At 34.6% G+C, this 250,650-nt stretch overlaps 3 protein-coding genes and 1 long non-coding RNA gene across 11 annotated transcripts; 1 reads left to right on the forward strand and 3 right to left on the reverse strand.

Moving 5' to 3' along the window:
- Nucleotides 1–11,778: 11,778 nt before the first annotated feature.
- On the reverse strand, nt 11,779–31,729 carry LOC143256198 (chymotrypsin-like elastase family member 2A). The gene is made up of 9 exons (XM_076513068.1): nt 31,576–31,729; nt 30,011–30,159; nt 27,564–27,801; nt 26,070–26,186; nt 24,717–24,939; nt 20,316–20,439; nt 15,779–15,944; nt 14,766–14,905; nt 11,779–12,027 (listed from the first exon to the last, which is right to left on the reverse strand). Exons 1-9 carry the CDS (start codon nt 31,625–31,627, stop codon nt 11,839–11,841), a joined length of 1,398 nt encoding a protein of 465 aa, XP_076369183.1. The 5' UTR covers nt 31,628–31,729; the 3' UTR covers nt 11,779–11,838.
- A 4,314-nt stretch (nt 31,730–36,043) lies between these two features.
- Nucleotides 36,044–95,942, reverse strand: LOC143256197 (short transient receptor potential channel 4-like). 2 transcript variants are annotated; one of them, XM_076513066.1, is made up of 14 exons: nt 95,540–95,938; nt 94,802–94,969; nt 88,958–89,151; nt 71,267–71,427; nt 68,157–68,344; nt 62,625–62,804; nt 56,050–56,347; nt 55,547–55,652; nt 55,232–55,442; nt 53,119–53,285; nt 49,184–49,421; nt 43,121–43,288; nt 36,610–36,672; nt 36,044–36,285 (listed from the first exon to the last, which is right to left on the reverse strand). In XM_076513066.1, exons 2-14 carry the CDS (start codon nt 94,964–94,966, stop codon nt 36,220–36,222), a joined length of 2,205 nt encoding a protein of 734 aa, XP_076369181.1. In that variant the 5' UTR covers nt 94,967–94,969; nt 95,540–95,938; the 3' UTR covers nt 36,044–36,219. The 2 variants fall into 2 exon arrangements, with proteins under 2 accessions (XP_076369181.1, XP_076369182.1); XM_076513067.1 differs by lacking the exons at nt 49,184–49,421; nt 53,119–53,285 and having other exon boundaries at nt 95,540–95,942.
- Nucleotides 95,943–110,895: 14,953 nt separating this feature from the next.
- Nucleotides 110,896–210,823, reverse strand: LOC143256199 (rap guanine nucleotide exchange factor 2-like). Of its 7 annotated transcripts, none has more exons than XM_076513070.1 (29): nt 210,540–210,823; nt 175,002–175,077; nt 144,325–144,486; nt 138,530–138,754; nt 136,944–137,048; nt 134,977–135,167; nt 133,245–133,467; nt 132,312–132,473; nt 129,125–129,232; nt 128,718–128,921; nt 128,312–128,420; nt 126,717–127,023; nt 126,089–126,335; nt 125,623–125,687; nt 124,928–125,093; nt 124,541–124,717; nt 122,491–122,590; nt 121,705–121,832; nt 121,461–121,544; nt 120,990–121,064; nt 120,610–120,681; nt 119,802–119,951; nt 118,746–118,854; nt 118,296–118,409; nt 117,520–117,762; nt 116,124–116,282; nt 113,951–114,037; nt 112,587–112,805; nt 110,896–112,278 (listed from the first exon to the last, which is right to left on the reverse strand). In XM_076513070.1, exons 1-29 carry the CDS (start codon nt 210,593–210,595, stop codon nt 112,247–112,249), a joined length of 4,155 nt encoding a protein of 1,384 aa, XP_076369185.1. In that variant the 5' UTR covers nt 210,596–210,823; the 3' UTR covers nt 110,896–112,246. The 7 variants fall into 7 exon arrangements, with proteins under 7 accessions (XP_076369185.1, XP_076369184.1, XP_076369186.1 ...); XM_076513069.1 differs by having other exon boundaries at nt 117,502–117,762; nt 210,540–210,822; XM_076513071.1 differs by lacking the exon at nt 210,540–210,823 and adding an exon at nt 208,631–208,646 and having other exon boundaries at nt 117,502–117,762.
- LOC143256201 (uncharacterized) lies at nt 162,643–170,250 on the forward strand. Its single transcript, XR_013031209.1, has 2 exons — nt 162,643–162,747; nt 169,454–170,250. It is a non-coding gene; the product is annotated as an uncharacterized LOC143256201 (long non-coding RNA).
- Nucleotides 210,824–250,650: the final 39,827 nt, after the last annotated feature.

A 250,650-nucleotide genomic window follows, 5' to 3' on the forward strand; every position in this document is an offset into this window, starting at 1 on the left:
TGACACAAGTTGACAGTTGTCACTGATTACAATCCTAGATAAACACAGCTACTTCTTTATTCAATAGTGACACAAGTTGACAGTTGTCACTGATTACAATCCTAGATAAACACAGCTACTTCTTTATTCAATAGTGACACAAGTTGACAGTTGTCACTGATTACAATCCTAGATAAACACAGCTACTTCTTTATTCAATAGTGACACAAGTTGACAGTTGTCACTGATTACAATCCTAGATAAACACAGCTACTTCTTTATTCAATAGTGACACAAGTTGACAGTTGTCACTGATTACAATCCTAGATAAACACAGCTACTTCTTTATTCAATAGTGACACAAGTTGACAGTTGTCACTGATTACAATCCTAGATAAACACAGCTACTTCTTTATTCAATAGTGACACAAGTTGACAGTTGTCACTGATTACAATCCTAGATAAACACAGCTACTTCTTTATTCAATAGTGACACAAGTTGACAGTTGTCACTGATTACAATCCTAGATAAACACAGCTACTTCTTTATTCAATAGTGACACAAGTTGACAGTTGTCACTGATTACAATCCTAGATAAACACAGCTACTTCTTTATTCAATAGTGACACAAGTTGACAGTTGTCACTGATTACAATCCTAGATAAACACAGCTACTTCTTTATTCAATAGTGACACAAGTTGACAGTTGTCACTGATTACAATCCTAGATAAACACAGCTACTTCTTTATTCAATAGTGACACAAGTTGACAGTTGTCACTGATTACAATCCTAGATAAACACAGCTACTTCTTTATTCAATAGTGACACAAGTTGACAGTTGTCACTGATTACAATCCTAGATAAACACAGCTACTTCTTTATTCAATAGTGACACAAGTTGACAGTTGTCACTGATTACAATCCTAGATAAACACAGCTACTTCTTTATTCAATAGTGACACAAGTTGACAGTTGTCACTGATTACAATCCTAGATAAACACAGCTACTTCTTTATTCAATAGTGACACAAGTTGACAGTTGTCACTGATTACAATCCTAGATAAACACAGCTACTTCTTTATTCAATAGTGACACAAGTTGACAGTTGTCACTGATTACAATCCTAGATAAACACAGCTACTTCTTTATTCAATAGTGACACAAGTTGACAGTTGTCACTGATTACAATCCTAGATAAACACAGCTACTTCTTTATTCAATAGTGACACAAGTTGACAGTTGTCACTGATTACAATCCTAGATAAACACAGCTACTTCTTTATTCAATAGTGACACAAGTTGACAGTTGTCACTGATTACAATCCTAGATAAACACAGCTACTTCTTTATTCAATAGTGACACAAGTTGACAGTTGTCACTGATTACAATCCTAGATAAACACAGCTACTTCTTTATTCAATAGTGACACAAGTTGACAGTTGTCACTGATTACAATCCTAGATAAACACAGCTACTTCTTTATTCAATAGTGACACAAGTTGACAGTTGTCACTGATTACAATCCTAGATAAACACAGCTACTTCTTTATTCAATAGTGACACAAGTTGACAGTTGTCACTGATTACAATCCTAGATAAACACAGCTACTTCTTTATTCAATAGTGACACAAGTTGACAGTTGTCACTGATTACAATCCTAGATAAACACAGCTACTTCTTTATTCAATAGTGACACAAGTTGACAGTTGTCACTGATTACAATCCTAGATAAACACAGCTACTTCTTTATTCAATAGTGACACAAGTTGACAGTTGTCACTGATTACAATCCTAGATAAACACAGCTACTTCTTTATTCAATAGTGACACAAGTTGACAGTTGTCACTGATTACAATCCTAGATAAACACAGCTACTTCTTTATTCAATAGTGACACAAGTTGACAGTTGTCACTGATTACAATCCTAGATAAACACAGCTACTTCTTTATTCAATAGTGACACAAGTTGACAGTTGTCACTGATTACAATCCTAGATAAACACAGCTACTTCTTTATTCAATAGTGACACAAGTTGACAGTTGTCACTGATTACAATCCTAGATAAACACAGCTACTTCTTTATTCAATAGTGACACAAGTTGACAGTTGTCACTGATTACAATCCTAGATAAACACAGCTACTTCTTTATTCAATAGTGACACAAGTTGACAGTTGTCACTGATTACAATCCTAGATAAACACAGCTACTTCTTTATTCAATAGTGACACAAGTTGACAGTTGTCACTGATTACAATCCTAGATAAACACAGCTACTTCTTTATTCAATAGTGACACAAGTTGACAGTTGTCACTGATTACAATCCTAGATAAACACAGCTACTTCTTTATTCAATAGTGACACAAGTTGACAGTTGTCACTGATTACAATCCTAGATAAACACAGCTACTTCTTTATTCAATAGTGACACAAGTTGACAGTTGTCACTGATTACAATCCTAGATAAACACAGCTACTTCTTTATTCAATAGTGACACAAGTTGACAGTTGTCACTGATTACAATCCTAGATAAACACAGCTACTTCTTTATTCAATAGTGACACAAGTTGACAGTTGTCACTGATTACAATCCTAGATAAACACAGCTACTTCTTTATTCAATAGTGACACAAGTTGACAGTTGTCACTGATTACAATCCTAGATAAACACAGCTACTTCTTTATTCAATAGTGACACAAGTTGACAGTTGTCACTGATTACAATCCTAGATAAACACAGCTACTTCTTTATTCAATAGTGACACAAGTTGACAGTTGTCACTGATTACAATCCTAGATAAACACAGCTACTTCTTTATTCAATAGTGACACAAGTTGACAGTTGTCACTGATTACAATCCTAGATAAACACAGCTACTTCTTTATTCAATAGTGACACAAGTTGACAGTTGTCACTGATTACAATCCTAGATAAACACAGCTACTTCTTTATTCAATAGTGACACAAGTTGACAGTTGTCACTGATTACAATCCTAGATAAACACAGCTACTTCTTTATTCAATAGTGACACAAGTTGACAGTTGTCACTGATTACAATCCTAGATAAACACAGCTACTTCTTTATTCAATAGTGACACAAGTTGACAGTTGTCACTGATTACAATCCTAGATAAACACAGCTACTTCTTTATTCAATAGTGACACAAGTTGACAGTTGTCACTGATTACAATCCTAGATAAACACAGCTACTTCTTTATTCAATAGTGACACAAGTTGACAGTTGTCACTGATTACAATCCTAGATAAACACAGCTACTTCTTTATTCAATAGTGACACAAGTTGACAGTTGTCACTGATTACAATCCTAGATAAACACAGCTACTTCTTTATTCAATAGTGACACAAGTTGACAGTTGTCACTGATTACAATCCTAGATAAACACAGCTACTTCTTTATTCAATAGTGACACAAGTTGACAGTTGTCACTGATTACAATCCTAGATAAACACAGCTACTTCTTTATTCAATAGTGACACAAGTTGACAGTTGTCACTGATTACAATCCTAGATAAACACAGCTACTTCTTTATTTAATAGTGACACAAGTTGACAGTTGTCACTGATTACAATCCTAGATAAACACAGCTACTTCTTTATTCAATAGTGACACAAGTTGACAGTTGTCACTGATTACAATCCTAGATAAACACAGCTACTTCTTTATTCAATAGTGACACAAGTTGACAGTTGTCACTGATTACAATCCTAGATAAACACAGCTACTTCTTTATTTAATAGTGACACAAGTTGACAGTTGTCACTGATTACAATCCTAGATAAACACAGCTACTTCTTTATTCAATAGTGACACAAGTTGACAGTTGTCACTGATTACAATCCTAGATAAACACAGCTACTTCTTTATTCAATAGTGACACAAGTTGACAGTTGTCACTGATTACAATCCTAGATAAACACAGCTACTTCTTTATTCAATAGTGACACAAGTTGACAGTTGTCACTGATTACAATCCTAGATAAACACAGCTACTTCTTTATTCAATAGTGACACAAGTTGACAGTTGTCACTGATTACAATCCTAGATAAACACAGCTACTTCTTTATTCAATAGTGACACAAGTTGACAGTTGTCACTGATTACAATCCTAGATAAACACAGCTACTTCTTTATTCAATAGTGACACAAGTTGACAGTTGTCACTGATTACAATCCTAGATAAACACAGCTACTTCTTTATTCAATAGTGACACAAGTTGACAGTTGTCACTGATTACAATCCTAGATAAACACAGCTACTTCTTTATTCAATAGTGACACAAGTTGACAGTTGTCACTGATTACAATCCTAGATAAACACAGCTACTTCTTTATTCAATAGTGACACAAGTTGACAGTTGTCACTGATTACAATCCTAGATAAACACAGCTACTTCTTTATTCAATAGTGACACAAGTTGACAGTTGTCACTGATTACAATCCTAGATAAACACAGCTACTTCTTTATTCAATAGTGACACAAGTTGACAGTTGTCACTGATTACAATCCTAGATAAACACAGCTACTTCTTTATTCAATAGTGACACAAGTTGACAGTTGTCACTGATTACAATCCTAGATAAACACAGCTACTTCTTTATTTAATAGTGACACAAGTTGACAGTTGTCACTGATTACAATCCTAGATAAACACAGCTACTTCTTTATTCAATAGTGACACAAGTTGACAGTTGTCACTGATTACAATCCTAGATAAACACAGCTACTTCTTTATTCAATAGTGACACAAGTTGACAGTTGTCACTGATTACAATCCTAGATAAACACAGCTACTTCTTTATTCAATAGTGACACAAGTTGACAGTTGTCACTGATTACAATCCTAGATAAACACAGCTACTTCTTTATTCAATAGTGACACAAGTTGACAGTTGTCACTGATTACAATCCTAGATAAACACAGCTACTTCTTTATTCAATAGTGACACAAGTTGACAGTTGTCACTGATTACAATCCTAGATAAACACAGCTACTTCTTTATTCAATAGTGACACAAGTTGACAGTTGTCACTGATTACAATCCTAGATAAACACAGCTACTTCTTTATTCAATAGTGACACAAGTTGACAGTTGTCACTGATTACAATCCTAGATAAACACAGCTACTTCTTTATTCAATAGTGACACAAGTTGACAGTTGTCACTGATTACAATCCTAGATAAACACAGCTACTTCTTTATTCAATAGTGACACAAGTTGACAGTTGTCACTGATTACAATCCTAGATAAACACAGCTACTTCTTTATTCTACTTCTTTATTCAATAGTGACACAAGTTGACAGTTGTCACTGATTACAATCCTAGATAAACACAGCTACTTCTTTATTCAATAGTGACACAAGTTGACAGTTGTCACTGATTACAATCCTAGATAAACACAGCTACTTCTTTATTCAATAGTGACACAAGTTGACAGTTGTCACTGATTACAATCCTAGATAAACACAGCTACTTCTTTATTCAATAGTGACACAAGTTGACAGTTGTCACTGATTACAATCCTAGATAAACACAGCTACTTCTTTATTCAATAGTGACACAAGTTGACAGTTGTCACTGATTACAATCCTAGATAAACACAGCTACTTCTTTATTCAATAGTGACACAAGTTGACAGTTGTCACTGATTACAATCCTAGATAAACACAGCTACTTCTTTATTCAATAGTGACACAAGTTGACAGTTGTCACTGATTACAATCCTAGATAAACACAGCTACTTCTTTATTTAATAGTGACACAAGTTGACAGTTGTCACTGATTACAATCCTAGATAAACACAGCTACTTCTTTATTCAATAGTGACACAAGTTGACAGTTGTCACTGATTACAATCCTAGATAAACACAGCTACTTCTTTATTCAATAGTGACACAAGTTGACAGTTGTCACTGATTACAATCCTAGATAAACACAGCTACTTCTTTATTCAATAGTGACACAAGTTGACAGTTGTCACTGATTACAATCCTAGATAAACACAGCTACTTCTTTATTCAATAGTGACACAAGTTGACAGTTGTCACTGATTACAATCCTAGATAAACACAGCTACTTCTTTATTCAATAGTGACACAAGTTGACAGTTGTCACTGATTACAATCCTAGATAAACACAGCTACTTCTTTATTCAATAGTGACACAAGTTGACAGTTGTCACTGATTACAATCCTAGATAAACACAGCTACTTCTTTATTCAATAGTGACACAAGTTGACAGTTGTCACTGATTACAATCCTAGATAAACACAGCTACTTCTTTATTCAATAGTGACACAAGTTGACAGTTGTCACTGATTACAATCCTAGATAAACACAGCTACTTCTTTATTCAATAGTGACACAAGTTGACAGTTGTCACTGATTACAATCCTAGATAAACACAGCTACTTCTTTATTCAATAGTGACACAAGTTGACAGTTGTCACTGATTACAATCCTAGATAAACACAGCTACTTCTTTATTCAATAGTGACACAAGTTGACAGTTGTCACTGATTACAATCCTAGATAAACACAGCTACTTCTTTATTCAATAGTGACACAAGTTGACAGTTGTCACTGATTACAATCCTAGATAAACACAGCTACTTCTTTATTCAATAGTGACACAAGTTGACAGTTGTCACTGATTACAATCCTAGATAAACACAGCTACTTCTTTATTCAATAGTGACACAAGTTGACAGTTGTCACTGATTACAATCCTAGATAAACACAGCTACTTCTTTATTCAATAGTGACACAAGTTGACAGTTGTCACTGATTACAATCCTAGATAAACACAGCTACTTCTTTATTCAATAGTGACACAAGTTGACAGTTGTCACTGATTACAATCCTAGATAAACACAGCTACTTCTTTATTCAATAGTGACACAAGTTGACAGTTGTCACTGATTACAATCCTAGATAAACACAGCTACTTCTTTATTCAATAGTGACACAAGTTGACAGTTGTCACTGATTACAATCCTAGATAAACACAGCTACTTCTTTATTCAATAGTGACACAAGTTGACAGTTGTCACTGATTACAATCCTAGATAAACACAGCTACTTCTTTATTCAATAGTGACACAAGTTGACAGTTGTCACTGATTACAATCCTAGATAAACACAGCTACTTCTTTATTCAATAGTGACACAAGTTGACAGTTGTCACTGATTACAATCCTAGATAAACACAGCTACTTCTTTATTTAATAGTGACACAAGTTGACAGTTGTCACTGATTACAATCCTAGATAAACACAGCTACTTCTTTATTCAATAGTGACACAAGTTGACAGTTGTCACTGATTACAATCCTAGATAAACACAGCTACTTCTTTATTCAATAGTGACACAAGTTGACAGTTGTCACTGATTACAATCCTAGATAAACACAGCTACTTCTTTATTCAATAGTGACACAAGTTGACAGTTGTCACTGATTACAATCCTAGATAAACACAGCTACTTCTTTATTCAATAGTGACACAAGTTGACAGTTGTCACTGATTACAATCCTAGATAAACACAGCTACTTCTTTATTCAATAGTGACACAAGTTGACAGTTGTCACTGATTACAATCCTAGATAAACACAGCTACTTCTTTATTTAATAGTGACACAAGTTGACAGTTGTCACTGATTACAATCCTAGATAAACACAGCTACTTCTTTATTCAATAGTGACACAAGTTGACAGTTGTCACTGATTACAATCCTAGATAAACACAGCTACTTCTTTATTCAATAGTGACACAAGTTGACAGTTGTCACTGATTACAATCCTAGATAAACACAGCTACTTCTTTATTCAATAGTGACACAAGTTGACAGTTGTCACTGATTACAATCCTAGATAAACACAGCTACTTCTTTATTCAATAGTGACACAAGTTGACAGTTGTCACTGATTACAATCCTAGATAAACACAGCTACTTCTTTATTCAATAGTGACACAAGTTGACAGTTGTCACTGATTACAATCCTAGATAAACACAGCTACTTCTTTATTCAATAGTGACACAAGTTGACAGTTGTCACTGATTACAATCCTAGATAAACACAGCTACTTCTTTATTCAATAGTGACACAAGTTGACAGTTGTCACTGATTACAATCCTAGATAAACACAGCTACTTCTTTATTTAATAGTGACACAAGTTGACAGTTGTCACTGATTACAATCCTAGATAAACACAGCTACTTCTTTATTCAATAGTGACACAAGTTGACAGTTGTCACTGATTACAATCCTAGATAAACACAGCTACTTCTTTATTCAATAGTGACACAAGTTGACAGTTGTCACTGATTACAATCCTAGATAAACACAGCTACTTCTTTATTCAATAGTGACACAAGTTGACAGTTGTCACTGATTACAATCCTAGATAAACACAGCTACTTCTTTATTCAATAGTGACACAAGTTGACAGTTGTCACTGATTACAATCCTAGATAAACACAGCTACTTCTTTATTCAATAGTGACACAAGTTGACAGTTGTCACTGATTACAATCCTAGATAAACACAGCTACTTCTTTATTCAATAGTGACACAAGTTGACAGTTGTCACTGATTACAATCCTAGATAAACACAGCTACTTCTTTATTCAATAGTGACACAAGTTGACAGTTGTCACTGATTACAATCCTAGATAAACACAGCTACTTCTTTATTCAATAGTGACACAAGTTGACAGTTGTCACTGATTACAATCCTAGATAAACACAGCTACTTCTTTATTCAATAGTGACACAAGTTGACAGTTGTCACTGATTACAATCCTAGATAAACACAGCTACTTCTTTATTCAATAGTGACACAAGTTGACAGTTGTCACTGATTACAATCCTAGATAAACACAGCTACTTCTTTATTCAATAGTGACACAAGTTGACAGTTGTCACTGATTACAATCCTAGATAAACACAGCTACTTCTTTATTTAATAGTGACACAAGTTGACAGTTGTCACTGATTACAATCCTAGATAAACACAGCTACTTCTTTATTCAATAGTGACACAAGTTGACAGTTGTCACTGATTACAATCCTAGATAAACACAGCTACTTCTTTATTCAATAGTGACACAAGTTGACAGTTGTCACTGATTACAATCCTAGATAAACACAGCTACTTCTTTATTCAATAGTGACACAAGTTGACAGTTGTCACTGATTACAATCCTAGATAAACACAGCTACTTCTTTATTCAATAGTGACACAAGTTGACAGTTGTCACTGATTACAATCCTAGATAAACACAGCTACTTCTTTATTTAATAGTGACACAAGTTGACAGTTGTCACTGATTACAATCCTAGATAAACACAGCTACTTCTTTATTCAATAGTGACACAAGTTGACAGTTGTCACTGATTACAATCCTAGATAAACACAGCTACTTCTTTATTCAATAGTGACACAAGTTGACAGTTGTCACTGATTACAATCCTAGATAAACACAGCTACTTCTTTATTCAATAGTGACACAAGTTGACAGTTGTCACTGATTACAATCCTAGATAAACACAGCTACTTCTTTATTCAATAGTGACACAAGTTGACAGTTGTCACTGATTACAATCCTAGATAAACACAGCTACTTCTTTATTCAATAGTGACACAAGTTGACAGTTGTCACTGATTACAATCCTAGATAAACACAGCTACTTCTTTATTCAATAGTGACACAAGTTGACAGTTGTCACTGATTACAATCCTAGATAAACACAGCTACTTCTTTATTCAATAGTGACACAAGTTGACAGTTGTCACTGATTACAATCCTAGATAAACACAGCTACTTCTTTATTCAATAGTGACACAAGTTGACAGTTGTCACTGATTACAATCCTAGATAAACACAGCTACTTCTTTATTCAATAGTGACACAAGTTGACAGTTGTCACTGATTACAATCCTAGATAAACACAGCTACTTCTTTATTCAATAGTGACACAAGTTGACAGTTGTCACTGATTACAATCCTAGATAAACACAGCTACTTCTTTATTAGTGAATAGTGACACAAGTTGACAGTTGTCACTGATTACAATCCTAGATAAACACAGCTACTTCTTTATTCAATAGTGACACAAGTTGACAGTTGTCACTGATTACAATCCTAGATAAACACAGCTACTTCTTTATTTAATAGTGACACAAGTTGACAGTTGTCACTGATTACAATCCTAGATAAACACAGCTACTTCTTTATTCAATAGTGACACAAGTAATTATATAACCCCTCAGTTGTTTTAGGAATCATATATGTGAACTGGAAATGATAAATATACTTACTTTAAGATAGTAAATATGATTTGATATCTTCTTGGCATTCATTTCAGGCCCGGCATGGCCAAGCGTGTTAAGGGGTTCGACTCGTAATCTGAGAATCGCGTGTTCGAATACTGGTCGTACCAAACATGCTCGCCCTTTCAGCCGTGGGGTCGTTATAATATGATGCTCAATCCCACTATTCGGTGGTAAAAGAGTACCCCAAGAGTTGGCGGTGGGTGGTGATGACTAGCTGCCTTCCCTCTCGTCTTACACTGTTAAATTAGGGACGGCTAGCGCAGATAGCCCTCGAGTAGCTTTGTGTGCGATTCAAAAAAACAAAACAAACATTCATTTCGAAATGACGTAAGGTTACCATGAACCAGACACTGGTTTTGTGCTTATAATCAGCGTAGAGAAAGGCCTATGGTAAAAAACCTTAAGTGAGTATTATATACTGGGTTATTAAAATGGATACCTGCCTGAGATAAGACCTTAATTGACTTACTAATATTAGATTATTACAAAAAATTTTTTTACCCTCGCTTGGAAAGCTAGTTACCTCTAAGTACCAAAACTGCAACGATATGTTAGGTATCAGGTGGTAAAAGAATGGATTGTTGTAACTTATCACAACTGGAATATTTCAATATACAGGGTGGCCCGTAAGTTCCTACCCATCCACATGTTACTATGTTATACTAATGATGAGTTGAAGGCAGCTGTTACCGCGGCCTTTGGAACAATAACTCCTGCTATGTTGAGGAAAATGTCTCACAGAACATGGCGTCACATAATATTATGCAGCGAGAATGAGGGACAGCACACAGATACACTGGATACATAAGATATATGGATGGGTAGGGACTTACGGGCCACCCTGTACTCAGGTTATTATTTTTAACATTTGGTTTAGTGTTGGAGAGTCGGTGAAATAACTTTTTCTAACAAGATGTTATATTTTTCAAGTTAGAAATTTCTGTAGAAACTTATTCATATGTTACACGTTATTATATTTATAATGTAGACGTTCGGTTCCACAGTTGTCGTTTCACTATTTTTTTACAGGTAAAGTATTTAAAGATGTTAGTTTTAACTAAAAAAATTATACTTTAGCTTTCCTTGTGTTGCTGAAAGTTCTCTTTAACTTTTAGTACAGTGTTGTATGTTCCCCTTTTAACGTTTAATAAGTGATGCGAGAACTGTTAAAAGTTTGTTCCACTTTCTCCCTTCTTACTGGAATACAGTATTAAATATTGATTTACTTATGTAAACTGTGTCCTCTTTTAGTGATTTTAAATACACCTTAAAGAATCATTACAACACTGGAACTTCAACTCTTATAAGATAGACGGAAAACATAGAATGTTCTTTCTATCAAGAAACTTGTCTTCATCTTTACGTAACATGGCTGTTTCGATACTACATTAAACCAAGAATTTTAAGAGTTTTAGAAAAATCACTTTGTAATAAGTATTTTATTTTCAAACGTGAATGTAGACGTTAACTTCACGGGTTTTTAGCTATATTTGTTAATCATTTCATTGATCCATTGTATTTTAGTTGAAACCCTTGCAAACCCTGACGGTTTGTTAGGCCTAACCGCACAGAGTCCTGATATCATATTGATATCTGTCACGAAGCTAGCGACACCAACCAGATTCCAGTGGTTTCCGGCTTTATACACTAGAGGTCCACCACTGTCTCCCTGAAAGAAAAATATGGAATTATAAATTAATCACTTCCTGTTTTCCTAATTAGCTTGTTAATGAATCAACTCTCAGTTATCATATATATACTCTTCAAAAAAAGAAACGCAAAAGGTATATTTTTTTTATTTTAAAGAGAAATATATGTATTAACGTTACAAGCTCAGAGTATGTGATGTTACACGTGTTAAAATACCGCTTGTCAGACCAAAATGACAATAAAAGTTGTGCACTTTGAAAACGGAGGAAAACATCGGATTTTTTGCCAAAATGCATTCGTGTCCAACAAATTTTTTTGAGAGATCTGCATGTTCTGCACGTTCAACATGCGCAAAATCCCTATAAAAGTGACGGGTTCTCGGTTTCCATAGCTCAGTGTTAAGCCACCGACACGCAATACAGTTACGCCAAGACTAACAGAAGCACAACGCAACAACGCCATTGGTCGCTTGGAAGCAGGCGAATCTCGATCAGATGTTGCCAGATCTGTGAATGTCCACCCAAGCACCATCACAAGGCTATGGAATCGTCACCAACAACATGGACCAACTCGTGACCGCCCACGATCTGGCAGACCTCGTGTGACCACACCCGCACAAGATCGCTACATTCGGTTACGTCACCTTCGGGATAGGACCACCACTGCAACGTCTACTGCCTCAACCATACCAGGGCTGCGTAGGATTTCCGATTAGACCGTACGCAACCGTCTACGAGATTCTTAGGCCCCATGTGCAACCCATCATGGTGAACATCAACATGACAACGCCCGTCCTCACACAGCCCGACTCACCACTGTCTTCTTGAGATACCACAACATCAACGTTATTCCCTGGTCCTCCAGATAACCAGATTTAAACCCCATCAAACATCTTTGGGACGAGTTGGATCGACGTCTGCGACGGCGACAACCTCAACCGCAGACTGTACCTCAGCTTGCAGCAGCTTTGCAGGCTGAGTGGACAGCCATTCCACAGGATGTGATTCATCATCTCATCGCTTCCATGGGCAGGAGATGCCAAGCAGTTATTGATGCTCACGGGGGGCATACTCGTTATTGACGTTGAGTGACGTTAAACTTCAACTAGTGAGCGTGGACTTCGCTTTTGCAGACTTTGGATGTTTAGCAGTGAATGTGCAAAGTTTCACACATGTCATACAGAACTACCCGGAATAAACTTGTTAACAATTTGTCCCAAATTTGCCTTTTGCGTTTCTTTTTTTGAAAAGTATATATATAATTTGACCATAAACCAAAATTCACTAATGTGGCGTCAGTACAAATTTTCCAAGAAGTTTGTTTTTTGAATTTCGCGCAAAGCAACTCGAGGGCTATCTGTGCTAGCCGTCCCTAATTTAGCAGTGTAAGACTAGAGGGAAGGCAGCTAATCATCACCACCCACCGTTACCTCTTGGGCTACTCTTTTACCAACGAATAGTTGGATTGACCGTCACATTATAACGCCCTCACGGCTGAAAGGGCGAGCATGTTTGGCGCGACGGGGATGTAAACTCTCGACCCTCAGATTACGAGTCGCACGCCTTAACCACCTGGCCGTGCCGGGTCCTTCCAAGAGGTTTAGTGAACTATCAAGTATTTTTCAAGGGAGTATTTTATCTGTTAACGTAATTTATTCGAAACAACAAGGACTTCGAAAGTCAAGCAAACAGAAATAAATCACACTATGGTATAATACTGTTTAAACTGAAGTGTATTTAAAGTATATGTCCGTTAGTAACTATAATTAAAACCACCGTTTGTGCACATGTACCCTCTTCTTATACGTTTACATTAGCTAGCGATGAAACAAAAGGAAACTTGAGACTTTGGTAGACATTACCTTACACTAGGAGTATGACATTGTTGTTATCCTGCAACACTTTCACTAAAATAATTGATTGAAATTAAAACTGTCAAGCCTGGCATGACCAGGTGGTTAAGGTACTCGACTCGCTATCTGAACGTGGCAGGTTCGAACCCTCGTTACACCAAAATGTTCGACCTTTCAGCTGTGGGGACATTAGAATATGACGTTCAATCCCACTATTCGTTGGTAAATGAGTAGCCAAGAGTTGACGGTGGGTGGTGATGAATAGCTGCCTTCCCTCTAGTCTTACACTGCTAAATTAGGGACGGCTAGCACAGATAGCCCTCGTGTAGCTTTGCAAGAAATTCTAAACAAACCAAACCAATCAAAACTGGCTGTTACTGATTTATGGCATATCGTGTTTAACTACAGAAACAAACGTAAGATTAGATTTGGAAATGTTCTATTTCTCAAGACTAAATACACTGAAAAGTACACAATTATTCAACCAATCGTATAACTTTTTTTGCACGTTGACTGAGGGCCGGATTACAGAAACAACAGTAAGTGAAATATTTTATGGACACCACAGTATAAAAGTAGCAGGAATTATTACTGTAAATACGTTATTAGTACATCGCCAGAAGATATACAAATACTGCACAAGGACTGAATGGTTTTAAAATATGTAGCTAATATATCCTTTGCCTATTAATTCTGGTGTTTCAAAACATGAAATAACAATAATAACAAACAAGCTTCGTATTTTATGTGTCTCAAACATAATATTTAGGTTTCGTTTTCTACCAACCAAATGAATAATTAAAGGCCTTACTTTACCCGAATACGTTCCCTACATCAGCACTGGAAACGAAAATCACCTTCTGCAAACATAACAACAATTGAAGTTTAAATAAAAATAGACGTACATGACAAACTCCATGACCTCTTTCCATTTGACCTGCACAAACCATGGTTTCTTTCTGGAACTGAATAAAAGGGTTTTCGCATGTTTTTTCGTCCTGAATTTTAAGTTCAGCTTGTTTCAAGGCAGCGTTACTTCCGGTGCCTAAATTTAAAGATAAGTAACAAAAATAAATAACCTGAATTTATAATAAAATAACTGTACAAAACGTGGAATAAAATTTTATCAAAGAGTTGTTAATAACACAAAACTTGTAACGTTTCTGAAAAACAGGTTCACGTGTCAGCCATACGTCATGGGTTTGAAGACAAATTTTGTTCATTAATTGAAAACTGTAGTTGTCGGTATTGTTCAATGGAAAGCGCTGACGTCAGTAGAAAAACCACACGAATAATTCTTAATTATACCTAACAAAGTTTTGATAAAACGATTTTGAAGTTTGAACAAAGGCTGTGGACTCCCACAAAATATAAATGAAAAAAAAACATTTGAAAGACGAGTGAAAGGACTTAATAATGGTAGAAGGAGATAGTTAGTGAGGGTTGTTAAGTTTGGCTGAGTTGAATCACTTTAAATATTTAGCTGCTGTTAAATAAATTATTCCAAATAATAAGCTATACCAAAAGGTAAGTTTCACACTTAAAGATCCTAATGGGCATTTGGAATCTCTTAGGACTAAATTAACATAATTTACCTGAAAATTAACAAGAAATTATAACTGTTTGTTGTAAACAAATTTGTGCAAGTGTTTTTAATAATGAACTGTTGCTAGTTTTACACAAAAGTTGTTAAGATTGTCAATGAAAGTCGAGTGAGGCAACAATTAGTAATATAAAGTCGAGTGAGGCAACAGTTAGTAATATAAAGACATACAGACCTCGGTTAAAACTTACAATAGGCTTCTACGCATGCTAATCACATTAATCTAGGTCCCTGAAGTGATCTCCAAAGTTGTAACGATTGGAATCATTCTTTGATCACAGAAAAAACCCAACAAAAATCCAAATTTTCACTCACCTCTGGTGGATCCCCAACCTGTGACGTAAGAGCTCGTGCCTACGGGAAGAAGTTCATTAATTGGTGGTAAACAGATAGGACGAACGTAATCGGTAAAGTTGACAGGGGCATTCAGCTTAAACAAAGTAACGTCGTTCGTGATGTCGAACTGTTTCGTCTCCTCGAACTATAATGAACGTTTTATAAAACTAGATTAATTATTAAATACATAATATAACTTTTTATTATATTTCATGTTAAAAAAAGATATCAATTTGTTCTCGATTATCTTAATGTCTGTATAAACTTGAGCACCAGAAGTAAAACGTTTCGAGTTACTCCTTGCTCTAACACTCAGTGTTTAAACTTGAGAACCAGTAGTAAAACGTTTCGAGTTACTCCTTGCTGTAACACTCACTGTTTAAACTTGAAAACCAGTAGTAAAACGTTTCAAGTTACTCCTTGCTGTAACACTCACTGTATAAACTTGACCACCAGTAGAAAAACGTTTCGAGTTACTCCTTGCTGTAACACTCACTGTTTAAACTTGAGAACCAGTAGTAAAACGTTTCGAGTTACTCCTTGCTGTAACACTCACTGTATAAACTTGACCACCAGTAGAAAAACGTTTCGAGTTACTCCTTGCTGTAACACTCACTGTTTAAACTTGAGAACCAGTAGTAAAACGTTTCGAGTTACTCCTTGCTGTAACACTCACTGTATAAACTTGAGCACCAGTAGTAAAACGTTTCGAGTTACTCCTTGCTGTAACACTCACTGTTTAAACTTGAGAACCAGTAGTAAAACGTTTCGAGTTACTCCTTGCTGTAACACAAACTGTTTAAACTTGAGAACCAGCAGTAAAACATTTCGAGTTACTCCTTGCTGTAACACTCAGTGTTTAAACTTGAGCACCAGTAGAAAAACGTTTCGAGTTACTCCTTGCTGTAACACTCACTGTTTAAACTTGAGAACCAGTAGTAAAACGTTTCGAGTTACTCCTTGCTGTAACACTCACTGTTTAAACTTGAGAACCAGCAGTAAAACATTTCGAGTTACTCCTTGCTGTAACACTCACTGTTCAACCTTGAAAACCAGTAGTAAAACGTTTCGAGTTACTCCTTGCTGTAACACTCACTGTTTAAACTTGAGAACCAGTAGTAAAACGTTTCGAGTTACTCCTTGCTGTAACACTCACTGTTTAAACTTGAGAACAGTAGTAAAACGTTTCGAGTTACTCCTTGCTGTAACACTCACTGTTTAAACTTGAGAACCAGTAGTAAAACGTTTCGAGTTACTCCTTGCTGTAACACTCACTGTTTAAACTTGAGAACAGTAGTAAAACGTTTCGAGTTACTCCTTGCTGTAACACTCACTGTATAAACTTGAGCACTAACAGTAAAACATTTCGAGTTACTCCTTGCTGTAACACTCACTGTTTAAACTTGAGAACCAGTAGTAAAACGTTTCGAGTTACTCCTTGCTGTAACACTCACTGTATAAACTTGACCACCAGTAGAAAAACGTTTCGAGTTACTCCTTGCTGTAACACTCACTGTTTAAACTTGAGAACCAGTAGTAAAACGTTTCGAGTTACTCCTTGCTGTAACACTCACTGTTTAAACTTGAGAACCAGTAGTAAAACGTTTCGAGTTACTCCTTGCTGTAACACTCACTGTTTAAACTTGAGAACCAGTAGTAAAACGTTTCGAGTTACTCCTTGCTGTAACACTCACTGTTTAAACTTGAGAACAGTAGTAAAACGTTTCGAGTTACTCCTTGCTGTAACACTCACTGTTTAAACTTGAGAACCAGCAGTAAAACATTTCGCTTGCTGTAACACTCACTGTATAAACTTGAGCACCAGCAGCAAAACATTTCGAGTTACTCCTTGCTGTAACACTCACTGTATAAACTTGAGCACCAGAAGAAAAACGTTTCGAGTTACTCCTTGCTGTAACACTCACTGTTTAAATTTGAGAACACTAGTAAAACGTTTCGAGTTACTCCTTGCTGTAACACTCACTGTAAAAACTTGACCACCAGTAGAAAAACGTTTCGAGTTACTCCTTGCTGAAACACTCACTGTTTAAACTTGAGAACCAGTAGTAAAACGTTTCGAGTTACTCCTTGCTGTAACACTCACTGTTTAAACTTGAGAACAGTAGTAAAACGTTTCGAGTTACTCCTTGCTGTAACACTCACTGTTTAAACTTGAGAACCAGCAGTAAAACATTTCGAGTTACTCCTTGCTGTAACACTCACTGTATAAACTTGAGCACCAGCAGCAAAACATTTCGAGTTACTCCTTGCTGTAACACTCACTGTATAAACTTGAGCACCAAAGAAAAACGTTTCGAGTTACTCCTTGCTGTAACACTCACTGTTTAAATTTGAGAACAGTAGTAAAACGTTTCGAGTTACTCCTTGCTGTAACACTCACTGTTTAAACTTGACCACCAGTAGAAAAACGTTTCGAGTTACTCCTTGCTGAAACACTCACTGTTTAAACTTGAGAACCAGTAGTAAAACGTTTCGAGTTACTCCTTGCTGTAACACTCAGTGTTTAAACTTGAGAACCAGTAGTAAAACGTTTCGAGTTACTCCTTGCTGTAACACTCACTGTATAAACTTGACCACCAGTAGAAAAACGTTTCGAGTTACTCCTTGCTGTAACACTCACTGTTTAAACTTGAGAACCAGTAGTAAAACGTTTCGAGTTACTCCTTGCTGTAACACTCACTGTTTAAACTTGAGAACCAGTAGTAAAACGTTTCGAGTTACTTCTTGCTGTAACACTCACTGTATAAACTTGACCACCAGTAGAAAAACGTTTCGAGTTACTCCTTGCTGTAACACTCACTGTTTAAACTTGAGAACCAGTAGTAAAACGTTTCGAGTTACTCCTTGCTGTAACACTCACTGTATAAACTTGAGCACCAGCAGCAAAACATTTCGAGTTACTCCTTGCTGTAACACTCACTGTATAAACTTGAGCACCAGTAGAAAAACGTTTCGAGTTACTCCTTGCTGTAACACTCACTGTTTAAACTTGAGAACAGTAGTAAAACGTTTCGAGTTACTCCTTGCTGTAACACTCACACACCAGAACTCAGTAATCCGAAGTTTAGTTAACTGTGTACTCTAGCCTTGGTTTAACTGTTAGCTGGTATAATTTATAATTATAAAACACGAAACTAGAATGAAGACCAGTAGTTACATAAATTCAACGTGTACAGCTTGTGTGGTAGAGAAAAACTGTAATTCAGTATTGCAAGATAACTGAGAAAAAAGAAAAACCAAATTTTGCGACATCACATCTATTGGAAGAGCATGTTATTATGTGTAATAACGAATTTTTTAATTGCTTCATCTAACTTTTCATAATGTTAAAGGTATATACTCTACACCAAACGTAAACTTTTGAAGTTTATTTCTAATGAAGTCGGATGAAAAAGATTCTAAGTTCTATACTATTATTCAGTACTTAATATCCCACAGAAGAACAGTGGAAAGTCATGGACTTACAATATCCGAGTTCGATTTCCCGCTGATAGTCCCAAATGGCTTGTTTTAAAACAACCATCCCTTAAATAACGTATAAAACAGTGTAAAGTTGAATCCACTTTAAATTATTAGTTTCAACCAACCAACCACAAAAGATATATTGAAATCGATCTAACACAATTAACCTAACTTAATACTTGGTGGGTTAAAACTATAAAACCGGTCTACATATTAATAACTAACTTAATGCTTGATGAATTAAAAGTATCAAACCAGTCTACACACTAAACCTAACTTAATGCTTCATGGGTGAAAACTATCAAACCAGTCTACACACTAAACCTAACTTAATGCTAGGTGGGTTAAAACTATCAAACCGGTCTACACACTAAACCTAACTTAATACTTGATGGGTTAAAACTATCAAACCGGTCTACACACTAAACCTAACTTAATGCTTGGTGGGTTAAAACTATCACACCAGTCTACACACTAAACCTAACTTAATGCTTGGTGGGTTTAAACTATCAAACCGATCTACACACTAAACCTAACTTAATGCTTGGTGGGTTAAAACTATCGAACCGGTCTACACACTAAACCTAACTTAATGCTTGGTGGGTTAAAACTATCGAACCGGTCTACACACTAAACCTAACTTAATGCTTGGTGGGTTAAAACTATCGAACCGGTCTACACACTAAACCTAACTTAATGCTTGGTGGGTTAAAACGATCAAACCGGTCTTCACACTAAACCTAACTTAATACTTGGTGGGTTAAAACTATCAAACCGGTCTACATATTAATAACTAATTTAATGCTTGATGGGTTAAAACTATCAAACCGATCTACATACTAAAACTAACTTAATGTTTGGTGGATTAAAATAATAAAATTGGTCTGACATAGAACAACTTATGTATCATAAGTTAAAAACTATCAAATGATATAGAATAAATGAATGCGAAATATATTTGTCTACCGGTGGCTTTTTTAATTAGTAAAAACAAACAGTAAACTATTTTTTATCAAAAACTACGTTGACCAACCTCCTTCTCTGGAATATCAGGGTAAACAACCAATTTATCGATGTATCGAATCTGTTCAGAATCGTCTTTCTGGAACTTGTTGTGATTTCCAAAATGGATTCTCCAGAATTCTTTCTTGGGATAACTACAATAAAAAATTCGAGAAATCAAACAAAGTTGAAGTTTTACAAATTAAAAAATAATAAAAATGTGGAACACAAAAAAATATATTATTCTGTTTTCAAATCCATATTACACTATTGACAATAATGTCACACAGTGACAGTTCTAGTAATAATTGTTTTTTAGATTTGTCAGTAAGAATTCGTTATATCTAAAGATGGTTTTGAAATTTTGTAATTAATAGGTTGATTGTCCAAAAACAACGTAGAACAATAGAATAACCTAAGTCCACTACTCACCCACCCTGAGCCTGACTGAGGTCATGTTATATAATCCTAACCAGTGGTAAACAAGTTAGTTGTAAAACCATATAAATCTACTACTCACTCATCCTGAGCTTGACTGAGGTCATGTTACATAATCCTAACCAGTGGTAAACAAGTTAGTTGTAAAACCATATAAATCTACTACTCACTCATCCTGAGCCTGACTGAGGTCATGTTACATAATCCTAACCAGTGGTAAACAAGTTAGTTGTAAAACCATATAAATCTATTACTCACTCATCCTGAGCCTGACTGAGGTCATGTTACATAATCCTAACCAGTGGTAAACAAGTTAGTTGTAAAACCATATAAATCTATTACTCACTCATCCTGAGCCTGACTGAGGTCATGTTACATAATCCTAACCAGTGGTAAACAAGTTAGTTGTAAAACCATATAAATCTACTACTCACTCATCCTGAGCCTGACTGAGGTCATGTTACATAATCCTAACCAGTGGTAAACAAGTCAGTTGTAAAACCATATAAATCTACTACTCACTCACCGTGAGCCTGACTGAGGTCATGTTACATAATCCTAACCAGTGGTAAACAAGTCAGTTGTAGAACCATATAAATCTACTACTCACTCATCCTGAGCCTGACTGAGGTCATGTTACATAATCCTAACCAGTGGTAAACAAGTCAGTTGTAGAACCATATAAATCTATTACTCACTCACACTGAGCCTGACTGAGATCATGTTACATAATCCTAACCAGTGTTAAACAAGTCAGTTGTAAAACCATATAAATCTACTACTCACTCATCCTGAGCCTGACTGAGGTCATGTTACATAATCCTAACCACTGGTAAACAAGTTAGTTGTAAAACCATATAAATCTACTACTCACTCATCCTGAGTCTGACTAAGGTCATGTTACATAATCCTAACCAGTGGTAAACAAATTAGTTGTAAAAACATATAAAAAACTACTACTCACTCACCCTGAGCCTGACTGAGGTCATGTTACATAATCCTAACCAGTGGTAAACAAGTTAGTTGTAAAACCATATAAATCTACTACTCACTCACCCTAAGCCTGACTGAGGTCATGTTACATAATCCTAACCAGTGGTAAAAAAGTTAGTTGTAAAACCATATAAATCTATTACTCACTCACACTGATCCTGACTGAGGTCATGTCACATAATCCTAACCAGTGGTAAACAAGTTAGTTGTAAAACCATATAAATCTACTACTCACTCATCCTGAGCCTGACTGAGGTCATGTTACATAATCCTAACCAGTGGTAAACAAGTTAGTTGTAAAACCATATAAATCTACTACTCACTCATCCTGAGCCTGACTGAGGTCATGTTACATAATCCTAACCAGTGGTAAACAAGTCAGTTGTAAAACCATATAAATCTACTACTCACTCACCGTGAGCCTGACTGAGGTCATGTTACATAATCCTAACCAGTGTTAAACAAGTCAGTTGTAAAACCATATAAATCTACTACTCACTCATCCTGAGCCTGACTGAGGTCATGTTACATAATCCTAACCAGTGGTAAACAAGTTAGTTGTAAAAACCATATAAATCTACTACTCACTCACCCTGAGCCTGACTGAGGTCATGTTACAAAGCACGAGCTGCTCCCCATATACACCAGTTAGGAGAATATGAAATAAAAGCTAAAAAATCTACCTTTCATGTGAGTAAGTTTCGTGTATAAAGATTATAGAGCATGAAGGTGTTAATGATTATCAAATATATTACAAATAACTGAAATATGTTTTAGTTGATCTGTATGTTTCCGGTATAACAGGAAGTTTGGACTTAAGAAGCTAACGGTAATATAAATGTGAACTTTACCTGCTATCATCAGAATGACACCAACTTTGTGAGATGAAGTTCCCATACCGTATAACCAGGATGGTGAAAAGATGTAGCTACATCAGAACAATTAGTCATGTCACATATTCCATGACGCCAAGAAGGTGTGGCTATAGCAGGACATCGAATCATATCACACATGCCATGGCTACATCGAGACAATGGGTCGTGTTACACGTGCCATGACGACAGAAACTACAACTATAGCAGAACAGTGAGTCACGCCGAGAAGGTGTGGCTATAGCAGGACATCGAATCATGCTATAGGATGCCGAGAAAGTATATCGTTTGAATGTCGACCTTCTTACAGTGAAAAGTCAGAAGTCAGATTCTGGTTTAAATTCTAATTCCGTCCTCCTTAGTAATTCGCGGGTTCGAATCCCCGTCGCACCAAACATGCTCGCCCTTTCAGCCGTGGGGACGTTATTATGTTACGGTCAATCCCACTATTCGTTAGTAAAAGAGTAGCCCAAGAGTTGGCGTTGGGTGGTGATGACTAGCTGTCTTCCCTGTATTCTTAAACTGCTAAATTAGGGACAGATAGCCCTCTCTAGTCTTAAACTGCTAAATTAGGGACAGATAGCCCTCATGTAGCAGCTATGCACGAAATTCAAAACAAAACAAACCAAACTCCTTCGTAATTATTACAATGAAAGTTGCAAATCAGACATACAAGCGTTACTGCGTTCACGACACTGAACCAAGTGGACTGAAGACCTAGGACGTTCTGACAATTAACTTTCTCTGAAACAGTTAAAGCACAGCGACATCTAACTGAGTCACTTCAATTCAGCGAAATTATTTGCGAATCGATTTACAAAAATAGCTTACACTTTTTACTGAAATTTGTCATTTTAATGATAACGAAAATCTTGTATTTTGAATAACATTAGAAAACTTCATGAATTGTATTAAAGCTAAAACCATGTATATAAATGCTGTTCATCTAAGATTAGCGAAAATAATTTACACAGATAATATTTTTATCATCTTTGTACGTTTCACATTCTTCAGTAAATAAAGTTATAATTTCTACCAGTAGCGAGATTTTACTGAGATATCACAGATTTAAAATTATTGTTTAAAAGATACGTTTGTGCTCGGAGCTACACTTGTGTGTGTGTGAGTTGGTTTTCTAATAGAAAAGCCACATCTAGCTATCTACTGAGTCCACCGAGGGGAATCGAGCCCCTCATTTCAGCGTTATAAATCCGAATACTTAACGCTGTACCAGCGGTGGACAAGCTATACTCACGTCAAATATCATTCATTTTGGTTCACTCCTGAAAAGTTTGTTTTTGAACTTCGCTCAAAGCTACACGAGGGCTATCTGCGCTAGCCGTCCCTAATTTAGCAGTGTAAGACTAGAGGGAAGGCAGCTAGTCATCACAATCCACCGCCAAGTCTAGAGTTACTCTTTTACCAACGAATAGTGGGATTGACCGTCAGATTATAACGCCCCCACAGCTGAAAGGGCGAGCATGTCTGGTGTGACGGGGATTCGAACCCGCGACCCTCGGAATACCACTGCTGAAGAGACAAGCTTGTCTACCCTTAAATAACACTGGTTTTATGTCCTGATAAAAACTGAAAGTTCTAAACTCACATGTTATAAACAATTTAACAAATGCTGTTTTTTATTCTACTTTAATTTTCAAAATGTTAAATGAAATGTAAGCTTTTAAATGTTCTTTTGTGGTACTTCTTTATATAATTCCCTTGGTTTTACAGAATTTCAAAAGAAATAAAAGGCAAATTTTGTTTTCCTGATGACCAGAAACCCAGTTGGAATAAAAATGTACCTCAGAACGGCTGGTACAAGTATCAACAAGATAAGCAAAACCCAACGTTTCGTTCGGTGATCTTCAAGTTAACCTGAAAACGACGCGTTCTGCCTATCAATAAAAATGTTAATAACATACTAGCCGTTCTGAGATACAAACTTGGTTTTATTCTTAAATATAAACCTGTCCACGAGAAACAAAACAAAACGACCATTAGAAGATTTACGTGTCTTTTTATGACTGGTATTCATTGACTGAACATGGAAAAAAGTATCTTATAACGTCAACGGATAGAACAACATACTGTGTTTCTTTCAACAAATAAGATACGATAACCGCTCTCACTTTTCGAAGCAGTGTGACGCAGAGATGCCCCACTGGTGGTTGATCAATGTTCCCCCGCATGTATGTCCGTTAGGATGAACTGGGAACAGTTGTAAGTCAGCCTGCCACGGCCAGCTGCCCGGACGAACCTCTTGACCACCAATGATGCGGTCTTCACCATTTCCTTCAAGTGGAGGAATAGACGGTTGTCCGCACGGTACGGTTGTATCTGGTTCCTTAGCACCTGAGTGCGTAATAATAACCAGTTTACTTATAAATTAATTAACTCCAAATGTTTCTATAATTATAATTACCCTGAAAATCTTCATTACACATGACTTACACGGTCACGTCTTCACAAAATTCCTTTACTGTCATTGAACTCTATACGTTACTTGCTTGGATACATTCCTTACTAAAGAAACGATTTTCAAAAATTGCTATATCTTAACATTACGATTAGTTCGTAATACCTAACTCATGTTTTACTGTTTATAAAGTTTCATTCCACGTGACTTAACTTCACAAACTCTTTCTCACCCATAGTAACTCAACTCCTTTCTATAAATCATCAGTCTGGCTCAACTTTTGTACACTTATCAACGTGACCCATGTTTACATTTCTATTAATCAAACCCACTTTTTGCACCGCTATTAACTAGTTATAATTCTATAGGTTTCAGTTAACCAGACCCATGTTTTATACCGCTATTAACTAGTTATAATTCTATAGGTTTCAGTTAACCAGACCCATGTTTTATACCGCTATTAACTAGTTATAATTCTATAGGTTTCAGTTAACCAGACCCATGTTTTATACCGCTATTAACTAGTTATACTTCTATATGTTTCAGTTAACCAGACCCATGTTTTATACCGCTATTAACTAGTTATAATTCTATAGGTTTCAGTTAACCAGACCCATATTTTACACCGCTATTAACTAGTTATAGTTCCATACGTCTTAGTTAACCAGACCCATGTTTTACAATTGTTGGTTTAAATCAGTTCTTTACGTACGTTTTAACCTAACTAAATCATGTAACCTCATCAGTCTTCTCACACGTTAACCATGTTTCTTTGCACATTTATTAAACATTATTTTATTTACACATTCTTTTATTAGTGCACCTAACATATTTTAACCACACTTCAACACATGTAACACGTTATGTAACTTGGTGTTCTGTTTAAGCCTCGAAATGCATCAAGATGAACTACAAGATAGAGTTAATTAAAGAAAATATAAAGTCTGTTATTTCTACGTGTAAGCGTTTAAGGAAATGACACCCTATTATTTTTACTGAATTAACTGAAATAAACTAAATATTTACATTCACATCTGAAACGAAACTAAAAACGTTAAAATATTACCGCATATCTTAGTGGCTTCGTCACTTCCGTCTCCACAGTCATCCTTTCCGTCACACGTGAAGGACTGTGATACACATTTACGGTTGCGGCATTGTATTTGATCCTCTTCACACAAAGCTGGAGTAATAATGTATGTAAACATGACCACACTTAATTATTTTTACTTATTCGATGATGTAAACATGACCACACTTAAATATTTTTACTTATTCGATGATGTAAACATGACTACACTTAGATATTTTTACTTATTCGATGATGTAAACATAACCACATTTAATTATTTTTAATTATTCGATAATGTAAACATGACCACACTTAAATATTTTTACTTATTCGATAATGTAAACATGACCACACTTAAATATTTTTACTTATTCGATAATGTAAACATGACCACACTTAAATATTTTTACTTGCTTGATAGTTCAAGAATCGTTTTCTTCCTGTGGTTTCATTTTCCTACTATAGATATCGCTCAGTAACAAGTCTGAAGACTTTTTTATGCCAAAATTCAGGTTTCGTTACATGTTGTAGGCACAGCTCAGACAGCCCATTATGTGTAGATGGAAATAAAGACACCCACTACAGTTTTTTAACGTTCCTCTGTAACTTTTGTTTCTATAATTAAAATAATTTCTTTTCTAACAATTTGTTTTCTATTTCTTTTGGAATAGAACAAGTATTCCAACCTTAAAAAATCCATCCCGACCTTTGGATATAAAATATAATTAATTAAATATTTATTAATTATATCACTCTTACGGTGTGTTTATATGAATAGTCGGCCTGTGCTAAAGATAAAATATCATTTAATATCCAATTTTTATGATAAAATCGAACATTAATAAATATACATAATTATTTTGAGAATGGGGAACTTTAAAACAATACGAAGATAAAACTTCTTGCTAGAGTTATCAAAATATGATTTTAATTGTTTTTATTTGTCTCTGATGGTTAGATTTAACATTTCGGGCCGGCATCACAAGGTGGTTAAGACACTAGACTCGTAATCCGATGGTCACAGGTTCGAATCTCGCCCTTCCAGACGTGGTGGTGTTATAATGAGATGGTAAATCCCACTATTCGTTGGTAAAAGTGTAACCCAAGAGTTGGCGGTGGGTGGTGACGACTAGTTGCCTTCCCTCTAGCCTTACACTGCTAAATTAGGGACGGCTAGCACCGATAGCCCTCGAGTAGCTTTGTGCGAAATTCAAAAAAAAAATATATATATATATATACAAAGTTTATATTGTTGCATTTTATCATATTTTCTAATTCATTTTTGAAGCTATAAACGATCAGGTTGCCGGGTTAATGGTACTGCAATTGTTGCGATTTATAAACAGATTTAATGAGATTAATAATTTATCATATATAAAAAATTACCAAAAATTAGGTTAACTTAAATAGAAAATGACAATGGTTAATGCTTAAAGTGTGCTGTGTACGTTGTTAAATCTCTACTGGTCAAGGGTAGGCCTAGTTTACCTCTAGAAGCAGCGGTATGGTAAGACACGTGAAAACCTTTAGCAGAAGATATGAAGTCGCTACGGAATACAATGTGCAGTTCGTTAGTCGTGGAAATGAAGTCGTTCGGACGTTCGTTCCCGCAAAATATACCTATTACTGGTGTTCTGATGTGCGAACCTGCGTAAATAGAGAAGGCGTCTCCATCACAGAAATCGAAACTTTCCAAGTCAAAGTCTTTGAAAATCAGGCGAATGTACTGTAAAGAAAAATGAATGAACGAATTTAACGTTAAAAATATATCCACATTTAGATAATTTACAGTAAAAGTTAATTTAGTGAGCTCACTGCAAAAACTAGAAGTAACAGAACATATGGAATATGTTATACAACATAAGTTAATGAAACCAGTGTACCGCAATAACATATTTCCACTTATGTTCAAAACTCGTTTCAGGAACACACTTCTGTGTATGTCTGGTTTATTTCGTTAATTTGGTCTTACAAGCTATTTTCAATTTCTGTAGAACGTATATTAATCCATAGAAACTATTTTTGTAAAGATTATTATTAACATTATGATTTTATTTTTTATTTTTGAGATAATAAGACAAACCGCTTCTGACTGGATATTTCTCTTCTGGTCCGTAGTTTAAAAGTTTAGACAACCTAAACATGAGGTTCTCTGACTGACTTGGCCATACAGCTCATTGTATAATTAATGTATAGTTACGGTGAGCAAACAAGCCTTGTACGAAACTAAGTTTATTAATGTCATGAGAAATTAATGGCTGTTCTGTTAGATTAAACTGAGATACATCTGCACTGACAAAATAAGCCATTGAGTAATTTTTAGGTCAAAATTTAATTATTGCTAGAGAAACTTGCAACGGGTCACAGAAGTTAACAAATTAATACCAGTTTCCTTCTAATGTTATAACGTATGCACTAGCTTGCTTCCAATTTTATAAACCATATATACTAGTTTCCTTCCTGTTTTCTTATAAACCATATATACTAATTTCATTCCTATTTTTATAAACCATATATACTAGTTTCCTTCCTGTTTTCTTATAAACCATATATACTAGTTTCATTCCTATTTTTATAAACCATATATACTAGTTTCCTTCCTGTTTTCTTATGAACCATATATACTAATTTCATTCCTGTTTTCTTATAAACCATATATACTAATTTCATTCCTATTTTTATAAACCATATATACTAGTTTCCTTCCTGTTTTCTTATAAACCATACATACTAATTTCATTCCTATTTTTATAAACCATATATACTAGTTTCCTTCCTGTTTTCTTATAAACCATATATACTAGTTTCATTCCTATTTTTATAGACCATATATACTAGTTTCATTCCTATTTTCTTATAAACCATACATACTAGTTTCATTCCTATTTTTATAAACCACATATACTAGTTTCATTCCTGTTTTTATAAACCATATATACTAGTTTCCTTCCTGTTTTCATATAAACCATATATACTAGTTTCATTCCTATTTTTATAAACCATATACACTAGTTTAATTCCTATTATTATAGACCATATATACTAGTTTCATTCCTGTTTTTTATAGACCACATACAGTAGTTTTCTTCCTATTGTTTCATAGACCACATATACTAGTTTCCTTCCTATTGTTTCATAGACCACATATACTAGTTTCCTTCCTATTGTTTCATGGATTACATATACTAGTTTCATTCCTGTTATTTCATAGACCACATATACTGGTCTCCTTCTTATTGCTTCATAGACCACATACAGTAGTTTTTATCTTATTGTTTTGCAGACCACATATACTAGTTTGTCTCCTGTTGTTTCATAAACCAAATATACTAGTTTCCTTCCATACACTAGTCGAAGTTGTTATATGACAAGATCTAACTGACCAGCAATGAGGAGAAACCCACTTGAAATATAAATGTATTCTAAAGACGTCTAGTATGGGTACTAAAACTTTACTTAAAATAAAGTTTTGATTCCCATGACCAGCATTCTCATACTGGTCATAGTGGTCAATAAAGCCCCCCGCTAGTACAGCGGTATGTCTATGGATTTACAACGCTAAAATTAGGGGTTCGATTCCCCTCGGTGGGCTCAGCAGATAACCCGATGTGGCTTTGCTATAGGAAAAACACACAAACACACTGGTCAATAGATAACGGTGGACTTCTTTAGCAGAATAACATTAACAATCCAGGTAAATATATTCTATACTTATTATAAAAAAAATGAGACGTAAATCTAACGTTTTGATAAAGAAATAAAGGTAAGCCATTCAAGTTAAATTTTGATAAATATATGAAATTTATCACTAAAACAAAAAATGTTATATTTTTCATTTTCTGCTAGTTTAATCTTATTTAATACAAAAACTTTAGGTACATTTATGTATTTAATTTTTATGTGTAAGACATGTTAAACATGAAATAATGGCATACTTTTCCGGGAGGAACTATTATAGTATATGAACAATAAATGTTAGTAGGGTAATTTTTGTTTTCTAAATATCCAGGACTGTAGATGTCGCCACTTTCATCGGTGAGGATTTTTGGTCTCAGAGATGGGTTGCACTCGGGATAGTCGTCCCCTGTAAATAAATTACGCTTAAATACTGAACAGTATATTGCATTTAAATACTGAACACGTTGACCAGTACAGTACATTTAAATGTTTAACATCTTGACCAATATCGTATTTTCTATGTGAAACATCGTTCGGGTGAAAATTGGAAGTACGCGCAATTTTGTGTTTTCTGTGTTAATAATTTCTAGTGGTTATCAAGAAACCCTAAGGGGGCTATGTTTATAACTTGCCCTCTACCAGCTAGTAGAGGCTTTTTCTTTCTCGTTATTATAGCTATATAAAAGATATACGAATTATGGCTACGATACATTTCATAATACTTCGGTCAGTTCTTACCGGTCTTCCAGTTTTTATCTTACTGTCCATGAAAACAATTTTTTGGACACTACATGGTAGTAAATTAGATGACGGGAAACCCACTTCTTAAAAGTTGGAAACTGCTTAACTAGATAATTATAAACGTCATTCAGTTATAATAACAACTGCTTAACTAGATAATTATAAAGGTCATTCAGTTATAATAACAACTGCTTAACTAGATAATTATAAAGGTCATTCAGTTATAATAACAACTGCTTAACTAGATAATTATAAACGTCATTCAGTTATAATAACAACTGCTTAACTAGATAATTATAAAGGTCATTCAGTTGTAATAACAACTGCTTAACTAGATAATTATAAACGTCATTCAGTTATAATAACATATTCTCCATTAGATAGTCGAGCCGTCTACAAACTTTCATTTTTATGGTATTAGCTTTAAGAATATATTACGTTTTCCCTAATATTTCTCAACATTGTGTATGTATACTGCAAGTTTCCTGCAATTGTAAAGTGTTTCCGTGTTCCGGTACGAACTAGATTAGAATGGCACTCAATTTGTTTTTAATTTATTTAACATTAATAACATTAACTTTCGATCACAAGTACCTACTTAGAACAAATATAAAAATCAACCCCATAATTAAATATACTTTCATTGTGTTATAGTAATTAGGTGGTAGTGTTTTATCGGTTAGGTATCTCTAGTGAGAAAGATTACCTCAACAATTTCCCAGATGTTAGACCAGTTTAAGAGATTTAGGTTAGATCTAAATAGACATACATGAAACTAAGCATGAAAATAGATCTCTATAATAAAACTATAACAATTAAAAACTAATGAGCGATACCATTAATAAACCAGCTAAACAGTTCGGATAGCGTAACTTCAGAAAATGGTGGTATTCAAGGTACGTGTCTCAGTGTTTATATATGGAGTCAAGTAACGAGAGTACAGCCAAAAACTAACGTTCATGAAGATATGAAATAATAAATGAAACACTTCCAGTAGATATATTAACAAGTTTTGTAAAAGAAGTTACACATAATAGTTAGTGCTAAAAGTTTCATCTCAAATGGATGTTTGATAACTTACCTTTCGAGACGCCTACCACGGATAATACGAAACAGATAAGGTACGTTTTCATTCTTTGGCCGATGTCTTTGTCTAACTAAACGTGTTAGGTTCTTCCACATATATCAGCTTTAATAGAACATGTGATGATTTCCCATCGTAATCTACACCTGTTTTTATTATGCTATCTTCTCTTCCTTGAGCCGTCTGTATTATTCTACTTAAATTAATTGAACAGTAGAATTATAATTCATTAGTGTATTGTATTCTAGTATATTATGTTAGGTTGCTGTAAGGCGCATGATCTCTTTTTCTATAACACGATACTTAGATACATCCATACTATCTCAATGATTTTGTCTGTAATCCGTTAACGATCCATGTAACATTAAAGTAAGACAGATGTAACTAGTAACTCATAACAGAAGCAGCTGATAAATAACAGACAATAAAGAATGGTTGTAGTACAAGCAGGAATCACCAGTGTTTAGAATTGATATTTTAATTAGAATCTACACAGCTGTCTCATACTAGATATGAATCTGGGTTATATACACGTGTAACATTCTAAACACACACTTGGTTTCTCACGTACACAAATGTAACATTCTACTATAACACAGACTTTATCTGTGATGTATACAACTATAACACTTCATTAATAAACACACATTTCATCTGGGGTGTATAGAACTGAAACATCCTATTAATAAACACATCTGTGATGTATGGAACTATAACACTTTATTAATAAACACATATTTCATCTGGGGTGTATAGAACTGAAACATCCTATATCTGAGATGTATACAACTACCTCATCTCTGATAAGACGCTCAACTAGGTTGCTTAAAGCTAGTCATAAGAAACAGACAGTTTATCCGGGTTCATACAAATGTGTCATGCTACAGCCCACTTAGAAGGATGAAATGTTTTCTTTTTATGCAAATAAAATGAAACGAATTGCTGGTTGTTGATATCCGAAAGGCAGTCTTGTTATCTGAGGTCTCCTAGTTACCTGACAGATTAATATTATGTAAGAGAGGGAACAACAAAAAACATCACAGTGATTTGAACCCTTTCAGGCATCATGGGTGCTCAGAAACTATGGTTTCTATACACCCTTATCTTGAGATAAGTACAAGAGGTGTCAAAGAGCTTTATAGGTGGTATGACTGCAATGTAGAGAAAAGCATCTTCAGAGAAGATGTTGTAAAACACATTACGATATCAAAAGATCTTCATGACAGATGCTCGCGCCATCTCTTGATAAAATTATTATACTATGTGTCTTTTGGGTTGAATATCATCACATAAGGTTACAAAAATATCTTTGTGGGTTGAATATCATCACATAAGGTTACAGAAAATATCTTTGTGGGTTGAATATCATCACATAAGGTTACAAAAAATATCTTTGTGGGTTGAATATCATCACATAAGGTTACAGAAAATATCTTTGTGGGTTGAATATCATCACATAAGGTTACAAAAATATCTTTGTGGGTTGAATATCATCACATAAGGTTACAAAAAATATCTTTGTGGGTTGAATGTCATCACATAAGGTTACAGAAAATATCTTTGTGGGTTGAATATCATCACATAAGGTTACAAAAATATCTTTGTGGGTTAAATATCATCACATAAGGTTACAAAAAATATCTTTGTGGGTTAAATATCATCACATAAGGTTACAAAAATATCTTTGTGGGTTGAATATCATAACATAAGGTAACAGAAAATATCTTTGTGGGTTGAATATCATCACATAAGGTTACAAAAATATCTTTGTGGGTTGAATATCATCACATAAGGTTACAGAAAATATCTTTGTGGGTTGAATATCATCACATAAGGTTACAAAAATATCTTTGTGGTTGAATATCATCACATAAGGTTACAAAAAATATCTTTGTGGGTTGAATATCATCACATAAGGTTACAGAAAATATCTTTGTGGGTTGAATATCATCACATAAGGTTACAAAAATATCTTTGTGGGTTGAATATCATCACATAAGGTTACAGAAAATATCTTTGTGGGTTGAATATCATCACATAAGGTTACAAAAATATCTTTGTGGGTTGAATATCATCACATAAGGTTACAAAAAATATCTTTGTGGGTTGAATGTCATCACATAAGGTTACAAAAAATATCTTTGTGGGTTGAATATCATCACATAAGGTTACAAAAATATCTTTGTGGGTTAAATATCATCACATAAGGTTACAAAAAATATCTTTGTGGGTTAAATATCATCACATAAAGTTACAAAAATATCTTTGTGGGTTGAATATCATAACATAAGGTAACAGAAAATATCTTTGTGGGTTGAATATCATCACATAAGGTTACAGAAAATATCTTTGTAGGTTGAATATCATCAAATAGGTATGCTAGTGATTTGAGTGTCATCTAAATATGAAATAGTCGTACCAAAAGTTAGAGCAATAATAATAAATGTTGTCTTCCTTTGTCCACTACAACAATAAACATTGTCTTCCTTTGTCCACTACAATAATAAACATTGTCCTCTTTTGTCCACTACAACAATGAACATTGTCCTCCTTTGTCCACTACTTTAGTCCAGCGATGAAAACGTTTAACTGAATAAGTCATGTTAGTCATGGGAGTTATTTGAAAATTATTTGAAATCATGTGTCTTACCAAACTAGGAAATTAAACACAGAGGTATAAATGTTAACATGTTTTACACATCTGTGGTTCGTTAGGTTTTAATGAAAGTAAACCCTTGTTAAGATTTTATAGATACGCTCACAATACAGAATACGAGGATATCGCCATTGTAGAAACTCGCCAAACGTTTTCTATATTTAGATAATGAACTGTATTATTTTCTTATTTTGTTATAATGTAATTCTAATTAAATCCGACAGATAAAAGACATGTTATATGTATATGTGGTAGCCTTATGACATTAGTGTGATGCCAAACATGAGAAATCGCATAATCAATACAAAAACATGGAAACTTCGTATTAAATAACACTGAAGAAAACGAGAGATAACTCATTAACTTTGTATTATATAATAATGAAAATAACGGAATAAATATGGAAAACTTGTATTATATAATAGTTGAGAAAGATAAAGATTTTTTATATTTAAGCTGTCTTCAGTCCTTTATAAGCAACAATTGCAAACACTACACTGATGGCCAAAAACTAAGAAACAAGCGAATGTCGGACGGTAGAGTACAATCAAAGGTACTGTACAATGAGAATATAGAACTGTGTTCCTTTGGTCTGTTCACAGAATCTGATACGATGATTCTTAATTAGATAAAACTAAATTGTGGCAGAGGACAATATGAATTAAATAATATATTAAACCTCAAAGTTGTAGACTGTATTTTCATTATTACTTCGGGTGAAAAGAAACAAAAACACCATCTCATAATCTTTATAATGTTTGCATGTTAATTCGGAAAGGTTTCTTCTTGCTTTAATTCTTTTGTATTAATAATAGCTAATGGTGTATAAACACAAAGTAAGTTTCATACTTCCAGTGGAATCATCCAAAAGTAACACTAAAAGTAAATCATCTCTCTCTCAATGTCTACACCTTCATCTTGACGATGTTTTAGTAATATATTTTAGAGGAATGTTTGTTATATAAACAATTTAAACATTTAAAAACATATTTTAGAGGAATGTGTCTTATACATACAATATAAACGCATTTAATATATTTTAGAGGAATGTTTGTTATATATACAATTTAAACACATGTAGTAACACATTTTAGAGGAATGTTTATTACGTATACAATTTTAAAACATTTAGTAACATATTTTATAGGAAGGTTCATTATATATACAATTTTAACACATTTTAGAGTATTGTTTATTATATATACAATTTTCACACAATTAGTAACACATTTTAGAGGAAAGTTTATTATATATACAGTTTTAACACATGTAGTAACATATTTTAGAGGAATGTTTAATATATATACAGTTTTAACACATGCAGTAACATATTTTTGAGGAATGTTTGTTATACATACAGTTTTAACACATGTAGTAACATATTTTTAGGGAATGTTTGTTATACATACAGTTTTAACACATGTAGTAACATATTTTAGAGGAATGTTTAATATATATACAGTTTTAACACATGTAGTAACATATTTTTGAGGAATGTTTGTCATACATACAGTTTTAACACATGTAGTAACATATTTTTGAGGAATGTTTGTTATACACACAGTTTTAACACATGTAGTAACATATTTTTGATGACTGTTTGTTATACATACAGTTTTAACACATGTAGTAACATATTTTTGAGAAATGTTTGTCATACATACAGTTTTAACACATGTAGTAACATATTTTTGAGGAATGTTTGTCATACATACAGTTTTAACACATGTAGTAACATATTTTTGAGGAAAGTTTGTTATATATACAGTTTTAACACATGTAGTAACATATTTTTGAGGACTGTTGAAATAATATAAAATTTTCAACTTTATTTAGCAAACTCGTTTCTTTCTTTAACACTTAGAGCCTTACATATATTTCCTTTTTTCAGAATAATTTTTACCACATTAGGGTCTTCATTCCAATTTAAAATTTTAATGTCTAAACTTAGAGACATGAATATATCACACTGTAGTTCTGAGATTTCAAACTGCACTTTCATGAGGATTCTTCTCTCTAAAGTATCGACGTATTATCTCATCCATTAATGCCTAGAAAGTGAGAAACAGTAACACGTCATGCTGACGTCACAACATTTGTCAATCTCAAAGAATGCAGAAAAAAAACATACATCAATATTATGCTTCGTTTTGTGATCGTAAGTAATTAATGATATCTGAAACATAACTATTAGCACACGTATATATTTTGCATGTTGTGTTATATAATTTATTTATTTATATCTCAAATGACAACTTGGGCTTTCCCCTATTATAACTCATTCTGTTTCATATGCTACAGAAACAATGATAATAAACCATTTCGTGTACATAATCTTCAGACCTCATCTACATTTGATATGAAACTAACTTTACCTCATAATGTTCAGGATCACGGCAGTAATCGTCAAATCCGAGATTAATATCCTTCAAAGAAGCCTGTATTAGTCGAGAATATGATCAGTGAAACAGAAGTTAGGGTTGATATATTCACAGAATAACACTTATATTATCTGTAAATTACACGAGAATGTGGCTTGGTGCTGTTATAATAAAAAGTTCGACGAAAAATTATTATAACCAATTATATTTTACTTGTTAATGAATTATAACATAATATTGTTGTATATAGTAGTATTAACACTTGTTAATGAATTATAACATAATATTATTGTATATAGTGGTATTAACACTTGTTAATGAATTATAACATAATATTGTTGTATATAGTGGTACTGATACTTGTTAATGAATTATAACATAATATTGTTGTATATAGTGGTATTAACACTTGTTAATGAATTATAACATAATATTGTTGTATATAGTGGTACTGATACTTGTTAATGAATTATAACATAATATTGTTGTATATAGTAGTATTAACACTTGTTAATGAATTATAACATAATATTGTTGTATATAGTAGTATTAACACTTGTTAATGAATTATAACATAATATTGTTGTATATAGAAGTATTAATACTTGTTACTGAATTACAACATAATATTGTTGTATATAGTAGTATTAACACTCGTTACTGAATTACAACATAATATTGTTATATATAGAAGTATTAACACTTGTTACTGAATTATAACATAATATTGTTGTATATAATAGTATTAACATTTGTTACTGAATTATAATATAATATTATTTTATACAGTACCACTAACACTTGTTAGTGAATTATAACATAATGTTGTTGTATATAGTAGTACTAACACTTGTTAGTGAATTATAGCATAATGTTGTATACATTAGGACTAATACTTTTTGTGAATTACAACATAATATTGTCAGTTATGGTAGTACTAACACTTGTTACTGAAATATAACATAATATTGTTGTATACAGCAGTACTAAGAATTGTTACAGAATTATAATATAATATTGTTGTACATAGTGGTACTAACAAGCATTACCAAACTATAACGTAATATTGTTGTATACAGCAGTACTAAGAATTGTTACAGAATTATAATATAAAATTGTTGTACATAGTGGTTCTAACAAGCGTTACCAAACTATAACGTAATATTCTTATACGCTCATGAGGTTAAAAAACACACAGATGTAAGAAGTTTTGATAGAAATTACACAGAAACCGTATAATCTGAGCAGTTTTGAAAGTTGGGCCTTTCTTTCTTCAGGGTCAAACTAAATTCGTATATATGACAGTAGTAACTCTGTTTACAGAATTTTAAAACAGTATTACTCTTTAGAAAGAATCGTTAACACTGCTGATTAATACACTATGCTGTTATACAAAAGGGCTTGTTATTCACTAGAATAAAAAATATTGTTGAAAAGATACCGATTGTCTTTATATAGAGTTCACTCTGAAATATAGTGTTTTTTTTTTTCTAATCATAGAAGAATATATGCAAGATTAAAAATAGTCTCGTCTCTATAGCAAGTGGGTAATTTAGTTTATGTCATAATATTTTAATGTCAAGCATCTTTGATTAAGATATATTTCTAGTAAAAACCAATACTTACAGGAAGTGACCAGTAGTTTGACAGACGTTCATACTTCTGAGATTTTTTATAGCACAACAGAATGAAATAATAAATTAAGTTGAAGGGACTAGGACATAGGATTATCCCATCGATGTACGTTAGGAACATTTTAGTGCGGGCGAATTTCCACTCAACGTTCACATTGTCCTATGGTAAGGAGAAGAAACATTATTTAACAGACTTACATATAGAAATAGTAGTCAGCCACTCTGAAATAAAAGAAGCTAAATGAACAGTTTGGTATTAATTCCCAGAAAATTAATTTTTGTTTAATACAACCACTTTATTTGTAACGTACTACAACACAGAAGAATGTTGAATTAATGGTGATGATGATCGTAATTTATTAAACCTAATGTCATCATACAATCCTGTCAGACAAGAACAGGTCCTTTATAAGGTTATTCTGTCCTGTGATACCACTGTTTATGAGTATCGCTCTGATCCACGTGGTGGAGAAGAGAACACAAATGGCCAAAGATGCTATACTGTGCCAAAGTGTTAGGACAAAGACAAAAATTAATTTTCAGGCTACTTTCAAAAAACGGTGGAAGGTAAATTGCAGGTGAAATAACCAACGTGTTATTAATCTTCGTATTTGGTACAACAGAAACTCAGTGGAAGTGCTGTACGTGCCCTCGTTTTGCTTTAATAACCACAGACTGTTGTAACATATTCAAAGTATTCTTTGGGCTTTTTCTCCAAATGCCTCAAATTCATTCTCATAACGTTTCTTTGGAAGTAACTTTTGATTTGTCAAGTTTTTGATCTATCAAATCCCAGATCTGCTCAACTGGATTGAAATCAGGACCCTGTGAGGGCCATTAGATCATTAGAATGACTTCAGCGGCTTCCTTCTAAGTTAAGTAATTTCTAAACAGGTTGAATAAGTTTAGAGTCATTATCTTCTTGGTGGTGGAATCCTTTACCATTAATACACAAACTGCTGGATATACAATGACAGATCAGTATCTGATAGTACTTGTATGTATTGTGGTAAGCATCTTTCACCTTTTTTCCACCAGATATTTCAAACTTGGAATCATCCGTCCATAACACCCTTTTCAAATCATCAGCAGTCCAGTTTTATGTGTTTTTGGTAACAGTATTTATAAATCAAAGTAAAGATTTTTAATTGTTACCAAATATTCTTATTGAATCTTCTTGGTACTGTAGATCTGAACGGTTTTCTGTCACTTGATACATACCTGAGATCAGTGACAGTCTTCCTACTGTTCTGAAGGCTGAATAAACACAGATACTGAACACCAGTATCACCAGGTTTAGGTGTTCTGTCTCTTCTGTTATTATTTTTAAAGTTATCTGTCTCAGTTTCACGATCAAGTTTGTACTCGACAGTGTTTGGGGAACATTTCAAATCAATTTGTCACAGAGTCCAACCAGCATCACATAAAGCTTTTATGTAAACCATCTATTCTACTGATAGTTCTATAACAGCATAAAGTTTTTATCTAAACTATCTACTCTACTGATAGTTCTATAACAGCATAAAGCTTTTATGTGAACTATCTACTCTACTGATAGTTCTATAAAAGCATAAAGCTTTTATGTGAACTATCTACTCTACTGATAGTTCTATAACAACATAAAGCTTTTATGTAAACTATCTACTCTACTGATAGTTCTATAACAACATAAAGCTTTTATGTGAACTATCTACTCTACTGATAGTTCTATCACAGCATGAAGCTTTTATGTCAACTATCTACTCTACTAATAGTTCTATAACAACATAAAGCTTTAATGTGAACTATCTACTCTACTGATAGTTCTATAACAGCATGAAGTTTTTATCTAAACTATCTACTATATTGATAGTTCTATAACAGCATGAAGCTTTTATGTAAACTATCTACTCTACTGATAGTTCTATAACAGCATAAAGCTTTTATGTGAACTATCTACTCTACTGATAGTTCAATAAAAGCATAAAGCTTTTATGTGAACTATTTACTCTGCTGATAGTTCTATAAAAGCATAAAGCTTTTATGTGAACTCTCTACTCTACTGATAGTTCTATAACAGCTTTTATGTGACCTATCTACTCTACTGATAGTTCTATAACAGCATAAAGCTTTTATGTGACCTATCTACTCTACTGATAGTTCTATAACAACATAAAGCTTTTATGTATACTATCTACTCTACTGATAGTTCTATAACAACATAAAGCTTTCATGTGAACTCTCTATTCTACTGATAGTTCTATAACAGCATAAAGCTTTTATGTCAACTATCAATATTATCTATTACTGTCCTCTCTGCACCAGATACAGTTTACAATATTATCTATTACTGTCCTGTCTACACCAGGTTAGTATACAATATTATCTATTACTGTCCTGTCTACACCAGGTACAGAATACAATATTATCTATTACTATCCTGTCTACACCAGGTACAGTATGCAATATTATCTATTACTGTCCTGTCTACACCAGGTACAGTATACAATATTATCTATTACTGTCCTGTCTACACCAGGTACAGTATACAATATTATATATTACTGTCCTGTCTGCACCAGATACAGGATACAATATTATCTATTACTGTCCTGTCTACACCAGGTACAGTATACAATATTATCTATTACTTTCCTGTCTACACCAGGTACAGTATACAATATTATCTGTTACTGTCCTGTCTGCACCAGATACAGTATATAATATACACCTGTTTGTGAAGCATACCATTGTTGTGAGGTAGTACTAACACTTGTTTGTGAAGTATACTATTGTTGTGAGGTAGTACTAACACTTGTTTGTGAAGTATACTATTGTTGTGAGGTAGTACTAACACTTGTTTGTGAAGTATACTATTGTTGTGAGGTAGTACTAACACCTTGTTTGTGAAGCATACCATTGTTGCACAGTAGTACTAACACTTGTTTGTGAAGTATACTATTGTTGTACAGTAGTACTAACACTTGTTTGTGAAGTATACTATTGTTGTACAGTAGTACCAACACCTGTTTGTGAAGTATACCATTGTTGTGCAGTAGTACCAACACTTCTTTGTGAAGTATAATATTGTTCTCACAGTAGTACTAACACTTGTTTGTGAAGTATACTATTGTTGTGAGGTAGTACTAACACTTGTTTGTGAAGTATACTATTGTTGTGAGGTAGTACTAACACTTGTTTGTGAAGTATACTATTGTTGTACAGTGGTACTAACACTTGTTTGTGAAGTATAATATTATTGTTGTACAGTAGTACCAACACCTTGTTTGTGAAGCATACCATTGTTGTAAGGTAGGTACTAACACTTGTTTGTGAAGTATAATATTGTTGTACAGTAGTACTAACACTTGTTTGTGAAGCATACCATTGTTGCACAGTAGTACTAACACTTGTTTGTGAAGCATACTATTGTTGTAAGGTAGTACCAACACTTGTTTGTGAAGTATAATATTGTTGTACAGTAGTACTAACACTTGTTTGTGAAGTACACTATTGTTGTACAGTAGTACTAACACTTGTTTGTGAATTATAGCATAATGTTGTTGTATATAGAGGTACTAACACTTGTTTGTGAAGTATACTATTGTTGTACAGTAGTACTAACACTTGTTTGTGAAGTATACTATTGTTGTGCAGTAGTACTAACACTTCTTTGTGAAGTATAATATTGTTCTACAGTAGTACTAACACTTGTTTGTGAAGTATACTATTGTTGTGAGGTAGTACTAACACTTGTTTGTGAAGTATACTATTGTTGTGAGGTAGTACTAACACTTGTTTGTGAAGTATACTATTGTTGTACAGTGGTACTAACACTTGTTTGTGAAGTATAATATTATTGTACAGTAGTACCAACACTTGTTTGTGAAGTATACTATTGTTGTAAGGTAGTACTAACACTTGTTTGTGAAGTATAATATTGTTGTACAGTAGTACTAACACTTGTTTGTGAAGTATACTATTGTTGTACAGTAGTACTAACACTTGTTTGTGAAGTATACTATTGTTGTAAGGTAGTACTAACACTTGTTTGTGAAGTATAATATTGTTGTACAGTAGTACTAACACTTGTTTGTGAAGTACACTATTGTTGTACAGTAGTACTAACACTTGTTTGTGAAGTATAATATTGTTGTGTGCAGTAATATTAACACTTGTTTGTGAAGTATAATATTGTTGTGTGCAGTAATATTAACACTTGTTTTTGAAGTATAATATTGTTGTGTGCAGTGATATTAACACTTGTTACTAATTTATAACACAATATTGTTGTATATAGTAGTACTAACACTTGTTACTGAAATATAACATAATATTGTTGTATACAGCAGTACTAAGAATTGTTACAGAATTATAATATAATATTGTTGTACATAGTCATACTAACAAGCGTTACCAAACTATAACGTAATATTCTTGTACGCTCATAAGGTTAAAAAACACACAGATGTAAGAAGGTTTGATAGAAATTACACAGAAACCGTATAATCTGAGCATTTTTGAAAGTTGGGCCTTTCTTTCTTGAGGGTCAAACTAAATTCGTATATATGACAGTAGTAACTCTGATTACAAAATTTTAAAACAGTATTACTCTTTAGAAAGAATCGTTAACACTGCTGATTAATACACTATGCTGTTATACAGAAGGGCTTGTTATTCACTAGAATAAAATATATTGTTGAACAGATACCGATTGTCTTTATATATAGTTCACTATTAAATATAGTGGATTTTTTCTAATCATAGAAGAATATATACAAGATTAAAAATGGTCTCGTCTCTATAGCAAGTGGGTAATTTAGTATATTTCATAATATTTTAATGTCAAGCATCTTTGATTAAGATATATTTCTAGCAAAACCAATACTTACAGGAAGTGACCAGTAGTTTGACAGACGTTCATACTTCTGAGATTTTTTATAGCACAATAGAATGAAATAATAAATTAAGTTGAAGGGACTAGGACATAGGATTATCCCATCGATGTACGTTAGGAACATTTTAGTGCGGGCGAATTTCCACTCAACGTTCACATTGTCCTATGATAAGGAGAAGAAACATTATTTAACAGACTTACATATAGAAATAGTAGTCAGCCACTCTGAAATAAGAGAACCTAAATAAACAGTTTGGTATTAATTCCCAGAAAATTAATTTTTGTTTAATACAACCGCTTTATTTGTAACGTACTACAACACAGAAGAATGTTGAATTAATGGTGATGATTATCGTAATTTATTAAACCTAATTTCATCATACAATCCTGTCAGACAAGAACAGGTCCTTTATAAGGTTATTCTGTCCTGTGATACCACTGTTTATGAGTACCGCTCTTATCCACGTGGTGGAAAAGAGAACATAAATGGCCAAAGATGCTATACTGTGTCAAAGTGTTAGGACAAAGTCAAAAATTAATTTTCAGGCTACTTTCACAAAACGGTAGAAGGTAAATTGCAGGTGAAATAACCAACGTGTTATTAATCTTCGTATTTGGTACAACAGAAACTCAGTGGAAGTGCTGTATGTGCCCTCGTTTTGCTTTAATGACCACAGACTGTTGTAACACATTCAAAGTATTCTTTGGGCTTTTACTCCAAATGCCTCAAATGCATTCTCATAACGTTTCTTTGGAAGTAACTTTTGATTTGTCAAGTTTTTGATCTATCAAATCCCAGATCTGCTCAACTGGATTGAAATCGGAACCCTGTGAGGGCCATTAGATCATTAGAATGACTTCAGCGGCTTCCTTCTAAGTTAAGTAATTTATAAACAGGTTGAATAAGTTTAGAGTCATTATCCTCTTGGTAGTGGAATCCTTTACCATTAATACACAAACGCTGGATATACCATGACAGATCAGTATCTGATAGTACTTGTATGTAGTGTAGTAAGCACCTTTCACCTTTTTTATACCAGATATTTCAAACTTGGAATCATCCACCCATAACACCCTTTTCAAATCATCAGCAGTCTAAGTTTTATGTTTTTTTGGTAACAGTATATATAAATCAAAGTAAAGATTTTTAACTGTTATCAAGTATTCTTATTGAATCTTCTTGGTACCGTAGATCTGAATGGTTTTCTGTCACTTGATACATACCTGAGATCAGTGACAGTCTTGCTACTGTCCTGAAGGCTGAATAAACACAGATACTTAACACCAGTATCACTAAGTTTAGGTGTTCTGTCTCTTCTATTATTATTTTAAATTTATCTGTCTCAGTTTCACGATCAAGTTTGCACTCGACAGTGTTTAGGGAACATTTCAAGTCAATTTGTCACAGAGTCCAACCAGCATCACATAAAGCTTTTATGTAAACTATCTACTCTACTGATAGTTCTATAACAGCTTTTATGTGAACTCTCTACTCTACTGATAGTTCTATAACAGCATAAAGCTTTTATGTAAACTATCTACTCTACTGATAGTTCTATAACATCATAAAGCTTTTATGTAAACTATCTACTCTACTGATAGTTCTATAACAGCATAAAGCTTTTATGTGAACTGTCTACTCTACTGATAGTTCTACAACAGCATAAAGCTTTTATGTGAACTGTCTACTCTACTGATAGTTCTATAACAGCATAAAGCTTTTATGTGAACTGTCTACTCTACTGATAGTTCTATAACAGCATAAAGCTTTTATGTGAACTATCTACTCTACTGATAGTTCTGTAACAGCATAAAGCTTTTATGTAAACTATCTACTCTACTGATAGTTCTATAACAGCATAAAGCTTTTATGTGAACTATCTACTCTACTGATAGTTCTATAACAGCATAAAGCTTTAATGTGAACTATCTACTCTACTGATAGTTCTATAACATCATATAGCTTTTATGTGAACTATCTACTCTACTGATAGTTCTATAACAGCATAAAGCTTTAATGTGAACTATCTACTCTACTGATAGTTCTATAACATCATAAAGCTTTTATGTAAACTATCTACTCTACTGATAGTTCTATAACAGCATAAAGCTTTTATGTAAACTATCTACTCTACTGATAGTTCTATAACAGCATAGAGCTTTAATGTGAACTATCTACTCTACTGATAGTTCTATAAGCTATTTAGGCCATTAAATGACAACAAAACTTAATATATATAGTGTTAAAATCTGTTTTTATCAAGGTGTATTTGTATAGTGCTGATAAATTGACTTATTCTAGCATATACTGGTACCATATGCTAGATCCTTTTTATATAGCTAAGTCAGTGCAAATCTACCATGACAGTTATTTCAAACCCTGACTCATTTAGTTGTCAACAGGGATTAGTGAAGAATACTGTCCTGTCTACATCAGGTACAGTATACAATATTATCTATTACTGTCCTGTCTACACCAGGTACAGTACACAATATTATCTATTACGGTCCTGTTTACACCAGGTACAGTATACAATATTATCTATTACTATCCTGTCTACACCAGGTACAGTATACAATATTATCTATTACTGTCCTGTTTAAACCAGGTACAGTATAATATATTATCTATTACTGTCCTGTCTACACAAGGTACAGTATACAATATTATCTATTACTGTACTGTCTACACCAGGTACAGTATATAATATTATCTATTACTGTCCTGTCTACACCAGGTACAGTATACAATATTATCTATTACTGTCCTGTCTACACCAGGTACAGTATACAATATTATCTGTTACTGTCCTGTCTGCACCAGATACAGTATACAATATTATCTATTACTGTCCTGTCTACACCAGGTACAGTATACAATATTATCTGTTACTGTCCTGTCGACACCAGGTACAGTATACAACACTATCTATCACTGTCCTGTCTGCACCTGATACAGTATACAACACTATCTATCACTGTCCTGTCTGCACCTGATACAGTTTACAATATAATCTATTACTGTCCTGTCTACACCAGGTACAATATACAATATTATCTATTACTGTCCTGTCTACATCAGGTACAGTACACAATATTATCTATTACTGTCCTCTCTGCACCAGATACAGTTTAAAATATTATCTATTACTGTCCTGTCTACACCAGGTTAGTATACAATATTATCTATTACTGTCCTGTCTACACCAGATACAGTATACAATATTATCTATTACTGTCCTGTCTACACCAGGCACAGTATACAATATTATATATTACTGTCCTGTCTGCACCAGATACAGTATACAATATTATCTATTACTGTCCTGTCTACACCAGGTACAGTATACAATATTATCTATTACTGTCCTGTCTACACCAGGTACAGTATACAATATTATCTATTACTGTCCTGTCTACACCAGGTACAGAATACAATATTATCTATTACTGTCCTGTCTACACCATGTACAGTATACAATATTATCTATCACTGTCCTGTCTACACCAGGTACAGTATACAATATTATCTATTACTGTCCTGTCAGCACCAGATACAGTATACAATATTATCTATTACTGTCCTGTCTACACCAGATACAGTATACAATATTATCTATCACTGTCCTGTCTACACCAGGTACAGTATACAATATTATCTATTTCTGTCCTGTCTACACCAGATACAGTATACAATATTATCTATCACTGTCCTGTCTACACCATGTACAGTATACAATATTATCTATCACTGGTTTGTGTACTCCAATGAATTATACAATACTTCCTTTGACTGATGTCTGCAGCAGGTAATGTATATAATAGTCTCACTGACTGACCTGTGTATATTAAGTACAGTTTACAATATTTTCTCTTACTGACCTTTAAAAAGCAGATATGTTACACAATAGTGCATTTTGAATCAGCAACACAACACGAATTAGTTGGAAATTGTAAAATATCTTCTCTGCCATTTGAGAATATTATAACTCTTGTACATTAAGTCTAAAATACCTCAGTTCTTTAGTATAAACTTATAGTTTCTACACTTGATGAATCTCGGATACAAAATAAAAGTGGGTTCTGCTTCATTCCCCTTAAGGAAGAAGACGAGATGTTCCACATTAGAATCGTGTTCTTCCTACATCAGCTGAAATGAAAATAAAGCATTAAAAAGAAAGCAAGCATGCCCATATTAGAAGTCCGTCTATTTGGTTCAGAAGCATTTTCTTGAGAAGAAGACATTATGTGCGTTCTATTCACATTGTAGATGTTACTGAGAAACAACCAGTTCAATGAACTACACCCCTCAAACAACTGGCACTTGGCCAACCGCTACACCTACTCTATGTCCTATTCTTTGTGGGTGTTGGGGTTTAGATCTACAAGACTTTAGTTGTGATTACTTGTATGAGAACTGTGACAGCTTGGATCATTATGTGTCCTACGATGAGGTACACAGGTATTCACAGTCCACAGCCACAAGTGAATAATCAGTTCAAGTTCATCATACCTTTGTCCCTGGTCTGTTCTCATAATGGACAACGGATAATGTTGACCACCAAGTTTCACTGATTATTGGCCAAAACGCATTTCACACTACGACTGTGACCATATGTGTAGCAGGTAGTACTGATGGAATTTAGATAACTGAGCAAATAATTCAGTGTTTGATAAACCATATGATGTATTCAGAGCTTGTTGGTCAGCACTGATATCACTTAGTTTCTGGTGTATCTGGGACAAATAAACTTCATAGAACTGTTATGCATGCCAGTTCACATAAAATGTGTTATATTTTTATTCAATACAGACATAATGGTATATCATTCTCTTCCTTCCTATGATCCACTTTATATGGACTTGAATTGTTAAAACAAGACATGAAATCCATGTTTTCTACAACAGATGCCCACTTGATATTGATAATAACAGGTGTAAAACTCAATATATTTATTTAAATTCATGTATAAACTTTAACAAGTTGTGTTTATGTTAAATAAACCATTGATTATTGTTCAAACATAAATATGATTCCTATACCATTCTACCATTTTATAAGTTTTTGTTTGTTTGTTGAATTTCACGCAAAGTTAGCCATCTCTAATTTAGCAGTGTACGACCAGAAGGAAGGCAGTGAGTCATCACCACCCACTGCCTACTCTTGGGCTACTCTTTTACCAACAAATAGTGGGATTGACTGTCACATTATAACACCCCACACCTGAAAGCGATTGCAAAACTCTCTTCTCTAACATAAAGATGACCTAAGAAGGTCAAAACTTTGTTTGTATTTTAATTTAAGGTGTTCTAAGAACTATTTCCCATATCTGTGTTATACATATGTGTCACAGAACATCATTTCATATCAATGTGTCACAGAACATCGTTTTATATCAATGTCACGGAACATCGTTTTATATCAATGTCACAGAACATCGTTTTATATCAAAGTGTCACAGAACATCGTTTTACATCAATATGTCACAGATCATCGTTTTATATCAATGTGTCACAGAACATCGTTTTATATCAATGCATCACAGAACATCGTTTTATATCAATGCGTTACAGAACATCGTTTTATATCAATGTGTCACAGAACATCGTTTTATATCAATGTGTCACAGAACATAGTTTTATATGAATATGTAACAGAACATCGTTTTATATGAATGTGTCACAGAACATCGTTTTATATGAATATGTAACAGAACATCGTTTTACATGAATGTGTCACAGAACATAGTTTTATATGAATATGTAACAGAACATCGTTTTATATGAATGTGTCACAGAACATCGTTTTATATGAATGTAACAGAACATCGTTTTACATGAATGTGTCACAGAACATCGTTTCATATCATGTAAAAGAGAGATATTATTTCTACAAGACACTTTGAGGTTAGGTACATATTTGTTTTTATAAACGGACTTAGAGAACTGGAGTAATCATTTATCTTATTACTGGTTATTTTGAATACTTCGTCTTGAACTATCCATTTCTCTACGTTTTACATTTAACGACGTGAAAGTGACTATTACTACAACTTACAACAATGTTTTGAAATGAATTTGTCATCATGGCGACGAGTATGTTAATTAGAGCTATAATGATGAGAAGATGATAGAGGGCATATAGAAAATGGCCGACTCCTTCCGTGAAAACATGGTGATTAAAGATGGAATTTGACGTTGAACTATTGCCTAAATCGAGCATAACTATGTCAACTGCTTCAACTGGAGACATTCCAAACAGAGCCCAGAACAGAGTCTTAACAGACTGGTCGAAACTGTAGGAATGTTCATTATATTATGAGTTACAACATAGAAAATCAGAAGAAATCAACTTCGGACAACTTGAAAACACTAGGTTTTATAGTATGTAACAAAAATAAACTTGAGACAACATGGAAACCACTAGGTTTTAAAAGAACGTTACAAAACTAAATTTGGGGCAAGTTAAAAACACATCGTTTAATAGTGTGTTACAAAAATAAACTTTGGGCAGCATGGAAGACACTAAATTAATAATGTGGTACAAAAATAAACTTGAGGCAACATAGAAAACCCTAGGTTTTTTATAGTATATTTAAAAAAGATACTTGAGACAAGACAGCAAACACAACGTTTCACATTATATGTTAGAATAATAAACCTGGTAAACATGGAAGACAATAGTTTTTATACAGTATGTATCAAAAAGAAAGAGTCCATGTATTATTAATATCCTATCACATTACTTGTAATTCAATAAAACACATCAGTACACGTGATATTGGTATACCAACACATTACTGGTAATTCAATAAAACATATCAGTACACGTGATATTGGTATACCAACACGTTACTTGTAATTCAATAAAACACATCACTACACGTGATATTGGTATACCAACACATTACTTGTTATTCAATAAAACACATCAGTACACGTGATATTGGTATACCAACACATTACTCGTTATTCAATAAAACACATCAGTACACGTGATATTGGTATACCAACACATTACTTGTAATTCAATAAAACACATCAGTACACGTGATATTGGTATACCAACACATTACTTGTTATTCAATAAAACACATCACTACACGTGATATTGGTATACCAAGACATTACTCGTTATTCAATAAAACACATCAGTACACGTGATATTGGTATACCAACACATTACTCGTTATTCAATAAAACACATCAGTACACGTGATATTGGTATACCAACACATTACTCGTTATTCAATAAAACACATCACTACACGTGATATTGGTATACCAACACGTTACTTGTAATTCAATAAAACACATCACTACACGTGATATTGGTATACCAACACATTACTCGTTATTCAATAAAACACATCAGTACACGTGATATTGGTATACCAACACATTACTCGTTATTCAATAAAACACATCACTACACGTGATATTGGTATACCAACACGTTACTTGTAATTCAATAAAACACATCACTACACGTGATATGGGTATATCAACACGTTACTTGTAATTCAATAAAACACATCACTACACGTGATATTGGTATACCAAGACATTACTTGTAATTCAATAAAACACATCACTACACGTGATATTGATATACCAACACGTTACTTGTAATTCAATAAAACACATCAGTACACGTGATATTGGTATACCAACACATAACTCGTTATTCAATAAAACACATCAGTACACGTGATATTGGTATACCAAGACATCACTTGTAATTCAATAAAACACATCAGTACACGTGATATTGGTATACCAACACGTTACTTGTAATTCAATAAAACACATCAGTACACGTGATATTGGTATACCAACACGTTACTTGTAATTCAATAAAACACATCACTACACGTGATATTGATATACCAACACGTTACTTGTAATTCAATAAAACACATCAGTACACGTGATATTGGTATACCAACACATAACTTATAATTCAATAAAACACATCACTACACGTGATATTGTTATACCAACACGTTACTTGTAATTCAATAAAACACATCAGTACACGTGATATTGGTATACCAACACATTACTTGTTATTCAATAAAACACATCAGTACACGTGATATTGGTATACCAACACGTTACTTGTAATTCAATAAAACACATCAGTACACGTGATATTGGTATACCAACACGTTACTTGTAATTCAATAAAACGCATCAGTACACGTGATATTGGTATACCAAGACATTACTTGTAATTCAATAAAACACATCAGTACACGTGATATTGATATACCAACACGTTACTTGTAATTCAATAAAACACATCAGTACACGTGATATTGGTATACCAACACATAACTTATAATTCAATAAAACACATCAGTACACGTGATATTGGTATACCAACACATAACTTATAATTCAATAAAACACATCAGTACACGTGATATTGGTATACCAACACATTACTCGTTATTCAATAAAACACATCAGTACACGTGATATTGGTATACCAACACGTTACTTGTAATTCAATAAAACATATCAGTACACGTGATATTGGTATACCAACACATAACTTATAATTCAATAAAACACATCAGTACACGTGATATTGGTATACCAACACGTTACTTGTAATTCAATAAAACACATCAGTACACGTGATATTGGTATACCAACACGTTACTTGTAATTCAATAAAACACATCAGTACACGTGATATTGGTATACCAACACATTACTTGTAATTCAATAAAACACATCAGTACACGTGATATTGGTATACCAACACATAACTTATAATTCAATAAAACACATCAGTACACGTGATATTGGTATACCAACACATTACTTGTAATTCAATAAAACACATCAGTACACGTGATATTGGTATACCAACACATAACTTATAATTCAATAAAACACATCAGTACACGTGATATTGGTATACCAACACATCACTCGTTATTCAATAAAACACATCAGTACACGTGATATTGGTATACCAACACATAACTTATAATTCAATAAAACAGACCAGTACACGTGATATTGGTATACCAACACGTTACTTGTAATTCAATAAAACACATCAGTACACGTGATATTGGTATACCAACACATAACTTATAATTCAATAAAACACATCAGTACACGTGATAATTGGTATACCAACACGTTACTTGTAATTCAATAAAACACATCAGTACACGTGATATTGGTATACCAACACGTTACTTGTAATTCAATAAAACACATCAGTACACGTGATATTGGTATACCAACACATAACTTATAATTCAATAAAACACATTAGTACACGTGATATTGGTATACCAACACATCACTCGTTATTCAATAAAACACATCAATACACGTGATATTGATATACCAACACGTTACTTGTAATTCAATAAAACACATCAGTACACGTGATATTGGTATACCAACACGTTACTTGTAATTCAATAAAACACATCAGTACACGTGATATTGGTATACCAACACGTTACTTGTAATTCAATAAAACACATTAGTACACGTGATATTGGTATACCAACACGTTACTTGTAATTCAATAAAACACATCACTACACGTGATATTGGTATACCAACACATTACTTGTAATTTAATAAAACACATCACTACACGTGATATTGGTATACCATCACATTACTTGTAATTCAATAAAGCACATCAGTGAATGGGATAGTGGTATACTAACAACACATATCAAGAAGTTTGTTTGTTTATAAGTGTAAGTTATATATTGTATTATCAGTTCTCTGTCCATCGCAGGAATTTAAAACCCAGTGTTAAGAGTGAAAAGTTTTTTTATCTTTCAATTATTGGGTGGATATATTTAGAATCAACTAGAATTATTATTTTCTTAGAACTTTTCTTTTAAAACCATATTTAAATTGAGATCTAACTGGAACATTTGATAACGTTAGATTTTTACCAAAGCACATAACCTTATTCTCTGTTTGCACGTGCTCAGAACCAACCTGACAAACGAAGACATCTGTACTACGTTCTTCCCTGAACTATCTACATAACTCATTCCACTGTAGGCCTGGTAGAGCCGGGTCAGACCCGTAGCAAAGGATAAAATAATGATGAAACAAATACACAGGAAACCAAACATTTCATAGCCCATATGTTCCAAAGACGCCTAAAATAAATCTGGTATTTAGATGAATGGTAAAACTGTCATAAATTTTTGTCAACGAAACTTTTTAATCTGGTATCTATAACTTATTCTGGGTAGCAACTTTCGACGTCACAGTCAAGATATCTAAAACTTGTGTAACAAACATTTAGAAACAATACAGCTCACACATTTATTTCATAATTCGGAAATTAACATTTATTAAGTATAGACAGTAATGTTACTTTTCACTTAGCGAATGAACTGTTTCGTTCAAGAAAGTTAGCCTTGAACATACGTAGGGTGTGTACTTGTTTGGTACACCTCGCCAAAGACATGTTCACTTCAATTCCTACAACCAAATCACTTAACCCCCGCCACCAAAAGACTCAGACTCCAAATCGTTTTATGTATCTAGTTCTCTGATATTTATAACGACATTATCATAAAAATCATTTATTGTTGAGAGTTAAAGTTAGCCATAACTCAAACATTTATAAAGTATCACCCTATTTAACTATCTTTAACCCTTATCTGTTTGTAAGACATAATCTTAAATACATATGTATATACTAGAAATTAAAAAAATAAAAATTATAAAATGATTCGGATACAAAAAGATGAGACACTATAGAGTATTTAGAATGGAAGGAAAATTTGCATTACCCACCCACAGGGTGAATATACGTCAGGTGGTAGGATACACGAATTGGACATACAGATTTTTTTAAATACTCACTAGATTCTGATCTTGTTTCTATCCTTACATCTCATGATGTTTAGAATCAAACTTTTTGTAACATTAGTTTCTATACCTTTTTAAGCGTCTCGTCTACCAGCTGGTTGTAAAATTAGTTTCTGTACCTTTTTACGAGTCGTGTCGACCAATTAGATGCAACTTCTGAGTGAAAAGCATTATTTTACCAAATTTTTCAGTTGTTTTCTCTAGTATGGTCTGTGGAAGTTACTTCTTGAAGCAAGATAAGTCATTAACAGGATAGTGCGCGGCACAGTAAAGGATAATACGGTAAATTATCTACTTCTATATAAAACACGCAATAGTTTAGTGATCAGAGACCGTGAATAGTACCGTGGGCTGTAACTAGCCTATTGTAGATTACTTGCTGCTCTAGATATGGTAAGACACACCCTAGGAGCTAGTGACGTGCTTGGCACACTGTGGTTTAAGAGTTGCAACTGATGGTCAGCAAAAAGAAACTCGATATTTATGACGCCTGTTTTCTAGACGTCAAAGAAAGTTAGCCAATCTCTGTATCTCAGGACGGCTGGTATGGGTATTAACAAAATAAAGCAGAGAACAACGTTTTGATTTTCTTAGGTCATCTTCAGGTTAACAAAGAGAGAGCTTACAACTGACTGTTGCCGGGCACACGTCTTAGGGACGAGAGTATAAACGGGTACGGGATTGTAGGGGGCGTTGCAGTTAGATATTAAGTTATTTATTAGATTAGATATAAAGGTATTCCTTTGTTCTGGTTTAATTTTGGTTTTAGTTGTTTTATATGTAAGGTTTCTTTGATATTGCGTTTGTTTGTATTTGTTTCCTTATGTGCCCTGCAACAGTCAGTTGCAAACTCTCACTTTGTTAACCTGAAGACGACCTACGAAGGTCAAAACATGGTGCTCTGGTTTATTTTGGTAAAAGTGTTAATACCCATACCAGTCGTTCTAAGGTATGTTTTTATTTCAAGTGCGTTTCTCGTCATCACGAATTAGCCGATCTGTATAAGCATTTTAAAGAAGGGTTTTTCACTCTGTCCTGAGGTAACGTATAGGTTACCATTTTTAACCGGACCCATCTATAAGTAATAATAGCTACAGGGTTCTCTTAAAAACTATGATTAACTTTACTCAGATTCAAACAAACTGACTTATCTTTTATAAAATATATCCTTATAACTGTGGTTAACCTTATTCTAATGCAATGAACATTTAATTCTAAACGTCACCTGAATAGGCCCGGCCAATCGACTGTGTTGACAAAAGTACATAAGACGGCCACAGGTCAGAATGCTGGCAATCGCCAGCAAGGCTTCGTGGATTAAAGTCGCATCAAAACTGGACCAGTACTTTCGTTCAACGACACAATCCGAGTCAAAATACGCCTTGATCCAAAACACAAATGTCATGAGAAAAACTGCTTCCATAAACATATCGTACCTGATGTCAACAAACAAAAACAGATAAATCGATAAGTAGTCAGCTCTGAAACGTACACATACAGTTTGTGAAAGACACGCGAAATAAAAACGAGAATGTTTTACCAGTTCCACATGCTTCTGATGCACGTTTTCATGCTTCTTAACCAGACGTGACGTGCAGTGTTCAAGATAAAACCAGCTACCCACACCACTATCACCCATTCAAGGCCTAAGAATACAGAATATTATTAATATTCTGATATTACAGCATATCAGAAACAAGCTTTATTGACATAGTTTAGATACAAACGTACAGTCTCGTGACTTGTTGGTACCACTCGTAAATTTGTTGTGCAAATACGGTGGTTATTACAGAAGCATTAATTTCATTAAATATTATTATTGTTTTTTTTAATAATCAGAAAAACTTTAAGCATTTCGAAATACAATACGATTTCTAGTATTTTCAAAATCATAAATTTTTACAGATTATAGATAAGTTACAAAATAATAAACTAATTTCCATCTGTATCTATTAATGTCTACTCTTCTCAAAATGCAAAACCTATTTATTGTTGACGACAGCACAGTTGTGATTTGTATAAAGAATCTTGGTGTTTACTCACCCGTTCTTGGCGGTCCACGGGAACTGCGAGTTTTATCCAAGTTAATCAATGTAAACACCAAAACGCAGAAGATGATGTGAGATGCCATGTCATTTAAACATATACCAACAGGACTTACAAGTTTTGTTGTCAGTTTGGAGTTGGGAAAACACAGGGGAAACAGCCAAGTAAAAGGAAACGCTATTAGCCTCACGAGCAAATGTATAACTTTCCCCACCAAAGAAATGTGAGCCCAAGTCAACCAGTAACCTTTCCATTCACGGTGTACCAGCTGTTGAACCTTGGAGTGAGCGACAAACTTTAAAAAAATATATAAATTATCCTATTAATGACAGAAAACCCAGCGACTTAGTTTTAAAATTATATTAACTAGTAAGCTTTTAAAGAGAGGCTCGTTAAAGATTAACAAAAAATATTAAATGTTGAATCAAAAACCGAAGATTAAATTTTAAGGCCTAAAACTAGTGTCTCTGCATGATGTTTTTCAAGCTACAAATTCCTGAGTTGACTCGATGTGTACAGTACTGGAATTTATGTATATTTGTTTTGAATTTCGCACAAAGCTACAGCAAAGCTATCTGCGCTAGCCGTCCCTAATTTAGCAGTGTCAGACTAGAGGGAAGGCAGCTAGTCATCACCATCCACCGCAAGCTCTTGGATTACTCTTTTACCAACAAATAGTGTGATTGATCGTCATATTGTATCGCCCCTACGGCTGAAAAGGCGAGCATGTTTGGTGTGACAGAGATTTCAATCCACGATCCTCAGAGTAGAAGTACCGGAATTAATAATCCCAGTCTGAGTGTAGACACTATTTTAATAATCCCAGTCTGAGTGTAGACACTATTTTAATAATCCCAGTCTGAGTGTAGACACTATTTTCAGCCATTTTTGTTTTATTTTTTGTTTGTTTGTTTGTTTTTTGAATTAAACATAAAGCCACACACTGGGCTGTCTGTGCTCTGCCCACCACGGGTATCAAAACCCGGTTTTTAGCGTTATAAGTCCGCAGACATACCGCTGAGCCACTGGGGGGCTTCTTTTTTGAGCCCTTAGTTCTAGGCTTGAAAATATAATATTTGCATTTTGATCAACTTGAACTTTTTAGATGATCCCTATTGCCCTTTCCAAATTATAATTTTTTAGTAATGTTGTTTATTAAATGTTTTGTGTCCATTTATAGAGAACTGATTTTAAGTTATATATTTTTATTTATATATGTTTTTCAACAGTTTGTTCCTGTACTCGCTTCTTTATCACCCAACCAGCTTATTCAAAATAAATAACACAAGTATACAACAAATGATAAAGATATGTACTGGTATGAAACTACAATAAGCAAAATAAATAACACAAGTATACAACAAATGATAAAGATATGTACTGGTATGAAACTACAATAAGCAAAATAAATAACACAAGTATACAACAAATGATAAAGATATGTACTGGTATGAAACTACAATAAGCAAAATAAATAACACAAGTATACAACAAATGATAAAGATATGTACTGGTATGAAACTACAATAAGCAAAATAAATAACACAGGTATACAACAAATGATAAAGATATGTACTGGTATGAAACTACAATAAGCAAAATAAATAACACAAGTATACAACAAATGATAAAGATATGTACTGGTATGAAACTACAATAAGCAAAATAAATAACACAAGTATACAACAAATGATAAAGATATGTACTGGTATGAAACTACAATAAGCAAAATAAATAACACAAGTATACAACAAATGATAAAGATATGTACTGGTATGAAACTACAATAAGCAAAATTTAAACTTATTCCCAAAGGACCATCGTCAATGCAATGATTGTATCTTCATAGATTTAATGATCGGTTCTATCAACGTCGGCCCGGTATGGCCAGGTGGTTAAGGCACTCCATTCGTAATCCAAGTGTTGCGGGTTCGAATCTCCGTCACACCAAAGATGCTTGCCCTTTTACTCGTGGGGGCGTTATAATGTGACGGTCAATCTCACTATTTGCTGGTAAAAGAGTAGCCCAAGAGTTGGCGGAGGGTGGTGATGACTAGCTGCTTTCTCTCTAGTCTTACACTGCTAAATTAGGGAGAGTTAGCGCGGGTAGCCCTCGTGTAGCTTTGCGCGAAATTCAAAACAAACAAACCAAATCCACCAATGTCATAGGTGTAATATAACAACATAGCAATCAACTTTTAAATAGGTGATGTGCATATGCGGAGTTCCATATGGTATATCTGCTTAGGTTCTGACAATTTTGCTGTGGATTTCTTTTACTGGGATTATACACAAATCCTACACAATGGGCTGTTTGTGCTCTATCCATCACAGGTATCGAAACCCGGTTTCTAGCACTGTAATTCCAAAGACATATTGCTGTGCTTACTAGGGGATTGCTGTAGGTTTGTGAAACAACATCAAAAACGATAATATAAACAAATCGACAAGTTTTGTCTAATAATACTGAAATCACTTATTTTGATTATTTAAAGTGTTCAATTTGTATACCTTACAGAGGATAAATTTTAAATATCTAACAAAAAGGTTTAAGGTAGTAACCAGTAGATATTTGTTTACTGAAAAGAAAGTCGAAACTGTCACATAATGTTGAAATATTCACAACTTCTAATAAAAGTGTATTCACCTCATGTGTCATCTGCTAGCCTAAATAAACTTGTATTCACCTCATGTGTCGCCTGCTAGCCTAAATAAACGTGTATTCATCTCATGTGTCGCCTGCTAGCATAAATAAACGTGTATTCACCTCATGTGTCGCTTGCTAGCCTAAATAAACGTGTATTCTCCTCATGTGTCGCCTGCTAGCCTAAATAAACGTGTATTCACCTCATGTGTCGCCTGCTAGCCTAAATAAACGTGTATTCACCTCATGTGTCGTTTGCTAGTCTCGATAAACGTGTATTCACCTCATGTGTCGTTTGCTAGTCTCGATAAACGTGTATTCACCTCATGTGTCGCCTGCTAGCCTAAATAAACGTGTATTCACCTCATGTGTCATATGCTAGTCTAAATAAACGTGTATTCACCTCATGTGTCATATGCTAGTCTAAATAAACGTGTATTCACCTCATGTGTCGTTTGCTAGCCTAAATAAACGTGTATTCACCTCATGTGTCGTCTGCTAGCCTAAATAAACGTGTATTCACCTCATGTGTCGTCTGCTGGCCGAAATTCGTCTGCTGCTACACTATTCTTGTTATTTTATCTTCATTCGAAGCCACTGTAAGCCTAATACAATATTCTAAATCCAAGGTTATATGTTGCTGGAACGTCTGACATGCTTCACTACTGTGAGTAGCGATTTAGGCTTAAGTTACTATTAGTTGTTTTGATCAAAGTTTTCATTCTAACTAATTTTATTCTTTTTCAGTTAAATTTGCCATAATTAACTCATTATTTAAATGCAGACTGGTAATCAGATAGAACTAAGTGAATGATTTTTAATGAATGTGGGTGTGGACTTCATGCCTACACTTTCTACTAGTATTTCGTTCCTCGAACTAATTGTTGTAAGATATTTTAATTTTGTTTACTACAGAAAGATGCAGGTAGTTTGTAACGACTAAATTTAGAAAGTTAAGATGACCATGGCAGTTTCAGGAAACTCTAAAAATGTGATATAAAATCTTGTTCTATGTGTTTTCTTATAGCAAAGCCACATCGGGCTATCTGCTGAGCCCACCGAGGGGAATCGAACCGCTGATTTTAGCGTTGTAACTCCGTAGACTTACCACTGTACTAGCGAATCTTGTTCTAAACACGATGTAAAGTTCTAGTACGTTCAAACGTAAATTGTATAACGACGTTCCCTAAAGCCTTATATGCATGTCAGAGTAAAATAGAAAGTAAAATGCTTTAAGGGTGAATGTGTGTTAGGTATCGTGTTACTTTGTACAAGTTGATTTTATGATGTGTTGCACTCTTAGAGTGCTGAAGAGTTAGGCATACAACATTGAAGTGGCTGGTAAATGTTTAGAGTCTAAAAATCCAGATAACAATATGGCTCCATAAGTACCACAAATACAACTTTAAGTGGCTGGACCATAAAGGTGTTGATGAATTATCCTGAAGAACATGTTTTAATGTAGAATGTGAAACGAGAGAAGCACAAAAGAGCAGACATGGACAACCTAACGCACAATATTGATGGTTTAGAATTAATGTTGTTTAATACTTTAATGAAAGCTATGCAGATAAAACACACGAGATTAAAACTGATTATTCAATGGATCACGAACTAAACAGAAAAAAAATTTTCTCATGGCAAACAATCATCCAGTATAGTCCAAAGATGATGTTGTTGTTTGTTTTTTGGATTTCGCGCAAAGCTACACGAGAGCTATTTGGGCTAGCCGTCCCTAATTTAGCAGTGTAAGACTAGAGGAAAGGCAGCTAGTTATCACCACCACCGCCAATTCTTGGGCTACTCTTTTACCAATGAATAGTGGGATTGACCGTCACATTATAATGTCCTGACGGCTGAAAGGAAAAGCGTTTTTGTTGTGACAGGGATTCAAATCCATGACCTCAGATTACGAGTCTTAGCTACTTGACTGCAGTTTGTTACATCCAATGTTTCTATATTCTTAAGTATTTCATAATCTCCACCTCCCTTCAGTGGCTTGAAACTTAGATGTCAAGAAAACATTGTAGTAAGTAAGAGGTTGCTTATATTTCCACCAAAGAACCAACCTGAGTGATAAACAGCACTGTTGTGTTGAAGCATTACTTGATTTAGTTGCTGGTGGGATTCTTTGTTCTCTAGCATAACTCTTGAGGTAAATAAATCTACATATTACATCAAAATGGCCAGAAATGTGTTATGTTTCTAGCCAGGAACTCTAGCACGAAAATATGTCTAAAATAGGTTTCACAATTTGGTACCTATGAACCTTCACTCAGTATCAGGGAATCAACTTTAACCTTCACTCAGATCAGGGAATCAACTTTGTTTGGAGAAATGTGAAGTTCCTAGGAACAAAAGACCAAGACAACAACCCTTCGTCCATTTGTTGATGGTCGAGTAGAGAGATACAATGATATATACACTGTTGAATCAATTAGCCAATGGTCGAGTAGAGAGATACAATGATATATGCACTGTTGAATCAATTAGCCATTTATTTAGACCAACATAAAAATGTAGGAACAAAATATTTCACTATTGCTGTTAACTTATCCTATAGCAATACACGAAGCTACAGACAACACACCATGATTACTGATGACGGGAGAGAATTTAAAGTATCATTGTACTTTTGTACTGGCATCCAGAGAATAATCACTTGAAAGAATATTACACAAAATATGTAGATAAATTAAACAGCATAATTAATGTTATACATGACTATACCTGGAAAAGGCATGAATCAGTTGGTGATCTGAAGGTAAAGAGGCTACAATATTAATGTTGATAAGACTACGTTCCATCAAGCGTAGCTGTAACATCCCTGATGCAAGAAAGGAAAAACTTAAAAGTTAAAAAGTGCTTGGAAGATATGCACTACTAGAAGAATAACCCAAGCCAATGGTCGTCCACGATGGATATCTTTGGAAGTACATTGGTGAGAAAATGGCTAAGTAGTAACCACAGAGAAACTGTCACAAGAAACTCAACGTGTTGAGGAACTTTGGGTTCTTACTGAGATTCTTCCAGGCTATCAATAAGAATAGAACTCCAGTGAATTCACTCTATTGTCAACATAGGAAAAACAGCAACAGAGAAGTTACTGACAGAATGGGACATCAAGTAACACACATCTTTATCCAATAGACCCCAGAAGAGAAATCAATCAAATTAAACTGTTAAGAGAAATGTTAGTAATGTAGTGAATTATTCTTTTACAAGGATTATTCAAGTGACTATCATTAATATAAATACTAGTAGGTCAGCCACTTTGTAAGCTGTTAGTGAAAGGGATTTATTTTCAGTGAAATATATGTATCCGTATTACTTCTAGTATATATTCAGTTAACTGATTGAGCAGACGTAATATTATACAAGAAGCTAATTTTTTCTTTCGTATCATTAGCGATGTATTTCTGATAAGGTTTAATAACTTGTTAAAAACTAGATTATTAAAGTACATTGGACAAACAAATGTATGAAACTTTAAGTGTATTAAACTATATATTCTACTTGCTCCTTTTAAATAATTAATATTACTTAATAATTCGTTTTCGTTTGGAATTTCGCACAAAGCTACTCGAGGGCTAGCTGTGCTAGGCGTCCCTAATGTAGCAGTGTAAGACTAGGGGGAAGGCAGCTAGTCATCACCACCCACCGCCAACTCTTAAGCTACTCTTTTACCAATGAATAGTGGGAGTGACCGTCACATTATAACGCCTCCACAGCTGAAAGGACGAGCATGTTTGGCGCGACGGGAATGCGAACCCGCGACCCTAAGATTACGAGTCGCACGCCTTAATAATTCATTAAATTTAATATTACAACTTATTATAGAATACTGTTTTTTCACGGCTATGTTTCTTCTAAATTCAAATCTTGGAAAATAAATCAAATTTTCCACTTAAGTCAAGAAAACACTTACCTCTTTCTGTTCATGTTCTAAGGCTAGATAGAGGGTTGGATAAACAGTGTGTATATATCTGGTGTCTGAGAACTCTGTGTCTCTAGAAAGCATAATTTTCACTTCCAGTTGAGATTCACATAATGAGATGAGGTCTACAGCAAACTCACGCAACTCTCGACACATGACCACATACTCCACCTATGTACATAAATATATGTTGTGTAACACTTCGTACATGATCATGTACTGCACCAACATAGATAAATCTTAACTTTTGTAACTCTCAAAACATGACCACATATTGTCATCTTTATAAATAAATATAATTTCTGTAATGCTCCACACACGACAACAATCTCTACTGAGATAAACAAATCTAAGTTTCATAACTATTTATACATCACCATTTACTCTACGTAGATAAATAAGTCTTAGTTTCCTAACTCTGCACACATGACCACATACTTTATCTAGATAAACAAATCCAAGATTTATTGCTCTCCACACATAACCAGGCACTCTACCAAGAAAAACAAATCTAATTTTTAAAAACTCTTCATACATGAACAAGTACTCTACCAAGAAAAACAAATCTAATTTTTAAAAACTCTTCATACATGAACAAGTACTCTACCAAGATAAACAAATCTAATTTTTTATAACTCTTCATACATGAACAAGTACTCTACCAAGAAAAACAAATCTAATTTTTAAAAACTCTTCATACATGAACAAGTACTCTACCAAGATAAACAAATCTAATTTTTATAACTCTCCATACATGAACAAGTACTCTACCAAGATAAACAAATCTAATTTTTATAACTCTTCATACATGAACAAGTACTCTACCAAGATAAACAAATTAATTTTTATAACTCTTCATACATGAACAAGTACTCTACCAAGATAGACAAATCTAATTTTTATAACTATTCATACATGAACAAGTACTGTACCAAGATAAACAAATTAATTTTTATAACTCTTCATACATGAACAAGTACTCTACCAAGATAAACAAATCTAATTTTTTATAACTCTCCATACATGAACAAGTACTCTACCAAGATAAACAAATCTAATTTTTATAACTCTTCATACATGAACAAGTACTCTACCAAGATAAACAAATCTAATTTTTATAACTCTTCATACATGAACAAGTACTCTACCAAGATAAACAAATTAATTTTTATAACTCTCCATACATGAACAAGTACTCTACCAAGATAAACAAATGTAATTTTTATAACTCTGCATACATGAACAAGTACTCTACCAAGATAAACAAATTAATTTTTATAACTCTGCATACATGAACAAGTACTCTACCAAGATAAACAAATTAATTTTTATAACTCTCCATACATGAACAAGTACTCTACCAAGATAAACAACTTAATTTTTATAACTCTCCATACATGAACAAGTACTCTACCAAGATAAATAAATCTAATTTTTGTAACTCTCCATACATGAACAAGTACTCTACCAAGATAAATAAATCTAATTTTTGTAACTCTCCTTACATGACCACATACTCTTCCTACATGAATAAATCTAAGTTTTGTAACCCTGCATACATGACTAGGTACAGTACTAAGATAAACAAATCTAAATTTTCTAACTCTAGATATATAGTCACATATTCTACCTAGATAAATATATCTAAACTTTGTGACACTCCACACATGACCACTTACTCTACATCGATAAATAAATCTAGGTTTTCTGATTCTCCGCACTTGACCACATACTCACCTGCATAAATAAATCTATGTTTCTGAACTCCCCACACACGACTACATAATCTACTTAGAGAAACGAATCTAAGATTTATCACTCTCCATACGTGACTACGTACTATATGTAGATAAATAAATTTAAGCTTCGTAACTCTCCACAATTGAATACGTACTCTACGTACATAAATAAATCTAAGTAACTCTCCACACATGACCACGTACTCTACCTAAATAAATTAATCTAAGTAACTTTCCGCACGTGACCACGTACTCTACACAGATAAATATAATTTTGTAACTCTCTACACATAACCACGAACACTACAGAGATAAATATATCTAAGTTATGTTTTTCCACACATAACCACATACTCTGCCCAGAGATGCCAACTATTTCAAATGACTGAGCGAAATGATTGTAGACAGAACCCTTTATCATTTGCAGCTACTAGGCCTGACCAATATCTATAAGCTGTTTATTATTACATTATTTTTATAACTATTAATATTTATTACTGCTATAGATTGCTCATTTATGACCATGATTGCATGAAGATCACTTCTGCATGACTGTGTTTTGTGTATTTAATAAATAAATTAAAAAAATATATTTTGAAATTATGTCTTTTATTTAGTTCAGAGTGACAAACATAGTGATAAAACAACATTCAACAAGTACAAACAGTAAGCAGAAAAAGCCTTTGTGTAAGAACTAGTTTATGACACTTATTGTAATAGTTTGGCAGCTGTTGCAGCCTTTGCTTTTATGAGAATGTCTCTGGATGGTTGAGAGTTATAACAACATCGTCCATTTGACTGCATACACATCTTGTGTGTTATAATACTGCTCAAAATTGAGAAATCTTTGCTCACTTTCAGTTTTGGATCAGCAACCTCTGTGTGAATCAGAAGTTCATCATTTAGAGGGAAATGTTTCATCATGTAATTTGTACCTGCAATATAGAATTTCTTGACACTGGTGTAGAAGCTGATCAGGTCCAGGTCCTTTTAATATTTAACAATGTATTCCTTGGCAGCATTTCCAATAGAAACTGCCTCATCAGACTTGTGTAAGGATTCATTGTTGTAGTCAAGTTCAGTGATGTTGCCTTCAAAATATTTTGACTTGATGTATCTGACAAGTATATTTTTAACTTGTGTAATCAGAGTTTTATGCATAATGTGTATGCAAGGTTTTTCTTTTTGCAATATCAAATTGGCTTGCTCAAATAGAGGAATTGCAGTGTGAAGAAAAAACAAAATAACAAGTTTATTTTGTTGTCCAAGAAAACTGTTAACTTATTTAACTTGCTCTGTACGTAACTTTTCTTGGTTACTTCCTTGCTAGCTGTCGTTTTCTTCTCTTTTTTCATTGATTGTCTCTTCTTTAGTTCAAGGTCAGACTGCCTAAACATATATTGAGTTATATCAAATGTTTCTTTGTCTGCTTTTGGAAACTGTTGTCTTGTGTCCCTGTGTGGCTGAGAGAATGTCTTGACTGTGTCCCTGTGAGAATATCCTGACTGTTAAAGTCTTGCTGCCTGACTGATCTGCACGTTTAGATCTTTTTTAATCTAGATTTTCCTTTTCACAGTGAAAGTACTTCTTCAATGGCTTCCACATGTCCAATATTCTGTTGAGGCACACTCCAAGTGATAACCATCTTGTGTTAACAAGTTGTAGAATTTTTCTTGTTTCTTTGTCATACAATCCTTGACACTCTTTGAAATGTTGTTTTCTGCTGTCCAGAAAATAGTAGATATCAGTATATCATAAACTGGGCAGGGCAGTTCTCTGGAAGCTTTCTAGATAGCAATCAGGTGACAGACACAGCCCATAAGTAAATGCTAGGCTGTCGTCTTGAGATGTGTCCCATCACACCTTTACCTATACCGACATAACTGAGGCATTGTCTGAAGAAAAACTAAGACAGTTTTCCCATGGGATTTTCCTCTTTGTTAGTTCGTGGTCCAAAAGCTTGAAAATATTCTTTCCCGTTGAAGTTTCTTTCCATTCCACCATTGTCAAAAGAGAACAAACAATTTTTCCAAGCAAATGGTCAAGATATCGTACAACCATCCATGAGTCATCCATGTCTGTGGATCCATCTGTGGCTAAACTGTAAACACTGTTAGTAAGTATGCTTGAAATAATTTTGTCATCTTCACAACCCGACATTTGTACAATAGCTGTAATTTTGGTTCTAGCACAGCAATATTTTTTTGCTATATCAGAGTCTGGGAACATTTTTCTGAATAGATGTCCTGCATGATCGGCTACAGCTAGGAGCAAATTATGAACAATGACGAATTGCGTGAACATCACTTTTGCATTTATGGTTTCATATTCTGAATTCTTACTCATAAATGTCGTTATCTGCATCGTTTTTGTGTTCACCTCAGCCTTTTCTTGGTGAGATGCCGACTTTGTATGTCCGTAACAATCGTTTATCCTGCCATGTGCCACAGAAAAATAAATGTGACAAACTGTACAAAACGTATGACTGTCATTGACTTTTGATGCAATGACCGAATATTTTGCATTATACTCTTTCCTAAATTTTTGATTCACAGTTTTTATCTTTTTAGAGTTGCCAGATACAAGACAATCTGGTGAACGAGGCCTCTTTTTTTCCATCTTGTGAACGATCTCATTGGTGTTTCTATGCCGCTTAGAAAACGAGAAATACCCATCTACGCGAGCACTGATTGGCTGACAAGCACTGATAACGTAACTATGGGTTCCCCCACGTACCCAGTATAGAAAAGCACCGCACTCAAACTATTGGTAGACGTCGGAAATACAAATATTTTTTTATTATTTCAAGCACAAACATGATTGTTGCAAGTAGCCATTTGGACTATGTCTTTTATTTATTATCAAAATTTATTTGTATCTCACTAGAAATTTTCTTTTCACCCCTTTCAAGCCCTGGGGGAACAATTTATCACTTTATTGTATAGGCCTATATAATATATAATAATTTGGAAGTTGCAACAAGTCGTAATGTTTGTCTGTATGAGCGTATAATCGTAATGTATACACCAAAATCGTAATGATTAAGCTCAAATCGTAATGGTTGGCATCTCTGCTCTACCCACATAAATAAATCTTGACCACGTACTCTACTTAGATAAACAAATCTAAGTTTTGAGTTCTCCACACATGACCACGTACTCTATTTATATAAATAAATCTATGTTTTGTGACACACCACACGTCCCCATACTCTACCTAGATAAATAAATCTGTTTTGTAACTCTGCACACATGTCTACGTACTCTACTTAGATAAATAAATCTGAGTTTTGTAACTCTGCACACATGTCTATGTACTCTACTTAGATAAATAAATCTTAAGTTTTGGTAACTCTGTACACATGACCACGTTCTCTCTATAGGTAAATAAATCTAAGTTCTGTTACTCTCCATATATGACCACGTCTTCTACCTATATAAATAAATCTAAGACTTGTAACTTTCGATACATGACCATGTACTCCACCTAGATAAATAAATGTAAGTTTTATAACTCTCCATACGACTATGTACCCAACCTCGAAAATAAATCTACGTTTTGTAACTCTCGACACGTGACCACGTACTCTATCTAGATAAATAAATCTATGTTTTGTAACTCTCCAGACAAGACCACCTACTTTACCTCGATAAATAATCTAATTTTTGTGACTCTCCACACATTGCCACCACCTTCCTTACTATATATATCAGTGTGTTAAAACCACTGCCACCCTCTTTACTACATATATGAGTGTGTTAACAGAACTGCCACCCTTCCTTACATGATACTGTTCGTCCATATTAGTACACAATTCGAGCTCATCTTGCAAAAGAAATGTCGCTATTATGGGATCATCAGCGGTAAGGGAGACATAAATTGGACTGGAAATGGCCCGGTAACAATTCATTCTCCATGAGGCGAGATCATAGAAACGACTCTTCAAGCCTTCCTTGCAGACGTTACATAAACCTGTCGGTGAAAGAAGACAAAGTACAGTGAGATATGTATATAACTTGTCATTTGTATTAATCTTAAAGGAAATCACAAAACAGTCTCCTTATTTCTTGTTATTCATTTCAAAAACTTAGGCGAATAATTAATTACATAACACGTATCGGACACATCAATCAACCTAAGTCAAAATGTTTAGGCCTGGTATGACCAAGTGGGTTAAGGCGTTCGACTCGTAATCTAAGGGTCGCGGCTTCGAATCCCTGTCGCACAAATCATGCTCGCCCTTTAAGCTGTGGAGGCATTACAATGTGACAGCCAATCCTACTATTCGTTGGTAAAAGAGTAGCCCAAGAGTTGGCAGTGGGTGGTGATGACTAGCTGCTTTCCCTCTAGTCTTACACTGCTAAATTAGGGACAGCTAGCTTTGCGCGAAATTCAAAAACAAAAACAAACAAACAAAATGTTCAGAGCTTGAAAGTATTTGTTTCCTAGTACGTCGGTCATATGGTGACATCTACACAGCGACATCTTCTTTCGTATGTCCACGCATGACACGTTTCCTTTTAATGTGATTTCACTTCCTTCCATCAGATAGCTATGTCTCTTTGAACCAATTGGTAAAACTTCCCCACAATGTATGGTCACATCACATTAAAATTATAGTTACATTTTCCAGAATTCCGAAATAATATCCTTTTTATCCGATAGAAATAAAGTTAGATAATTCTTACCCAATAACTTCATTTTCCTGTTAACACGTTTCCTAGTTATCTTCCAATGTATAATAATTTCTTCATTTTCGAATCACACGTTACATTTCCCAATACTTATTACCCGCATCTGTTGTATACATTCTAATCAGATGGTGACCTCTCTCAATATCTGAGATTAATATCTCATTATAATATATATGAGGTTGTACATACACTTTTCTCACTGTATCCACTTCTTAAGTCTCTTGGGATGCTGTGGTTAGTTCTTTGTGATTGGCTAGGTTTGTTTTGAATTTCGCGCAAACCTACATGAAAGCTATCTTCGCTAGCCGTCCCTAATTTAGCAGTGTAAGACTAGATGGAAAGAAGCTAGTCATCACCATCCCCTGCTAACTCTTGGGCCACTCTTTTACCAACGATTAGAGAGATTGACTGTCACATTATAACGCCCCCAGGCTACAAAAAGCGAGCATGTTTGGTGTCACAAGAATTCAAACCCGTAACCCTCAGATTATTAGTCTTTAACCACCTGACCAGTTCTTTATTAATTTCACACTTATATAAAAAGTTCTATGTAAAATATTTTCTCAACCCAAACGAGCCGTTTTTGCATATAAAAATCAATCAGGAAATTACTCATGAAGTAAAAAAAGTTAGCTGCCAATCAGGAAATCACTCATTAACTAACAGAGAAGTTGGCTGCGAATCAGAAAATTATATAGGAGTTATAGAGAGAACACGTTGCCTGTAAGAGGCAAATACCAGGTTCATCAACTATAGCCTATGTCACAAGAAGTGTACAAGTTTTGGTAAAGATTTCTGGTGTGGAACTCCAGTAACATGTTTCTTACTACCAGAAACATTACATTTGTGTGGGGACCACAGTTTAACAAAGTGATGTATCTCTTATAACGACTTGATAACAAGCGACTTTGATAGTTTAGAAAATATTAGTAATTTTTTTTTATAAAATGTAAACATTTCTGTAAAGGAACAACTTTTTTCAACCCAAACGAGCCATTTTTGCATATAAATTTCTCAACAAGTGGGTTTCTCGACATCACTGATTATAATTTCCTGATTGGTTGCCAGGATCTCTGTTACTTCATGAGTACTATCCTTCTTGGCAGCTAACTTCACTGTTAGTGAATGAATAATTTCCTGACTGGCAGCCAGCTTTTCTGTTACTTAATGAGTAGTTTACGTATTGGCAGCTAACTTCTCTGTTAGTTAATGAGTAATTTCCTGAGTGGCAGCTAGCTTTGTCACTTAATGGGTAATTCCTTGACTGGCAGCTAGCTTCTTTGTTACTTATTGGGTAATTCCTTGATTGGCAGCTAGCTTTGTCACTTAATGGGTAATACAAAGAAACTGGCAGCTAGTTTCTTTGTTACTTATTGGGTAATTCCTTGATTGGCAGCTAACTTCTTTGTTACTTAATGGGTAATTCCTTGATTGGCAGCTAACTTCTTTGTTACTTAATGGGTAATTCCTTGACTGGCAGCTAACTTCTTTGTTACTTAATGGGTAATTCCTTGATTGGCAACTAACTTCTTTGTTACTTAATGGGTAATTTCCTGATTGGCAGCTAACTTCTTTGTTACTTAATGGGTAATTTCCTGATTGGCAGCTAACTTCTTTGTTACTTAATGGGTAATTCCTTGATTGGCAGCTAACTTCTTTGTTACTTAATGGGTAATTCCTTGATTAGCAGCTAACTTCTTTGTTACTTATTGAAAAATTCCTTGATTGGCAGCTAACTTCTTTGTTACTTAATGGGTAATTCCTTGACTGGCAGCTAGCTTCTCTGTTACTTAATTGATTGTTAGCCAGTTTCTCTGTTAGTTATTGAGTGTTTAATAACAAATAACAAAACATGGTAATCAATATTTCTTTTCAGTCGGTACTTATAAAAATAAAAATATCACATCGTACAGAGACGTGGAATATAAAATAATAACAATGTTAAAACGTTCTCATGTTGACTACCAGTCCTTCTTGTTTAAGTTTATATTTCACTACTAACGAAACTTGATATTATATTCAAACTTCGTTAGCATAGAAACGAAATTCTACAAAGGCTTAAACATCACTTTAAGCAACTCTCTGTGATATTGTGTTTCAACTTATGAGTTTCAAGCACAATAAAAGAGATGTTCTTAGTATTTACTATATATTCTCTTTCGTAGGATCTTCTCAAAAGTAGAATATTTTGACTACTTACAAGAAGGAATGTGGGGTCTTTCAACTCTATGGCCACGTTCTAGAAGTAAACTAACAATAATGAAATTCCCTTTCTGTGTTGCCACATGTAGCGGAGTAACTTCTGCTGAGAACTCAGAGCTGTACTTGGTTCCACAATACTCCATATTAGGTGCTTTCTCTCTATGTAAGAAAATATTTTTTTTCTGATATTCTAGATTCGTGTATCTAAAGTACACTAAAATAACCCCTGGATATTTAAACTCGATACGTCATCATTAATTTTAATGTCATAGTTTAGGTGTGCATTTTGTAAGTGCTACTTGACCTAGAAAGACAAATGACCAATTATTATTATTCTTTCATGAAATTTTTAGTTCAATTCCATATCCTAGTGTTACACTCTTATATGAACCAATGATATTTCTTTCTTATATATTCACGTTCTGAGTAAGGAGGCTTGTGGTATGATAGAAAACAACTCTAGGTCGCATGATCAAGGTCTTAAAAGGCCAAATATTCCATTAAAAATGTACAGAACATTCATATTGAGAATCACTGGTCGACAGTCACTACAAACTACTTCAGGAAAACATCTAGTGTTAGACTCATTATAGACATTTGAAAATCACCTACTTAAGCAAACTCTGTAAGGACTTTGGAATATCACCTAGAGAGACAAACTCTGTAAGGACTTTGGAATATCACCTAGAGAGACAAACTCTGTAAGGACTTTGGAATATCAACTAGAGAGACAAACTCTGTAAGGACTTTGGAATATCACCTAGAGAGACAAACTCTGTAAGGACTTTGGAATATCACCTAGAGAGACAAACTCTGTAAAGATTTTGGAATATCACTATGAGAGACAAACTTTGTAAGGACTTTGGAATATCACCTAGAGAGACAAACTCTGTAAGGACTTTGGAATATCACCTAGAGAGACAAACTCTGTAAGGACTTTGGGATATCACCTAGAGAGACAAACTCTGTAAGGACTTTGGAATATCACCTAGAGAGACAAACTCTGTAAGGACTTTGGAATATCACCTAGAGAGACAAACTCTGTAAGGACTTTGGAATATCACCTAGAGAGACAAACTCTGTAAGGACTTTGGAATATCACCTAGAGAGACAAACTCTGTAAGGACTTTGGAATATCACCTAGAGAGACAAACTCTGTAAGGACTTTGGAATATCACCTAGAGAGACAAACTCTGTAAGGACTTTGGAATATCACCTAGAGAGACAAACTCTGTAAGGACTTTGGAATATCACCTAGAGAGACAAACTCTGTAAGGACTTTGGAATATCACCTAGAGAGACAAACTCTGTAAGGACTTTGGAATATCACCTAGAGAGACAAACTCTGTACTTTGGAATATCACCTAGGACTCTGTAAGGACTTGGAATATCACCTAGAGAGACAAACTCTGTAAGGACTTTGGAATATCACCTAGAGAGACAAACTCTGTAAGGACTTTGGAATATCACCTAGAGAGACAAACTCTGTAAGGACTTTGGAATATCACCTAGAGAGACAAACTCTGTAAGGACTTTGGAATATCACCTAGAGAGACAAACTCTGTAAAAACTTTGGAATATCACCTAGAGAGACAAACTCTGTAAGGACTTTGGAATATCACCTAGAGAGACAAACTCTGCAAGGACTTTGGAATATCACCTAGAGAGACAAACTCTGTAAGGACTTTGGAATATCACCTAGAGAGACAAAATCTGTAAGGACTTTGGAATATCACCTAGAGAGACAAACTCTGTAAGGACTTTGGAATATCACCTAGAGAGACAAACTCTGTAAGGACTTTGGAATATCACCTAGAGAGACAAACTCTGTAAGGACTTTGGAATATCACCTAGAGAGACAAACTCTGTAAGGACTTTGGAATATCACCTAGAGAGACAAACTCTGTAAGGACTTTGGAATATCACCTAGAGAGACAAACTTTGTAAGGACTTTGGAATATCACCTGGAGAGACAAACTCTGTAAGGACTTTGGAATATCACCTAGAGAGACAAACTCTGTAAGGACTTTGGAATATCACCCAGAGAGACAAACTTTGTAAGGACTTTGGAATATCACCTGGAGAGACAAACTCTGTAAGGACTTTGGAATATCACCTAGAGAGACAAACTCTGTAAGGACTTTGGAATATCACCCAGAGAGACAAACTTTGTAAGGACTTTGGAATATCACCTAGAGAGACAAACTCTGTAAGGACTTTGGAATATCACCTAGAAAGACAAACTCTGTAAGGACTTTGGAATATCACCTAGAGAGACAAACTCTGTAAGGACTTTGTAATATCACCATAGAGAGACAAACTTTGTAAGGACTTTGGAATATCACCTAGAGAGACAAACTCTGTAAGGACTTTGGAATATCACCTAGAGAGACAAACTCTGTAAGGACTTTGGAATATCACCTAGAGAGACAAACTCTGTAAAGATTTTGGAATATCACCTTGAGAGACAAACTTTGTAAGGACTTTGGAATATCACCTAGAGAGACAAACTCTGTAAGGACTTTGGAATATCACCTAGAGAGACAAACTTTGTAAGGACTTTGGAATATCACCTAGAGAGACAAACTCTGTAAGGACTTTGGAATATCACCTAGAGAGACAAACTCTGTAAGGACTTTGGAATATCACCCAGAGAGACAAACTTTGTAAGGACTTTGGAATATCACCTAGAGAGACAAACTCTGTAAGGACTTTGGAATATCACCTAGAGAGACAAACTCTGTAAGGACTTTGGAATATCACCCAGAGAGACAAACTTTGTAAGGACTTTGGAATATCACCTAGAGAGACAAACTCTGTAAGGACTTTGGAATATCACCTAGAGAGACAAACTCTGTAAGGACTTTGGAATATCACCTAGAGAGACAAACTCTGTAAGGACTTTGTAATATCACCATAGAGAGACAAACTTTGTAAGGACTTTGGAATATCACCTAGAGAGACAAACTCTGTAAAGATTTTGGAATATCACCTTGAGAGACAAACTTTGTAAGGACTTTGGAATATCACCTAGAGAGACAAACTCTGTAAGGACTTTGGAATATCACCTAGAGAGACAAACTTTGTAAGGACTTTGGAATATCACCTAGAGAGACAAACTCTGTAAGGACTTTGGAATATCACCTAGAGAGACAAACTCTGTAAGGACTTTGGAATATCACCTAGAGAGACAAACTTTGTAAGGACTTTGGAATATCACCTAGAGAGACAAACTCTGTAAGGACTTTGGAATATCACCTAGAGAGACAAACTTTGTAAGGACTTTGGAATATCATCTAGAGAGACAAACTCTGTAAGCACTTTGGAATATCACCTAGAGAGACAAACTCTGTAAGGACTTTGGAATATCACCTAGAGAGACAAACTTTGTAAGGACTTTGGAATATCACCTAGAGAGACAAACTCTCTAAGGACTTTGGAATATCACCTAGAGAGACAAACTCTCTAAGGACTTTGGAGCATCACCTAGTAAGAGAAAGTCTATAAGGGCTTTGAAACATCACTCAAAGAGACAAACTCTATAAGGACTTTGGAACAAACAACGCTTCTGCATGTCTAAGTAACCTGTTTAAGTGAAATGAAGTGTCCATAAAAGTAGTGTTCTCTAAACAAATGCTATAGTAAATTCAACCAGCTGCAATATGAAAGTAGATACACTAAAATAACATAAACCAAGTACAATAAAATGTCAGATTTACTGATATACTATATCAAGAGGTATATACATTAAACATAAGGAAAGACCGGTCTTATGAGAAGAAAAACATCTGTAGGATAAGGTGGTCATAATGGTTTCACAAATAAAGCGAAACATAAAATATTATTAAATAAAAACTAGATGACACTACAACATACGCAGTAAAAATCAGTATCTTTAGAGCAGTACCACTTCTTTAAATACAGGACTTATCGAATTATACAAAAAATTCTAATAGCAGAAAATGAAATCTAAATCCATTTCTTTCACACCTAACATTAGTTAACCCTATTTTTAAGAAAGAGAAAATTACAGTTGTTACACGGGTACATTTTTTCCTTACGTTTTGTTGGGCGAAAACCTTTACAGTACTTAAGTAAAGTTATTATGTTTTTCTAATATATACCGTAGATCTTTAAAAGAAAAAAAAATCATAAATGTTTAATACATCGTTGTACAATCCATATAAGATTGTACATGTATATGCGCCTTTTGTTATCTAATAAAATAAAAAGCGTACGTATTTAGACAGTAAAGTCCGTGAACATTAATAAAAAAATTGAATATTATTCTAATAGTTTGCAAACCTACAATTAAGATGATATAAAACCAGGCAACAAGTAAAGTTATAAGCACACGTGAGGTGTAAGATTGAACTAAGAGTTACACAAAACAACAGAAGAATTACTTCTAAAGAGCACATTATAGGTAATTAGTTCGCCACTATAGAATCAGTTTCTGAAGAGGACAGTAGAGGTCCTTCTACATCACCAGTAGAAATCGTTTTTAAAGATAACAATACAGGTTCTAATGTAGTTTCACTACAATTACTTCCTAAACAGGACAGTGTCAGTCCTTCTGCAGCCCATACCGAATTAGTACTATTTAATCAAATGTATCTGTTGTATTTACATTAGTAACAAGCAGTAGTTTTAGTATTCAATCTAATGTACTAACAATGTATCTGTTCATTTACAACAGTAACAAGTAATAGTTTTGGTATTTAATCTAAATCATCAACAATGTATCTGCTGTATTTCCAAATAGCACTCATAGTATTTAATAAAATGTATTTATTGTATTTACAACATTAATAAAAAGTAGTTTTACTATTTAATTTAATCTACCAACAATGTATCTGTTGCATTTGTACAAGTAAGGAACAGTGATATTCGTATTTAATCTAATCTACCAACGACGTATCTGTTGTATCTACACGAGTAACAAACAGTAGTTTCAGTATTTAATCTAACGCTCCAACAATAGTTTAAGTATTTAATCTAATCTATCAACAATGTATGTTATGTGCTCCCAGCTGCAACAAACAGTAGTTTTTGGTACTTCATCTGATTTATCAACAATGTATCTGTTGTATTTATACCAGTAACGAACAGTAGTTTTAGTATTTAATATAATTTATCAACAATCTATCTGTTGTATTTACATGAGTAAAATCAGTAGTTTTTGTATTTAATCTAACGTATAAACAACAAATCTGCTGTATTTATACCAGTAACACACAGAAGTTCTTGTATTTAATCTTATTCACCAGCAATGTATATCGTGTATTTACATCAGTAACAAACAGTAGTTTTAGCACTTAATGTAACGTATAATTGTTATTTATACCAGTAACAAACAGTAGTATAATAATTAATCTAAATTATCAACAAGGTATCTATATTATTTACGCCAGTAACAAACAGTAGTTTTGGAATTTAACCTCATGTACTAATAACGTATGAGTTGTATTTAGACCAGTAACAACCAATAGTTTTGGTATTTAATATAATTTATGAACAAGCTGTCTCTTGTACTTACACCAGTAACAAACAGAAATGTTACTATTTAATATAATGTACCAACAATGTATCTTTTGTATTTAGAACAGTAACAACAGGAGTTTTACTATTTAATATATACCATCAACAATATATCTGTTGTATTTACACTAGTAACAAACAGTAGTATTAGTATTTAATCTAACGTACCAACAAAGTATCTCTTGTATTCAGTCTAGTAACAAATAGTATTAGTATGTAATATAACCTATCAACAATGCATCTGTTGTTTTTACACCAGTAACAAACAGAACTATTAGTAATTAGTCTAATGTACAAACTCTTGAAGTTACACCAGTAACAAATAGAAGTTTCAGTATTTAATCTAATTCACCAACAATGTATTTGTGTAATTTAAACCACTTAGTAATTAATATAATTTATCAACAATGTATCTCTTGTACTTACACCAATAACAAACAGTAGTTTTAGTATCCACTCTAATATACCAACAATATATCTGTTGTATTTAAACCAGTAACAAACAGTATTAGTATTTAATGAAATTTACTAACAATGTATCTATTGCATGTACACCAGTAACAAATATTTGTTTCACAAACAATCTAATGTACATACAATGTATCTGTGTTATTTCGAGCAGTAACAAACAGTAGTGTTAGTATTTGATATATAATTTACAATGTATCTGTCGTATTTACACAGTAACAAAGAGGAGGTTTTGAATTTAATCTAATGTACCAACAATGTATCTCTTTTAATTACACCAGTAACAAACCAAAGCTTTAGTATTTAATCCAAGGTACCAGCAATCTGTGATGACGAGAAAACCCGTTTAATTATATATTTAAAAACAGCTGGTATGGATAGAGAAAAAACTAATAGAGGATTGTTTTGTTTGTTTGTTTGTTTTGGAATTTCGCACAAAGCTACTTGAGGGCTATCTGTGCTAGCCGTCCCTAATTTAGCAGTGTAAGACTAGAGGGAAGGCAGCTAGTCATCACCACCAACCACCGCCAACTCTTGGGCTACTCTTTTACCAACGAATAGTGGGATTGACCGTCACATTATAACGCCCTCACGGCTGGGAGGGCGAGCATGTTTGGCGCGATGCGGGCGCAAACCCGCGACCCTCGGATTACGAGTCGCACGCCTTACGCGCTAGGCCATGCCAGGCACTAATAGAGGAGCGAACAACGTTTCGACCTTCTTCAGTCATCGTCAGGTTCACAAAGAAAGAAAGGGTAACTGACCGATAACGGACCACATGTTTGAAGGCGGTTGTGTAATTGAGTGTAGGAATGTAGAGGGCGTGCTTAGATGTTGGATACATTTATTAATATAGGTATAAAGGTGTTTCTTTGTATTGGTTTATTTTGGGCTTGAGTTGTTGTATAAGTAAGGCTTCTTTAATTTTGCTTATGTTTATGTTTGTTTCTTTATTTAGTATTTAGGTATTTTCTATGGTTATGTTGTGTTTATTTGATTTACAGTGTTCGAAAACGTGTGAAGGTGACTTTTTGTGTTCTTTGAATCTGGTTTCCATTTTTCTACTTGTTTCTCCAATATAGAAGTCGTGACAGTTATCACATTGTATTTTATAAATAATGTTGGTGTTGTGTTTGTCAGTGTAGTTTTTACATAGTATAGACCATGGTTGTGTGCCTGGTTTTTGAATAAATTTGGTATTAACTCTCTACTCATACCATCCATTTCTAAATGTATAATTTTCTCTACAAGTGGGTTTTCTTGTCATCACGGATTGTTGGTACATTACATTAAATACTAAAGCTACAGTTTGTTACTGGTATAATTACAAGAGACACATAGTTGGTACACTATATATTAATTGCTAATACTGCTGTTTTTTACTGGTTTAAATACAAGAGATACATTGTTGGTACTTTAGATTAAATACTAAAACTACTGTTTTTTACTGATGTAAACACAATGATACGTTGTTGGATCATTAGATGAAATAATAAAAATACTGTTTGTTGCTAGTATAAATGCAAGACATACATTGTTGGTACACTAGATTAAATACTAATACTACTGTTTGTTTCTGGGACAAATACAGCAGACACATTGTTGGTGAATTAGATTAAATACAAAAAATTCTGTTTGTTACTGAACGAAATACAAGAGATACATTGTTGGTAAATTAGATTAAATACAAAAATTTCTGTTTGTTACTGAACGAAATACAAGAGATACATTGTTGGTAAATTAGATTAAGTATCAACACTACTGTTTGTTGCTGGGCTAAGTAACACAGATACATTATTGTTGAATTAGACGAACTACAAAAACTTCTGTTTCTTACTGGTGTAAATAAAACAGATATATTGTTTAGAAATTATATTAAATACTAAAACTACTCTTTGCTACTGGTCTAATTACAGCATATATACTGTTTATACATCAGATTAAATACTAATATTACTGTTTGTTACTGCTCTAAATAACACAGATACATTGTTGGTACATCAGATTAAATACTAATACTACTGTTTGTTACTAGTGTAAATACAATAAATACATTGCTGGTGAATTAGATTAAATACTAAAACTACTTGTTACTGGTCTATATACAAGAGATACATTGTTGGTACATTAGATTAAATACTAATACTAGTGTTTGTTACTGGTGAAATTATAATACATACCTTGTTGGTACATTAGTTAAAATACACTAGTAGCAAACAGCAGATTTAGCACTTAATCTAATGTACCAACAATGTATCTGTGTTATGTACACCACCAAAAAACATTAGTGTTAGTATTTAATATAATTTAACAAAAATATATACTTTTATTTAGTCCAGTAACAAACAGTAGTGTTAGTATTTAATATAATTTATCAAGAATGTAACTGTTGTATTTACACCACTAACAAACAGTGGTTTTAGTATTCAATCTAATGTACCAACAATGAATCTGTGTTATTTAGACCATTAACAAACAGTAGTTTTGATGTTTAATTTAATGTACCAACAATGTATCACTCATATTCAGACCAGTAAAAACCACTAGTATTAGTACTTAATCTGCTGTACAAACAATATATCTGTTGCATTAAACCGATAACAAACATAAGTATTTCATCTAATGTTCCAATAGGGTATCTGTGTTACTTAGATCATTTTTCTCTTACTTGAATGGAATGATATTTATCTCTTACTTGTTTGTGATTATATTTTTTACTTCTTTGGAACGATATTTTTCTGTTCCTTGTTTGTGATATTTTTCTTTTACTTGTTTGGAATGATATTTTTATCTTATTTGAATAGGGTAATATTTTTTGTTTTATTTGATTAGGATGATATTTTTCTTTTACTTGTTTGGAATGATATTTTTATCTTATTTGAATAGGGTAATATTTTTTGTCTTACTTGATTAGGATGATATTTTGCTTTTACTTCTTTGGGATGATATTTTTATCTTATTTGAATAGGGTAATATTTTATTTGATTAGGATGATATTTTTCTTTTACTTGTTTGGAATGATATTTTTATCTTATTTGAATAGGGTAATATTTTATTTGATTAGGATGATATTTTTCTTTTACTTGTTTGGAATGATATTTTTATCTTATTTGAATAGGGTAATATTTTTTGTCTTACTTGATTAGGATGATATTTTGCTCTTCCTTGATTAGGATGATATTTTGCTCTTACTTCTTTGGGATGACAATTTTTTCTTACTTGTTCAAAATGATATTTTCACTTACTTCTTTGTGATGATATTTTTCTTTCACTTCTTTCAGATCATATTTTTCTCTAACTCGTTTGGGATGATATTTTTCTCTTAGTTGATTAAGATAATATTTTTCTTTTACTTGTTTGTGATGATATTTTTCTTTTACTTGACTAGGATGATATTTTTCTCTCACTTGTTTCTGATGATATTTTTCTCTCACTTGTTTCTGATGATATTTTTCTCTTACTTGTTTAGGATAATATTTTTCTTACTTCTTTGTTATGATATTTTACTCTTACTTGTTTAGGAAGACATTTTTCTCTTACTTGTTTATCATTATTTCTCTTATTAGTTTGTGATGATATACTCTTCAAAAAATGAAATTCAAAAGGCAAAATTTGAGACAAATTGTTAACAAGTTTATTCCGGGTAGTTCTGTATGACATGTGTGAAACTTTGCACATTCACTGCTGAACATCCAAAGTCTGCAAATGCGAAGTCCACGCTCACTAGTTGAAGTTTAACGTCACTCAACGCCAATAACGAGTATGCCCCCCCGTGAGCATCAATAACTGCTTGGCATCTCCTACCCATGGAAGCGATAAGATGACGAATCACATCCTGTGGAATGGCTGTCCACTCAGCCTGCAAAGCTGCTGCAAGCTGAGGTAGAGTCTGCAGTTGAGGTTGTCGCCGTCGCAGACGTCGGTCCAACTCGTCCCAAAGATGTTCGATGGGGTTTAAATCTGGTGATCTGGAGAGCCAGGGAAGAACGTTGATGTTGTGGTGTCTCAAGAAGACAGTGATGAGTCGGGCTGTGTGTGAGGACGGGCGTTGTCATGTTGAAAAACTTCATTGACGTTCACCATGATGGGTTGCACATGCGGCCTAAGAATCTTGTCGACGTATCGTTGAGCCGTAAGATTCCCTCGAATGTGCAAAAGGTCTGTTCTGGCAATGTAGGCGATGGCAGCCCACATAATGACGCTGCCACCACCGAATCTGTCAACTTCCTGCACACAGTTTGCTGCAAAACGTTCACCTCGGCGACGGTAAACACGGGTTCTTCCATCCTACCTACGAAGCATAAAACGTGATTCATCGCTGAACCAAACATGCCTTCATCGTCAATGAGGCCATACCCGATGTGCCCGAGTCCACTGCAGCCATGCTTGATGATGTTGCCGGGTGAGGATGACACCTCTGACTGGACGTCGAGATCGGATTCTTGCATCTCGTAGACGGTTGCGTATGGTCTGATCAGAAATCCCATGCAGCCCTGGTATGGTTGAGGCGGTAGATGTCCCAGTGGTGGTCCTATCCCGAAGTTCACGTAACCGGATGTAGCGATCTTGTGCGGGCGTGGTCACACGAGGTCTGCCAGATCGTGGACGGTCACGAGTTGATCCATGTTGTTGGTGACGATTCCATAGCCTTGTGATGGTGCTTGGGTGGACATTCACAGCTCTAGCAACATCTGATCGAGATTCGCCTGCTTCCAATCGACCAATGGCGTTGTTGCATTGTGCTTCAGTCAGTCTTGGCGTAACTGTATTGCGTGTCGGTAGCTTAATACTGAGCTATGGAAACCGAGAACCCGTCACTTTTATAGGGATTTTGCACATGTTGCACTTGCAGAACATGCAGATCTCTCAAACAAATTTATTGGACACCAATGCATTTTGGCGAAAAATCCGATGTTTTCCTCCATTTTCAAAGTGCACAACTTTTATTGTCATTTTGGTCTGACAATCAGTGCCTTAACACGTGTAACATCACATACTCTGAGCTTGTAACGTTATTACATATATTTCTCTTTAAAATAAAAAAAATATCCCTTTTGCGTTTCTTTTTTTGAAGAGTATAGATTTCTCTCACTTGATTTGGATGATATTTTTCTTTTACTTGATTAGGATGACCCCTCGGTGTGGATTCTTGTACGTGGTAAGGGGACCTCCCAGGGAAGGTTCTGTTCTTTTAGTTTACCCGCTCTGGGATCTAAACACCCACCCACGTGTTTGCCGTGCGTGGCGACCCGTGAAGGTGAAAAGAGAATCTTGGTAGTTGAGGGTTCCAACCCTAACACACCACTTTGGCTTTGAATTCCTGTAGACGGCCGGCCTTGGGTCAATCAGCTGGTCCACTTGGGCTAGAGTCAACCAAGTACCAGTGTTGGATGTTCTCAATTGGTGTTGTGGACATTGTGTCTGATGCTGGTGTTTGGGTAAAGTGCTCACGAAACCCTGGCGTTGCTGCAATGTCCTTGCCTGATATTTTAGTGCGTCCCCTCGTAGAGCTCCATGGTGGGTGGGGCAGTGGGTGTTGAAATTTTCCTTTTTTCCTATGGATCCTCAAATAAAAAAATGAAATAAAATAGTAAAAAAACAGTGAATATGTAAACAACCACGTCTTGAAGACTGAGCAGCAATCTTCAACATCTGTAACACCTGTACCCATTTTCTTATATTATATTCTCTTTTAGAAAAATCTTTAGAGCAAATGTCCCACTTTTTTATTCAGAAGGGACTAGAGGGACTTGCTGGCTCTCCAAAGTCAGTAAAGAAGCTTCGATCTGGAGACATATTGCTTGAAACATCCACCTCCCAACACAGTGAACTCCTCTTGAATTCAAAGGCAATTGGGCATGTACCTATTGAGGTTACCCCTCATGCTACCTTGAATTCATCATGAGGAGTTATTGTTGAGAGGGACTTGAAGAACGTCCCTAAGTCGGAGATTCTCGCTGGTCTCTCCACTCAAGGAGTTTCTGCAGTGAGGCACATCTCCATTCGCAAAGACGGAGTTACACTGCTGACAAATATCCTCGTTTTGACACTTACATCACCACGTGCACCTGCCACCATCAAGACAGGTTATCTAATTTGCAGGGTACGGCCGTTGATTCCAAACCCTCTTCGATGCTTCCAATGTCAAAGGTTCGGCCATTCAAAGACGTCCTGTCGTGGTTCCCTGGCATGTGCTCGTTGTGGTGGCAAAGACCACGATGCCTATGAGTGTCACATGGACCCACATTGTGTCAATTGCAATGGTTCCCAACCTTCCTACTTTCGTTCTTGCCCAAAATGGTTGGAGGAAAAAGAGGTGCAGCGTTTGAAAACGACCCATAACATTAGTTATCCTGAGGCTCGGAAATTGCTGTCTGCCATTCCAACCCCAGACATATGCTGCTGCACTTCGTTCCACAACTACAATGGGAGTGCAGACAATCTTGTTTGGTCCTCGAATCAAACAACCTCCTCTTGCCCACCCAGTGTGGGTTCCGACGACAGCATTCCACCACGGACCACCTAATTCAACTTGAAACATCAATCAGAGAATCCTTTCTCACACGCCAACATCTTATTTCAATATTCTTTGACATTGAGATGGCTTATGACACAACATGGAAGTATGGCAGTTTAAGAGACCTCCATATATATTGGTTACGTGGTCATTTACCTATGTTTATTAAAAAAAATTTAATGGACAGGAGATTCCAAGTTTGTGTGGGTTTGACACTTTCCCGTTCTTTTATACAGGAACTTGGGGTCTCTCAGGGATGTGTTTTGAGTGACACACTTTTCAGTATAAAGATAAATGCCATCACTGAACAACTCCCTCTCACTGTTGCAAACAGGCTCTACGTTGAGGACTTTCACATCTCGTGTCAGTCGTCGAACATTAGATATATTGAGCAGCAACTACAAACTACCCTCAATTGTGTACTGAAGTGGACCACGGCGAACTGCTTTAATTTTTCTCTCTCTAAAACTGTTTGCATGCACTTTTGCCGCCAACGAGGTTTCCACCCTGATCCTGAACTCTGTATCAGTGAAGTTTCACTGGCAGTGGTCCCTGAGACCAAGTTCTTGGGGCTTATCTTTGACCATAAGCTGACCTTTATACCACACTTAAAGCAGCTACAGGTCAAATGCACAAGAGCACTGAACATCCTTCGAGTCCTCTCTACTGCCAGTTGGGGAGCGGATCGATGTTCTATGTTAAAGGTATATTGCACTCTTATTTATTCAAAACTCGACTATGGATCAATGATCTATGGCTCTGCCAGACCCTTGGCCTTAAAGATGCTGGACCCCATTCATCATCAATGACATCGACTCTGCACTAGGGTTTTCTCCACCTCCCCAGTTCAGAGCTTATATGTGAAATCTCATGAACCTTCTCTGCACCTTCGCCGTTTGCAAGTGTCTTTACTGTATTCTTCAAAACTTCGCTCCTTACCAAAGCATCCCACCTGGAGATGTGTTTTCCTTCCTCAGTGGGTTGGACTTTTTCAAAACAGACGATCTGCGATTGCTCCTTTCGGCCTTCGCATTCAGGCGCAATTGGATGAATTGGGTCTGTCCTTGGATAGCATTGCAGAATCCACTGGTCAGCCCATCCCCACATGGCTTATCACAGCCCCCAAATGTGACCTTTTATTAAGTCATCTGAAAAAGGCAGATACTCCCGATTGGAAGCACCATCTTTTATTTAATGAACATCTTTCGAGCAACCTTTCTATTCCAATTTAAACGGATGGTTCAAAATCAGGTGACTCTGTGGGGTCTGCCATGGTTTGTTGCAGTTTGGTGGTTGCCCGCAGAATCCCCTCTACAGCTTCTGTGTTCACTGCTGAACTGTACGCCATATCTCTTGCCCTGGATCATATTGAAGCTGAGCAGTACTCCGAGTGCACTATTTATACTGACTCCCTTAGTTCTCTGCTAGCCTTGGAATCACTTCACGTTGGCTCACACCCTGTTCTCACTGATATTCAAAACCGACTGGCCCATTTCTCATTAACATCTACTTCTATCCAGTTTTTCTGGATACCAGGTCACGTTGGTATTCGCGGGAACAAGCTTGCAGACATGGCGGCTAAATCTATCTGCTCTGGCACGATCACCAATGTGCCTATTCCGTACATGGACTATGGTCCTGTATTCAAGGCTCGGCTTCATGCCAGCTGGCAGTCCACTTGGAGTGAGCAACGTGACAACAAGCTTTTTCAAATAAATTTATACGCAAAAACGGCTCGTTTGGATTGAGAAAATATTTTACATAGAAGAGCGAACAACGTTTCGACCTTCTTCGGTCATCGTCAGGTTCACAAAGAAAGAGGTAACTGACCGGAAGCTGACCACATGTTTGAAAGAGGGTTGTGTAACTGAGTGTCGGAATGTAGAGGGCGGTATTAGATGTTTGAATATATAATTTTATTTATTTTATTATATTAATATAGGTATAAAGGCGTTCCTTTATATTGGTTTATTTTGGGTTTAAGTTGTTGTATAAGTAAGGCTTCTTTAATTTTGCGTTTGTTTATGTTTGTTTCTTTATTTAGTATTTGAGTGTTTTCTATGGTTATGTTGTGTTTATTTGACTTGCAGTGTTCGAAAACGTGTGAAGGTGACTTTTTATGTTCTTTGAATCTGGTTTCCATTTTTCTACTTGTTTCTCCAATATAGAAGTCGTGCTAGTTATCACATTGTATTTTATAAATAATGTTGGTGTGGTGTTTGTCAGTGTAGTTTTTACATAGTATAGACCTCAGTTTTGTGCCTGGTTTTTGAATAAATTTGGTATTAACTGGAATGTCATATTTTGTTACTAGTTTTTGCCAAATGTTGGTTATTTGTTTATTGATGTCAGGAATATATGGTATACAGCAGTATATGGTTTCGTGATTTTTTGATTCGTGAGATATATTTACTTTAGTTGGTTGATTTTGCTTTCTGTCTAGGTGTGTGCGTATAATGTTTTCTACGATTTGTGGAGGAAAGTTATTGATGTTGATGAATTATTGTTTTATTTTGTCTAATTCATCGTTAATTTTATCTGGTGAGCATAGTTTTATGTCTGTGTTTATTTGGTTTCTTAGTATGTTGAGTTTTTGTTTTGTTTCATGTGCTGAGTCCCAAGGAATATATAGTCCAGTATGGGTGATCTTTCGGTAAATTTTTGTTTTGAATTGTATGTCGGTTCTTGTAATTTTGAGGTTAAGAAATGATATTTGATTGCTTTCTTCCTGTTCACATGTGAAGTTAATGTTGGGATGTATAGAGTTAATGTGATTGATGTTTGTTTGTTTTTGGAATTTCGCACAAAGTTACTCGAGTGCTATCTGTGCTAGCCGTCCCTAATTTAGCAGTGTAAGACTAGAGGGAAGGCAGCTAGTCATCACCACCCACCGCCAACTCTTGGGCTACTCTTTTACCAACGAATAGTGGGATTGACCGCAATTGAAAGCAATCACATATCATTTCTTAACCTCAAAATTACAAGAACCGACACACAATTCAAAACAGAAATCCACCTAAAGATCACCCATACTGGACTATACATTCCTTGGGACTCAGCATATGAAACAAAACAAAAACTCAACATACTAAGAAACCAAATAAACACAGCCATAACACTATGCTCACCAGATAAAATTAATGATGAATTGGACAAAATAAAACAATACTTCATCAACATCAATAAGTTTCCTCCACAAACCATAGAAAACATTATACGCACACACCGAGGCAGAAAGCAAAATTAACCAACAAAAGTAAATATATCTCACGAATCAAAAAATCACGAAACCATATACTGCTGTATACCATATATTCCCGACATCAGCAAACAAATAACCAACATTTGGCAAAAATTAGTAACAAAATATGACATTCCAATTAATACCAAATTTATTCAAAAACCAGGCACAAAACTGAGGTCTATACTATGTAAAACTACACTGACAAACACCACACCAACATTATTTATAAAATACAATGTGATAACTGCCACGACTTCTATATTGGAGAAACAAGTAGAAAAATGGAAACCAGATTCAAAGAACACAAAAAAGTCACCTTCACACGTTTTCGAACACTGCAAGTCAAATAAACACAACATAACCATTGAAAACACTCAAATACTAAATGAAGAAAGAAACATAAACAAACGCAAAATTAAAGAAGCCTTACTTATACAACAACTTAAACCCAAAATAAACCAATATAAAGGAACGCCTTTATACCTATATTAATATAATAAAATAAATAAAATTATATATTCAAGCATCTAATACCGCCCTCTACATTCCGACACTCAGTTACACAACCCTCTTTCAAACATGTGGTCAGCTTCCGGTCAGTTACCTCTATCTTTGTGAACCTGACGATGACCGAAGAAGGTCGAAACGTTGTTCGCTCTTCTATGTAAAATATTTTCTCAACCCAAACGAGCCGTTTTTGCATATAAATTTCTCAACAAGTGGGTTTCTCGACATCACTGATTTTTCAAATAAAACCCTATATTGGACTTTGGCCGTCTAGCTTCCGTAAGGATCGGAAGGGGGAAGTTGTTCTAACTAGACTATGCATTGGTCACAGTTTTGTAACTCATCGTTTTCTTTTATCTGGAACTAATGCACCAGTGTGTAGTCTATGTAACACTCAAATCACTGTAAGCCACATTTTACTTTCCTGCCATCGTTACGACTCAACGACGGCACTATTTTTAACATGTTCTGTCCCAGGGTTTATCTGTAACATTGGACTGTGTTGTTGGTGATGGTGACACTGTCCACCTTGATAAAGTTTTTAGTTTTTTAATGGCCATTAATCTTTTTAATCTCATTTAAGTGTTGCATATTTATTCATTACACCTTTTTAATTGTGGTTCCCTTTTGAGAGTCTCAATCTCTCTAGTTCAAGTTGGCATTGTAAAATGGCCTGAACATTAAATAACTTGACACCAGGACTGGAAAGGCCAACTTCAGGTGACTAACGCTGCTGTTACAACTACCAATTAGTCGTCCTGGCGAGTTGTTATTACACTTTTGCTGCATGTAATTTAATACTTTTATTACTTTACCTTTTAGTACTTGCCATAATGACACATAACCCGGAACCAGGACTGGAAAAACCAACTTCAGGTGACTGACGGTGGTTCTTGTACTTACCTGTTAGTCTTCCTGGCGGGTTATGATCATTACCATTCTGCTACAGGAAGTCCTTTACAACTTTGTAAACTGGATGTCAACATTGGTTTTGTGCCATTTTCTGTTTTTCAATGATGTTTTGTTTTACCTTCATTCCCTTTTATGCATTTTACTAAATTTAATTTATTTTTACCTTTTTACCGGACGTTTAGTGCAGATAGCCTAGCTGCTTTGTGCCATAAAACACTAAATCAATCAATCAATCATAAGGATGATATTTTTCTCTTACTTGTTTGTGATGATACTTTACTCTTACTTGTTTGTGATTATATTTTTTTCTTACTTGTTTGTAATGATATTTTTCTCTTACTTGTTTACGATGATATTTTTCTCCTACTTGTTTGTAATGATATTTTACTCTTACTTCATTGGGATGATATTTTCTCTTACTTGTTTAGGATGATATTTTTCTTTTACTTAATTAAAATGATATTTTTATTTTAATCACTTTAAACCTATTTTATATTTACCTCATGGCATCCAAGAGCAGTGTTACTATTTCCAGGTGTTCTGTAGCAACAGCATGTAGCAGTGCATCCATGATTTCGATGTCGGTTCTTTCTAGAAACATTTTAGTCATCGCAACATTTTCGGTGTTAACAGCCACGAGTAAAGGTGTTAAGCCTTGATAGTTAAATGAGTTGATGTTTACATCAGGGTTTTCCTAAAACATCACAGAAGAAAGTTATACATAGAATATTGGTACTAAATGTTTCCTCATAAATATGTTAAACGATAATTGCTGTATTTAAGTTTTATTTTTACCTTGTTGTCGTAACCAAATTTAAGTTTGGCAATGTGCTTCCAGAGGCGTATGATTTCACCGCACTAATTTCATCTAATTAGTTTTAGATTACAGAGGAATGAATTGGACAAACCATCTTTAACATTCTTCCTACAAAACAGGAAATGCAAGGAAACTTCTCATCCTGTTGTTTCTTTTTTCAAATTGTCTTTTGAACAAAGACTAGACCATTTTTTCGAACGTACAGGCAGTTACTGACTTTTTGAATATGAAGTCTTTTACTGTTATCATACCCAGTACAGAAGTCAGGTATGTCTAAAAATAAACATTAAAAACGAGTATTTCTTATAAAGTGTTAAAATGATTACTACCTAAGACAAGAGTTAATGTACTTAAGTCAATGTTGCGAAGTAGCAAGTTGAACAAGTTTGTGACAAACATCCACTTGTTTCGAGTGACAAACAATGAAATATTTCAAGTACAAAAGTTACAAACATAATTTAAATGTGTTTCAAGTACAAACAAACATTCACGTATTTCAATAAAAAAAACAGCGTGACAAACGTCGATACGTTTCAAGTAATAAACAGCATGACGAATATCCATGCATTTCATATTAAAAACGTTAAAAATATCCGCATGTTTCAACTAAATACAAATAAAAGTGTGGCTATTAAAACAAGTATTATATGCATGTTATAGATATTTCCTGTTAAATGTGGAGATAAAACAAGAGTTATGAAAGCATGTTTACGTGTTACACCTATATGAATATATGTTAAATGTGGAGATAAAACAAGAGTTATGAAAGCATGTTTACGTGTTACACCTATATGAATATATGTTTAATGTGGAGATAAAACAAGAGTTATGAAAGCATGTTTACGTGTTACACCTATATGAATATATGTTTAATGTGGAGATAAAACAAGAGTTATGAAAGCATGTTTACGTGTTACACCTATATTAATATATGTTAAATGTGGAGATAAAACAAGAGTTATGAAAGCATGTTTACGTGTTACACCTATATGAATATATGTTTAATGTGGAGATAAAACAAGAGTTATGAAAGCATGTTTACGTGTTACACCTATATGAATATATGTTAAATGTGGAGATAAAACAAGAGCTATGAAAGCATGTTTACGTGTTACACCTATATGAATATATGTTTAATGTGGCTGAGGACGTGTACACTTAGGAACTTGAAAACTCCACAGTCTCATCATTTGTGATGGAGTTATGTTTTCCAGTAATGTATATTTCAAGCAGGAATACCAGAGTAACATCAAACTATCTTTCTGTGTTGGTGATTAAAATAGTTGTGGTAAAGAATTATACGAAAATCTCTTGTGTGTTTAAAAACAGCATAACGTTTTATTATACATATTGGCAGTTACTTGTACAGTTTTATCTTCATTAAAAGACGTTTAAAATCAATATTTCTCGTCTTAGTGACATGGGTAATGAAATTTTCAAATTTACCTATTTTCCATCACATTCCAGGTAGATTCAGTGCTGAGTAGCTGATAGAGAATTTTGTCGAACTTACTTACAAGAAATTTCAAGAACTTTCTAGAATGTTGTAGAACTTACAAGAATTTTCTAGAACTTTTCATAGTAATATATATATACAGGGTCTCACCACTTCAGTTTCGTTCTAACTGTCTAAGTGAACACAAACCTATCTGATTTTATGAGAGATGGCATCAAGAAGCTACAAGCATTCTCCAGACACATTCTGCTATGTATATGGCCAATTTATCAAGACAAGAATGAAAAAGTACTCTGTGACAGCATCTGCCTTGAAGTATGATGAGTGTTCCTGGGAGGTTATTGAAGACTTCAAAATGATGGCATTCCTGATGAGTCTCCAGGTAGGCTTTACCAGATTTTCCTGTTATCTTTGCCTTTGGGACAGCAGGCCTACAACAGGAAGCACTGACCACAACGGACCGAGCTCTCTGTGGGGAATCACAATGTCAAGTGTGAGCTACTAGTGGACCTCCAGAAGGTGTTGTTCCCACCATTGCACATAAAACTGGGTCTTATGGAACACTTTGTCACAACTCTTGGTGAGGAGTCTGCAGTCTTTAAGTACTTTCGAGACTTCTTCCCTAAGTTGTCTAAGGCAAAGGTCAAATCTGGTGTCTTCGTTGGATCACAAATAAAGAAGATCCTGGAGTGCACAGAATTTCCAAAAAAGCTCAGTTGGAGGGGAAAAAAATCTCATGGTAGCTTTGTCGAAGAGATTTGAGGCTTGTTGAGCAATTACAAGGCCATAAATTATGTGGAACTGGTTGATGCTCTGGTGAAGAACTACGGCAAAACTCCATATACTTGATGCTCATCTTGATAAGTTCAAGGAGAACATGGGAGCATACTCAGAGAAGCAAGGCAAGTGCTTCCACCAAGATATACTGGACTTTGAACGTCGCTACCAAGGAGGATATAACGAAAACATGATGGAAGACTATATTTTGGGGCTGATACGTGAAAGTGATTTACACTACAGTCGCAAATCTCGAAAAACTATTCACTTCTAAATATATTTGTTAATTTTTGTATAACTTTACTATAAATACATGTAAATCTTGATTCATATGTTGTTTTATTCAGACCTTATGTAAAAGAAAATTTGCAAATTTGTCTGTTTTTACGTATAAAGTAGGTTAATTTCTGAATTTCATTATCCAGCTTACAAAAGCAAAGTTTGAATGGAATAATGGTCATTTTCTGTACTTTTACAACATAAGCAATTAAGAAATAACACATACTACCCAGGAACAAAAATCTGTGTTACATAGTGTAATCTGTAAGTGATATAAAGACTTCTGGAGTATCTTGAATGATCTAATGGTCTAGGATAATAACAGTGATATAAAGAGCTGTGAAACATTATTTAAGTGATCTAAACAAGCCTGGAAACAACTTGTGCAATATTTTGTCAGTGATAAAGCAAATGCTTGATGTTATTAAAATTGATGTGGGGTATTTTTTGATTTAAAGAAAAAGACCTCGAGCATTCTCTTAGTGATCAAAATAGGTTCCAAATATTCCTTGAAATGCTGAGAAAAGACTAATCAAATATTTGTATAGTCTCTATAATATTATAGGCTATTATTTAGGTGATTGAAAGAGGTTTAGAATATTCTCTGAGTGATGTAAAAAGATTTGGTGTCCACTCGGACAGACTGAAAAATACCTCTTAAATTAATAAAGGTGTCTTAAGCATTCTTTGATTGAGTACTTATGGGTAATAGAAGACATCGAGGAAATTATACAGGTAATACGAAGATATATGACGTGTTCTCTAGGTGAAAAACGATGTGTAGAGTATTTTACATATGATAAAAAGAAGTCTGGAGTATTGTACATATGATAAAAAGAAGTCTGGAGTATTGTACATATGATAAAAAGAAGTCTGGAGTATTGTACATATGATAAAAAGAAGTCTGGAGTGTTCTATAGGTGGTAAGAACATTTGCATATTTTAAGAGGTGATAAAAGGGCATGTAAGAGTAGTTTTAGATGGTAAAACGATTTCTAGAATGTTCTTTTACAATAAAATTCTCTGGATATTCTATAGGTAATTAAAATGTATGGAGTGTCTATGGGTGGGAAAAAAACATCTGAAGTGTTCCACGTGTGGTAATAAAAAAAAAGTTTAGTGCATTATGTGCAATGATAAAAAATGTCTGAATATTCTACAGGTGATAATATGGTGTCTTAAACATTCTATAGCTGGTACAAAGATGCCTAGATTATTCTATCTTTGATTTAAAAAATCTCAATATTCTATACAGATGTCCTGAAAATTTTCTAAGAACAGAAATTGGTCTGAATTATTCCCTGAAAGATCAGAACAGGTAGAGTAATCGATTGATCATTAGTACCTGAGATATAAATATAGCTACAGAATAGTACGTGAGTGATATATATATATAGGTATAGAATAGCATCTGAGTGATAAATATGGGTTCAAAATAGTACCTGAGTGATAAATAAAAGCACAGAATAGTACCAGAGTGATAAATATAGATACAGAATAGTAGCTGAGTGATAAATATAGGTATAGAATAGTACCTGAGAGATAAATATATTTATGTAATAGTAAGCAGAGTGACAAATATATTTATGGAAAAGTAGCTGAGTGATAAAAATATTTATAGAATAGCAGCTGAGTGATAAATATATTTGTGGAATAGTGGATGAGTGATAAATATAAGCACAGAATAGTACCTGAGAAATAAATATAGATATAAATAGTACCTGAGTGATATATATAGGCAGGGAATATTACCTGAGTAATATAGGTATAGAATAGTACCTGAGTGATACATATAAGCACAGAATAGTACCTGAGTGATATATATAAGAACAGAATGGAACATGAGTGATAAATATAGATTTTTAATAATACCTGAGAGATAAATATAGGTATTGAATAGTATCTGAGTGATAAATATATTTATAGAATTGTAGCTGAGTGATAAATATAGAAACAGAACAGTACATCAGTGATATATATATAGGTACAGAATAGTACCTCAGTAACATAAGTATAGAATGGTACCTGAGTGATAAATATGGGTCTAGAACAGTATCTGAGTGAAACATATGGGTATAGAATAGTAAATGAGTGATATATATATATATATATATATATATATACACACACACATATATATAGGTATAGAATAGTACCTGAGGGACATAAATATAGGTATAGAATAGTGCTTGAGTGATAAATATAGATAGAGAATAGAACCAGAGTAATATAGATATAGAATGGTACCTGAGTGACAAATATGGGTCCAGAATAGTATTTGACTGAAAAACATATGTATAGAATAGTACCTGAGTGATAAATATATGCACATAATAGTACCTGAGTGATAAATATATTTATAGAAAGTAGCTAAGTTATAAATATATTTATAGAATTATAGCTGAGTGATAAATATATATACATAATAGTACCTGAGTGATAAATATACATAGAGAATAGTATTTGAGTGATATATATATAGGTACAGAATAGTACCTGAGTGACAAATATGGGTTTAGAACAGTACCTGAGTGATAAATATAGGTATAGAATGGTACCTGAGATATAAATACGAGTCTAGAATAATATTTGAGTAATGAATATATTTATAAAATAATAGCTGAGTGATAAATATACATATAGAACAGTACCTCAGAGATGCATATATTTATAGAATAGAACCACAGTGATAAGTACAGGTACATAATAATTCCTGAGTGATAATAGAATAATAGAATAGTACCTGAATGATAAATATTGGTCTAAATTAGTATCTGATGATACACATAGGCGTAGAATAGTACCTGAGAGATAAATATAGGTATAGAATAGTATGTGAGTCATGAATAAACATCCGGAGTTTTCTCTGAATTGTAAAAAATGTTTTAAGCATTTTTTTGAAATTTAAACGCTATTTTTATTAATTTATTTGAAGATTAGCTTTAATAACATGAAATACATCGTTTAAAATTAATTTATATATGTTGTAAGTACCCCTGCTTATCCTACTTTTACCTTTAAAAACTTTTCCGTTTCAGCAACAAGACCGTCTTCCACCAACTTGAATAAAATTCTCTCATCTTCTTCAAGAAAAGGAACTGGGATTGAACTTCGTTTCCATTCTAGATCATAATTGATGTCGTCTTCAAAAAATTCTTTCCCATTCTCATCACCAACCATTTTCTGTAGGTTACAAATATCATAAGAATATAGTTAGTATGTTCGGATTACTAAAGGTAAAGCCACGATAAAGCATAACAAGGATAGCTTATCACACAATGCATGACAAACAATAACACTAGAATTCAGAACTAATGTCAAACAAGTAGAACATCAAAATATCAGTAAAGTGCAAATACTAATTGCAATAAAGGTCAAATTATATATATTGTTAATATTTTGTTCTATTTTTCGATTACATTAACTTTTAATTTTTACAAATATTCCAGTTACCGCTTCGAACCACATGAAGCATTATATGTAATCTGCTAAGCCATTGTTCAGTAATTGATGTTTTCATGTATTACCTTCTTCGTTCGTTATTATTATACTAACGTAATTTTCAACCTCATTCAACAAACAGATTTACATTAGTGCTTAACCCTAAAACCCTTATATCAAATTAGTATTAGTAATTTTACTTTTTTTTCAATAAATAGCGTTATAAAAAGATTACAACAAAACATATCCTTGGTTGTTATTCTTATTTTAGTGCAAGTTTAAACAAAGCGCATATTAACTTTTTAAAATTACTTAGGAAATTAACATATCCTAATTTCGACGTTGTGGATCCTTAAATTTGCCGCTGATACACTTTGAGACGTGTTCCACGTTTAAATCACCATTCTAGAACTCGTCCTTCGTGGTTATTCGTTGATGTTTAACAATTTGAATAACTAACACAAAGCTATCAATAACAAAACTTGGCAGAGCTCAAAGCTTGTTTTAAACACAATGTGTTGACTTTTTATACAGCTAAAACGCCTTTTCAGTTTCGCTATTTGTAATTCAAACAAATATTTTTCGGTTGATACACTTCTCCAGTGGCTGGTAAAGCTGAAAACCGTGTTTTGATACATGTGATGGACACAGCACAAATAGACCAATATCTAGTATTAAGCCTAACTACATACAAACAATTTGTTGGTCTGACGACACAATGGAAAACAATGAATTTTGTCTCTAATATAGAAATGAGCAAATTGTAATTTAAGCCAACGTTGAAACAGAAAGACTGCGATTCCTTCCCATAAATCAAAAGAAGGTCCAAGTCGAAGGCCACGTCCCCTTTAGATATACTAAAATAGATTCAGAATACATAGACTGGCATATTCATTTAGAACATATTTACCTAATAACCCGACCCAAGGCATGTACCCATACTGATAATAATAATTATAATAAATCAAACTATTTCAAATTAACTTATCAAAAAAAGAGTAAGTGTGACTTTTTATACTTATTTTTGGTGTAAACATCTGAATCTTTCCCGTTTGTACTAAAAGTTGTGAAAAAGATATTCCACAAAAGCTAGCCTATCTACAGAATGTCGTTTATACATCTATGGATGTTAGTATATTAAATAATTAGGTAGAATACTCGTCGCCTGGACAAAGGTTATCTAAATACGTGATTAATGAAAGGTTATCTAAGGATATGATAAGTTAGTTACTTTCTTCATATTTAATTGTAAAAATTACTGAAGTTATGTAGCCATAAAACAGACTATTATATTTACATAGATAGGTAGTTACATGAACAAACAGCACACAGTACTATTATGCTGATATCCATAAATCATGGGGGGATACATCCTCCTTCATTTTAGGTGGGGGTATGGTGCATACAATCATTCCCCCCTACAGTTTGGTCTGTTGAATTGTTTTATTGCATCACAGGCCTACAAATTGTGTGTTTGTCCTTGTGATTCTCGTGTTTTTACCAATCGAATTACACAATTAGGCCTAGATGTAGGCTTTTTCAGTAGCCGAAATATACATCTTTAATAATAGGCGTGCTTCTAATCTTTTCGATCTAAGCGATAGTTCGTAAGTATCAGTCAGTAGGCCTAACTATACATGCAAGGCTTGCAAGCACTAATACAGAATCTACCTACGTCTTGTACGTAGTGTAAGATTAAGTAAAATTTTCATCACAACAGATTGAACAGAGAATGAAATTCGAAAATATTACTCCCAAGAGTAAACTCCTGTGATCTAGATCTGGCAGGCCATTTGTAGCTTGTAGCTGCATTAATCTATGTGTATTTTGTGCGATTTTCCCACACCATTTGTTCTTATGCATGTCTAGCCGGTTTTATTGTCGAACTCCTTACTCTCCTTAGCTGCCAAACCACTGACCATAGTGTACGTTTAGTGTACAGTTAACGACAGGTTCGGGCTGCTCGGATCCAGACGCGCCCTACATTACCCCCTTCCGCTCTCTTTTGTCTGAGCCTCGATTTTACAACAGGGCTCATCAGACCTGTGTATGTGGCCCTCATTAATCCATGAAATTTCTGATTATCACCGCCCTCTAATAAAGTGCTGGTGCTTTTGGTAAAAGAACAATATATTCTCTTATCATAGATAGTAAAAATATTGTATTTTTTTGTATAATTAGAACACAAAGGAAGCGATTTTAACGGCCTGAGGCCTCTACTCTAATTGTATTGCTAGTTTTTGTTTAGGTGTTTTTATTTAATAGACGTGCTTATAGATATTATATCACAACGTGTTTGCCTTTTGATGAGCTTTAACAGGAATATAATATATTTGTGATTGTTTAAGTATTTTTCGAGAAACTTCCAATTGCTTGTGTTGTAACTAGCACGCATTATTGTCTCAGCGATGCCCAGGCGGTCAGTCGGCTCGATAGTCACTGTGAGTTTCGCGCGTTCGACTTAAATACATTCTACAGTTCAGTCCTATTTCCATTCTGTTCTATCTTCGTTCGTTGTACGTTAGAGTTTTTCAATAAAGATTGTATTTTAGCTTGTTGAGTCATCTGGGAAACAGATTCCAATTATGACAAGCAAGTGTCTGAAACTTTCTGATATTAGACAGTTCTACAAGCCAGTTACTAGTACTACAAGTGACAATGCAGATGTGGATAATCCAACAACCTCAAGCAAAGGAATAGAAACTTGTTATACAGAGGAAATACCATGTTCATCAGAGGACGAGTCTGAAAATGTTTGTGCAACTATTGCACAACATGAACCACCAGATAGTTGTGAAACAAATTTGTACAGTAATGAAATAACTGACACTCCACTCCACAGATACAGTGTGGAAAGCCATATCATCCAGACGCACAACTAATACCACGACAGAAAGCAAAATCTCAAAATATCGACTTCCGGGGCAAGTGGTTTGATGAGTTCCCATGGCTGCACTTCGAATATCAGACTCAAAAAGTCATATGCTTTCATTGTGCCAAGGCTGAAAATAGAGGCCGTTTTACAGGGAAATTGGAGAGGCCAGTGGAGTATACCTTCATATCCACCGGTTTTTGCAACTGGGAAAAGGCAAAACAGAAATTCAACGAACACCAATCCTCCTCTCAGCACAGATTCGCTATATCTCCAGAAGGTTCACTTGATGTAACTCCAGTGACTGTCCAGCTACATGATGGAAAAAAGAAGCAGCAGAAAGAATGCAAAAAAAAGTCTAGCCAAAATATTCGGAAGTTTACGTTTCTTACTGCGTCAAGGTTTAGCATTACGTGGACATACTGATACGGAGGGGAACTTTCTGCAGTTAATGAAGCTCCTGGAAAAGGAAGATCCTGAGTTGACGTCATACTTGTTAAAGAAAACTACATTCACATCACCCCAGGCTCAGAATGAAATAATGGAGATGTTCAGCCATCAAATACTGATGAACATAGCACACGAAGTGCAGCAAAGTAAAATCTTTGCATTAATGGTTGATGGCACTCAAGATGTTACAGGTGCCGAACAGGAAGCAATATGTGTACAATACGTAGATGAGAACCTTGACGTCCATGAGACATTTCTTGGTTTGTACAGTGTTTCCAATGCAACTAGTGAAACAATATCCTCGACTACACTTGATGTACTGACTAGACTCAATTTACCACTGTCAGGATTAAGAGCACAAACTTATGATGGAGCCGCTAACATGAGTGGTGCGTACAGTGGATGCCAGGTAAAAATAAAAGAGAAGCAACCGTCAGCTTTGTTTTTTCACTGCGGAGCACACAAGGCTAATTTAATGATGCAACATGCAGTTGAAGCTTGTAAATGTGTTCGAGATTCTATCCAGTGGATACATGAACTTGGTGTCTTGCTTCAGAGGTCAGGCAAATACAAGACAATCTTTGAAAATATTGTATTGTCAGACAGCCACAACGGTCCAGTTAAATACATCCGCACACTGCGTTGTGCCGCCTATTTGCAATTACATGTGCTAATGATCACTACAGTGACATTGTTGATTCTTTGTCTGAATTAGCAAATGAAAAATCAGATGTAGCAGTGAAATTCCGAGGTCTGCTGGACAGATTTGACAAAAGAAAGACAGTTTTAGGATTGTTGATGGCTCAGCATCCATTAGCTGCATTAAAGGAACTAAACCGTGCATTCCAAGCAAAATCAGCGACAGTATCTGGCATGATTGAAGCATCTGCATTGACAGTTTAGCAGTTGCAGGTGTTGCAAACAGAGGAAAATTACAACAAGATATTTGATGAAGCTGAGAAAAAGGTAACTTCCCTAGATCTGGTGCCCATTTAACTACCACGCATTCACAGACCCTCCCAGAAGAATCACAGGTGATGGCTCAGCACACCATTCTGCAACAGCTAGAGATTACTACAGAAGCCAATATTTTGAATTTGTGGACACAGTCATAGAACATCTGACCACTAAATTCAATGCAGACAACAATGACTTGAGGCAATATCTGGCACTTGAGAACATGATCACATCTTGCAAAATTGACAACTCGGTTCTAAACTTCTATCCAGAAATCTCTGCACAACGGCTCGAGTTTCAGTTGCCCATGTTCAAAGGACAACAAAAGCAGTATCTCTGAAAGGTGCGTAGGATGCTTACTGTAAAATGCATGAAACAATCCAGTTGATGTTTAGTAAAGTGTTTCTTCTCATGAAAATTTTGCTTGTATGTCCAGTATCCAGCTGCGAATGTGAACGCAGCTTTTCTTCATTAAGACGGATAAAGACGTGGTTAAGGTCAACTATGTCTCAGTGCCACCTCAACCATGTGGCAGTTTGTCACACTCACAAAGATGAGGTCGACAAGATAAATATAGAAGAGTTTATGAAAGAATTCATAAACAGATCATAACAAAGGAAGTCTACGTTTGGGAACATGAAGACTAGAGGACTAAATGAATCTTACTTCAATGAAAAGTATGAATAATTATGTGTTACATTGTATTGATGTGTAATTTTCAAGAGTTCGCAAAGACATTTTAATTATTTTTATCAAACAACATGAACAGTTTTTCAGTAGATATAAACTTATCAAGGGTAACTACTAATTTTATTAATATTTGAAAACGTAATTCATACAATGAAAGTTATTAGTAACCTTGTCAAGTATAATGGCCATCTTTTATACTGTGCAGTGTGTAGGAATAAATTCATGTATCAGTTAATCTGTGACACATTTGTCTTTATTCTATTGACATTTTGAAAACTGTTCACATCACCTCACTTATAGAAACCTACATGGAAACCTTGAAGTATCGTGGCAACAAGATTACTGTGTGACTGCATGTTTGCAGCTTTCAGGTTCACGTAATCAGAGATTACCAATTTGTAAATTGAACAGTCCACATAAGTGGTTTCATAAATCATCCCCCCATCGGGTGTAAAAAATCTACGCCCCTACATAAGTAGTTACATAGACAAAAGACAAGGGTAACATTATTACATTTATACAATTAAGTATTTATATAGAAATACAACAGACAACACTATTATATTTACATAAATAAGTAGTTATATATAAAAACAGACAACACTATTGTATGTATATAAATAAGTAGTTATATGTAAATACAATAGACAGCACTATTGTATGTATATAAATAAGTAACTATATGGACATATAACAGACAGCACTACTATATTTATATAGATAAGTAGTTATATGGATTTGCAACAATCAGAAGTAATATATTTATATAGATAAGTAGTTACGTAGACATACAACAAACGGTACTTTTATATTTATATAGATGCAATGTCAAATTTCAGTTGTTCTTAAAACACTCTAAAATTTTTCAAAAGTACATCTTTGAAACAATGTTTTCAGAAGTTACGATTTTACAATTTACTGAATAAGAAAACTGAACTTTGAGATGCTGCACGAATGTTGACAACTGAACTCAAGTTAACTGATGGTTGAGCTTTTACGCAGCGTTACACGTGTTACTCATTTTCAGAAGGTTGTTACACCAGCAACATAAATTTACTTATTCTAAAACCAAAAACAAGCTACAGTAGGGATATATTTTCAGGTTTTAATTAACTGTGGTAACTAAATGCTTCACCTAAAATTAAAGACTTAGTTGCTATAAGTCAAACAAAAGTCATTGTTCAAGGCAACAGTAGTATTGGTTTACAATAACATACTGTTCCCAGTTTTGTATCGTGAACAAACAAACTGTAGTTTTAGTATTACTGGTAGATGTACATGTATTATACAAGGTGAGAGAGGTTTAAAAATGTTAACAGATTTATTGATTTTATAGAAAAAAGTCGTTGTTTCGTTTTGTCTTTCGATGAGATTTGAAAATGAAATTTCAAAAATTATGATTATAAAATTTTTATTTGCTTTATTGCAAAACATGCCGGTAACAATATATATATAGTTCATTTAATGAAAGAACAAACTGGAAAAATATCATCAGAACCCATGGTGGTTACCCTAACTGTCTGATGTAAAACTAGTACCCATAGTGGTTACCCTGACTGTCTGATGTAAAACCAGTACCCATAGTGGTTACCCTAACTGTCTGAAGTAAAACCAGTACCCATAGTGGTTACCCTAACTGTCTGAAGTAAATTTAACTATACAAAGTAACATGTAATCTTCGGTAGGATTACCACTTACTTTTCAGAATGAAATTTAACAGATCCTACTTAGCGATATCCTGTAACATAACCCATCCATTTCCAGCTTAATAGATCCTACCTAGCTATAACCCGTAACACAACCATTCCATCTCCAACTTGACTTATTCTACCAGGCTTTTACCTGTAACATAACCAATCCATCTACAAAATTATCCAAGTACACCTCATCTGAGCTATTTCCCAAAAAATAGAACTTTTAGATAAGTTAGACAGACCTATTATATAGTGATTTATATATAGAATATAGATGTTTGTAAGTATACTCTATAATTAGATTAGCTTTGTTACTACCAGTAATAGATCTTAGCTGGAGACATGAAATGTTTTATGCATGCTAAGGGAATTCCCAGGGTGTTCAAGGGGATTTTTCTTTTCGAAAATATTTTGGACAGTTTCTTGGCTTATAGTTTGGAGGTGTAACACGTAAACCATACCCAGAAAGAAGTATATGTATAAGCTGCCATCTGTCGTGTAATAAATACATTATTAAGGAATAATTATTTAACAGTAATACAAGTTTTGTGAAAACGGTTTTGTTTTTAACACAGATAAAGGTGATAGAATTCATATTATCACTTTAAATAGTTAAATTTAAATGTTCGTTTGACAGATTTTCAAATTGATAAAATACATTTTAATAAAAGTCTTTATATATCTCTAACAGCGATAAAAAAACAAACAAATGTGAAATTCCCCTCGATGGACAGAGCAGATATCCTTCACACACACAACCCCTCCCCAGCGGTATAGCAGTATGTCTTCAGACTTAAAATGCCAGTGTGCATGATTTCCAACAAACAAACCATGTATGTCGCTAAATGTTATTTCACCTGAAAATATTTTTAATAGTTTACAAACTACGATAATTATTTTATGAATAATGTTGTAATATTCATAAATAAACTGAAAAAATAATGGTTTCAAATTCTGGCAATTAATTTTTTACAATATTTTATAATAAATATAAAAAAATATGTGTGTGCGTATGTACATTTTCCTGAAATACGTTATAATATCTTTCACTGAACAATATAATATAATAAAAATATACTCTTTTTAAGTTACATTTGGTTAACCATCATTATTTAAATTTTTATTACTACTAAAACATTTTCATCTTACATGTCACTGTATAAAGTTTCTACTACTAGTAAGAGATTTTCATCTTACATGTCACTGTGTAAAGTTTCTACTACCAGTAAGAGATTTTCATCTTACATGTCACTGTATAAAGTTTCTACTACTAGTAAGAGATTTTCATCTTACATGTCACTGTGTAAAGTTTCTACTACCAGTAAGAGATTTTCATCTTACATGTCACTGTATAAAGTTTCTACTACTAGTAAGAGATTTTCATCTTACATGTCACTGTGTAAAGTTTCTACTACCAGTAAGAGATTTTCATCTTACACGTCACTGTGTAAAGTATCTACTACCAGTAAGAGATTTTTATCTTACATGTCACTGTATAAAGTTTCTACTACCAGTAAGAGATTTTCATCTTACATGTCACTGTGTAAAGTTTCTACTACTAGTAAGAGATTTTCATCTTACATGTCACTGTGTAAAGTTTCTACTACTACTAAGAGATTTTCATCTTACATGTCACTGTATAAAATTTTACTACTAATAAAAGATTTTCATCTTACATGTCACTGTGTAAAGTTTTACTACTAATAAAAGATTTTCATCTTACATGTCACTGTGTAAAGTTTTTACTACTAATAAAAGATTTTCATCTTACATGTCACTGTGTAAAGTTTCTACTACTAGTAAGAGATTTTCATCTTACATGTCACTGTATAAAGTTTCTACTACCAGTAAGAGATTTTCATCTTACATGTCACTGTGTAAAGTTTTACTACTAATAAAAGATTTTCATCTTACATGTCACTGTGTAAAGTTTTACTACTAATAAAAGATTTTCATCTTACATGTCACTGTGTAAAGTTTTACTACTAATAAAAGATTTTCATCTTACATGTCACTGTATAAAGTTTCTACTACAAGTAGGAGATTTTCATCTTACATGTCACTGTGTAAAGTTTTACTACTAATAAAAGATTTTCATCTTACATGTCACTGTGTACGGTTTCTACTACTAATAAAAGATTTTCATCTTACATGTCACTGTGTAAAGTTTCTATTACTAGTAAGAGATTTTCATCTTACATGTCACTGTATAAAGTTTCTACTACCAGTAAGAGATTTTCATCTTACATGTCACTGTGTAAAGTTTTACTACTAATTAAAGATTTTCATCTTACATGTCACTGTGTAAAGTTTCTACTACTAATAAAAGATTTTCATCTTACACGTCACTGTGTAAAGTTTCTACTACTAATAAAAGATTTTCATCTTACATGTCACTGTGTAAAGTTTCTACTACCAGTAAGAGATTTTCATCTTACATGTCACTGTGTAAAGTTTCTACTACTAGTAAGAGATTTTCATCTTACACGTCACTGTGTAAAGTTTCTATCACTAATAAAAGATTTTCATCTTACATGTCACTGTGTAAAGTTTTACTACTAATAAAAGATTTTCATCTTACATGTCACTGTGTAAAGTTTTACTACTAATAAAAGATTTTCATCTTACATGTCACTGTGTAAAGTTTTACTACTAATAAAAGATTTTCATCTTACAAGTCACTGTGTAAAGTTTCTTCTACTAATAAAAGATTTTCATCTTACACGTCACTGTGTAAAGTTTCTATCACTAATAAAAGATTTTCATCTTACATGTCACTGTGTGAAGTTTCTATCACTAATAAAAGATTTTCATCTTACATATCACTGTGTAAAGTTCCTACTACTAGTAAGAGATTTTCATCTTACATGTCACTGTATAAAGTTTCTACTACTAGTAAGAGATTTTCATCTTACATGTCACTGTGTAAAGTTTCTACTACTAGTAAGAGATTTTCATCTTACACGTCACTGTGTAAAGTTTCTATCACTAATAAAAGATTTTCATCTTACATATCACTGTGTGAAGTTTCTACTACTAGTAATAGATTTTCATCTTTTGAATTTCGCGCAAAGCTACACGAGGGTTATCTGCGCTTGCAATATATAATTATGCGACATAAGACTAGAGGGGAGGCCACCGATCCACCGCCGACTCTAGCGCTATTCTTTTACCAACAAATAGTGGGATTGATGGTCACATTATAATTCAACCCTGGCTGAAAAGGTATGTTTGGTGTGACGGTGACTTGAACCCGCAACCCTCGGATTACGAGTCGAGCGCCTTTATGACTTTATGAAACTTTATTGGGGGAAATAAAAAAATGTTTTATTAATTTGAAGTCATCAATTAAGTTGTAATTTGGTTGAAACCGCCACGACAGCATCAAAGCGATACGTTACTAACAAAGAATATTGAATTATTCGTTTTTTACCAAAATTATTTTCGGTTTTTCACTCTTGATCCGCCATGGCCAAGCGTGTTAAGGCGTGCGACTCGTAACCGGAGGGTCGCATCCCCGTCGCGCCAAACATGCTCGCCCTTTCAGCCGTGAGAGCGTTATTATGTGACGGTCAATCCCACTATTCGTTGGTAAAAGAGTAGCCGATGAGTTAGCGGTGGGTGGTGATGACTAGCTGCCTTCTCTCTAGTCTTTCACTGCTAAATTAGAGACGGCTAGCGCAGATAGCCCTCGAGTAGCTTTGTGCGAAATTCCAAAAAAACAACGGTTCCTCACTCATGTAAACCTATTATTTTTGTATACTTTTCCGCTAAGCTATGTATCCCGTGTATCAAATTGTTTCCTTTGTACTTGGAGAAAAGGAACACCTGGGTTGAGAGTATAAAGGACTACGTGCCTTGAGGTGGGAAGATGGGCTTATGACAACAGTCTCTTGAGGTTTATTATCTGTATACCCATGTTGAAATTATATTTAACTAATTTTAAAACGAGTAATATATGTTGTGGTTTGCTTAACAGCGACACTGACAGCATGTTTCAGTTTCCTTTACAGCTGTTTTTTAGATTGTTTTGTTCAGATTATTATAACTATATAGCTGCATTTGTTTGTTATATCACTGTTTTATCACTAATAAAAGATTTTCATCTTACATGTCACTGTGTAAAGTTCCTACTACTAGTAAGAGATTTTCATCTTACATGTCACTGTATAAAGTTTCTACTACTAGTAAGAGATTTTCATCTTACATGTCACTGTGTAAAGTTTCTACTACCAGTAAGATATTTTCATCTTACATTTCACTGTGTAAAGTTTCTACTACGAGTAAGAGATTTTCATCTTACATGTCACTGTGTAAAGTTTCTACTACTAGTAAGAGATTTTCATCTTACATGTCACTATGTAAAGTTCCTACTACTAGTAAGAGATTTTCATCTTACATGTCACTGTATAAAGTTTCTACTACTAGTAAGAGATTTTCATCTTACATGTCACTGTGTAAAGTTTCTACTACTAGTAAGAGATTTTCATCTTACATTTCACTGTATAAAGTTTCTACTACTAGTAAGAGATTTTCATCTTACATGTCACTGTGTAAAGTTTCTACTACTAGTAAGAGATTTTCATCTTACATGTCACTGTATAAAGTTTTACTACTAATAAAAGATTTTCATCTTACATGTCACTGTGTAAAGTTTTACTACTAATAAAAGATTTTCATCTTACATGTCACTGTGTAACGTTTCTGCTACTAATAAAAGATTTTCATCTTACATGTCACTGTGTAAAGTTTCTACTACCAGTAAGAGATTTTCATCTTACATATCACTGTGTGAAGTTTCTACTACTAGTAATAGATTTTCATCTTTTGAATTTCGCGCAAAGCTACACGAGGGTTATCTGCGCTTGCAATATATAATTATGCGACATAAGACTAGAGGGGAGGCCACCGATCCACCGCCGACTCTTGCGCTATTCTTTTACCAACAAATAGTGGGATTGATAGTCACATTATAACTCAACCCTGGCTGAAAAGGCATGTTTGGTGTGACGGTGACTTGAACCCGCAACCCTCGGATTACGAGTCGAGCGCCTTACTCATCTGACTTTATGAAACTTTATTGGGGGAAATAAAAAAAATGTTTTATTAATTTGAAGTCATCAATTAAATTGTAATTTGGTTGAAACCGCCACGACAGCATCAAAGCGATACGTTACTAACAAAGAATATTGAATTATTCGTTTTTTACCAAAATTATTTTCGGTTTTTCACTCTTGATCCGCCATGGCCAAGCGTGTTAAGGCGTGCGACTCGTAACCGGAGGGTCGCATCCCCGTCGCGCCAAACATGCTCGCCCTTTCAGCCGTGAGAGCGTTATCATGTGACGGTCAATCCCACTATTCGTTGGTAAAAGAGTAGCCGAAGAGTTAGCGGTGGGTGGTGATGACTAGCTGCCTTCTCTCTAGTCTTACACTGCTAAATTAGGGACGGCTAGCGCAAATAGCCCTCGAGTAGCTTTGTGCGAAATTCCAAAAAAACAACGGTTCCTCGCTCATGTAAACCTATTATTTTTGTATACTTTTCCGCTAAGCTATGTATCCCGTGTATCAAATTGTTTCCTTTGTTATAGGAGAAAAGGAACACCTGGGTTGAGAGTATAAAGAACTACGTGCCTTGAGGTGGGAAGATGGGCTTATGACAACAGTCTCTTGAGGTTTATTATCTGTATACCCATGTTGAAATTATATTTAACTAATTTTAAAACGAGTAATATATGTTGTGGTTTGCTTAACAGCGACACTGACAGCATGTTTCAGTTTCCTTTACAGCTGTTTTTTAGATTGTTTTTTCAGATTATTATAACTATATAGCTGCATTTGTTTGTTATATCATAACTTCGACGAATAACATGCATATATATATATAACACTCTTAACCTCAGTAACGTGTGTATATATATAACTCAGTTGCTCTTAACCTTAGCAACAAGCACATACATATATAAAACCCAGTTACTCTTAACCTCAGTAACATTTATATATCATACAATAATGGAACTCTTGCTTATATGATACTGGAAAACATGTTTTATTACGCGATATGCTACCCACAATTTCGCGAAATTTTTGTCCACTGTGCATGTATAATTGTAATACGTGCCCGATATTCCCGTTTTGCCTCCGTTTCCGTCATAAAGAATTTCATTTTTCTCCATTCTCAGAGTGCAGATATGACGTCATAAAACGTCACACGTAGATCTAATGCATTTTCGCCACTGTACATCTCAAATGAACATTTTGAAATTATTTTATACACGTGATGGACGCAATATTAAAAGTACTGTCAGAAAAAAATGTGTGACGTCATTATAAACCACAGCATAAAAGTAAATAAATGGGTGTGGCTTCCTTATTATTACATGGCAAATATGTGGTTCCTTTGGTGTAAGAGTTCGATAATAGTGTGACTTCATAAAAAAAAAGTTTAAATTTGTAATAGTACAAAAACTAGCCGCTAGTACAGCGGTATGTCTACGGATTTACAACGCTAAAATCAGGGGTTCGATTTCCCTCGGTGGGCTCAGAAGGAAACAATGATTTGTTTCCCATGAGAAGGCATATATGATACCATCAGTGAATGATCCAGTTCAATAGGTAACTAGGGTGCAAAAAATATGCTTTCCCCGTTACTCCAATGCCAATTTTCCCTTTCACCTATTTAGAGTATAAATGAGAACTAGTTTCTTCTGGAAACTAGCCTACATATTTATGAATGGTATGAACGCTCACTTTGAACATCTCTATTTCTTTCATTCATAGAAGTGTGGATAAGTCACACAGAAGGCATTATAATAGTTTCTTGTTACAGTTGAAAGTCTTCCCAGACTGATGATGTCATTGAAGTAAAATATGGGAAGGTTTGAAAGGTGAAGCCTAATTAGGCAAGCTACTATGCATCCATCAGCTTATTTAGGACACAAGGAATAAAAACATCCCAGAATTTTGGTAACATGAACCAAGATTCAGAGTGTCATATGAAGCCTCAGTAGTACAGTCAATTACCCAGTCTTCAGTAGCACTACATGAAGCTAGGGTGATGTCTATACTGTCAGTGACTTCAAGTCTTAATGCTTACTGGCGAACCTAGTTTTCTGTTTTGATTTTTACTGGCTACTGGAGTTTAGAAAAAGCCATCAGATTTATACATCTGTTACATACTGAAATCTCACTAGTTATGTGTTGAAATGGACAATGTTATGTGGATAAGGTTAGAAATTGAACCAATAAATTCCATCTGTTGTATATCTAAGTGTGGCAACTATACAACCAGTTCCTGTGTTGACATGTTGTGATTATCTACTATTTCAAGTGTGAAATGTACCCTAAAAATGTGTTAAACAGGATTGTTGTTCAGACAAAGGAAGTAACCAGTGTTGAACATGAAATCTTTAGTACACTACTGCTGCTTTTTCCATAACATTTCACATGTTTCTTTCCAGAATTGTCACAAGTAACTGTACTGTGTTCTGTTGCACTTCAAAGGTTGTTAGTGTGACACTTTGTTCTCATATGTTTTATTACTGTATGCAGTTTTAGAGGACACTTTGATCATTCTCTTCACACTTGGGTTTGAAGTCAGTAGTAGTTCTTTGATTCCCAATACTTATTTTCTGGGCATGTACAACAAACCGTGCCATATTGTATAATAAAGTTAAATCTGAAATATTTTTGTGTGCAAAGTCTATATTGAAAACATCACACAATAGAAACCTGTGTAATGATCATTTTTATGTTCATCAGTCTAGTCGATGCTTTCCTTTGATTCAAATTGAACAACTTGGTTTAGTTCTCAAACAGACATGTATTAATTCACTTATTTTTTTCAACTTTCACCAATTCTAATCATCACTAGGTAGTACATTCTATTAATTAAATACCAGCCATATTCTCAGAGATGCCAACTATTTCAAATGACTGAGCGTAATGATTGCAGACAGAGCCCTTTATCATTTGCAGTTACTAGGCCTGACCAATGTCTCTAAGCTGTTTATTATTATAACTATTATTATTTATTACTGCTATAGATTGCTCATTTAAGACTATGATTGCGTGAACATCACTTCTGCATTTATGGTTTCATATTCTGAATTCTTACTCATAAATGTCGTTATCTGCATCGTTTTAGTCTTCGCCTCAGCCTTTTGTTGGTGAGATGCCGATTTGGTATGTCTGGAACAATCGTTTATCCCACCATGCCCCACAGAAAAATTGATGTGACAAACTGTACAAAACATATGACTGTCATTGACTTTGATGCAATGACCGAATATTTTGCACAATACTCTTTCCTAAATTTTTGATTCACAGTTTTAGTCCTTTTAGATTTGCCAGATACAAGACAATCTGGTGAACGAGGCCTCTTTTTTTCCATCTTGTGAACGATCTCATTGGTGTTTCTGTGACGCATAGAAAACGAGAAATACCCATCTACGCGAGCACTGATTGGCTGACAAGCACTGATAATGTAAATTTGGATTCCCCCACGTACCCAGTATGGAGAAGCACCGCACTCAAACTATTGGTAGACGTCAGAGATACAAATATTATTTTATTATTTCAAGCACAAACATGATTATCGCAAGTAGTCATTTGGACTATGTCTTTTATTTATTATCAAAATTTATTTGTATCTCACTAGAAATTTTCTTTTCACCCCTTTCAAGCCATGGGGGAACAATTTATCACTTCAGGCCTATATAATATATAATAATTTGGGAGTTGCAATAAGTCGTAATATTTGTCTGTATGAGCGTATAGTCGTAATGTATACACCAAAACCGTAATGATTACGCTCAAGTCGTAATGGTTGGCATCTCTGTATTTTTATGTCATCAAAATATGTTTAAACAGTTTTCTGTGATGATGATAAAACCCACTATCTAACTGAGCTATTTTTCAGTTACCTCTTTCTCTGTGAACTATGACTGAAAAAAGTTGGAACATTATTCACTCCTCTACATAATGCTCTCTCTACAAGCCATTTTTAAATATATATTTAAACAATTTTATTTCTTGGGTTATTAAAACATTACAATCCATTGTTTGACCTGCTTCATCATAGTAACTTTAAAATGTTGATTTTACTGAAGAATTAATTAAGTAGGCTTCATTAATTGCTATTACCTGGTTAAGGTTTGGTAACAAATAAACCATATTTTTTATTACAATGTAAATATGGTTTCAATAAATGTGATTCGTTCAGATACTATACAGTTTATCATTTCATGTACAAACTACAATAAACAACTGTTTCATAGAGATCACAAACATATTAACCAACACATCTCCTCTATTGTGTAAATCAGTGAATAGTTTGTTTTTTGTATATTTTCTGCAGAAAAAGAAATACATTTTTACAATTCTATCATACAGGTTTGTGAGTTTCGTTTGAAAATAAAACCTGGGATAAAAAGTTGTTCAAGTATAGAAACTGTTTTTTTTTTGTTCAATGGGTAAACCTTACTTTATACAATCAGCTATTTATAAAATTAATACACATTCAGAGAAAAAAACAACGTATCTTTGATACTACTATGTATTTTTGTACACTTTCAAGAAACACTTAACTTGTCTGCCTCCAGTTGAAAGATCACAGTCATGGAGCTGTGTTTCCACAACATCATGTTCCATATCTTAATATAAACATTGTTATTTTCATACTAATAACTTATATACAAAGTTAAACAAAATTATACTCAATATACAGTACATACAAATATTGAATACACTAGCCCTGAACCAAATATTACAACAAAAGTTCACACTACTAAGATGGAAATCTAACCTTTCCATAGGAAAACGATGACTGTTGAATGGAAATCTTACACTTTTCAGTACATAGCTATTGGTTTATATATCTGGTGTGTCTGTAGAACCCATCAACATATTTTGTAGATGATATCCCAATCCTCTAGGTGTGCCATAGGTCATTTATAGTTACTTACAATTTTTCATTTTAAGGACATTAAAGTTGTTCTGGTGGGCAGTGTGACCACACACTTTTGACACTGGCCCACATTGTGATGTTGTATCCTTGAGCAAGACACCTTATTCTACTTCTTCTTGTCTATACAGCTCTACAACTGGTACTAGAGATTAATTTGTGATAGACTGGCATCCTGTCGAGGGAGTGATGGGTCACCATTGAAACCAGAGTTCAAAAGCACTGGCCTTAAGCGCCTAGTAAATTAAAGTCATCTAGAAAGGTTTTAACAACTTGTTTTTAGTACCTGTCACTTTACTACATGTAGTAATACATGAGACTAGTCAACGCGTATGAAACGAGGAATAATTTACAATTAAAGTCTTGCCACAAGACATTTCTGATACTTTCTAGTTACACAGCTGACACCTCAGTTTCTTCATCATCTATAAAAGAAAAAAAAAGGAGAAACTTGTAGAAACACAAAGGTAAAAACCTTTTTATTATAGAATACTCTTGTTACATATCTTACATTTCAAGTACAAAGATCACTTGCCACAACTATTAAAAACTTTTAACAAAACTTGAGAAAAATTACATTCAAAGTATGGAACTTATTTTTCCTTACAAGTTGAATTTATACACAGAAAAATTATTTATTCAGTGAGAGCTTTCTACAAGTTGTCGTCTTTCTTACATTTATGGCTAAAAATAAGGTAGCCTGAAACAAAATTTCTAATTAAAAATAAATTACCATCTTCTTCAGGATCTGTGATATCTTCATTATAGTAACCAACAAATGTCATACCATCGTGACTACGAGCCCGAGCTAAATGGGCTTTAGAACGTCCATAGGGTACGACCTTAGATGAATGTGGACAGTCTAAGAGCCTCTGTTCATGAATCAGTGAATAGTGTGAACTGTCACTTGTAGGATAGAGTGGAGACATGAAGGGTGAGGTTGATGGAAGACCTTTTCAGGAGAAAATATAGAGAATCTGATATATTAAGGTGTTTATTTGACATCTCTATTATATTTATTATTTAATAAAATGAAATATTTTCTTAATCAGACAAACTTGATTTATGTTTGTAAGTTATGGTTGTTGTAGTACTGTTGATAATTGGTATTTTTCCAAACTTTCTTTGACATGACATAGTGTTTAACCCATAACAACATGTTAACTGTTGAAAACTCCATGAAAATACAGATATACTTTCAAAATTCACAAGATGTTTTCTGAAAGTTAAGTGTTTCTTAGCCATAATCAGTTACAATACAACTAGCAAGAGATGCCCAACACAGGTCACCTGTAGTAGCTAACCTTTCTTCAAAAGCACTTTAAACTGGTGAGCAAGAAATACAATTGGAAACAAAAGGTAATAGGTATGAGAAAATCTAATATTTACACCTATTATAAAACAGGTTAATGTACGAAGAAACATATTTGCCAAGTTAGGCTTAACTTTAATTTAAAAAAAAAAAACACAATGAGACTTTAGCCTTAATTATACAGATTTACAGTGATTTTAACTGACTAAGGACATCAACTTAGAATATTAGTAAAAAGCATTTCATCTGTGTCATTTAAAACTATTCATGATCACAGACGATTACTACAGAACTAACTGAATTATAATCGATGACTGGATAATACAGGATAAAATGATAGTAGAATTAACTAAAACTAGAAGATGATTGTTTGTTTGTTTGAATTTTGCACAAAGCTACTCGAGGGCTATCCACGCTAGCCGTCCCTAATTTAGGAGTGTAAGACTAGAGGGAAGGCAGCTAGTCATCACCACCCACTGCCAACTTTTGGGCTAATCTTTTACCAACGAATAGTGGGATTGACCCTCATATTATAATGCCCCTGCGGCTGAAAGGGTGAGCATGTTTGGTGCGACCAGGATTTGAACTTGCGACCCTCGAATTACGAGTCGAGTGTCTTAAAACGCTTGGCCATGCCAGGTCTAGATGATTTAGTGAACTATTAATTGTTCCCCAATTCTCAAATCTCTATTACATTTTATGATATTTGACCATTTGATTAAAGCTGTCACATGTCGTGCGAGAAAAAGAAATAGTTATGTAAACATAACAACTAGTGTACGCACCAGAAGGGATTGGTGGAAGTACCTGGACTCCTTGTGGAATGTATGGAGTGCTTGTTTTCATCCCAATAACAGCTGGGGAGTGTGAAACTAAAAATGTTAATTGAGAAAGAAAATCAGTTTATTTTTAACGGTACTCTCAAACTTTCTTATATTGAATGCACTAAAATAGGTCTAAAAGTAAACAATGGCAGAATCAGAATGTAGTTAAATACATCAATATATTCCAGACACCTGCATAATTAAAGTTAATTTTAAATCCAGTGATGAAAGGAGTTCCAACAAATATACAGTGAATTCTTTAAGTAACAGAAACATTTCATCAAAAGTATAAATATACTACAGTTTTTATATTATCTGTTTTGTACATAAAAACTTTAGAGATATCCCATGCTTTAGGTGATGTATCTAAATGTTGTATGTGTTCAAGTGATAACATACAAACATAGAAGAACATTCTGTTACTGTGTTTGATTTTTGTTTTTGTTTACCTGTTTATTTCTCTACAATTAACCATCATGAATTTCCACTTTGACTATTCTCAATACTTTGTGTAATTAGGACTAGCTGAAACACTTCTTGGTAAGGTTCATTACAGGAGTAATACTAATAACTTCTAAAATTTCCAATTGTGGTGAAAATACAGAGCATCAAGTGATTAACAATTAGCATAAAATGTGCAGTGAGGTAAGAAACAACACAGTAGTGGGGGAGTGAAGCATCCAGTGAGGTAAGAAACAACACAGTAGTGGGGGAGTGAAGTGCCCAGTGAGGTAAAAACAACACAGTAATGGGGGAGTGAAGTGTCCAGTGAGGTAAGAAACAACACAGTAGTGGGGGAGTGAAGTGCCCAGTGAGGTAAAAAACAACACAGTAATGGGGGAGTGAAGTGTCCAGTGAGGTAAGAAACAACACAGTAGTGGGGAGTGAAGTGCCCAGTGAGGTAAAAAACAACACAGTAATGGGGGAGTGAAGTGTCCAGTGAGGTAACAAACAACACAGTAGTGGGGGAGTGAAGCATCCAGTGAGGTAAGAAACAACACAGTAGGGGGGAGTGAAGTGCCCAGTGAGGTAAAAAACAACATAGTAATGGGGGAGTGAAGTGTCCAGTGAGGTAACAAACAACACAGTAATGGGGGAGTGGAGTGTCCAGTGAGGTAACAAACAACACAGTAGTGGGGGAGTGAAGTGTCCAGTGAGGTAACAAACAACACAGTAGTGGGGGAGTGAAGTGCCCAGTGAGGTAACAAACAACACAGTAGTGGAAGTATGAAGAGTACAGAAAAGTGACAACACCTGAATGACAACACAAACAGCCCACTGGCAAACAGAAAGTGATAGAAACATGAAGTGGTAAAGAATGAACAGTGAGACACAACACAGTGAACTGTAACATTTAAAGTTACACAGTTATCTTGCAGTTTTGAAGTGTGATTCCCTCATATAAAATTACTCCACTTCAAGAGCACAAGTGATAAAAATTATCATGATTACAGCTTCACTCCTTAATAAAATACCAATTTATTTCCCATTTGGTTGAGTTGATTTGAATACTAAGTGTCAATCCTGGGGTTGTGCCGAGTCCCCAGTGTGGGCTTACCCCAAATGAGATTGGAAGCTTCACAAAAAACTAGAACTCAATGTTGTTATCATAATTATTTGTTTGTATGTTGTTAAGTACAAAGTTACACAAGGGTAGTCTGTATCAGTCCTGGGCATTGAAAAAACTAATTAGCAGCATTACAAGTCTTTAGAATCACTACTGTGTTAATAGGAACAGTTATTACACAATAACACTGTAAACAAATCACCATAGACATAGGCTGCTTATATCATTAATAAATACCTTGATAACAAACACATGTAGTGTTTATATCACTGACACAAACCTTACTCATGTAATACTTAGATCTCTTACAATCATACATGTGTAGTGCTTATATCACTAACATAAACCTTGCTCTTATGCATCTGTTATGGTTAGATCACTTACAACCATGCACATGCGGTGCTTAGATCACCTGCTGTCATACATTTATTATTATTATTATTACTCAATAAACTAGTTATTTATAAAAAAGGTAAATACCAATAGGTTTGTTTACCACCAATATAATTCGACGTCTTATAAAGTCTTTATCCTAACTGAAGATAATGATACCCTTATCTGACTCACCATAATGAAAGTGATGGTGTTGCAGAGGTGAGTTTGTTGACCCAACAGAATTGTTGCTATGGTTGTCAAAACCTACAGAATTATTACTAGAGTCCACATCGTAACTATGGTGACACCGAAAGCTTCCTCCACTGCTGCTGTCTGTTGACGTGACTGATCCTATGAAAATGTACAAGTTATATGTATCTGCCTCAACTAATCAGTGCTACGCTAATGTGGCAATAACTAAGTTTATCAGTTGTAACAGTCTTGTCAGCAGTGTGAATCGTAACAGTCTTGTCAGTAATGTATTTGATCCAAGTACAAGTTGAGCTATGGCCTTTAAAAAAACTAGTCCTAAGTGAGGTGGTATTTCAAATTTTAGAATCGTTACTGAAGCCTCCATAATTACCGAAACATTCGAGAGAGGGGAGTCAAAGTTTTCAGCTGTCTTTCAGTTAGTGAATAACCAACTTTGATTTGAAGAAGGATTTCATATCAAAAACTGAAATTTTGTCTTTTTTTATGTTGAAGCTGGTAGGAAGAATTCATTGAAAGCTAAATCAATATTGTGTCAACATTACTGAGAATAATCTCTGAACAGTAACTTAAGAAGTTTTCTGTTTTTACAAACTAATAAAAGTCATTGTATTTACTAAAAAGTGAGAATGTAATATTATAACATCCCTTGTTCATTTCCTTAGATTATTGGGTTAAAGATAAAATATCAATGATTATAAGAACTTAAACATGATGCCTTAAGAAAAATGGTTTTTTAGATTTAGAAAAATGTTTGGTAACCAAAAATTTGGAATAAACAACAACAATAAAATCAATCGACTGCTCTTTAAAAACAAGTTTATTTCTTTTGTCTCCGCAGGCCTTTTTCTTCAGAGTGCCGAGTGTGCTCTAACCCTAACTTTAACAGTTATTGGTTGAAGTTAAAATTAGTAATGTAACCATTATTTAACTGTAAAGATTTTAATTTATAGAACGTTAAAAATTATAACATAAATAACTGGAACAATAAAGCAGTAATTATTATTGGCACAAAAAAGGAAAAACCATTTTACATGATTAATCACTGGAAAATAAACCTTTATGAAAAGTTTGACTTTCTTTTCCGAAAGTTAAATCTTCATTTCTCTGAACTATCAAAGCAGTGACTTAAAGATTACAAATTTTCCAAGAGAAAAAGGTACTATATGGAGTTAAAACTTAACCATAGTGTTTGTGGTGGTACTCTTGAAAGATGCTGTATAACTCTTCAAACCAAACTAGGAGTTTACAGTGTAAGCCACCTTCTAGAAGTTTCTTTATGTCTTACTCACAGAGTGGAATGTAATTTGTCTAGAATTTAAAAACATTGTATTCAAAATCACAACAACTATTACACTACCTGAAGTTTGTGACTTACGAAGTGGAAGTTGGTTTAGACAAGTCACACTAGAACTCTCTGCTGATAGATCTACTGGAAGCTTAGACGGGCTGTAGGTGTCACTATGGGAGCAACCATGGTTATGCCCATTGTCTTGCCATCGTTGAGCCATATTTGGAGAGCGCGAGGGCGAATTAGTGTGTCTAGTAGGTTGGTAAGGGCTAAGCTTCGTGTGATCAGAAAGAGCTAGCATCTTCCTAACAGCCTGAGGGGATTCTGTACCTGAGAAATAGAAAAATATATTCAGTGAAAGCTAAGACACAGCAGACCAAGAATCATTCATGATAGGTTTTACTCCTCTAAAGACTGTTGGTGGTGAGATGTACCAGTCATAAAACAAGTCAAAATTCACATAATAATAAAAATAACATTGTTGAATTAATGTTTAAAAGTTAATTTGCTTAAACATATTCTCTCACTTGGAAAAAAAAAAACTTAACAGGATGATGATGTGTAATAAAACAATTCTGTCTTATAATTAGGAAATTTATATCAATAATCCTTTATCAATAATCTCTATCAATAATTCTTTAAGATGTTCATATAGAATATTTTATACATATATAAGGAAATCCTATTAACATCTTCTGTATAATTTGTATAATAAACTTACAGTTAAAGCAAGCTGTGTATTTAAGAGTGAAACTTAGCAATCGCTACAGCTCATGAAATACACACTTCTCACGTTTCTCTTTACAAATGTTTTCTTTCATCTTCATGCACCTTCCCTGTTTTATAATAAAATTCTTAATTACCAAACTTTTGTCCTGTGTTAACTGACTTCTTTCCTTCTGAGGCAGTGCTGTTACTGCTAGCTGAAGATAAGGTTGGTGAAGGATGCTGTTTTCTAGTCTGTATATTAGCAACACCTGGTAAAGAAACAGTAAACATTAAAGACAATTGTTATATCTAAAATTACATTGCAAAACTGTAACTTCAGCCTCAGATAAACACTAACATTCCACAATTACATCCATTACATTATGTTATAACTGTACATTAGTATAAAAAATGGATTTGAAAGATGTAGTAATTTGCAGGGAACTTAACTTACAGATTTGTCATGGAGTGTAAAACTGTTTAAATAATCACACTTACAACTATCTTGTGTTCCCTCAATTCTGTAATTATGGAGTTTCATCAAGTACTAATGGCTTCAAGTATTAATTATTACTTATTACAACATGAGACACACAAATGTTTACCTGTTCCTGTCAATGGTTCACAATCTAATGACATACTTCTCAATTGTTCTTCATCTGTAATGACTTTAAGGTTCGCCAAGTAAGTCTTCACTCTTCTAACCATCTGGGCCTGACGTACAAAACAAATAACTTCCCTAACTTTTACTGATGTGAAAAGGTTGCTAAAGAATATATGCTGCCTAACAATCAGCAAGATATAAATATCTAAATTCTTTGTTGACCCACAATTTTCTTCCTCATTACCTACACAGTTTTGCATTTTCAGAAATGCTCTATTTATATATTAGCTGAATTTTATGTTGAAATTTAAGACCTCATTCACAAATTACATCCACAAGATAAACTTTTCTAGTCTAAAAAATTAACTTGGTTTTCATTACCACATTCCACTAAGTTATCAAGTTTGGTTACACTCTTTCTATCTATCACACATGGTACAAAACATGGTTTTACAGTTAGGTTATGTAGTTTCCTTCTATTACACATGGTACAAAACTTAGTTTTACAGTTAGGTTATGTAGTTTCCTTCTATAACACATGGTACAAACTTAGTTTTACAGTTAGGTTATGTAGTTTCCTTCTATAACACATGGTACAAACTTAGTTTTACAGTTAGGTTATGTTGTTTACTTCAATTACACATGGTACAAAACTTAGTTTTACAGTTAGGTTATGTAGTTTTCTTCTATTACACATGGTACAAAACTTAGTTTTACAGTTAAGTTATGCAGTTTCCTTCTATTACACATGGTACAAAACTTAGTTTTACAGTTAGGTAATGTAGTTTCTTTCTATAACACATGGTACAAACTTAGTTTTACAGTTAGGTTATGTAGTTTCCTTCTATAACACATGGTACAAACTTAATTTTACAGTTAGGTTATGTAGTTTTCTTCTATTACACATGGTACAAAACTTAGTTTTACAGTTAGGTTATGCAGTTTCCTTCTATTACACATGGTACAAAACTTAGTTTTACAGTTAGATTATGTAGTTTCCTTCTATTACACATGGTACAAAACGTAGTTTTACAGTTAGGTTATGTAGTTTTCTTACTTCTTCAAACATTTTCTTGGGATTAGGTTGTGTAATGCTCTTTTTCCTTCTTTTCACAGTAGCAGCATTAGTTGTCGTGGCAACACTATTCAAGGACGCCATGGCAACAGAAGGATTAGCTCCTCCAGATTCCAACATGTTGAATAGATCCTGTACAAAACAGTTCAGCAACAGTTAACCTAATGGTTCAGATCCACAGAACCTGTGTTACTGTTGAACCAATTTCATCACACTGGATGAAACTAAGTTCTGTATTACGAAAGTTTCAAAATTTTATGTTTTTTCCATATGTGGGTTAAAATTGACATTTATGTAACTGACTGATCAGTTCCATGACATCTGTGAAGTCTCTAGAAACAATACTGTGGGTAGATTCCAAAGGCTATGTCAAGATTATTGTTGGGTCAGTTTTTCTAAACTAACGTTGGTGTAACTGAAGCAGTAAATTCCATTAAGGCTATGTCATTGTTATTAACAAATAAACTTATGATTTGTTTTGTGGTGTTACTAATTGATCAGTTCCATGAAATCATTGTCAAAGTTACAACTTATTTCACAAAATACTAGTTATTTGTTAATAGTCTAACAGCCGTAAACAGACCTCGTGTTTGCTGTAAGGGAGATTCTTACGTTATAGTTATGAGAAGAAAAATATCAAGCTAATGTCACAAATCTACAAAATGTAGAATTTACTTGTGTTCTAAACCTCCTTACAAAATTATAGTGGCACAATGTTCTATTCCTTCACATCCAATGTTTTTAATAAAAGAACACTTTGTTGAAGAATGTCCAAATAAAAGACACTTACATAAGGAGCTGAACACATGTTCACAAGTTGTCGCACTTCCTTTGCTAGCATCCTCAACTTTTCAAAATTGACCTACAACAGAACAAGTTTACTTTATGTGTGACCTTGTAACATCATGTACCAATTTGTTTTTAAATATCTCTACAAATGTTCTACAAAAGGAACTAAAGTAAAGTACACCTAAAAACATTCCTCATTTATACTGTTTGTACCTGCAGGAATGATACTGTGTTATTATTTTCTTCTCCGATGGTAAATGCTGTATAGTAATAAAAAAATCCAATCAAAGGATCTATGTTCAGAAAAAATCTTTCCACAACATTAGAAGGAAGGCCAAAAATTGTGTTACATAATTAGTATTTCTATAAGGATTTACTTACCAATCCCTCAACTCTGGAATCATTTCCTAGATGAATGAAAGTGAGGTCTTTCTTGACCACTGGATAAAAAGGTATCTAAGGACAACAAGGTTTTATATCAGCAAGAAAAATACTGAAAGGAAGAGAAAACCAACTAAATTTTAAAGACCATATTTAAAAAAAAAACAGTTGCTAGATTTGTTTACAGAATTATCTTATAATAAGGGATAATCCATGCTGTTGTATTTTTTTTTCTTTTAAGATAAAACTTTTGCCTTTGGACCTCAATAGCATGTAACTACAAGAGTTGAAACAAAGTAAAATTCAAACTATTTGTCAAAATATTTCAAGTAAAAAGTTGAATCCATGTTTCATTTAATCAAAGTTAAATATATATTAGATAAAACAAGGAGATAACTAAACCTTGTTGGGAAATAATGTAATTACTAATACCAAATTATATACGTGACATTTGTATTTAATACGACTTACCATAGGAGGTTGTGTGTTTTCACTGCTGATAAGAGTACGATATTTACACATATTTCGAGAAGGGTCCATGAGATCACTCAAATCCTAAAAACAAATTTAATAACATTAAACTGAAGCAGTACATTAAAAATATTTTTTGAGTTCATGTCTTCACGTTATATTAATATCTTTTAATTTTTTAAAAATGTACAAAAATAATAAAATCGGGCTCATCTCTTTAAATCGTTTTTGTTGAAATTCTCACTTTAAACAACTTGGAATATTTAGAAGGCAGTTTCTCCCACGTGGACCTTAGTCTTGATACTGCCCCATGGTCAAGTCCACTCAAGATGGCAAACATGGAGTTGAAGTTCTTGCATTCTTTACACTGTCCTAAATAATGGGATGATTTCTAATTATTTTATTGAGGTAACAAATTATCATATGAAAATTTCAACAAGTTTATATAAAAAATTAAAACACTATAATTAAAATAAAAAAACATGATAAATGACTAATGACCAATATAATAACTAATGACAAACATAATGGCAAATCCTAACACTTAGAATTATAAACTAAATATAAATAAAACAATGATAGTGCTTCATATCAAGGTCATCCTTTGATTACCTATAACTTCACATTTTAAACTATAAAAATATATATTTTTTATATTCGATTTTGTTGACAAGTCCAAAACCAACCTTTCAAAGAATCAGAATTTCATTTTCATAATTTGAAAAGACAAAACTAAAAACATTTAGAAATATTCATAATTATTAAGTAATTCTCTTGTTGTAGGACAAAATTATTTTTAAACTATTTATGTTTATTCATCATCTATTCAATTTTAACCCTTAAATAGCAGAAATGTTGTACGTAGCAGCATCAACTGATAACTGCTGCTATTTAAGGGTACGAGAAACAAACAGATAACACTTCATGCCTCAAAACACATGCTACATAGTTAATACTTCATGCTTCAAAACACATGCTACATAGTTAACACTTCATGCCTCAAAACACATGCTACATAGTTAGCACTCACTTGCTACTTTAATGAACTGTTTGATTATTTTCATCCTTCTCAAAAGATTTGGTTCACTGCAAACTTCAGTCACTACCCAAAACATTTCTCTGTTCACGAGCTGTGGACAAAATTTTAGTCAGTATTATTCAATCTAAGCAGTTTATTTACCTAAGGAATAACTGATAATAGTTCTTGTTGATATTGTACTGGTTTTAAAGATTAATAATTGATAACACATAAAAAGAGAAGTACGTTTTTTGAAGTGAAACAGCAGTGGGCTATTTGCTGTGTCCACCACAGAGAATCACATTCTAGATATTAGCACTGCAGACCTACAGCAATATCAGCAGAGTAAAAAAAATGAAGGACAAATTCATATTTATTATAATTTGAAGAACTCTATATTCCATCTTACTATGGTTTAAAACTAACTTCTTGCACTATTAAGTTAAACACAACCTATTTGTGTTTGAATAAATGTACTTGCTTTAATTGAAGAGAACAAATGCATTTTCTTATCGTATTGCCTTAACAGTGTTCTTTACCACCCATTTTACTCTACAGTTTATCTTATCTTATAACCTTAACAGTGTTCTTTATTACCCTTGTTACTCTACAGTTTATCTTTCCTTATTACCTTAACAGTGTTCTTTATTACCCTTGTTACTGTACAGTTTATCTTATCTTATTATCTTAATAGTGTTCTTTATTACCCTTGTTACTCTACAGTTTATCTTATCTTATTACCTTAACAGTGTTCTTTATTACCCTTGTTACTCTACAGTTTATCTTATCTTATTACCTTAACATTGTTCTTTATTACCCTTGTTACTCTACAGTTTATCTCACCTTATTACCTTAACAGTGTTCTTTATTACCCTTGGTACTCTACAATTTATCTTATCTTATTACCTTAACAGTGTTCTTTATTACCCTTGTTACTCTACACTTTATCTTACCTTATTACCTTAACAGTGTTCTTTATTACCCTTGTTACTCTACAATTTATCTTATCTTATTACCTTAACAGTGTTCTTTATTACCCTTGTTACTCTACAGTTTATCTTATCTTATTACCTTAACAGTGTTCTTTATTACCCTTGTTACTCTACAGTTTATCTTATCTTATTACTTTAACAGTGTTCTTTATTACCCTTGTTACTCTACAGCTTATCTTATCTTATTACCTTAACAGTGTTCTTTATTACCCTTGTTACTCTACAATTTATCTTATCTTATTGCCTTAACAGTGTTCTTTATTGCCCTTGCTACTCAATACTTTCTTATCTTTGTTATAATATGCCCATCAAATACAATAAATAACATCATACCTGTGAATTTCAAGTATCCATACTGTCAACTTGAAACTGTCTCGAAACTACTATATACCGTATTATACTTTAGAAAGTTAGTAAGACTGTCAGCTACATTCCCTAACTTTAATATACAGACAGCCAGTCAGTAGGTCTCTCACTGTTATAATCTACCAACAGCTTGAAGTGAGTTTCTTCATTATCATCTGAAGTGCATTAATTGTAACCTTCAAACAGAAATTATCATTTAATACACATTGTATTTAACATTGTTCAACACCGTTTAAGGTCTTTCAGTAAAATGTAGTATATTTTATTCTGAACTAAAATCTTTTCTCCATAATTTGCGTCCATTGAAGAAGTTATTTTACATGAGAATTATATGTAATGGAAATAGAACATTTTGTAGATGATTATCTTAGGATTAAACCACCTTATGAAGAGTATTTGTTTGTTTTTCTTATCCACTCACTACAGCTGCTTTAAGCATATGTGGAAATTTTCCAAGCCATAACACTGTGTGCCACACTCACATTCAACTGCCAGACCATACCCTGTACGTCAAGTCAACAGGTCAATCAAACAGTCAGCTGTTTTTCGTGTTCAAGACCTTGATCTAAATATCACTTTACAAAGATATAGTAACTATAATAAGAAACACAGTAAAAATGACAGACATATACTAAAAACCTTATTACTTTACTGAAAACACTACCTAAATCATATCATACAAGACAGCCATATCTTTCAGTTACCTCACCAAACTTTGATAGCATTGGAGTTCCATATTTGGACTTGAGTTTAAACAAGTCTCCAATATACTCTGTAGGCTCAATTTGGCAGAAAATGCTGAAGTCTTCCAAGGTGAGCTGGGTGGCGACTTCCACACTATTTAAATGAAGAAAGTGAACTTGACTCTCCCGAAGAAGTTCCTGGGGTACAAGACATTACCTTGCTGTTTATTTGAAATCCAATGTTGGTATAAAAACCAAATAAATCAAAGTAAACCCCTTTTTAATAAAACAAAATAATTTATAAGAATGTGCAAGTAATGAAATAAAACCAAACAACCGATGCTTCTAAACTCATAAATGGACACAGCTGTTACAAAGAGTTGTTCTAAGTGTCGTAAATTAACTCACCCCTGCTAAATCATCTGGTACAAGGGCTTCAGTTGATGACTTATTCTTTAAGTAGTAGCGACTACTGAGTCCAATATTTTCAGCCAAGTTGTTCATCTGATCTGGTAATCTTCGTTGTTTAATGACACCACCTTCTCCACAAGTCACCTCACACAGTGAGTATTTGCTGCAGTAAAAATTAAAATAAATAAAAAATTACTTTGTCATTTAGCAGAAATGGTGCTTCTTTAGTTAACATGTTCTTTCTGTAACTGAACTTAATGGATCCACTAGAAACATACTACAAGTGCCAGAGGCACAATTTTCCATAGGTTTAATTTGCATTTAATGGTCTCGGATTTTTGTTGTTTTCTTTAACCGTATTTCATTGTGATATTAAAATGACCAAATTTATTCATTTTGTTTTTCAAATGATACATTTCCATTATTGGTCCAATAGTCTAGTTAAATATTTCAACAAGATGTGTCTAAAACTGCATGAATTTTACCAATTACAAAAAACAAGTATTAATTTAAATTCATACATTCACAATACTACTACTGATGATTAGGTCAAATTTAAGATGAGAATTACAGATACTTATGTTCATATACTGTGTTCATATAATGTCTATGAAACATGCATGTACTAATCAGATGAAAATCCATCTTTCCATATCTCATTGAAATCCTTTATCTAAAACCCTCTTTCTTACCTGCTGGGGTCTGTGATTCCAAATTCTCTGAGGGATAACATCACCACCTCTCTCGCAGTAGTTTCCTGTGAGTAAAGAATTAATGAATCACAGATATCTAAAACACAGAATAAATTTAATATTTTCCTAATCGTCACTTTGATTCGTATACTTTTAAAACAAATTTCAACTTGTTAACTTATACATTACATCAGGCTTTATAAAACTAATGATACCACTAATCATTTTTGAGATTTAAAGAGCTAAAATTAGAGACAGCTGACACATTCACAGAAAAAATCATTTGGAATTTCGCCCAATAAACAGTTGGTGTTAAAAACAAAACGTGAATTTTTTTTTATATAAAGTTATAACAATAAATAAACAAGGGTTGAGCATGGATGGTGATTCTATCCCAGTGGCTTCTGCCACAGAGATTCAAACCAACCAACCAGCAGAGAAAGTGTGAGAAGTACAATCAACTCACCTTATGAACAAGTAAATATTTGAAACTTTGATCTGTTCTAAACACTTTAAGCACATGTTCTGGAAAGTCTGGCCACATCTGTGGTTCATTGTATGCTGACAGCGATGCTAGGTCTGGATTGCTGTGACTGTGATGGAGGGTTCCACCCCCACAGGATCGCTTTGGAGATGCTGTACTTTGATACTTTGTTGGGTCGTTACTCTTTAAGGAAAACACACTGTCATCAGAACTGTTCAACTGAGCTTCACTGTAACAAAGAAACAAACACTTCACTCAGCAACTCTGAAAGTTACTAGTTGGTAGAAGTCCTAAATACAAACAAAATTACATAAACATGTATGTATTTCATGTAAATATAACAACTGAACAAAACTCACCTCTCATTGTTTTTTATGAATAAAAACAGGAACAGTTCTGTTTGATAAAAGTTCTCCAAATATATAAAAATCATACTTACATAAACTGATAAACTCTCAATCATTACTTAAGATGTCACATACTATGGTAAAATACGAAAGTAAAAAACGTCCTCTCACCCATGGACTTGAAAACAATATTCATATTTTAAAAAAATACCTTTTTTATTATTAACTAGGCAATCATTTCTTTAAATTGAAGGCCATCTAACCTTTTGCCAGGCTTAGAAGTTATGCTCATTTTTGCAAGAGCTCTTTTGATCTTTCCCCGGTTATTAAGAGTCTTGAATCCTTTTTTGTCTTCTTTAATTTCCCCAACAGGACTAGATGTAGTTCTCAGACACTGGCGTGGAGAAGAGATGGGAAGCTGGAGTAACGCACTCACTCCCACTTCAAAAGGAATGTCAAAGTGAGAAGAAAACCTAGCTCTGGGGTCAGGATGTAGGCAAGGAATTTCTGAAAGTTTTCTTCCTCGTTGGCGAGGAACATTTTCTGGCGTGTTGAGCATCTCTTTAAAAACTTAAAAATAAAAAGTAATAATAAATACAACCTCTAAAAACTTAATTTTTTTTCTTAGTTAATATATTAATAAATCTGTCAACTATCATAAAAGGTAAAAAAAACTTTATAGTGTGCAAACATGAAATAAGTATTTAGGTCTAAGGACTCCCTTTATTTATGAAAAAAGTGGCTAGAAATTTAAGAATACAGGTTTGGTTTGATATCAAGTACTTACTATATTTTCTGTGAATTATCACACCAATAACATGTTTTGACACAAATTTGGAAGTACATAAAAATTCCTTTCCTTGCTTTCTTAAAACATGCAACAAGAAACACTCCATACCTTCTGTAAGTCACTGATCTATTTTTGTTATTCAGAGTTCTTCTGTATCTAGCTCGTAGCTAATGATTTACCAAAACCTATGTTTCACTATGAACAGAATGTTTAAAGTTTACACAGTTATCATATTTTATTTTCTGTCATTTGACTTGAAATCAACGAGGTAATTACTGATCCAAAATTACTATCGTAGAAAACTTTGTCCTTAAATTTCAAAACCTTTAATGTACTAAATAACAAAAAATGAAATTTATATTACAAACTTTCAATGATCATTTCTTCCTCCAGTTTAACTAGGATTATTTTGACAAGTTAGAATGGTTTTCATGACAGTTATATCATAAAAATATACATATTATTTCAAAATAATGTTTAAGTATTAAATAATTAAAATACTACTAAAGACAAATTAGAATTTACACAAAACTCAAGTTACTGATCTCCATTTGTCCTCATTATGTTCACCTCCATTCTTCCCACCAATCATAAAAATTTTAAGTTCTATTTTTATATGCCTTTGATTTTAAATCCAAAATGACCAAATTAAAATTAAAAGGAAAGTGAGAAATAATGCATGCAGTTCACGTGTGTCACATATTGTAGGCCCAATGGTTTCTAATCTTTTGCCAGCTTTTCATATTTAAACCATAATTTATAAATGTTTTAATACTGAATATAATCAACTGAATAACTAACATTTTTTAACAGGAAAAACTCTGTTTAGATTGTGATTATTTTTAGAGAAGAAACTGGTTTCTTTAAGATATACATGTAATAACATAGTCCAAAACATCAAAACAATTGAAGATAATTTGCAAAAAAATATCTAATTCTTTTTCTTAACTAAGAGTGAATGCAGTGCTAGCACTAAGACAGTGAGATTCAATGAATGATACATTTTTGTGTGTCATAAATGGAATGTTAAGGCAAGAAAAAGAAAACAAAAGAGATATTCAGCCTCACCTAACAGATTGGATCTAACAGTAATTGAAAGATGGGTCGTTCCTCGTAAGATTTCCAGAGCTCGAGCATGACTTACATGTTCAAAACTTTGTCCGTTTACTTCTAGAATCTAAAAATTAATGAATTATTTTATGTTTAAAATTATCCCTGAATAGTTAAGTTAAAAAAACCTACAAGTTTTTGTTTTCTGAAAGTTACAGGACAGAAACATTAATACTCATTGAAAAAATCTACTTTTAAAACACTATTCAAAAACAGCCATCTGATAAAACTGATTTTAACTTATAATAACAATAATAAAAGACAAAAATAGAATAACAAACTGGTTTTCCAACAGTTGTTATACAAAACCTATTTCTGACCACTTCTTACATTGTGTTTATATTAGTTTTTAATATTGACCAACCTGGTCTCCTCTTTGTAAACCCATGTCTTCTGCTTTAGAGCCCTTGTTAACCTTAGATATGAAAATCCCAAATCCCCGCTCATAGCCACCAAGAATAGAAAAGTAAAGGACATCATCTCGAGTGGACCGAGCCAAAGTAACAGTTCTACTACGAGCTTTAGTAGCACAAGCAATATTAAGTAACCGTAACTGACTCTGCATTTTCTGAAACAAACAATAAACATTTCAAATACATTAAATATTCCACTTTTATATCACATTTCAACTAATTTAATAGCAACAGATCAGATTATTATGTGAGAAATAAAAAAGGTATACAAATTCATCCATGTACGAGGATATAAGTTTAATTTCTGTGAAATATTACACAAACATCTCACCTAAAGTAACAATTTTATTTATATTACCTCTTGTTCAAGAACAGACTCAAATTTTTCCAAAAATTCCATCATGTCTGCATCCTCTTCAAAGTCTGGAAAGTGGTAAGTCACCCACAGCAAGACAACCCTTGTGACCTGGAATATGTTTGTTCAAATTAAATATAGATAAAATTTCTCTTAAACTTCTGAACTAACTACTTACACATGAAACAAAAAACATTACTGGTAAGATTTCATTTTATAAGGAAAATTTATAAACTAAAAATAATTAATTATTATTACATAGTGCAGGCTGGAACATCTTAGACATTTTGTAAACTGACTATGATTTACAGGTTAGTAAAAATTTTGATTTTATTTATATTGTAATGATTTTGTTTGCTATATTCCATCATATTTTACACATACAGGCTTAGTCTGATCAGTAAACAAGTTACTGAAAAGAGAAATACTTCAGCAATTATTAGGTGTTTTTATAAAACAAAATGTTGTTCTACTAGTGCTACATATAGGTTTCTTATATTTGTTGTTATACTAGTGTTACATATAGGTTTCTTATATTTGTTGTTTTACTGGTGCTACATACAGGTTTCTTATATTTGTTGTTCTACTGGTGCTACATATAGGTTTCTCATATTTGTTGTTCTACTGGTGCTACATATAGGTTTCTTATATTTGTTGTTCTACTAGTGCTACATATAGGTTTCTTATATTTGTTGTTCTACTAGTGCTACATATAAGTTTCTCACATTTGTTGTTCTACTAGTGCTACATATAGGTTTCTCACATTTGTTGTTCTACTGGTGCTACATATAGGTTTCTCACATTTGTTGTTCTACTGGTGCTACATATAGGTTTCTTACATATGTTGTTCTACTGGTGCTACATATAGGTTTCTTACATATGTTGTTCTAGTAATGCTACATATAGGTTTCTTACATTTGTTGTTCTACTAGTGTTACATATAGGTTTCTTATATTTGTTGTTCTACTGGTGCTACATATAGGTTTCTTATATTTGTTGTTCTACTGGTGCTACATATAGGTTTCTCATATTTGTTGTTCTACTAGTGCTACATATAGGTTTCTTACATATGTTGTTCTACTGGTGCTACATATAGGTTTCTTACATATGTTGTTCTAGTAATGCTACATATAGGTTTCTTACATTTGTTGTTCTACTAGTGTTACATATAGGTTTCTTATATTTGTTGTTCTACTGGTGCTACATATAGGTTTCTTATATTTGTTGTTCTACTGGTGCTACATATAGGTTTCTCATATTTGTTGTTCTACTAGTGCTACATATAGGTTTCTAATATTTGTTGTTCTACTAGTGCTACATATAGGTTTCTTATATTTGTTGTTCTACTGGTGCTACATATAGGTTTCTTATATTTGTTGTTCTACTGGTGTTACATATAGGTTTCTTATATTTGTTGTTCTACTGGTGTTACATATAGGTTTCTTATATTTGTTGTTCTACTGGTGCTACATATAGGTTTCTTATATTTGTTGTTCTACTGGTGCTACATATAGGTTTCTCATATTTGTTGTTCTACTAGTGCTACATATAGGTTTCTAATATTTGTTGTTCTACTAGTGCTACATATAGGTTTCTTATATTTGTTGTTCTACTGGTGCTACATATAGGTTTCTTATATTTGTTGTTCTACTGGTGCTACATATAGGTTTCTTATATTTGTTGTTCTACTGGTGTTACATATAGGTTTCTTATATTTGTTGTTCTACTGGTGCTACATATAGGTTTCTTATATTTGTTGTTCTACTGGTGCTACATATAGGTTTCTCATATTTGTTGTTCTACTAGTGCTACATATAGGTTTCTAATATTTGTTGTTCTACTAGTGCTACATATAGGTTTCTTATATTTGTTGTTCTACTGGTGCTACATATAGGTTTCTTATATTTGTTGTTCTACTGGTGCTACATATCGGTTTCTTATATTTGTTGTTCTACTGGTGCTACATATAGGTTTCCTCATATTTGTTGTTCTACTAGTGTTACATATAGGTTTCTTATATTTGTTGTTCTACTAGTGCTACATATAGGTTTCTTATATTTGTTGTTCTACTAGTGCTACATATAGGTTTCTAATATTTGTTGTTCTACTGGTGCTACATATAGGTTTCTTATATTTGTTGTTCTACTGGTGCTACATATAGGTTTCTTATATTTGGTGTAATTCAAAATTAATTTTAAATAACATGGCAACAGTTTCAATTAAGGAAGAATATTCAATTTGAAGAATACATTAAGTTTTAGCTTTAAAAAACTAACTACATACATTAGTTTTAGCTTTAAAAAACTAAATACATTAAGTTTTAGCTTTAAAAAACTAAATACATTAAGTTTTAGCTTTAAAAAACTAACTACATACATTAGTTTTAGCTTTAAAAAACTAAATACATTAAGTTTTAGCTTTAAAAAACTAAATACATTAAGTTTTAGCTTTAAAAACTAAATACATTAAGTTTTAGCTTTAAAAAACTAAATACATTAAGCTTTAGCTTTAAAAACAAACTAAATATATTAAGTTTTAGCTTTAAAAACTAACTAAATACATTAAGTTTTAGCTTTAAAAACTAACTAAATACATTAAGTTTTAGCTTTAAAAAATTAACTAAATACATTAAGTTTTAGCTTTAAAAAACTAACTAAATATATTAAGTTTTAGCTCTAAAAAACTAACTAAATACATTAAGTTTTAGCTTTAAAAAACTAACTAAATACATTAAGTTTTAGCTTTAAAAACTAACTAAATAGATTAAGTTTTAGCTTTAAAAACTAACTAAATAGATTAAGTTTTAGCTTTAAAAAACTAACTAAATAGATTAAGTTTTAGCTTTAAAAAACTAACTAAATATATTAAGTTTTAGCTTTAAAAACTAACTAAATACATTAAGTTTTAGCTCTAAAAAACTAACTAAATACATTAAGTTTTAGCTTTAAAAAACTAACTAAATACATTAAGTTTTAGCTTTAAAAACTAACTAAATGCATTAAGTTTTAGCTTTAAAAACTAACTAAATACATTAAGTTTTAGCTTTAAAAACTAACTAAATACATTAAATTTTAACTTTAAAAATTACTAAAAATTAATTTTAGCTCATTTTCATGAGTTAAAACTTGTACGTTAAACAAATTGGAATATAAGTAGTGCACCTTATAAAAACAAACTCTGAGATATTCACCTTATCTCGCAGCTGAGGATCTTTGAACCAACTGAGGAGATTATTAGCCACTGTTATTGGAGAGGATATAAAAGTCCTGTGGGTCAGTAGGAAATCCTCTACATACCTGGGATCAAGAGTATTTTCTTCGACTAGTCGGGCCATTAAGCTCTCAGGTGTTCCCTGTTTCAAGAGAAAGAAAAACTAAATTTCATTCAACTACCAGGAAAAGTTACCACAAAGCAAATAAATATAAACAAACATACATACAGATTCCAGTTCACCTGTATGAATTGATGGAAATAAGTATATAAACAGGTTTTAAGCTTAGGAAAAACTAAATCTGATACCAAGTTAAAAATTCACTTTTTAACATTAAAAAATTAAACTGCTGAATGTGAATATTGTCCAACATTTTCTTGTTATTTCTATAGTTATTTTATCAAATATAATTTTCCAGTAGCACAAAACCTAACAAGTTTATAGCTTGAATTAAAAGATGTATCTATATCATTTACTGAAAACTCAGAACAATTCCTTTTTTCATACACTGTTAAATACAAACTATACAAAAGAAGTACATTACTACAGTAAAAAAAATAACATAAAAATTCATACACTGCACAACTTATTTGATTACTATTATGAAAGTGCTTTTATTATCCAACAAGACAACTCTTTGACTTATTATCAACTTTTATGATGTAAGCACCTGTTTCAAGCTGGTAATGCATAATTATAATTAATTATATTTGTCATAAAATACTAGCATCAGGCCAATTATATTTTTTAATGTCACATTATTTTATTGTGCCACTTAGGGAATCTACTAAACCTAATACTGATGTCTTACATCAAGTATAATTAATTATTTGTCTTGTTTTTATCTGTACATGTCTCTGTAATATTAAGAAAGCAATTTACTAAAAATAAGAAATTTTTATTAGTTCTTACTCTTATAACGACATGACCCTGCTGACTGCCTCCATCTAAGACCCTTTGTTCAGTTACAAGAACAACTTGGCCATCTTCTTCGTGTTTCCTAGTGTTCACTTCCCCCTGGTGGAGAATTCTGTGGTAGTCACTTTGAGCAATACAAACAAATTGACAGTCATCTACCATGGTGCGCATCACCCCTTCCTGATGCATCTTCTCTATCGTGGCAGTTATTCCAAAGCTAAAAGACAGCAATTAATTAAAGAATTTTGTTGGAATGAAATAAATCAGTTTGTTTCACAATTTGTCAATGATCTTATTCAATATTCAGAACAAGTATTTGTTATCTCAAGAAACGATGATTTGAAATAATATTAACAAACAAAATATCCTATTTCAAACTTACCTTTAAGTCGAGACAGAAAAATGATAGTCTGAATTAATATTAACAAACAAAATATTCTATTTCAAGTTTACCTTTAAGTCAAGACAGTGAAATGATAGTCTGAATGAATATTAACAAACAAAATATTCTATTTCAAGTTTACCTTTAAGTCAACACAGTGAAATGATAGTCTGAATGAATATTAACAAACAAAATATCCTATTTCAAGTTTACCTTTAAGTCAAGACAGTGAAATGATAGTCTGAATGAATATTAACAAACAAAATATCCTATTTCAAGTTTACCTTTAAGTAGAGACAGAGAAATAATAGTCTGAATGAATATTAACAAACAAAATAATCTATTTCAAGTTTACCTTTAAGTCAAGACAGTGAAATGATAGTCTGAATGAATATTAACAAACAAAATATCCTATTTCAAGTTTACCTTTAAGTCAAGACAGTGAAATGATAGTCTGAATGAATATTAACAAACAAAATATCCTATTTCAAGTTTACCTTTAAGTCGAGACAGAGAAATGATAGTCTGAATGAATATTAACAAACAAAATATCCTATTTCAAGTTTACCTTTAAGTAGAGACAGAGAAATGATAGTCTGAAATAATATTAACAAACAAAATATTCTATTTCAAGTTTACCTTTAAGTCAAGACAGTGAAATGATAGTCTGAATGAATATTAACAAACAAAATATCCTATTTCAAGCTTACCTTTAAGTCAAGACAGAGAAATGATAGTCTGACATAATATTAACAAACAAAATATTCTATTTCAAGCTTACCTTTAAGTCAAGACAGAGAAATGATAGTCTGAATTAATATTAACAAACAAAATATTCTATTTCAAGCTTACCTTTAAGTCAAGACAGTGAAATGATAGTCTGAAATAATATTAACAAACAAAATATTCTATTTCAAGCTTACCTTTAAGTCAAGACAGAGAAATGATAGTCTGAAATAATATTAACAAACAAAATATTCTATTTCAAGCTTACCTTTAAGTCAAGACAGAGAAATGATAGTCTGAATTAATATTAACAAACAAAATGTCCTATTTCAAGTTTACCTTTAAGTAGAGACAGAGAAATGATAGTCTGAATGAATATTAACAAACAAAATATCCTATTTCAAGTTTACCTTTAAGTAGAGACAGAGAAATGATAGTCTGAAATAATATTAACAAACAAAATGTCCTATTTTAAGGTTACTTATAAGTAGAGACAAGACAAAATGTTTTTCTTTATTCACTTAACCTTACATGAAAACAACTAGAATACGAGAAAGCCATTTTATCAACACTATGAATGAGAACACATCCCCCCCCTTGTTTCACTCTGTTCTATACCTGTCTCCAACATGCAGCTCACGGTTTGTCCCATCTGAAAGATCAACTTCGACCTGACCATTGACAACGACAGACCAGGAGTCCAATTCTTCACCATCATTCATCACAATTGTTCCTGCTTTTTTAACAACAGCGAATACCATTACTGCGCACAAAGCACGTCTAACAGCTAGCGTCATGTTGGCAAAAGCCTGCAGTAAAAAAAGAACACTCTGTTACAACTCAGAATTACTAAATATTCTGTTTGTATAACATTTTCCTACATTGACAAGAGAAATACAATGTTACTTTTATGGGATGATTAAATATTCTATTTAATAGTTATAATTACTGTAGTTATTTTCTTGTCCTGTAGTAAATACAAGTTAACTAATTGGTTGAACAATAAAAGATAAATATTGTAACTGTTAAAAGTAAAATTAATTGTTCATGGAGACATAGTTTTCTAGCAGTATTTTCTTTATTTTAGAGTGTTAAATATTATGTGTTCATTATATAGAAAAATAATCTACACATACACACAGGTGACAAAAGACACAAACCATTAATTATAAACAGAAATAATTCCTTCCACCAATTAAAACAGCTGTTAATATGACAACCATATATTTCTCTCTCTCTTTTTGTTTTTTTTTTAGCTATTAACTAAGTGATTTACACATTAAGAGCATAGCTGCCGTACTGTGTTGGCTACACATTAAGTGTTGGCTACACATTAAGAGCATAGCTGCTGTACTGTGTTGGCTACACATTAAGAGCATAGCTGCTGCACTGTGTTGGTTACACATTAAGAGCATAGCTGCCGTACTGTGTTGGTTACACATTAAGAGCATAGCTACTGTTACATGCTAGAGACATAAATGAAATAGTTGTTGTGTCATGATGATTACAGGAACAACATTGTCATCTTTCTATTTTAATCAAAAGCATTTATGAAATTGCTACTGTGATATGTCAGTCAGAGACATTGTTCTAATAACAAATAAACTCAAGAAATGTGAAAGAATCATGTTTGCACATAGGAGATTACTTAAAAGTATGTCCTGAAATTTATTCACCATTTACTAAGATCCACAGACCACCCTATCTGATGTGATACTTGTTAATGTAACATGTTACAGAAAAATTAGCACAATGCTAAGAAATTACAGAAGGAATCATCAAGTGTTATACATAATGTCAGGTAGACATTATTCAGAAAAGTGATGTAGAGATTTACACTAAATCACAAATTTGGCTAACTTATAATTAATGACAAACAACCAGAGCAAAAGAGGTTACGACATGACATAGAATTATAAACCTCATGATCTCTCTCAACCATTGAGATTTTAACAGCAGTTAATATAAATAAAAATAAAAAACATTGCATTAGGAAGAAAAACAATTGTAGAGTCAGTCAGTTTGGATTAAGTTTCATTTGTCTCTACATACTAATATTCTACATATGTATAAATATGGATTCACAATCTGAACCAGTCCACATAAAATAATACAAAATATAATTATTAAAAAAACTTAATTGGCAAAATGGGGTACTTGTCCCAGGCTCTAGAATTACAAGGGACCTACTGAAACTTGTGCAAGGGTCAAGAAGACAAAAGGTTATAAAAAAAATGTAATGTTATAACCATACCTAACAATTATAAAATAATAACTAAACAGTTTCTTTCTCAAAACATGAAATCTTAATCAAGTTAATTTTTATTGTTTGGCATTCATTTAACTATGTTCTGAATTAAAAGAAGGTTTATCATGACTGAAGAAATGAAACTTAAGTGTGAAATTTTGATCTGGAGGTCAAGTGAAAACAAAAATTAATATAATAAAGTTAAAAAAAATTATTGTAAGGGTTAAAACCCTGGGTACTGCAGTGTGGAAACAATATTATTAACCATTAAACTGTAGATTCTGCTATTAAATAGGACAGAAAAAAACAACAAACAACAACTTAAAAACATTCTTACTGGTAAATGCTGTAAGAATTCCAATAATACTTGAATATCATCTTCTGTCCTTTCCGAGGAATCCTTTTCCAGACATTCTCGTACTGTGTCTCGAACAGTCAAACACTGCCAACAGTAAAAGAAGTCATTTTCAGCCAATCTGAAAATCAAAAGGATATAAACTTCCTTCTTGTGTTTTCTGTGCATCTTACCAGCAGGAGAGGCTGCCAGCAATGACAAGCACAAGTTGGTGAGCTACAAGCACTAAATGTTAGTGAATAATTTATAACAGTTGTCCTTATTGGTACGTAAGTATCCCATGAACACTGGTCTCCATTAGTCAGCATTTCCATGAGTAACATCAAATGAAGTTGTTGTTTTTTATCCACAAACTTGCTTTATCACATGCACTATAACTAGAAAAATGACTTGTTTGAAATAGCTTTCACGTGACAATGTCATGGAAGTTCAGCTGGAGAACCTCAAATCTGAGATTGCCAAATATATTGTTACATCTTCATGAGTGAATAAATGTTTGAAAATATTTGTCATGTATACATATAGTCCCACATCTTTGAATCTTTTGAACTGTTTTTAGTTGCAGATTATATTAAATCTACCAAGTTTCAATTGTTATGATGAAAACTTCCTTCATTGATACATAGGTCATGTAGACACAATTGAGATAACTCCACATTCATCAGACTGTGACCCTATGGACTTTTTCTTCTGAGGAATACTTAAGGATAACGTTTGCAGTAAGAAATTGTTAAGTGTTGACTAAAGAAAAGGGTATATCACAGACACATTTACAGAACCTGTTGGACAGACAGACTTGTATCAGAAAATGTACAGGACGTAGCAGGTAGACTTCATGATCGTGTGAGAAGAGATAGGTGTCAATTTGAACAGCTGCAGGATTAACTTTCCCATAATTCCATGTAAGGTGTCATTAAATATGTTATCTATTATCTACTTTATACCCACTTTTGAGCCACTCTGTCTGTACATAAAACTTTAAAACAAATATATATTCTAAAACCAGTCATGTACAATCAGTTTTAACCATGAAATTACATAACACGTTTCTAGATAGCATTTATTTGTTCAGGAATACACACCTACTTTTCCTGTTGTATTTTCAAACTTATAATAACGCATCATAAAAGTGCAGAAAACATTATAAGGCACCAATTACTTTGCACAGTATGACAAGTGAAAGGTATGCTATTTAGATACAGATGGTTTAATGTGTGTAAATAATAAATTACTAGCACTCATGAAAGGCTAGTAATTTGTAATATTATATCCACTGTTTAATAAACATGGCTTTGTAAAAAAAAATGTTTGAGTTAAGGTTTCATCACTGAGCGTGCGAACCAAGAAACGTAAAACTTTATGAAAATAACAAAAGTTACACATCTGTTACTAATCACGGACTCCTTAATTAAAACTTATATTTTGTTTCACGTTAAAAATAAATTACCTGCATAGAGTTCCAAAAGCATTTTTTTTTATACAACTACAATATTTCAGGTCACTTTAAGTATGTAAAATGTGATCTTTTTTTGTTGCTAGGTTTCATTAAGAAGATGAAATAACCTTACATCAACTAACTCAGCAAGGTCTTCCTCATCATCAGAATCCACAGCACTTTCTGCGAGTCCTGAAAGGTCTACTTCTTGGTCCTCCAGTGAGGACTGCACTGACTGCATGGTATCAGACCCGGAGTAGGCTGACGAAGTATCACTACCATGAGAGTTTCTGTTGGACTTGAAAAGCAGCAGTTCTCCTCGTTGTAATATGGTTTGTACTTGTTGATATTCTGCAAGCTGCATGGAACAAAACATTTCTTTATACATACTAATATATGTTAGAAAACGTTTCGTATTTCAGTAAAAAATCTAATAAATGTTTAACACCATCATGTACTCAAATGAAATAAAATAATTTATTTAGTTTGAACTGTACATAATTTGATTTAAAAACTTTTCAGCAGGTGGCAGACCAGGATATTATATAAACTTTGCAATACTATAAGCTATCTAGTTGTAAATAAAGGTACGTTGCCATAGCTACTAATATATACGATAAGGTTCCGACTGGTAATATGATATCATTTTCAGGCTTGTGTTGTTGTTTTCGGGGAGAGGGGGAGAATGCTACTACTACAGGGGTGTTTGCATAGTTGTCCTTAATTCATATGTTATAGGTTAGAGCCAACTGCTAACATCAGAGCTACTCATTTTAACAACTAAAAATGCGATTGACCGTATATTATAACGACCCAACGACTGACAAAGCAAGCATATTCGATGAAAGCATTCAAACTCACGACCCCGCATATCGCGTGGAAAATCCTGAGAATGTATGTATTTGTTGTCATGAGCAGGAATTCGACATAACGTCGTCTTGCTATCCACGTGATCACACTCAATCCTGTACAGACGATATCACAACTACCTTTCAAAGAAGACGACGATCGAATCCTAGTTTCGCCATCATGTACAATCTACTTAGAACTTCTCGGCCCGGCATAACCAGATGGTGAAGGTCGCGGATTCATCTAACATGCTCGGCCCTTTCAACAGTGGGGTATTATAATGTACAGTCAATCTCAATATTCGTTAGTAAAAGAGTAGCCCAACAGTTGGCGGTGGGTTGTAATTACTAGCTCCATTCCTCCTAGCCTTGCTCAACTAGTATAATTTTGGGGAAAATTCAAAAACAAACAAACAGAACTTCTCTAGAGACTGCAACAGATTCGCAGCCGAAACGTGGATTATAAACTGTAGTAATTAACTGAGTAACTTATTAATTAAATGATTAACCCCTGTGTAACTATTTGTCTACTTTAAACTATAGTTTGAATGATACTTAATCGGTAACAAACAGTTGTTTTCGCAACTCTGTTACTCGACTGTCTTCGCTGGTTTATTATAATAGATATAATTATATAATGCAATCTCAAACAACTCGCAGATACCGAAAAAATGGTACTAATTTAAGGCTCAGTTCTCACGGTTTATAGAACGTAATCAGAAAGCCTGTAATTAAGTGTAAAAACTAAAATGTATGTCCAGATGTCTGGGAACTATCCAACTCTTCTGTTAAAAGTTTGTATACTTGTTTTTCATCAACACACATTGTTCATTCACTACATGATGAGCAATGCTTTAAATGTTTCGTATACAAACAGACTTTAGACTCTTATTTACTCATAACAATTACAACGAATGATGTATTCAAACTGTTTGTGTGTGTTTTACGTTTACACTCTTAAAAACAAAGTAAACCATATATCAATACAAGGGAAGCTCTTAAAAACATCTGAATTCACAGTTTCAATCGTGTATACCCTACAAACATACATCTTGTTTGGAATAACCAAGGATGAGGGGGGGGTTCTATACAGGTTTATATTGAAGAATAGGTTGTTGTTTTTTCAGTCCACAAAAGGATCGAGCTTTTGGATTGTTTGTTTGTTTTTGAAATTCGCACAAAGCTACTCGAGGGCTATCTGTGCTAGCCGTCCCTAATTTAGCAGCGTAAGACTAGAGGGAAGGCAGCTAGTCATCACCACCCACCGCCAACTCTTGAGCTACTCTTTTACCAACGAATAGTGGGATTGACCGTAACTTTATAACGCCCTCACGGCTGAAAGGGCGAGCACGTTTGGCGCGACGGGGATGCGAACCCGCAACCCTCAGATTACGAGTCGCACGCCTTAACACGCTTGGCCATGCCGGGCCCACGAGCTTTTAGAAATCGGTGAGTTCCTTTTCATCAATAATCTTTCGACATAAAAGTGGGTTTAAAATATCAAATGTGCAGTAAGTTATTTTTAAAGTTAGTTGCCTATATACCGAAAGTATGTAACACCATTTAGGGTTAAACCATTTGAGATAATCCGGTACTGACCTGTATACGAAGCGACCCCATGTGTTCGTTCTAAATCGAGATATACGTTTGTAAGTATAATCAAGAAAACGCTAGGGTTTTCCAGTTCTGGTTCGAAATATGTTTTAAAATTAGTACTTATTTAAAACAGCTAGGCCTAAATATATTCATCATTGAAAAATGACTTGTTTCGACTTTTCTCAGACTATTCACACAAAGTTGCATGACAGTCTATCTGCCGTCTCTTATTCTGAACGTATAAACTAGACAGAATGTAGCTAGTAAACAACATCACCTAGTGTAAACTGTTGACATACTCTAATATAATAGTGGACTTTAAGCGTCATTCTTGTAACATATCCACAGTAGCAAAGTTGAAGCGTGAGTTTTATCATACAAAAATACCACTAAGCTACGCCCTCTATGAAACATTTGTTTTGGGAAACATAGTTAATTAATGAACTGGTGATAAAAATGTGGAAACGGGTGACAACTGCCTTACATAAACAGTAGAAGTTTATTAGAAATTTAATTACTTGGTAATATTTCAGAAGTCCTAAGAATCATAAAATGGACATTTACTTACATAAAACAAATAGAAATAATCAATTTAGAGCATTAGTAGTCATGAATTTAGTGGTTATGCAGGGTCGTTTGTGGAATTTAACGCAAAGCTACTCAAGGATTATCTCCTTGCTGCCATATCTGATGTTAAAGTGATAGATGGCAGCGAAGCTAACTAATTAACACTACCCATAGAGCCATATCTTGAGTTACTCTTTACCAACGAATAGTGCGATTGATCGATCCATTACAATGTCCCACGACTAAAAGGACGCTTATATTAGACAATGGGTTACGATCCCGCACCCTAACCACTAGGCCTAGTGTGTATGCACAAACTACACAATTTAGTATGGCGATACTTCGTTTCTAAACCAGTGTCAATGCGGTACTGTGAACTATGATCCATTACACCCTCCATCTATTTAATACACTGAATTATAGAAGTCGTGCAAAGGGCGTAAGAAATCATCAGGAACAACTATATATAATAAAAAAACAGTCAAGATTTAAGTGAGGAAAAACACTAAATAATCTAATAAACCTGAACAGTGAGCTACCCTCTTCTAAAGCCATTAAATAACACCGAATTTGTTTCACCAAACCCACTGATAACACACACACATTATTTGTTTCTGTTGAAGCTAGGCTCGGCATGGCCAGGTGGTTAAGGCACTCGACTCGTAAGAATCCCCGCCACACCAAACATGCTCGCCCTTTCAGCCGTAGGGGCGTTATAATGTTACGGACAATCCCACTATTCGTTGGTAAAAGAGTAGCTCAAGAGTTGACGGTGGGTGGTGATGACTAACTGCCTTCCCTCTAGTCTTACACTGCTAAATTATGGACGGCTAGCGCAGATAGCCCTCGTGTAGCTTTGCGCGAAATTCAAAACAAACCTTGATTTCTCGACGAATTGACTTGAAACTTGGTAGGGTTATACCTTAGTCCAATACGTCCAGAAACATTTTTACTTTTTTTTGACTGAGGTCCTTTTTAAGAACTTGATAGGTGAAACAACACGAAAATGCATATTTTGAGCTCTCATGCAGTAATATTTACGACAATCAAGGTGAAAATTGACACAAATATAAATTTTCATGCGCCCAACACACTGATATAACAAAGTTGAACTTGTTCATTTTTGGGTGTTTATAGGGGAGAAGCAAAGTTCACAAAAAACATAATTTCGTGAAGGAGATATTAATTCGTATATAGGAAATGGTAATTGTTGGTAAGTATACCACAATTACACGTGACCTTTGTGTATGTTTGTTGTTTAATAAGGATGGAAAACGCTAACGTATCACTGAATGCAGATGATAAAATCACCGCCTGTTTGAATATATTGTTACACGAAAACAGGTAAATCACTCACACGAAATTTCAACGTGATTATTACTCAGTTTCTTGATTAGTCCACAGAACATGTACGTCCCTTCAGATGTAAGTCAGAAGGTTTATTATGCTAAAAATCGTATTTCGATACCCGAGCTAGGCAGAATACAAATAGGGCACTGTGTATCTTGGTGTTCAACAAACAAACGGAACATGTGCATTTGAAAATAAAACTAAACAGATTAAAAAGCCATATAATTGAAATTGTAATTAAATATTCATATATATTCATTTTTTTTTTGCACAACTGCTAGTTGATGGTTACAATTAAGTAAATGTTTTCAACCCACACAAAAAGGCCATCAAATCTAACGTATTTTGAAATTGTTTTTATTTGTATTTTCATAACTATGGAAAGATTAAAGTCCTCGATACGAGGATGTTATGCGTGTAAAGTAATTAAATAAACAAGTGTAAAAGGTAAATTAAAGGGGTGGTGAGACAAGGTTTATTTTACCAAGAGAGAAAATGTACACCATCCATTGTGGCATGGTTCGCCTTACGGTCCTAACCCAGAAGCTCTTAATTATAAATTAAATTATAATGTGCACCATCCACTGTGGCATGGTTGGCCATATGGTCCTAACCCAGAAGCTCTTGGTTATAAATTAAATTATCATGTGCACCATTCATTATGGCATGGTTGTCCATACGTCTTAACCCAGAAGCTCTTGGTTATAAATTAAATTATGTGCAATCTCCTCCTTTTGGGCCTAGCATGGCCAAGTGTGTTAAGGTGTTCGACTCGTAATCCGAGGGTCGCGGGTTCGAATCCCGGTCGCACCAGACATGCTCGCTCTCCCAGCCGTGGGGGCGTTATAATGTGACGGTCACTACCACTATTCATTAAAAGAGTAGCCCAAGAGTTGGCGGTGGGTGGTGATGACTAACTGCCTTCCCTCTAGTCTGACACTGCTAAATTAGGGACGGCTAGCGCAGATAGCCCTCGAGTAGCTTTGCGCGAAATTCAAAACATACAAACTCCTGCTTTTTCTCTCGTACATTTCCTAAATTGATACATTTTTACTGTGACAGATTGTTAAGCGCCCCCTCTGCTTCCTGGGTCACTGAAAGAGCTGGGTTAAAAGAGAAGAAACCAAACTTTTTATTTTTCCAGTAGTTCTTATCAAATGGCGGCGAAGGGTTAACTGCTGAGATATTACGTCAGATGTTCTATTCCTGCAGGTACATTGCGAAGTCGTTTTCTTAGACAACAAACAAACAACCAGTCGAATATTGGAGTTCAAACTGTAATTTTGCAGCTAATGGTGAAAGTTACTTGACAACAACTGTTTTCAATCCAACTTTGTTCTTTTAAGGCTGAGAAATCAGCACTAACAATTAGAAAAGCCACGTATTTACCACAGAGGGAATTTTCACCTGCTAAAAATGAGCGTGTTGTGACGGTAATGAACAATGCCCCTTCTCAACTTGGCTAACTGGAGTCGTGAACTCAGTTGACCTAAGGAACCGGACGTTATAAAGAATAATGGAAGACACAACATGAGAACAAAAAGAAAATATGACAGTCAAACAGTACCTGTAAGATATTGTGATGAGATGGATGAGTTTCGTGCAGTCTATGATGGCGGGGTTCCTCAGGAGTGACGTCACACTCCAGGTCAAGTAGCTTTTCCAGGTTCATGGCGGTGCAGGACTGTCGTTGACCAGGCCGCATGAGCTGGACATCCGTATAATCAATCTAGAAAACCATTAAGAAACATCACATCATCGAATGACAGATATCATAATATGACTTCACTCCAAAACATTACATCATCGAATGGCAGATATAATATGACTTCACTCCCAGTGGCATTACTCCCCCAGATAAAACTCTTATTTAAGTATTGGTGCTTACAGAGTAAGACGGGATGACACTGTTTCAAGTGACTTACAACGAACTAATGTGAAAATTTATGAATATCAAATTTGTGTGATGTAAACCTAGATACACACTTGTTTGTTTTGCTCCCGATATGTAGGCGGATGGTTGCAAGTTCGAGGCTTGCCCACGTCCTTGAGCAAGGCACTTCGCTCGACTCGTTTTAGTCTACCCAGGTGGACGATAGCTGGGGATTAACCTGCGATTGTATTGTATCTTGTCCAGGTGAAACAGGTCAGCATTTTGAACCGTTTGCGCCACTAGAGTTCGAAAGTGTCGACCCTAGAAGACTTCATCTTAGGGTGTTGAGAAGGGATAAATATAAAAAAAAAGAGGTGGGGTCGTTTACGAAACAGAACAATGGACTGAAACAATAAAAACACTATAAGAAGAGATACATCTCTTTTTGATTTATACAAATATGGCGTCACATTCCTCATGGCCAGGCGGTTAAAGTATTCACCTCGCAAACTGAGAATCTCGGGTTCGAATCCCCGCCACACCAAACATGCTCGTCTTTTCATCTGTGAGGGCATTATAATGTCACGATCAATTCCACTGTCGTTTGTAAAAGAGTAGCCCAAGAGTTGGCGGTGGGTGGTGATGACTAGCTGCCTTCCCTCTAGTCTTACACTACTAAATTAGGGAAGGCTAGCGCAGATAGCCCTCGTGTAGCTTTGCGCGAAATTCAAAACAAACCAAACCTTAGATAACCTTTCATTCATTAATCACGTATTTAGATAAGTTTTGTCCAGGCGACGAGTATTCTACCTAATTATTTAATATACTAACATCCATAGATGTGTAAACGACATTCTGTAGACAGGCTAGCTTTTGTGGAATATCTTTTTCACAACTTTTGGTACAAACGGGAAAGATTCAGATGTTTACACCAAAATAATGTTCAAAAATTACGTTTACTCTTTTTGTCTGATAAGTTAATTTGAAATAGCTTGATTTATTATAATTATTAACGAAAGTACATGTCTTGGGTCGGGTAATTATGTAAATATATTTTAAATTAATACGCCAGTGTATGTATTATGAACGTATTTTAGCATCTCTCAAGGGGACGTAGTATTAGTGCAGCTTTGTGCGAAATTTAAAAAAAAATCCTCTAAACTGGAAACATTACTAAAAACTATTGACACATAGCAAGAAACGCTAAATACAAAAATATGTATTTTTTAAACATATAAAACTCTGTTATTATTACTATTATCTGATAGCGAGATGATAGGTGCTGAAAGGTTTATCGTGTTTTTAAGTCGCAGATGGACAACAGATTAATACACACACAAATATCTGTACAGTGTATATAACTGGAAGTAAGGTTTTTCAACATGGAATAAATCTCAAATTAGATCTGACATTTTAAACTGTTTACACATGCGATTGTCACTACTACATGTTGTACCTTAACATCGCGATAGACTCAGGTTAAAGAGTTCAATGATAAATACAATTTTTAAAGGTGTAACAATAGATGTAAATCATTTTAGCTTCACTGTAAGAAACACCAACCATTTATTCCATACAATCTGGTTACTCTGCCTTTTCTTCTTTAACTGCCCTGCACCATAAAACATCTCACATCATCACATCAGATCTGGTTCATTTTATAAAATCAACTTTTAATAGTTTGAAACTGCTCTGTACTAATAATAGCTAAAGTCGGTCGTGCGTATTGTCCGACATCGCTTTCAAATCCTTAAACTGAGGTGGTTGTTTGTTTGTTTGCTTTTTTTTGATTTCGCGCAAAGCTACACGAGGGCTATCTGTGCTAGCCGTCCCTAATTTAGTAGTGTAAGACTAGATGGAAGGCAGCTAGTCATCACCACCCACCGCCAACTCTTGGGCTAATCCAACGAATAGTGGGATTAACCGTCACGTTATAACGCCTCCACGGCTGAAAGGGTGAGCATGTTTGGCGCGAAGGGGATGCGAACCCGCGACCCTCAGATTACGAGTCGCACGTCTTAACACGCTTGGCCATGCCGGACCGTTTGTTTTTGTCATCACGCAAGCGTAGTATAAACTGTTAATGACAATTTCTCTGGCTATACTTTATTTCAAGCATGTTTTTACTTTAGGATATGAAGGAGATAAAAATAACAAGGTGATTAAAATCTACCAAAACTACTACATGTTAAGCTTAGCGCGGTTGTTTGTTATTTGTTACGTAACTATCTGAGCATACGAACATTGAACTTGACTCATTTCAAACAGTTCAGGAGTACAGGTAACTTTATCAACAGTTTGTTCAGAGAACGTTTGCTCACTGGTTTAGCAACTCGTGTCTTTCAAACACAGCTATAACTACTATAACTTTGTTAGTTACAATAAATTTACTAGAAAACAGGTACAGAATTTGGATGCTTAGTTGTTGGATTAATTAACTCAAGACTTTTCTCTGAATCTAACAGTTTATCTGGAAAGTAAAAATACGACTTCGTATTCTTTTCTCCACTGATAGAACCAATCATGCCCCCCCCCATCCCTGGTACAGCGGTATTTCTCCGAATTTCAGTGGTTCGATTCCTCTCGGTGGGCTCATCAGATGTGGCTTTGCTTTAAGAAAACAAACACACACAGAACCAATTATTTATTAAATTACTGTTCACAACAGCCTCTACTAACCCTAGTCGCTTTACTGATCGTAACAGCATCTACTAACCCCAGTCATTTACACAACGATTAACGATTACTCTTCACTACGCAATTTAATGAAAGTAAGAGAAATGCTGCTGGAAAAACGTATTATACAAGTAATAAAACGTATCCCTTTAAAACGCGACATTTATTGTAGTAATTTTGTAATCCTCTCCAATTAATGTATAGCAGGTGACATATTTTAGTAATGAATGTACTACCATGTATAGCAGGTGACATATATCAGTAATGAATGTACCACCATGTATAGCAGGTGACATATGTCAGTAATGAATGTACAACCATGTATAGCAGGTGACATATGTCAGTAATGAATGTACCACCATGTATAGCAGGTGACATATGTCAGTAATGAATGTACCACCATGTATAGCAGGTGACATATGTCAGTAATGAATGTACCACCATGTATAGAAGGTGACATATTTTAGTATTGAAATTGAACGTGAAAGAAGTCGACATCTTGTTACTCCCTTTACGTCTAAAATCGGGTTTCGATACCCGCGGTTGGCAAAGCACAGATAGTCCATTGCGTAGCTTTGTGTTCAATAACAATAAATACCACACAAAAGGTTGAATCCATTCGTCATGTTAAAACGATTATTGAATACTCACAAAGTCCGATATAGTCCATGTCACCAAAACCGATCATGCTTTACCTGAAAATCAATAGCACTTGCAAGTGTCTCCATCGTAAAGATGTCATTTCCAAAGCACACCACTCCTCTCTGATTACTTTCCATAACAGTAAAGTAGGTTAATGTTTAACATTCCTTAACTGTTTTTCAAAAGACTTGTTTACTTTCAAAAGAGTAGATCTGAAAGGAAATATCGAATACGAAAAACAACATTTTATTAAAGTATTTCGAATATCATAATTTCCTACTTTCAAAAAACCGTACAGCTAGAACCAAGAAATTAGAAGTGGTGTAAGAAATGAAGAGAAGATGGAACTTAAACATTTTGTATAACATGACAAACTCGAAAAACCTTACTTCCTCGAGGCCTGTGGCTCCAAACATTTTTGGAAAGGTTAACAAAGCTGTTTTTTTTTTTTAATGTACAAGAACTTAATGCACCGTTTAGTTTATCTATTACACAAATAGTACGAAGGATAACTAAACCTCACAAACGTTGTCTAAAAATTCCTTTACTTTCACACGTTTTAAAACAATGGCGATTTTAAAAAAAAACAGAAAGTGTTTATTACCACAAGGAAAGCAAATCACCGTGTCTCAAAAAATTAGGCTTACGGTTTCCTCCCACGCTAAGAACGGTAACTAATAAATACCATTAAAAATGTGTTGTTTACATACTATAGAAACATTTCTAAACTAATGTACGAGGTCTGTTCAAAAATACGTGGACTGTTTGAATTGCGCGGCTCCAGTTGCTTCCAGGGGAATCCGCTTAGTGTCGCTAGGTTCGCACAGATCAGCTGATTACGACGCCATTTCCCGATTCCAGATATCTTTATTTGTGTATTAGCTACGCGGTTTTAAGTAAAGTGCGATTTTTTTCGTTTGGCGGATTTCAGAATGAATGACCTGAAGGAGCAACGACTTGCTGTGAAATTTTGTGTTAAACTTGGAAAATCTGAGACTGAAACTTTTGCTATGCTTAACACGGCTTACAGTGATGTTTTTATGAAGCGTACGGCATGTTTCAAGTGGCATGAACGTTTTAAGGATGGTCGACAGTCCATTGAAGATGATGAGCGTCCTGGACGTCCTTCCACGTCAACTGACGACCCACACGTCGACAAAATCAACACCCTGGTGCGGGCAAATCGACGTCTGACTGTCAGGGAGCTTGCTGAAGAGTGTGGGATATCAGTTGGATCTTGTTACGAGATTTTGACCGAAAAAGTGAAGATGCACCGCGTTGCTGCGAAATTTGTGCCTCAGAACTCGTGAGTTTTTGGCCAAACACTCAATCACTGTTCTTCCCCACCCCCCTTACTCACCTGACCTTGCTCCTTGCGATTTTTTCTTGTTCCCCAAACTCAAAAGACCCTTGAAAGGAAGAAGATTTGAGACGATTCCCGAGATTAAGGCAAATGGGACGAAGGAGCTGGAGGACATTACAAAAGAAGCGTACCAGGACTGTTTCAACAAGTGGAAACACCGTTGGGATAAGTGTGTGCGTTGGGGAGGAGAGTACTTTGAAGGGATCCCAGACCTGTAACTTCTAAATAAAGTACATTTTGTTTTATGACGTCAGTCCGCGTATTTTTTGAACAGCCCTCGTATACGATGCATGAACGACAATCGAAGAAAAACAAAACAAAAGGCACAAAAATAACATCTAATGAAATTATGTTTTAATTAAAAACGTGGAAGAAGGATTAAAATACGAAACTAAATCCTATATTTAGAAACATTTTGGAATGTATATTCTGATCTTTTATTTATCTTGGGGCCGCTGGAATAATTTTATATCGTTTTAGATGGTATTTTAATTGCGTGTTAATCGACTTTTAATAGTTCTTATAAAAACCTATACAGTAAAATTAGTACTAACACTGACCCTAGGTAGTATAAAAAAATTGAGGCTTTCTACCGTCATCTTGAAGATAAATCTACTGGTTTGTCCCCAAGACGCACGCGCACACAAAACTAGTCCTGTCATAATGAAAACATCCACAATGCGTTTGGTATTTTCCATCATTACTTGTTAGTTTTCAATAGACCAGTTTCCGGTACAAAAATCATGATATTTGAGATAAACAAAGGCAACCTGACCCCTCGCACGTGCTCGAACTATTTACAAATAAAACGAGGGTGAGGTTATAGGAGTTGCAGGTTCACATCACAAACTGTAACAGCGCCACTGGTGTTTATTATTATTATTACCAACAACGAAAAGGTTTCCAGAAAACAATTCAATACGACAGCCGACGTATTTTATAAAAATGTAGTGAAAAGAAGCTAGGGAAAGAAAAAATGAACAAATTATGAATAGTGAAAAAATAAAGGAAGAAATACGTCGAGATGTTGGTATAAAGTTCAAATTAAAGTTAAGTTCAATGTTTCCAACTGGGACATGAATACAAACCAAACCTACTCATGTCACGAGCACTCTTGACTTACGAGTGGACGAATAACATATCACACAAAAAGTCGATCAGTAATACACAGATGGTGCAAGGTTAAAGATCACTTAAAAAGCCCGAGTTCATTTGCTACACAGGTGGTGATGGCGGCATGTTTAGTTTGTATTTTAGCTGTGGCGGCATGTTTAGTTTATATTTTAGTGATGGCAGCATGTTTAATTTGTATTTTAGTGATGGTGGCATGTTTAGTTTGTATTTTAGTGATGGCGGCATGTTTAGTTTGTATTTTAGTGATGGCAGCATGTTTAGTTTCTATTTTAGCTGTGGCGGCATGTTTAGTTTGTATTTTAGCTGTGGCGGCATGTTTAGTTTGTACTTTAGTGATGGCAGCATGTTTAGTTTGTACTTTAGTAATGGCGTCATGTTTAGTTTTTATTTTAGCTGTGGCGACATGTTTAGTTTGTATTTTAGTGATGGCGGCATGTTTAGTTTGTATTTTAGCTGTGGCGGCATGTTTAGTTTGTATTTTAGTGATGGCAGCATGTTTAGTTTGTATTTTAGTGATGACGGCATGTTTAATTTGTATTTTAGTGATGGCGGCATGTTTAATTTGTATTTTAGTGATGGCGGCATGTTTAGTTTGTATTTTAGCTGTGGCGGCATGTTTAGTTTGTATTTTAGTGATGGCGGCATGTTTAATCTGTATTTTAGTGATGGCGGCATGTTTAATTTGTATTTTAGTGGTGGCTGTATGTTTAGTTTGTATTTGTATTCAGAGCACTTCCACAGCATGCAGAAGGACAGTAATTAAAACAGCAGATAAAAATGATTATTAAAACTAATTCAACTATTATTATACTTCGGAGTTTAGACAAAACAAACAAATCGAAAACCGAAGTTTTAAAAATGTGTTCTTAGCTACAGGAATACGAGAAATTAAACTGAATTTTTTGAAATTTGTAGTAGGTCTAAAAAAACTTAGGCAACCAATAATATTTTCTGTTGCTAAAAGAAAAAAAAAACGTTAACTGAATGAACAAAATCAATGAAGGCACGAAATCAGGAAACAAAGATAAATAATTTAAGACAAGAAAAAACAAATATTATTTAGATTAAATGATACAATAGCAGTATTTCGTATAATAACAGTTTCATATAATACCCTTTACCCTTAGTGCATAGCGGCATGTATGGGAACTCACATCGCTAGAAACTGGGTTCCGATACATGTAATGGGCAGAGCACATTGTGGTGCTTTGTGCTTAACTTAATACAAACAAACGAATGATAAAATTAACCATAACTTTAGAGCACCCCCACAGCTGAAAGGGCAAGCATGTTCGATGACTGCATTTGAATTAGCAATCCTCAGATTGTTAGCTGAGTGCCATGATCACTAGGGCCATGCCGGGCTGTGTACCAACAAACCACATTTGGGTTTAATCGATACACACGTAATAAATACTTATCGACGCATCAAGATAACGACTGTGAAATTCACACAATTTCATTTTATTTTCTACAGTTATCTTTGTAGTAACTACACGACTTACTGCAAAATGTAGCACAGATATAAAAGTGGGCTGATTTGGACCAATCTTGTCGTCAGCAAACATGATATGATTCATTTTGAAAGGTTACGCCCTATCGGTTGTTGTACTATTTATAGCAGGAAGTTGTCACTTAAACAATCGGTAAAATCTAAAGCTACCAAGTTGAAAATGAATGATTATATCATAGAGAAATCCTTGGCGAACATTTTAAAATCCGTCTTTTTGTTTTAATAATTCAAATTTGTAAACCGACATGGTTTTTTCCAGAATGTTCTACTAACTAAATTTCCAGGTTACAGGATTATTTTAAACTGAAACTAGATGCTATATATTTGATTGGTTTACACAATCTTGTTTACCCCCTAGTGAAACAGCGTTATGTCTCTGGATTTACAACGCAAACAACCGGGTCTCGATATCCGTGGTGGGCAAAGCACAGATAGCCAATTGTGTTTTGTGCTTAATTCAAAATAACAACAATCTGTTTAAATATTCATACTGCCAAAAGGAAAACATTTAGAAATACTAATGACAACTCCTAGTCTTGAAAGTTAAAGGGTCAGTCTTGAGAGCGACCTTCATTCAACCTAAAGATATCTAAGAACAGGCGAAGAATAATAATAGTGGTCACGTGAGTGATGACCACACACATGGATTCACGTGAATACTGTTGTGGCTTTCACGTTACGGTCGGTCACCCCTTCAATTCAGGAAATGTAACTGTTCTATGTATAACATGACTTGTAGCCCTCAAACGGTCAACATACACAAACATTTCTCAGTAACCAGGAGAACTGATTTATTGAGGTGGCGCTGTGAATACGAGTCAGACAACAGTAATGGTAGACATTTTCTCACATCCCATAACCCGCACGTGTTTTACAGCAACACAGGGTCTCCAGGTTAGTGACCATGAACTTCACCACTATGGACAGCAATGTATACAGACACGTCAACATATTAACTCAGAAAAAAAACAACTATATAACATACAACAAACTGTTTTACCACGTCACAGTATACACATACATTCATATACAGGTAACAATATATACATATAAATATACAGAGAAATAAAAATATGATTAAGAAATATGCAAACTAATTACGTAAATAATACAACTCGGAAACTGCAGATTTTACTTCCTATAACACAGATAAAATAATATCCCCATACTCGCGTACGTTCAAGTTCTGTTATATATCAATTAAACTAAGACCTCCACAATCATGACTGACATCTTTATCCGAACTTTAAATAAACAACAAAAGTGTACAATTATAATTACAGGAAGAAACAGTTTGTGTAAAAGATACTTCACTTATTTGGAGATATTTTAATACCATTCCCAGAGATGCCAACTATTTCAAATGACTGAGCGTAATGTTTGTAGACAGAGCCCTTTATCATTTGCGGCTACTAGGCCTGACCAATGTTTCTAAGCTGTTTATTATTATATTATTATTATTATAACTATTATTTATTACAACTATAGATTGCTCATTTATGACTATGACTGCGTGAACATCACTTCTGCATGACTGTGTTTTATGTATTTAATAAATAAATTAATAAAAATTATTTTGAAATTATGTCTTTTATTTAGTTCAGAGTAACAAACATACTGATAAAACAACATTGAACATGCACAAATAGCAGAATAAGCCTTTGTGTAAGAACTAGTTTATATCATGTTTATGACACTTATTGTAATAGTTTTGCAGCTGTTGCAGCCTTTGCTTTCATGAGAAAGTCTCTGGATGGTTGAGAGTTATAACAACATTGTATATTTGACTACATACACATCTTGTGTATTATAATACTACTCAAAACTGAGATGCTCAAGTTTGGTCTGAACTTGCTCTTGTTTTTATTCATTTAACTAAATATCCTTTCACTGTCAGCATTAGAATGGAAGACTGTAAGAATTCCAAGCATAACCCTACACAGAATGTCATACTTTTGGTTAACTGTAGACAGCTGAACCCAAAACTTGTCAACATTCAACTGAAGGACAGTTTCTGAGAAAGTATCAATTTGATAGTTCAAATATTGCCCTTCCAACTTGTCAATAGTGTTGTGCTCATGTGTATTGACAAGGACAGAATACCTGTCTGTGAAGAAGCATAAAGAGAAATCTTTGCTGACTTTCAGTTTTGGATCAGCAACCTCTGTGTGAATCATAAGTTCATCATTTAGAGGGAAATGTTTCATCATGTAGTTTGTAGCTGCAATATAGTATTTCTTGACACTGGTGTAGAAGCTGATCAGGTCCAGGTCCTTTTCATATTTAACAATGTATTCCTTGGCAGCATTTACAATAGAAACTGCCTCATCAGACTTGTGTAAGGATTCATTGTTGTAGTCAAGTTCAGTGATGTTGCCTTCAAGATATTCTGGCTTGACGTATCTGAGAAGTATATTTTTAACTTGTGTAATCAGAGTTTTATGCATAATGTGTATGCAAGGATTTTCTTTTTGCAATATCAAATTGGCTTGCTCAAATAGAGGAATTGCAGTGTGAAGAAAAAGACAAAACAGCAAGTTTATTTTGTTGTCCAAGAAAACTGTTAACTTATCTAACTTGCTCTGTACATAACTTTTCTTGGTTACTTCCTTGCTAGCTTTCGTTTTCTTCTCTTTTTTTAATTGATTGTCTCTTCTTTAGTTCAAGGTCAGACTGCCTAAAGATATATTGAGTTATATCAAATGTTTCTTTGTCTGCTTTTGAACACTCTTGTCTTGTGTCCCTTTGTGGCTGAGAGGATGTCTTGACTGTGTCCCTGTGTGGCTGAGAGGATATCCTGACTGTTAAAATCTTGCTGCCTGACTGAGCTGCACGTTTAGATCCTTTTGAATCTAGTTTCTTTTTCCTTTTCACAGTGAAAATACTTCTTCAATGGCTTCCACATGTCCAATATTCTGTTGAGGCACACCCCAAGTGATAGCCATCTTGTGTTAACAAGTTGAAGAATTTTTCATGTTTCTTTGTCATACAATCCTTGAAACTCTTTGAAATGTTGTTTTCTGCTGTCCAGAAAATAGTAGATATCAATCAATATATCAGAAACTGGGCAGGGCAGTTCTCTGGAAGCTTTCTGGGCAGCAATATTCATGAGGTGACAGACACAGCCCATAAAGTAAATGCTCGGCTGTCATCTTGAGATGTGTCCCATCACACCTTTACCTATACCAGACATAACTGAGGCATTGTCTGAAAAAAAAACTAAGACAGTTTTCCTATGGAATTTTCCTCTTTGTCAGTTCGTGGTCCAAAAGCTTGAAAATATTCTCTCCCTATAAGCTTCTTTCCATTCCATCATTGTCAAAAGAGAACAAACAATTTTTCCAAGCAAAGGGTCATGATATCATACAACCACTAGATACAGTTTTGAGTCATCCATGTCTGTGGATCCATCTGTGGCTAAACTGTAAACAGTGTTAGTAAGTATGCTTGAAATCATTTTGTCATCTTCACAACCCAACATTTGTACAATGGCTGTAATTTGGGTTCTAGCACAGCCATATTTTTTTGCTATATCAGAGTCTGGGAACATTTTTCTGAATAGATGTCCTGCATGATCAGCTACAGCTTGGGGTAAACTATGAGCAATGACATCACTTCTGCATTTATGGTTTCATATTCTGAATTCTTACTCATAAATGTCGTTATCTGCATCGTTTTTGTCTTCATCTCAGCCTTTTGTTGGTGAGATGCCGATTTGGTATGTCTGGAACAATCGTTTATCTTGCCATGCGCCACAGAAAAATTGATGTGACAAACTGTAGAAAACGTATGACTGTCATTGACTTTTGATGCAATGACCGGATAATTTGCACTATACTCTTTCCTAAATTTTTGATTCACAGTTTTTGTCTTTTTAGAGTTGCCAGATACAAGACAATCTGGTGAACGAGGCCTCTTTTTTTCCAACTTGTGAACGATCGCATTGGTGTTTCTATGTCGCTTAGAAAACGAGAAATACCCATTTACGCGAGCACTAACTCGTAGGGCTGCGACGATTATGGACTTCTGTAACCGGTTAATCTTTGCCTTGTAACCGAACCGTAACCGGTTTATCGTGTAATCGTCACAGCCCTAGGAATTTGCTCGTGACGGCTGCACCGAACGTTAACAAAAACTCTAAAGGCTTTCAACAACAACAACAACGAAAATTAAACCAAACAAAAAGGCAAGCAGTTCGTAAAATCGCGATAGGAAAACATACCGATGTCAAGGTCAAATAATGGAATAGTTACATGTCGATAATCGTGTTGTTTTCCCTCGTTTATTTTTCTCTAAAAAAATCTTACATTAACCGGTTAGGAAATCCGTAACCGGTTAATCGTATAATCGTCACAGCCCTACTAACTCGCTGACAAGCACTGATGACGTAACTATGGATTCCCCCACGTACCCAGTATGGAGAAGCACCACACTCAAACTATTGGTAGACGTCGGAAATACAAATATTTTTTATTATTTCAAGCACAAACATGATTGTCGCAAGTAGCCATTTGGTCTATGTCTTTTATTTATTATCAAAATTTATTTGTATCTCACTAGAAATTTTCTTTTCACCCTTTCAAGCCCTGGGGGAACAATTTATCACTTTATTGTATGGACCTATATAATATATAATAAGTTGGGAGTTGCAATAAGTCGTAATATTTGTCTGTATGAGCGTATAGTCGTAATGTATACACCAAAATCGTAATTAGTACGCTCAAATCGTAATGGTTGGCATCTCTGGCCAATGTACATATTCTGTACATATTCTGGCCAACTGTCGACCACTAACCCGCCAGTGTCACAGCATTTTAAATGGAATGAAACATTTCAGGCTCATGCAATGGCTTCTCGCTTGGCAGTGGCAAATCATAAGTCAATATTAAAAAGAGCCTAAGGAAATTGATTTCGCTTACTCAGTGTTATAGAAATAAGATGCGTCATCTTGTAGCCTATATAGAAAAAACGGAAAAAAAAATAAAAAGTACAGAAAATTACTGGTTCTATAATGATAAACTAAAGAAAACCTTGAAAAACAACTATTAAAAATTCATGTGTTATGATATTACTGCAGAATTAGTTTATATGTGACTAGAGTATGATGACCAAAGTTAAATTATATCGAAAGTGACAGCTGAAAAATGTTTTCATGCTTTAGAAAGGGTTCGGAACAAATACACACATTTGTTGTTAAGATTTCTGGTTCCAGAGCAAACTCCAGCCAGCCATCAGTCGGATTATTAAGGCGTATAAGCTGGACACAAACTCCAGCCAGCCATCAGTCGGATTATTAAGGCGTATAAGCTGGACACAAACTCCAGCCAGCCATCAGTCGGATTATTAAAGCGCATAAGCTGGACACAAACTCCAGCCAGCCATCAGTCGGATTATTAAGCCATATAAGCTGGACACAAACTCCAGCCAGCCATCAGTCGGATTATTTACGTGTATAAACTAAACGTAAACTCCAGCCAGCCATCAGTGGGATTATTCACGTGTATAAACTGGACACAAACTCCAGCCAGCCATCAGTGGGATTATTTACGTGTATAAACTGGACACAAACTCCAGCCAGCCGTCAGTGGGATTATTCACGTGTATAAGCTGGACACAAACTCCAGCCAGCCGTCAGTGGGATTATTCACGTGTATAAACTGGACACAAACTCCAGCCGTCAGTTGGATTATTAAGGTGTATAAACCAGATACAAACTCACTTTGTAAGGAACTTTCGTAATTAACAGAGTGAAGAACAGATACCTACAAACTACTTTGTTGTAATGTTAAACATGGCTCGTGTTTTTCGCTGTCATTTCTTCGTTTCTACTTCTGAGATGTTTAGGCATAAAACAAGATGGAGCGTGGACTATTAAACAGTGTGCTCAGATTGAACATCCAATATTTTATGGTTCGCTGGTCGTCGACATAACAAACGTTACTACTGTTGTAGTCGCGGTTGTTCTATTAAATCCCCCTATTCACACAAATAAGGGTAGCCCTTATTTATATAATCTGCAGTGGACGAGTTCATGTTTATTTCTTGCCATGACATATTCAATGTCACTACTATAAAAATATTCGAGAACAATTCATAAAATTTTGTTGCTACATTTCCAAGCAATAAGGTCGTAACATGCTTCTTAATAATGTACTCTGGGGAAAAAAATGATAAAAAATGAATAGTAAAAATAAAAACTATAAAAACAAAGATGAGTATATTAACTTGCTTATGTAGCCTTCACAGTAATTAACGTGAGATTTTTCAAGACCTAACCTTACCACTTCGTTTTCACAGTAATTAGCGCGAGATATTTCAAGACCTAACCTTACCACTTCGTCTTCACAGTAATTAGCGCGAGATTTTTCAAGACCTAACCTTGCTACCTCGTCTTAACAGTAATTAACGTGAGATTTTTCAAGACCTAACCTTGCTACTTCGTCTTCACAGTAATTAACGTGAGATTTTTCAAGACCTAACCTTGCTACCTCGTCTTAACAGTAATTAACGTGAGATTTTTCAAGACCTAACCTTGCTACTTCGTCTTCACAGTAATTAACGTGTGATTTTTCAAGACCTAACTTTGCTACCTCGTCTTCACAGTAACCAACGTGAGATTTTTCAAGACCTAACCTTGCTACTTCGTCTTCACAGTAATTAACATGAGATTTTTCAAGACCTAACCTTGCTACTTCGTCTTCACAGTAACTAACGTGAGATTTTTCAAGACCTAACCTTGCTACTTCGTCTTCACAGTAACTAACGTGAGATTTTTCAAGACCCAACCTTGCTACCTGATCTTCACAGTAATTAACGTGAGATTTTCAAGACCTAACCTTACCACTTCGTCTTCACAGTAATTAACGTGAGATTTTTCAAGACCTAACCTTACCCTTTCGTCTTCACAGTAATGGCAGGTTCAGTACTTATTATTTGGACCAACAAGTGGAGTTGTCTGGGGAAAGATGAAATAAAAAAAACGGGGTGGAAATGAACCGTAATAATGACCAGTTACTATTACGTAGAGAAATAAACAAGCACTGGACAATCGGAGACTTATATGTTGTGTCCTACTATATAGGGCTACCATGTTGTAGAAAAGGGCAGAGTTAAAATAAATTATCTGAATAGAAAGATAAAACTGAAAATAGTTGTTACAGAAATCCAATTTGTAAGGAAGAACTAAATAAAGTGACAGTGTTCGGTTAACTTGAGTGACGTAAAATCAGCAGCAGGTCAGAGAAAATCCACGAAATTCCCAATACCGATCGGGATAACCAAAAATACGATTACGCGGGTCATGAAAACCCGGAAACAAGTGTTTCATGTTGGTGCAGCCCTTCCCGACCCCTCCTTCTACCACCACACAAAACGTAAAGTAGGACACAATACGACTGCCCCGGAAACAGGAATGTCTGTGATTGGGCCTTGTTAACCTTGTGCTGAACTTTAGCACGTGACAACAGCGATATTTGATGTATTCCGTATTGGTGCTTTCGAAAAATTGTATATTGTTATTCAATTTTGTAAATATCACACGTACCACAGTAGAGTGCGCGAGATATCGATACAGCACGTTTTTCTCAACCTTACTTGTGTTTTCATAGTGCGCGTGCTACAATATGATCATTGCTCGAGCGGGTAAAATGAAAATATGTATCGGTATTTTGTAAACGGATGTTTAAAAGGGCGCCATGCCGTCACATACCTGGCGCAGATAGCTACGCTGCTTTGCGCCAATAAACTCCAAAACCCAACCAGTAACATGTCGGTCCACCTCGAACCCGTGATGTAAGCAAAGTACCAGAAATATGGATACCCGAAATCACATTTTCTAAATGGTCGCGCCCCCTAGTGACACAGGGGAAAGTCTGCGGACTCACAACGGTATAAACAAAAGTGGTCGTGACCTCAAGTAACAGCTAATAATGCGACGATTCTTGTATCCCCACAGAGATATAATGCTTCAGAGACCACAAAATGCGCATAAAATGTTTAAATTAGCACTTCCTTCAGTTATTCTTAACTGAGAACAAGAAATATATAATTTCAGGTATACAAAATTACAGTAAGTTAAATGTGTTGTTTGAATGGATTACCGCTAGAGAGAAATAAATTAAAATCTTTGTCACTCAAGCTTCTAGGCCTAATTCTTATTGGAGAAGGCACCTTCAACCTAGCATTAAGTGTTTTGCACCATTTAAGTGAAGAATAAATCAGAAGGTAAATTTTCTATATCCAAGTTCTTCGCTAACATACTACATTATATAAACGTTCTACTCTGATAAGTCGAATACGAACAGAAAATGGTGAAGAGATTACTGAAGTTTGTACTAATGTGCTTATTTCTAATAACCGTCTAACGAAATCGTGAGGACTTAAACGAATAAAGCGCGCGAACAATGTTTCTCTTCGCCACCGTTTGAAACAGTTAACACTTTAAACAAACATTTTTCTTTAAATAATTTAAAAACTACATTTGCGTAAAACATGCATTTAAAAATCTCACACAATAAATAGTTATTAAAAACAGAAATTTACTCTAAGTCGGACACTACATATCAACATGTTTAGGCACTTTAAAACACTACCTTCAATATTAAACAGTTACAAAACATTTGTGCAGAAATTTATTATTTCTAGAAACTGGGCCAACTTCCTTGTTTAGTACGATATTTGTGTATGTATGTGTGTGTGTGTGTGTGTGTTCGTGTTGGTTTGGTTTGTTTTGAATTTCGCGCAAAGCTACACGACGGCTATCTGTATTAGCCTTTCCTAATTTAGCTGTGTAAGACTAGAGGAAAGGCAGCCAGTCATCACGACCCATCGCCAACTCTTGGGCTACTCTTTTACCAACGAATAGTGGGATTGACCGTCGCATTATAACACCCCCACGGCTGAAAGGGCGAGCATGTTTGGCGTGACGGGGATTCGAACCCGCAACTCTCGGATTACGAGTCGAGTGTGTTAACCACCTGGCGATGCCTCGCGGTGTTTTAAATTTCAGCAGTTTTCCTGATATTTAATTCTATTTTAAATCCTATATGTTATATCAACTCAATATTTCTCCAATCATTTTTGTTTCTTTCAGTGGATATTTAGGCAGAAAAGAACATAGTAAATTTGAGAATTTTAATGGCTCCATCTGCTTTTTGAAAGAAACAGAGACGAGTCCTTCGTCGGTATAAAAACTGAAATATTGTCTTCTTCAAATAATTAGCTATACGGCTGAATTACTGTGACAAAGCGTTTACAATTCAGCGTTAACCATTTCACGTAAGGCTTACCGCTATTCGATGAGCAGTCCCATATTCTCACTCATTCATAAGAACATTAATTTAAACGTACATTACAAAAACTACTGTTAAAATACCTAAATAATAGTATTATTGATCCTTAGTATCATTTTGATTTATATGTGACTCAAAATTTAGTTTTAGAAATTGTACTTTAATAACGCGATATACTTCACTCCAAAATAGCTGATCCTGAAAGTTCATAATATAAGTTCCGTCTCATTCATTATAATTGGCTTGCCATCGCCCTCCAAGTTGGAATGGAAAGATTAGAGGTCAAAGCAAAATAAATATATGACTATGTCTACTGTGTGCCAAGCAATCTGAAGGGCCTCGTCAGCACCGGAAATATCAGATATTGTGTGTTTGATATTCTGCTATACATCTTTACCTTAACTCATATGTTTTAGAAGCAGTTAATGAGAATACAAAATGTTGTGGTATAAGTAATTCATTCAGAGTAAGATCAAGTTTGCGTGGTAGATTTTTAAATTTAATACACAATTTCAGTTACTATCAACAAACCAATATCGCACAGCTTCTTGTTGGCTTAGCAGATGTAAGAACTTTAATGGACTGCAAATGGCTGTTAGAATGAAATGAACGGACTTTTCGGCTTCTGTATTAAGACCTTCATTTACTTTGTACTTGTGACTTTTTACGTCAAAACAAACAAATAGTAAAACTATTTCCCCCCCAAAAAAAAAACCACAAAAAAACACTCGCTTCTACCTCATAACTTAAAAAAAAAAATGATTGCCCCAGTTAAATTATTGTCACGAAGCCTGATGGCTGTCTTACATAAATCATTAAAACTAAAATTAACTACCCAGTAATTTAACACCTCGGTCACGAATATATTAGTTATCACCCTTACAGCTTCATAAAGTACCGATCGGTTATTTACTGAATTTTAAATTTTCTTTCAAATGAAAGTTTCCGAAGAGTCAGTGGTCACATTCCGGACTTACAAAGTTCCAAATAAAATCCGGGGTTTGATTATTCGCGGTAGCCCGAGCATAGAAAGCTCACTAAAAACAACAACCAAATGGTAGTTGTACGACACTTAAAAAAACAGAAGAAAAACCGTTTCGTGTTACATGCGTAACGGTCGTGAACTTATCTTAAACAAACCAGACTTTCTTAATTGATTTTATAGCAGAAGCACCAACAGCATCTACGTAACTAAGAAACAGTTTTCACGTCACGTATTTACTTACTTGAAGTTCGTAACTCCTTTAAAACTCGCAAACTTCATTTATTTTTAACACCCTTCTGTGCCAGGTATCGCATCTCTACACAAATGCATCCTTTCCAGCCAAAGAGATTCGAATGTCATAAATATTTGTGAACATAAAAAAAAAGAGCTGCGGTAGATGGCGCCTCTCCCCGGTTGACGTCTATACTCAAATCAGCAACTTGACAGAAAGCAGAAATGTTAAAACGCGCACACTCGATAACTGAAATAAGCAGTTCTTTCCACAGTGATCCAGGTGAGAAATATATTTTTGCTCCGATACGTAATATATAGTGATATCCAAATCAATAAGAGTTCCTTGTCCTTTCACTTTGTTGTTATTTAAGGCTTAGAAGAATCGCTTAAGTCGACGTAAGTACGGAAGGCTACATCTGTCTCACGCGACATCTTATATCAGTTTAATAAGGGTGTGGGGTGGAGTACATTTTAAATCAAATACGTTTTATATGTATCTGTATAATAAATTACTACTTCTTAACAGGAAATACGTATTACTAATACGATTTAAAACAGACATCCCTATACAGGCAACAACCACTTCTCTCTCATGCATTCAACCGTTCCTCACCACTGAGAACGCCATGACGAGCTAAAACGCGCCAATACAGCTTTACTTCATATATTGTTGTTAAATGCGCCTCCAAACGGCGACTACGGGAATGTATTAACAACGGTATTTCTTCACTGTATTTATATTCGACGCCGGAGAAAAGTCACTGTGTGTGGGTTGGTTGTTTCTTTTGTTGACCACTCATTTCCTGCTTATCAAAGGACAGCTTTACTCTCACATACTCACATAAATAATGACAATAACACTTCGGTCACAGACAGGTTAACTACCTACGTTACAATACTTTACAAAATTCAGTGTTTTCAAACTGTTTTTTTTTTTCACAAATTATTTTACTCGATACAAATACTAAAGGTTTTTTATCTCCCACACACACAAACATTTTAATATATCCATGATAACCTTTGCATAATAAGTTAATTTTTTTGTCTTTGTTTTATTGTGATTTAAACCTTTACGCCCAGACACTGAGACTTGAATCGTTTCCATGAACAGTTTTACGTCTCTGACCTATCCTAAAGCTAAACGGTAGAGACGGGTCATTATACTAAATACTACTAGATAAACACGTGGGTAATGATGCGTCTTGTTTTCGTTTATCTGAACCATCCCTTGTTTTGTGCTGAGTCGCTCAATGAACAAATATATTCATTCTCTCCTTCGTTTCGACCCCCCATCGATCATTTAAGGTTGCATAAATAAGAAATTTTTGTTTGTTCATTGGCAATCGAATGAATAACTACACAATGGGCTACATGCTGTGCCCAAAGCACCCCTCTCTTGAAAAATAATAAATTTTTGTTTGTTCATTGGCAATCGAATGAATAACTACACAATGGGCTACCTTTGCTGTGCCCAAAGCACCCCTCTTTGGCAATCGAATGCATAACTACACAATGGGCTACCTATGCTGTGCCCAAAGCACCCCTCTCTTGAATTTAGTAGAATAATTCCTCGGACTTCTCGCTGAGCCCGCCGAGGAGGGCAGCAGGGAATGAAACAAGAAGACACAACTTTGCTAAACTTGTCGTCCATCAATCGTCCAGTGTAACAGAAAGAAGACTTCACAAACACCACTGTCTACATACGTAATAACTACTTGTTCCATTCTCTAGTTGCGCCAGATATACGACGATTGAAATGGATATGTTTTGAAAGCAATTTATGTCGCTTTCCCAAATGTATATCATTCTTCACTATGTACTGTTGTCCAGTTCATGTGGGCGGCTTTGTTCGCTTGAAATTAAGCACAAAACCACACAATTGGCTATATGAGCTCTGCCCATCGAAATCCGATTTCTAGCAGTGTGAATCCGCAGACATGCCGCTGTGCCACTGAATGGCGGTGCACCGATCTGTATATTCGTGGATTAAAAGTTCGCACTTTTTTACCACGCTTGTATGTGGTGTAGCGTTGTGTCTTTACCACTAGAACAAGGATTTGTCATGTGACCGCGTCATTACCAAAATGGGCAAGTGTGAAAAGATTACAGCAGCGCCACCTACAATCAATCATCTAAAAATTAATTAATTAAATCACCAGAAGTTGAGTCTGTTCAAATTGGCGGGAGAAGAGGGGCAATCTCTTTTCACAAGTGAGTATATTTTTGCGCAAATCCACTGGTCATAAAGTAATTAAAGTCAGGAGTGAAATTATTAAATCCACTGTAACTGAAAATGTACAATAATTTATGTAGCCTAGCAGGGTAAGGAGAGATCTGTGCTCAGAAATAGATATAGATATTCTGAAAGCCCTCAAAATGTCTGTGAGCCCAGGGGCCCTAAACTTATAATATCATAACGTAATAACTGAGGTTTACTTTACATTAAACTAAATGTTAAAGTTTACGTTGCATAACATTATTAACAAGAATGTCACTGTGATAAAATGTTCATTGTATAACATTATTAATAAGAATGTCACTGTGATAAAATGTTCATTGTATAACATTATTAACAAGAATGTCACTGTGTTGAGGTGTCAATTATTAACAAGAATGTCACTGTGTTGAGATGTCCATTGCGTAACATTATTAACAAGAATGTCACTGTGTTAAAATGTTCATTGTATAACATTATTAACAAGAATATCACTGTGTTAAAATGTTCATTGTATAACATTATTAACAAGAATATCACTGTGTTAAAATGTTCATTGTATAACATTATTAACAATGTCACTGTGTTAAAATGTTCATTTTATAACATTATTAACAAGAATGTCACTGTGTTAAAAAGTTCATTGTATAACATTATTAACAAGAATGTCACTGTGTTAAAATGTTCATTGTATAACATTATTAACAATATCACTGTGTTAAAATGTTCATTCTATAACATTATTAACAAGAATGTCACTGTGTTAAAAAGTTCATTGTATAACATTATTAACAAGAATGTCACTGTGTTGAAGTGTCCATTGTATAACATTAACAACAAGAATGTCACTGTGTTGAGGTGTCCATTGTATAACATTATTAACAAGAATGTCACTGTGTTGAAGTATCCATTGTATAACATTAACAACAAGAATGTCACTGTGTTGAAGTGTCCATTGTATAACATTAACAACAAGAATGCCACTGTGTTGAAGTGTCCATTGTATAACATTAACAACAAGAATGTCACTGTGTTAAAATGTTCATTGTATAACATTATTAACAAGAATGTCACTGTGTTGAGGTGTCCATTGTATAACATTATTAACAAGAATGCCACTGTGTTTAGGTGTCCATTGTATAACATTAACAACAAGAATGTCACTGTGTTAAAATGTTCATTGTATAACATTATTAACAAGAATGTCACTGTGTTGAGGTGTCCATTGTATAACATTATTAACAAGAATGTCACTGTGTTAATATGGTCATTGTTATTTCCCAGCCTTATATCCAGTATGTCTGTAGTACACTATGTAAATACTATTCTTTAATTGTGTTATTATGATTATACAGTTGCTAGGAAACAGTGGGCTTCAGAAAATGGCTACTTGCAGTTGCTAGTAAACAGTGGGCTTCAGAACATGGCTACTTACAGTTGCTAGGAAACAGTGGGCTTCAGAACATAGCTACTTACAGTTGCTCTCACCACGTACAATGTCATGATTAAAATTGTAATGTTTATTTGCAAAAACGGCTCGTTTGGGTTGAGAAAATATTTACATAGAAGAGCGAACAACGTTTCGACCTTCTTCGGTCATCGTCAGGTTCACAAAGAAAGAGGTAACTGACCGGAAGCTGACCACATGTTTGAAAGGGGTTGTGTAACTGTGTGTCGAAATGTAGAGGGCGGTGTTAGATGTTTGAATATATAATTTTATTTATTTTATTATATTAATATAGGTATAAAGGCGTTCCTTTATATTGGTTTATTTTGGGCTTAAGTTGTTGTATAAGTAAGGCTTCTTTAATTTTGCGTTTGTTTATGTTTGTTTCTTTATTTAGTATTCGACTGTTTTCTATGGTTATGTTGTGTTTATTTGATTTGCAGTGTTCGAAAACGTGTGAAGGTGACTTTTTATGTTCTTTGAATCTGGTTTCCATTTTCTACTTGTTTCTCAATATAGAAGTCGTGGCAGTTATCACATTGTATTTTATAAATAATGTTGGTGTGGTGTTTGTCAGTGTAGTTTTACATAGTACAGACCTCAGTTTTGTGCCTGGTTTTTGAATAAATTTGGTATTAACTGGAATGTCATATTTTGTTACTAATTTTTGCCAAATGTTGGTTATTTGTTTGCTGATGTCAGGAATATATGGTATACAGCAGTATATGGTTTCGTGGTTTTTTGATTCGTGAGCTGTATTTACTTTAGTTGGTGGTTGATTTTGCTTTTTGTCTAGGTGTGTGCGTATAATGTTTTCTACGGTTTGTGGAGGAAACTTATTGATGTTGATGAAGTATTGTTTTATTTTGTCTAATTCATCGTTAATTTTATCTGGTGAGCATAGTTTTATGGCTGTGTTTATTTGGTTTCTTAGTATGTTGAGTTTTTGTTTTGTTTCATGTGCTGAGTCCCAAGGAATGTATAGTCCAGTATGGGTGATTTTTCGGTGGATTTCTGTTTTAAATTGTGTATCGGTTCTTGTAATTTTGAGGTTAAGAAATGATATTTGATTGCTTTCTTTCTGTTCACATGTGAAGTTAATGTTGGGATGTATAAAGTTAATGTGATTGAAAAAATTAAGTATGTGTTCTGTAGATTTGAATCCCGCAACCATGTCATCTACATATCTGTACCAGTATAGTGGTGGATGTAATGCTGTGTTAATTGCTTGTGTTTCAACTTGTGTCATAAAAGTATTAGCTAGAACTGGTGATACTGGGTTGCCCATGCTTAGGCCATTTGTTTGTATATAGTTTTGGTTGTTGAACATGAAGTTTGTCTTTATCGTGGTGAATTCTATGAGGGTTGCTAACTGGTTACTGGGAATTTCTATAGTTGGGTTAGGGTCTCGGATATAGAGTTCTAAGGCTATCTTGCAGGCTTCAGTGGTTGGAACTTCTGTAAAGAGGGATATAACATCGAAACTGGCCATTAAGGCTTTATGATTAAGTTGATTTAGATTAGACTTGAAATTATAAAAGTCTTTGATGAATGAACTGGCTGATGTTACATATTTGGAGAATGCCCATGCTATGTATTTACCAAGATTGTAATTAAACGATTCATATGTGGACATTATTGGTCGTAATGGACAATCTGGTTTATGAGGTTTGGGGATGCCGTATATTTGCGGTGTGCGTGAGTCGGTTTTACGTAGGTAGGAATAAAGTGTTTGTGAAATTGTGTTGGCTTTTTTCATTTGTAGTAGTAATTTGTTCAGTTGCGTCTCGTCTGTCTTTGTTGGATTTGTGTGTGTTGGTTTAAATTTGTTCGTGTCTGATAAGATGTTATTCATTTTTTGGATGTATTCATTCATGTTCATTATGACTATAGCGTTACCTTTATCTGCTTTTAGAATTTTTATGTTTTTGTCTTGTTTTAGGTTTTTAATGGAATTAATGTCTCTTTTTTATGACACAAGTTGAAACACAAGCAATTAACACAGCAATACATCTACCACTATACTGGTACAGATATGTAGATGACACGGTTGCGGGATTCAAATCTACAGAACACATACTTAATTTTTTCAATCACATTAACTTTATACATCCCAACATTAACTTCACATGTGAACAGAAAGAAAGCAATCAAATATCATTTCTTAACCTCAAAATTACAAGAACCGATACACAATTTAAAACAGAAATCCACCGAAAATCACCCATACTGGACTATACATTCCTTGGGACTCAGCACATGAAACAAAACAAAAACTCAACATACTAAGAAACCAAATAAACACAGCCATAAAACTATGCTCACCAGATAAAATTAACGATGAATTAGACAAAATAAAACAATACTTCATCAACATCAATAAGTTTCCTCTACAAACCGTACAAAACATTATACGCACACACCTAGACTAAAAGCAAAATCAACCACCAACTAAAGTAAATACAGCTCACGAATCAAAAAACCACGAAACCATATACTGCTGTATACCATATATTCCTGACATCAGCAAACAAATAACCAACATTTGGCAAAAATTAGTAACAAAATATGACATTCCAGTTAATACCAAATTTATTCAAAAACCAGGCACAAAACTGAGGTCTGTACTATGTAAAAACTACACTGACAAACACCACACCAACATTATATATAAAATACAATGTGATAACTGCCACGACTTCTATATTGGAGAAACAAGTAGAAAAATGGAAACCAGATTCAAAGAACATAAAAAGTCACCTTCACACGTTTTCGAACACTGCAAGTCAAATAAACACAATATAACCATAGAAAACACTCAAATACTAAATAAAGAAACAAACATAAACAAACGCAAAATTAAAGAAGCCTTACTTATACAACAACTTAAGCCCAAAATAAACCAATATAAAGGAACGCCTTTATACCTATATTAATATAATAAAATAAATAAAATTATATATTCAAACATCTAACACCGCCCTCTACATTTCGACACACAGTTACACAACCCCTTTCAAACATGTGGTCAGCTTCCGGTCAGTTACCTCTTTCTTTGTGAACCTGACGATGACCGAAGAAGGTCGAAACGTTGTTCGCTCTTCTATGTAAATATTTTCTCAACCCAAACGAGCCGTTTTTGCATATAAATTTCTCAACAAGTGGGTTTCTCGACATCACTGAAAATTGTAATGTGTTGCTTGTGAGATAAAGGATAATGTAATGAACTTAAATTATAATACATAATTAAAGTCAGTAATAAAAATAAGCTAGGAATCGTATATACGACTACAACACATACAGAAATATACGATTTATTTTCAGGTTTTCTCTAGGAAGTGTGATCTCACAAAATGGTTGGCGGATGAATGCCAGTTTCAGACCTACTACAAACCAAGAGTGGGGGGGATTATTTCAGAGTTCAGTTTACTGTGACTACAACCATAATGGCTCGGTCTAGCGAGTTCGCGGTTACGAATATGTGATCTTAATGTTAAGATTACGTTTATAAATTAACTGATCCTGGTTTCATCTCTGGAACATCAGAAGCAGTTGAGTACGTTCTGCATTATTCTGATATGATCACTAGGTTTTCTGTGCCCCCACAACCAAAACAGAAGCAAAAAATTAGTCCTTGTGGAGGTAGAGTGGAAGAATGCTAAAACGTAAAAAACACAAGTTGCTGGTGGTCCGAGCGAAGGTCGCCCACCCAGATCGTGAATAATGTTTCAGTCCTGCTTCTCTAGTAAACAGGCTGGACGTTTCGTAGCGGAAACAACAAAGTGCAGGTAGAAACATTAAGAACATTTTTTTTTTACAAGCTGTTAAAGAACAGTACCTTGTAAGTGAGGAACAGTTGGATCTGCTGACACTGAACACTGGAGGAAACACGTAGTCTATCTTTTGGGCAGAGATAATTACTATTTTATTACAATGTACATGTTTATCGGTAAGTGAACTCGAAACGAAACTATTAGAAATAAAAACTGTCTTAAGTATTTTGAATATCTTAATTATATCCTCCCTGTGGAACAGCAGCGAGTCTCCGGACTTAAACGCTAAAATCCGGGGTTCGATTTCCTGTAGAGAATGAACATAAGTAAATAAAATTGTTTGTTTTACGAGCTGAGCACATTGGGCTAACTAATGTATTCTCTGCACCGCAACACTGCTGCTGCTCATGTGTACTTTGGTTTATCGCCTTATTGCCCATTTTGGACGTCATACTCCATGTCGACATAGCATCACTCATTGGCTGAGACAGAAGTGCGCACTTAAAGACGCAACTCTATAGATACGAGTTGTTGTGCGTCCTTTCTGGATGGTCCTGGTGCCCCAAGTTGATCCATACTCTTGTTTTTTCTAATACCGTTGAGTACAAGGGAGATATCAGAATCTTGGAAATTTTAAATCGTCAATCTCAACACATCGAGGATCATGACACTGTATGAAACTATACAGATAAGTGTAATAACTAACCACCAGTGCTTTTAAAAACCCAAATTCTACGATCATTTGTTTTTCTCTTTTCAACATGTTTTTAAAGATTTGTATTCATTATATTTTATATCGTTATTCTAATCATTGCGGGTTCGTGATATGGCAAAGTATTTCTGTAATCTGTACATGTATAAGGTACCGTGTTATTTATATCAGAATATTAGATTACTGTATAATTTTACTGACCCGTATGAGAATGGCCATATATCAAGGCTCAGGAAGTTGTTGTATCTGTCTTCCTTTATTTACCGGAACTGTTTGGGTAATGGTTATTATACACGCCTCCTAACTTCCTCTAAGGGTCTTGATCAAGTGATTCAAACAGAGTCTGTACAGTGATACATGAAGTGTAGTTATTTATTGTGAGAAACGGCCATGTAACCAGTTCTTGTTTTGACTCCACTTTCAGCTAATTACGTCACAGTTCGGTATTTAGCTACATCTGAGTTCTGTTACTTGAAAGTTATGAAACGAACCCAACTGCCGATAGCATCCTTCATTCATCAGACCGGCTTGCCTTATGTTAGCAGTAACAGCCAACTTCACACGTGTAATTACACTCACACACTTACCATTACATCAGCTTACAGTAACACACAAGCCACAACACATCCACGTATAATAACACACAAAACTTCTCCATGCCCACTTTTAGCAACATACACAAGTGAATGTATTACGCCCATGTACATCACTTACATCAACACAAGTTATTTCATTACACGTAACACCTACGTCAACTAAAGACTGACCATCAAAGATACGTGTACATGATGTATGGAAGGTATCTATGTAAGTGTTGAAGTTCACAATAGAAATGAGTGACATATAAAGATTGCCAAAAGCATATAGACATAATTATTACTCTCACGTTAATGGCTTAGTTACTTTAGCAACAAATAAGTGGTCCTATATTACTGTCTTGGTTACCGTAGTAACAAGTTTGTTTGTTTGTTTTTGAAGAATTTCGCACAAAGCTACTTGAGGGCTATCTGTGCTAGCCGTCCCTAATTTAGCAGTGTAAGACTAGAGGGAAGGCAGCTAGTCGTCACCACCCACCGCCAACTCTTGGGCTACTCTTTTGCCAACGAACAGTGGGATTGACCGTCACATTATAACACCCCCACGGCTGAAAGGGGCGAGCATGGATGGCGCGACGGGGATGCGAACCCGCGACCCTCAGATTACAAGTTGCACGCCTTAACACGCTTGGCCATGCCGCACCCCGTAGTAACAAAGAAATGATCCCCCGTTATTAGCTTGGGTACCATAATAACAAAAAAAAAATGATCCCATGTTATTGGCTGAGTTACCGTTGTAACAAAGAACGAACAACATGATAATTGTAGGAAGGTTCTTCCACCTTTTAATTTGCAAAATTAGATTAATATTATAACCAAGTTCTTCCAAATTACTCTTTTCTGTATTACAGTAACTTTTTAACTAGAAAAAATACGTATTTGATAATAAAAATAAACAAATATATGTCTTTTGTGTATAATGTTATTGCACAAGCAATTTGAAAATCGCCTAATAAATTAAGATAAGAGACAAACGTAGGAATGTCGTATTACATCTCTAATGGTAGTATTTCTAAACCTCACATAAATAAACAAAGAAATACAAATTAAATTTCAGGCAGCACAACGTGTATTTATTTTTGGTTAAACTTCATTAACCTGTTTTCAGTTTCGATTTATAAACTGTATTAAGTTTTCTAGAAAATTAAGAAGAGACATCAGTAGAATGAATCATCCACCTGGTGGTAGATTTTATTTTGTATATTCACTCTGTGGTTATACTAGATTTTACACAAAAACCAAATTTACAATTTTTTAATGTTGACCTTTCCTCATGACCTTTTAACCTTCAAATCAGTAGATCTTTCCATTCACAAGGAAGTAATTTTTGTCAAGTTACAAAATATTCTGTTTGAAGCTGAGATTATTAAGGGGAAAGTATATGCATGCTGATGGATAGATGGAAAAGTGCTGTAACCCAACACATCACCCCTAACCTTTTCGGTTTAAAGGATAGAAATGTTGATAGTTTAAAGTTTAAAACGAAAAATACTTATGAAGAAAGTGTATTAGATTACAGGTATTTATCTCCTATATTCTGTAGTGAAAATGAAAATTTTAACTATGGTAACCGTCCCCAATTTAGCAGCGTAAGACTAGTCATCACCACCCACCGCCAACTTTTAGGCTACTCTTTTACCAACGAATAGTGGGATTGACCGTACGTTATAACGCCCCCACGGCTGAAAGGGCGAGCATGTTTGGCGCGACGGGGATGCGAACCCACGACCCTCAGATTAGGGGTCGCACGCCTTAACACGCTTGACCATGCCGGAAAATTGCAGTAAACACTGGTCTTTGTTTCAATGGGGAATTTTTAAACTCGAAAAGTACCTTTCTAAACGGGTAGATCAGAGATTTCTAGATCCAGGTATCTGATTTTAAACAACAGTTTGGAGGGAAAATAGTGACACAACAACACTTGTGGTTACAAGAGTCTTTGAAGAGAATGACGAAACTTACGGTTACTTTCAGAGCGCGTCCGCCGCTAAATGCATTCAGTGACTTCACGTCTCGAACCCAGTGCAAAAAGCACACCCGGATATATCTTAGTGTGAATTATTAAAAGAATACAAGTACATAAAAATACAGCTTTAATTATATGGACGGTCCCAAAAAAATGACGAGTAATAACAATGACATCATGTGGGTCAGAGAAGTGATAATTACGAGTTAGTTTTAATTTAATATTGTACATAGACGGATCTTCAGTGTTAGGATATTCGATGATACAAAGAACTGAAAGGTCCGGTTAGAGAGCTTGACTCAGAATCTGAGGGTCATGGGTTCGAATCCCTGTTACATCATATGTGCTCGCCCTTTCAGCTGTGAAGGTATTATAAAGCCACGATCGATTCCATTATTTGTTGGTAAAAGAGTAGCCCAAGAGTTGGCGGTGGGTAGTGGTGACTAGTTGCTCTCTTTTTCCAGTCCCTTAGTGACGGCTCGCGTAGACAGCCCTCGTATAACTTTGCAAGAAATTCAACACAAAGAAGGAAGTGTGAATGTTCAGACGGACCCGGAAGGGTGGGAACTGGAACTGGGTTTAGTAGCTTCCTAATAAATTGAAAGTTTTTATCTCTAGTTTCGATTCGTTCACAAATGTATGTTAAATAAATAGTGTTGGATTCTAACATCAGTATCTTATAGAAAGTCTAAACACGTAGCCGTAGAGAGTGAGTTCATGATTCTCTTGATGCTAACGCGTTACTGTTGTCAAGATGAACTTCCTACTGACGGTTGCCAGGCAACGAGTGTGTCGGCTACAACTCACTAAGAGCTACACGGGCGTTCGTTTTGAATGTCTTTTTTAGAATGTCATTAGTTCCGATACAAAAGCTCGCGACTGCTGGCGTTGTTTAATTCTGAAAACCTTGTTTACGTAATGTAGACCCGTTTTATGCTTTTGAAAAAAAACAACACAAAAACAAACATAAAAATCCACTGGTAATGTTTGTTGCTGGAAGTTTCTTAAGCCTTTCACAATTTCGTAGCTCGTTAGACTTGTACCCACCTCCCCTCGAAGAGGTTCAGCGGTAAGTCAGTGCCCTTATTACGCTAAACAATGGGTTTCGATACCCGCTATTTGCAGTTTGTCAATAGCCCATTGTGTAGCTTTACATAAATAAACAGTCTTTCACCGTAGATTATTTCTATTTTGCAATAATGATAAAAACTGCTACAATAATAATAATATCCATAATGAACAGAACTTCTAAAATAATAATTTTCATAATGAACAGAACGAAATTTGATACGAAACTGTTTCCTATTAATCAAGAGAAAAAAACTAAATTCAAGCGGAAATATGGCTAATAAGACAACATATTCTGCATTGTTATTTTATATTCAAGTGTTTGAACGAAAATAAAATATATTTATTCAATTTCTTGTAAGACATCAATTGTGTTTTATATTGGATTATACTGAATTTGTTCGACGTTCGAGCTCAGTGCCTCCAAACCTTTTTACCGCAGCGCCCCCATTTAGTAAATGTTTAAGACTATTAAACTTAGTCAAATGAAACTCCTAAGATAATCATAACCAATTCATATGGTATGGTTTTAACAAATATAACTTTGAAACCCTCAAAACATTTCTGTCTGCCCCTTCAAAGTTTACTACCCCCCTGAATTAAAAACAATTATTGTAACACTGTTTTAGCTTATAAAGTTCTTATTTATTTATTTAATAACTTAGATTTAAGAGAGTCGAAAACTGATATTTCGATAGCTATGATACAACAAGAATCGAATATGCACTATTATAACATCATAAAAATTTGGGCTTACCACAAGCATTTCTGGCGATTCCAAAGGACCATACTCGTCTGCTTGATGTACGCCACCTACTGTACGTTTTCCAAAGCTACATATAAAAAAAAAACTAAGCAAAGTATGTACTCTTTCTATATCATATTTCAGTTTAAAATTACTATAATAATCTAATTTATTTAATAATTAATGTAAACGTCTTGACGAACAGTGTAAAATTTCGTAAAATAAGGTCATTAAAACTGAATATAACAGATGTATCTAAAGGAGCGTCGAGAAAAGACAATATCCATTAAACATCGAAAATCGATAAATGTTCACTGAAAAACGGGTACATAGAAAAATAAACCTTGTTCGTCTTTAGCTCTGCCAAGAATTTGTCCATAGCAACTTGGCGATAAAAACGTCTTTAATAATTCAACTGTCGCGCCATAAAAGGAAACAAGGGGTTTCCATTCTGGGCAATGACGTAAATGCTTGTATCCAATAACAATATTTCAAGTTAACTTCAGAAAAAACTCGTTCTTTACACAACCATCCAACCATTATATAAAATATACCGCTTACAAACCGTTCGCAAACCTAGCGGAATTTAGATGCAATACTTAAACTTACTGCGTCAAATTGTATTAACAGACACAATGCATTCCTGATGCCATGCTGTCTCCATGACAACGTGTGGTAGCTCTATTGTTTCAGGAACATCAGTCTCGATTATTAAAATTCAGTTATCAATGTTTTCAAGTAAGTATTGTTCGAAACATCTTCTATAGGTACGACACCAAAATTTGAATTGCATCACGTACTAACAAATTAGATAATTAATACGAGAACAGACACAAACTATATACAGTTCGTTACACAAAACTAGGTTTAATTTGTTTTGAATTTCGCGCAAAGCTACACGAGGACTGTCTGCGCTGTGCCTCAAATTTAACAGTGAAAACTATAGGGAAGACAGCTAGTTATCACTATTGAAACCTCGGATAGAATAAAATGACGTTTTTCGTGTATTTTCTTTGAAAGGTTAAACCTGTTGTTTGATTTTAGATCAGAGCGACGTTGGGGTATCTGATGTGTCCACTGCGAGGATTCCAACCCTGGATGTTAGCACTGTAAGTCCGTAAAATAACTGCTGTCTCTCTGGGAAACCATTTTTTTTGGATGAACAAGCTGCTATAGAACACAAGTAGCGATAAAGTAAGAGAACGAGAGTATACAATGTCTGGTATGGAAGAAGGAAGTCCATAGACAAAACTGTACGGGCAGTATTTCACTGTATCAGATTTTGTTGGACCTGGATGTATCAGATACACCTCCGACTTCTTTCTCACTCTTAACTCTTTTATTTTTATCACTACCAAGAAACTAGCTAGCTGCTCAAAAAACCCGCCAGAACTGATAAACTGTTCCCCACAGAGTTACCCACATGACCATTCCAATGAATAGATGCAAATCAGAGCTCCAAATCCCTGCTTCTACATCAACGCCGGTAAAATCCACGAGATTTGGGGTTACCTACAGAAAGTGCACTACTGACCCCTTTATTAAAGAACGTATAGGTTAACACGCCAGTAATTATTTTGGAAATACTTTAGTTGAGAGCCAAATTTCTTAACTGTAAAAGTTTCTCAACAGAAACAACAACAAGATTAAAGAAACTTGCAACACTTTCATTATTTATAAAAAGCCGATTACAGATGTATTATCGGCTGGAACTGATGTACATTCAGTTTCTTCATCTTTCTCATGAAAACATCCAGTGATTTGAGCCGCATGTCACCAAGTCATCAACTTGAAAGTCTTTCTTCGTTATGACAAGATACATTCAACTTCATTGCAATAATGTACATTTTACCGAAGGTCTCCATAACGATACTATACGGTTTTTCAACTGGATCGAAGGTATTGTTTCTTTGTTTTTGAATTTCGCGTAAAGCTACACGAGGGCTATCTGCACTAGCCTTCCCTAATTTAGCAGTGTAAGACTAAAGGGAAGGCAGCTAGTTATCACCACCCACCGCCAACTTTTGGGCTACTCTTTTACCAACAAATAGTGGGATTGAACATCACATTATAACGCGCCCACAGCTGAAAGGGCCACCGAAGGTATTCATAACAATCCTACATGGTTCTTAAACTGTACCGAAGATATCCGTAACGAGAGTATATAGTTCTACAAATGGCCCTTTATTGGTTTCGCATTTATAGTAACACCATAATATATGAAATGTAAAATAAAGGATGAGAAACATGTTTGAAAAAGTTACGGTAACACCTCATTAATATTATTAAAATGTAGAGGTCGCTAGAGGTAAATATCGTCACTCTTGGATTGTGTTATAAACAAAATAATTTTATGTTTTATATTTAGTCTGTATACAGTTTCATTATCTCCGCGCGCGCGTGCGTGCGTGCGTTGCTTGCTCTAACTGCCAAACCAGTAAGGAACAAAAATTATGTTTGTAAGACTGTGATTGGTTAATATGTTTTCTTGCAATCAAAAAAACTCACAACCCTGGTTCGACCCATCCGTTCTCTGTACCTTCAGACAGTTAACACTATTATTACTGGGAAAATCGGGTGTGTTAATGGAGGAACCATTACCTTCTTCTGCACTGTTGAACAGTCATCCAGGCTTTACTTTCCACAAACAATTCACGTTTGATATTTCAACAAGAGTAGAGAAGTAACAACAGAACTGTAACACAAGTCTGCTGCCAACAGAGTTTTTATTTTTATCTAACTTCATAAAACCACCGAAACAAAGTGTGGTTTCTAGTTAAGAAAGATCCACACTGTCATGAGATTTTTGTCCAACAAATTAACTGGGTTTGAGTCTTCTGTGGAAACAAGACAAACTTATTGGTCTTCATCTTGGCAGTTTGCCAGAAGTAAACCAAAATGGAAGCTTATATATTTAATGTCATCTCAACTGAACAAAAAACATCGCCAAGAAAATAAAACCTTTTTTTTTTGTAATCTCTTTAAGACAGTTTATAAAAATTCGTGTTGTGTTTCATTTTTTCATGAGAAATCAAGACGATTAGAAGAGAGTTATAGCATAGGCCTGACGCTGACAATATTTGTTTGATATCTAACTTCTTAATAACAACCAAAATTAAGATACACACCATAATATTGTAAAAATCGTGGTAAAAAGTGATTTTGCCAAATATACTGATATATTCTAAATTGATATCAATTGAAAAGGGTTAAAGCTTTTGAAATCTTCTTCGTTTGTTGTTAAGTACAAACTGCACAATTAGCACTTTGCCCACCGATAGGATCGAACTCAAATTTTACGGACAAAGGTCGAAGCTTACCAATAACCCACCGAAGAACTGGCAGCAATCTAAAACTATACGTTAGTTTAACTTCAGAACTCGCAGCAATCTAAATTATACGTTAGTTTAACTTCAGACCTCGCAGCAATCTAAAACTATACGTTAGTTTAACTTTAGACCTCGCAGGAATCTAAAACTATACGTTAAACTTCAGAACTCGCAGCAATCTAAAACTATACGTTAAACTTGAGAATTTGCAGCAATCTAAAACTATACGTTAGTTTAATTTAGGAACTCACAGCAATCTAAAACTACACGTTAGTTTAACTTCAGAACTCGCAGCAATTTAAAGCTATACGTAAGTTTAACTTCAGAACTCGCAACAATCTAAAGCTATACGTTAGTTTAACTTCAGAACTGGCAACAATCTAAAACTATACGTTAGTTTAACTTCAGAACTCGCAACAATTTAAAACTAAACGTTAGTTTAACTTCAGAACTCGCATCAATCTAAATTATACGTTAGTTTAACTTCAGACCTCACAGCAATCTAAAACTATACGTTAGTTTAACATCAAAACTCGCATCAATCTAAATTATACGTTAGTTTAACTTCAGACCTCACAGCAATCTAAAACTATGCGTTAGTTTAACTTCAGACCTCGCAGCAATCTAAAACTATACGTTAGTTTAACTTTAGACCTCGCAGGAATCTAAAACTATACGTTAAACTTCAGAACTCGCAGCAATCTAAAACTATACGTTAGTTTAATTTAAGAACTCACAGCAATCTAAAACTACACGTTAGTTTAACTTCAGAACTCGCAGCAATTTAAAGCTATACGTAAGTTTAACTTCAGAACTCGCAACAATCTAAAGCTATACGTTAGTTTAACTTCAGAACTCGCAACAATCTAAAACTATACGTTAGTTTAACTTCAGAACTCGCAGCAATCTAAAACTATACGTTAGTTTAATTTAAGAACTCGCAGCAATCTAAAACTATACGTTAGTTTAACTTCAGAACTCGCAGCAATCTAAAAGTATACGTTAGTTTAACTTCAGAACTCGCAGCAATCTAAAACTATACGTTAGTTTAACTTCAGGACTCGCAGCAATCTAAAACTATACGTTAGTTTAACGTCAGAACTCGCATCAATCTAAAACTATACGTTAGTTTAACTTCAGGACTCGCAGCAATCTAAAACTATACGTTAGTTTAATTTAAGAACTCGCAGCAATCTAAAACTATACGTTACTTTAACTTAAAAAAAATTTAAAATGTGTTAAATCATCCCACTAACTATTAATACTATATTAGCATCTGCTAATTCAACATATTCAACATTAATATTGTAGTCAGTCCTGGTAATCTAAAATTCCGCCAATAAGAGCATCAGTTAGAGGAATTACATAAATCGACCCTGTTCTTCCTTTTCGAGTGTTTATATTGAATAAAGTCAACTACACCTTGGAAAAAAAAAAAAATCTTCTCGGATACAAAAATGATCGACAATCCGGTCCATTTTCATGATGAAAAGAGACAATTTTAATTTGATACAAACACGATCACACTTTACAGAATTAACATAAAAACGCGAATTTGCCCTACCTCCTCTTGATCCAGAATCCGGATCAATATTTAGATTCGGACCAAATTTGGGGAAGTCTGTCCCAAGCTGACTTCTCACCTTATACAAAGTTTTCTTGCACATCGGTCTGTTAGTTCTCGAGATACGCGAGACAACGGTAATAATCCTAAATAGTAATAATAATTCAATTAACCCCAATAATCCAAAATTCTCCCAATACTGCACTTAATTTCTCTGTTAATTATTGGAGTTTCTTATGTATGCTGACATTTAAACATTTTGTTTATCAGTTCTTTACACCAACTGTTGCAGCAGCATGAAACAATTCAACGTGATGTATACCCACCAGTGGTGGACGGTACGTAAACAAATTGGTAAGTTGAAGACTAACAGGGACACATGTACGAATACTTTTGATTTTGTTTGTTAATCACAAACCTACACATCTGCACGGGACACAGTAGATGGCTCAGTGTGTCTTCATTCTAAAACTAATCAACACAGTAATGGAAGAACAAATCTCCAAGTATCGACAAACATAACTAAATACTTTTACATGGCCCAAATTCAAAATATCTACCAATGTTTCTTATTGATGGGGAGGTAGACTAATAATTGCCATTTGAAGCCGAGAGATGGAGGGGGAGTGAAGGAAGGTTTTGCACGCACTGACCGATTTTATTCGTCTTCTGGGTGTCTTTGATAGGGAAGAAATGGTGATGAAATAGGACAGGCAGTTTTGGAGCGTTTTCGTTTTGCAATCACTTAAATAGTGAGGTTTCATCTTTTGAAAACAATAATAAATTAAATATTGTATAATGAATCACTAGAAATTGGTTTACAATGAATAGTGATTACGTTTCTTAATCTCCAAAGTGTATCGAATATGAACTTTCAAGCCACGAACTAAAATTAAAAATAAGATACAATCTGGTAACCAGTATAACTAATTAAATATATCATTCTCTTAGTGATACTTTCGGCCATAATCCCAATAATATTGTAACGGGTCGAGTCAGATTAGAAGAGTTAGGTTATTCCGGAACCCATACGTTTAGTTAACAACACAAAATAATGTCTCTAATAAAAATACATATACATTAAATATTGTAACAATTACTCTTAATGAAAGTAGGAGTAAAGGAAGAACTGGATGCATGTTACTTAAGGAACATATATTGATACTGTATATAGTTGTTAACTTCGTACAGATTTGACGTTCTTTGAAAAACTCAACATGAATATAGAGTCTGTACAACCCAATTTATAAACTGGTAAAAGTGTTGTTAGTTTGAAAGGTCTAAATTAATCAAGATTTGGTGTTGTTAAAAACGCACGTTCCGAAACTAACTGGTTAAAAAGGAGCACAATATGCACGTGCCTTGGATGTGATAGCTGAAACAGGAAAAATGTGATAAAACAAAAACGTGTTACCAGTATAGTTGTTGCCATAGCAACAAAGTAATCCCTGCATGTTGGGAGACACGTGGCGTCTAATGAAGATTTATTCGAACAGTTAACGTTTGAACCTTCATCAAGTTTCTAAGAATCAAACATGGGTTGAAATGAAAAGCCCTCGGAGAACAAAACTGTAAAATCTACAAAGTCACATGCCTTTAAAAAAACAAAAACCATACTATAATATTTCATTATTTAAATTATTTATAACAGTTACTGAACAATTTGTTCCTTACTCAGTATTTTCAGTAATGAATGTACTAGAAAGTAGAATTCTATTTTATTAAGACAAGCGTCTTCAATCTCCACAAGAACAAATCAAGTGATTACAAAGGTTGTAACAGTTCTTAGTGAACATTGTTACAGAGTTAAGGAAAACAAAATATTTTCACTATATAATATCACACATTTATAAAACAACTGTAAATTTTGGGAACACAAGAGACAAAACGATAAAATTTGATTTTATTTTTATTTTAAAAGTTTTATTTTTAGAGCTAAGTGCAAGAAACACCATCTTAAATGTTTACGTGTCATACATTTCGTATTTTAATGTTTAGCACCAATAAACACCATTGTTTACATGTCAAACATTGTTTTTGGTGTTTAGCACCAATAAACTCCACGTTACGTGTTTGTGTCAAACATGTTGTCTTTTACTGTTTAACACTAATTATGTAATTACTTCTACCAAAATACTTGTTAGAAACCTTCAAAATAACAATTAACAGTAACTATTTTTAAGACTTACATTCAGACCATGGTAAGTGCCTTTAGTCACTCTGTCTTGGGTCGTGAGGTGAACATCTTCATTGTCGACGGTGTTTGCGGCCATTACAATATATTCAATCTTATATATAAGCGTGTAAAACCTTTTCTCTAACATAGTTTTATCCAAGGGACCAACATTTAACATCTGTTTCTAACACTTATCAATGGTACACACGTTTTACTACGAAAAACTAATATAACATTTAAACTTTGAAGTGTAATTAACGAAATTCTTATTAGGCCTAAAATGTTCCAGATTTTAAATTCACAAGTGACATCTAGCGGACAAAATAGCAATATTTAGTTGAATGCTATAAAATTTGTTGCTGTCTTAATGCCTAGCTAGTGTATGTCTGCTCGTTGCTAAGCTAATGAACCGTCTACCTCTTAGATATTCATCAGAACTAAAGGAACTGTCTCTATGGATACTTCTAATAAATATATTAAACGGGCGACCCACAAAACATTAGCATTAGTTGTCATGCCTAACACATATATTCTATCATATTTAAGCACAGTATTTGTGCTACGTTTTCTTGAAGGCACTTTGTGTTACACCAAGATATCTTGGTCTGTTTGAAAAAAAAAAAGCAAAGTAATGACACAACTTTATATAATAAAATTACATGTACAGTAAAACAAAGTACAGTAATAGTATACATACTAGTATACAGAGTATGGGATAGATGTGGGTATTCACGGTATTTACGGCATGGTTTTAGGGGTGTAACCAACAAACTAAACAAAAAGAATAACACAACCCGTCGTAAAGAGAAAAGTAGCTAAAAGGTATTTATAACAATCTCTGAATCTAACAGAAACTAACCAAACATGCTAGAGCGTCAACTACAGTGTAGCACCCTCTCTCTTGACTCCAACGAACGTGGTAAGACGTAAACTATCAATACAACACCCCTTCTTCTATTCCCACCGAACGTTGTAAGGTGTAAACTATAATGTAGCACCCATTTTCTACGGGTTTAAACAATAAACCACAGCGGTCAGAGTTATGAAGACCCGAGAAAATCCTTAAAAATACTATTAAAGGTCAAACCCAAGAAAGAGATTTAGTTCATAAAACCTCCTGAAGTCGATAAGTAACGTGTTTTAAATGTCTTTAGGTGTGTAAACAGTTATATTAGCTGTCTAAATAAGTCACAATTAACCTGCAGCTCTCCGGATCGCGAACTCAAACCCACTCATAGAACATGTTCGCCCTTTCAGCTGTAGGGGCGTCATTAATGTACGATCAATCCTCTTTTCCTTGGTAAAGAACAGCACACGAGTCAGAGGTGTGCGGTGTTGATTACCTGCGTTCTCTCTGGTTTATCACAACTAGTTTATAAACAACCAATACAAATGAACCTCGAGCAATTTTACGATAAATTCGACAAAACAAACGAAGTAATTTTCAGCAACTTCTTCCAGGTTTACACCAACTGATGTGATAGGTGTCTTCTCAGTGAACAGCTTTGTGTCTTATTAACCTTAATTGAATAGAATGGTATTATTTCTTCTGGTGGCTACAATAGAATGATATTCGACGTGTGGCTTTAATAACGACAACCATTCAAAAAATGTGGTGTAGGCCTAGAGGTAATGAGTTTGTTAAACGTTTATATTTATTCAACACAACAAGAATGAAAATATTTCCCTGTTACTTATTTGTGGATGACGTCATAAGCTATTTGCTGTTAATCGCAAAGCTACCTAGGCTATCAACCCTTTGCCTACTGCGGGTATCAAAACCGGATTTTAAGCGTTATAAGCCTTCAAACTTAACGCTAAGCCACTGGAAATGGGAGAATACACCGGGATTTGAAATGCGAAATAAGAAATAACAAGAGAACACACAGAGAAGGAGAGAAAATGTTTACATATCCATGATTTATAACACATAGCTACCTCTCCTCCTTGTGAAATAAGAAATAACAAGAGAACACAGAGAGAAGGAGAGATAGTGTTTACATATCCATGATTTGTAACACATAGCTACCTCTCTCTCCTAAGATCCCTATCAACTTGAAGTCAAGCTACGATCGATCTCTGTAACTTAGTAATTCTACCCTTAATTGTCTTCCAGATTCGGAGAATTATTTAAAGATAGTGGTGATTACGTGAAAAGCCGCCTACTACCAGGAACCCAAGTTCTGTAAACGAACTTCATGTTCTAGTGTTGTCTGTCTGTCAGTCTGTGATTTCTGTTTTATGAATCATGTTTTACTTTGGTTAAAATGCAACGTTTCGACTATTTACTTACGTCATCATCAAGCTATGAGAAAATAATTTGTCGCACTATAAAACACAATATTGCAATCGAGCTCTAATCACGTGAAGCCAGAACAATAAAGTTAACCAATAGTATAATTGACTATTTATAAATAGTATGAAAAGGGACGAACAAATACAATTTAAACACTCTATTATATAATTATATAAAGTCATAGCGACTAATCAATTTCTTTAACTGCTGATGAAGGGTAAAAGGAATGTGTGTGTGTTTTCAGTAAGCAAAATCACTGAGGGGGATGGAACCCCTGATTTTAGACTAAGGAATGCCTCCCAGTTTTAAGTTCCAACTTTTAGTTCATATTTCCATCATCTCTTGACGTATTTAAGATCTAATTACAGTTTTGGCCTAGGAAGGTCAAACCTTACGACACCTCAAGGCACTCGACTCCTAATCCGAGGATCGCGGGTTCGAATCCCCGTCACACTAAACATGCTCGCCCTTTCAGCCGTAGAGGCGTTATAATGTGACGGTCAATCCCACTATTCGTTGATAAAAGAGTAGCCTAACAGTTGGCAGTGAGTGGTGATAACTAGCCGCCTTCCTTCTAGTCTTGCACTGCGAAATTAGGAACGGCTAGCGCAGATAGCCCTCGTGTAGCTTTGCGCGAAAATGCAAAACAAACCTAATAAGATAATTTTATATTAAGTATTATTAAAATAACTGAAACAAGTTTTCTCTCTTTGTTAATGTTTAACGGTGTAAAGTTACATAATAGTTCTTTGTCCATTTTCTGTTCAGAAACAATAGAAACCATGGTCGATTACCAGGGTCTTTTTGAGCTCTAAACAAAAACATCAAAACACTTCGTTGACCATTTATTATATAAAACATTCAAACACTGTAAAAAACAACAACAAAGCATTGTTTCTCCAAACTTCTAGATAATATTATGTGTTATTATTTTGTCTATCTTTTCCAAAAAAGTAAAAAACATAAAACGAACAATGCGAAACTGACAGACTCAGATAGAGGATACGAGAAGTTTGTGGTTTTACACGTAATTACCATTGAGAGCTTGTGATTCAGCATGTAATTAACATTGGAAATTTGTGGTTTAATATGTAATTAACATTTTTCATCGGGATTTCTTTTAGTAACTAATTATATTTGTAATAAGTTTACTCCAGAGAATCTTACAAATAAACACAGTACCTTGTTGGGCGTTCTTTCGGTACAACATGAGATACGTAAAACCAAACAAAGATGGACAACAAATTTATCAGTTATGGGTTAAACACATAGCACCGGCTTGCATCTTGTACGAAACAGACAACCTCCACATAACACCGGCTTACATCTGGTACGAAATAAACAACCTCTATATAACACTGGCTTACACTGGGCACAAAAACTTCACATAAGACTGAACTGAATCCGGTAATCCTGGCTTAAATTTCATAGAAAAACCTCCCGTGATAGTGGCTTACATCTGACACTACTCCAACCCCTTAACATTGACTTACATTTGGTACAAAACACTTCTCACTTCAGCTACAACTGTCACTTGCAATTATTTGAAGATTAGCTGGCTGGATGCGAGCAAAGAAAAAAATATGAAACAAATAACAGTCAAAATTAAAGACGGTTTTTTAACTCAAGTAGATAAAGTTTCTCTCTATAATCACCAATCAATATATAGCTCACCAATCAATATATAGCTTAATCACCAATCAATACATGGCGTACAAGTTGTTTCTACGACGTTTCCCTCTTAACCTCATGACATTTTACCTAAGACCAATAACTGTTTGATTTGTAGCTGTTCGACATAAGTTGGTCACTTTCATCTGGTTGCCAGTTCCAGTCTCGTTTCGCATCACGCTAGTGTATATTTCAGCAAGATACTAAACCCTAATTGTCCTAGACCACACAAGTGGATACTAGCTGTTTGTTCGGGTTAACATGAGATGGACTGGTATCCCATCCAAGAAAGATGTGTTACAAGCCTCATATGCTTATGCCATTTAAGCCACAGTTTTGTACCTAATCCAAAGTGCCATCTGACTTTTATATGAAATCTTTCATTGAACAAACCCTGTCCCATATCGCTACTCTGTTCGCTTCATAGTTTCTTATATTGTTTTCTCTATCGTATGCAAGTACACACGTACAAAGATAGCCGTGCATGCGACATAAAACAGGTTTTTATTTGATGAATAAATAAAATACATAATCTAATTTTCCTATGCGTACACACACACAGTTATTTACAAAGATAATAACTACTTCATAACTATTCTTGCAGCCATCAACAGTTAATAACTTTGGTCAACATCTATTCTATACTGAGAGTCCCTTTCTTAAACAAAGAAAGACCACCATGAGTAACTCTTTAGACAAGGTCCACTGAGGTCACTTTCTTAAATAAAAACCCCTTCGGTCACCCCTTTTTCCCCTCCATACCTCGTTTACACGTGCATTTAGAAATCTGTCTTTGAACACACGAGATTATTTGTTGGAAATACCAGCGACTTCTGAGATTTCCAGACGAAGAAAGGATTTTCCTTGTATCACGTAACTTGTGCTGTTTCATTTATACAAAAGAAAACGATAAAAAACAAGTTATGTGATAAAAATATAGAATACTATGATATTTATACAGATTCTAGTGTAAAACACCTTCTGAAGCGATAAGTAAATCCACAGTATAAACTCTGAATGATTCGAGTTCTCGTTACGACATCATATTTGTTACGATCAGTAAACTGCCGGATTCACCAAACAATAAAAGAAACCGCTCAAGTTTACCATCATTGTAACTAAACAAAATACAGCATATCCATAGAAAATACTTATGTTAAACAAATAACAAAACAAACATTAAAAAATGTAAAATAAAAGAAAGCTGTTCCTAACTGAACAAAACACCCCTACTCTGAACCAACATCTCAGGGTACCGATATACCTGTACTGTAAAAACATTGTTGTACGTCTATAAACAACTTTTAACGTTGTCGAAACGTTGTACGTTTAAAGTAACGTTTTCTTATCCATTCAACCCGTATGATGAAAGAAATGTAATTTCTGTATTTAACCACCTTACCAGAAGTGCAATCTTCAAATTGTTTGTTTGTTTTTGAATTTCGCGCAAAGCTACACGAGGGCTAACTGTGCTAACCGTCCCTAATTTAGGAGTGTAAGACTACAGGGAAGGCAGCTAGTCATCACCACCCACCGCCAACTCTTGGGCTACTCTTTTACCAACGAATATTGGAATTGATTGTCACATTATAACGTCCCCACGACTGAAAGAGCGAGCACGTTTGGTGTAACTGGGATTCGAACCCGCGACCCTCAGATTACGGGTCGAGTGCCTTAACCACCTGGCCATCTTGAGCCCTTCTTCAAACTCGACATCTTTGGTTGAAAATGTATCCGTTCTAAAAACGTACACGATAATCACTTAACACATCTCAAATGTTCTTTTTCAGCACGGCGAGGAATCAAACCCCGGGTTGCAGAGATGGAGGTAATAAAAATGAACTCTATCTTGAATATCACGGTAGAAAAACACAAAGTTGGTAAATCGTCAATAAAACTAGAAAAATACAAGATAAAGAATGAATACCAGTAAGGGAAGAATTTAATCAGGGAAGAATTTTACAGTTAAATAATAATAGACTGAACAAAAGAGTGAATTTTTATTACCTCAAGAAACAAAGGTGAGATTATCACAAATGGAACGTCAACCGACAGCACTACTTTCAAAGACAAAAACATAAATAAATAAGACAACGAAAGTTTTTCCCAGAGGGCGTGAAAATACTATTTAACAAATGTTCTCGTGCTAATACAAAATGGCTATCGGTTGTTTGTATTAAAGCACAAAACTACATAACGAGCTACCTGTGATCTGCCCAACACAGATGTCGACACCCGGTTTCTAACATAACGAGACCGCAGACATATTGCTATGCCACTGAGAGGCATAGATACTGGAGTGGGCTTCATATAAACTGTTTCAAATATATGGCTACCGTAATAGGGTCCGTAGTAACTGTGCCAAATACAAGATGGCTACCGGAGTAGTCTTCATAGTAACTGTTTCAAATAGTGTATCCATATACTTACCACTGACAAAAGTTAAACAAGCAGGAAATATTCTAATGAATGTTAAACAGCCAGAAAAATGTTTCGTCTGGAGTGTCTTTTTTGTTTGTTGTTGTTTGTTTGCTTCGGGCCACTAGCATCTTACTCACACTTCAGAACCTTTTACTGTATAAGTTGACTACCCTTCCCATTAAAATACAAATTACTATTTTGTTTGTTTTGTTGTAGTTCGCGCAAATCTACTCGAGTGCTATCTGCGGTAGCCGTTCCTAAATAAAAAGTGATATACTATAGAGAGAGAAGCTAGTCACTACACACCGCCAAGTCATGAACTACTTTTTATTTATGAAAGGTAAGATTGACCGTCACATTTAAACGCTCCTACAACTGAAAGGACCAGGCCGTTTAGCGTAGGGGTTCAAACCTTCGATCTGTAGATTTCGAGTTAAGGCCTTCCCAATCAAATCGTCAAGACCCATTATTAACGTCTGACACCGAGTTTTGTTGAATTTTAAATTTCTGTCGACATGAGTAAAAGCGTTCCTTTTCAGTTTTCATTGACGTATCACTGGTCTGCTGAAATAACGTGTAAAAAAGGCTTAGCAAAAATTTAATTAGAACTTACAAAATAGTGTAGATTATGAAAGTGCAGGTGATAACAGTGTTGTATATTGTAATGCTAATAACTTCTTGGTCAGATTTCTAGTAATAAATAATATTAAAAGTAATAACATCAGATATTGTCATGGTACCAGTGTAATGATCAAACTTCTAGTAATAATACTATTATAAACTTAAGGACAATGAAAGTTCCAGATACTGTGATCTTCAAAGTGTCCTGTTTCTAAAATCTTACTTCATAAAATTGAAATAGCTTCCATTACTGTTACAAGATATCCGGTTACTGGTTTCGGGTTAAAACAAGTTTTATTTTGCAAATAACTAAATGAAGACTTTCCCGAATCCTTGGTGGATTTCTTTTAATTTTTTATCAGGAAATCGCAGCTACAATAAATCATAAAACTTGGCAAACATATTTTACACACATGGCGGAGCTTGGTACAAAGAAGACATTTGATGCACCGCCCTCGTGGACAATAAAAACTGGAGAATAAGAAATGAAAGAGGTGGTGGTGTTTGATACGCATGGTGAGATGTGACCGAAAGGCACGTGGCTTTACCAATATCTTTCAAACCATATACTTAAAATTACCCAAAGCGTTCATAGCCCTGAAACCTGAAAACCATCTCACAATAGTGGGCGACGTATAAAGTTTCCTGTACGTATTTTAAGTGGATCTGTTGACGTGAAACAGTAAATGTTAAAGATACAAAGTATAATGAGGCCAACCATTGAACTGATAACATAGGAAGAGTGGATTTCTTTCTTTTCTAGTGGGATAATTGTAAAAGTTTACGGATTTAAAACGATAAAATCCGGGGTTCAATTCCCCGCGGTAAACACAGAAGATAAAGTTAGCCCAAAGTGGCTTTGCTCTAAACCACAAACAAGAACGTCTTTCCTAGGACATGAATATTTTAAACAAATTCTACGCAAGAATCATCACAGTTCTTCTGAACGGTTAACGGTTGATGTAAAACTTACAAATCTCCAGCATATCACTTTCTATCAACATTATTACCTACAATCTACGTCCGGTGCCTTGGCTTCTCTACAGAACTACAGTCTACCTGAAGTCTCGCGCCTTGGCTTCTCTACAGAACTACAGTCTACCTGAAGTCTCGCGCCTTGGCTTCTCCACAGAACTACAGTCTACCTGAAGTCTCCCGCCTTGGCTTCTCTACAGAACTACAGTCTACCTGAAGTCTCGCGCCTTGGCTTCTCTACAGAACTACAGTCTACCTGAAGTCTCGCACCTTGGCTTCTCTACAGAACTACAGTCTACCTGAAGTCTGGCACCTTGGCTTCTCTTGTCTCTTGGACCAAAGTATGGATACAGTCTCATACCGGACTTAATGATCATGTAAGAAGTTCACCAACTGTGAAGAAGTCTCTTGGACCAAAGTGTGGACACAGTCTCATACCGGACTTAATGATCATGTAAGAAGTTCACCAACTGTGAAGAAGTCTCTTGGACCAAAGTGTGGACACAGTCTCATCCGGACTTAATGATCATGTAAGAAGTTCACCAACTGTGAAGAAGTCTCTTGGACCAAAGTGTGGACACAGTCTCATACCGGACTTAATGATCATGTAAGAAGTTCACCAACTGTGAAGAAGTCTCTTGGACCAAAGTGTGGACACAGTCTCATTCCGGACTTAATGATCATGTAAGAAGTTCACCAACTGATTGTTGGGGAAGAATGTGAGGATATACATTTATTGGTACACGTTTTACCAGTTGCTAAGTTACGTCTCAATATTGTTCTACTACTATAAGCAATCATTGCAACTGTCAAAAGGCTGAAATATATGTAGCTGGGGTAACGCCCACCAAGCTCTCTCTCCTCACATGATGATGGACAACATCATAGTTATTTAGTTGGGGTTACGCCCACCGAGCTCTCTCTCCTCACATGATGATGGACAACATCATAGCTATGTAGTTGGGGTTACGCCCACCGAGCTCTCTCTCCTCACATGATGATGGAAAACATCATAGTTATGTAGTTGGGGTAACATCTCTCTCCTCACATGATGATGGACAACATCATAGTTATGTAGTTGGGGTAACGCCCACCAAGCTCTCTCTCCTCACATGATGATGGACAACATCATAGTTATGTAGTTGGGGTAACGCCCACCAAGCTCTCTCTCCTCACATGATGATGGACAACATCATAGTTATGTAGTTGGGGTAACGCTGAAAAGATGATGGACATGGAAGTCAACTCAGAGTTTAGGTGATTTGTTTGTTTGTTTGTTTTTTTAATTTCGCGCAAAGCTACTCCAGGACTATCTGCGCTAGCCGTCCCTAATTTAACAGTGTATGACTAGAGGGAAGGTAGCTAGTCATCACCATCCACCGCCAACTCTTGGACTACTTTATTTTAACCAACAACTAGTGGGATTGACCGTAACATTATAACTTCTCAACGGCTGAATTTGTTTGTTTGTTTTTGAATTTCGCACAAAGCTACTCGAGGGCTATCTGTGCTAGCCGTCCCTAATTTAGCAGTGTAAGACTAGAGGGAAGCCAGCTAGTCATCACCACCCACCAACAACTCTTGGGCTACTCTTTTACCAACGAATAATGGGATTGACCGTAACATTATAACGCCCCCACGGCTGAAAGGGCGAGCATTTCTGGTGTGACAGGGATTCGTACCCACGACCCTCAAGTTACGAGTCGGGTGCCTTAACCACCTGGCCATGCAGACTCGAAGTTCTGCTTGTGGATAAACGTTGCACATAATAATACTTTAAGCTATTTATTTATTTGCCAAGCAGGTTCATCGATGTGGTGGTTATTAATTTTGTTGTTAAATCATTTCTGTTTAAACAACTCTTTATTTATTTTCTTTAAATAATCCAGTATTTCTAGTATGTTTATTGGCTACACACCAAACTTCTCAGCAGATTTCCTTTTAAATTTCTGTGGTTGTAAATTCATTGTTACATGTGAAGTATAAACTAAACCGTTTGTCAAGAACATTCAAGAATTCAGCGAACGTGAATGTTGTTTTAGCATTTAGATATTGTTTAGACAAGTCTTACAATTCACGTTAGGGGCACAGACATAACACAATGTAGGCTTAGAGTTCAATGGTACAAAGATAATTGAAAACATTTAAAATTCAAGTTAACGGTAAAGTAATAATATAAATTAAACTATGTAGTGAAAACAGGTTGAAAAGAAGACATGACTGTGATCAGTTTTTGTTGTTGTTTTTTTCTTTCAAGAATCGTGACGGTCACGACTTAAGAGCTAGTCTAAAGATGTGGTGGGGGAAATGTAGTTCAACAAATAATTCCTTGCAGAAACAGCTGGCTATCAAAGTCTGAACAAGTGCTTTAATGGGTAATAGTTACACATAATGAATATAAAAACTGAAAATATTAATATTCTGAATATGCGATAAAGGATTCTGTGAAATCATTTAAAACAAATTACACGAAGATTTTAGATTTCGTTCAAGAACTCGTGAAATTAAAATAGTATTTTTGTAATTTATCACCACCAAGTTCATGACACTTGACTTGCAAGCTGTAAGGATCATGGATTCGAATCCACTCCCCAAACATACTCGTCCCATAACAGTTAACCCAATTATTAGGTGGTAAAAAAGAAGTAACCCAAAAGTTGGAGGTGAATGGTATTGACTAGCTGCCGTCTCTCTGGTCTGTCAATTCGCAATTAAGGACAACCAATGCAAATAACTTGGTGCAAAATTCAAGAAACAAATAAACGACACTCGAGCCTTCGAGATTCCAGGGCCAGAAACAAAGCAGTTATGTCGGAAATCGATTACCACGTGCGATTGGACTGAGGTCACTTGACCACCGGTTCTAAGTCAATAACGTGACTTGTCAGGTATAGGTCATGTTAAAATTAATGCACCTGAATATTTCGAGCCCTTACATTATACAGGTAAGAGTACCTCTTCGAAAACGTAGAAAATTAAGTTTTCAACATCCTAAGACGTATGGTGGTCACGTCGGTAAGACACTGAATTACAGTTGACTGTGAGAGTGTATGTGTGTGTGTTGCTTTTCCTGCACACTGGGAGTTGTGGTAATAGACTAGACATCCGGTCTTTTGTGGAAATGAAACTAGAACCGATTATCTGTAGTTCAGAACGTAAAAGGGAATTGAATGACGCAGAGGGCGTAGCCATCGCCTAAAGAACTCTAAGCTGCATGCTTGGGTTCAACTTTTTTTTTTTCTTACTCTCAGTCAGGGGTGCAGAGAGAGGGCTGCGAAAAGGTGGGGGAGAGAATAGTTTCCTCTACTTAATCCACCTCTGGTACCAGTGATCGACTTCTCTCTTGGTTAGGCCCGGCATGGCCTAGCGCGTAAAGGCCTGCGCTTCGTAATCTGAGGGTCGCGGGTTCGCGCCCGAGTCGCGCCAAACATGCTCGGGGGCGTTATAATGTGACGGTCAACCCCACTATTCGTTGGTAAAAGAGTAGCCCAAGAGTTGGCGGTGGGTGGTGATTACTAGCTGCCTTCCCTCTAGTCTTACACTGCTAAATTAGGGACGGCTAGCACAGATAGCCCTCGAGTAGCTTTGTGCGAAATTCCAAACAACAACAACAACAACTCTCTTGGTTAATAGTAACTATCTTCCAATCTCTAGTGATCGACTTCTCTCTTGGTTAATAGTAACTATCTTCCAATCTCTAGTGATCGACTTCTCTCTTGGTTAATAGTAACTATCTTAACTTCCAATCTCCAGTGATCGTCTTCTCTCTTGGTTAATAGTAATTATCTTAACTTCTAATCTCCAGTGATCGACTTCTCTCTTGATTAATAGTAATTATCTTAACTTCCAATCTCCAGTGATCGACTTCTCTCTTGGTTAATAGTAATTATCTTAACTTCCAATCTCCAGTGATCGAATTCTCTCTTGGTTATTAGTAATTATCTTAACTTCCAATCTCCGGTGATCGACTTCTCTCTTGGTTAATAGTAATTATCTTAACTTCCAATCTCCAGTGATCGACTTCTCTCTTGGTTAATAGTAATTATCTTAACTTCCAATCTCCAGTGATCGACTTCTCTCTTGGTTAATAGTAATTATCTTAACTTCCAATCTCCAGTGATCGACTTCTCTATTAGTTAATAGTAATTATCTTAACTTCCAATCTCCAGTGATCGTCTTCTCTCTTGGTTAATAGTAATTAACTTCCAATCTCCAGTGATCGACTTCTCTCTTGGTTATTAGTAATTATCTTAACTTCCAATCTCCAGTGATCGTCTTCTCTCTTGGTTAATAGTAATTATCTTAACTTCCAATCTCCAGTGATCGACTTCTCTCTTGGTTATTAGTAATTATCTTAACTTCCAATCTTCATACTTGACTTGTTCTTGTCGTATCCCCGCCCATTCACACAAACAAACAGTTGTTGACCAAACTACGTAAACTTAAAGTGCGGTAGTTCTTACGTTTACACGACATCACGTTACACGCGCTGATATTAATTAACAATGATAAATAACCAATTTCCCACCTTCGTCATTTACAAGTCGAACGAACCGTTACATTAACACCGATATTAGACGTGCAAAAAATATCACAACTACGTTGGTAAAACAGTACATTTTTTATGGATGGGGGGTACCGTTGCAAATTTGAGTTGCAATAGTATATTTTTGTTTAACAAAGATTTTGACGAATTTGAAAAACCCTGGAGTATATTGGTATACACATGATGTAGCTAAGTTTGGGTTGCATTCGGGCATTACTGAGTGTCTGTCTGTATGTGACCGTCATAACTCCACGAGAACCCTAACCAAGTAACATGAAATTTTCCACTCATACTATGTGGTCTCCGAGGGTGTACACATGGATATTATTGCTTATCCGCGGGAAAGTGCGAATGCACATCTATTTAACGAAGCAAGCTGGGGTATCTTACATCACAACTTCCAATATATAGAAAAGCCAGTGCGTTTTTGGTAACAATGCTTTCCAAGAACGATTTCAACGGCCTGTTGTTTACCAACAAAATTATATAGGTGAATAGGTTATGTTTTACGCTAAAATGGGTTCAGAATACACACCCTCCCAACCTAATAGCCCGAGCGAAGCCTAGTACTTTCGCTAGTATATACGTTAAAGGTTCAGTCGTGAACATTCCTCTATACATTAGGGATATAGTCTAGACGGAGTTACACTTGGACATTCCTCTATACGTTAGGGATATATTCTAGATGGAGACACACTTGGACATTCCTCTATGTTAGACGTCAAATCAAGGAAAGTAAGGTAACTCTAAACAAACATAATTCTGTCAGACACAGATTTATCCAAGTTTGGATACGGTTGGAACGGTTATACAATAAAAAGGAAAAATATTAACATATTCCAAGTAACGTATTTGCGTACCAACAAAATATACGTTTTCCTTGTTGTTTTTTCAAGAGTACGTACCACATATGCACATTTTAAGGAGAGAGACGAAATACGTATTAATTAACAGCACTCTCAGTTCGTGGCCGTATATTCACCAGTACTCCTCTCTGTAGAGACAAGCATTTCAACACAGTTTAATCTGTAATAAAGTATGGACAATCCCATAGTTACACTAGTATCTTCTGTAGTGATGTTTGTATTTAAGCACAAAGCTACATAGCGAGCTATCTGGTCTCTGCCCAGCACGGGATAACCGAGCACGTAATATATATTTCATTGTTTACTTTGCACGTGTCTACACACCTCTACAACTTCATACATTCAGATAGTTCACCTTGCCGACGAAAGGATACAAAACTCTACTGGGCCGTCAGTTACTACACTAACAGAGGAACGACATTATATTATAATTGTGTGTGTGTGTATGTATGTGACATCATGCTTGTTTGCATCCTCCAGACCAAACTCATTGCCAGTGACATATGTTCTGCTTTCTTGGATGAAGGAATATAGAGAACAGTTACTAGAACAGCGAATTTTGTTTTATGTTTTTTTACGGTGCATTGAGTTTATAAATTCGAGAAAGAAAGACTCGCCCGTTTAATGGTGCCAAAATGAAGTATCCAACCAATGTTAGTTCTGTTGCATTTTCTTACAAATTACTACACTCTGACGTTTCGAGTTGCTAAAATAGAACGTTCTCGAATTGTGAGTGAAACGTCTCTAAATCAAAAACCAAACATAAAGGGTTGAACAAACAATGAAAACACACTTCCTAGTTTGTGTTCTAGGTGTTATAACAGAGAAGTGCCGAAGTGCCTCGGCGTGGCCAGATGGTTAATGCACTCGACTAGTAATCTGTGGGTCGCGGGTTCGAATCTCCGTCACATCAAACATGCTCGCTCTTTCAGTCGTGGGGGCGTTACAATATGACAGTCAATCCCATTATTCGTTGGTAAAAGAATAGCCCAAGAGTTGGCGGTGGGTGCTGATGACTATCTGCCTTCCCTCTTGTCTTACACTGTAAAATTAGGGTCGGCTAGCGCAGATAGCCCTCGAGTGTAGCTATGCGCGAAATTCAAACCAAACACAGAAGTACACCGTATGGCGTTTGTATCATACCTGTATAAACATTTCGTACACTTTGTAAAGAACCCATATTACATCATTTATTAAAACTTGTATCATACCTGATTTTATCAAAACTGACTAAATCTACGCTCAAATTAAATACAGAACAAATGACGAATAATAGTTTAGATTATTTTTTGGAAGTTTGCGTTAAAACTACCTTCTTAACACTTCCAAATTTATTAAGTATTACACAGGCGAAGGGATAAATGTCTGAATATTCTCTGAGAACTATAGTCAGAGAAAACAAAGTCCGATACCCCAAGTTAATATCTTCTTCACGTCTTGTGTAGAGTCACCAAGGTTTTCTTCCATATTGCAGTAATTGAATATATTCATACACTCTAATAAGTAGTTCCATATTGCTATTTCACTTTTATATCGAAAACAGACAACAGTACAAGACTTCATGTCGTCATTTTCCACCAATAACTTTATTGCTTCGGCGCGTTATAGACCAGAAACATCAAACATTTCAGTTTATACTAGTTAGTATAAAGTGAATATTGAAACACAGAAGGCTCTGGTTTGTTTCAATGTCACAGACAGCGTTGTTTTATTACGTGTTGTTTTTTTATTCACTTCACCACTAGTTTTGTCAGACTACAGGGCGTATCTAAAGATGCGTGTCTGTGTATTAATATAAGACAGATTTCCTCCATTTTGAAACTACTGTTTCAATGCCACACACAAAATCGTGTCCTGCTCGTGCTATCCAAAACTTCATTTACTGGGTTATCCCAAACTTGTCACAAAACAGTGTTTACAGTGTCCAGGCCCTGTACGAACAGAGCTGTGTGTCCTCTATATGTTTATTTCACACGATAACCAGGTTTTTATCTATCAACAACAACATGTCTACATGTAATAAAGCAACAAACTGAACCAAGGTCACGTCACCTTTCACGTCCAAATTCAGCCTAAAAGTAGGGGACACACCACTCCGCTTAGAGAGAGGGGAGACTACAACAACAACAAAAACGCTGTCCCTACAATTCCGACCTTGAATAAAGGACACAGAAAAAAAAACGGCAAACTTCAAACTATTTTATAATATGTAAAGTTTCCATCACAGTAATATTTATTCTACATATATTAAACACTTCAGTGCAACATTAGCGGATGTGGACAGATCTTTATCATTTAACACAGCTCTCATTAGTTTTAATTACATCATTAATGGTGCAAACGTTGGTAGTTTACGTTGACCTTACCGTTCAGTTCACGTTGACCTCACCGTTTAACCGATGGACAACAGATTCATCCCAAACGTTAAAAATCACGTGATTTTTAACTTCATAAACTTTAGTTGATTTTTGTTTATTGTAAAATAATATTCGACAGTTTATTATACAGAACCGGTCCCTAATTAAAGAGGTGTTTTTGATTATACTAATAACACAAGCTCAGCGTCTCGAGTGGCCTCAACCCCCCTCATTACTTTTCGTTAAATTCGATTTAACGTACGATCAATTTCCCATTAATTAAAACGTGTTTAATATAACAAAGTAGCCCAATACACCGGGGGAACCGGCATGGCCAAGCGTGTTAAGACGTGTGACTCGTAATCCGAGGGGCGCGGGTTCGAATACCAGTAGCCACAAACATGCTCGTTCTTTCAGCCGTGGGGGCGTTATAATGTTACGGCCAATCCCACTATTCTTTGGTAAAAGAGTAGCCCAAGAGTTGGCGGTGGGTGGTAATGACTAGCTGCCTTCCCTCTAGTCTTACACTGCTAAATTAGGGACGGCTAGCACAGATAGCCCTCGAGTAGCTTTGTGCGAAATTCAAGACACACAAACACACAGTACAGCTGTAGGTGATAGTTTGGTGACAGACTTCTTACAATGGTCGTAGTTTGTAGACACTTTATTCTAGCCATGTTTAGGATATCTTACTCCCAACAGTTTAGGGGCGAATTTCCCAACTTTAATCTATCCAAAGTTATCCTTTAGGTTTAGTTTATTACGAGTTATGACAAGGTTCAAACTTGTACAGCTACTTTTAACAGTTTTCGTGTGCTTTGAATTCACTCCCATAGTGAAATGTTTATTACTGTCTTATAACCGACATGGTAATGTTTTTTTATTATTAAACAAACCCTTTAGGGTATTCACGTCATAAAGACAGACGCTTTAGGGTATCAGTTATGAAGACAGATGACGTAACAAAAGCAATTTTTTTATCAGTTCGACCTGATTCACACAAAACAAAATGGACGAGATTCAGTTAGGTTACATTTGAGGGTGTAAGACACTAAGGCTAATGAACAATCATATCTTATACAGCAAATATATCGCACTCGTGAAGTATCCACTGTGAATTAATACGACCTTAGAAGCTGTTGCCATGGAGATTTGTTCGATTAGAAGAGAATTTTGCATTCTTCGTAGAGTTATGTAGTTTACTGAAGGTGTCTAGTCTTGAAAAGTGAATTTTAACGGGATTTTGTTTTTTACGGTTGCACTATATGAAAAATAACTATTTCCGTCTCTCTGATCTCAGTTTGGTTTGAAATTCTTACAAAGCTACACGAAGATTGTCTGCGCTATCCATCTCTAATTTGGCAGTATAGGACAAACGGTAAGGCAGCTAGTTACCACAGTCCTCCATAATCTCTTAGGCAACTGTAACCAAGAGATAGTGGGATTGATCATCGTATCATAATGGTCCCACGACTGAAAGGAATGTTGCATTAGATCTTGCGACCCGAATATTGAAAATCAAGGCCCCAATCACATGGTCAAATTCCCATGAGAAAAAATAATAAAAAAAACTTTGAAATATTTGGTTCTTACAAATAATTTCGTTTAAGTTTTAAAATTATCCAATTTTGTGATATTCGCAAACATTCTCTCGAACTTGTATAATTCGGTATGAACTGACAACCAACTTCATATGATATATATACTTTAAGTAAGATAGGCTTACGACGGTTTTATTGTCTCCAAATGTTACATGTTATATAGTAATTCCTGTACGCTGAATCTGAAAATTATATATTTTTCTTCGTTACATACACATTGTTCACAAATCGTCATATGTAAATCACTCTCTTTGAAATCGGGTTACATTTTCTTATATTTAAAATGTTGACAACCATTGGCTATAGATTTCTCTAGAACAATCGCGACGCATGTCTTATAGATCGTTCTAGCTCGGTTTACTCTGAATTTTTCACAAAGCTATACGAAGGCTATCTGCGCTAACCGTCCCTAATTTAGCAGTGTAAGACGAGAGGGAAGGCAGCTAGTCATCACCACCCACCGCCAACTCTTGGGCTACTCTTTTACCAACAAAGAGTGGGATTGATCGTCACATTATAATGCCATTGTGACAGGGATTCGAACCCGCAGCGCTCAGATTACGAGTGGAGTGCCTTAACATACTGGCCATGCCGGGCGGCTCAATCGTTCTGGAAACCAAACATAACAAGGATAGTAATAAACAGAAATATTCGTTGTGATAAACGAAATAATAATTTGACCTAAGCGGGAGTTTTCTTTTCTTCCCTATTTGTAGGGACCCGGCATGGCCAAGCGCCTAAGGCGTGCGACTCGAAATCTGAGGGTCGCGGGTTCGCGCCCGCGTCGCGCTGAACATGCTCGCCCTCCCAGCCGCGGGGGCGTATAATATGACGGTCAATCCCACTATTCGTTGGTAAAAGAGTAGCCCAAGAGTTAGCGGTGGGTGGTGATGACTAGCTGCCTTCCCTCTAGTCTTACACTGCTAAATTAGGGACGGCTAGCACAGATAGCCCTCGAGTAGCTTTGTGCGAAATTTCAAAACAAACAATCAAACAAACCCTATTTGTACATAAAAAAAAATTTGGTGATAGAAAAAAAGAAAATCCGTTACCAAAGAGCTATTAAGAAGTTTATAGTCACAAGACTGTGTAATTACGGCAGCGTAATTTGCACAAAATTTAAATTATTTGATCCACGGCTTCCTAGGTCCACAAAGTAGGCACGCTGACGCATTATATGAGTTGAGACATAGGCCTAAATCTATGTACAACTTTCAACTTAAAATATTACGTTATTAGTCAAATTTCGTAATTTGTCATTCTTAAAATGGATGGAAATCACGGAAGTCAAAACAGTTAAAAACAAAAGTCTCTTTGCAGTACTTTCATTTCACTGCGACGAGCAGAGAACCGAAGAAAACTAGCAAATTGTAATGGAAGAACGATCCCTCAAAACAGAAACACGTGCTCGTAAACATAAAATCGTGACATAAGCTCACGGTGGACCAAAGGTCATGCTAATCTCCTTAAATGTTACTTGACCTACAACTTGTGTAGATCAAATCAAGGCCTGCTCCTTCTCCTACACGTGTTTCAAGTTAAGAAATTCAGGAAGAGTTTCTCATTTTAACATGTTTATAAGTTATTAGTTCAACATTAGCAAAGGTGTTTTTTTTTTAATCTTTTACCTTAATAAAATGGAATTTATTATAAAGGCTTAAATAAATTCACAAACTAATATAGTAAATAATAAATATCATTTATGAAAGTTCCTCGATTATCTATAACGAAAAGATAGTTGTACCATAGTTGGTGTTAATTATGTTTGAAACATTAGTAATGGCACAAAACAAACAACAATACAGTGATAACAATAAACGTCACGCGCTTCGTTACGATAAACAACAATGGGGTGTTTCAATATCATGTATGGGTTATTTAATATACAATCAAGTGAAAAATTATCTAACATTCATGTATAATCGATCTTACTAGGCCATACAAACTTTGATAATGTTTACCTCCTTTTTACCTGTTGTATTTATTAAAACAACTGACACAGGGTGCATGAATATTTATATCTGATGCTAACAGCGTGCATTTTGATGTCATGTTTCTTTGAAACTTCAAGAATGGGTTCCCAGTTAACATTTCTGATATAGATAATGCGATAGTGGGTTCCCAGTCAACAGTTCTTGTACACATCACGTGATAGTCTGTACACAATCAACACTTATTGTACAGATCACGTGATAGTTGGAACACAGTCAACAGTTCTTGTATACCCAATTAAGCCTATTACTCCAAAATTTGGGACGGTTAACGCAGTTTACAGGGTGTAGCTTTAATTAAGCCAGTTTTCCAAACAAACAGATAAACACCAGTGACAGCAGTGACACATTGTTCTGAACTAAATATTCCCTTTACTAACGTATTTCAATACAGAGATTGTTCCAGTAAAGTACTCCAGTCTGTTCTCCACTTGTCAGTAGAACCTAATGTATATTGCAGTTTTTTTACTTCATACTTACGATATTAATATTAATTAAATAAACAGAAACTCAGAACACCAATACGATACTCCGAAACCTGTTTGATCTAAAAGCTGCCATTCTGAAAAATTAAAATCAATTTATCACGTGCTCGATTTTTAATATCGTGTCGACATAGATTATGAAGACACGAGCTCACTTCTGATGACGTACAAAGTAAACTACGCTCGTGATAATTAACGCTCAACATTATACGAACTGTTAATCTAAATTAATTATTAATTCGTAATCTCCTTTGTACATTTCGTTAACATAAGCCCGGCACAGCTAGGTGGTTAGGGCATTCGACTCGTAATACGAGGGTCGCGGGTTCGAATCCCCGTCACACCAAACACGCTCGCCCTTACGGACGTGAGGGAGTTACAATGTCACGGTCAATCCCACTATTCGTTGGTAAACAAGTAATCCAAGAGTTGACGGTGGGTGGTGATGACTAGCTGCCTTCCCTCTAGTCTTACACTGCTAAATCAGGGTCGGCTAGCGCAGATAGCCCTCGTGTAGCTTTGCGCGAAATTAAAATAAAATACAAAACAAACAAAAACAATCATCAACGTTATAATAGACGGTGAAAACAACAAAACTAACACCAGGTGTAGGGAGTAACTTGGTGTCCAGCTAAAAAGATATATTATTAACCTATCTCATTATTAACTCAGAAAAGTCTACTTCTGGTATAACCTCTCAATCAATAGCATTAAGTGAACCATCTTGTTGTGATGTCGATTAACAAGCATTGTTTGTTTGTTTTAAAGTATGTATGCATGACTAGTAAACTTGAGAAAAGTAACCACACAAGGTGAGGTGGAAATTGTTTTGTTTGTTTGTTTGTTTTGAATTTCGCACAAAGCTACTCGAGGGTTATCTGTGCTAGCCGTCCCTAATTTAGCAGTGTAAGACTAGAGGGAAGGCAGCTAGTCGTCACCACCAACCGCCAACTCTTGGGCTACTCTTTTACCAACGAATTGTGGGATTGACCGTAACATTGTAACGCCCCCACGGCTGAAAGAGCGAGCATTGACGTTAGCTGGAGAATAAAATATCTACACCACTCTATCTAGACTTTCGAAAGTCTGGTTATATTACAGAACTTCAGCTTTCATTATTATACCCTTGCTTTAGCGAACTTCAGAATAAAATATTACTTTTAGGACTAGTTTACAATAAGGTAACGTTTTACGATTGGAAATTCTGGCTCTGTTTGTTTTATCATTGAGAAAGCCAGTAACGTAGAAATATTATTCTCAAAGTAAAGCCAAGACAGTTTAGTCCGCTATGCGATCCTTAGCCAATCAGGTGATCTGTCTATTTCCATCTCTGTCTTGATTGGTTCCTATTTTCAAATTCAGTAGCCAGATTCACTTGGATTTTTTTTAGCGATAGAATTTTCCTTAAATGTTTTTTTTATTTTTTATTTTTTAATAAGATAACATATGAGGGTCACTAGGTTACAGAGTGTATTCTAAAGCTTTATATATTTCACATAAAATAATAATAAAATAGATAGTCAAAGATCGTGGAAATTGTTTTGTTCTATCAAATGATTGTAAGATTATAGTTACTGCTAGAACTAGGCAAGTGCTAGGCCTATTGATGAAAGATGACAGCGAACGAAAATAAGTTGGTTGGTTGGTTTGGTGTTTTATAGCGCAAAGCAACTAGGTGGCTATTTCCACTACGAAAATAAGAAATCTCGCTTTTGGTTACAGTGGAACCCTCTAAAACAGCCACCTTCGGGACTGAGACAAACTGGCCAAAATGACAAATATCCATAAAAACAGTGGAGATAACAGCCAGAGGAATCTAGTTATTTTCTGTGTTTGTGTGTTTATAAAGAAATCAAGGCGAAGCTGCGAAGTTGTTTGTGGCGTAAATATACCGTAGAAACCTGTAGACAAGACCGCAGACAGAGCAACAATGAAAACCTACAACTAGACACAAGCCAGGAAAGGCTTTGCCAGATTAAAAGCTGGACTATTTGTGCTCTCGACACAAAACAGACTTATAAAAAAAAACTTATATGTCCAGGAAACGATACGAAGCAAAGTTACGGTCCTGCGTGCGAGACTATAGTCAGGAACTTCTCAAAATATGACACTGGGTGTGTAGCAATGAAAGTTGATATAACTGCACTTAAATAAGAGACAAGGTACTGAAGAAACACTAAAGGCTCAAAAGGCTTCTTGACATAAGTCATGTTATAGTAAACTTAGTGACCCAAAACTTGAAAGAGCACAAAAGAAAAAATTATGTTGATACCTTAAATCGAAGCCCTGTAAAGACAAGACACGTTTAGTGTAGCTCCAAGAGCAATGATGGAATAAGTGTGACAAACATGATGGATGGTGTGCAACACAACCTTCTGATACCAAACTGATGACAAACCTAGTTCCAGGTGATGTACATGTACTAGATACATCCTTCCTCAACAAACCTGGAGGATAAAACAGGAGAGAAGTTAAATAAGACAGTGTTCAGGAGTAAAGATGGAGGTATTGCTCAGGCTGAATTATAATTTTATATTGAAGAGACAAGAAAACAACGATGAGATGGTACCTTCTGTAAAATTAAGTAAACTGTATGACTCCCGTTTGTTATCAGTCACAGTCTTGTGTTCGAGTTGGATAAACTCAACAAGATGTAAGGAACATCTTTAAGTCTTGTCGAATTTTATCCTTTCTCGTGTACCTGGTCTGCATCTTTAAGTCTTGTCGAATTTTCTCGTGTACCTGGTCTGATGGCATAAAATATTGAAAGAAAAATACTCTTGGATTTTGACGAGGACAACTGGCTTTGATATTTGTGAAAGAAAACAGATCATGGTTCTGGCATGAGCTTCAGCTGTACCAGTTTTATGATTTAGATGGTAAACTCAGGCAACTGAAACTTCAATTAGCCAAGGTCCGCTTTACAGGACTTAGAAAATAAATGCAATTACGTCTCCTGAAACGTTATCAAACATCTTCAATAAGCTGTTCTGAATGTTTCAGACTGAGAATAAGGAAATAAAGACATTTTGTCAGGCATACCGATGAGACGCCTAGCACATTCCATGAAGTAGACCAGTTCGTTATTAAACATGAAAACGGGGTCTTTATGAGGAAGATATTAAATGGGTCTTTCTTGTATATGAATCCATGTGGAATTCAAATCTATCCAGGTTTGAATAAGTCTGACGACGTACATTAAACTCTTACTACCTTGTGTTATCAACAAAAATATACTAGGAATACACTGTTGATAAAGGTGGCAAACAGCGTACTAGGACCTACACCTGCATTGTTAATGAAGGTGACAACATCATACTAGGACCTACACCTGCACTGTTAATGAAGGTGACAACATCATCATACTAGGACCTACACCTGCACTGTTAATGAAGGTGACAACATCATCAAACTAGGACCTACACCTGCACTCTTAATGAAGGTGACAACATCATACTAGGACCTACACCTGCACTCTTAATGAAGGTGACAACATCATCATACTAGGACCTACACCTGCACTCTTAATGAAGGTGACAACATCATACTAGGACCTACATCTTTATTGTAACTTTCTGAAACAGTTCTAAATAAATCTTCATTATTCCAAAGAAGAAGCAAAAGATTTTGATAAATGATTTGTTGAAATCTTTCCCCCTCCCCTTGAAAGAAAGGGGGGTATACATCCACTGATTAACTTTTCTCCCGTAACAAGGTGAAATCCTTGACTGATCAAATCAATTTATTTTCTTTTCACTTGTAAAGTAATCATTTGTTACACTAACACAAAAAATATGTTCCTTAGTTCTAAGACACCTACTCGAATGTTTTAAGGCTTAAGGAAGTCCACATACGTTTTCTTTCTTAGTTCCAGTAAGACCATGCACTGATTCACCGAGTTTTATATAAATTGAACTAATCAAAGAAGCTTCAGGGAATACCATACTGTTTCCTCACTTACTAAAATCATTTCTGTCCTACAGTAAGAACACCTTCCACATATAGGTTAACGTGTAATTGATAACGCTAGCTCAGCTGTTCATGTAACGGGTAATCTATAGGAGACGAATGTAATCTGAATTATCTCAGACGTATAACGAGAATATATGATCAGTTCATGCAACATTAAAAAAATATGTACACACACACACATACACGGGGTTGACGAAATAGTGGCGCCCTTGGAAACATCAAACTACATGTTTTCAAAACACACTCAACGAGATCTGTTCAAATATGGTCTCGAATCCCGATTTAAACCCTGGATTTAGTAAATACCTGAATTTTTCGTGATTTTAGTTACATGTTATCATAAAACATATTGTGAACCTACAGTAGTTTCTTATATCTTATTATTATAATTAACCTACAAACTGATCAAACAAGTTTCTGTAATTATGGAGGCGTTAAAAGATATCTTAGAAATAATAGAACTTATGTTATTGAATGGTTAGGTCAGTCACCTGATATCAATCAGACAGAAAATTTGTGGGCCGAGTTAAACCGATTAAGAAAAGGTCATAAGCCAAACAAAGAAAGATGACAGTCAATTAATATCTGTACACACTTATTGACAACATGCCATGTTGATGTGAAACAGCACTGAAATCCAATGTAATGCTGACTAAATATTAACTTATGAAACTGGTTTGTGTTATTTAGAGTTTCATTTTTACTTTCAGTTATTACAGATAAACTTGTTTGATCATTTTGTAGGCTAGTTGGAATAATAAGATATAACAAACTACAGCAGGTGCACAACACTTGTTACGATAATATTTAACTAAAATCACGAAAAGTTCAGGTATTCACTAAAGCTACTGGTAAAATTATGATTTGAGATCATACTTGAAGAGATCTCGTCGAGTGCGTTCTAAAAACATATAGTTTTATGTTTTTTTCTGCTATCTTATAAAAGATATAACAAATTAACAATACTTTCAAGGGCACCACTGTTGTTTTCCACCCCTGTATACAGACACACATAGTCATAAGTAGATCATGCAAAGGTGGATTGTATCTACCTTGATATAGAACATTTGCTCAAAACGTTACCGAGTAAATAAATTACTACCATAGCTTCTCAAGACGATTTTACTCTTAAAAGTCTAGTTTCTGTAATAAACACACACACGTACACATGTGTGTTAACGTTTCGTACAAAATTCCATGAAATGAGTTTCCATTTCAATCTGCGCTGAGTCAACAACTCGTAACTGAAAGAAACACGAGTTCCACGTGCATATATTATTGAATTCCCTGTTTATCTCCATAATACAATCCAGGTCCAAACACAATAGTCTCTATAACGTAGTTTCATTCTAAACTGTCCTTCTAGCTACAGCACAGATACTCATAGAATAGCTACGAGTTTATGAAGAACACATTTTAGTTCATAGCGCCAACATCTCTTGACCGATTGAAGATCTAATTACAGTTTCGGACTCAATAGGTTAAACCTTTTCTACTGACGTATTTTGACCACATCCAAAATCTGATAAATTAACTTACTCTAATCTTGCCCAAAAGAATTTCAAATGCCCCGGCTATTGAAGATTCCTTCTTGTTTACTTTTTATAATTCACGGATGGAAGCACTCATACAAACCTTACAGTAAACTACACTGACCAAACTAAGTAATATAGTCTTGGGAAATACATATTATTTATACTTCAAGGCTAAGTTCGATAAATATTTGATTCTTAAACAAGCGAAAAGAATACTAGTTTAAACACATCTCAGTCACATCAGAGTGTTACCAAGACGACAGAAGTATCTCAAAACCATGCAAGTTTAATACAGAGAATGATGATAGTGGACAGAGTGTTACCAAGACGACAGAAGTATCTCAAAACCATGCAAGTTTAATACAGAGAATGATGATAGTGGACAGAGTGTTACCAAGACGACAGAAGTATCTCAAAACCATGCAAGTTTAATACAGAGAATGATGATAGTGGTCAGAGTGTTATCAAGACGACAGAAGTATCTCAAAACCATGCAAGTTTAATACAGAGAATGATGATAGTGGTCAGAGTGTTACCAAGACGACAGAAGTATCTCAAAACCGTGCAAGTTTAATACAGAGAATGATGATAGTGGACAGAGCGTTACCAAGACGACAGAAGTATCTCAAAACCATGCAAGTTTAATACAGAGAATGATTATAGTGGTCAGAGTGTTACCAAGACGACAGAAGTATCTCAAAACCAAGCAAGTTTAATACAGAGAATGATGATAGTGGTCAGAGTGTTACCAAGATGACAGAAGTATCTCAAACCATGCAAGTTTAATACAGAGAATGATGATAGTGGTCAGAGCGTTACCAAGACGACAGAAGTATCTCAAAACCATGCAAGTTTAATACAGAGAATGATGATAGTGGTCAGAGTGTTACCAAGACGACAGAAGTATCTCAAAACCATGCAAGTTTAATACAGAGAATGATGATAGTGGTCAGAGTGTTACCAAGACGACAGAAGTATCTCAAAACCATGCAAGTTTAATACAGAGAATGATGATAGTGGTCAGAGTGTTACCAAGACGACAGAAGTATCTCAAAACCATGCAAGTTTAATAGAGAGAATGATGATAGTGGTCAGAGTGTTACCAAGACAACAGAAGTATCTCAAAACCATGCAAGTTTAATACAGAGAATAATAAAAGTGGGTATCATAGCTTACACGTCAGACAATACAAACACAGGGTAAGTTGCAGATCAGACAGTCACAGGGTAACTTACCGTTATTTTGGTGTTCCCTTTTATCAATCGTCATCTGTCTTCTTTCGTTTTAAGATTATACAAAGCATTTCTTTATATCCTCAGAAACTGAACATTAACTATCGCACTGTTGGTACCTCAGAAATTTGCTATCAGTTGTGATTAGGAATAAATAGATATATTTGAGCTAATAATGATGCACACACACACAACCTGGTCTACGATTTATGGAAACTATTTTGGATGACATCAGACACGTTACATTGAAAGTCACGAAGATACAACCTTAGATTTAGATGCACCAACCTTGTGGGTGTACTGTGGGTGGAAACTCCTACAAATTATAAAACTATACTAGGCCATGGGTATGGATCTTTTCACTTTTGTCAGGTGGGTGCACGTGGAAATGTTTTATTAAAATTGATAGGTGGGGCTATTTTATCGCCGAGTAGACTAGTTGTAGGTTGGTAATTGCCAGAGTATGTAGGTCTAAAGCCTAATTATGTGGAACTGCGAAAAAAACATTGGTCTGTAAGTCTATCTTAGTTTTTGTTTTAAATGAAAGTGAAAACCATTTCACTGTGTTTTTGAAAGTAATTTTTCGAACCTCCAGTTTGTTATGCGATTCCAGAAATATTGTTTATTTGACAGTTGATAATATTTGAGAAATGTCAATTGAGAATCAAAGTCGTAATGCGACAATGATACATTTCAAGAATCTTCTATATACGAGTCTTCCCCGGAGAAAAAACCGGTTTTTTAAAATTATTTTAATTAAAAATATTCTGGTTAAACACTAATAATTAAGTCTTCCAACATATTTGTGTAAATTTCACGCTGAAAAGACGAACCTAAAATACAATGTGTAATAATAATCCTTCTTCCAGAAGACTTAATAAGAATCTTAAATAAAAAAAATTACAGTTAATAATAATTAGTATTAAATATAAGTGACATCTTGTGTGGAAACTCTGTCCAAGATCTTCAGGTAAGTGACGTCAGTGAGAAATGTTCGTATGATTGGTTATGTCTGAAAACCCACAAAAGTTACAGATACTTTGTTATTAACTGCAGAACCGACAAAATGGTACACTTATTAAATGGTTTTTGAGGTTGAGGTTTCATACGAAAACAAAAAATATTATATTATTACTGGGATTCAAAATGCTTATATTGTAGACATTAATTTGAATGTGCCTTGTACCTAATGATGACTCAACACTATTGGTCGAAACGTCGAAAATATTATAATCAAAACTTTCTAAAGTTGCTCTTATTGTATTTCTATTCATATTATATTTCTTCCATTATAAGTTCATACAACATATGATAAGGGGAGGTATAGAACTAAAATTATGTCACCACGGATTAAAATTCTGTCCGTTCTTTTGCAGTAAACACGTGCTAACGATATAATAAATACAATTCAGGCCGATTCATTAACAGCAAGGCCGGATTAAAGGCTTTATTAGCCCTAGCCTTTCAACTTATAGAGGTCTCCTCGGGACAGAATCTCTACATGCAATACATTTATAAGCATAGCTTGAGGCCCCCTAATAAGTGCAAGGTACTAGGCTTCAGCCCGGTAAGCCCTTGCCTTAATCCAGGGTTAATTAACACATTACTTGATTTATTTCTTTCAGAGGAATAAAATTAATTATTCTAATTTTGGAATCTCTTGACAACGGCTTCATGATACAGACTTTCGAATTTCCAACTATTTACAACTTTTATAATACGGTCTAATACATACATACAGTTTCATATATAGTAAAATAATTTGTTCAACTCCAGTTAATTCGTGTTTTAAATTTCTACCTCTTCCTCTGTTCACTTCGCAATATGATTTGTTTTTCGCGTGTTATATCGTACTTAAGAGAGTATGTAAATCGAATACTACCTTAACCCTAAATCACACATCTCTACCTACCTGTTCAAAGACGAATTCCACCGCCCGTCGACTTCTCGAGGGCTTGAATGGGACATTTAGGCTTAAGTTAAGACTGATTTTCCACATAAACAGATTCAAGTCTATATGTCTGTATTTCACCCAAAATAAAGTCTGCAAACAATTAATTCCACGTTACAGCGCAAGAAATACTCATTCGCTGAGAACTGACCGTATAACAGAACAACACATCGCGAAACTCTCAACTTTTAACTTAACTACACGACGCCAAATCGTCCCCCAAGTTAAACGCTCAGGTGCAAACAGATAACAGTAGGTGCATTCGAGACCAGCCACAACCAGACTCGACCATTACGGTCTTCCCATCAGACCTCACGTCTATCATCTTGTAAGGTTACAAGGTAGCAAAAGCAGAAGGAAAATAAAAGGGTAAACTTGTGGGTTTCAATAATGAATAATGTGCTTCAATTAATAGTTAGTAAAGACTCAACTATCTATACCACTGGGAAAGGGGTGATCATGTGAAAAGGTTTTGCTAGGAATTTCTTCCTGTTTTATATAAACATGAATATCTGTTTACAAAATTTAATACTAATAGAAATCAATTGAAATGTTATATTTGTAATTCATTAGAACACTAACGAAACAAATTAGTTTTGTAATGTTAATCCAGATTTCATTCTCATTCGTACTACTATGCTATCACTTATTTCTAATTATGGAATAATTAATTAATAATTACACAAGTAATTTTATGGGGTACTAACCACAAAAACAATTAATACCTGATAATTTGTCGTTAAACCATTAACAAACATAGTTTTTAAACCTCTCAATTTGTGTTAAAGTGTTACTGTCTGCATCTCAAAAATACATAAAACACTGACCACTCTTTAAAGTTCAGTGAAACTAAAGTATTTAACATATATAAACAATTTAGTGAAACTAAAGTACATAACATGTAAGAACAGTTTAATGAAACTAAAGTGCATAACATATATGAACAATTTAGTGAAACTAAAGTATTTAACATATATGAACAATGTGGTGAAACTAAAGTATTTAACATATATGAACAAAGTGATGAAACTAAAGTATCTTAAATATTTGAACAATGTGGTGAAACTCATGTGTTTAACATATGGTGAATGATGTACAGTAATGTTTTCATTCAGTTTTTCTTGTTTCCTTTGGGTGGGAAGAGACGTACAGTAACTGAGATCAATATATGTATCTATCTCTTACAGTTCAGCGTGTGGTTCTATATGTATCTATCTCTTACAGTTCAGCGTGTGGTTCTATATGTATCTATCTATTACAGTTCAGCGTGTGGTTCTATATGTATCTATTAATTACAGTTCAACATGTAGTTTCATATAGCAGTCTTGAGCTAACTGAGCACCTACCTTTATTTATTATATTTTTGTAGGTGCCTGGGCATGGTCTGTAATTAAGAGCACTCATACTCATGAGAACTCATGACCGACAACATTTTGTCGTAGCAACGTAGGTGCACTGTTAACTTAACAGTATAAGTTCAGGATTAGACACAGCAATGTTCATGTAGCTGTTAATCTGCGTCTGGCGCGAAAATTCCCAGATAAGCTTTAACTATTTTATGTTTTAAATTCAATGTTCTAATTTTTCCGGCGTTGTTATATTATACATCACTGTTCATCAGTTCCCTTCTTTACTTAATGTTTCGATATTTTATAACGCGATGAAGGAAAGATTTGTATTTTCTAACAAATTTAATTAAACAACGAAAAATTACATTCGTATTTTAGGGTTAACTGACCTGCACGTAGTATTGAATATTTAGTAATTTATTTCAGTTTATTTAGATAGACGTTAGTCTAGATGTGATCAACCCCCATTAAGTCTTATCATTCAGAACTAGGATTAGAAGGCCACCGATGAATTGTTAATCGTGAGCTAACATCTCAGAGAAAATACATCGGGCGAGAGCACACCGTCATCCTGCGGTTTAACCCCCACCACACACACACACACACACATACGGCACGTCGTTCATTCCGTCTACCGCCTACAGACAACCCTGAGATATAAGTAATTTAAACAGGGCTCGAATAGTCGAAAGACAATTAGAACAACCGACTGGATCGATAGCTTTTCGGTCTGTTTTCAGAGGCAAGTTTGTATACAGTCCTTAGGTCTTCACAAATCAGATTTAAAGTAATAACATTACACAAATAGTGGGATTGTTTTTATCAGAAGTAGAACAAAATAATCATAAATAATAGTTGTACAAGTCAGTATAACACGACATGAGTACTAGACTTATTAGTTGTACAAGTCTGTATAACACGACATGAGTACTAGACTTATTAGTTGTACAAGTCAGTATAACACGACATGAGTACTAGACTTATTAGTTGTACAAGTCAGTATAACACGACATGAGTACCAGACTTAGTAGTTGTACAAGTCAGTATAACACGACATGAGTACTAGACGTATTAGTTGTACAAGTCAGTATAACACGACATGAGTACTAGACTTAGTAGTTGTACAAGTTAGTATAACACGACATGAGTACCAGACTTAGTAGTTGTACAAGTCAGTATAACACGACATGAGTACTAGACTTAGTAGTTGTACAAGTTAGTATAACACGACATGAGTACCAGACTTAGTAGTTGTACAAGTTAGTATAACACGACATGAGTACCAGACTTAGTAGTTGTACAAGTCAGTATAACACGACATGAGTACTAGACTTATTAGTTGTACAAGTCAGTATAACACGACATGAGTATCAGACTTAGTAGTTGTACAAGTTAGTATAACACGACATGAGTACTAGACTTATTAAATTGGCAATTTTAAACTTTCTAAAGAGACACTGTCGATAACAAAAGAACAAATCACACATTTCCACACAGCAAATGAAAACAGAGATTCATCTCTTCACACAGTAAATGGAAACATAGATCCATTTGTTCACACAGTAAATGGAAAAAATAGATCCATTTCTTCACACAGTAAATGGAAACATAGATCCATTTGTTCACACAGTAAATGGAAACATAGATCCATTTCTTCACACAGTAAATGGAAACATAGATCCATTTGTTCACACAGTAAATGGAAAAAATAGATCCAATGTCTAATGAAATGAATAAACGTTCGTTTATTTGTTATGGCTGCCTGAATCCTGAGGGTGTCTTATAGGGTACCTGTAATTGTTTAAGGTAGCACAACCTCAAATCTCCCAGTATGTTGTCTACAGTTAATGACCTCGTTTTGAACGTTACAAACACAGAAAATGAAACGTGAACTGCACATTGACAAAGTGTTAAACCTTCCATGACATGTAACACGTTTGAAACGCAGAAAGTGAAATGTGAACTACACATTGATAAAGTGTCAAACCTTCCATGACATGTAACACGTTATAAAGACAGAAAGTGAAATGTGAACTACACATTGATAAAGTGTCAAACCTTCTATGACATGTAACACGTTTGAAACGCAGAAAGTGAAATGTGAATTACACATTGATAAAGTGTCAAACTTTCCATGACATGTAACACGTTAGAAACACAGAAAGTGAATTTTTTTTGGTTTCGTTCCCCTCTCGCTGAGTTCCTGATTAATTTTGTGTTGGATAATATATAACTCTCAACTGATATACACCCACTCTAACACAGTCTACGTGCCTTATTTCTCTCTCTGATATACACCCAGTCTAACACAGTCTACGTGCCTTCTTTCTCTCTCTAATATACAACCAGTCTAACAAAGTCTACGTGCCTTCTTTCTCTCTCTGATGTACACCCAATCTAACACAGTCTACGTGCCTTATTTCTCTCTTAGATATACACCCAGTCTAACACAGTCTACGTGCCTTATTTCTCTCTCTGATATACACCCAGTCTAACACAGTCTATGTGCCTTCTACCTCTCTTTCATATACACCCACTGTTAACACAGTCTACGTGCCTTATTTCTCTCTGATATACACCCAGTCTAACACAGTCTATGTGCCTTCTACCTCTCTTTCATATACACCCACTGTTAACACAGTCTACGTGCCTTATTTCTCTCTCTGATATACACCCAGTCTAACACAGTCTATGTGCCTTCTACCTCTCTTTCATATACACCCACTGTTAACACAGTCTACGTGCCTTATTTCTCTCTTAGATATACACCCACTCTTACACAGCCTACGTACCTTATTTCTCTGTCTGATATACACCCAGTCTAACACAGTATACGAGCCTTATTTCTCTGTGTGATATAGAGCCGGTCTGACAAGGAAAGTAGAACTTACCGAGTAAGATATCCAATAAAAAAAGATATTTCAGTTTCTCTAAAGTTTTGTGTTTCTCTTTTTGCAAATTAAATGGAAAAGAACAAAACAAAAGTGTAACGAAATGATTGTTTTATACTTTAAAATAACCGAGAGCTTAAACTCTCGGTCCCAGATTGTGACTGATATATTTGACTTTGAGAACTTCATTCATTCACCCATATTGTAGAGACACTGCTGCTACCTATACGAGTTCGATATGGATATACAAAATAATTATTACTCCTTTGCTATTTGACTGTTAGTCAAAGTTCTTTTGCAAGGTTTCTTCCAATCAGAAGTACCTGATAAAACTGTCTGGGAAGTTTTCCTCCAATCAAACATTCTCACACATTTGTCTGGGAAGTTTTCCTCCAATCAAACATTCTCATACATTTGTGTGGGAAGTTTTCTTCCGCTCATAGTTTTTCTTATAATGTGACGGTCAATCCCACTATTCGTTGGTAAAAGAGTAGCCCAAGAGTTTGCGGTGGGTGGTGATGACTAGCTACCTTCTCTCTAGTCTTACATTGCTAAATTAGAAACGGCTCGCGCAGATAGCCCTCGAGTAGCCTTGTGCGCAATTCGAAACAAACAAACAAACATAGTTTTTCTCACTGTAGTTTCCAATGATCTAACATCTTGCATGGCGACAATATCTTCTAGGTTCAAGATGCTATCCTCTTTCAAATAAATACCTTCATTGTTTTTATTAGAAGCATCTCTTATACGCATGCTCATTGTACAACAATTGGACGTTACCATTTTCGACAAAACAAAGAGAAGACCATTTTTCACACGTGATAACTATGTTCGTTTAAAACAGAACATCGCAACTACATACCGATGTAACCCTCACGGGATAATACAGCAGTTCACGTTTTAGAGTGTATAAAGGATTCAGCTGAAGGACTGTTTTAAAATCACTTTTCTAGAATCATATTTTAAATAATTATGTTTTTGGTAAACTTTCGGGAACGTTGTTTTTTACATGTAAAAATATAGCATTAGGAATTCTTTACCGTGCAAAATTTATTATTGGAAATTGTTTTTAATGTAAAAATATATTATCAGGGATTCTTTACCGTGCAAAATTTATTGTTAGAAATTGTTTCTCATGTAAAAATATATCATTATGAATTGTTCATCGTGCAAAAATATATTATTAGAAATTGTTTTTCATATATAAATATATTATTAGAAATAGTTTATCATGTAAAAATATACTATAAGGAATTGTTTATCATTCCAAAATATTTTGTTAGAAATTGCTTTTCATGTAAAAATATATTATTAGGAATTCTTTATCGTGCAAAATATTTTATTAGAAATTGTTTTTCATGTAATAATATATTACTAGGAATTGTTTATGAGACGAAAATTTATTATTATGAATTGTTTTTTATGTAAAAAATTTATTATTATGAATTGTTTTTATGTAAAAAATTATTATAAGAATTGTTTATCGTGCAAAAAATATATTATTAGAAACTGTTTTTCATGTAGAAATATATTATAAGGAGTTGTTTCTCGTGCAAAAATATATTATTAAAATTGTTTTTATCCAAAAATATTTTATAATTGTTTTATCGAGCGAAAATATATTATTAGAAATTGTTTATCATATAAAAATATATAACTAAGAATTGTTGATCGTGCAAAAATATATTATTAGATATTGTTTTTCTCGTATAAATATATTATTAGAAATAGTTTCTCATGTAAAAATATACTATTAGGAATTGTTTATCGTGCAAAAATATTTTATTAGAAATTGTTTTTCATGTAAAACTGTATTATTAAGAATTGTTTATAGTGTAGAAATATATTGCAAGAAACTTTTTATTGTGTAACAATATATTATTAGTAATTGTTTATTGTATAAAAATACATTATTAGAAATTGTATAACATGTAAAAATATACTATCAGAAATTATTTATTGTGTAAAAATATATTATTAGGAATAGTATATCGTGCGAAAATATATTATTAGAAATTGTTTTTCATGTAAAACTATATTATAAATTGCTGCAATGACGAGAGCTTTCTCTAGAGTGCTTTTTCTACCCATACCAACCGTTTTTAAATATATAATATTATAAATTGGTTTTCATCAATTTCGATCAAACGTAATCTGACTTTGAGATTATATTTTCTAGTGGAGACGAGGGGTCCATGAATGGTTAGATCTTTGGAATTATAATAACACGTGGTACTGGATTCTACAGAACACGTACTTAACATGTGAAACTAGTACTATACTGTCGGATTATTCTCAGAGTGGAGTGGTTATTAATTTTTTTTTGTAATTGACTTATCTGTTACTATTAAGGCTACATTTCATCCGCTAATAAATATGTATTAAACACGAATGATGACTGGTGTTAAATACCACAATCTAGGCTGAATGATGATAACTGCCTACCAAGTGAAATCACAGGATCAATTTCAAGTAGCTGGGGATAAACAGATATTGATTTTACGGTTTAATATGTCGATAACAGGTAAGACACCCAACCAGTGAATCAATACACTCCAATCGTTATAGGCACGTGTTCCTTCGTGTTTCGATTTATGGCGTCACACATTCCTCGTTGTTTCGTTACATAAACTTATTTTTCAGTCCTTGTGCATGTAGTTAGTCTGCGTTGATCAGAAAGCATAAACGAATTATTGACAAAGGAAAGGAAGAAACAGACGAATAAATTCGTGTAAAAGTAAACAGACAGATACACGTGTCCAATAACATCACGATATTCCAGAAAAGTGCGTGAGAGCCAATCATTAAAGATTTTCCCCTTCTATTCCCTCGTCTGTCAACAACCCACATCTAAGGGTGTTTATACACATCTCAGTAATTACTTCGATAAAATATTGCCAGGGGCTTATCCCGGTCACTGGGCTGTCACGTTACATATAATAACACGTATTAACAGCTCGCGGGCGAAAACTGAGTGACAATGAAGGCCAACCGTGACGTTCAGAGAAAATCTCGTAATTACGACTTTCCCTCGAAGCAAATTTTCTGGGACTCTTTTAATTTCCCTAAAAACTGGTAATGGGACCTGGTTTCGACAAGTTTTCAGAGAATAACGTACTTTGTTCGTTATTAATGGCTTCGATTACCGGAACTATTCACGTTATAACTGATTTGGTTTCATCACTAATTATGCTCGAAGCACCGACAGCTTTCTTCTTTCGCGCCAAAAAATAAACAGTGAACGTTCTCTTAAAGAGCAGAAATAATGTGTCAATCGAAAAATGTATTCATGTGTTAGTGGGATAGTTCATGTGTTAGTTGAATTGTTTGTTTTTGTTTTGAATTTCGCGTAAAGCTACACGAGGGCTATCTGCGCTAGTCGTCCCTAATTTAGCAGTGTAAGACTAGAGGGAAGGCAGCTAGTCATCACCACCCACCGCCAACTCTTGGGCTACCCTTTTACCAACAAATAGTGGGATTGACCGTCACATTATAACGCCCCCACTACTGAAAGGGCGAGCATGTTTGGTACGACGGAGATTCGAACCCGCGAAGTTACAAGGTCATGTGTAACTTGGAACTCTTACACTCAAACCAAGCAATCAATATTACGTGAAATATTAATAATAATGATACATATAATAATAAATATAACAATAATAATACATATAATAATAAATATAATAATAATAGTACATATAATAATAAATATACTAATAATAATACATATTATAATAAATATAATAATAATAGTACATATAATAATAAGTATAATAATGATAATACATATAATAATAAATATAATAATAATAATACATATAATAATAAATATAATAATAATAGTACATATAATAATAAATATAATAATAATAATACATATAATAATAAATATAATAGTAATAGTACATATAATAATAAATATAATAATAATAGTACATGTAATAATAAATATAACAATAATAATGATACATATAATAATAGGTATAATAATAATAATACATATAATAATAGGTATAATAATAATACATATAATAATAGGTATAATAATAATACATATAATAATAGGTATAATAATAATACATATAATAATAGGTATAATAATAATAATAATAATACATATAATAATAAATATCATATAAATAATAATAAACACATACACAAATAAAGTGAATTACTTTTCTGGTGTTAACAGAATCAAGAAATTAGTTTCTAGCGAATTTAAATTCAATCTTTTTAAAATACAATTTTGGGCACCATGTCGTCCATCACAAATAAATGTTTCTACTGCAAGGAAATACACCATGTCTTCTATTACAGATAACTGTTTCTACTGTATAGAACTGCACCATGTCTTCTATTACAGATAACTGTTTATACTGTATAAAACTACAGTAACAGAAGACATGGTGTAGTTCTACTACAGTAATAAAAGACATGGTGTATTTCCATTACAGATAACTGTTTCTACTGTATAGAACTGCACCATGTCTTCAATTACAGATAATAGTTTCTATTGTACAGAACTGCACCATGTCTTCAATTACAGATAATAGTTTCTATTGTACAGAACTGCACCATGTCTTCAATTACAGATAATAGTTTCTATTGTACAGAACTGCACCATGTCTTCTATTAGAGATAACTGTTTTTACTGTATAGAAACATTTAGAACTTGAATCATATAATGTACAACTTTAATGCTACACGACATCTTAACATCAAGCTTTAAAAGATAATAATAGATCTGTTTGAATCCTGTTTTCTTTAAGTTTCTTATGGCATCTTAACACGACATCTTAACATCAAGCTTTAAAAGATAATAATAGATCTGTTTGAATCCTGTTTTCTTTAAGTTTCCTATGGCCCACCGACCGCAGTCCAAAGTTGATCGAATCAGTTTAACAATATAATTTGTGTATTATGATAAAACAGGTGACGAGAGAAAGCGAACATGGATAGAAATAAAAACAACTCTTTGTTTTCTTTTCAAAATTCTCGGGAAAAGTATTTCTAAGACTCTATGAGCGAAAATAGAAAAGATGACGTCATAATATATCAATCACACTTCATGCTCTGTTATCACTAACTACCGTGGATTCACGTGATATTTTCTCATCTCGCTTTGTTGCCCTTGGTAAATACAATCTTTTTCCAGGAAAACTAATTTAAATACTGTAACACAGAAGAACTGTGTTTAACACTTAGTAACTCTGATGACCACTTTACGTCCAGACACAAACACGTTTCTGTGAAGATAGTAATAACTGATATTACGCGGTAGAATAAGTTATTGGAATCTATAACTGTTTGATAAGATCCTACTTGTATTCCGTAACAACGAAGAAATTAATAAGACTTTATCCAAGGTTACACCAAACTTTCGTCCAATCACAAGCACAGTTACTTTGTACGTTTATACTGTAAGAATTGTGTTCGTCCGCATGTAACAAGAAGTTTCCAACTTTTCCACCCTTCATCGACACAAAGACTATAGAGGGCGTGAAGTGTGCCCCTAAATTAAATCAAAAGTCTTTTTCATGTTAAGTGTTTAAGAATCTTATAACGTTTCTTTCTTACCACGGCTCATATCCTAGGTAACGACACACTGTAATCTCTAACCAGGTCTTTGTTTTACACATTACTATGTAATGACCCTGCGTGCTATTCCAAAATAAACAATTATTCAATACATTATATTTGTATTCACTCAGTGGATTGTTTCCTCCCTTATTCAATACATTATATTTGTATTCACTCAGTGGATTGTTTCCTCCCTTATTCAATACATTATATTTGTATTCACTCAGTGGATTGTTTCCTCCCTTATTCAATACATTATATTTGTATTCACTCAGTGGATTGTTTCCTCCCTTATTCAATACATTATATTTGTATTCACTCAGTGGATTGTTTCCTCCCTTATTCAATACATTATAATTGTTATTCACTCAGTGGATTGTTTCCTCCCTTATTCAATACATTATATTTGTTATTCACTCAGTGGATTGTTTCCTCCCTTATTCAATACATTATATTTGTTATTCACTCAGTGGATTGTTTCCTCCCCTATTCAATACATTATAATTGTATTCACTCAGTGGATTGTTTCCTCCCTTATTCAATACATTATAATTGTATTCACTCAGTGGATTGTTTCCTCCCTTATTCAATACATTATATTTGTTATTCACTCAGTGGATTGTTTCCTCCCTTATTCAATACATTATATTTGTTATTCACTCAGTGGATTGTTTCCTCCCTTATTCAATACATTATATTTGTATTCACTCAGTGGATTGTTTCCTCCCTTATTCAATACATTATATTTGTATTCACTCAGTGGATTGTTTCCTTCCTTATTCAATACATTATATTTGTATTCACTCAGTGGATTGTTTCCTCCCTTATTCAATACATTATATTTGTTATTCACTCAGTGGATTGTTTCCTCCCTATTCAATACATTATATTTGTATTCACTCAGTGGATTGTTTCCTCCCTTATTCAATACATTATATTTGTATTCACTCAGTGGATTGTTTCCTCCCTTATTCAATACATTATATTTGTTATTCACTCAGTGGATTGTTTCCTCCCTTATTCAATACATTATATTTGTATTCACTCAGTGGATTGTTTCCTCCCTATTCAATACATTATAATTGTATTCACTCAGTGGATTGTTTCCTCCCTTATTCAATACATTATATTTGTATTCACTCAGTGGATTGTTTCCTCCCTTATTCAATACATTATATTTGTATTCACTCAGTGGATTGTTTCCTCCCTTATTCAATACATTATATTTGTATTCACTCAGTGGATTGTTTCCTCCCTTATTCAATACATTATATTTGTTATTCACTCAGTGGATTGTTTCCTCCCCTATTCAATACATTATAATTGTATTCACTCAGTGGATTGTTTCCTCCCTTATTCAATACATTATATTTGTATTCACTCAGTGGATTGTTTCCTCCCTTATTCAATACATTATAATTGTTATTCACTCAGTGGATTGTTTCCTCCCTTATTCAATACATTATATTTGTTATTCACTCAGTGGATTGTTTCCTCCCTTATTCAATACATTATATTTGTTATTCACTCAGTGGATTGTTTCCTCCCCTATTCAATACATTATAATTGTATTCACTCAGTGGATTGTTTCCTCCCTTATTCAATACATTATAATTGTATTCACTCAGTGGATTGTTTCCTCCCTTATTCAATACATTATATTTGTATTCACTCAGTGGATTGTTTCCTCCCTTATTCAATACATTATATTTGTATTCACTCAGTGGATTGTTTCCTCCCTTATTCAATACATTATATTTGTTATTCACTCAGTGGATTGTTTCCTCCCTTATTCAATACATTATATTTGTTATTCACTCAGTGGATTGTTTCCTCCCAAATTTTTGTAAGTTTCATTTATCAGAAACTCGAAAACTATTGTACCTGATACTGCAGTAAGATTGAATAAAGAATGATGTATTCCTAGCACTGTAATGCGGAGTGTCCCTTAAACACGATCCAAGAAATCAACTGAGGTAAAAAACCATGTTTAGTTAGGTCCTTAACTTTTATGTTGGTGAAAATGTCCGATTAATATTAGATATTTTTCAACATTACAATACAATAACTACTATAAATATGGCGCTACCTGTAAGATCGTTAATATTATTTTGTGCAGTACATTTTTAAAGTTTAAAACTACATTTCATTTGTTTCTTCAACAGAGTTGAGACGTGTTGTTTTAACGTATCATATGTGCATGAAGAGGTCATTTGTTCATTCAAAGCTTTCCTTCCATGTCCTTTATATTACAAGTCATCATCAATTCCCTTTCTAAACTTCAGTAAAGTGTTGTCCTCCAATACTTCTTGAATCAATCACCTTGTATAGAGAAATAAAACTGTCTTAATTGGAGATTGGCTTGTGTTATCAAAATTCAAGGCTTGTGTGCTAATGTTCTATTACCTTACGAATCAAACAGAAATCAATCAGTCCTCTTTAACCTGTAGAACTCCCAGACACTCTTGTAAACTTCCACAAGGTTAACCCTTACCCTTTAATTTTTAGGGGCAATAAGTCAACAGAACGACGCCTTTCCCTGAAGAAGAATATCTGATAAATCAATACCCTTCGATAAGATCAAAACTGTACACATGTGAGGCCAGGTGGTTAAGGCACTCGACTCGTAATCTGAAGGTCGTGGGTTCGAATCCCCGAAACACCGAACATGCTCGCCCTTTCAGCCGTGGGAACGTTACAATGTTACGGTCAATCCCACTATTCTTTGATAAAAGAATAGCCCAAGAGTTGGCGGTGGGTGGTGATGACTAGCTGCCTTCTCTTTAGTCTTACACTGCTAAATTAGTGACGGCTAGCGCGGATAGCCCTCGTGTAGTTGTGCGCAAAATTCAAAACAATTCAAACCAAACCTTGGAAAAACAAGTCGTATTAATGAGGTGAGATTTAATTGAGATGAATTCGTGTTGACTTTCACTTGTTGTACGATATTATTTTCTCTAAATAATTCAACTCAGTGGCACAGCTGTACGTTAGCGGATTTAAGACGTTAGAAAACGGATTTCATGTATCATGTATTTGACACCTCCTTTGAAACTGTTGGGAGAAGCTTTGTGTAGTCACAATGTTTTATAATTTTAAACCTCTTTAAACTTTCAACTTACTATCATGGATTAATATCTATAAAAATCAACACACTTCCAATATTTCGTACAGAATGCTCAAAATCGAGAATATTATTGATGTATTTTAGTATTTCACAGAGAACGGTCAGGAAATTGAATATTGCTGGTGCTTGTACACACTTAAGATCCGGAAGAAGTGGGAAATTTAAAAATTCAGCCATGAGATAATAAACAAATTATTCACCAGCGTTCTTTAACAGCTCAATCCTCATTTTAACAGTGCTTACCTTTAACGTAATTAAAAAAATAATTTAAATTAGTTTTAACAGCATCCGCCAGGCTGTTTTCGTTTAGCGTCATTTTGGATTTGTCAGTTGCTTTCGCAACGAAATACTTATTTCACCTCTAGTTCTTTAAGTCTTGAAATATATCTATCAATACTTCTTAAAAACATGCCAAGTATCGGTGGTTTCTCCTGTTCTGTAGAAAGCCAATCAGGTTCGGCCCCCCAGTGGCTCCGCGGTATGTCTGCGGACTTACACGCTAAAATCCAAGTTTTGATACCCGTGGTGAGCAGAGCACAGATAGCCCATTGTGTAGCTTTATGCTTAATTCAAAACAACAACAACAATCAGGTTCGATTCTCGGTGGTTTCCCCTATTCTGTAGAAAGCCAATCAGGTTCGATCCTCGGTGGTTTCTCTGTAGAACCAATCAGGTTCGATCCTCGGTTGTTTCTCTGTAGAACCAATCAGGTTCGATCGTCGGTGATTTCTCTGTAGAACCAATCAGGTTCGATCCTTGGTGGTTTCTCTGTAGAAAGCCAATCAGGTTCGATTCTCGGTGGTTTCTCTGTAGAACCAATCAGGTTCGATCCTCGGTTGTTTCTCTGTAGAACCAATCAGGTTCGATCCTCGGTGATTTCTCTGTAGAACCAATCAGGTTCGATCCTCGGTTGTTTCTCTGTAGAACCAATCAGGTTCGATCGTCGGTGATTTCTCTGTAGAACCAATCAGGTTCGATCCTTGGTGGTTTCTCTGTAGAAAGCCAATCAGGTTCGATTCTCGGTGGTTTCTCTGTAGAACCAATCAGGTTCGATCCTTGGTGGTTTCTCTGTAGAAAGCCAATCAGGTTCGATCCTTCTTCTTGCTATTTTCGTTTTTTTAGGATCATAATTTATTTAATAAAAAATAACTTATTTTTATAATTTCCCATATTACATTACAATTAATTATTGAAATAAATAAATAAATGTGCTTCTCATTTTGCGGCCTCACAATTTGATTATCAAAGTTAGAAACTAAAATTTCATTTAAATACGTGTGTGTATTTTTCTTATAGCAAAGCCATATCGGGCTATCTACTGAGCCCACCCAGAGGAATCGAACCCCTGATTCTAGCGTTGTAAATCCGTGGACATATCACTGTACTAGTGGAGGGGGGCGTTTCACTGTATCACAAGATATCAAACTTAATTATGAATGATCAGTCTTCTTAACTCTTAACACTGAAACAGCATTTTAATCAGTCATTAACAATATATTTTAAATGTCAGCTCTCACTGGTTCTCAGTCTGACCAGTTTCTTACAGTAAACCATTCTGGTTCCCCAAATACCCCATCACTTCTTCACTCCAACCCCAATTATATATAAAAAATACCTTACATTCATTCCACGCCATTAATTTGTTAGTAATGGTAGCCTAGTAATAATACTGATAAATCAATATTGATACTGTAGTAACGGTATTAATACATAAGTATTGATATTGATGTAACGGTATTAATACATAAGTAGTGTAACTATAGTAACGGTATTAATAGATCATTACTGTTAGTCTGGTAACGGTATTGATACATTACTCCTGTTAGCCTAGTAACAGTATTGATACATTACTACTGTTAGTCTAGTAACGGTATTGATACATTACTCCTGTAAGTCCAGTATCGGTATTGATACATTACTCCTGTTCGTCCAGTAACGGTATTGATACATTACTCCTGTTAGCCTAGTAACGGTATTAATACGTTACAACAGTTAGTGTAGTAACGGTATTGATACATTACTCCTGTTAGTCTAGTAACGGTATTGATACATTACTCCTGTTAGTCCAGTAACGATATTGATACATTACTCCTGTTAGTCCAGTAACGGTATTGATACATTACTCCTGTAAGTCCAGTATCGGTATTGATACATTACTCCTGTTAGTCCAGTAACGATATTGATACATTACTCCTGTAAGTCCAGTATCGGTATTGATACATTACTCCTGTTAGCCCAGTAACGGTATTGATAAATTTCTACTGTTAGTCTAGTAACGATATTGATACATTACTCCTGTTAGTCCAGTAACGGTATTGATACATTACTCCTGTAAGTCCAGTATCGGTATTGATACATTACTCCTGTTAGCCCAGTAACGGTATTGATACATTACTCCTGTTAGTCCAGTAACGATATTGATACATTACTCCTGTTAGTCCAGTAACGGTATTGATACATTACTCCTGTAAGTCCAGTATCGGTATTGATCGGTATTGATACATTACTCCTGTTAGTCCAGTAACGGTATTGATACATTACTCCTGTAAGTCCAGTATCGGTATTGATACATTACTCCTGTTAGTCCAGTAACGGTATTGATAAATTTCTGCTGTTAGTCTAGTAATGGTATTGATACATTACTACTGTTAGTCCCGTAACGGTATTGATACATTACTACTGTTAGTCTAGTAACGGTATTGATACATTACTACTGTTAGTCTAGTAAAGGTATTGATACATTACTAATGTTAGGTTTTTTTTTCCTACTAGCTATAAACCAGAAAAGCTTAAATTAACATGTTATCTGAAACTTTTTCATTATACAAGTTTGATAATAAAGCGACAACAAAATATTACGTAATTTAATCTCACGTTTTCACGTTATTTTAACTTGTGTCATTTTACTTATGAAACAATAAGAATGACGTATAGTTTCTTATTAATTTTAATTAAACTCTGTGTAATGATTACTCTTAAACTTGACGTCTCCCCTATGGCATTTGTTAGAGTGTCTTATTTCATCCTGGTGCTTAGAAAATAGTATATGAAGGTGTTGGTAACTTTGAACACATGGTTTTACACTCTGTTTCAGTAAAACTGGTAAACAAAGGTGACGTTTTACTTTGTTTCCACTGCGGCAGAGGAATCGGAAACAGTCACGGGCATGAGCAGACCTATACAGCACGTGCATCACTCCTCTTAAGCCGGAAATTATTAAAATAGACGGCAACAAATGGAAAGACAGAACGAAAGGTTAATTTATTTTAGCCGGTGTTTCATGGACTACACCGTGTCCATAACAACAGCATAATTGTATTTTGTTTGCATTCAATGTAATCCAATTTCCGTGTGTTTCATACACGTGAACGTCTGTCAAGAAATGCCTATATTCACCTTTCAGTATCGTAGTAACTCTAATATTTTACGTCACTTCCTGTATAAAATTACTTTGAGGAGAAGGGAATCGATGATACGTGCCACAGGAAAGAGATTAAACCATGGAAACTGTAAAAGCTATCTTAAAGTGATTGGAGAAAATTACTACGGGTAAAAAGACTGATTGGCTCGTGACCACAACAGCACGTGGTTTACGTGAAAAAACTGATTTTGTTTTTCCCATAGTGAACCCAAACATAATATTCTAGTTTCGAACTTTTTCTATTTTCAATAATGTTTCCATAGTACACGAAGAAATTTAGCTATGGAAGGAAACTCCCCAAGTGTTGCAGTCTTTCTTAATAACAATAACGCATTCTTTAATTTTTGAAGATCAGTTTTGAAACGTTATTCTAGGATATATTGTCTAATAGAACTAATGCAGACTTTTAAACCTAATTTTTACTTGCGTATTCTTTTGATTTATCTACCTTATTTCTGCATTAAGGACACCAAATGTAGTTTATCACTTTACTACACCTTACCAATAAGTTTATTCTGAGTCCATGAAAATAAAGTAATCAATTCGTGTGGAAAAAGCCGTAAACTTCAGTCATCCACTATGCTAAGTGTATCGGCCTGACCTAGTAATGTGACGTAATTGTACGTTCAAATAATCTTAGCCAATGAAGTTTGAGATTAACAAAATAGGACCAGCACACGTTATTTCTCATTTATCAAAGGTCTATACTAAATTGAATTGTGTATCGAGGTTGTCATGTGTGGCTTTTCACTGGAGGCTCCATCATTAATGTCACAAGTATAATTTAACTTGAATTTTCACAGTTGTAGTTTATCATGATTAAATTCGTCAGTTTATGAAGACGATAAATTCACGTGAAGTGAAAATATATTGGAGAAACATCTGGTACAGGTATTGAAAACTAAAATAAAGTACAGAACAATGTTTCTCAATCTTTGTTGACCTGAATATTACCTAAGAAGGTCGAAACGTTTTTCTCTATTTTAATTAAAGTTTCTAATACCCATACCAGCCGTCACTGTTTAACAGTATACTGTTCTAATAGAGTTTCAACCAGTCAGTCGTCTAGTGATTTTATGAAGATGTAAGAAGATGAATAATGTATCATCTTGATTAAATAACAGAATGATAATGGACAATGAACTTATTCTTTGGTTAATTACTATTGGGGAGGGAGATATTTCGTCATTTATAACTGTTATTTTCTATCCCCCCCGTTGGTACAGCGGTAAGTCTACGGACTTACAATGCTAAAATCAAGGGTGCGATTCCGCTCGGTGGACTGAGAGCAGAGATAGCCAGGTGTGGCTTTACTGTAAGAAAACACACACACCGTCACGTTCTATGATAAAATGTGCTGCCATCTGTACATTACTATAATACCTTTTGGTGTTAGTTGGTCAGGAAAAAGCTAAATAAATACTCCAACATAGTGTTTGGGCGATAGGTCTTAAACGTTATTAAAAATCTGGTTTTGATACCTCCGATTGACCATTATGTAGCACTAAGCTTAACATAAAAAAATAAATATAACTAAACGCTAATACCAAAAAGGAATTACATAATCGCATGGAAGAACTAGCACAGCTGGAAATAAACATGGTTGGTTCAAGAGACATTACAGAGACTTAGTTGGTTAAAGCGGAGATCGCGAGTTCGATTCTCGCCGGTGCCTTTATTACAGAGACCAGCGTAGAGCAAAATACACTGAATGAATAGTTCAGGATAGAGAAAGGAATGTCCTTTGTGTAGTCTTAGTTCAGGATAGAGATAGGAATGTCCTTTGTGTAGTCTTAGTTCAGGATAAAGATAGGAATGTCCTCTGTGTAGTCTTAGTTCAGGATAGAGATAGGAATGGCCTTTGTGTAGTCTTAGTTCAGGATAGAGATAGAATGTCCTTTGTGTAGTCTTAGTTCAGGATACAGATAGGAATGTCCTCTGTGTAGTCTTAGTTCAGGATAGAGATAGGAATGTCCGTTGTGTAGGTTTAGTTCAGGATACAGATAGGAATGTCCTCTGTGTAGTCTTAGTTCAGGATAGAGCTATGAATGTCCTCTGTGTAGTCTTAGTTCAGGATAGAGACAGGAATGTCCTTTGTGTAGTCTTAGTTCAGGATAGAGATAGGAATGCCCTCTGTGTAGTCTTAGTTCAGGATAGAGACAGGAATGTCCTTTGTGTACTCTTAGTTCAGGATAGAGATATGAATGCCCTCTGTGTAGTCTTAGTTCAGGATAGAGACAGGAATTTCCTTTGTGTACTCTTAGTTCAGGATAGAGATAGGAATGTCCTCTGTGTAGTCTTAGTTCAGGATAGAGACAGGAATGTCCTTTGTGTAGTCTTAGTTCAGGATAGAGATAGGAATGCCCTCTGTGTAGTTTTAGTTCAGGATAGAGATAGGAATGTCCTCTGTGTAGTCTTAGTTCAGGATAGAGACAGGAATGTCCTTTGTGTAGTCTTAGTTCAGGATAGAGATAGGAATGCCCTCTGTGTAGTTTTAGTTCAGGATAGAGATAGGAATGCCCTCTGTGTAGTCTTAGTTCAGGATAGAGATAGGAATGTCCTCTGTGTAGTCTTAGTTCAGGATAGAGATAGGAATGTCCTCTGTGTAGTCTTAGATCATGGGTATTGTTTGATATAATGTTTTATCTTTAATGTACAGACATATTTTAACATTCTTATATTCTTCGTCATCTCCCAGTCCAACTGATAGAAAAGTTAGTTCGAAATGTTATCACATTAAAAACAATATACAACAAGTTGTCCTCTGAAAAAAACAAGTGTTTTACTCCACTTCTGCACGTGAATAATCAACTGGATTTTACCAATAAGAAACCTTAAACTAGTAAGAAACGTTAAACCAGTAAGAAACCTTAAACCAGTAAGAAACGTTAAACCAGTAAGAAACCTTAAACCAGTAAGAAACGTTGAACCAATAAGAAACGTTAAACCAGTAAGAAACGTTGAACCAATAAGAAACCTTAAACCAGTAAGAAACGTTGAACCAGTAAGAAACGTTGAACCAATAAGAAACGTTAAACCAGTAAGAAACGTTGAACCAATAAGAAACGTTGAACCAGTAAGGAACGTTAAACCAGTAAGAAACGTTGAACCAATAAGAAACCTGAAACCGGTAAGAAACGTTAAACAAGTAAGAAACGTTGAACCAATAAAAAACGTTGAATCAAGCTGCCATTCTGGGTTAAAACCGTTCTTCTTGGTTTGGTTTTAAAGAATTATTGATTTTTATAACAAACCATATACAATTTGTACTTAACACTAATTATAGATAATTTAATAAATTAGAATCTAAAACGTAGTATCAATAGTAATAATTATCAGTGAATTTTGTCTTCAATAGTTTCCTTGGTGCGTGATAAACTATTACAGCAATATATGCTATCCTTCCTGCTTAATGGTGCCCTCTAACGACAAACATTGAAACAATCATTATCAAGCATAACGAATGTGTGTAGCGCAAAGCCACATCGGGCTATCGGCTGTTTCCACTTAAGGGAATTGAACCCTTGAGTTTAGCGTTGTAAATTCAAAGACATAACGCTGTCCCACGAGGGGACTAAGGCGATGTCCTAAGTTTAGTTTATTTTGTGAATTAACCAGTTTCTTATTAAAGGTAGTGATTTTATTTTCTTTATTAAAACAATAACATTTTTTGACCTGAGTGATGTCGAGAAAAACCCACTTGTAGAGAAATATGTAAAAACGGTGAACCTGACGATGACCGAAGAAGGTCGAAACGTTGTTCACTCCTCTACGTAAACAATTTTCTCAACCCCAACGAGTCGTTTTTACATATATATTTTTGTGACCTGTAATTTTTGTTTTAATTCGTTAAAAGTAATCAAAACATCAGCTGTTCTGTTGTGGCCCGGCATGGCCAGGTGGGTTAAGGCGTTCGACTCGTAATCTGAGGGTCGCGGGTTTGAATCCCGGTCGCACCAAACATGCTCGCCCTTTCAGCCATGGAGGCGTTATAATTTGACGATCAATCCCACTGTTCGTTGGTAAAAGAGTAGCTCAAGAGTTGGCGGTGGGTGGTGATGACTAGCTGCCTTCCCTCTAGTCTTACACTGCTAAATTAGGGATGGTTAGCGCAGATAGCCCTCGTTAGCTTTGCGTGAAATTGAAAAAGAACCAACAAGTTCTGTTTATTTGTACATTCCCTGATATGTTAGAGAACTTATATAAAGCTTACATTTAGGTTTCGATACTTATGGTGGACACAGTTGCCGTTAGGCTCAGTTTGCTATCTGTTCTTCGGTTCCTCTGTGGGTCAGCGAAAAGGTTACGAACTTACAACGCTAAAATCATGAATTCGATTCCTCGTGGCGAGAAAAGCTTATTTCGAAAAGTAAATCGACCAATATTTTTTCTAGAGTTTTTGCACGTCTGGTTTAAAAGTAAGCTTGACCAAAGACATCTAACAAATCATAATATAAATACGAATCATACATAACCAAATTTGTTTCGTACAATTTCTTTAGGATTAATAAATTCAATGCCTTCTTTACAATCTTCTAACGTTTGTAGTTTGTAAACAGTAAAGTAACACAACACAAAAACTGTAAAAATTAGTGTACAGAACAAGAATATTACAGAAAAGGAAAGTGAAACCATGATGAAGGACTTGTTTGACTTTGTCTCCTGCATATTGATAAACATTGAAACTCTTGTGTGTTGTTTATCTCACATGCTATTCTAAGAACTGAGACGTCAGATATGTTTAAATACCATCTGAGAAGATATATTGTGAATAATTGAGTAATGATACTATTACATATAAACCCACACAGAATAGTTGTCTCACACATGGTTAAAATACTTGTTCGCACGATTTTGTACAATAAATATTCTCACATTGTAACTTACACATCAGTTGCAGACAGCTGACCATTTATAGTATAACTAGTAGATTTCTGGATACATAAAACAAACAGGAAGACGATTTGACAAAACACATATGCGTACGTAACATAGACACACGTCATATCCTTCTCATGACGACTCGACCACGTGCTCGCTGGTCTTAGCTCAGCAGGAGGAACAAGTGACATCTGAGGAATGAAATTGTTTCTCTCAGTGGACTCGTTCTACTAAAATCCAGGTTTCGATACCCGTGGTGGGCATAGCACAGACAGCCCTTTATGTAGCTTCGTGCCTAGTAACAGAACAAACAAACCATTTTGGGAAAATGATTTACATTAACCTCATATTGCATAGCCAGAGTTTGTACGTTCACGTGGGAACACAACATCATCGGGTCCCTGGACACTAACTCATGATATAAACATACGTAACTTCATGTGCACCAAGGTTCAAGCTTCGATATACCGTTTATAATGCTCTTTCAATTTTATGGTTTTCTGTTTGTTTTTTTTCAATTTTTTGTGACGTCCCTTTATTAAGTTCCATATTTTGTATTTCACCTAGTGATTTCTTAACTCTATAAATCATGACAGTAATATAGTGATATCCTCCAGCAAAACATACTTGTCTTAACCGTAGTAAACCATGACAGTAACATGGTGACATTCCCTAACCAAACACACATGGTACAAGTATATGGTAATTCTAAAGAATAAGTATCCTCACCTTTGCTCATTCATTTGTCAACAGTGATCAGTGAAGTATTACCATAGTGTTGAAATATACATACTGTAAAGACATTCTAACACTTTTACAAAATACTGTACAAATAGTTGTATTGTTTGTTTATTTTGAATTTCATGCAAAGCCACACGAGGACTATCTGCGCTAGCCGTCCTTAATTTAGCAGTGTAAGATTAGAGGGAAGGCAGGTAGTCATCATCACCCACCGCCAATACTTGGGCTATTCTTTTAACAACGAATAGTGTGATTTACGATCACATTACAACGCTCCACAGCTGAAAGGGCGAGCATGTTTGGTGTGACGTGGATTCGAACCCGCGACTCTCAGATTACGAGTCGAATGCTCTAACCACCTGGCCATCTCGGGCCAGATGTATTAACAATCAAGAAACTAATATAAATATCTGAAGCTTGCTTCCTGGCTGTTTGTACCACATGGATATCAAACTGGTCATCAAACAAATAGCAGTTGACAGTGGGTTAGTGGTTAACTGTATATAATATTAATATCTGAAGCCTGTATCCTGGCTGTTTGTACCACATGGATATCAAACTGATCATCAAACCAATAGCAGTTAACAGTGGGTTAGTGGTTAACTGTATATAATATTAATATCTGAAGCCTGTATCCTGGCTGTTTGTATCACATGGATATCAAACTGGTCATCAAACAAATAGCAGTTGACAGTGGGTTAGTGGTTAACTGAAATTAGTAATGACATTAATATTACTTTAATTAGAAATAATTTTCATACAGTATTTGAAAATGAACAGCAATTGATTTGTAGAGTTGAGAATTTTGATTGAAAATTCATATCTTGAAAAGCCTTTCAATGACTTTAATATAAAATATGGGTAGAAAATATCCAAGAAACATCACAGCCTTGAGAGTTTTATGAACAAAGATTTAAAAAAAAAAAAAACAATCTTAGACCACGTTGATCCTTCTAGCAAGAAAAGATTATTAGATATTTTAATAATACAAAAGTTTGTTTGGGTAACTGACGAAGAAACACTTTGTTTGAAACTCAACGTAAGTCCTTACCCTAATGCAAAACTAAGTGTGTGGTCTTTAATGTTGTATATTTGTCACATTTATAGCATGATTCACAATATTATTCCCTGTATAAAAACAAATAATATCTTTTAGAAATCTTAAACACAAAAGAGTGGGTTAACTTTAAGTTAAAGATAATTCTGATTACACATTTATTAAACAATCTGTACGTTACGTACAAGTAATGTATTGGTATAATAAGTGTACAGATAGATGAACATGACATTAATTTTAGAGTAACAATGGAAGTCTTAACATCTTTAATCTTGTGATTAAACATTGATATGTTTAGGAACCTTTCCATGGTTTATCTGTTCTTTTGAAATAAACGTATATCGAAGGTAACCAGAATCTCTAGAACACATCATCGCTTAAGAATTATGAGCTTTGATGTCAAAAACCGTAAGTAAAATACAACGTGTAGAACACAGTATTGTGATGTAACGTAACACTTCACTTCAACAAAGACATTTACCATTAATTATTGTAATGCAACTTAACACCATATTTCTTATGTATATAATTTTATTACAAATATAACAAGACCCGTCGTACAATAGTAATATAACTTTTGAAGTCCAAGACGATAAATGGCAAACAATCCACCAGGTTGAAGCGATCGTTCTGTTAACCAAATAACTTGAATGTTGACTTAAAGACAGCGAATAAGAGACCATCAAGGTGCGGTGGTAGAAACTGTACGTTTCAGGGAAAATCATTTTATGACAGCTGAGGACGAGAGTGTTGAGTATCCCCGAGTGATAGAAACGTGGACTGATATCTGATAACTTTCAGCAGTTCTCGGAGTGTTGATGTAGCAAATCTTCGAGATGCTCCCTATGAGTTAAGCGGGAGGTCAGTAAACTGGCCAGCCCACAATTATAATTTTAACATAATGGTGTAGATACCCATTAACCAAGCTAGGATAACCAATGGCTCGAATAGTAGCTACAGGGTCAGTACATTGTAAAATATAAAACAAATGAAAGGAGATTTTTCACAATGTTTCAGCCAGGTCACAATGGAAAGGTCACAACATGGGTTAGGAACAAAAATTCCCCACATTACACTGAAAATGTTTGGAAAATTGAGCCAGAATCTCCACATTATAGTGTAAAGGTTATTCCATAGGTGGCAGCACTTTAAGATTTGCTATGCACACAATGGCTTACTAATTGTCATATACTTTATCTTCGTTAGTCTGATAAATAAATATACACTGCATACTCGCTACGAAAACGTAATAAAAGCTTTGGCGAAAATAAAACCTAAATTATGTTTTCAGTGGTATCAGATTATAAGAATGTTTAGACAATTTACTTTGAAACAACCCCTATCGGTAACAAAAGAAGAAACGTACCGCCGTTATTTTTAAATAATAAAAGTTAGATAAAGAGATTTGTGAACAGTCAAAGTCCATGAAGAAATACGAGCAAAAACATTTAGGTGTTAGACAAAGATTAAACAACAATTATCGCTATTAGTTAATGAAAACTAATATACGAGAACTGAAATTTAGATTTCGCGCTGTTTTCGCAGTTTAGGTTTTAACAAAATGTTCAGGCCTAGGGGCTGGTTGTGGATTAACTACCACAGCGTGATCTTAAGTGTGAGAGAGACTTAAAAATATATATATATATAATTTTGACTAATAGATGGCAGCAGCGGCAAAGAAGACTGTAATGCCATGCTGGTTTCCGACTTCAGAGATAAAGGAACATTTGCAGAGATCGAATTCCGAACTTTATATTATTATAAGCTCTTATTGGGGAGCTAAACTAATCGTAGACTTTCGGAGATAGTTCTATCATTAAAGAGACAATAAGTATTCTTTATTAAATATACTTTTCTAAACAAATACTTTTAAAATAAAGCCTTTCTAACATGGAAATCTCAATTAATTAATTAGCAATGAAGAATCCTAAGCTAGTCTAAACAAAATAACCTGTTCTAATAACACATTGACTGCTCTAAATACTAACTTTATCAAAACAGCCGTTGCAACAACTGGAACAATATGATATAATAAGTCGCTACAACAAATGGAATCAGCTGATGGAAACAGATGTCACAACATCTGGAACTATATGATACAATCAGTCGTTACAACAAATAGAATCAGCTGATGGAGACACATGATACAAAAGCTAGAAACTCTTCATACAATCACCTGTCATAACAATTGAAACCAACTGGTGAACAGATAGTCACAACAATAACTAGAACAACTTGATAAAATCAGTTGTCATAACAGGTGAAATCAGTTGGTGAAGATAGTTCCTAGAACAACTAGAACCAGCTAGAAGAATCATATGTCACAACTAATAGAACCAACTAGTAGAATCAGATGTCGCAACGACTAGAACCAGCTAGAAGAATCAGATGTCACAACGATTAGAACCAACTAGTAGAATTAGATGTCACAACGATTAGAACCAACTACTAGAATCAGATGTCGCAACAATTAGAACCAATTAGTAGAATCAGATGTCGCAACGATTAGAACCAACTAGTAGAATCAGATGTCGGAACGACTAGAACCAACTAGTAAAATCAGATGTCACAACTAATAGAACCAACTAGTAGAATCAGATGTCGCAACGACTAGAACCAACTGGAAGAATCTGATGTCGCAACGATTAGAAGCAACTAGTAGAATCAGATGTCACAACTAATAGAACCAACTAGTATAATCAGATGTTGCAACGATTAGAACCAACTAGTAGAATCAGATGTCGCAACGATTAGAACCAAGTAGTAGAATCAGATGTCGCAACGACTAGAACCAACTTGTAAAATCAGATGTCACAACTAATAGAACCAACTAGTAGAATCAGATGTCGCAACGATTAGAACCAACTAGTAGAATCAAATGCCACAACGACTAGAACCAACTAGAAGAATCTGATGTCGCAACGATTAAAACCAACTAAAAGAATCTGATGTCGCAACGATTAGAACCAACTAGTAGAATCAGATGTCACAACGATTAGAACCAACTAGTAGAATCAGATGTCACAACTAATAGAACCAACTAATAGAATCAGATGTCGCAACGACTAGAACCAACTAGTAGAATCAGATGTCGCAACGATTAGAACCAACTAGTAGAATCAGATGTCACAACGACTAGAACCAACTAGTAGAACCAGAGGTCAAAAAGACTAGAACCAACTAGTAGAATCAGATGTCAAAAAGACTAGAACCAACTAGTAGAATCAGATGTCGCAACGACTAGAACCAACTTGTAGAATCAGATGTCACAACTAATAGAACCAACTAGTAGAATCAGATGTCGCAACGATTAGAACCAACTAGTAGAATCAAATGCCACAACGACTAGAACCAACTAGAAGAATCTGATGTCGCAACGATTAGAACCAACTAGAAGAATCAGATGTCGCAACGACTATAACCGACTAGTAGAATCAGATGTCGCAATGATTAGAACCAACTAGTAGAATCAGATGTCGCAACAACTAGAACCAACTAGTAGAATCAAATGTCGCAACGATTAGAACCAATTTGTAGAATCAGATGTCGCAACGACTAGAACCAACTAGAAGAATCTGATGTCGCAACGATTGGAACCAACTAGTAGAATCAGATGTCGCAACGATTAGAACCAACTAGTAGAATCAGATGTCGCAACGACTAGAACCAACTAGAAGAATCTGATGTCGCAACGATTGGAACCAACTAGTAGAATCAGATGTCGCAACGATTAGAACCAACTAGTAGAATCAGATGTCACAACGACTAGAACCAACTAGTAGAATCAGATGTCAAAAAGACTAGAACCAACTAGTAGAATCAGATGTCGCAACGACTAGAACCAACTTGTAGAATCAGATGTCACAACTAATAGAACCAACTAGTAGAATCAGATGTTGCAACGATTAGAACCAACTAGTAGAATCAGATGTCAGAACGACTAGAACCAACTAGTAGAATTAGATGTCAAAAAGACTAGAACCAACTAGTAGAATCAGATGTCGCAACGACTAGAACCAACTTGTAGAATCAGATGTCGCAACCGTTAGAACCAACTTGTAGAATCAGATGTCAAAAAGACTAGAACCAACTAGTAGAATCAGATGTCGCAACGAGTAGAACCAACTTGTAGAATCAGATGTCACAACTAATAGAACCAACTAGTAGAATCAGATGTCGCAACGATTAGAACCAACTAGTAGAATCAAATGCCACAACGATTAGAACCAACTAGAAGAATCTGATGTCGCAACGATTAGAACCAACTAGTAGAATCAGATGTCACAACAATTATAACCAACTAGTAGAATCAGATGTCACAACTAATAGAACCAACTAATAGAATCAGATGTCGCAACGACTAGAACCAACTAGTAGAATCAGATGTCGCAACGACTAGAACCAACTAGTAGAATCAGATGTCACAATGATTAGAACCAGCTAGTAAAATCAGATGTCGCAACGACTAGAACCAACTAGTAGAATCAGATGTCGTAACGATTAGAACCAACTAGTAGAATCAGATGTCGCAACGACTAGAACCAACTAGAAGAATCTGATGTCGCAACGATTGGAACCAACTAGTAGAATCAGATGTCGCAACGATTAGAACCAACTGGTAGAATCAAATGCCACAACGACTAGAACCAACTAGAAGAATCTGATGTCGCAACGATTAAAACCAACTAAAAGAATCTGATGTCGCAACGATTAGAACCAACTAGTAGAATCAGATGTCACAACGATTAGAACCAACTAGTAGAATCAGATGTCACAACTAATAGAACCAACTAATAGAATCAGATGTCGCAACGACTAGAACCAATTAGTAGAATCAGATGTCACAACTAATAGAACCAACTAGTAGAATCAGATGTCGCAACCGTTAGAACCAACTTGTAGAATCAGATATCACAACTAATAGAACCAACTAATAGAATCAGATGTCACAACTAATAGAACCAACTAGTAGAATCAGATGTCGCAACGACTAGAACCAACTAGTAGAATCAGATGTCACAACGATTAGAACCAACTAGCAGAATCAGATGTCGCAACTACATTAACCAGCCGGTAGAATCAGATGTCACAACGATTAGAACCAACTAGCAGAATCAGATGTCACAACTACTATAACCAGCTAGTGAAATCAGATGTCACAACTACTATAACCAGCTAGTGAAATCAGTTGTAACAACTACTATTACCAACTAGCGAAATCAGATGTCACAATGACTAAAACCAACTAGTAGAATCAGATGTCACAACAACTATATTCAACTAATAGATTCAGATAACACAATGAATGTAACCAGCTGGTAGAATCAGATAACACAACTACTTGGTCCAGCCGATAGAATCAGATAACACAACTACTAGGTCCAGCTGACAGAATCAGACAAGACAACGACTGTCAATAGCTGGTAGAATCAGATCACACAACGACTGTAAGCAGCTGGTAAAGAAATATAAAACTCTTGTCTTGTTTTGTGTGAAGAGAGCGAATCATGGTGAGTGTTCCTCTAAACTCCTTAGCGTGTCTGTTGTCCATCGATCTGATACTGTCAGCCATGATTGAGAATATTGCCTGACCCTTGAGTTCCCAATTTAACAAGATGGAAGGGTAATCTGACATCAATACTTTTAACGGAAGGCAGGGTCAATCTAACATCAACGATCTCAACAAGAGAAAATGTTGATGTCTCACTGCACGTGGATGTTGGCTTCCAAGAACATAGTCGCTGAGACCAATAATATAAATGTTTAATGGAACTCAATTGGCATGGAGCTGAAGGATGTGCTCTTTCTTTTGTCATATTTCTTATTAAGACATTCTTTGATATTAAGGTGTGATTGAAAGTTCGTGAGGTTTTTCTCACTTCAAATTATTATTGATTACTTTGTTAAGACTACTGAGAGTAATATCCAACTTAACCACAAGTAGATTTCGTTACTATATTCACACCGTTGTGGGTGAGGGTGTTGTCCTGGATTGGGCTGTACATAGTGTCCTAAACGCTCTCGTGTACAAGTATCTAATGTTACGTCACTGTCCTAAACCTACTGAGATATAGGTTTCTGCTGTCACGCTGTTGTCTCGATCATCCTGATATAAAAGTTTCTGTTGTCACGCTGTTGTCCTAAACGTTCTGAGATAGAAGTTTCTACAGTCACGATGCTGTCTTAAACGTTCTGATATAGAAGTTTCTACAGTCACGCTGCTGTCTTAAACGTTCTGATATAGAAGTTTCTACAGTCACGCTGCTGTCTTAAACGTTCTGATATAGAAGTTTCTACAGTCACGATGCTGTCTTAAACGTTCTGATATAGAAGTTTCTACAGTCACGCTGCTGTCTTAAACGTTCTGATATAGAAGTTTCTACAGTCACGCTGCTGTCTTAAACGTTCTGATATAGAAGTTTCTACTGTTACGTTGCTGTCCTAAATGTTCTGGTATGGAAGTTTCTTCTGTCACGCTGGTGTCCTAGACGTCCTGATGTACAAGTTTCTACTGTTATGCAGTTGTCCTAAACGTTCTAATGTACAGGTTTCTACTGTCACACTGTTGTCCTAAACGTTGTGATGTACAGGTTTTTACTGTCACGCTGTTGTCCTAAACGTTCTGATGTACAGGTTTTTACTGTCACGCTGTAGTCCTAAACGTTGTGATGTACAGGTTTTTACTGTCACGCTGTTGTCCTAAACGTTGTGATGTACAGGTTTCTACTGTCACGCTGTTGTCCTAAACGTTGTGATGTACAGATTTTTACTGTCACGCTGTTGTCCTAAACGTTGTGATGTACAGATTTTTACTGTCACGCTGTTGTCCTAAACGTTGTGATGTACAGGTTTCTACTGTCACGCTGTTGTCCCAAACGTTGTGATGTACAGGTTTCTACTGTTACAGACAATACAAAGAGCTGACTTTTTTTTCACTGTTCTTATTCGGTTTGAAAACGTTTAATAACCACGTTTTATAAATTCTTTTCTCGGAAAGGCTGTGACACATCGCATGTATGTCTTGGCGGTGGGTGGTGATGACTAGCTGCCTTCTCTCTAGTCTTACACTACTAAATTAGGGACGGCTAGCGCAGATAACACTCGTGTAGCTTTGCGCGAAATTTAAAACAAACAAACAAACAAACAAACACATATATGTCTCTACCACAAAGGTGCAAATATTTAGTTGAGCTCACAAGGTTAAGCTTCTCGTGAGGTTTGTTGTTCTACAATTTTCGCACCAAACTATTTGCGCAGAGCTGCCCTTACTTTTAGATTAATAAACAGAATGCATCTAACAACTTGCACTGCAGTTATTGTCACACACCTATTGTCACGAAACAAAAGGCTTGTGTTTCATTGACAGCAATCAAACCATAAATTTTCAGATTCATAGTCCGGGCACACCAATTACTAATAACTACAGAGTGATTCTCTAGAAATAAAAAGTATATGATATGATAATAAACTCCTGATAAAATAAGTAAACCTTATATATATATATATATATGTGTGTGTGTGAAACTAGAAACAGTTAATAAACATAAGACGAGAAAAAAAAAAGGACTTGGTAATAACATAGAATAATACACTAAACACAACCAAGCGTGTAAACAAGGGTTTTTACTTGTACGATCTGCAAGTGAAGTAATACACTAAATACAACCAAGCTGGTAAACAAGGGTTTTTACTTGTACGATCTGCAAGTGAAGTAATACACTAAACACAACCAAGCGTGCAAACAAGGCTTTTTACTTGTACGACCTGACAAGTGAAGTAATACACTAAACACAACCAAGCAGGTAAACAAGGGTTTTTACTTGTACGATCTGACAAGTGAAGTAATACACTAAAAACAACCAAACGTGTAAACAAGGGTTTTTACTTGTACGATCTGATAAGTGAAGTAATACACTAAACACAACCAAGCTGGTAAACAAGGGTTTTTATTTGTACGATGTGCAAGTAAAGTAATACACTAAACACAACCAAGCGTGCAAACAAGGCTTTTTACTTGTACGACCTGACAAGTGAAGTAATACACTAAACACAACCAAGCAGGTAAACAAGGGTTTTTACTTGTACGATCTGACAAATGAAGTAATACACTAAACACAACCAAGCTGGTAAACAAGGGTTTTTACTTGTACGATCTGATAAATAAAATAACACACTTAACACAACAAAGCGTGTAAACAAGGGTTTATACTTGTACGATCTGAAAAGTAAAGAAATACACTAAACACAACCAAGCATGTAAACAATGTTTATACTTTACGACCTGATAAGTAAAGTAATACACTAAACACAACCAAGCGTGTAAACAAGGGTTTTTACTTGTACGATCTGCAAGTGAAGTAATACACTAAACACAACCAAGCTGGTAAACAAGGGTTTTTACTTATACGATCTGATAAGTGAAGTAATACATTAAACACAACCAAGCTGGTAAACAAGGGTTTTTACTTGTACGATCTGACAAGTGAAGTAATACACTAAAATCAACCAAGCTGTTAAAAAAGGGTCTTTACTTTTACGATCTGCAAGTGAAGTAATACACTAAACACAACCAAGCTGGTAAACAAGAGTTTTTACTTGAACGATCTGACAAGTGAAGTAATTCACTAAACACAACCAAGCTGGTAAACAAGGGTTTCTACTTGTACGATCTGAAAGTGAAGTTACACACTAAACACAATCACACATGTAAACAAGGTTTTCACTTGTACGATCTGATAAATAAAATAACACACTTAACACAACAAAGCGTGTAAACAAGGGTTTATACTTGTACGATCTGACAAGTGAAGAAATACACTAAACACAACCAAACGTGTAAACAAGGGTTTTTACTTGTACGATCCGATAAGTGAAGTAATACACTAAACACAACCAAGCGTGTAAACAAGGGCTTTTCTCGTACGATCTGATAAGTAAAGTAAAACACTAAACACAATCAAGCATGTAAACAAGGTTTTTACTTTACGACCGGAGAAGTAAAGTAATATACTAAACACAACCAAGCGTGTAAACAAGGGTTTTTATATGTATGATTTGATAAGTAAAGTAACAATAAACACAACCAAGCGTGTAAATAAGGTTTTCATTTGTACGATCTGATAAGTAAATTAATACACTAAACAAAATCAAGCGTATAAACAGTGTTTTCACTTGTACGATCTGATAAAAAAAGTAATACACGTAACACAACAAAGCGTGTAAACAAGGGTTTATACTTGTACGATCTGACAAGTGAGAAATACACTAAACACAACCAAGTTGGTAAACAAGGGTTTTTACTTGTACGATTTGAGAAAGTGAAGTAATACACTAAACACAACCAAGCTGGTAAACAAACGTTTTTACTTGTACTATCTGACAAGTGAAGTAATACACTAAACACAACCAAGCATGTAAAGAAGGTTTTTATTTGTACGATCTCACAAGTGAAGTTATACACTAAACACAACAAAGCGTGTAAACAAGGTTTTTACTTTTTGATCTGATAAGTGAAGAAATACACAAAACACAACCTAGCGTGTAAAGAAGGTTTTTACTTGTACGATCTGATAAGTAGAGTAATACACTGAACTCAACTAGGCGTGTAAACAAGGTTTTTACTTGTACGATCTGATAAGTGAAGTAGTAAACTAAACACTACCAAGCGTGTAAACGAGGTTTTTACTTTAAGATCTGACAAGTAAAGAAATACACTAAACACAACCAAGCGTGTAAACAAGGGTTTTTATTTGTATGATCTGATAAGTAAAGTAATACACTAAACACAACAAAGCGTGTAAACAAGGGTTTTTACTCGTACAATTTGAAAAAGTGAAGTAATACACTAAACACAACCAAGCTTATAAACAAGGGTTTATACATGCACGATCTGAAAAGTGAAGAAATACACTAAACACAACCAATCTGGTAAAAAAGGGTTTTTACTTTACGATCTGATAAGTAAAGTAATACACTAAACACAACCAAGCGTGTAAATATGGTTTTTACTTTACGATCTGATAAGTAAAGTAATACACTAAACACAACCAAGCGTGTAAACAAGGTTTTTACTTTACGATCTGATAAGTAAAGTAATACACTAAACACAACCAAGCGTGTAAACAAGGGCTTTTCTCCCACGATCTGATAAGTAAAGTAAAACACTAAACACAATCAAGCATGTAAACAATGTTTTTACTTTACGACCTGATAAGTAAAGTAATACACTAAACACAACCAAGCGTGTTAACAAAGGTTTTTATTTGAATGATCTGATAAGTAAAGTAATACACTAAACACAACCAAGCTTGTAAATAAGGTTTTTATTTGTACGATCTGATAAGTAAAGTAATACACTAAACACAACCAAGCTTGTAAACAAGGGTTTATACTTGCACGATCTGAAAAGTGAAGAAATACACTAAACACAACCAAGCTGGTAAAAAAGGGTTTTTACTTGTACGATATGACAAGTGAAGTAATACACTAAACACAACTAAGCATGTCAATAAGGTTTTTACTTTACGATCTCATAAGTAAAGTAATACACTAAACACAACCAAGCGTGTAAACAAGGTTTTTACTTTACGATCTGATAAGTAAAGTAATACACTAAACACAACCAAGCGTGTAAATAAGGGATTTCAGTCGTACGATCTGATAAGTGAAGTAATAAACTAAACACAACCAAGCGTGTAAACAAGGGTTTTTATTTGTACGATCTAAAAAGTGAAGTAATACATAAAACACAACCAAACGTGTAAACAATGTTTTTACTCTACGATCTGATAAGTAAAGTAATACACTAAACAAAACCAAGCGTGTAAACAAGGGCTTTTATTTGTATGATGTGATAAGTAAAGTAATACACTAAACACAACCAAGCGTATAAACAAAGGCATTTCTCGTACGATCTGATAAGTAAAGTAAAACACTAAACACAATCAAGCATGTAAACAAGGTTTTTACTTTACGACCTGATAAGTAAAGTAATACACTAAACATAACCAAGCGTGTAAACGAGGGTTTTTATTTGTATGATCTGATAAACAAAGTAATACACTCAACACAACTAAGCGTGTAAACAAGGGTTTTTCTCTTGCGATCTGATAAGTAAAGTAAAACACTAAACAAAATCAAGCATGTAAACAGTGTTTTCACTTGTACTATCTGATAAAAAAGTAATACACTTAACACAACAAAGCGTGTAAACAAGGGTTTATACTTGTACGATTTGACAAGTGAAGAAATACACTAAACACAACCAAGTTGGTAAACAAGGGTTTTTACTTGTACGATTTAAAAAGTGAAGTAATACACTAAACACAACCAAGCTGGTAAACAAACGTTTTTACTTGTACGATCTGACAAGTGAAGTAATACACTAAACACAACCAAGCGTGCAAACAAGGCTTTTTACTTTACGATCTGATAAGTAAAGTAATACACTAAACACAACGAAGCGTGTAAACAAGGTTTTTACTTTACGATCTGATAAGTGAAGTAATACACTAAACACAACCAAGCGTGTAAACAAGGGCTTTTCTCCCACGATCTGATAAGTAAAGTAAAACACTAAACACAATCAAACATGTAAACAATGTTTTTACTTTACGACCTGATAAGTAAAGTAATACACTAAACACAACCAAGCGTGTTAACAAAGGTTTTTATTTGAATGATCTGATAAGTAAAGTAATACACTAAACACAACCAAGCGTGTAAATAAGGTTTTCATTTGTACGATCTGATAAATAAAGTAATACACTAAACACAACCAAGCTTGTAAACAGGGTTTATACTTGCACGATCTGAAAAGTGAAGAAATACACTAAACACAACCAAGCTGGTAAAAAAGGGTTTTTCTTGTACGATATGACAAGTGAAGTAATACACTAAACACAACTAAGCATGTCAATAAGGTTTTTACTTTACGATCTCATAAGTAAAGTAATACACTAAACACAACCAAGCGTGTAAACAAGGTTTTTACTTTACGATCTGATAAGTAAAGTAATACACTAAACACAACCAAGCGTGTAAAAAAGGGCTTTTCTCGTACGATCTGATAAGTAAAGTAAAACATTAAACACAATCAAGCATGTAAACAAGATTTTCACTTGTGCGATCTGATAAATAAAGTAATACACTAAACACAACCAAGCGTGTAAATAAGGTTTTTATTTTACGATCTGATAAGTGAAGTAATACACTAAAACAACCAAGCGTGTAAACAAGGGTTTTTATTTGTACGATCTAAAAAGTGAAGTAATACATAAAACACAACCAAACGTGTAAACAATATTTTTACTTTACGATCTGATATGTAAAGTAATACACTAAACAAAACCAAGCGTGTAAACAAGGGCTTTTATTTGTATGATGTGATAAGTAAAGTAATACACTTAACACAACCAAGCGTATAAAGAAAGGCATTTCTCGTACGATCTGATAAGTAAAGTAAAACACTAAACACAATCAAGCATGTAAACAAGGTTTTTACTTTACGACCTGATAAGTAAAGTAATACACTAAACATAACCAAGCGTGTAAACGAGGGTTTTTATTTGTATGATCTGATAAATAAAGTAATACACTAAACACAACTAAGCGTGTAAACAAGGGTTTTTCTCTTGCGATCTGATAAGTAAAGTAAAACACTAAACAAAATAAAGCATGTAAACAGTGTTTTCACTTGTACTATCTGATAAAAAAGTAATACACTTAACACAACAAAGCGTGTAAACAAGGGTTTATACTTGTACGATTTGACAAGTGAAGAAATACACTAAACACAACCAAGTTGGTAAACAAGGGTTTTTACTTGTACGATTTAAAAGTGAAGTAATACACTAAACACAACCAAGCTGGTAAACAAACGTTTTTACTTGTACGATCTGACAAGTGAAGTAATACACTAAACACAACCAAGTGGTAAACAAGGGTTTTTATTTGTACGATGTGCAAGTGAAGTAATACACTAAACAAAATCAAGCGTGCAAACAAGGCTTTTTACTTTACGATCTGATAAGTAAAGTAATACACTAAACACAACGAAGCGTGTAAACAAGGTTTTTACTTTACGATCTGATAAGTAAAGTAATACACTAAACACAACCAAGCGTGTAAACAAGGGCTTTTCTCCCACGATCTGATAAGTAAAGTAAAACACTAAACACAATCAAGCATGTAAACAAGGTTTTTACTTTACGACCTGATAAGTAAAGTAATACACTAAACATAACCAAGCGTGTAAACGAGGGTTTTTATTTGTATGATCTGATAAATAAAGTAATACACTAAACACAACTAAGCGTGTAAACAAGGGTTTTTCTCTTGCGATCTGATAAGTGAAGTAATACACAAACACAACCAAGCATGTAAACAATGTTTATACTTTACGACCTGATAAGTAAAGTAATACACTAAACACAACCAAGCGTGTAAACAAGGGTTTTTCTCGTACGATCTGATAAGTAAAGTAAAACACTAAACACAATCAAGCATGTAAACAATGTTTATACTTTACGACCTGATAAGTAAAGTAATACACTAAACACAACCAAGCGTCTAAACAAGGGTTTTTACTTGTACGATCTGATAAGTGAAGTAATACACTAAACACAACCACGCGTGTAAACAAGGGTTTTTACTTTTACGATTTGATAAGTGAAGTAATACACTAAACACAACCAAGCGTGTAAACAAGGGCTTTTCTCGTATGATCTGACAAGTAAATTAAAACACTAAACACAACCAAGCGTGTAAACAAGGGTTTTTACTTGTACGATCTGATAAGTGAAGTAATAAACTAAACACAACCAATCATGTAAACAAGGGTTTTTACTTGTACGATCTGATAAGTGAAGTAATACACAAACACAACCAAGCGTGGAAATAAGGGATTTTAGTCGTACGATCTGATAAGTGAAATAATACACTAAACATAACCAAGCATGTAAACAAGGTTTTTACTTGTACAATCTGACAAGTGAGGTATTACACTAAACACAACCAAGCGTGTAAACGAGGGTTTTTACTTGTACGATCTGATAAGTTAAGTAATACACAAAACACAACCAAGCGTGTAAACAAGGGATTTTATTCGTACAATCTGACAAGTGAAGTAATACACTAAACACAACCAAGCGTGTAAATAAGGTTTTTATTTTACGATCTGATAAGTGAAGTAATACACTAAAACAACCAAGCGTGTAAACAAGGTTTTCACTTTAAGATCTGATAAGTAAAGTAATACACTAAACACAATCAAGCGTGTAAATAAGGGATTTAAGTCGTACGATCTGATAAGTGAAGTAATAAACTAAACACAACCAAGCGTGTAAACAAGGGTTTTTATTTGTACGATCTAAAAAGTGAAGTAATACATAAAACACAACCAAACGTGTAAACAATATTTTTACTTTACGATCTGATATGTAAAGTAATACACTAAACAAAACCAAGCGTGTAAACAAGGGCTTTTATTTGTATGATGTGATAAGTAAAGTAATACACTTAACACAACCAAGCGTATAAAGAAAGGCATTTCTCGTACGATCTGATAAGTAAAGTAAAACACTAAACACAATCAAGCATGTAAACAAGGTTTTTACTTTACGACCTGATAAGTAAAGTAATACACTAAACATAACCAAGCGTGTAAACGAGGGTTTTTATTTGTATGATCTGATAAATAAAGTAATACACTAAACACAACTAAGCGTGTAAACAAGGGTTTTTCTCTTGCGATCTGATAAGTAAAGTAAAACACTAAACAAAATAAAGCATGTAAACAGTGTTTTCACTTGTACTATCTGATAAAAGTAATACACTTAACACAACAAAGCGTGTAAACAAGGGTTTATACTTGTACGATTTGACAAGTGAAGAAATACACTAAACACAACCAAGTTGGTAAACAAGGGTTTTTACTTGTACGATTTAAAAAGTGAAGTAATACACTAAACACAACCAAGCTGGTAAACAAACGTTTTTACTTGTACGATCTGACAAGTGAAGTAATACACTAAACACAACCAAGTGGTAAACAAGGGTTTTTATTTGTACGATGTGCAAGTGAAGTAATACACTAAACAAAATCAAGCGTGCAAACAAGGCTTTTTACTTTACGATCTGATAAGTAAAGTAATACACTAAACACAACGAAGCGTGTAAACAAGGTTTTTACTTTACGATCTGATAAGTAAAGTAATACACTAAACACAACCAAGCGTGTAAACAAGGGCTTTTCTCCCACGATCTGATAAGTAAAGTAAAACACTAAACACAATCAAGCATGTAAACAAGGTTTTTACTTTACGACCTGATAAGTAAAGTAATACACTAAACATAACCAAGCGTGTAAACGAGGGTTTTTATTTGTATGATCTGATAAATAAAGTAATACACTAAACACAACTAAGCGTGTAAACAAGGGTTTTTCTCTTGCGATCTGATAAGTGAAGTAATACACAAACACAACCAAGCATGTAAACAATGTTTATACTTTACGACCTGATAAGTAAAGTAATACACTAAAAACAACCAAACGTGTAAACAAGGGTTTTTACTTGTACGATCTGATAAGTGAAGTAATACACTAAACACAACCACGCGTGTAAACAAGGGTTTTTACTTTTACGATTTGATAAGTGAAGTAATACACTAAACACAACCAAGCGTGTAAACAAGGGCTTTTCTCGTATGATCTGACAAGTAAATTAAAACACTAAACACAACCAAGCGTGTAAACAAGGGTTTTTACTTGTACGATCTGATAAGTGAAGTAATAAACTAAACACAACCAATCATGTAAACAAGGGTTTTTACTTGTACGATCTGATAAGTGAAGTAATACACAAACACAACCAAGCGTGGAAATAAGGGATTTTAGTCGTACGATCTGATAAGTGAAATAATACACTAAACATAACCAAGCATGTAAACAAGGTTTTTACTTGTACAATCTGACAAGTGAGGTATTACACTAAACACAACCAAGCGTGTAAACGAGGGTTTTTACTTGTACGATCTGATAAGTTAAGTAATACACAAAACACAACCAAGCGTGTAAACAAGGGATTTTATTCGTACAATCTGACAAGTGAAGTAATACACTAAACACAACCAATCGTGTAAACAAAGGTTTTTAACCTTACGATACGATAAGTAAAATAATACATTGAACACAATCTGAGAAGTGAAGTTAAAGTGAAATGAGGTTACGTGAGTCTTCTATTCAAAGTAGCACTTTTAATTAATTTAAAACATTTAATCTGAGCTTTAAGAAAAACGGATAAAACGGATTTAATTATAAATGAAAGGAAGTTAATTTAAAAATGAAAATAAATTTAAAGACAAAATTAAAGTGACTTCAAAGATAATTTAAATAATTTTCCGTGAAATAGAACTAAGTTAAAGTTAAGAAATTATTTAGAGCAATAAGAAACTAATTTTATAAAATTGAAATAACCTTATAGAACGTGATATTAAAACAAAATATCTCATTACGTCAAGTGAAACATTTACTGACGAGTGTTTAGTTTAACGAGACATTGAAGAATGGTATTAGAATCTTCCATCTTTACTATAAATACCAGTTAATAACCATTTCAATCTAAAGTAATTCTACTAAACTATTTATCTGAACCTGCATGTACTTAGGGTAAGGCGCCTGTTTCCTATTGCTACGTTGGTGTAATAGAGATCAAATTACAGTTCTCAGAAACACTTCACATTTTTGCCGACATGCGCATACGAGTTAAACCAATAAAAAGTAATGTTACTGAGCTTTTATCTTAAATTTTGAAAGTGTTCAACATAGGTAGAAAACACGTTTGTAACAAATATTTTACCATTATTTCCAATGTTTCAGGCAGAAGCCCTTCAACAAACCGTGTTACACAAACAAACACACTTTAAGGCTCAGATAAAATCGTTGTAAATTTTAAACTTCGTCATTCGTTAGAATATTATTCACGTTTCGATTTTAACAATATGTTGTTTTGTTGGTTATTCACCTTT

Source organism: Tachypleus tridentatus, chromosome 7 (assembly GCF_004210375.1).
Source record: "Tachypleus tridentatus isolate NWPU-2018 chromosome 7, ASM421037v1, whole genome shotgun sequence".
Taxonomy (NCBI): domain Eukaryota; kingdom Metazoa; phylum Arthropoda; class Merostomata; order Xiphosura; family Limulidae; genus Tachypleus; species Tachypleus tridentatus.

Coding starts and splice junctions, on each gene's coding strand:
- LOC143256197 (XM_076513066.1), bottom strand. CDS start 94,966: ATGGTTGGTGATGAGAATGGGAAAGAATTTTTTGAAGACGACATCAAT. Junction 89,152..94,801: donor AAACGGAAAAGTTTTTAAAG/GTAAAAGTAGGA, acceptor GTGATGTTTTAG/GAAAACCCTGATGTAAACAT. Junction 55,653..56,049: donor CCGTGGACCGCCAAGAACGG/GTGAGTAAACAC, acceptor CTGTATTCTTAG/GCCTTGAATGGGTGATAGTG.
- LOC143256199 (XM_076513069.1), bottom strand. CDS start 210,595: ATGTCCCATTCAAGCCCTCGAGAAGTCGACGGGCGGTGGAATTCGTCT. Junction 121,833..122,490: donor ACAGTTCATTAAAGTAGCAA/GTGAGTGCTAAC, acceptor CCCATTATTTAG/GACAGTGTAAAGAATGCAAG. Junction 116,283..117,501: donor TCGTAAGTCACAAACTTCAG/GTAGTGTAATAG, acceptor ACATTTTCATAG/GATCAGTCACGTCAACAGAC.
- LOC143256198 (XM_076513068.1), bottom strand. CDS start 31,627: ATGAAAACGTACCTTATCTGTTTCGTATTATCCGTGGTAGGCGTCTCG. Junction 27,802..30,010: donor TAATAGTTCCTCCCGGAAAA/GTATGCCATTAT, acceptor TTTTCTTTACAG/TACATTCGCCTGATTTTCAA. Junction 24,940..26,069: donor CGAAGCCACTAAGATATGCG/GTAATATTTTAA, acceptor TTACGCACTCAG/GTGCTAAGGAACCAGATACA.